The sequence below is a fragment of the Notolabrus celidotus genome, chromosome 17 (genome assembly GCF_009762535.1).
Source record: "Notolabrus celidotus isolate fNotCel1 chromosome 17, fNotCel1.pri, whole genome shotgun sequence".
Classification (NCBI taxonomy): domain Eukaryota; kingdom Metazoa; phylum Chordata; class Actinopteri; order Labriformes; family Labridae; genus Notolabrus; species Notolabrus celidotus.
Genome location: NC_048288.1, coordinates 23,664,234 through 23,919,554, shown reverse-complemented (window position 1 = coordinate 23,919,554; position 255,321 = coordinate 23,664,234). Strand labels below are relative to the sequence as shown.

The 255,321-nt window shown below is 41.4% G+C and overlaps 6 protein-coding genes across 18 annotated transcripts in view; 3 read left to right on the top strand and 3 right to left on the bottom strand.

The window, feature by feature from the left end:
- Positions 1 to 12,282: 12,282 nt before the first annotated feature.
- Positions 12,283 to 26,478, top strand: prpf4bb (pre-mRNA processing factor 4Bb). The gene is made up of 16 exons (XM_034706070.1): positions 12,283 to 12,563; positions 13,597 to 13,675; positions 15,248 to 16,389; positions 18,384 to 18,551; positions 18,785 to 18,943; positions 20,463 to 20,544; positions 20,734 to 20,935; positions 22,019 to 22,092; positions 22,180 to 22,270; positions 22,424 to 22,571; positions 22,695 to 22,832; positions 22,936 to 23,089; positions 23,195 to 23,309; positions 23,391 to 23,542; positions 23,673 to 23,759; positions 25,304 to 26,478. The coding sequence occupies exons 1-16, from the start codon at positions 12,430 to 12,432 to the stop codon at positions 25,505 to 25,507; spliced, it is 3,129 nt and encodes a 1,042-aa protein (XP_034561961.1). The 5' UTR covers positions 12,283 to 12,429; the 3' UTR covers positions 25,508 to 26,478.
- Positions 26,479 to 27,461: 983 nt separating this feature from the next.
- Positions 27,462 to 151,239, bottom strand: gli3 (GLI family zinc finger 3). The gene is made up of 15 exons (XM_034707040.1): positions 150,791 to 151,239; positions 129,585 to 129,758; positions 103,499 to 103,738; positions 84,324 to 84,429; positions 57,466 to 57,671; positions 53,949 to 54,110; positions 48,608 to 48,809; positions 45,600 to 45,819; positions 44,429 to 44,542; positions 43,167 to 43,307; positions 35,032 to 35,181; positions 34,754 to 34,918; positions 33,974 to 34,264; positions 32,441 to 32,834; positions 27,462 to 31,640 (listed from the first exon to the last, which is right to left on the bottom strand). Exons 2-15 carry the CDS (start codon positions 129,715 to 129,717, stop codon positions 29,254 to 29,256), a joined length of 4,911 nt encoding a protein of 1,636 aa, XP_034562931.1. The 5' UTR covers positions 129,718 to 129,758; positions 150,791 to 151,239; the 3' UTR covers positions 27,462 to 29,253.
- Positions 151,240 to 174,414: 23,175 nt separating this feature from the next.
- On the bottom strand, positions 174,415 to 177,065 carry ccr9b (chemokine (C-C motif) receptor 9b). Its single transcript, XM_034706543.1, has 3 exons — positions 176,829 to 177,065; positions 176,593 to 176,651; positions 174,415 to 175,757 (listed from the first exon to the last, which is right to left on the bottom strand). Exons 1-3 carry the CDS (start codon positions 176,830 to 176,832, stop codon positions 174,699 to 174,701), a joined length of 1,122 nt encoding a protein of 373 aa, XP_034562434.1. The 5' UTR covers positions 176,833 to 177,065; the 3' UTR covers positions 174,415 to 174,698.
- Positions 177,066 to 188,621: 11,556 nt separating this feature from the next.
- Positions 188,622 to 198,147, bottom strand: lztfl1 (leucine zipper transcription factor-like 1). Its single transcript, XM_034706146.1, has 10 exons — positions 197,848 to 198,147; positions 197,397 to 197,521; positions 197,067 to 197,261; positions 193,346 to 193,403; positions 192,818 to 192,889; positions 192,651 to 192,716; positions 192,482 to 192,559; positions 192,020 to 192,196; positions 191,784 to 191,887; positions 188,622 to 189,632 (listed from the first exon to the last, which is right to left on the bottom strand). The coding sequence occupies exons 1-10, from the start codon at positions 197,848 to 197,850 to the stop codon at positions 189,614 to 189,616; spliced, it is 897 nt and encodes a 298-aa protein (XP_034562037.1). The 5' UTR covers positions 197,851 to 198,147; the 3' UTR covers positions 188,622 to 189,613.
- Positions 198,148 to 203,554: 5,407 nt separating this feature from the next.
- On the top strand, positions 203,555 to 246,036 carry LOC117828812 (dnaJ homolog subfamily C member 13). Of its 12 annotated transcripts, none has more exons than XM_034706136.1 (57): positions 203,556 to 203,736; positions 208,457 to 208,537; positions 218,403 to 218,478; positions 220,433 to 220,582; positions 221,047 to 221,088; positions 221,183 to 221,383; positions 221,469 to 221,675; positions 223,407 to 223,502; positions 223,782 to 223,873; positions 224,119 to 224,285; positions 225,581 to 225,660; positions 225,771 to 225,940; positions 226,039 to 226,071; positions 226,783 to 226,882; positions 227,042 to 227,149; positions 227,920 to 228,075; positions 228,361 to 228,417; positions 228,516 to 228,637; positions 228,900 to 228,975; positions 229,132 to 229,227; positions 229,326 to 229,466; positions 230,386 to 230,403; positions 231,199 to 231,281; positions 231,409 to 231,562; positions 231,679 to 231,782; positions 231,882 to 232,041; positions 232,614 to 232,676; positions 232,761 to 232,862; positions 233,026 to 233,130; positions 233,298 to 233,500; positions 233,586 to 233,670; positions 233,777 to 233,931; positions 234,119 to 234,164; positions 234,285 to 234,439; positions 234,789 to 234,990; positions 235,084 to 235,199; positions 235,371 to 235,449; positions 235,535 to 235,670; positions 235,776 to 235,960; positions 236,048 to 236,122; positions 236,210 to 236,329; positions 236,963 to 237,358; positions 237,453 to 237,566; positions 238,741 to 238,857; positions 239,104 to 239,281; positions 239,395 to 239,486; positions 239,570 to 239,669; positions 239,774 to 239,848; positions 239,931 to 240,043; positions 240,165 to 240,334; positions 240,462 to 240,504; positions 240,594 to 240,767; positions 240,855 to 241,034; positions 242,055 to 242,195; positions 242,292 to 242,435; positions 242,540 to 242,639; positions 244,882 to 246,031. In XM_034706136.1, the coding sequence occupies exons 2-57, from the start codon at positions 208,470 to 208,472 to the stop codon at positions 244,977 to 244,979; spliced, it is 6,819 nt and encodes a 2,272-aa protein (XP_034562027.1). In that variant the 5' UTR covers positions 203,556 to 203,736; positions 208,457 to 208,469; the 3' UTR covers positions 244,980 to 246,031. The 12 variants fall into 12 exon arrangements, with proteins under 12 accessions (XP_034562031.1, XP_034562027.1, XP_034562028.1 ...); XM_034706139.1 differs by lacking the exon at positions 244,882 to 246,031 and adding an exon at positions 242,899 to 243,003 and having other exon boundaries at positions 203,563 to 203,736; XM_034706130.1 differs by lacking the exon at positions 203,556 to 203,736 and adding an exon at positions 203,944 to 204,107 and having other exon boundaries at positions 244,882 to 246,036.
- Positions 246,037 to 247,636: 1,600 nt separating this feature from the next.
- The window catches only part of topbp1 (DNA topoisomerase II binding protein 1), a 17,650-nt gene continuing 9,965 nt past the window's right edge, over positions 247,637 to 255,321 (top strand). The window contains exons 1-15 of one of the 2 annotated variants that reach the window (XM_034706144.1): positions 247,637 to 248,010; positions 248,187 to 248,280; positions 248,370 to 248,504; positions 248,605 to 248,748; positions 250,606 to 250,787; positions 250,896 to 251,089; positions 251,179 to 251,355; positions 251,949 to 252,115; positions 252,210 to 252,373; positions 252,506 to 252,741; positions 252,833 to 253,161; positions 254,126 to 254,298; positions 254,544 to 254,755; positions 254,856 to 255,172; positions 255,288 to 255,321. The exon at positions 255,288 to 255,321 is cut by the window's right edge and continues 152 nt beyond it. In XM_034706144.1, the coding sequence (XP_034562035.1) occupies positions 248,194 to 248,280; positions 248,370 to 248,504; positions 248,605 to 248,748; positions 250,606 to 250,787; positions 250,896 to 251,089; positions 251,179 to 251,355; positions 251,949 to 252,115; positions 252,210 to 252,373; positions 252,506 to 252,741; positions 252,833 to 253,161; positions 254,126 to 254,298; positions 254,544 to 254,755; positions 254,856 to 255,172; positions 255,288 to 255,321 (2,551 nt within the window). In that variant the 5' untranslated portion in view covers positions 247,637 to 248,010; positions 248,187 to 248,193. Of the gene's footprint in view, positions 248,026 to 248,186; positions 248,281 to 248,369; positions 248,505 to 248,604; positions 248,749 to 250,605; positions 250,788 to 250,895; positions 251,090 to 251,178; positions 251,356 to 251,948; positions 252,116 to 252,209; positions 252,374 to 252,505; positions 252,742 to 252,832; positions 253,162 to 254,125; positions 254,299 to 254,543; positions 254,756 to 254,855; positions 255,173 to 255,287 lie in introns of both variants that reach the window. The other variant, XM_034706145.1, reaches the window with a different exon arrangement.

The window sequence follows — 255,321 nt, the reverse complement described above, 5'->3', positions numbered from 1 at the left end:
TTGTGTTTGCAAAGCCAGGCTGAGTGGTGGGATACTAATGTGTCACTGAGTGGAGAGACAGAGCAGTAAAAAAGCTTTACAGGAAGTGATGGTCAGGTCACGTAATGACGATTCAGCTGTAATTAGTGGAGGAAGAGCAGTTCTGGTGTAAGCAATTCATGACAATACAGTTAAGATATGGCAGGTTAAATACAAGTATTGCACTTGATGGACACACAAATACATGAACATGTGCATGAATTTAAAAAATGATGCCAATGAGATCAGAGAGAGTAATCACTGTTATGTGCACAATAAATGTAATGACCCTAAACTAATGGTTGCTGTGAAAGTGATGTTCCTTTTAAAGGTGCAGTGTGTGGTTATAACAAACTTGGTAGAAGTGGAATATAATCTTCATTAGTATGTTTCAATTAGTGTATTATCACCTAAACATAAAAAAAATGTTTTATTTTTGTTAACTTAGAGTGAGCCTTCTCTTTTCAGATAAGGAGCGGGTCCCCACTCTTGCACCGTCATGTTTGGAGGTGAACAGAACAGAAAAAGTAGTGATATATCTGTTTTTGTATTTAGTGAGTGGCTATGCAAAATGCACCACTTTGTTGTTGTAGTGCAAAAAATGATTTGCATTAAATTAAGTTTTCGATGGTAAAAGCTTAACAAAGGCAGGAGCATACTTATCATGCAACCCAGGAGCTTTTTGTCCTCCAGGCCACCATGACTTCACCAACGGTGAGACATATTGCTCCCATTTCTTCACACTGTACCTTTAAGCTTGCATTTACACTTTTGTAAGTGCTCGCTAAATCCCAGGACTCCAAACAAGGCAATTCAACTGGTCATAAGTATGAACAGTTTCATTTCCGCAAAGAAAAGTTTTCTAATAAACATCAAGCCGACATAGAAAAGCAGAATCAAAAAAGAGAAATATGGACAAGTTATTGACAAGTTAACAGTGACCCAGCTTTAACTAGTCTAGGTACTTATTTGAGTACCTTAAATAATGTTTGCTCGCGTTTAGTTCTGGTTCTGTTTGCTTGAGTTTGGTTCTGGTTCTAGTTCTGTTTCCTAGAGTTTAGTTCTGGTTCTGTTTGCTCGAGTTTGGTTTCTGGTTCTGTTTGCTTGAGTTGGTTCTGGTTCTTTTTGCTTGAGTTTGGTTCTGGTTCTGTTTGCTTGAGTTTGGTTCTGGTTCTGTTGGCTGGAGTTTGGTTCTGGTTCTGTTTGCATGAGTTTGGTTCTGGTTCTGGTTGCTAAAATTCAGTTCTGTTCTAACCCTAACCCCAACCCTGATCCTAACCCTAATCCTAACCCTAACCCTAACCCTAATCCTAACCCTAACCCTAACCCTGATCCTGACCCTAATCCTAACCCTAACCCTAATCCCAACCCTAACCCTAATCATTACCCAAACCCTGATCCTAACCCTAACCCTAATCCTAACCCTAACCCTAACCCTAACCCTAATACTAATCCTAATCCTAACCCTAACCCTAACCCTAACCCTATTCCTAGCCCTAACCCTAATCCTAACCCTAACCCTAATCCTAACCCTAACCCTAATCCCAACCCTAACCCTAATCATAACCCAAACCCTGATCCTAACCCTAACCCTAATCCCAACCCTAACCCTAACCCTAACCCTAACCCTAATCCTAATCCTAATCCTAACCCTAACCCTAACCCTAACCCTATTCCTAGCCCTAACCCTAATCCTAACCCTAACCCTAATCCTAACCCTAACCCTAATCCCAACCCTAACCCTAATCATAACCCAAACCCTGATCCTAACCCTAACCCTAATCCCAACCATAACCCTAACCCTAACCCTAACCCTAATCAAAACCGTAATCCTAACCCTAACACTAATCCTAACCCTAAATCTAATCCTAACCCTAAATCTAACCCTAATCGTTATCATAACCCTAGTGGGTTTGGTTGTGGTTCTGTTTGCTTGAGTTTGGTTCTGGTTCTGTTTGCTTGACTTGGTTCTGGTTCTGTTTGCTTGAGTTTGGATCTGGTTCTGTTTGCTTGACCAGGTTCTGGTTCTGTTTGCTTGAGTTTGGTTCTGGTCCTGGTTCTGTTTTCTTGAGTTTGTTTCTGGTTTTGGTTCTGTTTGCTCAAGTTTCATTCTGGTTCTGTTCTGGTTCGATTCTGGTTCGGTTCTGGTTCGGTTCTGGTTCGGTTCTGGTTCGGTTCTGGTTCGGTTCTGGTTCGATTCTTCTTCGGTCCTTTTCGGTTCTGGTTCGTCTCTGGCTCGGTTCGGTTCTGGTTCGGTTCTGGTTCGGTTCTGGTTCGGTTCTGGTTCGGTTCTGGTTCGGTTCTGGTTCGGTTTGCTTAAGTTTGATTCTGGTTCGGTTCTGGTTCGGTTCTGGTTCGGTTCTGGTTCGGTTCTGGTTCGGTTCGTCTCTGGTTTGCTTGAGTTTGGTTATGGTTCTGTTTGCTTAAGTTTAGTTCTGGTTCTAACCCTAACCCTAACCCTAACCCTAAACCTTACCCTAACCCTAACCCTAATCCTAACACTAACCCTAACCCTAACCCTAACCCTAACCCTAACCCTAATCCTATTCCTAACCCTAACCCTAAACCTAACCCTAACCATAATCCTATTCCTAACCCTAACCCTAACCCTAATCCTAAACCTTACCCTAACCCTAACCCTAATCCTAACACTAACCCCAATCCTGACCCTAACCCTAATCCTAACCCTAACCCTAACCCTGATCCTGACCCTAACCCTAACCCTAATAATAACCCTAGTCCTAAACCTAACCCTAATCCTAATCCTATTCCTATTCCTAACCCTAACCCTAACCCTAATACTAACCCTAATCCTAACCCTAACCCTAACCCTTAACCTAACCCTAATCCTATTCCTTACCCTAACCCTAACCCTAACCCTAACCCTAATCCTGACCCTAACCCTAATCCAAGCCCTAACCATAACCCTAACCCTAATCCTAGCCCTAACCCTAACCCTAACCATAACCCAATCCTATTCCTTACCCTAACCCTAACCCTAACCCTAACCCTAATCCTAATCCTAACCCTAACCCTAATCCTAACCCTAACCCTAATCCTAATCCTAACCCTAACCCTAATCCTAACCCTAACCATAACCCCAATCCTATTCCTTACCCAACCCTTACACTAACCCTAATCCAAACCCTAACCATAACCCTAATCCTAACCCTAACCTTAACCCTAACCCTGACCCTAACCCAAACCCTAACCCTAACCCTAACCCAAATCCTATCCCTAACCCTGATCCTGACCCTAACCCTATTCCAAGCCCTAACCATAACCCTAATCCTAATCCTAGCCCTAACCGGAACCCTAAACCTAACCCTTAACCTAACCCAATCCTAACCCTAACCCCAATCCTAACCCTAACCCTAACCCTAACCCAAATCCTAACCCAACCCTAACCGTAATCCTAACCCTAACCCTAATCATAACCCTAACCCTAACCATAACCCTAATCCTAATCCTAGCCCTAACCCGAACCCTAAACCTAACCCTTAACCTAACCCAATCCTAACCCTAACCCCAATCCTAACCCAACCCTAACCGTAATCCTAACCCTAACCATAATAATCCTAACCCTAACCCTAATCCTAACCCTAACCCTAATCCTAGCCCTAACCCGAACCCTAAACCTAACCCTAACCCTAATCCTAACCCTAACCCTAATCCTAACACTAACCCTATTCCTTACCCTAACCCTTACTCTAATCCTAACCCTAACCCTAATCCAAGACCTAACCATAACCCTAACCCTAATCCTAACCCTAACCCTAATCCAAGACCTAACCATAACCCTAACCCTAATCCTAACCCTAACCCTAACCCTAACCCTAATCCTGACCCTAACCCTATTCCAAGCCCTAACCATAACCCTAACCCTAACCCTAACCCTAATCCTAGCCCTAACCCGAACCCTTAACCTAACCCTAACCCTAATCCTAACCCTAACCCTAACCCTAATCCTAACCCTAACCCTAACCCTAATCCTAACCCTAACACTAACCCTAACCGTAATCATAACCCTAGTGGGTTTGGTTGTGGTTCTGTTTGCTTGAGTTTGATTGTGGTTCTGTTTGCTTGACTTGGTTCTGGTTCTGTTTGCTTGAGTTTGGTTCTGGTTCTGTTTGCTCAAGTTTCATTCTGGTGCGGTTCTTGGTCGATTCTGGTTCGGTTCTGGTTCGATTCTGGTTCGATCCTGTTCGGTTCTGGTTCGGTTTGCTTGAGTTTGGTTCTTGTTCTGGTTCTGTTTGATTGAGTTTGTTTCTGGTTCTGTTTGATTCTGGTTTGGTTCTGGTTTGGTTCTGGTTTGGTTCTGGTTTGGTTCTGGTTCGCTTCTAGGTCGGTTTTGGTTCGGTTCGGTTCTGGTTCGGTTCTGGTTCGGTTCTGGTTCGGTTCTGGTTCGGTTCTGGTTCGGTTTGGTTCTGGTTCTGTTTGCTTAAGTTTAGTTCTGGTTCGGTTCTGGTCCGTTTTTGGTCCGTTCGTTTCTGGTTCAGTTCTGGTTCGGTTCTGGTTCCATACTGGTTCGGTTCTGTTTCTGTTTGCTTAAGTTTAGTTCTGGTTCTAAACCTAACCCTAACCCTAATCCTAACCCTAATCCTAATCCTAACCATAACCCTAATCCTATTCCTTACCCTAACCCTAACCCTAACCTGTTTGCTTAAGTTTGATTCTGGTTCGGTTCTGGTTCGTTTTTGGTCCGTTCGTTTCTGGTTCAGTTCTGGTTTGGTTCTGGTTCCATACTGGTTCGGTTCTGGTTCTGTTTGCTTGAGTTTGGTTATGGTTCTGTTTCCTTAAGTTTAGTTCTGGTTCTAACCCTAATACTAACCCTAATCATAACCCTAATCCTAATCCTGACCCTAACCCTAATCTTAACCCTAACCCTAATCATAACCCTAATCCTATATCTAACCCAAACCCTAATCATAACCCTAATCCTAATCCTGACCCTAACCCTAATCTTAACCCTAACCCTAATCATAACCCTAATCCTAACCCTAACCCAAACCCTAATCTTAACCCTAACCCTAATCATAACCCTAATCCTATATCTAACCCTAACCCTAATCCTAATCCTAACCCTAACCCTAATCACAACCCTATCCCTAAGGATTACTAATATTAGATTCATACTCTTGGTACCATGAAGTTGTTCAAAATTGAATTTGGAATCTTGAAAAAAGTTGGAAGCACCTTTCATTATAAAAACAAAAACAACTCCATCATTGTTGGCCCAGGACAGAAGTCATAGAGCACAAATGTCACAAGGGTTCATCCTCTTGGGACAATGAATATCTTCAACCATCCATTCAGCAGCTGCATTAAATGTCATGGTGATCATCCAGTTTTTTCATGTTGTTTTACTCATTACTAAAAAATGTAACTGTATACTTCTAAATTTAAAGTTGAGGGATCCCCAAAGATAAGATTCATCCTCTGGGTACCATGAACATTTGTTCAAAATTCAATGGCTATCCTGAAAAGAGTTGTAAAGACGTTTTATTGTATCATTGGAAACAACCCCATCATACAATGAATATCTTCAACCATCAATTCAATAGCTTTCAGATTACTTCAGTCTTAAAATAGTTAAGAAAATGAGCTAAGCCCCCCCGGCACATTTTATTTGAGGCTGGAATGATTCGGGGATTATTGTATTACACACAGAAACTACTCCAGTATTATCGGAAAAACCCCTCCACCCGTGAAGCTGTTTTGAGTGGTTCTTCAATCTGTGGTTGGCCACATTTATAGAGTCAGCACATTCTCAATCAAAACCCTATTCCACTGTAATTTCTCTCAGAGAGTAAAGTACAAATGGAAAAACAGACTTTAGCCAATCCATCCTTGAAAGCTTTCATGTGCGAAATTATAAAAACATTTGTCTGTCATTACAACGGAGCCAAGGCCAAATATCTGAGTGGGAAGAAAAAGAGACCAAGAGGAATTGTTCAGGATCGGTTTGTTTGGCAAGAGACTGATGCTTCACCAGATAGACAACAGTTTGTTTATGTGTGTGCTTAAACGTTTGCACAGGGTAGAAAGATAAGATCAATTGCTCCTAATTGAGGAGGAGGATGCTCCAATTTTGCCCAATTACACTCTTAGAAGGACTAAACTGGGGTTATGTTTCAGAGAGGAGTTTGGAAATGCTTTCACAAATAGATTGATTTAGGATTTGTGCAGGATTAAGAATTATATATTTAGGGGCGCCGGTTTGGCCTAGCTGTTGTTGTCCCATACTACAACTCTCAAAAAGAGAGACCTGGGTTCAACCTGTGGCTCTTTGCTGCATGTCATACTCCACACTCTATCCCACTTTCCTACTCTGTACACTGTCCTATCCTCCCCTTTCATGGTTTCTTAAATGTCCCCGTTGTGGGATGAATAAAGGACTATCTTATCTTATCTTATCTTATCTTAATCCTATCTTGAATAATGTTTCTTGAAGCCTGACAAATGAGAGTAACCTTCTTTTATCTCTGTATTTGGCCTCCACCACCTCCTGAGCAAAGTACCTGACAAAAAAAAAATCATAAAACCATAAAATTGTTACACTGGTTTCAGATTGTGTGTGTTGTTTATCTCATGATCTTGGAAATTGATATTTAGAATAACAAATGGCTGACATTTTGGACCTCAATTGTCACTTGAAAATATTCCACACTAATGTTTAATGGAAAAACAAGGGCCTCTACATCACCTGTTTTCACATTATTACACTATCAATGCTAAACAGCCAAATTCTACCCTTCAGAATTTGTGTTATGGGAAATGTCTTCAATCAAGCTTCAAAAAGGCATACAACTTCTGTTATTTATAAGAAATCTGGTCAATTTTTCAACCAGATTTTCTGAATAGTGCTGGAGAACTGATGAAGACACAAGCTATAACAATGTGAACCTGCTTCTATATCCCGTTTCTTAAAGCAAACATAAATTTCATCCTCTGGCAAGGCCATATGCTCTGGTCGTCGACTAAATCTGCCTCTTTGCTCTTATAAATCCAATGTCAGGCTCTGTTCTTTCAGACAATCAAACATCAGAGGCTCGTAAAGCAAAGACAGGATGAGAAAAGAAAGAAAACATAAAGTTGGACACATCTGTCAGGGAACAAAGAACATCTGCGTTGATGGAAGCAGGCGTTCCCTTTTCATTGAGCAGCATTGTGAGCCATGGCAGAGCTTCACTTGGAGGAAGTCTTCCTGAGCCATAACTCTAACCTGGGCAGCTCCAGAGGACAAAACCCAGTGAAGAGTGCAGGGGCCGGGGTGACGGTGGGTAAGAGAACTGCCTGAGTGTTTTTAACAGGCTGTATAATGGACTGTGGTTGTCGTCACTGTGCATCTGTTGGACCTCATGTTTTATGGCCCCATCCTTATTGTGTCTCTGAAGCTTGGAGAGCAGAGACCATGTAAGAGTCAAGGCAGACCTGATGTCTGCCTGTTTTATTTCCTCTCTGGAAATCCAAGTTCCAGCTATTGAAGTCATAAATCTGATCTGTGGGTTTGAGGGCGTCAAGACATCCATGTAGATGTTTTTCCATCGGTAATGTAATCATAGTTTTACTGCAAAATTAACGTGAATCAATATTCTGGCTTTATGGCTATGTGGGCTGCTAATGCAAAGTGGAAAAATCCTGACAAATGGCTATACTTATGTTTAAGTTCCCTTTAAATCAAATGTGTTTTTACATATACGCCCATAAATAAAAGTCACATACGCCAGTATATAACCCAACCATTTCAAAACTGCATTTGTGGTTTTGTTGTAGTTCTTTGCATCTCGATAAACATAAAACATCAATGACTTGTTGACCTTTGCAGTTTCAGCTAAACTTTGTGTGCATTGGAATGCTTTTGTGTCTCTTACTTTCAAGCTAGCTAGCTAGCAGTAATAGGTTTCCAATGTTTTTTTGAGTGTTCTCACATGTATTGTCTTTTGTTAATGCTAACAGATAACCTTAAGAGGTCCTCGTGTGGCTTTCTGTTTTAAAAGAAACAAAGATAGTGTATGTAAATCACAATAGTACTGTTGCTGTTTTCATGGGAGCTATATATATCTTGTACAAAAATCACAGTTCATTTCTACATTTTGGGAAAATGTGAAAAATAAATTCCCCCATAGGCTGCCATGCTATTTACACTGTGACGTCATGTTGTTGCTCCGCTAAGGCCGTCCAGAGATGTCCAGTTAGCCTTAACTTTGGAAACATTTCCAAAGTATTAATCTATATATTAATTGCAAATCTTTCTTATTTCCTGTCGTATCTGTGACTTTCTTTACATAAATGTTAACCAGGAAGTGGCTGAATGCTAATGTATGTTGTGTTCTGTCTAGTGTTTTTTTCTCTCTGGATTTCTACTATTCATTATCTTCATGGCTGCTTATCAATCAGGGAGCGGCGAAATGGCCACAAAGTGTCAGCTAATCGAGGTTTACATGGCGTATGATCTGGAGAAGAGCATTTAGACATGATAACAATATTTGAGCTTCCCACCCTGAAGGTGACGTCACAAAAGATAGCCGTCGTTATGGTCCATTTGAAAACCAATATGGGACAAAAGAGACATGGAGCGCTTGTTACTTGGTTTTTTGATTTTTGATTTGAGCATAAAATCCCAAAATGAGTTGTGGTCTGTCTTTTTGTTCTGGTTTTGGAGAAAAATATTTAAAAGAAATGTGTGGGCTTACAATTTCATCCCCTTTATTCATTTCATTTCAGGCCCCTTTTTCTAAAGTGAAGACTTTGTGACATTTTGAATATTACATAATTTATTTAAGCTTGACAGACTTTTAAAATAAGAGACAGTTTATCTTCTTTATTTAATCCATACAAAGATATACAAACACATGTTTGTTTTATTTTCTGTTGTCTGCTCTGTTTTATTCTGCAGCTTCACAGTGACACACTCCAGTCCATGCTAGCAGTTTCTCCTAGTCTTCACCAAGGCTCCACCTCCATAGTTCATGGATGGACGGAATGGTATTAATCCTTCTGAGTAATCCTGAGCAGGAAACTATAATCATATTTTCTGAAATGCAAAACAGTCTTCCTTTTGTTGTCATCTATGCAAACATAAAGGAAGAAGTTCAAAAACGGAAAAGCATGTAATGTCCAAACAAGAGTTTCCTCTTGACAATCCGGTCCCACCACTGGATAAATCATAAACTGTAAACACACTGCTCTTCTCCAGACTTCCTTACAGCTCCCAATGTTACCCACATACAGTACAGGTTCATGATTTACTGGGCACACTGGGACACAGGTCTCAGCTAATGGAATATCTAATGTCTTCATGACCGACACTTTAATCTGTGGCGAGACCTCCAGCCTCCGACTTCAACATATAAATCTGAGATCTACAGTAAATCTGAGGAACACAGCAGAGGGCCCACACTGAGTTACAGCCTCTGAACCCTCTGTGTACACATCTATTAACTATATATCAGACGTGCTCTCACTGAAACTATATTTTCTTTGATATAAAGTGTTATATAATCTGGAAAAATAACAAGTTTTTAGTCTAGCCTACTCAAGATGTCACTAAAACAGACGATGATAATGAAACACCTGCAGGACCATCATCTGCCAGCAGCACTTGTCCCATCTGCCAGCATGTCAACCTTAATGCTGTTTTATCTGCATGCCTCTATTACTTTCACACTGCTGTGAATAAGCACCCACAGGTGCTTCACAATAACAGGATTTACCGCTTCATATAATGCTGTCAAGTGAGGGTAATAACCACCCCTGATTGCTCTTGCATCCTTGAATGTCATGTGATTTCACTGAGATTAGTTTGTTTATTCACTTTCTGAAACTTTTGCATCGCAGGAAATGTCTTAGACCTGTTTGATAATGTTTGAAAATTTCCTTTGAGGCAACAGAGAACATCAGATTAGGGTTTTGCTGCTTTGAACCTTTCCATATAATAACCGCTTTTTGTGATTTCACTTCTGAGAAGGATAAGCATCTCAGATAGTAGCTTTGCATGTTGCAGCTGAGCAGTTCTGTTGAGTGTTATGAGGCCAAGACTGTGATCACTCCTGCCAGAAATGTTGCTGTCATCATGAGAGTCTGGTGAATATTCAAACTTAATGTAATGTAGTATCAACAAATTTCAATACCTCTGTGCTGAATCAGTCAGATGAGTTAAAGTGAAGTTGTCTTCAATAAAAGGAACCCGAAAAGGTTAATGTCAGTATCCACTACTGCCTGACGTACTATTGGAAAGGAAGGTAGCATTTTTTCAAAGCACACAGCAGGCCCCAGCAAGAAGAATGAGGTGCATGAGGGGCCCTCAAAAACCACAGGATGAAGTGCTCGACTTCCAGGGCCGTCCTGTGGTAATAGCAAACTAAGAATCCTTCCAGAAACCACACTTATCTGTGTTCCTCTCTCTCCTTTTCCTATGTGTCTCCGAAAATCTGCACCACAGCACCTCGGTTTGTGAGTTCAGTGAACAAACTGCACAGCAATGCACATTTGCAAATAAGCTCATATCTGAAAACTGTATATATGCATTTAACATTGCAGTTTGCACATTTGACCTCAGGCTGTTTTAGCTGTAGAAAACACAAGAAATATCAACATTTTACACACATTTGTTTTGGTTGTTTTGGATGATACTGAGGTCACTATAACCAAGGACGCTTCCGCATGTGACTGCAGGAGCTGGGATCGAACTGCCATCCTTTAGATTGAGATATAATATTTCTAGCCACCATGTCTCTAAAGACATTCAATGAGGTTTCCTGTGTCAGACGTTTTGATCAGATCGAAACAAGGCAGGGCCTACGAGAGCATGACAAACTCGCAGCAGTTTGATGTTCTGTTTTACAAATAAAGTCCTTCTGAATGTTTTAAATTGTGTTTATGCTTGAAATATATTTTATTTAAAGAGCCGTTTAGGTAGTCAACAAAGAATCATAAAGTACCTGACACATAAACCTGGGTAACAATCAGTTTCTGGAGGTTTAAATTGATGGGGTCAAACTGACCCCAAGGATAAAAGATGTTAGTAAATTTGAGGGTAACAGGAAGGTTAACTGAACATTTTTAGATACTAAACAGAATGATTTGAAAAAGACTCATTTGAAATCCAAAAGTATTACAACCTTGCCTTCTTGCAGCACTCAATACTAGAAGTCTCTATTAAATTCTCTGTTATCCTCATTTGTAAATTTATATCATTCTCAGTTGTTAATGGTTAAAACCATAAACTGTTTATAGAATACATTTTTTTATTTACTGTCTTTTTTGTGATCAATTGTTTATTGGTTGTTTTACAGTGGCATTGACATTGCAAAACATAGCATAAGTGATGGTTAAGCCATGTCATACATGCATGCATATGTACATACACCGAGATAAACATATGATTTAGAGGCACTTAAGTAGCTATAGTAAGTCAGAGATATTTTGTATAGCTGCAGCCAACAAGTAACATTTTGTGTTTTAGTATAATGTAATCTAGCTGTGGATAGTTCCAGCTGTGCAATATCTCTGTAAGTGGAGAGCCATTCCCTCACTTAAAGTTCTTTATTTACTGTCTGCAGGGGTGTCAAACATACGGCCCACGGCCAAAACTGGGCCGCCAGAGGTTCCAATCCGGCTCGTGATGACTGTGCAAAGTGAAAACTTGCAGAGAAGATATTAACTGCAAATTTTCAATAAAATGAACTGCTATTTGCAGAATCCGGTTGAATTTCATAGACTTTTTAGAGCATTTCAAGATCAAATTAACACTAAAGTTTACATATATGTAGAAGTGTTGGATCCACTGTCTTCGAAAGGAACCTCATATCGTGCATGTGTTTATACATGCGAGTGCATCATTGGTGCGCTCACTAGCACTACACCCCTGCATACAACACTGTCCAGCAAGCAAACTGCTCATGCTGGAGCTGAGGGGGTGCATAATAGTCAACTTTACCTTATTCATTATTCTAATATATCTGTTATTTGGCTGTTAACATTACACACTGTGTCAGGTGAATGGGAAACCGTGTGTTTGGTGTGTTTGCAGCAGGTTTCAGGACTTAAAGAATATCATATTCGGCCCAACTTTGAGACTCATCATGGAGAAAAATACAACAGCTGTTTTTCTAAAAATATAGTTCATTAAATGTGAACATTTTAGAATCTATAGTAAAACAAAGGGAACATTTTGGAGTAGTTGTAATTTATAGGTTATTATGTTATGATTTTAATGGCCTGGCCCACTTGAGGTCAAATTGGGCTGTATGTGGCCCCTGAACTGAACTGAGTTGGACACCCTGGTCTATGGTGAAAATCTGTGAGCTGGCTGATGTTTAGTTGCACAAGCGTGTACCCTGGTGGACGACATAGAAAGAACAGTGCACAGATCTCGCTGCTGTGCGTCGCCAGGACTCTAGGGGGCGGATGAGTGAGTTGATATCTCTGCAAGTTCTGTGTTCAAAACAAGCGAAGAAGAAAAGCCCCCCTCAGCGGAGCAAAATGGCCGACGTTGAGATGGACATCGCGTCCACAAGAATGAATAATGGCAACGAACACGTGTAAGTCATTTAACTAAAAACAAGACGTCCACAGAGTAGAAGTGAAATCGCATTCCTGATCCGAAATGAAAATGGAGCTGTGTGGGGAGTTCGGACTACGGATGCTAGCTGACTAGCAGATTACTTGTCAACGTCTGGCTAACGTTTTAGCACACTAGCTCTTGTCTTTAGCAGAAAGTTTCCATACATGCATGGGTAACGGAATTTAACCCAAGCTGTAGGGTTGTGTATTTTCTTCCATAGAATGCACGTTTGTGAAGTAACACGGACAAACGCGTGTATTTAATATCACACGGATGTCCAGTAACGTAAGTTTACGTCGCCTGCTAGCTTGAGGTTGCTACATGGTGAGCACATCCGAGCTAATGGGTGAAAACCGTCTTGGCGGTCGAGCTCAGGGGGAGTGAAACCAAGTGAAGTTTATGAAGTTATACACGGAAAACAAATCTTAATCTCCAAGTTAGGCTTTCATTCTCACAGTTTAGTATTTCACTGCAGTTTATGTCTAAATACGGCACATTACGTAACCACGTTTTACCTAAGGACACTGAGCCAACCGGTGTCTTTAGTCATGTAATGCTGTTTTCCAAGTCATGGCTAAATCATCCCACACCTTCCCATGATTGTTGTTTATTCACATTATGGAGGTATTGGTCACTGTTTGAAAGAATCAAATGTCCTCGCACTGAAAGTTCAGATATTTTCATCAAGTGCTTGAAGTAACCTGTGCTGCAGTTGCCAATGGTAACTGTGTTGTAGGAGAGACAACAATGGAGGGCCTCTGTCCCAGCTCCATCCCCTCTGTGCTCAGTGCATCAACAACCAGAGAGTATTGTGTTCATCAGATGAAGCATTTGCTGTTTTGACTTCATGAAATGTGCATACGTCATATTAATTATATATATTCAACCTAGTAACTGTATTTATTGTGGATGTTGTCATGGATATTTGTTAATTATTTAATCAGACTGTTTATTTTAGCACCAATGCTTAATGTGTGCTCAATACTTAAAGATTGTCTTCTTTTGAACAGGAAACCAGACCTGGAAAGCCAGGAAAGGAGTGGGAATGAAGACAGCGGAGACGTGTCTGAGGAAGAGGAGGAGGAAGAGGTAGGGGTGGACTACGGCTAAATATCTTCAGTGGTATGATGGCATGAATCTGATCTAAACTTTATACTCTGAGTGACAGTACTACACCTCTTCATTTTGTCCATGCGAAATGACTTGATAATAGTTTTTATTCACGTTTAGACAAAAGTAGTGTCAGTCATGTTTTAATAGAAGTACTTCACAAAGCATTATTTTCCCACTTTTTACCCTGCACACCCACAAACACACACACCTGTCCCATTAACAGCCTATTTGTGTGGCAGTCGCATTAACCAGCAGCAGGATGAGGTTCTACTTGTAGCGAGCACTGATAGTGTCTGTTTTGATCTTTATTTCGGTGTTTCTGTGACGCAGCAGCGTGAACAATATAATTGTGCAATTGTTTTTACGAAAATGACTACAAATATACTCTGACAAGTAAATATCAAATCTATCTTGTGTGATTCTAGATTAGTTTAACTGGTACAGCAGGCACCCCATGCACAGAGGCTACAATCCATGTTGCGCTGGTTCTCCTGTCTTGGCATGATTTGGTGCATGTACTTCCCCCCTCTCCCTCCCATCTCTGACAAACTGAGAAAAGATGCATACTTTGTGCACAGGTAATATGTACAAAGCTTACCGGCGTAAGGCATTTCAAAACAGGTGCTATAATCTGCTGTTGCACGTCAACACAAGCTTTCCAAGATCTTCAAAAACAGATGGGGTTCATACAGAAACTTTCATTTTGCAGGAATTGTAGCCTTAATAGATTTGTTATTGTCTTTTAAATCTTTTGTGCAATTTAGCAGAGTTTCAAAACAATAAGGGCCTGTGTCCACTAACAGCATTTCTTGCACTAGCAGCGCCCACAACCTCAATAACAGAGCTTTTCTTACTGATGCTCAGTTCAGTTCAGACGACTTCATTAATCCCCAAAGGGCAATTCAGTTTATAGTTTACCCTGCCTTATTGAAACAATCTAAATAATTACAAAATGCTAGCTTACAAAATAAGGTTACAGCACTTCCGCTTCCTTAGCAGTGATTGTTAAGTCATTTTTAAATTTCCTCGTGAGCTTCGTATTTGCCTTTATTCAGCAGACTGAAGAAAACCCCACAATGATGTGGAAAAATGTCCTGGAAATAGCTACAGCTCATTACCTGGAAATTGTGCCTTAAAACAAACAAAAAAAGTGCCTTGGTGCGAGAGATAATCGTTGTTCACAAAGTTGATATTGGAAGTCCCGCCCCCTCTTGATTTCGATTGGTTAGTGATGGAGAAGTGACATTGGCGAGCTCGGCAGTGTTCCAAAGTTTCAAGAATTTTCAATTAAGAGTGCTGTGAGCACAGCGATTTATACAGCTGATGCTGAGGGAGGTTGTGTTTAAGATGCTGAGTTTGTAAAGAGAATAAACACTGTTAGTGCAAAAGAAGCTGTTGATGGACACAGGCCCTGATTCTGCAAGTATACAACCATTTAAGTGTGATTCAAGGAAAATGATTCTCACTCTCTGCAGATGAGCTTTTAAAATATGAATCCTGAGATGTAACTACACAGATTAATCAAGCTGATGTGCTGTCTTGTTCCAGGAGGAGGCAGTTACTAATGGCGAGAAGACAGAAGAGGGGCCCAAACATCACAGCAGTAGTGGGAAACACAAGAGGAAAAAACACAAACATCGCAGTAAGCACAAAAAACACAAGCATGCCTCCGACGAAGACAAGGACCGCAAACGTAAGCACCGCCACAAACACAGGAAACACAAACGCAAAGAGGGCTCGTCACCCTCGGCCGCCGTCCTCTTCGGCGCCTCCGGCCACAAGAAATTGGAATCCTCACCCTCCTCTGGAAATCCAAGTCTGGACGACAGGGCCCTGCTGGAGGATTTAGAGAAACAGAGGGCCATGATAAAAGCTGAGCTGGACAGCCAGTTGATGGAGGGGAAGGTTCAGTCAGGCATGGGTTTAATCCTTCAGGGTTACAACTCTGGATCAGAGGAAGACGGGGACGCTAGAGTCCGAAATGGAGAACAGCGTCAAAGGGGCAGCTCAGGTAAACCTATCTCTCCCAGGGGCGGAAAAAGTGGGAAATCTAGACGGGACTCAACAGAGGGGGGCGGCAAGTCCAACTCCAAGCGCCGCAGTCGAAGTAAATCTGCAGACAAGTTGGGACAGACGAAGGAGAATAAGCAGGACAAGGTGACCAAACCCACCAAGGACTCAAGTGTACGAGACAGAGGCCGGGGCAGGAGCAGGTCAAAAGACAGAAAGCGCTCACTCAGCACTGACAGGTCCAAGGAGAGAAGCAGGAAGTCCAACTCCCCCTCCAGCTGGAGAGGAGAGCAGAAAGGCGGCCGCGTTGACAAACGTCCTTCTCCTCCGCGGGACGAGAGACCAAACCTGGACAGAGCGGGCCGCAGGTCCAGATCACCTGGACGGGAACGACCGGGTCGCTCAGATGCTGACAGAGACAAACGGCCGACTAAATCTCCATCCAAGGACGCTTCGTCGGGGAAGGAGAACCGCTCTCCTCATAGACGAGGGCTCCACAGCCCCTTGAGGGGTCCTTCCCCTCGCCACAGAGATGCCCACCAGCCGCCAGCTACTGCCTCCGACAGGGCGTCCAAACAGAGCCACTCGCCATCCAGGACTCGATCCCCCATAAGGAGAGGCCGCAGTCGCTCACCGGACCTCAGGAGGAGGGATCTTGACAGGCAGGACTCACCTCAAAGGTTAGTCAACAGAGATCTCTTTGGAACTTCTCACATTAAGCTCCCTGGAAGTGAAACAGTGAGTTAGTGAACAAGTGCAGTGGTTCTTAACCTTTTTAAAGCATCTTGGTTGTCTGTTGCTGTTGATATCAAATTTTAAGAACCAAGATGTTACGTGGGCCTAATCCCATTATTCGTACTTACTGATTTTAGGGTGAGCTTCCTGCACACGTGTGCTCAGGATTGTCTCACTGTCAAAATGTCAAGTGTGTTAATGTGGGCTTCACGATGTTCCTGCATCTTTGCAGACTTTGCATCACTACAGGACTCACCCAGAATTCATTGCAAAGTTGTTGACGTAACATCACAGGATGAATTTGACAAGCCTGGAAAAAATTTACAGTTGAGGAAGTTTTAAATAAAGTTTTAACTAGGGGTGCAACGGATCAAAAAACTCACGGTTCGGATCGGATCACGGTTTTGAGTCGCGAATCGGATCATTTTTCGGATCAGCAAAAAAAAAAAAAAAGACAAGACAAAAATAACTTTGTCCTCCATTTATTTTGTAAAACACCTGTAAACTTTTGCCCATTAAACAAAAACAGGATTCAACACGAAATTTACTGCTTGTGCAAAGCACCCTATCTGTGGGCCCAGTCCTGCCTCATTCACTGCATTTCATGGCATGGGAAGTGAAGGAGCAGAGGAGCTTCAGAAGTTTCACTCCATTCTTCTTTCAATCGCTGATTTTCACCGTCCACTTTTCTTTGAGCTGCAAACTTGGAACACACCGTTTTCGTGCATTCTAGGGTCCTACAGCTGGCAAAGTGCCAATATGTGAACCGCTCCAAAACGAAAGTGAAAGTTAAAAATTACACTGCAGCAGTGGACTCTAAATGAAGCAGTAACAGCCTGTCTGCGTATCGTTGACATGGAGACACGTCCCGGTAAACAAGCGGTGAGCCAACCAAAACACAGAGTGAAGGAATAACAGTTCGGGGGCCACAAATAGGTGGCCGGATGTGGCCCGCGGGCCGCGTATTGACGGCCTCTGGTCTAGTGGGTGCGCAACGGAATTTCATAACGTGGCTCAAGCACATTCAGCATTCACTGTATTTCACAGGGAAACCAAAATGCTCCCATACATGTGACTTACAAGATGCAGGAGGGTTTTCAAGTCCCTCTGCTCCTTCACTTGCCATGACTACCGCTGCGCTTGAAGAGTGAGTGTGGATTTAACATGCGGTCATCACGTGAACACGCGCAACTTTTTTCATCAACCAATCCGCGGACCACGTCCGTGCCGAACCGTGGAGAGGCATCCGTACGGATCACGGATCAACGATGATCCGTTGCACCACTAGTTTTAACAATAAAAATGTAATTTCAACAAAGCAAGTAAAGGAAAACTTGGGCATAGATTTATACATAAGTTAAGTTGAGAGTGGCTACTGTAATTATAGTGAGTCCTGATCCTCATTTTTAAACCATCTCCAGCCTTGATGGACTCATGCACTGCACACCAGACGCCAAGAAAGTCTGCAAAGGTTTAGAGCCTCAGCTTTAGGGGGCAGATTGGGATTAAGACCTGGAGTACTTGGATAGAAAGTGTAATACTGTTGCTCAAAACTACTAAATCCAGGTCTCTGATTAGTCTTTCTTGGTCCTGAACATGGTAAACAAGGTTGTGAGAAATCAAAACACAACTGCACCGACATGGTCAGATATCTGGCTACTGTCATGGTCAAGTACAAAGGAGTATTAAGGATCAGATAACTCATATTCCATGGAAACGTCAGGTCTCAAATGAGATCAAAACCAGGATACTAAAGAAGGAAACAACTTTGTATTTTTCAGATTAAAAAAAATCCTGTCATTCTCTTAGAGGCCACAGTTAGAGTGTATAATGACATCGAAAAGTATCACTGAGAAATGTAGAGTGCGTGAATTCTTTGATTCTTCTTCTTGATGTGAAACGTTCTCTTCAGCTCTTTCGTCCCCTGATGTTTCAACAGGAAACGTCCCCGGGCAGATGTAGGACCAGGCAGAGACAGATCACGAGACAACAGTCCCAGAGCAGCCTCTCGCCGCAGGATGAGTCGCTCACCTCTAAGAAGAAGGTCCCCATCACTCCGACGGCGGTCCCGCTCCTCCCCCCGCAGACGCTCTCCGCTGGGACACAGGTAATTGCTTTTATTACTCATCTTTCATTTGTGTCTGCTCACGGCACAGAATCCCTCTCCACACCGCCGTCTCTTACACAATCAAAGACACACTCGGGCTTTCTAATTTTAGTCGTGCATTTGTCATGAAATGTTTTTTAATGGGGCGTTGACTTTCAAAGTTTCAGTCTGGAACTTTTCTTTCATTTGATGCTCACTTTATGAAGGAGGTAAAACATTCCTCTTCTCTGCAGGTCCGGGGAGAGAGACCGGTACGGGAGGCTCCGACAGTACAGACGCTCGATGTCCAGAGACCGTGATAGGAGGAGACGACGCAGCAGAGACGAGGACAAGTTCAAGGGCAGCCTGTCAGAAGGGATGAAAGTGGACCAGGAATCCTCCGAGGAAGAAGTGTGAGTAGCAGAAGACGCTGGTAGGGATGTAACAGCTCTTTGCATGACAGCTGAAAGTTAGTACACAAGAGGGGCGGATCCAATCGGTGAGATGAAAAATAATTCTTGGTTTCCTTTTTTAAACAGCAGAGGGTGTCTTTCTTTTCCTATCCATATAAGATCATCTCTATTATCCAAACAGCAGTGGTCATCTCCTCGCTTTTGTTTATGAAAGACCCGAACGACAAGATTTCTGACCCCACACCTGAGTGGCCGATGCGGTCGTGAACACAACTTACTTGTCATTGTGTCCACATCGCTCTGCAGTACTCCATCTGATCACTTTTAATCAGTGTGATTTCAATTCTAGTCAGATAACCTATCTCTAATAGTTGATGAGACTTATACAGTGCTTCTCAAGTACTCAAAGACGCTTTACATGAAGTGCAAAATATAGTATAAGTTAACTAAAAAAAACAGACAGAGAGGGAGTAGAGGTCTTGAAGAGGTAGGTTTTGTGTTGAGTCAGAGTTGCTGATGTTTGGAGGGAGAGAGTTCCAGAGTTGGGGCAGCGATGGCAAAGGCGCTGTCCCCCAAGGTGTGCTGCTTGGTCTTGGTGATGGGGGATAGGAGAGGATCTGAGGCGGGCAAGGTTATTGAGGGCTGTCTAGTCCCACTAAGGCAGGCGTTCCCAAACTTTTTAGCCCGCGACCCCCAAAATATAGGTGCCAAAGACATGTGACCCCCACTGTACCTCAAAGTGGTAAAATGATGCTTTATACTTCAAAATTAGTTTACCTACATGCACATGTGACTGTGTTTCCTGTGCTGCTGATCCTTTTGTTAATTAGCATTCAGCTGTAGGAGTCATCTGGCAACAAAGAAAGACAGAAGACTAATGAAATGTACTTATTTACAGGGTTTAATATCAAATGTAACTCCTATTTTGTCTATATTTTTACAATGATGGGTAAAATAAGCAAATTTAGATGACTTAAAAAAAAATTAAAAAATCTGGAAGACATCTCGAGACTCCCCAGGGTGTCCTGACCTACACTTTGGGAACCCCTGCACTGAGGGATGGCTTGCTTGTCCACAGAGAACTGTGTCGACTCTGAGTGCATTTCGTTAAAGTGGAGTTTATACATTTGGCCAATGATCATACAGCAATAATTAACAAGAGACCATATGTTAGACATTTGAGGACATAGAATGTACAGCTGATGTATGCTGATTTCAGAAATGTAATGTAAAAACTAAGATGCTTCTCAGGGGACCAATCACAGGGTTTCCTGTCTATGGTGTTTATAAGCATTGTTACATTTGTAGGCTTCTGAGTTTGCACAGGATGGCGTAGGCTACGGCGTTGATTTGACGCGCAAGTATAAGCCAGACTTAAGAAGCGTTCCGAAGGTTTAGCTGTTAGAGACAGACAGACAGTCTAAATCTGGGATGCTAACAAACAACTTGTTCGGATTAGCTTTGATTAAAAACATGAAATTGCTCTCCACATTTCTTAATTTCCTTCTTGTGTTTTCAGGTTGGAGGACTTTGACGGAGAGGAGGTCGATGAGGAGGCTCTCATTGAACAGCGTCGCCAGCAGCGCCTGGCCATCGTCCAGGTTTGTATCCTCCTCTCTCAATCCAAACATTCTGATTTATCAGTAAAAACAAATCCACATCAAAAACAACAACAACAACAACAAATACTTTATTCTGTCTACATTGAAACAAGCAACTCATTGATATCAATGACTGACAAAGTTCTGGCTGCATGTTCATGTACACTAACGTCTCCCGTCCTTGTGCAGAAATACAAAGCAGGGAACGATGACTCCAACATGGTGTCGGAGCCCAGCAGCCCTCAGAGCAGCACACGCAGCCGCTCCCCCTCGCCCGACGACATCCTGGAGCGAGTAGCCGCAGATGTGAAGGAGTATGAACGCGAGAACCTCAACACCTTCGAGGCCAGCATCAAAGCCAAGCACAACCTCATCGCACAGGAGAAAGACGGTAAATGTCCCTCCATAGAAACCCTCTCGTGTGTCGGCATACAAGGCCAACTGAATGAACTACAGTCAGGTGTGTGCTCCGTCTCTGGAAGATGTTTGTGGGCATGTCACACTGTACGAAACTCAAATCTCCATCTCCAATCAGATCAAACATTATCGCCTCACTTTGTAGACAGGAACAGTTCTTCTCACTGTTACCATTCAGTGCTTTTTCCTCCATATCAGAGCATCAGAGTATGATCATGTCACCTTTAGATAGGATATCAATCATAACCAGCTCCTGATCCTAATTTGAAAAGGGAAGAGGACCAGGGTTATCTTGACCGCAGTAACTACAGAATATTGTGATCCATCATCCCTTCATCCTCACCCTTAACTTCAACCTTTAAAACGTAGTCGAAGAAAAGACTTCTCACTGAAGAGTGCAGTTTTCTGTGAGCGTGGAGGAGATCAGGGCCTGAACAGATAAACGCTCCAACAGGAGCAAGAATCTTCTTCTTCTTTTTTATTCAAGGGTATCTTCTGAGGTTTTCATCTTTGATTCCTCTCAGGAAGTAAAACGTACATTTTGTCAAGTTCTGCAATTTTTCCATTTCCTTTCAACACAGTTTGGATGTGCAGCATGTTCAGCTCCAGCAGATATGGAGGAACTTATGAAGGTTGAGGCTGATTTGTAGCATTTTAACCCTGCCCTTCAATTCCTGGACCTATTAAAGTGCGTTAATGTTTGCACCTTCAGCAGAACTTTGAAATGTTTCTCTTTGTCACGCTGTCATCTCGTCTGTCGGCCAAAAGAAAACTGGGCGTAAAACTCTAAATGCATTTGGGGGCTGCCTTTGTGTGAGAAATGCAGAGTTGTGTGATGCAGTTATTTTAATTTTCTTTCTTTCTGTCATGTGTTCATTCAGTTGCTGGCTTGTAGTCCAAAGCCTGGGTGTCTCTGCCACCTGCAGCATATTTTGATCTCTGCAGAGTATGTGAATCAAACACAAGTACCAGATATTCTGTTTTACAACATGGTCGATGAGTAGAAACTCACGCTGCGCTGCTTTCTTTCTTTTGTTTGTTTGTTTGTTTGTTTCAGGAGCGAACCCAAAGAAGCCTTCAGCCCCCGACATGTTTACAGAGTCTGATGATATGTTTGCTGCCGACTTTGATGTAAGAAAATCTAAACTGCCAGGTTTTGTTTTCCATCTTACAGATCCTGTCTTTTGTAGTGTGTGATCTCTTTGTTTGTTTCTGCAGAGTGCCAGGATGAGAGCAGCGGGTGTAGGGAAGGACTTTAAGGAGAACCCCAACCTCAGGGACAACTGGACTGACGCTGAGGGTTACTACCGTACGTGTGGCCTGCTGTGTTCTTATTATATACTTTATATAAGCTATGTCTTCCACGTGATGATTGCAGAGATTAAAGATCATGCATCTGTTTCAAAAATGACGTCTCAGCCTTCCTGCTTCTGACATGTTTATGTATTTTGTGCTTATGTAGGAGTGAACATCGGGGAGACCCTGGACAAGCGTTATGATGTGTACGGTTACACCGGCCAGGGTGTGTTCAGCAACGTGATCAGAGCCAGGGACACCGCCAGGGCCGGCCAGGAGGTGGCAGTCAAGATCATCCGAAACAACGAGCTCATGTGAGTCAGAGCTTCAACATTTTTACATGGATGTCTTCAGTGTTTATCCAAACAAGTAGAGATGATTCAAATGAGAGTGAAACAACATGAATCTGAAGAGCGTTTCTGATTTGTGTCCAACAGGCAGAAGACCGGCTTGAAAGAGTTAGAATTCCTCAAGAAGCTGAATGACGCAGACCCTGATGATAAGTTCCACTGCCTCCGTCTCTTCAGACACTTCTACCACAAGCAGCATCTGTGTCTGGTGTTTGAGCCGCTCAGGTGCTGAAAGACAAAAACACCTCTTACCTTAATTATTCATCATTCCAGTTGTGCCCATCTTGCTGAAGCATCGCTCTCTAACATGTTCTCTTCTTCTCTGTAGCATGAATTTGCGAGAAGTGTTGAAGAAATACGGTAAAGACGTCGGTCTCCACATAAAGGCCGTGCGCTCTTACAGCCAGCAGCTCTTCCTGGCCCTCAAACTGCTCAAACGCTGCAACATCCTCCATGCTGACATCAAGCCAGACAATATCCTGGTACAGTGCAAACTCTGTTTTTTTCGTTTTACCTGAAAGAATGATAAAAATTGAAGAATGTCATGTTGAACTTGTTATTATTATTAAGACTTATTGTCTTCATAGGTGAATGAGTCAAAGACCATTTTGAAGCTGTGTGACTTTGGTTCTGCATCTCATGTTGCCGATAACGACATCACACCGTACCTGGTCAGCAGATTCTACAGAGCTCCTGAAATCAGTAAGTTCTAAATATCATCTAACTCATCTTAAATCGGTCAGATCAAAAGACGACTTGGCTCATGACCTGTTTCTGCTTCAGTCATAGGAAAACCGTATGACTACGGCATCGACATGTGGTCCGTTGGCTGCACTTTATACGAGCTTTACACCGGGAAAATCCTCTTCCCTGGATCTTCCAACAACCACATGATCAAACTAGCGATGGACCTCAAGGGCAAGATGCCCAACAAGGTAATATTGCATCATACGATCTCAGTTCAGTCAGTCATCGTTTCCCCTTCCTGGAGACTTAGATGCATGCAGTGTTGTGGAAGTTAAAGCTGATGTAATGACGTGAGCTTTTTTTTCTTCCCTCCCTCAGATGATTCGCAAAGGCTTGTTCAAAGACCAGCACTTTGATCAGAACTTGAACTTCCTGTACATAGAAGTGGACAAAGTGACAGAAAGGGTAAGGTTTCTTTTTATTTACATTTTTCAAAAGTCTGCTGCAGATATATTTTGATCAGTGAAATGCATGAAATGTGATTTTATTTTACAGCCCACATCCCCAAAAAGTTGGGACAATGATAATAGATTTTGATGGTTTACAAATTAATTTAAACTCTTAATTTAATTTCTAAATAGTTCATGAATAACATCAAATATTGGAGCTGAAGAACATGTATTGTTTTATGAAAATGTATGCTAATTAATATTTGATGCCAGCAACATATTTAAAAAAAATAAAGGACAGGCAAAACAAAACACTGAAGAAGTTTTGTAATGCTAAAAAACAACAGTAGGAATATCTCCCAACTAATGATGAACTTGCAACATGTGAGCCATATAACTGGATAAAAAAGAAGAGCATTCCAGAATCTCAGAAGTAAAATGAGAAAAGGTTCACCACTCTTTGAGAGACGGCGAGAGCACTAGAATCTGCATTAAATTGCTAAGAATTTGAGAATTTCCTCATCTACAGAACACCATATTATTTAAAGATTCAGAGAATCTGGAGAAATCTCTGTACAAAACAGTAGGGCCCTATGAACTTGGTTTTATTTTTTTTCCAAATAGAGCTTATCCCTTTACACTTATTTTACCACTATAGTTTGTGCTTTTTGTGTCAGTGAATGAAATGCAAAAATCCTTAAATTTAATGATGCAACACATTATTGCACAATTCTGCCCAGTATTTCAAGTCAAAACATAATGTTGTATAACATAATATTGTACCAATAAGTGCTATCAATACAAAGTGCTTATAATTTTACATGGTTTCAAGTAAAAGAAATAACTGGATGTTAACACAAGTCCATTTCAGCTCATCATAAGTGATTGCCTTAGGACAAGTTTTCTAATAGTAGGACTAGCTGGTCCGTGTGAGGTACCATCTCTCTCTATTTAATTTCACCCACCGCCCAGTGACATCACGAGGAGAAGGAACGTTTGTCTGGGGAAATGTTTCCAGGGGCCGCTCATTCATGGCACCACCCGTGCATCTCCTCACCAACACTCACCCGCCCCCTCCCAAAATAAACGACATGTCGAAGCGGCCACCAGAAACATCGGCTACGTCTGCAAAAAAACCTACGAAACTCATGATGACAGCATTTCAGTTACATTATGTCAATTTCCACGATATCCCAAGTTTAACAGTAGATTCTGTTTTTATTGGTCAATTCCGGGATTCCGTCTGTGAACAGGGAAATCATAGGTCCCTAAAACAGACAAGGCTGGAAAAACTATTTTAGATAGAAAGGATCTTCAGGCCCTCCTGCGACACTGCATTAAAAACAGACGACTCTGTAGTGGATGTCACTGCATGAGCTGAAAATCATTGGCTGTGAACACCATTTGTTACTGTACCTATTAAATATATGGTTATATGATTTAAACAAAACTTTTATTTACTTTGGAATCAGATATTTGTTCTATACAGATATCGTGCTGTAGTTTTAATCACTGCTTCTTTATTCAAACTGTCATTTTTGTGTTTCTCTGCCCCATCAGGAGAAAGTAACGGTGATGAGCACCATCAACCCCACCAAAGACCTGCTGACAGAAATGATCGGAGGCCAGCGCCTGCCCGAGGACCAGAGGAAGAAGGTGATGCAGCAGAAGGATCTGATTGATGGCACCCTGATGCTGGACCCAGCCAAACGCATCACCATCAACCAGGCTCTGCAGCACCCTTTTATCCAGGAGAAAATCTGAGACCCTGAACGCCACGCACTCCCAGAGCAGACAGAGAACCAACCACTAAACCAGCTCGGACCGGGACTCTGCAGAAAAGCAGCAAACCCACAGACTTCTACTCGGAATGTCATGGAGTTTTTTTTGTTCTTCCTCAACTTTATTTTGTTTATGAAGACATAATTGTGTTTTATTGTAAATAGATCACTGAGATGGTAGCCATTCTTGAAGACACTGATTTTGCGATATATCATTGTAAACTTTCCCCTCGTACCCAGCAATGCAGTTACAGACTTTTTTTTATTTAACTGGCATTGAAGTGACAGATGTTTTAAAGAAAAGATATAATTCCTGTAAATACTGTATGTCTATTGCATTAACAATCTCAAGCAGCAGACAGTTAAGTTTCATCGTAGATGCAGACGTCTAAAAAACATCATTTTTTAAAACCACAATTCTCATTGTGGGGCGATGCATGCTTTTTGAATGTGCACTCTGTGCGCTCGATTTCTGTGGTGCAGGCCTGTAAATGCTCTGTATGTGCATCAGTGTTCCACGTGGCTGCAACCCCCCTTACAAATTCTGCAGGCTGAGGTTTGAACTGAAGGTAAAGATGCATAGAATACACTTCTGGAACAAGATTTTGTTTTTTCTTTAAAGCAGGTAGTCATTGTTTTCTGTTGCTGGACATTTTCATGTTGTTGATTTTTGTTTTCTTTTTTACCTTTCTCCCCCTCCTCCAGCACTCTGGCTCGGTCCTGGCTCTTTAAGGCTCTCACATTTAAGTGCCTCCTGTATGAGCCTAGTGTGTTTAAAAACACCACACAATGCTGGCCTAATGAAGCCACACCTTGACCCTCCTCTCCCAGTGTTGTATATAGTCCACAGTTAGTGTCATTTCATGTGTGATTATTTTTTTCCATTAAGTGGTAAAAAAAAACAATCTTGTGATTTCAATAAAGAATAGTTGTGGAAACGCTGCTGAAAGAGCACCTTCAGTATAAGAGGACTTTTTAGTAATAAAATGTTTCCTATTGTAAAAAGCCCTTTCTTCATTCTGACGTCCTTCACATCCTCTTCATCACAGCTCCACTCAAAGGCGTCGGTTAGGGAGGCAGTCACGACGTGTGCACTGATTTCAGAGCTTGACGTTAGCTGCTCAAAAGTGGCCTTCAAAGTGCACTCTGAAGACTTCAAGTGAGTGAAAATGACCATCGCTGCAGTGAGTAAAATCACTCCATCTTGTGTCCAGTTTGAACAATTTCAGCTCTTATCAGTGAGTCTCAACCATGCCCTTCATTTCTGTCGCATTTCTGCACTTATACTGAGCTTCTGAAAAGTATAATATGAGACTCACTTAGAAAGGATTCCCATTTTCCTTCACCTGGAGAGTAAAGTAGTGATGCAAGAGCTTTCTGTGCTTGCTAAAAGTGCACTAAGAGGACTTCAGAGATGGGGTGAAGCCCCTAAAGGGTCTTCAAACACATTTTGGGATATTGAATAAGCACTGACAAAGAATGAGCAGGATATTAACACCTACTGGCTTTAGCCTCTTATCAGAGAGATGAGGGCAGAACAGCTTTTAATGTAAACATGCAACTAAACAGGTCATTAATTCCCCTGCTTTTAAACCCATGAGGACAAAATACACTCAAATCATGTCCAACAGATTTGTTGTAGTTACCTGTGAAGATCAGAAGAGGGCGTCAGAAGCTCTAGAAATGTACACTGACTGATGTTATGTTGACTGAATTTGCCTTTTATTCTATTTGAGTAAAAGTAGATTTCAAGTACAGAGTAAAAGAAAGCTATATTTGTTTGGATGTATGATGAGGGGATCAGTTTGACTAATATCAAAGGAGTTACAAAAATAGATCTCTTTATTTAAGGCTGTACAAGAAAGAGAACTTCAATCCAAACCAACATGTTTCATGTATTACCAAACTCGGCGCATAAAGACGAAAAGAGACTTGAATTATAATTTCCATTTTTATTAAAACCATACAAACATTTGTAGTCAGTTATAAAAGAGCAAAGTGGCTCTTCTGGCGGAGGGCAGTGCTGGGCCCTTGAAGCTCCGCTCGGAGCCAGATCTGTCTGGCCTCTGCCCAGGGCCCGGGAATCCCTGCTTTTCAAAGTCAATTCTTTATTGGCCCCAGGACACTTCCCATTTCCTCGGCTAAACCTACAGAAGGAGTATTGTATTTACACATTATATATAAAAAAAAGCACAATAAATGTGAAAACATAAAAAAACAACAAAATTAAAGAAAAGTAGAATGCATTTCGCAAATCTTAACTTTTCTGATATTCAGACTTTTCTTATATAAATGTTCTATTTTATCTTTTTCTGGTCTTAACAGACACATTAAATGTTTCTCTTTTTCATAATTCACAATGGAAGATTGGCAGTGATCTTTCTCTTTACCGTCAGGCAGATACTTATAAGGCACATCCCTCTATGTTATTTCCTTCCTTCAAAAGGAAATGATTTCTACTTTTTGAAAGAAAAAAAAACACCATCAATGCACGGCTACAAAAATGACAAAAGTACCAAAGAACAACCAATTTGTATCTCATTGTTCTGACGCTGAATAAAAGGTAAACTACTCATTATCTTGTGTTCAGTCACGTACGACTGCAAGGCAAAGACTAACACTGTTGACAAAGTCACTGCAATACTTGATGGCAGTGCACATTCTCAATTTAAGAGCTTTGGAGAAAACAACACAGATGATTTCCTATGATTAAAAAAAAACACATCACTTTACAGCATTTATAACCATGAGAGGGAAATTCATGTGCGGTGGACCACTGCTGGCTATTAAGACAGATTAAAAACATGAAGTATTCATATCTATTTATGTAAGCATACATAAAGCACCAAATGGGACCTTTGATCATCAAGGAGAAAATGTTAGTTTTCATATCCGCTCCAGAAACCGTGCAATCCAACGTCAATAATCAGATTATCACAAACAGAATATAAAAACACTGTTATATACACTTGAGAGTACCTAACTAAATTAAGCCATTTAGATATCAAGTAGACAACTATCTAGATGCCTCCAAGACTTGGATGATGTGTCCACTGTTTTGGACTCGATACCATACTGCAGTTACTAAAACACCACTTGGCAAAACGTGTTAGAAGCACTGGAACATTTACAGATTCACAAAATTAACACAAACCAAATGACAACAGATTAAAGTCCACCGTGTGTTAAAACGTATGATCTATAATAAAGATGCCATCGGGGGCCTTGTTTTTAAATTAGAGACCCAAGCTTGACCTGCTGTAAGAAGAATGGATTGGTACCTGTGGGGTCAGAATGGTCCATACTTGGCACATGGGCTAGTCTGTGAACTTCTGCAGACGGTGTTCGTGTTTAACCTTGAATACATGCATTTTTAACCATCAGTGTGTACAGCAAAAAACAGTGACAACACACAGAATACTGTTTCAAAGAAGTAAACTTTTGTTCACCTTGCCAAGTAATACAAAGAGAAGAGCTTCCAAAAATAGCCTACATTCCAGAAAAGGAACCAAACTATTTATCTGTACATATTTTGGACACATCCCATTCCTGTGTGGGATGACATTTTTTACAAAATAGATGGGCTTGGCAACTGCCTGTTCCTCAACACTTTAATAATATAGTTCTAATAATTGACACTTTGGTCTTTATCTTCACATACACCAGAGTTTTTCTCTTTCTTTTTTCCTGTTTTCTGAAGGGGGGAGAAAACTGAGGACAAGCGAGCAGCTACTGCATGATCGCCAGGAACTTGCTCTCTTCAGCGAGTGTGGTGAGGAGAGAGCTCATGTCTCCGATGGCCATGTTGTTCAGACCGGGGGCCACACTGTGGAAGGTTGCAGATGCTCGAGGGGTGGTCAGACGCGACGAGGTTCTGGACAGACCTTGGAAGATGGAGGGACTCAACACCCCTGAGACCAGGCTGCCCTGGTCGAAGCCATCCTCTAGCATGGCACTGAAGTCCAGACTAACCCCCTCGTCTAATCCAACAGGTGCATTGCCGTCCACCGTGCTTGTCACCTGGTCTGAACCGGGGGAGAGAAGGGCAACAGAGTTCCCGCTTCCACTGCCACTACCTTGTCCAACTGACTCAGCCACTGAGTCCAGTAAGCACTGCTCCTCCAGAACAGGGTACGAGGAGGGCTTTTGATCCACTGGTTGGTAAGAGAGGCAGTCACCGAAGCCCTGCTCTAGGTATTCGTGGTCTGGGGCCTCCAGTTTTAGCCCAGATACCTGATGTGCAAGGGAGAAATGGTCACCATTCCTCTGAAGTTGTTGCTGCTGCTGCTGGTTCAGACTGCCCTGGATTTCACCGGAGTGCTCAGGATTGAGATACTGCTGGGCCTTGACCGAGTGCCTGTAACCGTTTGGTGGACGAGGGACATGGACCTGCCGGTTGTGATGAGGAACAGTTCCCTGGGAGAGGCTGGGAAGGTGGTCCATAGAGGCTCTTGTAAGAACTAGATTGTTTCCAACCTGGCAAGAGGTGCTACTGTTGTGGTTCTGCGGGAAGTGGCTCTGTTTTTGAGGTCCATAAGAGGCCTGCTGTTTGAATCCATGCGGAGGCCCATTGTTGAACTGTGTGAAGTTTGGCCTTCCAAAGTTGTTTGTTGGGTTGTGATCGGTACCTCTCATCTCCATGCAGGATTTCGGTGATGTCTCTAGCTTTGCCCCAGGGTTGACTCGACAAGAACTTTGAGACTGATTAGTCTGGGCACAACTGTTCTGGAAATCCAGGGAAGCTTGCTGCTGGACAACCATGTTTCCAAACCTCCCAAAAGGCGCAGATGTTGGTCCATGTTCAGTACCTGACCACCGCCCACACTGTGTTTGGTGGTTTTGTTCCTTCTGAGGAGACCTGTCAGCACTCCCAGAACTCACTTCATTCCACTGGATTGGGAGCTTACTTGGGCTTGTCCGCTCTACCATATGTTGTTGCTGCTGCTGCTGCTGGAGACAATGGGACCCGGGTAAGGCCATATTCAACCCAGTCTGGATCTGTTCTGTCTCCTCCATACATGGATGGGAGTTGACCCTTTGGCTAGAAGCTATTTGGTCCTCAATGTGCATGTAGGAGCCACCATCAGCCTGAACCTGGGAGTGGAGATACTGCACCAAGTCATCTGGTAGTATATCCTCATCCCCAAACAGAGCAGCATCGCCCTCATCCTCCATGGCCAGGGCTTCTAAGGCAGCGTGTTCTGCGATGCTAGGAGTGTAAGGTGAGTGCTGCAGACCTCTTTGCAGGTTGCCCTCGGAGCGGGTGTAGTTCTGGAGGCTCAAGTTGCGAGTTTCAGCGGTAGAATAATGAGACAGAGGTGGAAGAGGGTGGAGGTTGTTAAGGCTGTTGAAGCGTTGCACTGGGGGCAGACTGCAAATATCAGGAGCCTGCGTCCGCACTGGGTCACTGGCCCTCCGGTTCCCATTTAGTGGCCCCTCACCAGGGAGGAGGACCCTCCTCCTGTAACCTGAATGTCCCATGTACCCATTGGTGTACCCGTTTATGCCATCACTACAGCGATGCGGCCTAACAAGGGGCGGCAAAGGCTGGTTAATACCTCCCTCATCCATCATGGCCATGCGTGTCTTCAAGCTCATGCGCTCCATGTTGGGTAGAGGTGTGGGAGGTGGGCCTCCAGTTGCTGCTGCATACTTGGCTTTAAGGTGGTAGTGCTGTGCTGGGGTTAAGGTGAGCATCCCCCGTGACCCTGCTGCACCTACTCCTCCTACACCTCCACAGCTCCCAGTTGAAGGTATCAATCCAACCCCTCCTCCTGTCCCTCCACCATAATGGCTCGCCTCGCTGGACCGGCGGGAGGCATCAGTAGAGATGGGGTCATACGAGTCAGTGGAGCTGAGGTTGTGGCGGCGACGGTGTTGGGCTGCCGTCAACATGCCCTCGTTCTGGGACGCCTGGCTGGAGCGTCGGCTGGAGAAGCAGGGGGAGATGCCAGAAGAGCGCCGACTGCTGCTCAGGTAGGCTGAACTAGTGTTGCTACCGCTGCTGTCACGCCGGTCTCTGAGTAAATTTAGAACTGTTAGCTCTGTGCTGCCCAGCTCAGCATGAGCAGGTGGCTGAGGAGCAGACACCCCCAACTGCTTGCCCAGACAGGATCCTGGGGAGAGACAAACAAAAAAAGGAATGAGGAAAGTTTGTACAGAAATAGAGAAAACAAGGAAATTATTTAGTCAAAAGGGGAATACAGAAGAACGGATGGGAAAAGCCCAAAAAGTTAGCTCAAGTGTAAAGAGATCTCTCTCACAGATGTTGCCAGAGACAACAGGCAGTACTTGGCCATGAAACATTGTTACATGCTTTTTCTCTGATATGATATACAGCTTGATATGGTTTTGATACCATTTTCCAGTGGAACAGACAATTTTCAGCATTTGTTTTGCCTAAATGCTCCGGCCAAGATGGGAAAGATGTAATGCAGGATAATTCATTTCTCAGAACTAGCTTTGTACACACATTTGTGGTGCTTCCTTAATTCTGTGTAGATATGCCCCCCATGTGAAATGACATTGCTCAACCCTATGTTAGAATAAGGATACTCAGGGCTCCGTTGGCCTTGTGGTTTAAGTGCACGCCCCACATACAGAGGCTATAGTCCTTGCAGTAGTCGCTGATTTGACTCCTGTCCTCAACCATTTGCTGCATGTCTTCCCCCCACCCTATACTCCCCATATTTCTGGTCTCTTTGTAACAAAGATGCTCTTTTGTACAACATTTTTGGCCAGTTGTGGCTCAGAGGTAGAGCGGGTCATCCTCATATGAGTTGTTTAAGGTTAAATATCCTTTGGCCGCACTCCACATGTGTAAGAGTCCCAGGGCAAGACACTGAACCCTGAGTTACCCCCAATTTGACTTGTACGTAAAAACAGAACTTAACAAGTTTTAAAAAATCAAACTCACCCTTCCCCAAGATGGTGGGTAGTATGGAGCCTTTTGGGGGTGGTGTAGGGGACAGGGTCCCCGTCCTGGGCAGCCCTCCATTCACCTGCTTCAGCCTCTCCATCTTGATATGCTCCATCCAGCGCACGGGGCGGCCAACACTTCGCCTAGCCTGCAGGGTCAGCATTGCTGTTGTTGCTGTGGAGACTGTGGAGTCCATAATGGGGGCCGGCACACCCTCGCACTCCTCCTCACAATCCTCTTCGATGTCCTCTCTCTCCTCGTTCTCCTCCAGCCCCTCCCCTGGTGAGCGTCCGGCGCTCACAGCAAGCTGGACTCCACTGCTGGGATAGGCGCTGACGGGGGACTGGTCACTGCTGCATGTAGACTGACCGCCAGGGCTTGGCTGAGACGCCTGACAGACACAGACCAGGGAAATAAAACATTAGGAGTTGAAACTTGAAATTAAGCTTATTTCAGATTAGACAGAGGCGGATACAAAGTATTGTACGTCACAAACAATGATGTGATGTAATCTTTTGAATGATGCATTCCCTGAAGCATTACACAACAACAAATATTCATAAGGACCAATATGAAGGATAATTATGTGTTCATAGAATCAAATTGCATAATCACTGCAGACTCATCTGGTTGTACAAACAAATTAAACTTCTGCAATAATTCTTTTAGAAAAAACGAGGTGTTTGGGAGATGTTTTTTAAATTATTGGGGCATGAGTAATGCCTCCCCCTGTGATCCAGCTGGTACAGGCTTGGAAAAAAATATTTTTGGGTTGTTTTCAGAGGATACACAAATAGGATAAAGGCCTCTTGTGTGACAGGCTGGTGCCTAATTATGTTGTTTACTGAATTTGAGGAACTGTCGCACTGAGGAATAATGGAATTACTTTTTTGGCATCCAGTGTCATCAGTGTTTTGAGAGTATTGGCCCTGTTTACTGTGTGAATGGTTTTGGCCGCACAATGGAGCCCTGGGGTTCACTAGGCATGCTTTCAGTGGCCCCACAGTTCTGCCCAAAGGCATGGGCTTCGGTCAGGCAAAAATGCATGGCCTTTGGAAGGAAACGTCACGTTTTTCAAAGTGTTTCACAGAAAAATGACCAAATAAAGTTCTAGTGACTATGATGGATGAGGGAAACTCACAATGAGAACAAGACTGGTGTTTATTTCAGTGAACGTCAAGCAGCTGTGATGGGATGAGAGAGTTTGAAGGACATGATAAACTCAAAGGAAGAATGTAATATTTCACAACTATAAGGATACCTATCTCACCTGATTACCCACTGTCCTTATGAAAGGGAAGGAGAAAAATGCCGACGCATTGGATAGAAGAAAATGTTTCACATTAGAAAACTTCAGGGTTAGATGATCATGCCCCAATTAAAAGATAAATCACATAGAAACCTAAATAAAAGGTATTATAACTAATAAAAGCAAAAGAGTTAGTGGTAAATTAGTAGAAAAGAATCAAACAATGTTAAAGCTGTGAGCGTCTACATAAAAGTATCATAAAAGCTTAGCTTAAGTCTCACCATGGGCTTCTCTGTCTTGATAGACTTGACCTGCAGACATTCATCCTGTTTTGAGGTAGCATGGTTGTACTCCCTTTGGTCTGTGTACCCACCCAGGGGCAGTTGCCCTGGGGACCGTCCCTGGCCGTTACCCCCAGGCTCCCTGGATTGGGGCGGAGGCCGCGGGTAATCACCACGCTGCTTCTTTGTAACGTGCGCCTCTGGTCCGTGAACCGTCTTCACATGCTTGCGTAAGGAGCTAGGGTCTGTGTAGCGTTTGGTGCAGCCCGGGATTTTGCACACATACGGTTTCTGAGAATGGAGAGAGAAGGATCAGCTGTGAGGAGCATGTTGATGAAAGACATTATATTCAAGCAGTAAAAAAAACAACATTAATGGAGCGCCACCTGCAAGCTAGTTCAGACAGACAACTGGAGCTGCGCTCATTCATACTGACATGTCATCATCCTCCCTATCAGCTGATTGCACATCCTCTCATTTGGCGGTTTATTTAAGCTGCAAGTCTCCCTGTCTCTGCCTCTGCTTTGCCAGTGCTCCTGCTGTCCTGCTCAGTGCTGTGTGCAAACTTCATACCCACCTCCTCCCCGGCATCCACCTGCGGGCTCCGAGGGGGGTTAGTCCTATCTCATTACTCCTAAATGTCTGCATTTAAATAATCTACCAGGAGTAATGAGGTTCAGAGCCCATACACCAAACACAATACTGTATGCTGCAATAAACTTCACCTTAAGTAAAAGTGATTTGTCTGAATGAACTGTCTTAAAGGATGTTTGTCAGTACCTCGTTTGAGTGTGTGCGGTTCTGATGCTTGGCCCGATCTGAGGCATTAGAAAAGGCCTTGTTGCAGCCTTCGTGTTCACACACGTAAGGTTTTTCTCCAGTGTGGGAGCGTAAGTGAGTCTTCAGGTTTTCCAGACGGGAGTAGGCCTTGGCACAGCCCTCAAACTGCAGGAGAAGGACAAGAACATAACTCTCAGATCCTGAATTCTGCAGTTAGCAGATTTCATGTAGAACAGCATATCATCTGCAAATAGTGAAGTTAAGTGTGGTAGCCTTACCGTGCACTTGTGGGGTTTTTCCCCAGTATGCCTGCGCATGTGAACCACAAGCATGTACTGCGCCTTGAAGGGCTTCTGCTCTCGAGAACATTCCTCCCATCGACATACAAACTCCTTCTTCTCCCCGTGGATGTGGTCATTGTTGATGTGCTAGGAGAAGAGATGACAGAACTTTAATGAGAGCGACCGATGTGTTTAGTTTACGGAAATGTTTACTCTAAAGCATGAGGTGCAAACACTGACTTGCATCCCTATTAATCTCGATTTTTTTTCTATACTCCCTCTATCTAAAATCTTCTTCATCTTCTTATTTCCAGCCTCACTTTGCATGAAACTGCACAAACAAGGAGGGAAAGGCAGGCTTGCGTGTCTCAGGGTCCGATCTGAACAGGATTTTCAAATAAAACCCTGTCACTTCGCATCACATCGGGCCCTCGCCCCCTCTATGACAAGTGCTGACAGTTGTGCTGCCGTGGCAACTTCCAATCTGAGGCTTAGAGGAGGAGAGGAGATGGGAGGGAGGTGAGGGGGGGGGGAGGGGGCAAGAAATCAGAAGTTCAGTCGTGGCATCTGAAAAGCGAGGGCTTTACAAGTCCAGCCAAGCATTATATCTGTGAGCACCACCTTTCTTTAGTACCATCTACCTTTCCCCAACCCTTTTCTCGCTTACTATCTTGTTAAGCCAGGTAAGTGGTGGATGTTTCAGAGGAATAAAAAAAGGTAAGGAGGAAAAAACAGGCATGCTGACTTGGACCCTCTGGGGACAAAGTCAACATCTGGCTGTCTTTCAGAGACAACACTGTGGTGGCCTCTGAAGTGCCTCTCTGGGAGCAATTTAAACCCAGAGAGACAGACACAATATCCTGACCAAGAGAAACCCATATTATTACATTCCTGAGAAGCAAAGAAGAGTCTTTTTACCTTGAGGGGGAATGAAGAAGCAACAGGAGGAACGGAAGGGGGATAAACAGAGACTTTCAGCTAAACGCTCTGGGGAAAACGTGCCTTCTCTGAGCAGTTGCTCTCTAAATTGTTGAGCTATAAACCATGAAGGACCAAAGCAAATAAAGTATCAAGGGTCAGTTCCCTTCAAGGCGTGACTCCACTCCAACAATGGCATCTTTGTACCTTTCTTGTGCCCTGCCCGCTAGCCAGTTCATGACCCCCATAGAACCATAAACCATGACCATGACATCCATGAAGAACAGCTCTATTTTTAATCCCTCCATAAGACTTATTGACCCTGAGTCACTTTAAACTAAAAAGAAAAAACTGTGAACACACTCTCTAGTCATAGTAGAAGAGGGATATCTGAGAATAAGTCAGTGCAGTAACAGCAGGGAGCGACAGCAAAAGCAAAGAGTAAAATCGACACTAATATATCCGCAAAGGACCTCCATTATTCTCGCTTGACATTTTTTAATTTCAAAGTGACAAAACAAGACTAATTCCACAGAAAATGATTGGGGACTGGATGACCACAGACGTTAGTGAAGTTTCCCCAAGATTGATCTCCTCCCGACCTCGGTCAGAGCCTCAGAAAACCTGACTCGTCTTCTCTTTTTCTTCCTCTCTGTGAGGGAATCCCTGTGGCAAGCAATCGGTCTGCTGTGAGCAGCGTTCAATATCCCCGGGCTGAGAGCGATGGGAGCGCGCCGAGGTGCTGGATCACGCGGGTGGCTGGCACAACACAAGCGCATGCACACACAGACGGATACACACTCACACCCCTGTTTGTACAAATGAAGGAGGTCGTTGACGGGAGTGATGCATGAGCCTCCGAGCTGACAAAGAGGGGGACAGACAGCATGGGGAGAGGGGCCGCCGAGAAACCTAATGGCATGATCTAATGGCAATTCTTATTGAATCAATAATCTCCATGCTGAGCAGACAGGCCCCGTTGGCCGGCTAAATCGACAAACAGGTGCTGATAGTGGCGGAGCGGCAGGTTATTCATCTTCCCCCTGCCAGCTTATCGGCCAACAACTGTAAAAACGCCACCAAGATGGATTTAGAGGGGAGTCGCACGACAGGGAGCACCAGGGACACGGACACAGGGGACACTGTAGCCATCTGTGACGTATGAGGAGTGCAAACACACACACATACACACAGGTGTGCGCAGTGCATGGAGAAAAAAAAATCAGTTTGCATAAATTGCACTAAAACACACAAGAATTTACACTCATATTATATGTTTTCTACTAAATAAAAGGCCTCCCTCTATGCAAATTCTCAAACCCACACATTTCTACACACAGCCCTATCACACACAGAATCCCATCTATTTTTTTTTTTGCTATTTACAAGTATTTGCCCACTTCAGTATCCATCTCCAGGTCTCCTTATCAAACCCTCTCTGGGACGTAGCCCTCATGCATTAGAATGCAAGCGTGCATGAAAAGAGGGCCTGTTTACAAGGCAATTTCACTAAGCTGTGGGACCCGCAACACCGTTTAGCTTTATCAAACACCGCCTAATAAATCATATGCTCTTTTGTGATGTCAGTTACTGAACTGCTTTGTGTAAAGAGAGAGGGGGAAAAGGGAGCATGAAAAAGGCAAAGAAGGGAGGAAAGGGAGGAGGGAGGAAGTTAAAGGGGGAAAAAATTAAGTGAGCGAGGAAAGGAGGGAGGATGAGAGTGAGTGAGTGTGCAGGCAGGGGGCAGGGAGCCAGAATTGGCATGTGTAATTCAGCACAGTCTTTTCATCTTAGAGTAAGATACTCTTGACAGATAAGGAGCCTAATCCTTCTCCTGATCAAAAAAAATCTGCATTTTACCAATTAAAAGCCTTTGCCGGCAGCCAGAGAGGGGGGCTGCCTTCAGACTGCGCCCGCGTTTATCTCGCTTTAACACCGGGGAGGCGCACAGCAGCCGCCTCTACAAGGCTGCACACAGGGAGAGCCAGCTCCCCAACACAGCGCCACCTATGTAGATGACCTGGAACAGAATGGTAGACTGTGGTGGGCGGGAAAGGCCCGATGAGCTGTGAGAACACACACAAACAGACCACCAACTCCATCAGACGCCTTCAAATGTAGACTGGAACATCCTTAAAAAGGAAGATGTCGGGCCTATGATCACAGGACAGAGCTTGTGTCAAGTTCACAACCGGGAACAGCCGAGTGGTTTATGGATATGTGCACACAAGATCAGAGACTTCTTACAAAGTGTTCCAACAAGAAGTGACCACGACATAAAAACACTGTAAAGGGTCATTGCAAAGTCATTTATTTATAAAGAGGTTAAAGATTATACTACTTGGTTTAGAAAATGTACACGCAGAAAATTCAAATTTATTAGGCACTACATTTTAGAATTCTGCTCTGTTGTTTGAATTTCACTTGAATTTGATCAGCAACATCCCAAGACCACCACCATCATCTCCATTATGGAGGCTATAAGTGAACACCTATTGCTTTTGCTATAGCAACTCGATGCTTGTCATGAAACAGGCAGTGTTATTGGTTTTTTTTAAAGTTATATTTTGGGTCATTTTTGCCTTATTGGATAGAAGAGCTGGACAGATACCAGAAATGTGGGGAGTGGAGAGTGGGGGAAGACATGCAGCAAATGGTAGAGGCCAGGAGTTGAACCTGCGATCGCTGCGACGAGGACTATAGCCTCTCTATATGGGGCACACACTTAGACTGCTAGACCAACGGCACCACCAGGAGGTGTTTACTTTGAGTGGCTTGATACACCTTTTCAGTCAGCACACCTGGTAGCATGAGCCCAGCGGTACAATTAGAAGTTTGATATTAGTTCTTTGAGTAGGTGTGGCTAAATGGCTCAGTGATGCCTCCTACACGATTTGAAAAATTCAGCCCCAGCAACATCTTCATTGGTAGGCTTATGTGTCCAAAAGTCTCATGGACCCTTATTGTAAAACCATCAGGATGAGCAAAATTTTAGGTTTTATTTAAAAAGAAGAAAAGGGTAAAATCAGCTTCTTACAGGGGTCCTTCTGTGGATTAAATCCTCATATGAGGCTAATCTGATCCACTTCAAATATGATGTACAGCTAGGAAAGGCCTTGAAGAACAAAAGGTCTTTAGCTTGTGTTTTACAAAAAAAATGTGAGTCTGCGGCGAGCTCTACAGCAAGCTCTTATGATGACTTGTTTATCCCATTCTATCCTTAATAATCTCTGAGAAACCTAAGTACAGCATTGATTCTAAGAGCTGCTTTACACATAAGGACTCTGACAATACCAATCTCCCTTGTAGATTTCTCCAAAACGAAGTATCAGCAATAGATTCATGAGAAAATAATAAAATTGTTGAGCAAGGCCATATTAGGAAACTATGGGAGTTCGGGGTTGGAATCTCTGGCGACACAACCAAGAGGAAAAAAAAGAGACCACTTCAAGAGAGACATTAAAGAAGCCACCAGGCCTTATCTTAAAAAAGTACTCCCTCCGAGGGGCAAAGAGGGGAGGGAGAGAAAATGAAAGAGAAAACCAGTGAGGGAGAGGTTTATGCCCAAAAATGGGGGAAGCAAAAGAATGTGTAACTGTGCAGAGAACGATGGAGATGGAGAGGTATAGAGAGAGCTGAAATGTGACAAATGAAATAAATACAGCAAAGTAAAATTGACACCCGCCTCGCTTTTGCTGACTGGGTAGGCCTGATAAGTGAGCTAAATTGCGTAGATCTGATGTTTATCTTATCGGCGGCACCAAGAGTGCTTAAACGCAGATGATAAAGGAACGCTGTGGCATGTCATGGTGAGAGCGTGTTGGAGGGTGTAAAAATATGCAAGGAGAGCGCGGCAGGAGTGCTTTTTGAACAAGGTGGAACGCGATGAGGGTGGTGTGGAGGCTTAATTCTAAAATTAGGCCAACCACAAAGGAACAGGCAGGTTTGGATCAGAGCAGCTGTTACTTTAATACTTCAAATAAACATTTATTTCATGACGCAGATCGTCAACACAGAGACAAAAATAAACCCTTGTATAAACTTTATTCAAAGGCTGGAGGTTAACAAACTTGTGTTTTATTCCTTATCATGTTTTTTTCCCTAAAGCCATTTCAAAAGACAAGTACAGGGGGAAGGGACTCTCCATTGTTTGGCTATACGGAAACCCCCCACTCCATCCCCAAACCCCTCCCAGTGTGTGAGGAGAGCCACTGTGGTCCAAATACTGTACTTATCCTATTACTGAGGGGGTGGGGGTGCTGAGAGATAAGAGCATTTTCTCGTCTGCGCCTCTGAATTAGAGGGCAGGGACTCTGTAGGCGAAGACTTTTATTGGCATCTCTCTGCATATCTGCATGTGCATAGAAAATGAGAAATAAAAATGCAATATCAGAAAGTCAAATGCTAAAGAAAAAAAAAAACAATTCCATGATGGAAAAACGGGAAACTAATAAGGATTTTGTCGGTGATCTGATAATAAGTGCAGCTTGGCAAGGTTGTGGAGGAACGAGAGGACATTGTTTTTTTCTTAGCTCTGACGGCCACCTGGTGCGACTACAGGAGGGGGAGGATGTGAGCAAGATTTCCCTCCATCCTCCCCCTCCTCCCGCACCACCTTTACTCATCCCACCTCCTGAAACAGGAGCAAGAAGTTGTCAAGATCCTCAACCTTTGAGCCGAGCCCTTCAAACACTGGAGGCAGCCCATTCCGCGCTGAGGATATCAATTATAGATAGGGGTTACCACCGCGGCTGAGGATTGCAATGTCAAGACGGCAAATAGACAGCTGTGAAGAGCTGAGGATCTTTCTATCAGATGTGTTGTGATGTGTGTTTCATGTGTGTGTGTGTGTGTATGTGTGTGTGTGTGTGTGCACTCCATAGTCCCTTGTTTGCGGCATCATATTGGTGTATTTTCACCACTTCTTCAACTTCAGTCTGCTCTGTGTTGTTAGCAGGCGACGGGTGAGAGGTTCACCGGCCGCGACACAGCAGCAGAGCTAATAGCGTCAGTGTAAGTAGTCCTAGAGCAGAGGGACACAGCCATAATATCATTAATATTTAGCTTAACGGTGACCCCTCTGGCAAAATAGGATGAGAGCCATCCATCTCCCGGGCTGTGTGAGAGTTGTGATAACAGCCAGGAGGAGAAGGGACGGTCCACTGTTGTACACAAAGCTCACATCCTGACTCTGGGAGGCTTAACCCGCCAAATCAGTTAGCCCCGTTCAGCTTTTTGAGCCCATTACCAGCGTCCCTGGATCCAATCAGGAATCCAGCAGCAGTATCAGTCAATGCCGTGCAGCTCTGGACTCAGCTGTACTATAGGACATGTCGGCAGGGGCTGGGGCAAATAGGAGACATTGTGTGGAATAGTACAGCTTCAGCTGAAGGCTGGGATATATGGAGTTTGAGGACAGAAACGCTGAAAACTCATGCAGTATATGAAGCAGAAGACTCTTGAGTTTTGTTCATGAGAAACCAAAGAAGCTTACAATTTATCATTTATTTTTTGGGGGGCTTTTACACCTTTCATTTGTAGAGGAGAAGACAGTGGATAGTGCAGGAAAGTAGAAGAGAGTGGAGGAATAACATGTGGGAAAGAGGCCACAGGCTGGAATTGAACCCAGGCTAACCGCTTCATGGGCACGCAACTTAACCATTGGGCTAAGTCCACGCCCTTACAATTTAACCCTGTACCATCTTACAACAACAACAACACCTAGGTCACGAAGAACTACCAAAGTTCTACATTTATTCTTTCATTCTTGAGGGTATAAATTCTTTTAGCTTAAGTTTGGCTAAAAATAGGCTAAACTCCTAGAATCCTAATAAGCTAGTTACAGCTTGGCTAGCAGCCGTATCTGTAAGTGACAAAATAACATTAAAAAGACAGAATTATTTCTACATAAGACTGCTTTACTATTAATTTTTTTCCACTGGTTTTTAATCATCTTTACTTTGAATAAAAAAAAATACAGTCCTTAATTATGTGATGGGAACCATAGACTGTAAATAAAAATGGACAGCGTTGCTCCGCCTCTTCCCATTGTACAGTTCTGAAGCCAAAAAATCCCTCTCCTGGGCGCAGCCATTGTGCAGCCAGAGCCTGTGAAGCCTTTGTAATAAGCTCCACCCCAAAAGCGTAACGTCACAAGACGCTGTGTGCCCTTTGAAGTTTCGTTCTACGGCGGCTGTGAATCAAAGGAAACCCGGAAGTAAAACCCCGTTTTTAAACTCTAATAACTAACGAAAAAGAAACTTTTTTAGAAAAAAGAGGCCTTGGACACAAAACACTCAGATACTAACTACATATAACCACAGCATACGGATGTGAGAAACATTCGTACGACTTGTATTTATTTTTTAAAGTTTGACTGCTCCCCCATTCAAATGAATGGGGGAGACGGATTTTTTGACCTATACTGCAGCCAGCCACCAGGGGGCAGTCACACTGCTGAAAGCCTCACCACCAGGGCCGTATCCGGCACGCTTGACTGGAACACTCATAGCTAACACATTTTTGCTAGCTTTGACATATGCTACACACTGCTAGCACTGCTCTGTGACTTTCTGAAATTATAATTTAAGTGAAGTAAATGAAGAGTTAATTTGCAAAAACAGATAACTCACTTTTAAATTTTTTTAAAAATGTTTCAAAAAATACATATTCTATTAGTAGCTTTAGGTATTATCAATCAATTGAAGTTGGGTGGCATTTTTACTAAGTCAAAATGACATTACTAATTAGCTGTGTCTTAAAAATGTAACCTTATTCAACAATTATAGTTTTTGCAAATTAACTCTTCAAATACTTTCTTGTTGTTGCTAGTGATATTATAGTTATGTGGGCTAATGTTTTAGAGAAGATTATACAAGCAAATTTTTTGATTAGCTTATCATTTTAGGTCGCCAAAAACTTGCGCTAAACCTTTGGCAGTATCTGAAACATTTCTAATACCTGTACGATGAACAGAACAACTGACTATTTTATGTTATTAATGTGTGTCTTGTTGCTTTCTAACCTTTCAAATTCATGAAAAATATGAATAATATGTGGTTAATTTTCTCAATTTTAACTCACCTGTGATTAAGAGGTTGACATGAACTAAAGGTCTCAAATGGAAAACCCAGTGCTTGAGTTTAAACCTTAAAAATGGAGTGCCAATATTGTTTGTTTTGTGTGTAACATAATTGTATTTGTGTGCTGCTTACTTGTACTAGCTGCTCCTGCGTGTCGAACTCGCGGCAACAGTTCTCCCAGTGGCAGTTTGTCTCGTAAATCACCTCTGGCTCCTGTTTGTTCTCATCTTTGTCCCCTTCTTCTTTCACCAGGGTCATCCCATCAGGATGGTCCTAAATAAAAATAGTAAAAAGATGAACATAAATAAACACACCAATGGTAACAAATGCAGTCTGCTGGGGTTTGACATAGAAGTGTAAAAGCTACAGGATCTACCCTCCGCTCCACAACATCAGTCCATCTACATATGTCATTAACGTTTTTTTTTTCCCCTCCCTGCTGCTTTACGAAAGGTTCAGTGAAAAATGATTTGGTTACAGGTCTCAGCCACACTGCCCCTGTGAATCTGGCCTTGTTTGGCTGTCTGGGAGAGAAGTGTGGAGAGCGGAAATGTAGCGCTGAAAGACCTGCTCTGTACTTTGGAGTTGTTATACGACAGCACTGGGGTGAGTATTTGAGGAATCTAACCCCCTTTTCCTGCTGTAGGTTGCTCTATTAGCTCAGACATATTTCACTGTCACAGTTTGGTGGCTGAGCGGAGCAGAGAGCTGGTGTGGGCTCATACAGGAGACCTTCCACCACATCTGCTGTTGCCTCAATATTGACTCTGGTAAGGTTGTTTTCCCCCTTCAGATGCAAACACTCACTGTTATAACATTTCTCTTTCATTTCACCAGTCATTTAAAATTTTGATTACACAAAAGAAAAACAATTTCCTTCCACTTTCCAAAAGATCAATGAATTGTTTCACTCGGAAACAGCGACTGATAAGAGCATGGTGGGAAACTAAATGGAGGTAAATAAATATGAACTGTGGCTGGTAAGCTTGTCTATTGTTGCAAGCACTTTGGCATTTGACCAGCCATTATATAGGCTTCCTATTCTATTGGAAAAACCCCAAATAAAAAAACAAAATGCTGAATTCTGGGATTTTCCAAATAGTATTTACCAGACTGTGAATGGCTGCAGAACTCCCGATGGAGCCTCTAATAGAAAAATGACTTTCTTTTTTTTATATTTTTGACCTTTGGGCCTTTATTTTATAGGACAGCTGAAGATAGACAGGAAATGTGGGGAGTAGAAAGAGGGGGAAGACATACAGGAAATGGTCGACCGACCGGGAGTCGAACCGACGACCCCTGCGGCGAGGACTGTAGCCTCTGTATGTGAGGTGCTTAGACCGCTAGGCCACCAGTGCCCCAAAAAACGACTTTCTTATGTAGGTGATCCTCACCTGTACGCTCAATGCTCCTGGACTTGGCAACTCTTCCTCTGGTTTCATTTTGGATCGTTTGTGGTGCATGGGGTCTCCAGTGCTGCTCACTGCAGACTCACTTGTTGGTTTCGTCTGTGGAAACAGAAAATATTTATTATCTCCCGCTTCCAATTTGACAATATGCAGATGACTCAATTTTATATCTTACATATATTTGTTATCCTCTAAAATGGCATTAAAAATGCATGTGCTGCTTATAAGTCCCTCAATCATTTGCTTAATCAAACAGGGGAAAAAAACAACTCTGGTTGCACCATAATGATTTCTGTACCCTCAGTCCAAGGCAAGAGCTTTAAATGTACAAATGAAAAACAGAGCAATTCGCTGTATCACATTAGCTCCTCTAATCACGGCAATTAAAACAAACTCATGGACCAATTCACTGAACCATTTACTGATCCAAAGTATGACCTGACTTTGGCCTTGCCTTAAATTCACCCTTGGGAGAAATCTTGTTACAAAGCAAGCTCACAATAAAAAAAGAAAGTACAAGTAAGTTCTGGAAAGTTTCTAGTTTTTCTTTAAATTTTCGAGGAAAGTCGATGTGTTTGACAGCACAATCAAGAGTTGTCAGCTTCTGCGGAGTCTAACACTTTTTTGGCTGAAACATGAGATTCGTCTGGCCCCAAAGCAATATACTCTTTATTCAGGAAAGAAGAGGCATTTTGACGTGCCCAATTTGAATGTGGCCTCATATGCAATAACAGAAAAATTGAAGCACTGGGAAACAGCAGTGAAGACGCCTAATAAACATTGAATATTTGCTTCAAATATTGGCCCGCACATACAGTATGAGCTGAGGAAGGAGAGAAAAAGCCCCTTTGGATCCATCCATCCATGTCAATATTCCCTCTCTGTATCCTTGTTCTCTCTCTAGTGATTAATGGAGTCAGCGGTGGGATTCTATGCTAACAAGCCCCTTGTTGTTTGCTGCAGGCACGTTCTGCAGCGAGCTCGGCAGTCTTAAAAAACAAGAGACAACACAAGTAGGAGGAAGCTCCCAGGAGAGGAGCGCATGGAGGGGGGGTCCTGCCGGTACCATGTAAGCTCGCTACGTTTCTCTGAGATGTAGCTGGCATGCAACACTGCTATCTATTACCTGTGATGATGAATCGCACGCCGCTCTCACCTGTGAGGAGTCGTTGGAGAGGGCTGAGCGCTCGCTGGCACTGAGCCCGGAAGTAGGGATGCTGGGTACGGGCCTCTGGGTGGCGAAGGCCGGCGATGGGTGGATGAGGGGTGGGCTGTGGCCGAAGGCAGAACCCACAAGCCCTGGTTGGCGGCCCATGAGTTGCTGGTGCACATGCAGAGCCACCGGGGTTGGAGGGTAGGCAAAGCTTAACGCTGGGCTAAAGAGAGCAGACAAAGGGAGGGTTGAACAGTTATTTTGGGTAAAACAATCATAAAAACTTCACTTGAGAATTAGTTGGAATGGGAATGAGGCAAAAAAAAAGGGGAAAGACAGTGAATAAATGGATTGTTCTGGATAGTTCCTCCTCCCTCAGGACAATCTGACAGGAGATGGTGTGGTAATGCTGGAACCAAGGGGCTGCCGGCAAATCCCTGCCAATGAATGTTCAGCGTGTTAACACACTTTGAATTATCATGCGGTCTGTGTAAGGCAGTTTGTCATTCTTCCACTGGGCAAATGATACAGATGATAAACAATCTGGAGTGTGTCGTATAGCCATGTAAATAAAGCTAAATTAATTCCCTGTCCCTGTGGTTTATTTACCCTCAACCTGAGCTAACTTTGTTTATCCTCTAAATCCCAGAAGCCACCAAACCCTCCTCTGGGGTCTGTGTAACCACAGGTGAACCAGCGGATAAACACACATCTGTGTGGCTCGACATTCATCCTGCGCTCTGACGCCTCGCTCTCACTGCGACCCATACGTCTGCTGATCTTATTACGAGCCGAGTGGAAATCAATGGGCCGAGACACATTTGGGGGCCCGTCCGCTTGTCATATCACTCATCAGTCTGCTGGCTCGGGCTATTCGGCTCCTGTCACCGGGACAGTGGCTGAGCGAGCAGCGTGATTGATCAGGCTCTTCTTACAGATCGCTGATCAATGGCTGTGGGTGGGGCGATGGATCTTTCCTTTTCCACTCTCTCCTCGTTTCTTCTGCTCTCCCGTCTGCTTGCTGTTTGAACCAAGGCGTGATGTATGTGATGTTTCTGTGAGGTGTACCTGGAGGATGACTGACACGAGCCGCCGGGGAGGCAGGCTGACTGGCTGAGTGGGAGATCGTCACCCACACGGGGGTTTTGACTAACAATACACACAAGTACACACTTTCATCAACTCACCACACACTCTCTTCCTCTCACACATTATGCTAACTAACTGCACTGAAGCACAGCAACACCATGGGGTCATCCTTCGGGGTTTTGGACTACGTAAAAATATTGATCAATTGTATCGGAAAAATTATTTACATCAATCCACAGAGAGATCAGGCTGTTTGATTCATCTTCGACATGTTTTAGTCCCTCAGTGACCACCATGAAAGACACAATCAATCAAAGCTCCCACAGGCCTCCTGACAGGAGTTTTATTATCACAGTTCAAAAGTTATAAAGTTTCAGACAACAGTGACAAGAAAGTTGTTTAGTGGTTATTCTGAGTGATCATTTAGAGAATGTAATGTCTTGGAAACTAAAGAATTGATGTTTAGACCATCATGTTTAAGACTTACGGTCTGCACTCATTTTGCATCCAATGAAACTCTCTCTGGTATTTAGGCCCCTCCCCCATGACCAACAGAATCTACAATTTCAACAAGTTGTTGCCACTGTATTCTTCTTTTAAATCACAGCTCAAAACATTTTTATCAAAAGGCCTTCTTGTAATATTGTTTTATCCGCGATGTTACATTTATTTTCAAATCTACTTTTATTCACTCATTGTTACTGATGTTGTTTTACTGATTTTAATTGTTTTAATGTTTTAATTGCTTTTAGTAGTTTCTCTTTTACTCATTTCTCAGCTGTTCCACTTAAATTGTCTTGCGAGCCCATATACCCCCCCCCATACTTTGTTCTCTTTATTGTGGGGCTTTATGATGTAAAGCACTTTGTAACGTCTGTTTTGATAAGTGCTTTATAAATAAACTTTATTATTATTATTATTTTTGATTCATTTTTTGTGTTCTTACAGTCAGTGCTTACGGCTGATGTAAACTCTCATCAATGTCTGCAGAAAAAATCCCACCATTGCTTCTTGCACGTCATAGGTACATATGCAGTATCAAATCACACTCTTTTTGCTCTTTCAAGGAATCTTACTTTCTTTTTTTTTTACTTAAAAAAAACAAGGAGACTGACAAAATACAGAATTTCAAACATGACAGTTCAAAATGAAGAGCAAAAGCTGAATACTCCACTTTAATGTAAACCTTACATATAAAGCTCCAAAACAAGTAGAGCCTACATTTCCCATAGTGCATTTACAATTGTCTTTTAGTGCATTAGACCCACAAGTCTACCCAAAGTTCTCCCCCTTAAAACAGAGTGGCAACTCTTCTGTTGAGAAATGAAGCCACAGCTTAAGTGCAAAAAAGCTGCAGTTCCTCAAATGTCCACTAGAGGCTGGCGCCAAAGGCCACGACAGCCTCATTAACTCCCATGTTAAAATGCCCTTTTTTAAGTTAAATTAAACATGTTTACAGCTTGGTACATATATACAGTTTTGACAGTATTTGTACAAACTGTAAGAGGGTGATTTTTTTCATAACTCATCCACTTTGATTACATTCAGGTTAAGAGTTTTGCATAGATTTGGATAATTGGGGGTGTGGCTGAATTAACAGTTAGCTGAAGAGTAGCAACTTGCAAGGATGCTAAATCCGATCCAACTTTGTGCCTGTGTCTAGCTTGACGAAAGTTATCTTTTATCAGCATTTCCAAAACCACCATGTTGGACCTCTTTATACCTCCATAGAAACCAACAGGTGATGACAGTGAGTCTATGTCCATGCCTCATACAGTCAATGTATAAACCCTCACACCTTTAGTTTGTAACAGAGAGAGCTTTCTTCAACTGTTAATGAAGTAATGCAGAACAATAGTCAAAAAGTGAATCATTTGTACTAAAGACCAGGGTGATACTGAAATACTTCAAGCTGTAGTTACCTGATGGCTCCAGCAGAGAGGTGACCGTAGGAGCCGCTGGTGGAGGAGCTGGAGCGCGAGTTGTTCAGCATCGTGACGAGGGAATTGGGCGAGTTTCGGATCATGGTCTGCAGGTCGAAGCTGTGCTCAGAGAGCGGGGAGATGGGCAGAGGCCGCTTCCTACTGGGCCTCGATGGCAGCCTTGGGCTTGAGAAACGAGAATCTGAGGAATGAGGAAGGAAAAGGAGAGAGAGTAAGACAGGGAATAGAATGAAAAGTGAAAGGATTCAATGCTATGTAAAGGTGTAAATAAATCTATTTCAGCTCTCTTTTTTGTGTTTGTTGGAGAAGAGTGTCTGCTAAATTCCTAAAAATTAGTTACAGATGAAAAAAAGAGCCGTGATTTAGTGCTTGACTTCATCCAAACTCTAACCTAATCTAACCCCAGCAGATGACACTTTTGTCAATCATCAGACAAAAGGCTCGTCTGAATGAGTGTTCGCCTGTCACTTGATGCTCTGCTTGCATTTCATCCCTGAGAAAACATGTCTTTTATGTTGGAGAAATGCTCCGACTGTGTATGGTAATATTTAATCAAGTCCAATTTGACTCGTTATTCAAATGCAATCAAATGTGTTGACTGGAAGTAATAAAAAGAGGGTTTGAAAAGGTAAAAGGCGGAATCGGCACAAGCATTCTCTGTGCGCATACAATGAGCCACGGGTAGAGATTAAAACATGACTTTTGTTGTCTTTTCACATGGAGATGTCACAAACAAGACAGGGAAAAACAGAGGGAGATGGAAGGAGGGGAAAAAGACAGAAAGCGCTGAGGGGATGTCGTGCTTTGTGCGTGAACTGACACAATGACTTTGTGACTCAAGACTTGGAAATAAAACATTTTGAGTTATTTGATAAAAGGCGAACAAAACCAGCTTACGCAGCCCCGATAACCCCCCTCCGTATTTACGTCCCCCTCAATCCATCCATCTCCCGAACGTAAATGCTCCATCTCTCGTCTGACACATCCAACGATTACAGAGCTCTCCATTCACATGGTAATCAGAGTGTGTGTGGAGTGTGTGGATGTGTGTGTATGGATGCAGCGGTGGTGCTCTGGCATACGCAGGCCTGAGTTCCTACATGCGCATGAAGCCGTATGTAGAGAAACACCCCCTTTACGTTGTCATTGTATGGAAAATCCATCTTTTTTATATGTTAGTGATGGGGGAGGACAAACATAGAGGCATACAAATCCCTGAGTGCACACAATTGTTAAAAACGGTGTAGTACAAATGTTAGACTCCTTCACGTATTTCATTTTTAGCTAGCATTCGGCTAACGAATACTCCTTCAAAAAAATAAATCATCTTTTTATTCTCTGTTTTTAAACAAACTCAACCTCCGAATCCAAAATTTGACACACCTGACACCCCTCTAAACAAGCCAGATCCAACACAGAGAAGCTAGGCCGGAGCCCTAACACTGCAAATCCTCATGGGAGTTGTGTTTATTAATGCACAGCCCAAATGATAAATCGGCCAACCAGGGGGAAGACAGAGAGAGGAGCGTCCAGGCTCGTAGCAGGACTGTCTCTCTAATTTCCTCTTGATTTATGGACGGGACAGCCGGTTACAAGCCGCGTCATTAATTCTCCTGGCCGGGGAAAGGGTTTAGACAGGCCGGACTGACGGCGTTGGAAATAAAAAGCTGGATCTAAAGCTGGGGTTGAAGCCTTGGTGGCGCACCTCGGGGCCACCTGAGAAGGGCGTTAAATGTTGTTCACGATGGGATCTTTGGTGCAATGGAAAACTTTGTAAGACACTAAGTGAAAATGTATGGATGAAACGGAAAAACTTCTAAGGGTTATTGCATTTTTAAGATTTTATACATCATTGTTTTTTTATTTTACCTTTATTTTACCAGGAATAGTCCCATTGAGATGCAAAGTCTCTTTTACAAGAAAGTCCTGGGAATTATTACATATAACTTTTTGTTCATTGTAAAATATCGAAGAGTTCATTTGCAAAAACAGTTAACTCACTTTTGAAAAATTAAAAAAAATTAAAAAACATATTTTTTCTAATATTAGCTTTTGGTATGATCAATCAACTGAGTTTGGGTGGCTTTGACTATGTCAAAATTACTTGACTAATCAGAGATATCTTGAAAATGTAACTTTATTAGGCATCTATCTCAAAAAGAAATAGGCTTTTAGAAAATGTATAAAAACAGAGTTATCTGTTTTTACAAATGAACTCTTCAGATGCTAAACGAGGGCAATTATTGTCATTCTACCAAAATAAAAGCTCAGAAAGTATATCTAATGACTACAATTCCCTTGCTGCAGGACCTCATGAATTTCAATTGTGCAAAACCACATGCTCACCTATCACTTACGTCAACACATTTTGTTTTACACATAGAAATAAGCTGTATTCTTAATATTCTTAAAATTTGATGCGTGGATTTAAACCATTTTAACATTATCCATTTATTTAAATGTGTTCCTGTTTATGTGAATCTTGTAAAAAAAACTAAACTGAATGAATCTTTTGCATTAAATGTGATTTCTACCATTGAAACCCTTATATAAAGTCAGGCTGTTTATATAAAATACAATTGATTAGTTGGATAAATAGCAAGGGAAATGAAAGTTGACTAATAAACAGCACAAACACAGACTTTAGTGTTGTGATCTAAGAGAGCTATTGCTCTAATTAGGCAGTGCCAACATAGACAATAGCCCATTAAAGCACAAATAGGCAGGACAGGCTCATTGTTTCATTAGCACTCCTCTCACTGAAGCTAATTACACTGATGTGAAATAGACTCAAACAGCCGCAGTAACATAGTAGCCCAGATTATCAGCCAAAGCCTCTTGATAGTCTGCTCTTTGTATGTTTTTTTTTCCTTTCTGAAATCCAACAAAGCTTTAAAGTGTTAATTTTTCCAGCGTTGGAACACACATTGTTAAAACGTGATGAGTTATTACCAGCAATGATCACAGGCATTTTTTAAGTGAAGAGCATCGCATCTCCACTTAAATTTGGCCCTAATTGTTTTGTTTCAGTCTATTAATCTTAAAAAGTGACACAGAAGAAAGGATTTCTCCGGTGATGAATGGAGGGACATTCCAATTCCCTCTTAATAGCAATTAATTTTCTGATACCCGCACAAGTTTGGCTAGTTTTAATTAGTTTGTTCAGAGGAATCGGGGGAACTTCACCCCGGATTTCCATGAAAGCGGCGTCTGCCTGACTAAATACATTCTCATCAAAGGGAGCGGGGTGAGGCTGCGCGACCTTTCTAAGATTCAGTGTGCGTTTAATTTCCTATTTACACTTTAAAATAACTCATTAGCATAAGTCCTCTGCACACAGTCCTGAGCCCGACACATTAAGACAAAAGCTCATTTAAATCGTGTCAAAGTAAAAGTTGCAGGTCCTTCCTCGCCGCGGTGGAGCAGCAGCTTCATCTTTAAATAGAACAAGATAGGTGCATTGTGAAAGTGCATTTTAGAGGTGCAATTCCCACTGGGGCCACCCAAGCTGTAATGTGCATGAAGGCACTCATAATACTTAAAGGTGGAATCCCAGTAGGCAAGGATTCAGTGGGTGTCTGTTTATCTGCTGAGCTCTTTGAGGTTGGGAAACATTGTTTTTGTAATATGTTAAGGTTTTCTGAAACAGTTGTTTCCACACAAATTCAACTGCTATATTTGAGTAAATATTTAGAATATGTTACATATTAAAATAATGGTATGAAAGGTGGTAGATACAGCCATGTAAGTGTCCCAGAACCAGATTTACTCATGCATTGTTAACCAAGAGGCCAACAAACATTATTACAGGGCCTGAAACCTGTGTATTTCCTCAGATGGTCATCTTGACTTTTTTGGACGAAAAGAAGGGACATATGTTCTTTTACAGTGGATATAGGAAGAAAAAGTGTATAAAAAATACTGATAATAAAACATTTTAAATTTAAAATTAAATTAAATATAAAAAAGTTAAATTAAATAAAAAAATATTTATACATAAATTATAAACAGTCAAAAGATTTAAAAAATATGTATATTTTTTCTCACCAATGTCTTCTCTCCCCAACATTTCAACACAAACAATGGTTCTTTACATTTTTAAAACAGACTCATAAATTAAGGTTCTTCTTTGGGGGGGTGGGGTCGTTTTATTCGATAAGACAGCATAAAAGAGAGAGAGGACATGCATGCAGAGAAATAGACAGATATACTTAACTGTCTGTACCAACAGTGAAATACATTTTCTTTGACGAGGCTAAAAAATACACACCCACATCAAGAAATGCATTTGAAACACATAGTGCAAAGACATTAGTATATAAATATACTGCATGTGAGTACTGTCAGGACTAAGAGTTGATCCTACGACTAGTTGCTTTTCTGACTGAGCAAAACCTGCGCTCCTCATTAATTTAGCTTTAATGCAATTTTGCATCATTGTGCACCATCGTCCCAACATCAGGACAAATTAGGACCAAAGTTTCAAGACATTTACTTTTATTTAAAATAAATCAATAATGCTACTTTTACTGTGAAGCAAATTTATTTCTACTGAAGGGAAGAATGTGCATTCTTTACAACACCTGTTTACAAATGTCATCATCTTGGGATTAAAAGCAGGTGTGTGTTTTTTAATTAAATGAATTGGGCTGCTTTTTTTTTTTACTGCAGCTTGTAAAAGGTTGACAATCCAAAGATGTGTGCATTAAACAAGTGGCAACTTCTGGTCTTGAGAAATTAAACCAGTGCAGAGGAGCTCAAAAACCGCAGTTCCTCGAGTGTCCACTTGAGGCTGGCTCCAAAAGCACCAGAAGCTGATCTTTACAGCAAAATGGACATGTTTACAGCCAGGTACAAAAAATGATTAAGGTCTGAAGAGCTCATTTCTCTTCAGGTAACTGGATTGTTTTGGAGATATCAAAAGATTTAGATAATTAGGGGCATGGCCAACTTGACTGACAAGCGGGCACAATGTAGATGTTAGCAAGGAGGCTAAAGTCCAGCCTCAACTCCACCTCTTTGCCTCATGTTAGGTCGTTCAAAAGTTAGGTTGAGTCAGCTTTTCCAACATGGCGACTGCTGATAATAGGTTGCAAAAATCAGTGGGTGACATCACTGCGGCTACGGTGGTTTCATTAAGAAAAGGTTCAGAACACACTAAAGATATGTGAAGCACAGCTGACTCTGAATCAGCTTCAGATGTGAATGTAAATCTGTATATAAATATAAATTTCCCAAATCCCAGGTCAGAACTCATGTGATACAAAGAATGAGCCAGAGTGTGTTTCAGGTGTCATGCATACAATCGGTGCAGACTTACTCTCCATGGCCTGCAGGTACTCCATGTGCAGGGCGCTGGCGCTGCTGGCCCCGGCTGTGGACGCCACTGAGGGGAGTAGGTCAGTCGCATAGGGGCTACGGTGGCCCGCAAGCAGAGCCATCTGGTGGTAGTACTCAGCTGTGGTGAGACCTGTGTGAGGGGCTGGAGAAGGTAGAGGAAGAGGGAGCAAGGTGATGGGAAAAGAAAGTGAGAGAGTATTTGAAGAAGAGGAAACAGAAAGAGAAGGAGAAAAAAGAATTAGGTCGTGGGATAAAGACGACAGGCAGAACACCTGTGCTGCATTACAAACCAGTGTTCATTTACATTAGATGCTAATCAGCTCAGCAGAACAGTAATGAGCACATTAGCAACACCATCAAGTTTAGCAAAAACAGCTGCACGGGGAGCATCACCTGAAGTGGAGAGCCTCACTGGGGATTGGTGAGTGCTTGCTCAGAGATTACAGTGAGTGTGCATTAGTGTTTGATTGATGCATTCACACCGAGCACAGCAGAACTGATCGTCTTACAATACAATTCTTAAACAGCCTTTTCTCTCCTTCTTACTGTTCCTTGATCACTTCAGAGAGAGTGTCTATACATATATATATGTGTGTGTGTGGTAAGAGTATGTGGGCTGACACATCTTTTGCCAGAGATGCTGCCTGTGTGTTGTACACATGGAGGCTGCAGTTTGCAGATATGCAACCTGCTTCCTTAAACTGCGTGTGGAAACAAAAGGCCTAAATCTGCCCAGATATATCTGCATGCATAAAGATGCAGCAAACGATTCGGCTACTTTCTCTCATTCTCTCTAAATGCCTCTCTTTTTGAAGTCTGTATCATGTTTTAAGTCCTTGAACCAGAGCCTAAAAATATTGAATAGATCTGGTGGTGGGCTACCTTATGTTAATATTAAAGACAGGAGAGGGGAAGACTCACAGTGTGGTTTTAGATGCAAATCTAGAATCATTTACAGCAGATTGCTTTTTAATCTGCCAAGTTTGCACAACTAAAAATATTACAGTAAGATTGCAGCTGTTATCATTTGATTATTCCTTTCTTTAATTTTGGCTTCAAAAAGAGAAAAAGGAGCAATTTAAATTTTGAAAGAACAAGATAAAATCTTAAATTGCAAATGTTGTTTCCTTGGTATTCTAAACCCAAAGGTATTGAATTTAAATAATAAATATTTTAAATTGCATGTGAAACAAAAGGCCTAAATCTGCCCAGATGTATCTGCATGCATAAAGATGCACCAAATGATCGCCTCGCTTTTTCAAGTCAGTCGCTCAGTTATTTCATGTTGTAAGTCCTTGAACCGCAGCCTAAAAATAAACATCTGGTGGTGGGCTTCCTTATGCAAATATTCAAAGAAAGAGAGAAGGAAAAAGACTCACACTGTGGTTTTGGATGCAAATATAGAATCAGTTCAGACCTACAGAGTGCTGCAGATCTTTTTTCCCCCTTATTGAGGCAATAAAGAGAAAATAAATAAAGAAACAGTGTATGAGGAGATTTCCTCTTAAGGCTGGCCTGTATGCCTGCAATATGCATCCATGATTGGTTGAATGAATGTAAGAAAAATTTCCAAATTAATTCGATCTGGGTATTATGTCTTCAGTGGAAGGGGGGGAGTTTCTTAATTGTCTCCAGTGTTCCGCCTTAGCTTTGCTTTTGCATTCAACCATAATGTGGCCCATTCAGGATCCACACAGAAAAAAGGGGCTTTGCGGAATTTCTAAATCAGAAATGCTGGCATCCAAGAGCAATCCTGGGGGCAAAAAGTGGGGAGCAGGAGGGGGGGGAGGCTGGATGGCTGTCAGTGTTGCACTCAACGTGGAAAAAAAAGGCAGCGAGTTGCCTCAGGACTTGGTGAGCCACCGGGTGCTCCTTCAGCATTACAATAGGATCAGGGGCGAGCGTACCTCTGAACCTCAGCTCACAGAGAAAAGAGAGGAGTAAAGAGAGGGAGGGGCACAGCAAAGAAAAAGCAAATGTGTGGCAGCAAGAGGGTGGCACTAAATCCCACCCACTTTAAATCTCCATTAGATTCTGTTAATTAATTCATCATTATTCAAATGTACTTTTGCTTAGGAAAAAAATGCATATTGCAGCAGGAGGCTCCCTGTAAGCGCGGTGATATACTAACAACACAAAGGCTGATGGGTTCATTAATCAGCGGATTGATTAAAGAAGTAATTAGGTGCCTCATTCACAATGCACAGAATTATGAAGTGAAAGGAGGATCATGTGGTAGGTTGGAGAAACTATTTTGATTTAAACTGAGCTGAAGCTGGAGCACATTATGTTGTGGTGATGGAAAATTGGAGGGTTTAGAGTTTAAGCTGGAGTATATACTTCCTGATCACGAATGTTGGAGAGCAGGAGAGGGGGACGAGGGAAGCTGCCAGCAGAGACTTGACTTTTTCTTCACTTAGAAACAGTTTCTAACAGACGTGGGTGAGGTGAAGAGGAGTGTGCTGGTGTTCGAGGAAGTGCCCCTGCTATCTGCTCCTTCAGAATACACTTCAACACAAGGTGAGGCGCTAAAGTGGGCCTCTGATGGTGATGTGACGAAAGGTTGAGAGCTGGCGAGAGGAGGGGCGTGTTAGGTAATCTAGCCGTGATTGAAACCTTTAAGAAACAGAGTGGTGGTTTCTTTGATTGGTGCACTTTTTGTCAATGCATTTCTTGTCTCACTGACATTTAAAGCAGTTATTAAATGCATATAACAGAGGATTTTACGGGGACGGATCTCACCAAGCATGAAACTGAAAATGTGTTGTTTTTTTCATCATCATTGATAAACATCATCAAAATTTTTGTCAAATTGATGTATCAACTTCTCATTTCAGCAAAATTGACCTCATGTCTTCCATCAGGAATCATTAAGTGGTGGAAATAGTGTTTCTTTTTAATGAACCGTGATCCATGGTGTCCATTTGAACCGATATCCAGGTCTGAATCTCCCTTGAGGATCTCAGGAAACAAACGCTCCCTGTAGGAAACCATAACAACCAACCCTGAACTTGAATCCACCCCCCTTCGTGTGCAGGTTGTAACTGTACGTGACCCTGCCGCTCACTGAAGCATCCTCCTGAGGTCTCTGACATGACTCACAGATCAAAAGGATTAGCCTCCCTTCCAACCTGCGCCCCCGCCCACACCGATCCACCACACTCATAACGCTCCCATCCACCCGCTCCCTCACTCAGATAACATCTCCCCCCACCCTCCCACCCCCGGTCTTAATAGAGATGGATCTGGTTGCCTCTCACCTGACCTCCTCTGATCTCAAACAGGAATTAAACTCAAACAGAGAATCAGGATTATAGCAATCAAACCTCACTAATCAATTTCAGGTATCATTTTAAAAAGGTCTATTGAGGGTTTGTCACCAATTTCAGCTGTGTGCATATGTGTGTGTGTGTGTGTGTGTGTGTGTGTGTGTGTGTGTGTGTGTGTGTGTGTGTGTGTGTGTGTGTGTGTGTGTGTGTGTGTTTGACTTTATTCACCATCTGCAGGACTGAGGCCCCGTGCGGCCGACAGAACAGGGATGGAGGAGCTGCTGTGGAGCGAGCGGATGTAGTCCATGTAGGGGTTCATGTAGGGGTGCGGAGGGTGAAAGGGCGACTCCGCCCCCACAGAGGGGTTCCGCTGGGGCGAGATCCGGATGAGGGAGATGTCGGAGAAAGCTGGACTGCCTGCCAGTGAAGGAGGCCTGCAGAGACACACAGAGGAGAGAGTAATGAAGAACATGAATACAGATTTAAGTGTTCCAAACTCTGAGAAGACTTAAGAATTCAAATGCATTTGGTGAAGAATATGCAGGTGACAACTTTGAGGATTTTAAGACCATTTTTCTATGTTAAAGAGTTTTTGGGGTTGGGGTGATTACATGTGCACTCAATAATACTCTGGATATGAAATGGACTTGCGTAAGTCTACATTTTTGAACTTGTGTTAATTCCAAAAAAACGTAGACCTTTGTATGACAATGTTTGTTCTGAGAATAATTAAGGTAAAAATGATTCAACATTTTGAATGTTGCAAGCCAGGTACAACCAAATAAAGGAGAGGACTTTACTGGACTAAATAGTAAGTTCTGGAAAAATGCATCCATTTCCTAAAAGATTTGGACGTGGTAAAATGTAAACAATCAGAATGTGATCATCTGATACTGAAACTCCGTATTTTCTAGAAAACAGCAGCAATAAAAGATATCAAATGTTAAAACTGAGACAATTTGTTATTGTCAGCCCATTTCCAATTTGATGCCAACAATATGTTTTCAAAAAAAGTTGGAACATTGGTGACAAAAGACTGGAAAAGCTGTAAAAAAAGAAAACACTTGGTGGAACATCTCACAACTAATAAGGATAGCAAGCAACAAGTTGGTAACATGACTGTGTTGAAGAGCATCCCAGAGAAGGTGATGATTGGATGGGTTTCCCAACTCTGTTAAACACTGTTTGGCAAACAGTGCAAATATTTCAGGGTTTTTTTTCTATACATAAACTGCAAATAATGTAAGGATGTCATCATGTACTGTACTCAGTGTTGATATCCTTTTGGAAACAGGGTGATTGAAAAAAATTTCAACTTCTTTTTCAGCTGCAAACATTGGCTGTTGAACAGCTTTTTTCCACCAGGCTGTCAGGATGCTGAACTCCACTCACAACCCCCCCCCTCTGCCCCCTGGACTGTAACAAACCCACTACATACAAGGACTCTACCACAGCTGCTTTTGCACATTAAACCATTTACTTATCTCAAATACTGTCTGCACCTTAATATCATTTGCACTATTATCTATTTACATTGTCCATTTAAACTGTCACTGCACTACCTGCACTGTGTACATAGGCAGTTTTTTAACTGTATTTTATTATATTTTATTGTATTTTATATTAAAATTTTTGCTATTTAAGAGCTGGAAGAGAGAAACAGCATCTCGTTTTTCCTGTATGTCTTTGTATATATAGTGAAAATTGACAATAAAAACCTTTGAATCTTGAATTGAATCTTGTTAATGGGGAACAATCAGGATTTCCTGAACAACCCAGAAAACAACCCCCCAAAAGTAATATTTGAGGAGGCTTTTTTTTTTGCTTTTGTTAGTTAAGACAGCTGAAGCGAGGCAGGAGATGTGGAAAGTAGAGAGTAGAGCAGAGAAGAGTTGAGGCCAGGAGTGGAACCAGTGACCACTGACGACTTAAGCCTATGAGGAATGGACTTTATCCAATAAATTAAACCTGCATCCCAGTTTGTCCCACTTCTTGTTTGAAAATGCCATCGGGAAGATAGGTTGTCATAAGTGGTATCCTTTAAACCCAATATTTAATCTGTGATTTTGTTTTAGAAATAAATATGACTCAATCTGAAAAACTTGTTTTATTTTTTACAGTGAAGAAGCTTAACCTATCGTGTAAATATCCCTGTCAATGATGTTCCAGAAAATACTCTGAAAAGGGGAAACAGATTTTAAAAACGGTCAAAATATACTTTTCTGAAAGACATTCATTTTCTTAAAGTTTGGTTAAATTTAGTTCAGACATGTGAAATACGATCCTGTGTCTCTATCATTGTGTAAACATCAGTAATCCAGCCGACTTAACAGCGACATCATGTTCTTTCATTAAGCCTGACAGCCTCTGACCATCCAGACTTGCGTCCTGTGGGTGCACATTTAGTGGCGGGGCCAGACAAACGGACTGTGACACTATCTCCCTGCCTCCATCTGCGAGGCGGAGAGGAGAGCGCTGCATTCCAACTGCTCCCTACGCAGACATTTCCTCAGATCAAAGGCAGCTTTCACCACTGCGTCTTAATCAGAGGGGAACGCTAGACCGAGCTCACCGCCGGCCAGCGCCAGACAAGCAACGCTACACCACTGAAACTGAAACCTTGTACAGAATTACACATGACGGGTTCAATGTTGAACAAAATCCACCGGCGACTCTCACACAAGATGCACAATCTCTCCCTTTAAATAGAAAATGTGACTCTCAGGCTTTTCTTTTTTATCAAACTGGATTGTCTCCATAATTTGAGATGAGAAACAAAGTTGAGAACAATCTGGAAAACTTCTTATGAGCCGAGTTTGAGATGAACTAATTTGTCTCCCTTCTTATAATTGGCTAGGAGGGCTCGGAAACTTCATAATGATGGCCTTCGCCACAAAGGCCGTCCCCTGAGGATGAGGAGAAATCCACATATCAGCCAGACATTAACAGGCTCAGAGATTAGACTGAATTAGCCCCTCCACTTCTCTGAGGCTCCCCAGTGGACCGGTCTACTGTGACAAAAGACCCCAAGAGGAGGGGAGGACGAGCGAGCGAGGGAGGGGAAAGGAAAAGTGAGTGTTGAAGAGGTGAAGAAGGGTGGGAAAAGACGGGAGAAAAAGGGGAGGAAAGAGTGAGAGACCTGGCCCTGGAGTTTGTCTTGCAGTGACCTTGAGCAAGGCCAGGGGAGCGGAACAGCCCAATTACGACCTCCGCCCCTTCCCCTGATCCCCAACCGGCCCCTCTGTCCCTCCACTTCACAGCCCCCCTAATGAAAGAGCTCAGGCCGGGGCAAATAATGAGCACTGAGGAGCGGAAACAACACACACACACACACACACGAGGAGAGACAGAAACACACGGACATGTGTGTACACAGGAATTCACACATATAAACTTCTGGAGTCTCTCTGTAATGAGCCCAAAGGGGTTATGGGAAGATTTTAACGGCTTTTACGGCGTTAAAGTGTGTGACAACATGTCTTAGAGATGCTGAAGCAGGTGTACGCGAAGGAGGAAGTCCCTGAAGGTTTCTCAAAAAAAAAGCCTCATTGTGAAAGTGTGCAAAGGTGACACACTAAGGGATCGCGGTCATGTGATTTTTTTTTACCCCTAACCTCCATTCAATTGGTGTGATTCTGCACGTCTTCATGTCAAAAAGATCCACGAGACATTGTTTGACTTCCTCCACGCCTTGCAAACGAGGCTGAGGGCAAACAGTGGACTTCAAAACAGGTGTGTGAACGAGTGTGTTTATGATAAGCAAGTCGTGCGCCCACATGCCACCATTACATGCCTCATTTAAACAGATCACAACACAGCTGCAGATGTGACGCTCTGGCACTTTGAAGTCACATGGGCTGACCTTGCATCAAACACACACGCACACACACACAGACACGTACACACAGATTCATCATAGCACATGCATCAAGGGCAAACAAAAAAAGGGCTTTGTCCTGTGTAACAAAAGCAACGATTTGATTTTAAAATGTTTAATCAAGTTCTGAGACAGATTCAAACGAATACTGAAATTCTCAGATGTACACAACTCCATGAACTAAAAAAAATTATCTCAACAGCTCTGAAATGTCTGTTTAAACTTTCAGACATTTTTGATTTAGAAACAAGTCCCCAGAAGGAAAAGGTAGTGCGACTCTTTTTCACCGTCTGGCCCTCCGTATGCCTGTTTGAGGAGAGCCAGACACCCACTCTGGCTGCCATGACACTGATTAACCCTGTCATGTGTTGGCTGCATCTCCTCACACTGACCCTGGCTACATGCCTGTGCTCGCCTTTTTTTCCAATTAAATTACTGAATGAGAACACAGTCCTACTGAATGGTCTGGCGCACTATTAAAAAAAAGGAAAAGAGAGGTGGTCAAAAATGAAAAGCCAGTAGACATGTTGAGTCTGCTGACGGGTGACAAGGGACCATACAAGACAGAAGACATATGAGTGGTTGCAGCCACTTTGGTTTGTAAGAGTGAAGCAGATGAAGAAGTCCCTTAAAACTGCGTTCTCCCAAACGGCCAGCAGGGGGTGACTAAAAGAGTCTGATGGCATGTGCCCCGTTGCAGATTGAGATACACTTTTTGTTATACTGGTTAAAATTATCTTTATGTCCTGATGGCAATCAATACATAATGTGTTCTTCAAAAAGAGCGGAAAAAAAAGCCGCCATCTACAGCCAGAGTAAACCTGGGAAAACATCAACCAATCCCTGCGATCAGGAGCCAAATTATGAAACCAATCAAATCCCGTTCTGCCGTTCTGCCCGCCTCCTGCACTTACATTTCATGTTTGTTTGTGTTTGTAACTTTCACTATGATAATGTTTTGGTGTTTTATTACCGCTGAATGAGACATGAGTTGACGTAGTGCAAAACACAAACAATGTGCTGAGGACCGGTTTTGAATCAGTCATGATCACATGGTCGCGAAGCAGCGGCGCTCGTGCATGTGAGCGGGGGCGTCATTTTGGAGGAGCTTGACCGGGGGGGTTAGACGGAGTCCTGAGGACATGCTACGTTCAAACTCATGCTAGTTTTCCGTGACTACCAACCCTAACATTAACCAACTTATCAATACTTGTATTAGTATCAGCCAGAAATGCTAGTCAGATGTTGTGTCTAAGCTATACAGCAGCTACCCGCCACTAGTTAGGGCTATAGCTCTGTTTAATGGCTGGTGTCATTATGCTTTAATGTTTTACTACCCGGATGTAAACAGGCACAGATGACAGTGGAATCTTGTAGCACAGCGCAGTTAGGTAGTATTTTGATCAATGCGTAACCAGCAGAGGGATGTGGACATCAACCTGCAAGGAGGTCTGGCAGCTGGTGGTGCTAGCTCTGCTAGCCTTAGCCACACTGAGAAAACCAAGATTTCCATTTTAACGACGTGAACTACGTTGCTTCAGAAAATTAAATTCCAATTCCATATCATTACCCATTGACCTTAGTTTTTTAATCTGACTAGATTTCAAAGGGACCTCATTACAGCCTGATACTCATGTCTTTGTAACATAATTTGTACCAAGAAGGAAAAATAGAACCGAAACATCTCTAATGGGTGTGAAATCAACAGTTAAAGTAAGGTATGCCTTGAGGTTTGGCAAACTGGGATTGAGAAGTCAGACTGGATAGGTAGATAGAAATTTGTATCAGTACAAGTTTGGGCATCACTAGTTTGGAAAAGTTAAAAAGGCACTGGCCTAAAAATGAACTCAAGGTTTCAAAAGCAGGGTTTGCAAACCAGTTGCTGACTTCACGGTGGCTACGTCTGCTTCCTGCAGTCTATAAAGGGAAAGTTTGAAGAGATGAGAGTGAAGGGACAAAAGGATATGAGGAAGGGAAGACAGAAGTTGAACAGTAGTCAGGAGTCAGCGTGTGAAGATATTGACGATGAAGTTGAGAGGTAAAAGTGGACAGAGAAGACTTAGGAGACAACAGAGCTTTAAAAGAAGAAGACAAAAAGAAGGTCTCCAGATGGGGGGCAGAGGCAGGTGTGAGGGGATCTGAGGAGGACAGCAGAGAGATGGATGGTTCGAAGGAGTGTGGTGTGTCTCTGCTCTTGTGAGAGAAAAAGCAAAACAGTGTCCATTCCCCGGCTGCTCTCTGCAGGGTCGTGATCGTCTTAGCATCTGCCAGAATGCATTAATCAACATGACGAAAGGAAGTAATCTGACAAAGTGCAGTGTGTGTGCAGGAATGTTCACCCCGTGTGTGTGCTGATATGCAAGCAGGAGAGGTAGCGTCTTAGTTACACCTGATTTAAGATTTACATCAAAGCTGTACCGCAGGGTTGAAGACTTCTTTAGCCTTTGCATACAAAGAACTTTACCTTCACTCCTCCATTTCCCTTCATAGGTTTAAAACTCCTATTAACCCTCATCTTTCAAACAGGGCACAAGGAAAGACTGAGCTGGCTGACATATGGAAGCCATTTCCTTTCACGTGGCCTCGCTTAAACCAGCCAGCTCCTCTTTAAGACATCGCATGTTTACACGGGGCGGTCTGTGGATTTTGAACTGTCGTCTTATTTCACCGGATGAATATACACTTGCCAAGAGTAAATATGCCCCCGAACCATCCTGGGGTTTCATTTAAGGGTGTGTGTTCATGTAAACCGGCCTTGAATCTTTGTTTGGAACAAGGTTGTATCAACACTAATAATTTTCCCAAGTGAAAGCTGAAGTAGAAACACACAGCTGCGGTGGAGGTTGATGACTTAATGTAGGACAGAAGGTATCATTGTGGTGCAGCCTGGTTAGACCTGCTGGTATTGACACAGCGGTCTGCTAAAACAGGAACTGTGCTTTGCAAAATAGTTTTAGCTCAAGCATGAAATAGTTGCTCAGGACATAAAATGAAAATTTCTTGATGTGTGCTTCACAGAAGGGTACAGGAAATCGCTGAGTCCAAATCCAATAATCCAGCAACTGTGAATGCTCAAAAAGCATAATTTTTCCAGCCATGGCTGCTGGAGTGGTCCAAGACGAAGATTTGGAAATAACAGAAAAACAAAGAGTCACGATACCAACCATGTCCTGGGAGATTAAGCTCAATCCCTGTAGAATCCAGTTTTTATTATTATTTAATTGAAGCAACATATGCAAGAATGGCATTATTTGTGCTTGGCGACCCAACAGTTTCAGAGTGCAAGTCATGCTCTCACTGACAACTTAAAGTCAGTCCAAAACCAGCCTGTCTTTGGGCTCTTGCTTGGTCATTCTTTCTTTTCTCTTTGTAGCGTCTTTTGAAAGCCCACACTTGATATTCTCTGTCCACACAGAGGACACCTAGATAAGATTGTTCACAAGAGAAGAATGCTGTCAAGGATTTATTTCAATTGATTCTTCTTCTCTTTTGGAGACACCTGATAAAGCTTGCATTATTACTTTCTACAGCGCATCAAAATGTTGGTTTTTTCACACATGGGGGGCTGGTTTAGATTACCTCGTAGAGTAGACAGTACTTATCTCACTGGCATAGTAGAGTTAAACTTAAGACCTACTCAGTGCAAGTAAATCACATATCTGTTTCTGGGTTCATACCACTGAAGTTAGCTAGAGTAAAGCCACTGTGCAATTTACTAGACTCTCCAGAAACAGACAAGAAGTTGCTCCTCTTGGGGAACGTAATGGTCCAAGAAATGATGGTCTCGGATACTGGATTTGCGAATTTTGAATGCACAGTAGCTTCTCAGGTTTCAAACTGGACTGTAAACAATGCAGCACATAGAAAAGGAAGTATTGGTTGGACCTCCAGCTCCCCCCGAAAATACTGAGAGGTTGGCTATCATTCACAGAAGTACTGTCAATGGAAAATAGCCAATGAAAGGTTCAGAAACCACTTGAGACGTCATCAAAAATCAGGTGTCAAAAGTATTCACATTCATTACTCAAGTAGAAGTATAGATACTAGGGTTTAAAAAGACTTCTGTAGAAGTTTAAGTATCAACTCAAGCTTTTTACTCAAGTAAAAGTGTAAAAGTACTGGTTTCAAAACTACTTCAAGTATAAAAGTAAAAGTAATGTAAGGGGAAAAAATGCCATTAAGGATAAAAGCTTAAGAAGGGGCCTATAGTGCACTATCCCACCTCCCCAAAAAACATGTTTCTAAAGGCCATAATGACTATAATGTTATATTAATATGTTAATGTTGAAATATTTGGGTTGCACCTGTTTCAGCCGCGTTCATGCCCATTGAAAATGAACGCATTTTCGTACAATGCAAATACATTAAAGAACCATATATGTGTACTACTGAGCATTAATGTGTTTCTTGGAGCAGAAGATATGATGACTAGTTGTCTATAAGTTTTGTAATGGTGCAAAAAGTCAAACTTCACAGGCATGTTATCAATAGCCTTTACTGGAATGTCAATGTACATAAATGTGGTTTTTTTTAACGATGACAAGCCAAAATGAAATAAGAGTAACGAGGCTATTTTTAAAATGTAAGGAGTAGAAAGTACAGATAATTGCATGAAAATGTAAGGAGTAGAAGTAAAAAGTCAGCTGAATAATAAGTACTCTAGTAAAGTATAGATACCCCAAATTTCTACTTAAGTAAGGTGACAAAGTATTTGTACTTCGTTACTTGACACCTCTGAAGAATAAGTACTACCAGGCAGGGGCGTTGGACAGTAAGGAAAAAGGGCCCACATCTGAGAAAGGCCCTCAAAGAAACACCAAGGGACAGCCTTGAACACCAAGAGGGACCCATAAAGACTGAGTCCCCAGTTCCCTGAATTCTGTACTTCATCGCTTCTCTCAAGAATAAAAAAGTTAAGCCAAAGGAAGTACTTCCGATAGCTTGTCTTCTTACGTAATGTCTTCTTTGCACAAGGATGCAAGAGAAAAAGGAAATGGGCATTCTTGGAAATATTACAAAAATTTCAAGGTTGAAGATCACTTTGAAAACTGTATCCTCATATTTATGAGAATGCATGAAGAGAAAATAGTACTAAGGCACAGGTTACACCATCATAGACTCGTCTCTTTTGACACATTACACCTCCAGCCACAAGGGGCTGAGTGAGTGAGGTGGGAACTGCGGTTTCGGAGAGAGCTGGGATCAGTCAGGTACTCTTCTGACCAGGGCTTGACAGCATCACACATCCCCTCCAACTTTACCTCATCTCACCACCTCACAGAAACCTGCGCCCCCCCACCACCACCACCACCCCCCTGACCCACCCAGCTACAGTACAAGGCTGCCACTGCTCTGAAAGCCTAAACCAGAGAGGAAGAAGAGAGGGGCTCCTGACAGCGGAAACAGAAGCACTTTAAAGCTCCAAACCCTTTCACTGAGATCAAAGGGCCACAGGAACAGAGCCAGCTGAGACCCAAGGAGAGAGGAGAGGGAGCCGAGACAAGGGGAGAGAAGACAGACAGTAAGAAAGACAGACACACATAACAGAGGAAGGTAGATACACTCTGGATTCCTAATAAAGCGGTGGAAAAGTCTATTATAAGTTTTGTCACCAAAGCACATTCCAATGATTTCATTTTCCAAGGAGGTAATGACAATTACAGCAGCAGTTAAAACTGAACTCATTTTACTTTCAGATACACCCTGATTCCAGTGAAACTGTGTAAAAGAAGGGGGTGTAGCACCATTCACTAGTTTGCTCATCTCTGCTTTGTAGCCTTGTGTTCGCCAACAACTTGGCTTTTATGAACAAGAAGCAAACACAAATCTTGCGTAATTGTTGACTTCACCCTAAGAGTGACCATTAGTTATGAAATGAGCATCATGTTGCAAGAAAGAGGACTAAAAACTAGCCATTAAGAACACTAACCTTTAAAAAGTTGTGTTTTTTGGGCATTTTCACCTTTACTGATAGGTCAGCTGAAGAGAGAGAGTAAACGTGGGGAGTAGAGAGTGGGGGAAAGACATGCAGCAAATGGTTGAGGCCAGAAGTCGAACCTATGAACACTGCAACGAAGACTATGGCTTCTATATGTGGGGCGCGCTTCGACCACTAAGCCACCGGTGCCACAAGACCACTAATCTATAAGGAGAATGTCAACTTGGGTAATAAATCACAGGGACAAGACAAGTCATATGTTCATCTGGATGCATGCAGTCCCACTTCATTTTGCAATCTGTAGAGTCGCCCCCTGCTGGCTGTTTGAAAGATGGCAGATTTCAGATTCAAAACAAAAAGCCAACGTCTATTCTTAAAAAAAACTTTCTAGACAATGGCTGCTTTGGTAAAAAAAAAAAAGAGTAGTTGACATGGCGAATAAATTGCGGATGAAATAAAAAATATTTCCCATGACAAGTTAACGATTTTTTCTTCCAAATGAGATCTTTTTGAAAATACTAAATAATGAATACACGGATAGAAACGGCAGATAAAGGTTTCAAAACAATGACGCTTATAGCAACTGCAACAACATTGTAATTAAATGTTGCCGTAATTTAGCTGTTGTGTTTTTATATTTAATTTATATTAGCAGAATATTGGCGTAATTATAGCTTAACAGCATCTGTCTTGCTAGCTCTGCAGTTTCACAGTAGTGCCTCTAGTGGTCGCTCAGGAGCATTACTACTTGGTCCCAACCTTATGCTTCTGTGACGTTACTGTTGAGACGTTATATGGACCTAAAACTAGTTTCCATTGATGACATTTTTCTGTTTCTGTATTCTCCATAGACTGTGTAAAATATGGACGTAGGATCTGTGACGTCACCCATCTGTTTCTGAAGTGCTGTTTGGAGGCCAATCGGCGGTGGCGGCCATATTGCTGCTGACGAGCAATTGTGACGTAAAGAGGAGGGCTTTGAGCCTCCTAGCCAACAGCTACAGTTTTCCCGCCTGTCAATCAAGTCAGCTGTGCCTCTCATTGGAAGACTCGTAATCTCAATATCTTCGAAATTGCCGCGTTAGAAAAAAAAATCAGCCCCGTACAGTGTGTGCCGATCAAGAAATGAGCTATCCAGACTACACTCGTCTTTTGTACCAGGCATAAACATGTTAATTTCTGCTGTAAAGATTGTCTTTTTTGAATTGGTGTGTATGTGGTTTCCGGTACATCCGGAGCCAGCCTCAAGTGGATCCTTGTTGCACTGCAGTTTTTAGCACTTCCGCATTGGACTCATATTTTTAGACCAGAGGTTGCCGCTTGATATTCTCCTGTGTGTGTGGATGCTAACGGTCCAAAATAACTGTAAAACAGTGTTAGCTTTCCCCCCTTAATCTAGAGACTTCAAGCTTATCTCATGGTCTTCATTTGCAGATGGATCGGATGACATGTCATTGATGCTAACTAGCTTAAAAGTTGAGCTTGAGTGTTGGATTTATGGGGCAATAAGAGTCCCACCACAGATAGCAAAAGCCTTGACTTAAATATATTGACCTGTGATTGATTGTCCTGTTATTTAACAGCACTGTGAACTCACTTCAATCTTTTCCGACTTAAGTCTGACGTTAATTTCAGTGTTACCATTTTTGGTGGAGGAGGAGATTCCTTTGTTTCCCGAACGATCACGATAGACCAACTATTGACCTGAACTAACATTATTTTAGATCTTACTGATGCCAATCATGGTGGCTAACTGGTTAGGCTAGTTTTAAAAGTTAAGTGAAGCAAAGTAAACATACATCATGATGTCAGGTGATGATGAGAAGACTCAGATGTTAAGTTTCTTTTATAAATGAAGGTCAGGAAGTTGTCCTTCAGCCTTTTCTGTTAACATTAGCTATTTTAGTTTGTTTCCCATGTAATCCAAAGTTCCCACTTTTCTCCCTTCTGGCGGGGCAGAGTGGATCATGGGTCTAGCATGGCACTGCAAGGTTGCCAGGCATTCTGGGCAACTATGTCCCCCCCTGTAGCTCCGAGGTCTCTGCGTGACCCCCTGACATCAAAGGGTCCAGGCGGGTTCAGGAGGGCGGGGACGGCTTTCTATTCATGGTCACATCAAGCAGGATTCCCTCTCTGTGGGATGCTTCTGGAGGCGTGCCAGACATTCCCAGAGACTGCAGAGTCACTTCACACAAACACACACGCACACACACACTGTCCAGTTGACACAGCGATCTCCTTCACTTTCTTGTCTCCATCCCTCCCCCCCTTTTACTCACGTTTGTCTGCATGTAAGCAGCAGAAGAAGCACACATGCACACTCGTCCTGCAAGAAAGAGGTAGAGCACATCCCTGTAGGCACGTATCTTTTCCAAGCCACTGGAGTGATAACGTGTGTTTATCAACAGGAGTCAGCGAGTGTGACATGCTCAAGTCATAACAAACGGGTGCAGGTGTCATAGGACCTGGTTAGAGCTACCGCTGCTGGGTCACGACCCCGCCGAAGGTGTGTCACATGAGAGAAATGCCTCTTGTTTGAGATCAAGGCTCCACAGCTCTTCTAGTCTTAGAGGAACCGTTTCTCATGAACAAAAGAACTCAACATGTCCTCCGTTCTCGTTCGTGTTTAAAGTGGCGGTTTCGTAAAGTTTACATTTCGTGCACAGCAGGGTTTTTTGTTTTCACAGGCTGTTTCGCCATTTTTTCCACCGTGCAATTAAACGTAATTTCAGCTATTGAGATAAGAATGTCTACCAAAACAAATCAGCAGAGTTTGAAGCACAGAAATGAAAACATGAAAGTGAAATTACACGAAATGAGCTTTGCCTTTTTTCCTGTAATTTCAAGGAGGGGGCTGGAATCAGGGACCAATCATGCGGCCAGGGAAAAAAAACAAAACAAGAAAGATTTTCTTCTTCCTTTGCTCCATTTTGCCCTTTTTTAAAACACTTCTGCATGACGCATTCTCCTTCTTCTTCATTTGCTTGATTGCTGCTGCTTTCTTTTTTTCTGTGAAAGCGAGCACAGGTGGAATTAGCACCGCTCTCAGTCAGTGTTTTGACTTCCTCTGGCATGCCGCAGGCTACAGAGAACACAAGAAGGGACTCCTGGGTGTTGAAGAGTTAAACTTGTGAAAACAAGGAGGAAGCACATATATCTTTCCTTTTCCTCTCAAGTAATGTCTCGATGGCCCCGATGCCTTCACACAAAAAAAACTCAGCTGACGCCTGCAGCCAAACTGGGGTTCAGGTTCCACACCCCGACGAATCCACTACCCCCAACAAGTCAGGTAATGAGTGTGTGCGTCTCAGGTGAGGAGAAAGGAGTGTGGCCCAGGGCTGCCAGGAATCGGCGTGGATCCCCCTCAATTCAGCGCGTCACGCTGGGCTGCTGAAATGAGCAGCCGCACGGATGGGCCCGAGCAAATCACAAACAATACACAGCGCTACAAGACAGCAGAGACACACTGCTGGAGATGGTTAATCCTTCAGACGGAGATCTGAGGTAGAACAACAGAAAAAAAAGAGAGAGAAAGGGGGTCGGTGAGGAAAAGGAGGAGGAGGAGGGCTGAGACACAGAGGAGGGAGAACAGGAGCATCAGGTACAATACACAAAAAATATGTTTCCTCCTCTGTGCTGAAAATCTCCTTTCAGAGCGAAATCCATCACGCTCCTTAATACATACTTCTTTTAGAGGAAGGGAAGGAAAGAAACAGAAGAAAGGCAAGTGCTGGTGGGAAAGCGAACAGACACAGCCTACTTTATTCTCGCCATTTCATCCATCTTGCTGGACTAATAAAATGTCAAGTGGAGTTCCTTGATATTTAATCATGAAGGGGCTGAGTGCGTGGTGGTGCTGAGCTCAGGCTCGCAGAAAACTAAACACAGACTCGTGTAAAATTTGATTTAACCAAAGGAGGATGTGTCAACAACCTGCTGCATAAATGACACATAAATGGTAGGAATGTACGGGAGTTACAAAAACATTTGTACTGGATCCAGAGACGGGTTTCCCTGCTTTATGTAATCACTCTGATTAAACCTTTTCAGCAAAAACGTAGTACAACCTCTCACTCAGAGATGTCAGGAAGCTTGCTGCATTCTTGTAATGGCAGTCACCTTGCAGCTGCATGAATGACTGTGCGTATATGCATGCAGCTCCCACTGGACACTTGTGAGGGGAACAGGATGATTAAAGCTGGCCCCTCCAGAGACGAAAGTGAAGCATTATCGGATATAGAAGTTCAAATGATGATTTTTTTTTTTTGCTCATTTTGAGACTACAAACACTTCTAGGAAGTAAAATCAATTTTTAAGGAGATCATGTTTATTATGGGATATAAGAAAGGGCTGAGAGGATGTGGAATATAAATAATACAATAATTATGAGAGTACAAAAAGGGTTAAATTCTTGTGATTTAGGAGATAAACAAATAAAAAAGGGTGGAGAAAGATTCAACTCATTTTAAAAGAACTTTAAATTTTCTTTTGTTGGAGTGAAGGTGTTTTCAACGTCTGGTAATACTTCATTTGTAGCTTTAAGGTTTTGTAAATCATATATCGAAAGCTCGTCTAAAAGAAGGAAGTGAAAGTTAAGAGAAGGAGGAAAGGAAAGGAGGGAGGAAAGAGAGGGAGGGAGGATGGAAAATGAGGAGAGAGTTGGAGAGGATTTATGAGCCTGTTCCCCTGCTCTCGTTACTTGCTGTAACTGGCCCCCAGAGTGGGATCGCGGGGTCCGGAGCCCACAGCTCGGTGATCAGAGTAATGGAAAATCCACATTTCTACACCGTCTGCAGCATGACGTCTGCAGGGCACAGGCTGAGCAGAAAAAAAAACCTCAACACTGACTCCAGTCTACAGCCAAAAATTAATTATTATATTATGTGAGGTGTAAAATATTTCCCCTGATTTTCTCAGACTGCAGGAATATTTAAACAACAGCTTATTTGTGCAGCAGCGACAGGACAGCAGCTCGCAGCCTCAGGTTGTGGATTTGACGTGAGGCGGCGAGCTGCCTGTGTTGTAATATCTTGACAGTCGCTGCTGTTCTCTAACAGCGCTGCAACCAATGAGAGGAGGGTCTCTTACAAAGTCAATTAAGAACTGGCACGGCTCATAAAAGTGACAGTCCGCCACACCCATCATTTAAGTTGCCACCAAAGACACGAAGACAGTGAGCTGGATCATCCAAATTTAATGCAATTTAAGGTTTAGTAGGTTGATTTTTCCACAATGTTTTAATTAAAGAGGCTGAAGAAAATTGCTGGATTAATAATTTAACTTATATAAAAATCACCAAGAGTTACTTTAATTATTTCAGTAATTTCTTACAATAAAATACCAAATCATCAATCTTGATGTTAGATGAGTTTGTTGCATAAAACAGTCGTCTAAAAAAGTCACCTCACGCTTTACAAAATTATGATTTTATTATTTTTACAATGAGAACAAATGTGTGATGCATTAAACACTTAAAGCTTGTTATAATTATTTACATTTGTTAATGCAGCTTTGTTTTGCACTCTATAAATCATTAATTATTATAAGTAATTAAGATAAGAAACAATGCGCATCGTTAGAGGGTAACTTGTTTACATAATTTTAAAAAAGGAGGGAATAAATGTGTTTTTGAATTAGGTTTTTCTTGTTTCAAATTTAAGATAAAATTAGAAATTAAGAATTAAAAAAATAAAAATAAAAACGAAATATTAAAAAACTGTGAAATGGATGTGTTGTACCACTGCTCAAACACTGGCAATATTTAAAATGTGTGTGTGTGTTTCAGCACACGCACACACCCACAGTTGCAGCTCACACACACTCATATTAGCGCAGAGCTGTTGGCACCTGCCTGTTATCTCTCCCCCTCAGACCTGCTCCTCCATTGTGCTCCATGGGAGAGCTACAAATTGAGATCTCAAACATGAAGAGGGGGGCAAATGACGGAGCGTAGAGGAAATCAAATACACTAATGTGTTACATGTGCAAATTCACAGGCCTCCTATTAGAGATTAATGTATTCCCCTTTTATCCAAATGTACCTTTTATAAGAGGTGTTTATAATCGACCCTTAAATTAAATCCAGAGGACGACTGAACCTGCAGAAATAACAATGAGGGGAAATATTTCCTGAAGGAGTAATAAGATTTGATTTGCATGGGTACAAGTGTTGCATAAAGAATCATTTGTGGATTAGTAGTAGCTTAAATTCTTTGCTTTAGTTCAGATTATTTCATTCATAGATCAGTCAAAACACTTTAAGTGTTGTGCAGAAAAAAAAAGGCTCCAAATGTGTGTCAAATTTGGGCAGAAACTCGAATACAGCGAGCAGCAGGAGCAGCCTCAGCGCAGGTAATCGTATCCTGGTGAGCAGAGTTTTGGAACATGTCTTAACACATCTCCACGGGTAATGACTCAACCCTAAAACCTTTACAGGCCTTGTCAAATATCTGCTGTGCCAACTCTTTTTTTTCTCTCTCTCTTCCTAAAACCTGCTGGATCCATCATTCTCAAAACACACAGGTGCCTTCAAACAGAAAAAAGACTACACTGCCCATTTAGGCTTCTGAAACGGGTGTATTACAAAAAAATAGATATACTATAACTTCAATCTGCCCACATTTCTGCTTAGGCATTTATCTCCTTTCTCTCTAAATCCTGAAATTGCTTCAGAAAAAAAAAAAAGACGAAAGGGAGGGCGTAAAGGGAAGGGGGGGATACTTTCCCTTCTTCGCACATTTTCACAGAGTGGTGCACAACTTTCTTTCTTCCCTTTTTTTTTTCCTCCAGTGAAAATTGAAGAGGCTTTATGTCAAATGCGGCTAAAGCCAGCCTCTCCATATCAAACAACGCGGCGCGAAAATTACTGTGGCGATGATAAGGCTGCCAGATAGAGCGAGAGAGAGGAGAGCGAGGGGGGAGAGAGAAAAAAAACTGAAAGGAAGTGACTCTACTCAATTATACTGCAAAATTGGTATGACTGAATATTTTTCATTCAGGTGACTGATAGTATCAGTGAAACTGCAATGCAGATAAATAAAGGAGCCTTCTGTCAAGAATAAACACCATTAATCATGAAGCCAGCGACTGCGTGACCGCCTGTCCCCCCGACTTACTCCATAGAGAAAGTATTAAAGACGGGGGAGGAGGGGGAGAGATACGGGGGGAGGGTGGAGCAGGGGAAGCAGTGACTGCAGCAGAGAGAGAGAGAGAGAGAGAGAGAGAGGGAGAGGGGTGACCTATGAAGTCACACAGACTGGGTTTTGGACAGTTGGAGAGGAGGATGAAAAAGTGGCCTTCGTCTCTCTTGCCTGCTTCTCGGTGACAGCAGGACACAAATGATCAGATTAGATTATGAAATAATCTTTAATTTTCAGGTTATTTATTGCTCCACTTCACATTCTGTTTTGGTCTAGACGATATTCATATATGAATATTTACAGATGATTCACAAGCGGGCTATGGTTTTTGTTCTATGTCACCTCAAAGACTGTTAGAAAGTGTGATTTAAAATATAAAAGTTGCAAAATCAGACGAGAAATTGGACGAAATTAGTGAAAAAATTATGACTTGAGAATTAAAATGTCATGAGTTGATCTCTTAGAGTTTTGGATTTTTCCTTGTGTTTAATCTATCTTTGTTTCCTGGTTCATTTTGTAGATTCCCTTGTGTTTCTTCCCTGTGTGTATTCTGTGTTATAAGTTATCCTATGTCTTCCTCTTGTTATTAGTGATCCATGTCTTGTGCTGTATTCTTGTGTTTTAGTCTAATCCATTGTGTTTCCTGTTTTAATTTTGTAGTTCTTGATCCCTGTGTTTCCAGTTTGTGTGTTTCCCTCCTTTTTGATGAACCTGATTAGTTTCACCTGTGTCCTGTGTCCACACCTGTTTTAATTACTCTGTATTTAGTGTCTCTGTTTCCCCTGTCCTGAGATGGATCATTGAACATCTTTCATGTAGTTTCTTAGACATTTCAGAAAGTATTGTGTGTACCTTTTAGTATTTTGTAATTAAATCACAATTTTTCAGCACATGAATCCTCCTGTTTTTTCCTTTTGTACAAAACTATCCTCTTAATAGATGAGGACTTGATTTATAAAATGAATACCACACTATGAGTGTGTTAAGATGTTGAATACAGTTTTTTCCTGTTTCCAAAAATGTTTCTAGTCTCTAAAAATGTTATAAAGCAGCAGAAAAAGCAATAAAATGAGAATAAAAGTTAAAAAAAAAATTGTAAGAATTCTCAAAGTTTGTCCTCCTTGAACTGAACTACAGAAAATTAAACTAAGCTCTCTCAAATATATTAAATCAAACTAGAGAGAGCTGTAAAAAAAAGTCTAAAATTGCTAAAATGTTTAACAAAGTTTGGCCTGAAACTGAAAAATTGACTTTGAAATAAAGCCTTTACACTTTGAACTTAAATCCCACAACATAAGGCATGACAATTCAGAAATGTTTGAAATTATCATGAAGATTGGCCTGACACACAACTATTAAGCACTGGATGAAGACTTGAAAAATTAAAACTCAAATCCAAGAGAAAAAGACACAAAAAACAGACTAGAAAAGAGTCAAAACTGCAAAAAAATGTAATGAAGTTTGGCCTTTAATTGATATATCGACTTCCTATGTACTGACACATTTCCTGACATATGACTCTGAACAGGTAGTGCTGAAGCTGCACAACACTTTTCTTTCAGCTTCTATAAAAGCTTCACCAGACCCTTTTGTCTTTCTATTGTTTTGCATTATGTGTGTGTGTGTGTGTGTGTGTGTGTGTGTGTGTGTGTGTGTGTGTGTGTGTGTGTGTGTGTGTGTGTGTGTGTGTGTGTGTGTGTGTGTTTTGCAATGCTCGGCCTCAACCCATCTGGAAGGAGGTGTTGAGATAAGACCCTGGTCTTTATGCTAAGCAACACGCCGCTTTCTCTATGCCCAGATTGGGCGCTCTGACAACAGTTTATGTAAATAACAAAACAACGCAGCGCACATCTTAAAAAAGGAAGAAAAAAACTCTCTGTGCCAAAGGCAGAGGACAGCGAGGGAGAAGTGAGTGAGCTGAGTTGGTGTATGGGAATTGGTGAGAATCCGGAGTGTCTACAGAAATAAAAACAAGGTGATTCACTTGTTTTTATAACGAGGCTTGTGAAGCAGCAGCTCACACCGGCTTTAAGTCAATTAACTCCTTCCTGCTTCATCATTTCCAACTGAGGCTGTGCTGCGATGACAGAGACGTGCTGCAGCTCTCCCCTGGTACCTCCAGAAAACCATCCAGTCAGGCTGAACACGCAGCTGAACAAACACACTCCTGAATGAAATAACCACACAGGCCGGGAAGACAGAAACACACCCTCACAACCCCCACCTGCACTCAGAAAACACAGTCTGTGACTTTATTCAGTCACACCGAGACGTTTTCATTTCAATTCTAACTTCAGGTTGTTGCATTTTTCTAACATACTTTATTTGTGGATGAAAAAAAGTGAAGAAAAACTTGCTTTCTGCTAAAACTGCAGGGTGGAGAAAAAAACACAATAGTAACAGATTGAAAGAAGAGTAGGTTAGATTATATGTTGGTTTTATTTAACTTTCTGTGATCATTAAAATGTCAGCATGTCAGAATGAAATAATTGTTTGTGATTTATTCATTATTATTTAAATAAATGTTACAATCATTTAATCACAAATTGCAAATAAACCCTTTAAGTCAAAACTCAGGGCTTATTTCACTTCCCCACTTTTAGTGTTTTTTTTTATTTCTTCAAAAATAATTCATATTTCATTACATATCCACTTTAAGTCAATGTTCAGGGCAAATTTTATGATGGATCAATAAACAAATTAAGAATAAAGCCTTAAAGTCAACACTCAGGGAATAGTTCGTCATAAATCCACATAACAAATTGAACAAATCCCCTAAGAGTCAAATTTCCGCTCATTCTTTTAACTTAACATTTTTATAAACTCCTACATGGACGTCTGTCATTCTCTCTAATGCTTTCCTAAACCCACATACGGTAACATCTCAAAAGGTTGTGAGTCAATTACTTCTCCCGCAAGACTGTTTTGTTGTTTTAGTGGCTCCATTCAAAGCAGGAGAACCCGGGGACTCCAGAGCAAACTGCGATGCTGATAATTGACTTGTGACGAATACCTCTGTTTGTTCTGAGCCGTCTCCGGGTGACCGAGAACCGGCGCTGAGCCGCATGAGAGGGCTGTTTTGTTTTGCTGTGTACCGTGGTCAGGCAATAAAGCTGGAATGAAAGAAGTGGTCTCTTTTCTGGGATCGCGAACTCCCCCCTAAACTCCCATTAAGCCAGTCGTGCACAATGGCGGTGGCAGAGGGGACCAGAGTCCCCGTGGAGAGTCGGCTCTTCATCGATCAATGTGTTTATTTAAGCAGGAAGCATCTTCTCTGAAGAAGGAAGGGGTCTCTCACTTTTGAATGAGTTAAGAACAGAGGGAAATGAGCTTCTCAAAGGTCAGGAAAGTCTTCTTCTGATCCTGGATCAGCAGACCTGAAGCTTAAACTGGAAGGTTACAGAAACTCTAAGGAAGTCTGTTAGTAAGCTTTGTTAGATTAATTCAAACTTAGGATGCTGAAACTCTTTGCACTCTTCTATATGAGATCCTGGGTAAAGTAATCACCCACAAGAGGGGACCCAGCCCCTCCCCCCTGACCCTGAGGCTGTAATATTGAATGGCACATTGGTACCTACCCCACCAGAATTCATAAACTAAACGATTAGCCTCTGTCTGTAATTGCGTGCTCCTTTGCCTAATAGAGGAGGTGAGGTTAGGAAGGAAAAAAACAAAGGACAGTTAATTTGTGATTTCCTCTGCTCATTTGAAGGCAAATTAAGTGTCAAACAGCTAATACAGAGCATATTTCATTTTATGAGCTTTTAATTTAATTCTACCGCCTCATATCGGTGGAGCCCGTTAGCTGCGCCGCTAACGCCCGCTCCTCGTCTGAAAACGGGGGCCATAAATAAACATGTTTCAATTAAGCCCTTCACTGTAATAGGATATGATTCTGCTCATTTGCCACGTATGGATGGTAGATGTGTCATTGCAGCGGAGAGGAAACAAGCTGCCGGGTGTTTGCCGTGTTTTTTCTCTGGCCACGGGTGCCCAGTGGTGACTGGCTTGTGTGCGTGGCGGGGGGAAGCCGGCTGGATTGATGGAACCGCCGCAGGGGCAACCCAACTGTAATTACAGGCCGTAATGAGAGGCTGCATGGGGAAGTACTGCAATAATAGTCCCTGTGTACTTAGGCATATCTTCGAGAGGGCTAATAACGATTAATTCTGCTCACCGAGGAGAACTTGTCTTAAAACAATTCAATATTTCTCCATAAGCCGCCTCTTTTCCATTTCCCTGAAGCGACAGCTGTGCGTTGACTGCCTCTATTTGCTCAGGCTCGCTACAAGCAACATTACAGAGCTGAATGCATCGCTTTAAGTCCTCAATGAGGTTTACTATTGGGCTACTGTTGTTGTTAACTTGCATGAAGTTGTATCTGGAACTGTCATTAACTCCACTTTGCCATCAGGCGGTTAAATCCAAAAATGATGAGCGCTTTATGTGAGAACATTGGTGCTGCTTTCTAATCAAGCAGAAAATAATGCTTCTCTCTTTATAAATATAACTTTGTCCCATTTTCTCTGCCCAGTTGGTTGAGGCAGACGAGCTTCCACCAAGTATTGACAATATGGGTTGTCAAAAAAATAAATATTGTTAAAATTGCTAAAAAAAATACAGTTGAGGAGTGGATTAATATTTTGTACGAGATTTTCATTATGGAAAAACTGTCATTTTCCCTCAGAGTGCAACATGGAAAGTTTTACAGGATTTGGACTAAATGGACTGAGTATGTGAAACCGCTAAGATCTGGTTTCGTTTAAAGCTATCTGTATTTTGTGACAGCCCACTCGGCTACTCTTAATTTTGTTTTATTTTTGAGAATCACAAGAGGAAGCTCCCCTGCTCTTTTGTTTATGTGTTATGGCAATAGAATGACTTAAGAACAAAAAACCTTGGAAAGGCAACATGGACAAAAAACAGTCAGACTTTATAGTATCACCTTTCCCAAACCCCAGGGAAGGTGGTGATTACACCATGGAAAATATTTGAAGGGGACTAAAGAAAGACTGTGATACTGAGATGTTAAATGCCAAAGAAATTGTATTGTATACTGTGCCATTCCAAATAAGAAGAAAAAAAAAAGGCAAAAATAAGCTTATAGCAAGACGGTATAACTAATTGGTTCATAATAAGAGGTAGTAGGAGTTCTTAATACTGGTTGCCACTCGCCATATAACAGATGGAAAACAAAGAAGAAGCAGCAACAGAAGAAGAATCAGTAACCAGCTAGCTAGCAAGCCTTTATTGCAGTGTCTGGCTTCTACTGCTGTACAAATCATGTTAGAGGAGATGACTGATAAAAGCAAGGTACTCTACCCGCACCCAAAAAAAGTTTCTTCACCAGTTGGGCCGATTTTAGGATTTGGTAAAAAAAAAAAAAAAAGGCAGCGTAAGTTGTAGTTTCAATGTTTTTTCCGCTTACTATAAGTATTGCATTAATATCTTTACAATGGATTTTTTGGGCCACAGTAACCCTCCTGTTTTGTTTGTTTCTCTGGAACAGCAATAATGTTTCTGGGTCAATTTGACCTGGGGCTTATTCAATTATTCAAAAGTGTCAGAACCCCAAAAAATCAAAATACACGTTTTTTTAAATCTAACTTTTAACTCAATTACTAACCATTTAATTCAAGATTTAGTCCATTGATGTTCTTTAATTCTCACAGATCATGGTTCAATGAGGATAACTCACATGTTTTTCATTAAGATTCATGTTAAAGCTTTTTAAATGTACATTGGAAAGCCCTAAATATAAATGCAATAGTTTTACATGACATAGTTTTTTTGTTTGTTTTATTTTAAATTTAGATTTTTTTTATGAAGTGATGTTGATAAATTAACATGACACCTCTTCTGTCACATGCTGCCCAGATTCTTATGCTGCACTTAGCTAGTTTGGAAGGGATATATTGCTTAAAATAGACTTTAAAAAGGGTCAATTTGACCCGCAACATAACAGGAGGGTTAAGGTGAAAATCTGATATCGTGACATCCCTAGCTTCCACCAACAGTTTGGTTCTCTTCAAGGTTTCTGTCTGTTTAAAGAAAGTTTTCCCTCACCACTGCATCAAACACCCACTCACCATTTGATTTATACTGGGCCTCTTTAAATTATTTCACAGAGTACAGTCTAGACCTGCTCTTCATGTTAATTGGTACAAGATGACCACTGCTGTGATTTGGTGCGATAGATATTTAATTTGATTGATTGTTGCTTCCCGGTAGAGAGAAGTTCTTCTGCATCAAACTGCAGAGATAGCGTGAACGACTGTGAGTTCACACACTTGATTTAAATAAGGCAAGCCTCTAAACAGCTGTCTTGTAATAATGACAAATAGTTTCCTTCAGCCTAGCGTGTCATATTAAACAGCTCTATGTTTAATGGTTTGGATAAATAGGCCATAAGTAGCAAAGCAGAGCGTGGCAGTGTCTCCGCTGACAGCAAACCAAGCGCAGAGATAACTCCTGTCCGGACAGAGTGACTGAAGACACCAGCGCCGCAAAACTTCTCCCACCCTTAATTCAATTCCCTAGCTCTGTGTTGTCCCTCCTCCCCCTTCCTCATTTCCTTCCTCCCCCTCCCTAACCTGTGCTCCACATCGTACCAAAGCACCCCTGACGGATAACAAGCCAGGCTGTTTGTTCGCGCCTGTGTTGCCGGCGCGTGTTCGCCCCATTATCTCCGCATAAGCTAAATGCTAAATTATATTTGCCATTTTGTTTGCAGTGACACGGGGCATCAATCACCTCCCTTTTTTATTTCCTCGCCTCTCTACCCCCTGTTTTTTTTTTCCCTCTTGTGCAGGAGATGAGGGGTTGAGAGGTAGGGTGGGCCGGAGGTGGGGAGACGAAGGGGGGGGACATAAAAAATTCATTACGCTTAGTGGCACATCAGCAAGGGAGAGATATGACTCCTGAGGAGGAGAAGAGGGGGAGTTGATAATGATGAAGAATATCAAACATAATGCGGCCCAAGTAGCTGCCCCATCCAATTTGTCCTCGTCGCGCCGTGATCGCTTCCTCCGTGTCTGAGGTAAGGAAACAAGCTCTGCAAGGACGATGAAGTGTCTGCTTGTGGCTTTTGCAGTTTGGATGCAGAGAATACAAATGATGGGGGGGGGGGTAAAATATACAAAAAGTATGAAAAAAGTGGATCAAAGGGATAAGGTTTGTGTATGGAAGTGGTCTAAAGCACTACCTTATTTTCCCTTCAACATCATGTTAAAGGTGGGAAACTTAGATGCTGGTAAATGCAGAGTCCCAGGTTGTAAGTCGTGGTAATCATATCTTTCCCAAATAATGAGAGATATTTGATTCTGAAATGAAGGAGGACTTTAGGCCATGAAGTTAGCTTTCAAACACGCCTGAGCTAATGTAAAAATAGCTAAGGAGCTAATATAACGTTAGCTTAGAAGTAAATTTTGCTTACACTAATTATCAAGAGATTTCTGCCTTATTCCAGTTTTATCTTGTAACATTACCACATGAAAATACAAGCTTTCGGTCAAGCTAACAGCAACTAAAGCTTGTATGGGGCCAGAAGCTAATGTTAGCTGTTATCTGACAGTAGCTAAAGAGTTATCAAATGTTTTGTTATTACTCAAAATATCCTAAAATTGATTGTTTAAGAATTTGTTAAATGAAATCAGTTTAAAGCAAAATTCATATTTATTGGACTCACAACCATAGACTGTATAAAATATGGATGTAGTATCCGTGACGTCACCCATCTGTTTCTGAAGCGCTGCTCTGAGGCCAATCGGCGGCGGCAGCCATATTGGTGCTGTCAAGCAGTGAGGTAAAGAGGCGGGCTTTGAGCCTCCTAGCTAACAGCTACAGTGTTCCCGCCTGTCAATCAAGTCAGCTGTGCCTCTCATTGGACAACTCGTAATCTTAATATCTTCGAAATTGCCGCGTTAGAAAAAAAATCACCCCCCATACAGTGTGTGCCGATCGAGAAATGAGCTATCCGCACTACACTTGTCTTTTACACCAGGCTGTAAACATGTTTATTTATGCTGTAAAGATCGACTAATTTGAATTGGTGTGTATGTGGTTTCTGGTAATTCCGGAGCCAGCCTCAAGCAGATCCTAGATGAACTGCAGTTTTTAGCACTTCCACATTGGACTCATATTTTTAGACGGGAGGTTGCCGCTTGCTCACAACCTGGAACTCAGAAACATGGTATAAGCATTTCAGCTTGTCACCCTGAGAATTACATTGGAGGAAAATGTCCGCGGTGTTAACATGGTCAGTAAGAGTTCCCCTGCTTCTAAGCACTTACTGTTTCTTCTAACAAGACATGACACGTGTTTTTACCTCGCTTCATATCTCATAGTGAGTAAGTGCACGTGATTGGTCGAGGCAGGTTGGTAACCTGTATACAGTCCATGTGTCAGGGGCCCATCTGCGTCTGTCAGAGATGGGTAGATGTCAGCAGAGGAATCGCTTCCGTCTCCTGACAAGGCTTGATCACTGCTCTTATGAGAATCGCACGCTCCCAGGCTCCCCCCTCGCCCCGCTCTCATTTTCCACGTCTCTGACACATGTTCATTTGCGTGTCTCTGACATGCGTATCATGTTGCGCACGTACTGGGGCCGTGGCCTTTGATCCTAGAAGGCAGAGAGAGGCACCCAGCACCCATGAGGAGGATGCTCCACGCCCACAGGCGGAAGGAAGTTTAGGAGGTTGATTTGTATTGTTGTTAGGAACCAGGAGCTCATACATAATCGGTGTGATGCACATTGCAAAGAGATGGAAAGTCAAGTACAAATACGTTGTCACATTACTCTATCAAAAATGTCAGGCTCATGTTCATTGAGCATTTATTTCTTTGACAGTGTTTAATTTAAACATCTAACCACTTATACAAATGTCTTTATTTTCAACACTCTAGTATTGAAAAATAAAGCCATGGTGGATGTGCAAAAAACTGCAGTTCCTCAGTGGCCACTTGGGTCAAGCTCAAAAAGCCAGGAGACCCATAGACTGTATAAATAATGGACGCAGTATCCATGACATCACCCATCTGTTCCTGAGCACTGTTTTGAAGCCAATTGGCAGCGGCAGCCATATTGGAAATGCGGAACTCAACCAGGCTTAGTGTGACGTAAAGAGGCGGAGTTTGAGCCTCCTAGCCAACAGCTATGTGTTCCCATCCGGGAGTGAAGTCAGCCATGTCCTTAATTGTGCAAAAACTCATAATCTTAATATTTTCTGAACCGTCACGTTAGAAAAAAATTCACCCTCCGAACAGTGTGTGCGGATAGAGAAATTAGCTATGTAGACCCAAGCCGTTTTTTTAACCAGGCTGTAAACATGTTTATTAATGCTGCAAAGATCATCTTTTTTGAATTAGTGTGAATGTGGTTTCTGGTGTTTCTGCAGCCAGCCTCAAGCGGATTCTCGATGTATTGCAATTTATAACACTTCCGCATGGGGTTCATATTTTGAGAACAGAGGTTGCCGCTTGAGGAGACTCCATTAAAGCCCATTTCAAAACGTCAATTTTTACAGCATAAACTTGTTTACAACCTGGTGCTCAATACATTATTTATTTATTAGTACAACCTGTATTCAGGCTTAGTTTTTTAATAACTCATTCATCAACAAGGCTATGGCCTGAACTCCAACTCTTGGTTACTTTAGTAGGATTTAGCATTCAGATATGGCGACTGCCATCTCTAGGCTCCAGAAATCAACAAGTGACATCACCGAGACAACATCTGCATTCGATACAGTCGTATTGTTTGGTCACGATGAAACAGACTGTCACTGATTGGAACAACTTGTAGGGTCATGGATAGAAGTGAACCAGATGACATTTAAATCATTTTGAAAGGGGGTTAGAGTTTCAATTAACTTAGCACAGAAAGAACATATGACCTTCAAAGGGCTTCATTTTACCTTAACACTGCTAATGCATTCCAGAGCCCATACTTAATCTATTTGTACTGCAGTAAAAATCTGTAATGCTTCAACTTTTACCAGTCTTTTTGTACAAGTATCTGATTTTATACTTGAGTAAAGAATGTGTGTACTTTTAATATCTCCAGCTGAGTCAGATGTGGTTTTATTACTAACGTTACATAGAGTGTGTGTATGTGTGTGCATGAGAAACTTACACATGAAGAGGGGGCACAGGGGAGGGCTCGTAGATGTAACGTCCCTGTGTGTGTCTGTCATCGATTGGCACAGGAGGATGGAAGGTCGGGAAGAACTGTGGCGCAGCTGTGTAAAATGACAAGAAGAGAAAAAATTATGCAAGGCATGATTCTTTTTACACCGAGCAAGACTCCTGGTTCCTCCAAAACATATTGTCATGCGGACTCATTCCCCTCCTCAGTTAATCTAAACAGCAGCAGTAATGAAAGGCAGTGGTTGATGGCTATCTTTCAGCAGACCCACCCAAATTAGACCTCATTAAATGTGCTCAACTAAAAGCTGTGCTGCTCTGAAATGTTAACTGAGGAAGTAAATGTCTCCAGGCTGATACAACTCAAAATAAACTGCGCTAAATAATCCCCAGAAATGGTACTTTTCTCACCGCATCAAGCATAATATGGATTTGAACAAAGGATAACATTTAAGTACAACCAAAGAAATGCACAAAATGAGAACAAAAACATCTTTTCTCGCCTCAGTGTTTTGTCACAACTGCCAGAGAGAATTGCAAGGTTTTTTTCCCCCTCGAGATAAGACATTAAAACATTTGCATAATGTGAGCTTCCAAGCCTTTCTCTATTTTTTACCCCTGAAATTGAAACTGTTTTGCTGCCACCAGACAGGATTCACATATGTTTGCACTCATCTTCCAACCTTAAATGCACTCTGCAACACAATCTTTAAAACTAAAGTTGGAATTTTGTGTTGCCACTCTGCAACTATTGTTGGACAAGCTGCAACAAGCAGAGCATGAGGGGGGAGTCTGCTCCAACTCTGCCTACCTGAGGGTCGAGTTGTGAAACACAAATGGGTTAAAACTTGTACACAAGGATAGAAATAGCAAATGAACAACACACTCAAGACAAAAAAAAGTTAATAACTTTAACAGTGAATGCTGTATGAACATGTGTATTTATTGCCTGTTACTGAGACTGATGCCAATTTGTGTATCAGCGCCCTGAGGCAAAGCATGTGTCAACATCTGCATACCTTCACGCAGCAAGTCTCTGAGGCTGTTAGCTATGTGTTTTTTGCCTGTAAATATTTAGACGTGTGTGCCAGGAGGGCAGATGGCCAACATTGGGGTACCCGACAACTCCACAAGTGTCAGTCTATGCCAGACGCAGCTGGGGAACTCAGCAGGTGTTGATCCCCCAAGCACCTCTTCGGTCCGCTTACCTCATCATTCATTTAGTCATCGGAGTGAACGCTGCCAGCTTTAACCAACTCAGAGACAAACAAGAGGAGATCAATTTGTTGTTTTAGGCAATCCTACAACATTGGTTTCCAAGTTTTAAAGATATACTTCAGGAATGAATTACCGCAATTGCAGCATTTGTGGGAGATAATTAAACATATAATTGTAAAAAATAAAGCCATAGAGGCCTAATATCCAGACTTACACTCACTAATATATTATAAATACCAAAATACTCAAGTCATGTAAATTAAATACATTTCTAAGACTTTAAGCAAAGAAAAGCTGATCTCAAACCATTCCTCTTTACCCCACACTGTTTCCGATCCTTGAGTATTAACCAAAAGTGTAACGATCAAAAGCAGCTTGCTAAAAAAAATATATAAATGCTGTAACCATTGTTAAAACGCTGTTAGCTAAGCTACTAACCTAATAATTATTTAATATATACTGTTTTAAAGTCTGGCCCAGTGTAGTAAAGGACTCCTAACCCAAAAAAGGCTGTGTACCTGGAGAGAAGCTGAGCTAGCTTAAAGCAGCTGAGCTAGCTTAAAGCAGCTGAGCTAGCGACCTCGTAAAGTGTAGGCTCAAGCGTCAGAGAGAACTTGAAACAGCTTCATTTTGTGTTTTGAATCATTCTAGTAATCTTAACTTTATATCAAAAACTAAAAAGCAACCTTAAAATGTGTAAGTAGAAACACTAAGCATATACTTGTTGCCAGCTTTCACTTACGTTACATTCTAGCTCTCATAGCTCGCTCTCAGCAGTCTAAAGTTCTTCTATGAAGCTCTATAAAAGTTTTCGCTACAGTGGTAGTTGTGATTTTATTTCTGCTCTGTAGGATAGACTCATTTGAAAAACAGGAGACAAGTCAACTTTTGGTTTGCTAATACATTTAAAGTACAGAATCAATGGATTTATAGGTCTACTCACTCGCTCAGTTTTTACAAGCTACATACATGCTGCAACAAGAAATATAACCTTGATATGCTGTGATGCTGAAATGCCACTTTTAGGTCTAAAACCATAAACTGTAAAATATGGATGCAGTATCCAGGATGTCACCCATCTGTTTCTGAAGAGCTGTTTTGAGGCCAATCGGCGGCGGCAGCCATACTGCTACTGTTGAGCGTTTGTGATGTAAAGAGGTGGGCTTTAAGGGTCCTAGCCAACAGCTACAGTGTTCTCACCTGCCAATCAAGCTGTGTCTCTCATTGGAAGACTCATAGTCTCAAAATCTCAGAAATTGCTTCGTTACAAAAAAATTCACCTCCCGTACAGTGTGTGCCGATTGAGAAATGAGCTATCCAGACAACACTTGTCTTTCGTACCAGGCTGTAAACATGTTTATTTCTGCTGTAAAGATCAGCGTTTTTGAATTGGTGTGTATGTGGTTTCCAGTACTTCCGGAACCCGCCTCAAGTGGATCCTTGATGAACTGCAGTTTTTAGCACTTCTGCAATGGACTCATAGTTTTAGACCGGAGGTTGCTGCTTGTCTAAAACACAGTGGCCGTGCTCAGATACAGAGGACCCACATGTTAGTAGGTAGGGGGCATACTCGAAAGAGTTAATACTTTATCCTGTGTTGATGCTCCATAGAAGTAGCAATTATTCTAATTCTAATATCTCTTTCTTGACGGATATCTAAGCACATCATTCGAGGTGTTGAAGCTCTCACAATAACCATGGAGAAACTCATGGACAACATGGAGCACACTGGGGAGGACTGATTGGCTTCAGGCGCAGAATTAAGTTAAATAATGCACAATTAAATGTACGTCATAAGTCCAAATTGATCTTCAAAGTCAAAGTAGCACAAATGTTCTCAAACTTATTATTTCTTCATTATGAATGTTCCCAAATACACTCTAAAACACAACTCAGAGCACCATTGGAGCAAGTTAGGATTCGCCTAAAGTGCTCAACAAGTCAAAGAAAACTTTGGCAAACTTTTAGAAATCATTGGAGGATTTTCATCCTGTTTTCACACTAGGAGAGATAAGTGGTAAAAGCCTCCTCCATGCAGCTCTGGCAAGTATCTGAGCACTCTGTCTCTGTCTGTTTGATAGTTTCCTCCTGATGACTCAGTTTTGGCTTGGCTCACCTCGGCTGATTCCAGAGCTGCTGTGGGAGGGAGGGATGAGGGGATGCTGGGATACGGAGATGGGCTTGTGGTAGACAAGGGCAGAATCTGCTTTGTTTACTCAAGTCCAACACTCCAACGCTGCTGGCCCCTTAGCTGTCAGAGTCGGAAATGGACCTTCAGATATACCAGAGTCCGTGTAGTTGGTTCTGGCTCAGGGGGAGTAAGAGTTTCATGTTCTGTAATCTTGCTGATCCCTGCTCTAACCTCTGTCCTGTTGGGCAATGAGGGATGACGGTAGAGATTACTAACTGTGAAATCATTTTAAAGACCATGCAACACATACCTACATTCCCACATCCCCCGCTCCTCATTGAATTACCCATAACCCCCCTTATGTTTTTGTCTCAGGACCTCCTCACTCAGCACAGCCCTGCACCTCCACTGGACCTTTTTTTCTTCCTCCTTCATCACTCCCCCTTTCCACCCTCCTCTCTCTTTGGCCCATGACATGCCAAGCCGTTCCGCCGAGGTTTATTTAAATCCAACTCAGAAGTTTACTTTACCCTGGCCCTATCTAAATAAAAGCCTGCCACCTCTTTTACGCCAGCGCGGCTCTCCATTAGCAATCCAAACAGCGCTGTGTGTCACTGGAGGGAACGTATACAGTCGCAAAGAACAGAAAGAAAAGGAGATACACCAGCCTGCAATCCATCTCAAGTGTTTCCTGTGGGGACTCTTTACTGTTTACGCCACGGCTAAATTGCCCCTGCTCTTCTGGATATTCAGCGAGACTCTCTAATACAGAGTACAGCTGGAGGGCAGATATGAGCCAGTGCACGTGTCACAGTTTTCACCTTCCCATTGAAAACCACACACCACAGCAGCTTCAGCATTCCTAAGGAGAGTGTAATGACGAGGTTTTATCCCAGTTGAACACAGTGAACCACAAGTGGCGAAGTGAGAAGGGTTAAAAAAGGACTAAACTACCAAAAAACTCAGAGTCAGTAATCCAGAATCAGAGTCTGCACACTGTTTTATGATGTTTCTGTGGAGCTATCCAACGACTAACTTTTCTTCTAGTTCACAAGCCTTTCATAAAGTCCTCAGAACTTGTTCCAAACATTTTAATGACCCAATTGCAAGTTTCAGAGCAGCAATATTTATTTAAGGTTTGAATTTTTCCCTCTTTTTAATCTTCAAAAAAAGGGATGGAAGTCATTAAGACATGATTACAAATGGGTCTTAATGAAAGGGCAATTAGAGGCAAACTTTGACCAGGCTCATTAATTCTAATTCAACACAAACACACCGTGCTCGAGACCAAAAGCCAGCTTCCCCTTCATTAAAGAAAGGATGGTAATTGCCTTGTCCTTTATTGGACACTTGAATAATTTCAAAAGAAAGGGGAGGACAAGGGGAGGATAAAGCCTAAAGCACATCATTTGAAATATCCTTATTGGTTAATCTCCTTTCAAAATGGAAGTTTTTACCACAAAGGATCTTCTCCAGGCTTTGAGATGTGATACTTTGGGAGTATTTGAGCTGTCACTCATAATTCTGATGTGGTTTTTGATAATACACAAACAATTCCAATCCTCTCTCTTTTGTTGTCAACTCAGCATTGTGAGTTTATTGTCTCGTCCGATAAACCTGCGCTCCTCCTCTCCTCTGGCGAGGGTTCACTGACTTGGCTCTAACAGAGTGTCACCCACAGCTGGGGACGAAACGCTCCTCCATAAACACTTCTCATCGACGCTCCGCCGCAAGAGCACAAAGAGCCAGTGACAGATTGTCATAAGCGACTAAGGCGGAGTGAGGAAAGGGGCTGCTGGGGCCCGCTCCAGAGGTTTGTGAATTGCTAATGTGGAACATATGAAGCCTGTGCCGGGGCTGTGACTGCCAGATTTCATTATGCCACCTCTCTCCCCAACGCATGATCTCACTGTTCAGGCACGCTCGTCTGCAGCGGGGCCCGCAGTTTCACCAGAACTCTGCAATACTTCGCAGACTGAGGAGAAGGATGCTCCTGACTTTGTCTGTTTGCATGTTTGTGCAACTTGTGTCTTTCCTTAGTAGGAGTGAACACAAGCAGAGGTACATGACTTTTCTGTGCAACAAAAGCACAACACAGTCTTTGGCAGATTTCACTGCTGCTCTTTTGTGTTACTTCTGTAATGTTACCTTGGGATACTTGGAATTGTGGTTTCCCAACGATTTCACTGGATGACACTATACTTTGCGAATGTGGAAAGGTTAGGAGAAAAAATCTTTATTTTTTCATCATTGAAATGTTTTCTACCTGTTGAAGCCCTCCTTGTCCTGAGTTCTTGTCACCACTGGGAGCATCACTTGATTGAGGATATCTGTCTGGATACCCTTCCCCTAAAATCTTAAGTATTTTGTTATAGAGCCTCAAACATGTTGCAAGATGAAGAGTGCAGTGGTGTAACATAAAGGGGCTCTGTACTGTTTGCAGTTTTTGATCGGAGGACATTACTCCCAACAATAAAATACCAAAACATGCTTGCCTTATTTTGATAGTACACTTAACCCTATTTTTAATTTTAATAAAAGGAAGAAAAAAACATTATGAGACAGTGCAAACTGACAGCCTCTGTTATCAATTTGCACGACTAGCATTTTTCAACAAAGCAGCAAAGCTTGACAGAACACCAGTCACATGATATAAAAGTCAACACCCTGGTTGCCCACTTTTCCTTAACACAGTATTCCCTGTTCAGTTACCCTGACTTCACACAGGACATTTTTGTCTGGAAGGACAAGTTTTGAGCATGTTTGAAAACACTGTTACAGTTGTGGTCTGCAACTTTACTAATTAAAAAATATGTATCGCACATTTTAAAACCTTGAAACACTTGCTCTATCGTTACAGTCTGATTTATGAAGAATTTGATGCTTTTTGAGTGGATTTTGATCACTTTATGTCTCCTTATCTTGCACAGACAAAAATGCAACCATGGACTGTTACTTTTGGCTATAAAAAAATGACATTTTATTTGTTCCCTTCTTTTTTTAAGTGGTGTATGTAACATGATGACTTGCTACAATTCACATCAACATACTTTTCAAATGTCCACGAGGTTGCGTGAAGCTCTACAAAAAAGAGAATGACTTTAAAAAGGTCTTCAGAGAAAAATGAGTCCTTCCTTAAAAAGAAACTGTAATGTGCAACATTACAGCCGAGGGAATTTTCCCTTTTATAAACACAGATACGGCCCATCAGCTAAAAGGACTGCATGGCTATGAGAATTCAGTATATGCTTGGACTCTTTGACTTGTTGTCCTCGGCTCTTCTGAAATATCCGTCCTCCAAAAGTGTGATTCTGACGTTCCCTCTCTTCGCCGGTGACAGAAGAACCTCACTGCAGATCATCAGCAGAAGTAGTTTAGAAGCTGGCTCTCTTTTGAAGGCGAACTCTCCCTCTGATCAATCCCTTCTCACCCCCGTCTCTCTTCTTGTTTGCTTACACTGAGACCTCAAGCTGTTTGGACATGTAAATAACACTTTCGGGGAGTGTTTAGCTAAGCTCAATGGGAGTTGCTGTTGACTTTTGGAGCGCTTTGCTTAATTATGGGTCCCAGATTGTTTCAGGTCTAATGGCCTAATTACCGCTGTATAAATTAGCCTAATGTTCTCGCTGTGCAGAGCTTTCCATACTGTATGGGCATGAGAACAGAGAAGGCCTTTTATACTGCAAAGAGCAACAATAAGAAGCGGAGAGAAGAAAGCAAGCAGAGAGGTTAAATAACAGAAGAATGTTAAGTGTTGCCTTGCCAATCTCTCTGCCATTCATCATAAAGGCAAGGCTGGCAGATCACACTCAGCCCTTCCTCTGTAAATCAATAGATTTTTTTTTATCTCTTCCGCTGTGTTTTTCTCTTTCCTTGTCTTGCTCTCTCTCTCTCTCTCTCTTCTCTCTCGCTCAATTGCTCTCACACCCTTGAACACAAACTCTCTCTGTGGGTAAATGTAATTAACATGGTGGAAAAGAAAAACAGAAAGTGAGTGGTAAAAAGAGAAACGTCAGCTATGCGCGATAAGAGGCTCCCTGTTCAAGTATACATTCCATCGCTACTCGCTGTCAGAAGTAATTTGTTTGTCTAGACTGAACAAGTCGGTCAATGCCCGTCTCTTTTTCCTTTTCTTCATGGTGCTACAAGTCTGAGCATATTTGCTCTGGGACTTAATGCTAAGGCTGCTTATCTCTTTGTGCAAATATTTATAAAAGTTACTGAAAGGGTAATACTTCAGTCAACCAGTGTTCTTTATGCTCATAAATCATCTACAAAGAAACACAATAAATCTCTGCAACATTTACAAAAGTTCAGATTTAACATCCTGGAGTTTTGTTTTATTGTGTAGCAAATTTAATTGAAATATGTCAGTAATGTTCTTTTTTTGGTGCTTTAAGTTGTAGCACAATACTTCACATATCTACATAAATGTTAGTATTACAGTAGATGTAATCAGTAGAGACAGAAAGGGTAAGTAAATATGCATTTATACTTCATGCCCCCCTCGTATAAGTCAGTTCTCCAGCAGGGCCACCCCATTCAAAATAGTCCGTACACGCCCCTGCTCATTCCTCCATAAGTCACACAAACGTCTTAATGGAAATCCAGCATCTGTAAGACATTTACTGAGCCGAGTCAATCTTAACAAATTGCAAAGCAGCACGAGGACCCTCGCCCTGCTCCAGAGTGGAGCTAAGCACGCACACTGCTCTTCCTGCTCTTCCAGGGGCCCCACCAAACCCCTACGATGCCTGTTTTTTTTTATTCTTCCTTTCCCCGCCTCCCTTTCCACTCTGTATCCCAGTGTGAGTCGGGGAGTGAAGGTTATTTCACGAGGCCTCTGTAGAGCGCCAATCTATCTCCTACATTTGGTGAATTTCTCCAGATTGGGATAAGCTGGGGAGCAGAACAAAGCGTTATGGGTTGGCAATCCCTCCCCTCGCTACAACACCCGCCGTACCCCACCTTCCAGCCTCCTCTCCCTCCCCACCCAGCTGGGGAGAGATTTACACAGCAGTTTAGTAGCTGAAACACTGCACTACACCTCTTTCCTTTTCCCTCTCTTTAGCTCTCACATCTGTCTATCTCCTCCTCTCGGAACGATGATCCCTCTCAGAGAGAAGGGAGTTGATTTAAACCTCACGCTAACTCACCAGGACTTTGTTACATTTATTTGACTTCAGCTCCCACAGTGTGGGTTATTCAGCTCAAATACATTGACTGCTTCAGGGTTTGAGATCACGACTTAGGAGCTGAGGTCATTGATGATATGAAAAGATTGGTCCACAGTCTGTTTTCTGGTATCCTGTAAATGCCTGTATATGAGGACTACATAGTGTTGGACAGTACAGGCTAAACAAGTAGCAGCTTTGATGTTTGTGTAAACTTGTGTTTCCAAGCATTTGAGGGTTCAGTGGAAATATATTTAAGCAAATTATTGTGTTAAAGGTGATTAATGCAGGTTTAGTAAAGGTGATTAACCAATGTTTAAAATCAGGGGAACCAGTTAGCTGGATATAAACCTTGAATGCTAAGTGTGTTTTTTTCCAAAATGGTGGCTTTTGGGCAAAGTGAGGATGGATAAATTAAGCCAGATATTCAAGTTACACAACCATAAGGCAATCGAGTTAAGTAGTGTAGTCAAAATGATTTGCTCACAGCTTCAGTAGACATATCTACTAGCTTAAAAACAGAGCGTTTCCAATGAAAATACTAAAATAATCACATTTACTCTGAAGTAAATTGGTTTACTGTAAAAAATTGCGTTAGCTCCAATGTTGTGAGCTACATTAGCAGCACTACTGTAGTTTAGCTAGCTACAATTAGGGATGCACCAATCCAATCCTGGTATCGGATATCGGCTAGATCGGACTCAAAAAGCTAGATCGGATATCTGTGACAAGGGGCCGATATATAGTGCCGATCCATATGGCAGATCTATTCATCTCAGTTCTACGCTTTTCTGTGTTTACAACAGCCATGTGCGTCTCCTACGTCATCAGCGCAGAATGGTCTGTGCATTTTTGCCCAGTGGAGCATCATGGAGGATAACTACAAAGGCTCTGCAGTTTAGGTGCATGCTTCTTTTGCAAACAACGCTACCGGAAACTTGCAACATGTGCAGCGGTAATGTTTCAACGGATAGCAGTCACTCTGAAAAATATAATGGTAGCCCAAAGGAAGAAGTTTACGTCAGCTGTAGCCGACTGCAAAGAAGGAAGAAACCTTCTATTAATGGATTCAAAGTGTGAAAAACAGACAGGTTATTGGATTTAATTGTTCCTGATCCTTGAAATTAAGGGATACCAGACTCTGGTTTAGCACTTGGAACCATGGTACAGTTCACCATCAAGTCAAAAAAGCCTGAAGTTGCCAAAACATGATTCTATCCTCACATTAAGGAATAGAGATTGTTAAATCAATACCAGGATTGGATCGGCTAGTATCGGTATCGGCAGATACCAAAGCCCAGGTATCAATATCGGTATCGGGACCTAAAAAGTAGGATCGGTGCATCCCTAGTATTTAGTCAAGCTTCATTTAACTGTAGGGTAAACATAATCAAGTTTTAATGACAAATCTTTACATAGTCCTTTTCACACATGTGCACCTGAAGATTTCAATATAATTTCCCGACAGCCTTAATAGTTACTGACGCGTTTACACGTCAGCTCTGCCCGACTTCCTGCAGAAATTTGATCAAGAATCCAGCAGGAAAAAGTCCAAATAACACTGGGACACATGCATCTGAAATGTCCCTGAAATTCTCAGACGTGTAGTGCACGTGTGAAAAGGGCTTATGATTCAAGGTCACGCCAATGACAGTATTCATGATTGCCGCAGCTCTATCAGACTCCTCTGTGACACACTGACCCTGAACCCCTCACAGCTCCTCGCGTGGCCCCTGAGCAGGTGATACTGAAGCTGCATGGCTGTGGCTGCATGATAGTGACTGTGAGGTTGATACACCTGCGTTATAATAGCACACAGGCTGGACACTGCAGAGGGGAAACTAGAAGGCATCTCATTTTTGAAACATGCTGTTGTGCAACTGCTGGTCATTGTAATGCAAGTTTGTTAACATTGCAAATTCCAGGTAGGGTTAGCTTTCAGTTCTGTTTGTGTGCTAATAGTCAATCACAGGGGCAACATTATAACCAGAAAAAAATGTATGTTTGCATCGAAATGAGGTTAAAAAAAGGCAAAGGTGGGAACTTCCCCTTATGGTATATTCAAGGGCATTGGGATACCCAAGAATCCAGAGAGAACCAAAGCATAAAAAACAGCTTTTTAATGAGAGAAGTCATTAATAAGAGCTCGTGTGTTGCATTAGTAAGCTTGCAATTTCTCATCCAACTCTGGACTCTCAATTATGGAAAATCTTTGAAATCACGATACAGCTGAGTTCATAATTGGCACCACAATGATCTGGATGATCTTTCTTAACCAAGCCTCTGCAAGATCGTTTTCATCTGTTCAAATTAAACAAACCAGCGGCTGATTCAAAGGTAGAAGCCCAATCCAGAAATAAGGTATTCTTTGGAAGAAGTTCATGCATACATACTTTTCCAAATGCTTAACATGTAAAACCACCAGAGCAGACCTTTGATACATTTCAGGATTAAACTGTACCGTATTTCCTCCTGTGCTGGAAGTCTATTCCCCCTTTTTTCCACACACCCAAACAGACATTAGACATAGTCTGTGTAGGCCTCCAGAGGAACGTGGCCATTATTTGGCCTAATGGAGGAAACTGTGTGTCACAGAGCAAACACAAAGCCCACTGTCACAGCAATCAGACAAATGGCTGCTGGGCTCCACAGGGCCAGACAGAGGTCGACACTTCTGCACCAATTAAGCCCTATAAGAGCAGCAACATCTGGAACTCTGGTTCTCCCTTTTTTCCACTCTCTCTGCTCTTTTTGTTAGAGTCACCTTAGCCTCTCTTTCACCCTCTCTTCTTTGCATCGTCTTCCTAATTCTTCCAGTTAATCCTGCTCTCGCTCTATCTCTCTTTCTTTGCCTCTCTCATTATTCTAAGCGCATCCTCCTGATCTCTCCCCTTTCCCTCCTCGCAGCATCCCAAAACAAGGACAAACTTGTAATCCATTTACTGCACCCCTGTCAACAGATTCCACCCAAATAATCCTTAAAGACTTACAACCAGGCCTAGGTACTATCAAGGGAAGAGGCAGAATGCACAGGGGAAAGCAAGAGGAAGCCACAGAGAAAGAAGGAAGAGAAAGAGTGAGGCAACAGACGGAGGGAACTTGTGTCACAGTGATTTGAGTCTTTGTCACGCAGGTGGCGCCCAGGGGTTCCCTCAGCCTGGGCAGAGAGACAAACTGGGGCCCATGTAAACCTTAAAGAGGATTAACCCTGCCGGAGCGCTTTAATGAGACCTGAAAGTGCCGGGCACCGGAGAGCCCCGCTGATTGAGCCGCGCTCGAGTCTGCTCCCAACGGTCCACCGGCCCAGTGGCCCAGCAGCGCTGCCGCAGCCCCCATGGCCTACAGCTGCCCGCTCACACTGAGCCACATCAAAGCAGCCTGTCTGGGAGAACCCCAAGATGGGAGGAATAGGAGAGGAGGGGGGAGTTTGTGAGTGAAGGAGAGGAGGGTGCCTGGATGGAGGAATCCCTTATCTCCTCCTGAGAGGATGCTGCTCTGTGGTGCGAGATTGTCTGGAGCTGCCACCTGTCCCAGGCATCTTTAAAGGCAACACTAAAGCCTGTGATGGGCCTGACCTCCTTGAGCTCCCATTCTTTTATGTCTCTCTTCATTTTCTGCTTTGTTACACCCCCTCCTCCTTCTTCTTCTCTCTTCTTCCTACCCTTCTGTCTCACTTATACCCTCAGACTCTGACTCCCTTCTTCTTTCTCTTCTCTCCAGCGATATCTACCAGGCTGCTGGAAACATTTTAATTACACTGTGTTCACCAGCCTCCTCTCTGTGTAGAACAATATATACTCACGACCCTCCAGAGACGAGAGCAAGATACGGGTTGTTGGCTGAAGGGTTGAGGGCGCTTATCTTCCTAACTGTGAGAGGAATGCAAATAAAAAGCAAGGGGCGATGAGATTTGGATGCACAAGAACCAAGGATGAAGGAAGGCATGAAACAGCTCTGACTCTCCCATCGCACACAGAGGTGATTATCCTACTGGAGACAACAGGATAACTTATGGAGGAGAGAAAACGCTTGGAGAAGGCCCCGTGAGCATTTAGTCTTGTTGTTTTTATGCTATAGAGCTTAATGTTTTTGTTGTTTCCTGCGGTTGATTCTTCTTTTGGATGTACAGGATGAAGAAAATCTTGAATTTAAGCCCTCACAACATCAGCAACTCACAATTGTTTCTTCTTTCCTCCGTGGCTTCACTGATTAACCAATCTCATCTGAAAAGAAGTAAAAACACGCTGACAGATGTTGTGACAATGATACCAAGAAATGCTGAGTATTCTTCTTTGAACATCTTAAGTTCTCTGGAAATTCTTCTTAGCCCCTTCACATTTAATCTCGTCATTGTTAATAAGAAGTAGCCGGCCTCATCCCGCTCGTATCAGCTTTGTGGTGAGAGCACCACATGACCTTAAGATGGTATGAGAGTGCATTCTCGAAGCACTACAAACCCTCTTAAATCATCAAGAGCTACAAAGGGGCACATGCATGTGAGGATATGGCCTATCTTACAGCATGAGATGCCTCTAATAAGCTGTATAAAAGGGGATCATCTGATTATCCCTGGTGCGCTGGACCAGGGGGCCACAGCCGAGCACGGGCCCATGTTGTTCTTTCTTGATGAAAGGCTCTGGATGGAAGGGATCCCTCTCCATTGCCTGCAGTGTGCCCCAGGCTTCTCTGAGCCGGCACACCGCTGGGGGACTACACCGTGCCACCGCGCTCAAAAAGCCAATATTGAAACAATCACAAAGACAAACACTTACCCTTGAAACAGGCATGAAACAGGCACGTGTCTTCACACCCCAGGCTCTTCTCTGTACTCCGAAGTTCTTTGGGGGGAGGATGTTTGAACCACTATCCAAGCCAGTACTTGTCATGTTTAAACCAACAAGAGGCTAGAAAGTTTGTTCTTGCAAGTTCATAGGAGTGCTCTGTCTGTATTCCTTTTCCACCTACACACATTTTATGGCGTCTCTTTCTTGCTCCCTTTGGCATGACTTTCTCTTCCAAGACATATGGAAAGGTCCATTTGAACTGAAAGAGCGAGCACTGTAATTAAGTGCAGAGGTCTTGCTCAATTGTTGTGCCGATCACGTTCAGTTTAGTGACAGCTAGCTCATTCAGTTCAGTGGTCAGCTGCATTTTGATATCAAGGCAGACGGACTAACTCAGCCTGCTACGGCCCAGTAGGCCTGAGATCAGCTTGGCGCAGCAGTTTAGAGTTTAACCCCAGTTACTGGACATCCACCACCCCCATCACATCACGAAACCCCAAGACTACAGCTCAGTGTTCATGCAAGGACACAGGCACAGTATGAACCAGGAAGTGGTCACCTTTGGCCAGGCTCAGAGAGCACAGTGGCTGTGATATAGCCAGGAGATCCACCTCCACTACATCCAGCTTAGCCAGCTTGGTTTGTGAGATCAGTCAAGGACAGCAAGGATTTGGTGTGAGGATTAGGCCCTGACAGCCAGATATCAGCAAGATTTTTATAAAGAGCAAACCCAAGAACGGTTGGACTTATACGCAGACGTCATGCCCTGTGAGGCACTATCTTATCTCCCTAATGCAATTATTATTAGCCTCTTTCACATATGCACTCTGACCCTGACATTTTCCAAAGTTGCTTTTTCACATGTCCTTCACAGCATGAGGTCTCCCTGTCGGACAAGGGGGGTGGTGGCGGTTGAAGGAGCATCAAATGCATGCTCCCAAAGCAACAGTGCCAACAAAGAGCTCAGCTATGATGATAGTTTTTATGCATTTATATCCCTGCAACATAAAAGTAGACATGTACACACATATTTGCTGATCTCATCTTGAAAATGAACTTCCTTCTTCAACATCAGATGTTTGAATTCATGGATTTTCCCAAACATACAGTATGTCGCTACATTCTCATATCTACTCTCCCCATCTTTGACCCAAATTTTACAAAGAGGCTGGCAAGAAAAAGTCGAAGTCTGGTGAGAATTTAAGCTCTTGGACTTCACACATGCAGTTCAAACTGAAAATTTCAGCAAGTGTTGTGCATGTGCAAATACACCTATTGATACTGACTAATCAATGCATACGTCATTTTTAAAGCATGTGCCTTCATTGTTAGTAGAAAATGAACGTGCACCTATCTTTGCAACCGTTACCCTTTTATTGGTTTTAATTGAGGTGCTAGCTGCTGCATTGGTGGGTCGACAGATTTGCCATCACAAGCTCTATTCTTGATTCCTGTCACACTCAACCCCCCATAAATAGTGAAGAGACAGAATACATTCTTCTTTCATTGCTCCTTAATTTGCATCCAGATTATTCACCTCTTAACCACTAAAGGTAGGTGTGAAATGCTCTAACTGCCCTTGAAACCTGCAAATTAGACCAGAGTCTTTAAATAGGTATGTTTTGTGTGGTATCAGTCACTGACTAAATCATAGATACAGTACTGCCACAAACCGATTCCATTCTTGAGCCAAAATACTTAAGCATTGTTTCAAAAGCATGACGAATCTACTGTCCTTATTTGCCTTTCTTTCACCAAACAGTCTGGGGCCTTTCAGTTTTAACATTCTCAAGAAAGCCATTGAAAATGTGCTCTAAGTCCCTTTGAGGGTGTGTTTAGGCTGGCAAAGAAGGGCAAGTGTTTAAGAAAGCCACACTTTAAAGAAGAAGATCCCCTTGGAGGAGGCAGAGATGCTTCGCCAGCAAGTGGGCTCACTGTTGCTGCAGGACTGCTGACCGGCTAATCAGCACACAATGTAAACAGATGTCGGCACCGCGCATCCCTTTCACACTTCTACACAATTAAGATCTTAAAAGAAAGACTTCTCCCTCATTAATCCTCATCTCAATCCTTTCTCCTTATCCTGCAGCAAAGCCTCATGTATTAGTGTTGTGGTAAGAAGGATGTGGACTCTTATCCAGTGTTTGCCCAAGAAAAGCGGCTAAGACGAAGGCATCATCACGATTAGCTAATGCTAACAATAGGGGGAATGTTTCCTTAGTGCCTCCTCTTTTCTGTGCTGAAGTGGGAGTAAAAACCAGAGTAAACACAGTCTTAGGCCGCAGACGTGCAGGGAGTAGGGGATCACAAGTCTTGGTGAATAGCAGAGATTTACCCCAAGCACAGACCCCTGAAGATAAACCTCCCCGGCTCTCTGCTTGTTGTTCAACTCCCACGCCTCCCAGAGCTTCTCCGCCACGCTAACGACCCAAAGACCAGGTGTGGGGAGGCTGCAGGTGTTGTCGCATTTAGGCACATTAGGCACTGACACACACCAGCGCTAAGAGTAATCGGATTTACCTGGCTGTCTGCTGCGTTGCGTGGCACACTATGCAAGCACAGCACAAAGGCTTAGGGCCCCCTCTTCATCACAAACTCTCACACACACACATTCATGCACACACCTGGGATGAATTTAAGGGGTGACAAGGCCCTCAAAGAGAGGAACTACCGCTGGTAGAGTCACAGTTGTGTGTGAGGTTGTGTGTGGAACCAGAAACCAGAACAGGAGCCCGTGGCTTTTTACACCTTGTAGCACACAAGTGGCGACAGACGCTACAGGCTCCTGGTTCAAAGCAGATGGGGGAGGGAGAGGGGCAAAGGTTTTATGGGGGGAACCCTTTAGTTTTGCTGACCCCTCAGACTACTGGAGCTCTCGGGGATTGAGCTGTGGTACTGGGTTCAATCAGACAGAACAGGACTGCCGCCTTCAGGGACTCCCAATGTCCTCAACACCTGAGGCCAGGAGGAGGTGTTTTACACCGCTACACTCTCATCTGGGGTCATAAGAGTCAGGATCAGAGAGCTGACATGGAAGCGTCAGTGATGAACACTTTAAGCTATTCAGGCTGTTGTTCAGAAGCCAAAAAATGGTCATATTTCACAATACGATACAATATAATACTATTCGAAACAATTCAATATGGTGTGATACAATAAGAATATAGTCTGATATATACAATACGATCCGATACGATTAATACGATGTGAAATTAAAGACACTTTTGAAAAGGCAAGACAAAATTATTTCATACCAGCGCCACCAGCCCCCGAAGCTTCTAACTAAACGACAACTCGCCATCTTCTTCTGTGTGTGATTCGGCGTTACATATTGTCTACGAACGCCCTGTTTTTTCCGAAATCACAGAAACTCCCAAGCTAGCTAAGAAACTTTTTTTGGGGTGTGGGCACAGTGCCATTTCTTCTGATATTATTTTAGTGTAGCAGTAGCTAGCTGTTTTTTTTTTTAGTCTTCTTCCTCTGCTGCCACTGCTCCTTTGTCTTCCCTTCAATTTACAGCAGGTGGCAACCGGTGCAACGAACCACTACTGCCCCCTACTATGAACCAGCTAGTAATACTGTGTCTCTGTAAGCTTATTTTAAGCCCAATATTAACATATAATTTTTCCACAAGAAATTTATTGTCAATACCAGTATACTGCGACAGCCCTAATTCAATACATGATATAACACAATACAATTAATTGCAACACTCAAAGGTACTGCACAATATGATATGACACAATACAAACAATACAATACATTACAATATAACTCAAAACAGAGGGACATGATACGACCATATACTGTAAAAAAAATATTGACGTCCGATTGCTCAGCTGGAAGTGAGGCTTCCACAAAAACTGCTCCCCCTAGTGGCTGGCTGCAGTATAGGTCAAAAACTCTGTCTCCCCCATTCATTTGAATGGGGCTGCGGACAAACTTTTAAAAATAAATACGCTTCGTATGAATGTTTCTCACATCCGTATGCTGTGGTGATATGTAGTTATTATTTGACTGCTTTGTGTTCAAGGCCTCTTTTTTCTGAAAGGTTTCTTTTTCGTTAGTTATTAGAGGTTAAAAAACTGGGTTTACTTCCGGGTTTTGCTTTGATTGACAGCTGCTGTAGAGAGAAACTCCATAGGACCTTGTGACGCTACACTGTAGGGCGGAGCTAGTTACCTTGGAAACACACAAATTCCCTACTGCGTAGACTCTGGCTGCAGAAAATGTACAAGATGGCAGCGTTCTGGAATGGGATATTTTGGCTTCAAAACTGTACAATGGGAAAAGGCGGAGCGACGCTGTCCATTTCATATACAGTCTATGGATATGACACACTAAGATACCATAAAATATGATAGCATGTGATTCAAATTAAGAAGGCACTTCCTGACGTCTATTTTAGTGTAATTCTTTGTTTTCCGTCTGACGCTGGTGACCTGTCATGAACTTTTTGAATCAAACTCAGTTATTCTCTCTTCTCTGGTTCATGGTTGCTGTTTTCCTGCCTCTTCTGTCCCGATACACAAAGCAAACCTCTTCAAGCTCTACAACCCTTTTGACTTTTCTTGCTGCTTGTGAACTCTCCATTTCAGACTTTGACTTTTCCACATGACCCCAAGCCTCAGATTGACCCCCCCACCTCCCGTACCCCTACTCCACTCCAACCCCCCAAGGCTTCAGTGGTGTGGAACCTCCAGAGCTCCTTCACACATACCCACACACATACATAAAATGAGAAGTGGCAGTGTTGCTGAGTTAGGTGAGGATGTAATGGGCAGTAATGTTCTGCCCTCGAGGGTCCTGTCCACAGCACCATTGCCTGGTTTTTAAGTAACCTTTCCCTTAAAGAGGCACCTTGGTTTACCCTCAGGCACCTAAGCATCAGGGAGCAGCAGCTAATGAAGTGACTGAATGAATAAAGTTACAGTATAAAGGTTGGGGTCCACTGGACTTTTCATTACTGCCACTGGATTAAAATCCTTCTGTCCCACTCTGTCTGCCCCAATTCAGAGCCAATTTAACCAAACTAAACAAGCTATCACATCAAATCCTTGTCTGCAGGCTAAGTCCTGGCTACAGTGGCCACTGAATTAACCTCCTAATCAGCCTCTTACTCCCCAATCATCTATCTCCTGTTCCCCCTTTTTCACATAGACACACAGCTTCTCTTTCATCTGCTGTCTATCTCACCTTTTCTTTCAAATTATCTTCAGTATCTCACTCAAGCCTCAGCTCTCCCTTCACCTCGATCTCTCAAGCTTCATCTCCGTTAGTCCCTCTCTCTTTCTCTCTCGCCGTCTTTCTCTCTCACACTCTCCCAGTCCCAGAGAGAGAGAGAGAGAGAGAGAGAGAGAGAGAGAGAGAGAGAGAGAGAGAGAGAGAGAGAGAGAGAGAGAGAGAGAGAAAGAGAAAGAGAAGCAGAGTAGGGGGTGGTGGGGTTTGACTCGGCACTGCTTTGGGGCTTTGAAGTGTGTGTTGATGAGAGAAAGTGGAGTGCTGTGTTCAGACAGGCCCCTAATGAGGGAATTAAGAAGCTACGCTGGCCGTTCCCCATACTAACTTCCCAGGCACAAAACAAGACAAGTGTGCGTGCATGTGTTCAACAATATGTGTGCTTGAAAGTGTGTGTGTGTGTGTGTGTGTGTAGAGGAGAGTGAGTGTAAGAGAGAGGCTAATCTGTCAGACTCCATCAAGCATCTGGCAGTCCTGCCTCTCACCTACAGTAAAGAGACGAACTTGGCCTTGGTGTTTGAGGTGCTGCGAACATGTCCTTGAGCTTTGCGGTTTCTTCACAAGTTCCTCACTTTTAAAGACAAATAAAAACCATGTATTCTGTAACTGCTGGACTTACCGTAATGTGAATCTAGGTAGCCGTTGCGGGGGTCCATGGCGAACAGAGTGCCTCTGTATGGCAGGGCATGCTCAGCCAGGTGAGGAAGGGAACTATGCAGCTCCTTCTTGAGCAGAGAGGGACGCTCCTCTGTGGAGGTGGACGGCTCCTCGCTTATGGTCCTGTCGCCCCTCGTCGGGGCCTGGGAGCTGATGGCATTGCGTCTCTCGCGGTGGTAAGGCGTGCCTGAACTCTCGTCCTCTGTAGAAAGAGAGGAAGAAAATATGACATGAAGGCCAGGATTTTACAATGAACAGATATTAAAAGTTGGTAGCAGATGTGAGAATCTCTCTCCTTCCCTGGTAAGGTTTCATACTTTTATCCATGCTTGCACACACAGCTGTTCTGAACACCCAAACACATGCTTGGGAAGTCAGTTCACGTATAAAGGCGTGGGTAAAAGGAGGAGCTGGAGATCAGCTTCGTACACCTGAAACCTAGTGGGCATTATGGGTGTAAATCTGCAGGGTTTGCCTTCCACGGCGCCAGATGTGGGAGTTCAGTGGCAAACCATGTTTCATATGGACACCAAGGATGACATAATCCCAACCTCTTCATTTCACACAGGGTTTTCCAAAAGTCTGTTCTTAAATCCATCTATGTCAGTTCAGTTATGAGGGAATTGATTCCCATGGAGAAGGCAGTACAGGCTTTCCTACTTGCATCCAAAGCTGCCCATTAAACAGCGCCATGTGTTGTTTCAACCCCACCCTCCTTCATTCTTTTTTTTCTCCTTTTCCCATCTCTCTCTCTCTCTATGCTCTCAAACTGAATCTTTCCTGCTCAGATGGCAAAATAAGGAGGAGTAAGAACTCTGCAGAGAGCTTTGTAGCATGTGGGGTGAAGGGGCTAAATGTGAAGTTGAGTTCAAGTGCTAAGCTCGGCAAGGAAGACATGACCCTTTGCCTGAACTCTGAATGGACACGTGAAAGGGTCAGCTGGCCCTCTGACCTGGTATTAGTCTTTTCTGTTGTGTGATAGGCCCTATCCAAATTTACCTCTCAACCCTGAGCTCTAAAGTACCAAAGTCAGGAGAGCCATTGAGGTGATATGAGGATAACTGACTGAGTAACTTACAACTTTTGTAATGTCCAATAGATAACAAGAGTAAGAAGCCATATTTAAATTGTGATTAGTCACATGTTGTCCATCGTTAACTTGCGATTAATCGGAAATTAATAATTTTTGATATCTTCTAAATGTACCTAAAAGGAATATTTTCAAGTTCTTAATACTGTTATCAACATAGGAGTGTGAAAACATGTTTTTTGCTTTAATTTGAATATTTGCTTCGAAAATCTTGGCATCAGTGGTTTTGAAGATGTATTTAAAGCTCATTAGAGCTCATGCCAGGTAGTTAAAGAGATCGTAATTTCACATGTTATATTTAGTTAAACAAATTTCATATTCAATTGTCTTGACAAAATGTACATTTTCATTTCTTGACTTGACATTTGAACACATCATGATGGAGTTTCATTTTCCTTCGCCCAATAGTAATTTGTCCGACCCAACCTTGAACACATCTGAATGTAACTCTATGCCACCTCATTTAGTCAGCTTACCAGCCTCTATTCTGCCGATTATAACACTGAATTTTACTTAAAATTTCTTTATTGGGGGCGCTGGTGGCCTAGCGGTCTAAGCGCCCCATGTATGGAGGCTACAGCCCTGGTCACAGAGGTTGCCGGTTCAACTCCTGGACGGTCGACCATTTGCTGCATGCCTTCCCCAACTTTCTACTCCCCACATGTCCCATCTCTCTTCAGCTGCCCTGTCATTAAAGGCAAAATGCCCAAAAACATAACTTTAAAAAAAAAAAAAAAAAAAAGATTACTTGATTGATTTTTGGGACTTCCTAGAAAGTTTGGGCGAGATACCACACCTGCTTTGAGTGGAGGAGGAAGATGCTTTTCCCACAGAGGCAGCCACAGTTGACAGAGTTTTTTCAACCGGAATACAGTTGAAGGTATTGCATTTAGCCAAACTTTAGACCTCTCAACATGTCCAGCCATCCTCTCTGTGCTTTTTGCTCTTTAGAAATAAAGTTTGCCAGATGAGGTAGTCACAAATCACTCCCAGACTCCTTTGATAGGTGCTTCTGTGATTGGTCCCCATGTTCAGCCTTGGTTTATGCAACAATGACGGCACCGTGTCCGCAAACACTCCCATACATCAGGTTGTACTGTGTTCCTCACCAGTACTCTGAAATACTCTTTCTTAAGTTGATTTCACTCAATAAGAACCTCGGAAAACGCTGCTGTGTTGGCGCCAAAGTTTCAGAAGAACAAGCAGCCCAGCAGTGCAAAGCTCCCAAACAACACACTGCAACCCAACAGCATCCAACTGCCAATTAAGCGCAGTGTGGAGGATCCAGATTAAAGAGCACCACCTTCAGCACTGAAGAGGGCCGCCATAATGCTGTACCACTTCACAGAAGAAGAGAAGCGATCAGAGAGGGGGAGGTTAAGAGCAAGAAACAGAAAGAGAGAATGAGATTGAGAGAGTCGTAGAAAGAGCAGGGTAACAACCCACGGGTCCTGCTTTTATTCCCCTCACTCTCCCACATCCATTACCAGCATTCGGGCCCGCCGTGCATCAGCGCAGCACTGGCAGCAGATTCAAGGATTCTTAACGCGGAACTGACAGCCAGCGAGGCAAGCCACTCTCATCCGCAGGAAATGACAGTGTCAGTTATGATATAAGTATTTAATCCTATACTGCACAGCCAGTGATCTTATTAAGGGAATAATGGCACTTATACGGTTAAAGCTGGATTAATAGGTCTGCTCTTGCAAAGCGCAATATTAACATAAAAGGATTTTGGAATAGGGTTCATCGCCTGACATGGATTGCAAGAAGTCGAGTCTGTAAACTATGCTGGGAGCCAAGACTGCTAAGGGTAGAGCATGTTGCTTTGAGCAGCACAGGCTTCCACTGTGCACTAGCAGCTCTTTCACATCCAATATCTAGCATTACATCTGGGGGAGTAAAACCTATCTCCATATTTATGGGCTCTTTTCTGACTTTAATACAGATTTTGATGTTTAATAAATATATTTATCACTAGGGCTCTGGATGGTGTAGCAGTTAGAGGCTATTGGGTGCTGAAACTGGCTTAAAACATCTGTAGCCAAGCAATAAAATATGACTTAAGAGACTCTGTTTCTTATTTTTCCACTATTCTAATTCATCTTCACCACTGTTTCTTGTTCTTATTTTCTTTTACCTCCTTCCTCGTGATCCCCACCGCTATGTCTCTCTCTCTTTCAAGGGAGGTCAAGCGACTAATAGTTCAATCACAGCAGTGTCACAGTCCCACCTCCCCCCTCTGGTCCCCATGGAGAGCCCCCCGGGGGGGTTCATCATTCTACCATATACCACCTTAAGGGGGTTCATTACTTGAGTTTATAGCACCTTAAATGGTTAAACAAACACCCAGCAGCACAAAGGTCAATTGACTGCTCAAATGGAGGAGGAGAACCAGAAGTTCCTGGTACGGTCTCTTTTCTGTGCTGAGGGTACAAGAAGAAACAATACTTTTTGTAAACATTGTTGTGGTACTGGTAACAGTGCCAGCAATGGAATATGCCTCAAATGCTGGGGGTGGAAATCGCAGGGTAACTCAAGATATGATCAGATACACAAAACATGGCCCTCAATGATGTGAAATCACCACACATAAGTTGCAAGACAATCGTATAATGATGCTAGGGATATTCCAAAGAAACTAATTGTCCAATTGTTTGAATGGAAATTTAAGTTGGACTGACTAGTCTAAGAGTAAGAAAACACTCAGAAAACAGTCCAAACTGAGCACAGTTTAAACGACAGGACTACCCACGGGGTCGCAGAGTCTGCGTGTAAAGATAACAAATTGGTTTGCTGAATGTGGCTAAAGATAGCAGAGCTAGCACTACCAGCCGTCAGTCCTTCTTGTATGTTAACGTCTTCATGCCTTGCTCTAGTCGACTGGTTATCTCCATTTTCTAGATCAAAGTAATGCAAAAGCACGCCATGCTAGGAGATGAAGTCTGTCACCTGTACTTGTTTACATCTGGGTAGTAGAGCATTACAGCAATATGGCAGTAGCCTTTAACCTCAGCTATATCCTTTACATTATTCGTGCCAACATGAGGAGTCATGCAGCACTTGACTTGGTGAGTCAAACTGGAAGGGAAATCCATTTAGGAAAGTGTATTACTTTTAAGTTAAAATATCCGTATTTGAGCAAGGGACAGGAAGTCAGGATGACAAAAAAGTGGCTCTATCCCACGCGACAACCTCAAACTATGAAGCCCATGCGGCAGTGTTATAAACTGCAATTCATAGAGAATCGGCTTGAAGCTGGCTGCAGAAACATCGGAAACCACATAGACAGCAATTCAAAAAAGACGATCTTTGCAGCATTAATAAACATGTTTACAGCCTGGTTCAAAAAACGGCTAGGCCATACGTAGCTAATTTCTCTATCGGCACGCACTGTACGGGGAGTGAATTTTTTTTCTAACGGGACGGTTCAGAAGATATTAAGATTACGAGTTTTTGGCAAAATAAGGACATGACTGACTTTACTCCCGGATGGGAACACATAGCTGTTGGCTAGGAGGCTTAATCTCCTTTACGTCACTCTATGCCTGGTTGAGTTCTGCATTTCCAATATGGCTGCCGCCGTCGATTGGCTCTAATACAGTGCTCAGGAACAGATGGGTGACGTCACGGATACTACGTCCATTATTTATATCCATATCCATATATTGGACTACCCCTTATCCAAAAACTGTCTAAAGTGCAGCACAAAGTATTGGTAAGTATGCCACCCCCTGCACTGATCCAATACCATAACCATTTACATCAAAAAATTCAACTGGTTTTGAGTGAGTTTCCTTAATACACATATAACTTGTCAGGCTCTGGCCTCAAATTGGCAAATGAAAACAGAGCAGACTCACAGTCGTTACAGACATACAACTTTGAAAAGTTAAACCCTGCAACACTTCTTTAACTCTGACTGTCCACCCAACAGACCCTTTCCCTTTTCCCTCCCTCATTTTTCATTCCTCTTTTATTTCCCTCTCTTTTCCCATGGTTGCCACATCCAGTCCTCCACCAGTTTGCAGGTCTATTCAGCCCAATACAAAAGCAGCAGGCCCGTCCTCTGTGGACCAGAGGAAAGCATGCCTCTCAAAAAAACAGAAAAAAGAACTATCCCGCTCTCTCTCTGTGGTGATTGAATTTCTTAACATCTTTTCAAAAAGCGCTTAAATGCCTGGAGGCGAGAGGAAGAAACAAGCTAATGGTGGATGGGGAGCACTGAACAAATTTCAGAGCCCTTTCCTGCTCGCGTTTGAGGTTGAAAGCAAGCTCCTGCCTTTCAAGTTTCAAAGTCCTCCTTCCTCCCGCAGTGTCACTGAAGGATTTGAAAAGAAGGTAATTGTGCTCACTGCCGTCCTGATCAGAGCACACGCCCCAGCTCTAGTATTTCAGGAGCTTTCTCTGCCACTATTATGGTACCTGGTGCTCCATTCCTGCATTCTTCCTCCCTTACAACTCTTTCTCCTCTCTCTCTCTTACCCTCTACAAATGCACCCTCTCTTTCTCTCCCTCACTTGCTTTATATCATTCTTTCACCCCCAGCGAGCCTCTCATTAAATCCTAAAGCCCAGGTTTCTCCCTTTTTCCCCCTTGTCTGGGGTCTCTATTGTAAAACTGGTACGAATACCTTCAGAGAAAACCCAATGCATGGCCTTTAATATAGTGGCATAAAAGAGAAAGTGGATGCAATGACAAAATGAAATCTTAAAAGAGATAATGAGATATGGAGTGGGGCCAATTCCTCTGAGAGATCAGCGCTGGGACAAGGGGGCTTAAGTTAAGGATGCCCAGCCAATTCAAAGTGAAACAAAACCCTTGGTTTGTTGTTTTTGTGGTTGTTTTCTGGAGGCAGAGGTTAAGAGCAAGGATTGCCATTCCTCCACATGCCAATCTGTCCTTGACTCTCAAGAATCTGATTTGTTCTCTGCATGTTTCAGGGGTAAGACAAAAGGCCAGTACACACTGCAACTCCTCCCTTCAGTTTTTCCAGTTTCCTTAAAGCTTAAACATCAGAGGTGGTGTTGTTGTACCTCTGAGCCAAAGCCAAACATATGCTGTGTTCCACCTTCGAACTTCTCTAAGCACTGTTGTCCATGGCACAAACAGGTTTTGGCTGGAGAGCAAGAAGAAGAGGAGTGAAGGATATGCAGTGAAACCACAAAACACTTCTTCAAAGCCTCTCTCCTCCTGTGCAATAATCTCTTGCTCCTTTTTTTCTTTCTCTTGCAAATCAACTCCCGGGAACGACTCAAGACTCCCCAATTAACAATGAGAGGGGGAAGAAAAATTCCAGCAGCTGGCTAGAGTTTAATAAGAGCACCTCTCCAAGCGGCTTAGGCTTATGTACCTGATTCACCGGCCCTGGCATTGGCACTATAGACCAGGGGAATCATTCACGATTAGTGCAGGCTGAAAGATGAGGGAGAAGCACCGCTCAAACTCTACCAAACCCATCACAACAAGAGCGCAAGGGATTACCGCAATTGTGTGAGGTATTTTTCTGATCAACTTCTTGGTGAACGGGCTCAGTGCCACGAGGAGCTGGGTGCCTTCCCCAAAATGGAGTTCAGTTCAGCATAGTGTGAAGGTTATGAAGTCCTTGCTATGGAACGCTTGCATCCGCCTTAAACGGGTGAAATTGGGGAGAAAGGCAGAATAAGGTCATACCCAAATATCTGTTGGCGGAATAGTCCGTAATCCTCAGTCAGTGTATTTGTCAGGGCTTTGGAAGCAAACATAAAGTTAACTCTCTTTAACTTTCTGCTCATGTCTTGTTCTGTCTCTGTAGAGTGAATCCATAGTGGTACATTATTTAACCATCATTGTGTGACTGATGTTTGGACGAATTGCAGAGAGAGGCATGGGCAGGTCATGATGTTCCCTCTTCTGGTTAGCAGTCTATTATCAGCCGCTGATTTCCCACACAGCGCCCACAAATGCCCTCTTCAATATTCATCTAGGCAAATTCAACGACTCCCACATCTCAATTTGGCTCTCGGCAGCCCACGCCCACCCCCCCTCTGCTCCACTACCCGCAGTCCCAGCCTGTTCTCTCTGCCGCCAGGGGTCTGCTGGGACTCACCCAGAGCTCAGCATCTAGCAGTCCCAGCCTCCAGGCCCCGGGGCTGGGGAGGGGCAAATCAAAGCCCGCTTGGCGCCTTCCCTCTCCTCCGCACTCACCTCAAATCAGCCTCACAGCAGGGAAGTGTCGTGCCAAGCCTCCGCCTGCCCCTAGGTAACCCTTATTCACCCATTAGGGGTACAGGCCAACCATAGAGCGGCCTGAAACCCCACTACCATTTCATCAGGGCCACATTGTGAGGGAGCAATGAGCATTGCAGCGAGAGAGCTGAAAGCCCTGACTCTAAAATGCACACTGATGCGCTTTTGACCATGGATAGTTATGGCTTTTAAGGTTTTTCACTCAAAGGGCACCTTGGCCTCCATTCTTTGAGGAATCAAACACCAAGAGATGCATTTGATCAAGGCTTCAAAGCAAAAAAAATGTGCTCTGATTGGCTTACAGACTGTATTAGAATTGCTTCAAATAGTCACAAGCCAGCTATGATCAGCCATAACCTGTTAGTTACTTACCCTGTCCTCTGTAACAATGTGAAATGATTGTGTGCAAGGGGAGACCAGGGAAGAATATGCCCATTTGGGATAGTAGGTCTTTTTTGGGTGAATCTGGGCACATTGCCTACCAGACCAGAGTGGGCCAGCTTTCCACTGGGCCTCAGCATTGGAATCCCACTTCTGACACCAGAGTGATGCAGACCAAGTCTGTGGCACTCAGATTAGGAACAGCTCGCCAAGAGAAATAGATATCCAGCCAAAGCAAAGAAACACAGAGCCAACGGTTAAGTTAAAAAAAATAATACAGTAATTTCAAGCACATCAAGTATGGTCCAAAATGCCACTGTGGATGTTTCCACCTTACACTATGGAATGATTCAGTTAACTTTTAACGGTTTGAATCTTGTGTTCATGTTGCATTTTGTTCCCTTAATGTGCATTCTGGTCCATGTGAATGAGTGCATAAGCATGAGACACAGAGGCCCCCATTAAGATAGTTAGCCAGCTCTTACTGTTAGCTGGATAATTAGACACTTCAAAGGCACCTGCCCGCAATCCCAGAGAGGCCAGGAATCACTGTGCCCCGCCCCATTTAAAAGCATGTTAACTCCTATCTGAGGCTAGCAGGCTAATTTAACTCTTGACATTTGATATCTAAGGAATGAGAGGGATCAGCCATTTAGCTGGAACAGGATTACCCCCCTACCCCCCCACCCCAAACCCTCCTCCTCCTCCTCTTTCTCTCCCTCCCCTTCAACCCCAAAACCCCCCTCTCCCAGTCAGGCCGGATTCATTAATTTTCCTGCTGCTAAGCACTTTATCAATGACTGGTGAACGTCTAAGTCCAGAGCTGACTCTCTCTCTCTCACACACACTCTCTCTCTCTCTCTCTTCTTTGGTGATTAGGCTTGTGGATGTGAAGATCTGTCTGTCTAATTTACTGCCTGCTCTGTTGCTGCTGATCTTTTCTCACACCTGCTATGGAGCTCTATAACCAGAAGAGAAAACATGAGCAACATCAGTCAACATTGTCTCTACCAAATCAAATTCAATGCCAGATGTAGCAGTGTTTGGCTTTACCACCAAAATGTTAAATAAAAATACATTTTTTGACCTCTCTTTCTCTCTATCTTTCCTGTTTGGCTTACCGCGCAGTAAGTGGATGGCCTACTTGTGCCTCTTCTCTAAATACATGGTAAATACTGACATACATTTATTTTTGTATTCATTGTGTTTCAAGCAGTCTTTTGAGATTTGTTCATTGCAATGTCAATACTACAATGACTGAAATAGGATAATTGGAGATTCACTGCTGGTCATTAAAGCTATCTGTTAAACAGATAAACAGTACCTTTACTACAAATCTGTTATCTTAAGTACAAAACAGCCCTAAACCAAGGCAAATTATTACTCAGATGTTCAGATGGAAATACAAATTTTGACTTCCCTGACTTAAAGTAAGAAAACACTCATCAAAAATGTCTTATTGGAGGCGTTGGTAGCCTAGCGGTCTAAGCGTCCCACTATATAGGCTATAGTCCTCATCGCAGAGGTTGCCGGTTCGATTCCCAGCCGGTCGACCATTTACTGCTTGTCTTTACCCACTCTCTACTCCCCACATTTCCTGTCTCTCTTCAGCTGTCCTATCCAATAAAGGCAAAAAAGCCAAAGAAAAATATAACTTAAAAAAAAAAAAGTCTTATTGCTGAGTGAGGCTAAAGTTAGCAGAGCTAGCACCAGCACCCTTTAGTCCTCCTTGGTTATTAATGTCCATATACCTGTGCTGGTTGCAAATTGCTCTGCCCGAGTGGTGCCAGTTTAACCAGACACGGCCTGCATGAAACTCTATCTCCATTTTCTAGTGGTACTGCCAAAACATGCCACAACACGAGATCCATGCTTGTTTACATCTGGGTAGTAGAGCACGAAGTGGAGGTATCAGGCACCAATTTTGAAAACCTGTTTTACAGGTGACACAAATAGCAGCAGACTGTGGACTTGAACATAGAAAGAGTTTTGCCATCTTATGCCATGTTCAAACCACACAATATCAGGCGAGTAATGGTCTAGACCAGGGGTTCCCAAAGTGTGGGTCGGGACCCCCTGGGGGGTCGCGACACACAAATGGGGGGACGTGAGATATCTTCCAGATTGTTTTTGTTTTTATAAGTTATCTAAAAATAGTACATTTTGCCCATTAAAGTAAAAAATATTGACAAAAATAGTAGCTAACCCTGTGATAAAACCTTGAAAATAGAACATTTTATGAGTTTTCTGCCAGATGACTCCTAAGTTTATGGTTAGTGATCAGTTTCAAAGCATCAGTAGCAGCAGGTTAATTCATAACGGCACAGGAAACACAGCCACATGCTCATATAGGTAGGCTAATTTTCTGCAGACCAGCTAAATGAAGCCACATTAAATCCCTTTGAGGGACAGTAGGGGTTGCAGTCTTTGGCACCTATATTTTGGGGGTCGCTGGTTGAAAAGTTTGGGAACCCCTGGTCTAGACCAACAGATCCATGTTTATTTTCAACAGCACATGCTGCCAAACAGCAAAAAATATTCAAAGTTAGTCAATAATCTCTGACATATCACAGGTATAGAGGTGCTTGGATTTAATTCCCATCCATAACTCTACATTAGTCTCAGTCTAATACCTTCTGCTGAATGTCTACATTACAGGTTGAATCAGGGGCTACACAAGTGTGACGGATCTGGGTTAAATGAACAGCATGCCCGGGCCTTTGATGCTGCAGCTGGAAGTGCTTACAGTTTCTGACCCGTCACATTTGGACATAAGGCCTTTTTACCAGAGAGCATGACAATCAGAATTCCAAACTACAAGCCAAATGTCATAAAAATAATACAACTCAACTAACTCTTTCACTCTGTTCCCACAATGAGGGGCTGTTCTTTGGGAATATGAAGTCACTGGGTGTTAAAAAAGAAACCTCCAATCGAATCAACTTAACGTCTTTCCAGTTTGACATGTTAATTATCTGAAATAACATTAGTTCATTTTACATGTTTTTTTTTTCAGAACAAGTTATAAAAGGTGCCAAATCACATCACAAAGAAGCCTTCATAAACCTATCAATTGTCGTTTGCCTTCCAAAAATCCTATCATCAGTAAGGCTGACATTTGCTTCAAACTCCCAGACCCAACCTTCACCCAACCCCAGTGTGTGATATGAATGGAAGCGCTGGCTCAATAAACAGGGTGTCATTCACCTTCTCCCCCACAAAATACAGGTGAGACCTGGACCCCTTCATTAAGGTGTTGGCAGCAGGCAGGAAAGCTCTGCAGATTAGAGGATCTGCTATGTTGGCCAAACAGACTTAACCACAGTCTGCTAGGAGGGGGGCTGGAGGTTAGAGGTGGGAAGGGGAATGGAAAAAGGCACCGCACTTTCTATATGATTACACAAGTGGCTCTGTAGTGCAATAAAAGGAAGGTTACAGGGTGAAAATAGCAGGTTTGGTTGACATCATGGATTATAGTTGCTAAAGAATCGTATTGTTTGGTTAGATCAGCCAGTATGAGTCAAAAGTCAGTTATATATTGTAGTGTAGAATCAGAAGGAGATATTTGAAGTGCCAACTTCATGTGTTCAAAAGCAAAGTAAAAAAAATGCAGTTCCTCAAGTGTCCACTTGAGGCTGAATCCAAATGCCAAGTAAACCTGTTAAAGTTCATACTGAAATTACCGTTTTTACACAAGAAATAAACATGGTTACAGCCTGGTACAAAAATAGTTTTGGACCCTACACCTTATTTATTTATTTATTTATTCCTTTTAACTGAGAAGTGGGTATAATTTTCACATCTCATCTGTTCTGATTACATTAAGGCTAACTAGTAGGCATAATTAGGCATCATTTGGAATGTGGTTGATTTGCTGAACAGGTGGGCGTGTTTGCCTCAAGTCTACCTCTTTGCCGGCTTCTAGAATAGTTGTAAGTTCGTTGAAGTTAGCCTTCCAATTTGGTGACCACCCTCTTTGAGCTTCAATACGCTTGTTTGGAAACCAATGGGTGATGTCACTGAGGTTATATCATGGACGTAGTATCCGCGGCGTCACCCGTCTGTTCCTGAGCCCGGTTTTGAAGCCAATCGATGGCGGCATCCATATTGGAAATGTGGAACTCAACCAGCCATAGTGTGACGTAAAGGAGAGGAGTTTAAGCCTCCTAGCCAACAGCTATGTGTTCCCATCCGGGAGTCAAGTCAGTCATGTCCTTATTTTGCCAAAAACTCGTAATCTTTATATCTTCTGAACCGTCACGTTAGAAAAAAATTCATCCCCCCGTACAGTGTGTGCCAAAAGAGAAATTAGCTACTTAGAGCCAAGCCGTTTTTTGAACCAGGCTGTAAACATGTTTATTAATGCTGCAAAGATCGTCTTTTTTGAATTGCTGTCTATGTGGTTTCCGGTGTTTCTGCAGCCAGCCTCAAGCGGATTCTCGATGAATTGTAGTTTATAACACTTCCGCATGGGCTTCATAGTTTGAGACCGGATGTTGCTGCTTGGATTACATCCATGTTTTATTTAGCCTATGGGTGTATAATATGTACAACTGAAGGAGGGTCTTGAGATGGATGCTTCACTTAGTAGGACATGTGAGGGCATCCAAAAGCTCAAATCTGTTCTTTTTGTAGCATTCTCAAAGTTACTCATCGTACCCAGCAGTCAAAAAATACATTCATACATACCTCTTAGAAACAGAATTGTAATATCTATAATGGATCAAACAAATATGTAACAAATACAAAATAAAGATCCTGTGTTGAGAGACTTTTTCACTCTATATTCATGAATGGGGAAAACATGTCTGGGGTGGGTTTGAGACCAGCCGATTTGAAAACAGTTACCAATACCGACAGACGCGTTGCATCAAAATATGGGCCCTGTATAAAGGCATTCTCAAAGGGTCACTACCTTCATTGAAGGGGATTCATCATGTTATCTTTGTGGGGCCCCCCAACATGAAGGCTCAGTATACTCTGTCCCCTTTTTCTCCCAGACCAACGCCCCTGAACCCCAATTTTAGAGGTGAGAGTTCCTTTACTACCAATATGGATGCCAATATTGAGCTGAGATGAAAACAGACCTCATCAATGTTGACTGTGAACCACTTTTGCACCGGTATGACGAAGCAAAGTTATATATTTATCACATTCTAGACTGGATATTGTCTGTTTGACTTCTCAAGTGTAGATATTTGGTTCAAAAAACACACAGAAGTGGGTATCCTTCCTTGGCATGTAGTACTCTCATTTATTCTTTCGACTTGCTGCATCTACTTTGGCGTCCTAAACTATTTTTATCTTTGCATCTTGGTTTTTCTTATCGTATCTCCTGTTCCAACTTTCCTGTTTCCTTCTTTTTTCCCTCTTTCCCTACTCCCCGAGTCTCTCACCATCTCTCTACCCCCTGTTGCGGTCCCCTCTTGGGTAATGAGCTCTGCTCATGTATGACCTCTCCTGTCACTCCCGCCCGTGGAATCCTCCTCTCTCGCCTCCTTCTCTAATCTCTGCATTACTTTGCCATTAATCCCACATTCCACACCAGGATGGCCAGTTCAGCTCAGATGACATGCTGTCCTCATAATCTGCTGTTCATTTTGAAATGAATCAGTGGGATGGAAGGAGTTTAGAATTATCATTATAGTAAAAGACTTGTGGGCTGCTTTGGGATTCACCTGTGGCATGTAGCATCCCTTTCTATCCTCCAGCCCCCTCTTTTTTACCTCTCTACACCCCAGCTTCTCAACCTCATTTGCACTTCCTTCCCTCATTTTTCATCCCTTATTCTCCCAGGTCTTTTCCAAGTTACCACTCTCCACTGCCTCCCTCTATCCATCCTCCTCTCCACCCTGCACTCCACCCCCTCCCGAGCCACAGTGGGACTGTTGGACTCACGCAGCCCCATGCTGAGCTGCTCCAGAGCCAAGCCAGAACAAAGAGCCCATTGAGCCGAGCGGAGACATAATGTGGGCCGCCTCTGACAGCACCGAAGATGAAGTCATGAGGTCGCCAAACAGTTAATAATGACGGCCAATCGTCCAGCTGCACAAAGTGTGTGTTTGTGTGTGTGTGTGTGTGTGAACAGCTTGGTGCTTTTGAGGAACAGGAGAGAAAATGAGAGATTATGTGTCTGCATGCATGCATGACTAAGTATCTACAGTTTGAAACTCGTGTGCCTATCTGAGAGCATGTGGATGGATAAAAAGCTTTTAAGGTGGTAATGAGATACTCCATGACACTCAAAAATGCGCTCAATCACTTTGTAAATACCGCAGAGGAGAAACAAAACCTTCAGAGAACTGCTCTTTTAGTTTTGGCTTTGCTCCAGCTGCATTGAAGAACACCCACCCCACTCCGCCCCAACATCGCCCCTCTTTTTTCCTTATTGGAGTCTGTCTGGCGCAGAGTCTGACATGAGAAACATCTCCCCACGTATGGAGTTGTCGCTGCGAGGCCCACACTCCGAACATCATTAGACTCGCAGCTCCAGGTGAGAGAGAGAGATGCATGCATGTTTGTGTCTCTGTGCAAAAAGCATGCAATAGGTTCAAGCATTCATCTCAGAGCCTTCTGAATAGGCATGGCCTATTTAAGTGCCTTTACAGGACCAATAGCATATCAAGAGGCCTCCAGGCTGTGAGGACAGAGGGGAGAGGAGGAGGAGTAGGTGGAGGCGGGCAGAGGATGGTGAAAGACAGCTATGCAATTGATTAACATTAGAAGGACTTTGCTCAAGTTCAAATTGCACGGCCCCTCTGCTGTAAGCTACAGACATTTGTTTCCCCGCAAGTAGTTTTTTTCTTTCAAACCCTGTCTCTGCTGCACATCTGAGTTCAATTCTCCGCATGCCCTCTCTCTGAAAATCAATTCCTCCTCTCCTTTGCTCTGCTCTTTCCCTTTCCTCCAGCTCTCTGAACAGACCAGGGCGAGGGGATTACGCTGTCCCTCCTTAGATCCGAGCGAGACAACAAATGGTTCTTATCAACTGACACCCCCCCTGCCATCCAGGAAGGAGAAAGAGGCAAGAAAAACCGGCCAAGCCCCGCTCCGCTCCGGCTCGGATGTGTTTCTGGGCCTCTGTCTGCCAATCGTCGCAACTCTTTTCACACTTGAAGCCCGAGCTATTTACGAGAGCCCTGGGAGAGCGCACACGCAGCACCGGAGGGTGGGAAGAATGGAGGGGAGAGAGCCGCTGCTGCTCCTCAACCTCTGCTTCTAATCAATCACCAGAAATCACTGCCGTGGTTTGTGGCCTTTGATCCTGGCTCCTTTTTCACACTGCAAGGGAGAGAGCCGGGGCAGAGAGAGGGGAGGGGGGAGCAGGGAGAAGGGTGAGAGTCAAGGCCCAGAGGGTGTGGAGGTCAGGGGAGAGAGATTAGGGGGTGTAGGGCCTTTTACTCTCTCAGACCTGAAAGCATGTCTCGTTTTAATCCAGTGAGTTTTCAACCGGGTGCGCTTTGAAACACAGACTGCTTTCACACAAAATATAAGTTTGAGACTCCAAAATATTTCTGCTATACTTAATAATTTTGGGATTCTTTAGCTAAACTGAAAATCATCAGAAGTCTTTAAGGAAATTTAATGTGATCTGATCACAGCAAAAAGTGAGGTTTGTGTCCCTTTAGAAGCATGTCTGTTTTTAATCTAGATCAATGACTTCCTCAAAAAAGGGACGATTGATTTATTTTCATTTCAAATAAACAAAGGGTATTTGTGCTCTAATGAAAAGGACAAACTCACTGAGGAACCCCATCCCATTACACCTTCCTCCCAAGATACTATGCACTTGGCCTCTGGTGTCCCCCAACACCTAAACATGAAGACAATAGATGGTAATAGACGGGCAGTGAGAGCCAGTCCATCACCAGGGTTATCAAGCGGGCACCGTCCTTCATCAGTGTTTCGTAAAATTAGGCCAAAGGCATCTCGGGGGAGGCTTACACCGGACTTCCATCAGATCCGTGTTCGGTCAGTGTCCGCTCCATTGCGGTTTGGCTCAATGCTCTCTCATCCATCAACGGTCACCGGCTGCATTTTCAGAGCGCAGCACCCCAAGACAGCTGGAGTCACAAGACAAAGGATTTCCAGCAGAATTTATAGAATCAATGGTTTTCTAGCTCCACGATGAGTTTCTCCTTATCATGTTTTAGTCAGTGGCCTCTGTGAACCTCTGATCTGTGAACACAGGTCTGGTTATGATGGTGTGTAATCAAATGACATGCCAAATAGAAGTCTTGCTTATTTGCTGTGGAGGGCTCTGGATTGCCGGAGCCAGGAAGGAGCAGAAATGCAACGGAGCAGAGCCAGTAGAAGCTGACACACTTGGCTTGAGTTTTAATGTATCAGCTCTGAAACCATGGTAGAGCGGAGATGCATCGTGCATGAATCTGGTGGAAGTTAGCAGTTACAGCATCTCAGAACTAACCTCTCCATGCTAGCTCTCATCTATTGGGAAACCTCACACACCAAAATGGAAAGAGAAGAGAAAAAACAGAGAGAAGAGTAGGGGAGAACGGGGTTGGTTGTCACACGAGTTGGTTGGCACACTCGTCATATCTCGCCACCAGAGGGCACTTTCTCTCAAATTAGGCTTTTAGGATCAGAGCTCACCTATATAGTCTTCTCTGGAGTAAGACAGCTGAACTTGAGGTGAGAGGACTTTTTGTTTTTCATGTCAACTTGTAAATATTCAGCTTTTCAGTATTTTTCTTCTTGGCTTTTAAACGATGGGTTTATAACAAAACAAGTGTCACCCTTACAAAGTGTGAGGGGAAAGCTATAGTTTAGATTTTTATTAGCTAGCAAAGTAGTTGTTAGGTGGCTGTTAGCCTTGATGTTAGCAAAAAAATCCAGTTGGGGTTGGTCGTCAGATTCTCTTTGGGGTTGGTTGTCACATGTAACAAACAACCCCTATGTTGGCAAAATCATGCATGGTGAAATTAGTTGGAGTGTGCAGACCCTACATTTGCCATCACTGTAACTCAGACAGTGACTGCATGTAGCCTAGTTGAGTAGGCCATTATTGTTAGGCCTATTTGTTTTGTTCTTTATGTTGCTTTATAGGCTGGCCTACAGATGTGTTTCCTGTTCATGTTCCTTGCTCATTTTATGTTAAAATGCAGTAAGTTATGTAGGCCTATCACTTTTCAGTGCAATTAAACTTTCAAATCTAGTTCTACCTTCTTGCCTTTTTTTAAAGATTTTTCCCATTGAAATACCATTGTGACAACCAACCCCATAGTGTGTGACAACCAACCCCATAGTGTGTGACAACCATCCCCATAGTGTGTGACAACCATCCTCGTGATGGGGTTGGTTTTCACAATGTGTCAGAGTGTCTTTGATAGTTAATCGCCTCTTTGTTACAATGAGTTGGAAAATGAGAGGGATACACATTTCAAGCCAACACCTTAAGCTTCAATTTAATGTAGGAATGACCAGTGAAAGATGTTTTGATGATGAGCAATCATCAAAACAGTAAAAAGTGTGACAACCAACCTCGTTCTCCCCTACTTGGAGGGATGTTCGATTTAGGACTGAGAGGTGAGGCTGTACACTCTACCTTCCCCTGCTTTCCCTAATCTAACGAGGGAAGAGAAGAAAGAGAAGAGTATGTAGAGAGAGACGCCAGAAAAAGACAAGGGGAGGCAGAGTCAGGGCGAGAAGCCTGTTTTGGCTCAAGCTAACCCCTGCTGGGTTACGATGTACACTCTGCCTACACTCCCTAATTTTTGGGGGAAAGAAAGTGGAGAAGAGAGAGAAATAGAAGCAGATATGGAGTGATTTCTTGATTTGAAAAAACTGCTATTGGTTTGGTAATTGGTTGGAAGGGAAAACACTTGTTAGGAGGGAAAAAAGTCCCAAAAATTATAACATTTTTCATAAGTTGGTGTGTCATTTGGCTGTTGAATCAACACAAATATGCTCTACACATTATACTGTATATACACCCAGTTGTTTCTGACTCTTCTGTGGTAGCTTTTCTTGCAATACAATAAATCAAAATATGGATATGCAAATCAGTGCAGCATTGTTTTGGTCTTCTTTTATCCATCTTCAAACATGTCATTTTTCCAAATAAACTCCTGTCTCGTGGTAAGGCCACTAGTTGCTACTTCATCCTCATTCAACAAGAACCCGGCCGTGTTGAGGAGGAGAAAGTGAGGGAACATAACAGTTGACGTGGACAACAACACAGTACAATAAATCCTCCATGGCAGGGTCAGGACACTCCTGTTTTGTGCCTCCTGGCAGGAGGGAGGCCACTGATGCCTGCCGACAAATGGACAGAGTGCTCGACTAATCAACCACAGTTTCCTCAATTGTGGGTTTATGAGTTTACAGGGTCCCTCGGTCACATCCCTCTCTGAGAGGAGTGAGATCCAGCAGGGCCAGAGTGGACGGTGCACCCCTGATCATCACACACAGGGCAGCTGATTTGTCTTTGGTTGGACGGTTCAGGGGCGTTTCTCTGACCTGTGTGATCTTTGACTCAGAGGCCATTCTGGCTCTCAGCATGTCAGAGAAAATGATCTCAGGTTCTTCCAGGGAGACATTGTGACTGTCGGCATGGATTACCAAAACATAGTAGAATTAAAAGTATTACAAAGTATGAGTGCATAAACTGACACATTTAAGGGATATTCTAAGACTACAGACAACTGGAGTCATATATTTAAGTTTTGGCCATCTATCGGTTATAACTCCACTAAATGTCACTTCAACTCTTGTCACATAGAGCACATTTTAAAGCATGTTTCTGTTCAAATTAATAGATCTGTATTATCACAACTGCAGAAAGCAGGTTATAGCCAAATGAAATATCCCTCCATGGCAAGTTTTGTGGCTTGAATGAGAGGTCAAAGTCACATTTTGTTGCTAACCCTAGCAGGGCAAACAAGTAGAACAACCAAAACAAAACCCCAAAAATATGCAATTCCACTACAGCTAAATTCTGGCTGCGTCTCCTCACATGCAAAAGTCTTGAGGCAGTGGCTTATATGCATCTTCCAGCAGTGAGGGAGCAGAGCAGCAGCTCCAGCGGCCAGATCTGAGCCTGAGTGGAAGTGTGCCAGACGACAGAGGCCAGGCTGGGCAGGACTGGGCCGGGCAGCTGAGGTTCCCCTCCGCCCTGAGTGGCAGCGAGGCTAAGCTAATCCTGCGCCTCAGGCCCCTGTGAGGTGGCTCTGCCAAAGCCTGTCTCCCTGCTGCTGCAGGAAATTGCTTTCGGTGCAGAAGTCCATGAAATGTCTATGGAGAGCACATCCAATGTGCGTGCACATGGGGCCAATGTGACTTTATCCACAGGTAGATTTTACACTTTATAACTTAATACCTATAAAACAGCCCTGTTAGTATTTCCTTCTATGTTTTTCTGCCTTATTATTGCGTTTGTATGTATTTTATGTATAATTGATGTATCTTACAGAGGTCCTTTGACACTAAAAGCCAGTTTTCCTGTGTGGGGTTGTGTGTCAGCTTCTATAACGCCTCCTCCATTGTGCTGTTTGACCCGTAGGCCAGCCAGAGCTCCCATGAGGTCCCTTATCCCTCCATCAGTCCTCTCTCATTAGCTCCCACAGGCAGAGCCCCGAGTAGGGTAACACAGAGGGGCCCCTGCTTCCTCCACTAGTCCCCCCCGTGAAATACATACAGCACAAATATAGATGACAGAGATCACCTTTTAGCAGCGGCAATGCACAAATAAAGAAATGCGTTCTTTAAAATGAATAAAGAGAAAAGACAGATTTTTGAAAATAACTGGATGCTTTTTGGATGCTATAATCACCCATAAAAACTCAAGAGGAGGATCAACTTTTGAATGTAATTGTTCTGAATTTATTTAACTTAATTTTCCCCTCAGTCAGACAAGTAAAAGTGTAAGATTACCAAAGTGGTTCATCTTAGAAGTGGGATAAAACAGGGATACAAAGTGTAAACTGGAGGTGGCAGAATGAGGAGGGAGGAGGAGGTGGAGGAGGAGGAGACGAGGCAGGACACAGTGGAGAAACAGTTGATTATGAGTCCCATCAAGTGATCAATGATTTCATTAATAAGACGGATCACGCGCCTGTCATAGCTGTGACACGGGCTGAGGGATGATCCCCTCCCAACGCTCCATTTTCCCCCCTTTTCTTCCTCCCCTCCTTCCTTCCTCCCTCCCTGTCCATCCAATATCACATCCCTCTGCCTACGACGAGGCAACGCAGAGGGAAGAAAAAAAGGATGGAAGAGGGGCTAGTCATGAGGGAGGGAGGGAATGGAGGGGGGGACAGGAGGGGAGGAAGAAAAGTGAAAATCCATTTTGAAACCCATTTTCAATTAGGGGTCCACAAGCTGTTATCACAGGTGTCCCAGAATGGGGGCCCGTAAGTGAAAATGTCTCCTATCCGTTTCTGAAATGAAACCTTATCTGGGAGGCACAAAGATGGCGGGGACAGCGTATCTGTAAATTACTTTCCATCCCTGCTGTTAACGGGAACTTTATTTCTGTCAGATGACATTCCCCTCTATTTACTGTTGATCATTTAAATGGCTGCCTAAAAAAGAAGGTGGCCCCTCACTCCTCCTCTTCCCCTTTCCCCCCCTCGCTCTCTGTATCATTATTCCCTCTCTCCCCGTTTTTCAAAGCAGTCAAGTGTCCTTTTTTCTTCTTTAAACTCTTTAGCCACGCTCTCCATTTGCTAAGAGATTTCTCTACAAGCCCAACATTTGTTGCTCTTTAAGGCTTAACTTGTTTGCCTCGGAGACCTCTTGCTCTTGTCCTGTTAAGCATGACCATCAAAAGGTCCCAACAACTCTCCAGAGGCCCTTTCAATACAAACAGCAATCCAACAACTCAGTGCAGTTATGTTCCTGTTCTCATCCAATTTTTCTATTTTGATTAAACAAAAGCACCCATATCATAAAAATCCAACCAACCAATTACTTTTCCCATCTTTCCCCACCCACTCTGTTTTTTTATTATCAAATTATCCCATGACGACAGGATTTATTCAGGCAAGAAGCATGGACAACTTTTTTTTTTTTGTAGCTCAGGACCCAACAAAAGAATCAGGGGACTTTGTGGTCCACCTGCCCGCCGAATGATGAGGGGAGCGCCCAACCCCCCCCCCCCCCTTAAAAACTTCTCCCAAAGAGCACCAATCACAGCATTGTTGTGGCACAGTCGGTCCTTTTGAGCTGTCATTGCAAGAGGAGGAGGCACGGAGATGAATGGCACACAGGATGAAGCCACCATTTAGACGGCCATGTGGGAACGCTCAAACCAGGGCTCGATAATTACTCCGGGCCCGCTCGACTCGGACAAAACTTACAGAGAGGAGACACGAGGGGTGAACAGTAAAGTTGGGAGCTCTCCCTGTGGAGGTTTGAGAGTCTGAGACAAGTTCGCTAATTAGTTATCATTCTGAAGTTTAAAAAACAACTCAAAGATAATCAAGTAAAGAAATCTCTCATCTGAGACAGCATTTCATTTTATTAAATGTTTGTATTGTTTTTGGTGCCCCCAATGGACAAAGCGGTACGTCTTATATCTTTGCTCCTATAATGTAAATGTAAATGTTTTCACAGTCAAATATATCACTACTCAAGATTCCTTGCTGTGGAAAATGTTAAAAATGACTGTTCTGGGGATGTACTTTTAACGGTACAGTGTGTAGAAACAGGATTATGTATCAGTCAGATTCAAGCCTGAATAGCTCCCCTGCTCACCCCTACTGTTGGTAAAGCGACGGTGGCTCTTCAAGGACAAGAAGCTCCAGTGGTGCATTATGCATTTGTGAAGTTTTAACCATCAAAAAAGACTATCAATACAAACTCTTTGTGCACAGCAACTCTTCTTCTTCGTCTTACAACTGGCGCTTTTGAACAGAGCTCAAGGAATCATATTTATATTAGTATTTGCACCTGATTCAAATTATGTTTCCTTGTGTTTGTTTTTATGGTACATAAAGTTGCACTGGCTGTATGTTCCTTTTGCAATCTTGCTCAATGCAGTTTTTCTTATATTAAGTAATGTCAAATATGACTTCTACTTTTAGGTTTTGTATTGAAGTATAATGCAACCAAGACTTCTTGGCTTCCCTGAAGCATATATGCTTTGAACAATGGTTGCCATTGAAAATGACACAAAGGCTTTATTGAGGACCTTCAGCATTGGCAGACTGGTTTAATGTGAACCAAAAATATATTTATGAGAGGAAAATATGTAATTGGAGACTAAATGGTGACATTTGGCATATTAAATTAATCAAACCTTATACAGCAAGTTTTAGCTAGACAAAAAACCATAGACTGTATAAAATATGGACGTAGTATCCGTGACGTCATCCATCTGTTCCTGAGCGCTGTTTTGAAGCGAATCGACGGTGGCAGCCATATTGGAAATGCGGAACTCAACCAGGCATAGTGTGACGTAAAGGGGCGGAGTTTGAGCCTCATAGCCAACAGCTATGTGTTCCCGACCGGGAGTCAGGTCAGTCATGTCCTTATTTGGGCAAAACTTGTAATCTTAATATCTCCTGAACCATTGCGTTAACAAAAAATTCCCCCCAGACAAGATTGTCTCTTTTGAATTGGTGTCTATGTGGTTTCTGGTGTTACTGCAGCCAGCCTCAAGCGGATTCTCGATGAACTGCAGTTTCTAACACTTCCGCATGGGCTTCATAGTTTGAGACCGGAGGTTGCCGCTTGCAAAAACAACACCTTCTTCTTGGTTTTCTTCACATGGACCTTCATGCTTTTATGTGTGTTTGTTTATTTAGGGTTTGATTTGATTAATTTAAAGCGAAAGTGTACACTTTGAAATGCTTTGAACTAGTTAATCTTCAACTCAAGTAATAAAAACATTGGAGAAAAAAAAAGCCCACCTGCCACCTCTTCTGTTTACTCTCAACTTTTCACAACTTATCGTAGCACACTCTTGCTGGGAGCTCCACAGGGTTTCCACCGCACTACATCAGGGGCTGCTGCTCTGCTTGGCGGGGGGAAATATTTCAATGGGCCTTCCTAAGAAGAACCAGTCACCGGGGTTCCACAGCTGCTCACAATTACCTTTTGTTTGCACGGAGGCAGTCGGGCAGGGGCTACGGGGGTTAAAGTTGAGGCGAGTGTAGGGTTACACCTGATAAGAGGTTATGAGTTCTGGGGGCGACCTGGGGAATGTGCTGTAATTATAACAACACAAAGAATGTGAAAGCTATATTCTTATTCAAGAGAGAGAGAGAGATTGGGATCTCAAAGGGACCTTTTTCTGCCATTACGTGTCATCCCTCCCATTTTCAAGTGAATTATGTGACTACTGTATTTAAGAGGGTGCAGCTTTAAACTGTTTGAGAATCTTCAGTGAGTGTTCAAGACAAACCATATGCCTTTGAGACCCGCACATTAGCAAGAAAACACCACAATCCCAGATCCAAATTGCATCCATGCCTTTTCCACAACAAACTTTTCCCCGTCTTGCCTGTTTAATTAATAAAACAGTGCTGGCCATCTGGAAATGAGTAAGAGTGAGAGTGTTCCCAAGACGCTCCAGGATGCATTACCTTAGCCACTTCCTGTGATAACTCCCATATGGAGAGCAAGTCAAAGCAACTTATTGTTTGTCTCGTGTTCACACTCTGTTTGATACTAAAGACTCACATAAAAGTCTAAAAGCCAACCCTCCACACCCAAAAATCACCCAAATCCTCACAGTGCTAACGAGCACAGCTGCTGATTCTGTTATGACGTTAGCTCAATGCTTTGAGACTTTCCAGCTACAAAAAAATCTAGCATTACTCTTCCCAGCAACTGAATTAAAAATGAAAGGCTGAATGGCCGTAGACTGTGTGGACGGTAAGCTTTTAATAGCAAGTGTTGAAGACATTGCTGTGTAAACATGCCAGAGCTGAGCTACCAGTGACTCACAGTGAACCAGAAGAAAAGGGTTAATGTAAACATAAGAAACATAAGCAAGGATCTGTCAGCGTTCAGTCTGTGAATAATGTTTTTGGAAGTTGGACAATTTCATCTTAGCGTTCAGAGAATGTAAGGACAAAAAACATTCCTTAGTTCCCAGTAGGTCAATGACCCCAGAGCTAAAATACCTTGAAGCTGATAATGTATGTTAGCCAAACGTCCATCTCGCGCTAACGTAGTTCTGGTATATATCAATATGGGACTCTTTTGTGACATTAGTTACATGAAGGTTAACTAAATAATGGACGTAGTATCCGTGACATCACCCATCTGTTCCTGAGCGCTGTTTTGAAGCCAATCAGTGTAGGCAGCCATATTGGAAATAAGGAACTTAACCAGGCATAGTGTGACGTAAAGAGGCGGGCTTTGAGCCTCCTAGCCAACAGCTACAGTGTTCCCGCCTGTCAATCAAGTCAGTTATGCCTCTCATTGGAAGACTCGTAATCTCAATATCTCTAAAATTGCCGAAAAAAATGAATCCCCCCCTACAGTGTGTGCCGATCGAGAAATGAGCTATCCAGACTACACTTATCTTTTGTCCCAGGCTGTAAACATGTTTATTTCTGCTGTAAAGATTGTCTTTTTTTAATTGGTGTGTATGTGGTTTCCGGTACTTCCGGAGCCAGCCTCAAGCGGATCCTCGATGAACTGCAGTTTTTTCGCACTTCCGCATTGGACTCATATTTTTAGACCGAAGGTTGCCGCTTGGTTTATATCCATGTCAGTCGTTACTTTTAATTCAAATGTGATAAATATTAACTTGCACAGTGAAATATGTAATTCACCACACGTTAAACATTGCCATAATCAGCAGGTATCCAGAAAAATCTGAATTAAAAATAATTTTCATTACATTAAATCATTTTTTTGCTAGAATTTTGAAGACACATGGATATAGATATGTCTTTGCACACCACAGATTAAAAAAATATCTAATGGTTTTGCTTGGTGATTTTTTAAGTGTCATTCAAAATATATATATTATATATATTGCACTCCTTGTATATATATATATATATATATATATATATATATATATATATATATATATATATATATATATATATATACACAATATATTAATATTCAATATATCAGCAGTGTCACAATTTAATGTATGTCAAATGAACTTATTCTCACTTTCAACTTGAGGAACACAACAGCCTGGCCTTGAGCTTCAATATGTGATGTTCTGGTTACCGCAGAAGTGTCAGCCCCAGAGCTTCAGAGTCAAGCTAGCAATAAATGAAGTGCTCTACTCAACTAGCCCACCATATTTGACATAAATAACACATCAATTTTACTTAACGGACTTACAACTGATGTCTGTTACGTGACCTGACGATACCTGATTTAGATGAAGGTTAGCATCTTCAACAAAATCAACACTGACTTCTTGTTTTACACTGATTAGGGATGTAACGATACACTCAACCCATGATTTGATCCAAATCCCGATTTTTGGTTCACGATACGATTCAGTCAGGATTCTGTAACGATTTTCAAGAAAACTGGATTTAACTCAAAATTTAAATAACTATTATTTTATTTCAATTCTCAGATATGGACAGCTGCAATATATATTTGTTCTCTTATATTTCTTTGTAAACAAACTAATCCTTTTTATTTTTTAAGTTGTGTTGTAACTCTGTCCAGTTTTCTGTCTACTCGTTCTTATTGAGAAAAATAAGCATGTGAACGCGGTCATGTGTCAGCCAGGAGCGCAACCACGTCATAATCTGTGCAGCGGCGGAGAAAAAAAGCGCTCATGGAGACCTGTCACTCAGCTGCAGACACCAGCTGAGCGTCTTCACTGTGTGCAGTCAGCTGATTCACATTGAAACATGCTTTAAACTTAAAGCACCTCCACTCAGCGAGTGACGAGAGAGCAGCAAAAGAGACTTAATGATGTTGAACAAGCAGAGTATAATGCAGATAGCGCCTTCTACTGTTTAAAAATAATATCCCGATACAAATTATGTTGAATCGATTTTGATCCACCCTTATCTATATTGATTTTTTATTGATTTGATATATTGTTACATCCCTAACACTGATAAAAGATCTGTTTGTTATCCACCACATTTGACTACCACCCTAACAGGACCTCTTTAGACACTCCCTGACTTCATCACAACATCAGTTCAATCAGCGAGGAGACAGAGTGCTGTATTTATACTAGAGGAGTACCTCCAGCAGCATGGTTTAACATGTTGGGCCAATAACCAAGCTGCCATATCTGAGTGAAAACAAGCTTGTGACATCGCCTTCACTTTAAACTGACTAATCACACATTCTGTCCAACACTGGGTGTATCTCAACAGGCCCGTATTATATTTATATTAACCACAGTGGCTGATGAGTATGCTGTCAAGTTGACTCGTACCGTTTGAGGTGGTGCTCGACGCCACCGCCTTCTCGCTGATGTCATTGCGCACTGATGAGCCCTTGGTCGCCACAATGGTCTCCACCCTCTTCTTCTTCTCAGCTGCTGAACTGGCCTGGGACTGGGTTTCCATGGCGATTGTTCATTCCTCAACACCTCATGGAGACGGGATGGCTGGTGGGGAGGAAAAGAGGATTGATTAATGCTGACATGTAAGGCACATTAAACAAGACGAGCAAGTTTTTTTTGTTGAACTGACGTTTCTTCTTTGGTTGAAAAACGAAAGCAAAAATTGATTTAGTTTGTGGTTTCATTTAAGAATGAGGCTTTTTTTATGCTTGATCTTAGCTAAACATTGTAACAATACAGCGCCTCAAGGAAAGACTTCAACACTGGGAACCTTGTGAGGAAAACTTCAGATCCAATCCTCCCTTTTCATGATGCCCAGAGCAGACCTCAGGTCAATCCAGCAGCTCACCCTGATTTATTTTAACTAAAACCTGCTGGGCTCTGATCTGTTCGACTGGGGGACTGATCTCCTTTCTCTTTCCACTAACTGTGGTTAAACATCCCAAACCCAAAATTTAGATTACCTTATTTTGAACTGTGTCACAATAAACTTCTGACTTCTTGTCAAAAAAATCACAACAACTCTATAAACATAGCGAGGCAGGACATCCTGACTGGGTTTTATATCTGAGAATAGAAGTGCAGAGTGTGGATATACTGATAATCCTGCTCGAGCAGTCTTTCCACAGAGAAAGCAGAAACCTTAAGGGGATACCACAGAGAGAGAAACGTTCACAGTCCTAAAAAAACAAGGGTTGTTTGAAGGCCCTTTTGGGAATATCATGGTGCCGGGCAATTTTTCTTTCAAAGAATAAAGGTGGTTCGAGTTAATGCTGTCTGTGGGTTTAGAAGGGGTTCAGCCAACAGTCTAGCAGACATGCTGCTCAGTTCAGCACCTCAGAGGCCGTCTACAAACTCAAATCTATCTAGGTCATGGAGGTCTTTTATTATAGAGACAGCACGGTGATGCACTGCAACCAACCGCTGGTTTACACAAAGTACAGGACAGTTTCATTCGGTTCGACACAAAGCCTTTACTTCAACGGCATAATTCATGGAAATATTTAGTCTCCTCTCCAATAAAGACCAGCTAATTACCCGAGTGTGCCATTCAATTGTCCTCCACCCTGTAAACATGCACGGATACAAAAAGGCCAGCAGTAAAGTAATGCAAACATAGGAGTGCTGCTGAAACTACAAGAAAGAAAAAGAGGGGGGGGTGATATTTACCAACTCCCCAAGGAGGTAAGTGGTGGGGGAAGTGGTGAGGGGTAAACTTCAGACAAACACTGTGCGCTTTGTTTGTTTTTTTCTTCCCAACCCCCTGAAAAACCAAGAGTCTGTCTTCGTTTCTCTGACCCGACAACAACATCTGTAAGCAATTGTCGACTTACAGAAAAAAAGGAAAAAAATTGAGACTGAACACAAAAAAAAAAAACACAATGCAATTACTGCCTTACCAATCAAAACAGAATTAAACAAGAGCTCGTCTCTCTAATCACTCCCACATGAATACACATGTAGTTGTCATCTCAAACCAAAGACATTTTTGTCCTACTTGCACAGATATCATCTCGAATCACTGCTGTATGTGTTTGATATGATTGCTTTCATTTCTGGGGGTCTTATGCAAGTAAGAGTGAGTCAATCATGCAGCATGTAAATCTGTATGTTTGCAAGAAACAAGAGCCTGATCAGAGAGCATTTTCAAGTCTCCATCTTTGAAACTGTCACTTCTTCATTCTTATGACTGAACATGAGGAAAGTCAGTAAAAGGAGTCAACTATCCGGCTGTGTCTTGGTGATTCCCAGCATGCTTTGCAACTGCATAGTGCATGCATGTATGTAAATGTCTTCCTGTTGCACTCAGGTGAGTCAGAGCAGAGATAAAGAGGGGGTTGTGCAATAGATACGAGGGTCTGGGATTGGGGTTTGTGGTGGAGTTTTGCTGAGGAGAAAGCCGGGCATTCCACTGCTCGGGCAAATATTCACAAGTCTGAGCCACTGAAGCGTGTCCGACCGGCCTTTTGTGTTCCAGCAGGCAGGCCACAGTTCCAAAGCAGCAATTAAAAGCAGGACCTTTTCACCCATAATCCCTCTGACCTGGACGCCCACACCCAGACCCTGCAGATGTTCCTGGTCTTTACTTTCTTGTTGCTCATTTTTGCCAAACTCACTCCGAAATTCACCAACACAGACACTTCCACCTGTGTTTACACCAAGACTTTATCATGTGGAGTCAATTCTCCTGAAGTGGAAAAGTTTTTAAGCATGATGAGAATCTGAATTAACCTGAGTGTCATGTTACTTTAATTTGGTGCTTTAAACCTTCACGAAGTCAGAGGCAGAGTCTGATTTTTCTATACGTTTAGATGAGGTAGAACAGAAATGTCAGCATCATCAGCTGTGTGTCAGAGGCCTGGCACACATAGGGAAGAATTACAACTATGCACTGATCTCTGTTGTTACCCAAAATAAATGTCAATTTCATATTAATGTCTTCCCCATGAAATGTCTGTCCTACACCAAATTAGAGAAGAGAGAAAGAGGGTGTATCTTTATTTGTGCTGCACTGTAATCCTTCCACACAGAAAGGGAGGCGATTAAACAGGTTTAAAATACCACAATTCAGACGGTTCTCTCAGAAAAAAAAAAAACATTCTTATTTTATAAGCACATTAAGCAAATCAATTTAACATAAATTATACGCCTTGGTGACAAAGGCGCTGAGTTGAAAGTCAACTGCAAATTGTACACATCAAAGTGAAACACTAAAATAAACTTTTGCCTTTGATAGAAAAAAATGCAGTTTCTCTTTTTTTCTTCATACGAGCTTAAACGGCTGCTAGCGCTATCAAAAAATCAACGCCTTTTGTTACTTAAAGGCCAAATCTTTACAAGTTTAATTCTCTGAAACTGCTTTAGGTGTAGCTCCAGCTCCACTGCAGTCTATCATTAGGAAAACATACACACACACACTCACACACACTCTGAGAAACTAGGGGACATTTTCATACAAACTCTTGAAGTGTCTTCTTAGATTTGGCTGCCCCCCCTCACAGACGGGGTACTGTATTTGTGTTCATTTCATTAGGGGCGACTGTTCAGCGTCGAGGGCCCCCTGAGGGGGGAGACTGGCAGCGCCGCAGCATTCATCATCATTACATCAGCGACCACCGAGATCTGCTATCTTAGGCTTATCAACGGCGCACAAACGCACCGCGGCGCAGCGAGTTAGAGGGGAGGGGAGAGATGGGAGATGGAGACGATTGAGGGGAGATTGTGAGCAAAAGTGGGATAAGAGGGGGAGAAAATGAATGGAGAGAGGGAGGAGCATGAGAATGTGTGCGTGTGTGTGTGCGTGCATGCATGTGTGTGCGCCTCACTGCAAACCCTGCATGCCTGCACATGTTTTCCTGTGTGTACAATGTGTGTTTTGCACATTTTGCAGCTATGCCAACAACATTAAGGGCTCCTGCACAGCTGGAATAACTAAAACACTGAGGGGCAAAGAGGGAGGAGGAGGAGTGGGAGCCCTTCAGCCAGATTAGCTGAATCTAGCAATAAAACAGAACGCGCTGGCTCAGGCTGCATGTGTTTGCATTGGATAAGGTCAGTGAGGGGATGAGGCCCCTTAAGGAGACAGTGGACGTGCTTTTCTGTGGGTAAGAGGACCTGTATTGGGTTCAAAATCCCCACAGAGGAGGTGTTCCCAAACTCAATGGCTCTGTGAGGAAACCACATACTTAGCTCTGCATGCTGTGTTCAACACTGCACTTATGGCTCGCCCTCGGCCCTGGAAGGCAAAGGGAAAGAGAGGGAGGGGTTTGGGGATTTGGTGGTTGTGGCTCCCATTCACCAGTGAAACTTAACATTGTGCCCAGATGGCACTAAGTCTGGTCTACAGCTGATGGGGACCAGCCCCTCAAGTAAGGGCCATTTAGCAGGAATTAGTCACACCCTGCCACACACACACACACACATATCAAATCCAAGATACACTCATGGCAAGCTGGTTATGCCCTTTTGTATACAGTGACACGGTTGAGCTATTACTCATCTACATGTCAACATAATGTGCAGGTCTCACTCTCTATACTCTTCTACAATGTGAAACTTATTCTGATTCATTGATCGGGATTATTTAGCAATTCATGGTTTGAATCAGAAATCATTTTGTGAACACAGATTGAAAATAAATGCATATTTTATGCTTTTTCTGCATGAAAGTTTGATATTTAGATCCAAAGCTGCATTAATGCATCATTTAGCAGATAGCTTGAGCATTCATTTGGGCTATTAGCTAGCAATGATTGATAAGCAATTATTAATTTTGGTAACTATTCAAGAAAAAATCTAAATATAACTTTTTTGTCATCATTTTTGGAGAGAAAAAAGTGTGATTTGGTTTTGGCTTGCGGGTTGAAAAAAATTAAGACATTTTTCAGAACTTTTTTTACATTAATAAATCCAAATTAATCTATTAATCCTGAAAATAATCACTAGATTAATAATTAATGAGAGTTTTTTTTGGCTGCTGTCATGAATAGATCTACCTGACTTTGATTTCTCTTTACAACAGAGGCATTAGCACCCGCATCAGCTCACTACACGGACTGCTGACACAAAACTTCAGAATAAAAGCCCGTGCAAATGAGGAAGAGAGTTTTTATTACTCGTCAAGGACAAACAGTGCAACAACACAGCTCATTGGTCGCTTTCAGCAGCGCTAATAAGATTATCCTCGCATGCGTCTTGCTCCCTCAGACCTCTCCTCTTAAGATGCTTTGGAGGACTGGTGAGGGACCCTGTGTGTTGCTGCGAATGCATCTTACAGTCCTCTGTAACAAACCCACACGATGTAATCGAACGCTTACACGATGCGTCTTTTGCGCTCACTACCCAGCAGATAAGGGCAGAATAAAGCATGCACCACAATGGAAATCTCCTGCGTTTTTCCCCACAGAGCCCCGCTTATTAGACTGTTTATTTATTTTGACTTTGCATTTGTTGGTGAGCCACTTGTATCAGGGCAAGTGGGGCTGTGACGGCTGAGACAATGGATAATACAGGCTGCTTTGTTGCAGTGGTGGCCCAGTTATGGAGTATTGGTTTCCCCCTTGCTCTCCACTTGATTCATTTTCTCCCCCTAGCTGAAATGTAGAGCCTTTGTTTGATCAGACACTTTTCCTGATTCTTGAGGAGAGGGAAAAGATGCTTGTTCAGCCGTTTACTGGAGGCCAAAGCAAACAATGCAACCTATTACTTCAGCCAAACATGAAATGAAAGTCCTTGGGAAGAAAAGAAAACATTTTACTCTATGCAGAACTTTTTTTCCTTCAACTTGAAGAGGATAAGATTACTCTGCTTTACTTTATGACCACAGATGGAATGAGTAAACATATTCTTTACTCAAGTAGAAATAAAGAACCGTGTGTACTTGTAGACTAAAAGAAGAAGTACTGATTCAGTTTCTTTGCTGAAGTCAAACAGAGGAAGACCAGGTTCTGAAAGGTACTAATGATATACAAGAGCCTTGTGTCATATTTGGGAAACTATTTAACTCTATTGCAATTGCAAATCACACACTGTGGCATCAATACTTCTCCATTGCTGAATCAATTAAATGTAAAAAGGAGCTGTGTTACGGTGCTGTTGCCGTAACTATTTTAAAAAGGGCCTCACCAATCACTTTCACTAGAAGGCTGTTCCTGAAGTCAAGTTTCCCTCTCTTTTTCTGTTGTGTTTTGATAAATCTTTTTCCTTCTGTGTCAACCTAAGCAGCAGTCTAAAAATATGAGTCCAATGCGGAAGTGCTTAAACTGCAGCTCGTCGAGGATCCGCTTGAGGCTGGCTCCGGAAGTACTGGAAACCACATACACACCAATTCAAAAAAGACAATCTTTACAGCAGAAATAAACATGTTTACATCCTGGTACAAAAGACGAGTGTAGTCTGGATAGCTCACTTCTTGATCGGCACACACTGTAAGGCGGGGTGGATTTTTTCATAACGCGGCAATTTTGAAGATATTGAGATTACGAGTCTTCCAATGAGAGGCACAGCTGAGTTGATTGACAGGCGGGAACACTGTAGCTGTTGGCTAGGAGGCTCAAAGCCCGTCTCTTTACGTCACAATCACTTGACAGCAGCAATATGGCTGCCGCCGCCGACTGGCTTCAAAACAGCGCTTCAGAAACAGATGGGTGACGTCATGGATACTACGTCCATATTTTATACAGTCTATGGTGTCAACTGCTGCCATTTTTCATGCTAGCATGCAGTTCAGCGTCCTTGGTATCAGCTGATTTTTGGCTTTGCACTCTCAGCATCCTCGGTTGAAAATAGCTTGACTTTGTGACACCGCTGCATTCATCAGTCACTTCTTGATCGCTGACCAATCAGAATAAAGCAGGGGCGGGACTTCTGAAATCAACGTTGTCAATAGCAATGGCGGAGGTCCATGGGAGGAGAAAGTCGCCACACTCGTTTTCTTGAGGTACAATTTCCAAGTGGAGCTGCTGCTGCTGCTAATGCCATGACATGATGTCCCAGCATGCTTTGCACAGGGAAGTGGCTGTTACAAGTGGGTCCAAGGCATCAAGTTTTCAGGACAAAAGCAGGGATAAGAGTAAAAAAGTGAAGAAATAAGTACCCCAATGAAATGTAGACACCTTAAAACTCTACTTCAGGTCAAGTTACTAAGTATTGTTCGAATACATACCACCAATCTTTTAAAACAGTCTTATATCTACACAGCCTGATGAAATTCAGTTCATTATAAACTCACTGTTCGTAGCAGAAGCACAGACTCAATAGCTAAGTTTTCCAATTCAGTGGTCCCTGCACATGCCTCACACTGTAACACAAAAGAGAGTGAGGTCTGTATTCTGTCAGCAGGCCTCTCATCTCTGTTGAAAACACTCCTCTTCATACAAACCTTTAGAAAACACTCTACCAATGCTGCAGGGCGTGACAACAACATCCTTCACAGCGCTTTCACCGTGAAACAGTACATGTTGCGCTGTGTGCTGCGTTGTTTGAGAACGCCGTTCCTATGTAATGCACGTATGTGAGAAAGAGTTTTTGAGCGATGCCGGCTCGTATAGGAGTTGCGGATGATGCACCAGGTGCTCTATGCGCCGCTCAGTATGCAAGTAGGATCATAAATAAGAAAGGGGGACCCCAGGGAGAGGGATGAGTGGAGAAAGAGAAATGTCTGTACTGATGAAAACCTCACACACATATCTTCTTCTCTTTTTTGCCTCTTCCTCTTTTGTGTATTCAGAGGAGGATCAAGCACATGGATGGTCCTGTGTGAGTGTAGTGGCAGCAGGTATGGTTTTGACAGTAGGTCTTCACATTTAGCCCAAGGGACTGTAGAATGAACTCTTTTTATCCTCTGAGTTTTAGACAGAAGTGTATCACAAAGAGTAGTGCTACTTGAAGCAACTGAGAGCAATCCTGAGGCTGTACATCTACAGGTTAAGAAGTTATAGTAAAAATGTTCTGCCCACTCCGACTTTTCCTCCAAACTTATTTTTCCCCCTCCTCCTCTCTATCTCTCTTTCCTTCCCTTCATTCCTTTGAGTCACTGGGGTAAGTGTTGGAGCGCAGTGAGTCAGAGCTGCTATGTGATTAATGACGGGAGCCTGGCGTCTCCGGGGCCGAGCGCTAACAACAGCCAGGGGGCAGCGCGATAATGCACAATAATAAAGCCAGCAGACAATCAGCCAGGCAAAGCAAGGCCTATTAGCCAGCCCCATCAGGACGGCTAAGTGAGAAATTAGCCCTTCCCAAGCTCCGCCACAATTCATCAAGTGCTGCCCCTGAATCCCCCCTCAAGAAGTCATAATGTTTACTTAAAGACTGGCCCCCGATGCCCCAGCGGCGAGCTTTATTGGCTCTTATTAATTCCTGTCCTGGCCCTCGCGGCCGTGCCATTTAAACTGAATTAAAGGGGTGAAAATTGGATGAGATGAAGTTGTCTTGGTGTTTGGCTCCAGCGTGATAAAGCCAGACCTAAACAGAGGGTGACTTGGAAGAAATAAGAGGGGAGGGCAAACAAATTAGGATGCAATGGAATGCTGAATGAAGCTGTCCTGAAATGTGCAGCGAGTCACTCAGAGGAATGTAAAAAGAGACCGGGGGGGGGGGGGGGGGGGGGGGAGAGAAAAGGCAGAAATGGCATTGCTTTAATGCTAAACTTCCTGTGTGGATGGGAACTGATCCAGAAGGGTAACACTGGGTCACACATTCCACAGATGCAGAAACGAATGATACTGTTGTATCTTCTGCTTATCTTTCATCAGATGGGCTGGAAAAAAACTTCAAATAAGGTCACTCCATCAGCACGTCAGCCTTATTTCAACATATAAGAGATGGACAGGCGTAAAATGCAGGGTTACAGTCTACACAAAGTTCACGCTTCTGATGAGGTTGCTGTGCTGCTCCCTAAACTAACAACACCATGAATCACACTTACAAAAACAAATGATAGAGCTGGTCTATTTTTATCAGCTAGCTCAAATTACCCATTATTTAGAGCTGTGTATATTATCCAGTGCTGAAAAACGTATTTGAAAAGTTGAATCAGTTAGTGATTTATCAAGAGAAAGTGCCAAACATTTGCTGGCTCAGTCCTCTTAAGAGTTGTGTCTCACTTTAGTCTGTTTTATATCTCTGCAAGTTGAATGTCTTTGGGTTTGAGACTTAAGGTCAGCCTTTTATGTCTTTCCAGCACATTTTGGATACGATATGAAGTGATTCACTTGGCCATGAACAAGAACTGGTCAACAAAACATCTTAGTAGTAAGTGTGAACTTCCTAGGACTTTTTAAATTGAGTCTTCGAGCAGCAGCTGTTATCAAAGATTTCTTCGTTTTAAGTCGCTCTATTTAGCCAGTTTTCAGACCCCTCTAGCGACTCTTTTTCAAAAAAGCAACTAGTGACTTTTTTCTGGTGTTAAATGGAGACTTTTGGAGACTGACGTGAAAACCTGTATCAATCTTACTCTCCTTCCTGCATTCAGAGCAGGAGGCGTTCATCCCTCAGCATCCAGACTGCAAATGTATCATGCATGTACGAAGACAACGCTGGCTGATCCATCTAGATTGTTAATGTAGATTGTATACAATAGCTAGCTTGAAAAAGATATTGTTGAAAAATATATTGTTTTGCTTAGATTTTTTTAGGCTCCTAAGTGTAGTTATTAACATATTTAGTAATTTTTTTTTACCTCTTTTTGTCTCTCTGACAGCGTCTATTACATTCAGATTATGCAAATTAGCCAATGACGTCATTTAGCGACTTCTAAGACAGCCAATAGCTACTTTCCTCACTGAGGAGTTGGCAACAATGTCACTAACATCCTCAAACACTCTCTGGAAAGTGGTTGAAAGGAAACATTAGCTGTTTTCAACTATTGCAAGTAACCACTTCTTATCAACCTGTAAGCTAACACTAGTGCTAACTACGACTGGAATAGTAAGTGTTAAGTTAGCAAACAAAAAGTTGTAAAAAAAAGTAGTCCCAATATCAAATGGAAATGTTGGATAAGCTGACTACTAGTGTTAATTGTTTTGTTAAGTAGCATTAACCAGTTCTTATCAAACATTGGCGTTAGCAAACAAACGTTACAGTTAGCTAGCAATGTCGGCCAAATTATGGCCAAATCTCTGTGTTTTTCAATGCCTTTGTATCAAGCAATATTATTATCCCCCTTCGTTCCCGTTATCACTGACCAATCAGAGCTACTCTTCGACCCTCTGCCCTGATTGGTCGAGTGGCGGACCCTAATAGGTTGTCCTGACTGGCTGGGAAGCTGGCACTACTTTGTCATAGAACAAGCACGAGAAGTAGGGGAAATCTGGTGGGGAGGGGTAGTGTTGACATTCGAAATCTCTCTCCAAACTGATGAGAAGAAAATGTTGAGAAATGTTGGATAAAAGTGGTTAAATGCTTATGTTTACTTTTAGCTAAAGTAGAATTATGCAGTTCCCATCAACCGTTAAAGCTAGCTAGCAAATGTTACTGTTGGCTAGGAATTCATGCTTTTGCATGATTGGATAACTCTTGTCTTTAGTAGTATTTAATCAATCAGAACCTAACATTCCCGTTGAGTAGCTAACATCGCCACGAACAAGGAATTTTATGTTGGATTGTATAACATTATAAGAAAAAAGAGATGGACAGAACGGATCACGATATGTGTAGTCAAACAATAGTTAATGAGTGATCAAAATATTGTTTTTACTGTTAAATAAAGTCTAACAGCCTCAGATCTCACCTTAAATTGACTTTTCAGGTCACATTTGATGTGTTAATAGAGCTGGATTGTTCAACCTGGAATACAATGGTAAAAAAAATGTTTGGAAAAAGGCCACGATGAGATTGTGGGAAATGTGAATTGACTTCATACAAACAGTGGGTTCATTGACCTTGTGTAGGACTGTAAGGGGCGCACACAAGTTAAAAGTGTCATGCATGTATGCATGTGTGTGTGTGCTTGCGTGAGTGTGTTTCAGTATAAGCGGCAGGTGAGACTGAGTTCCACACAGCAATACTGAGTATACGGCATTGGAGGTGTGAGATCAAAGACAGCTGAAGCTCAGAGGGAGTCCCGGAGACTTCGAGCTCCCTGACGGCTCTCCCAACGGCAGCATCGGGAGACAACTCTCTCCCTTCACTTTCATATCAGCCACAGAGCCCCCCCATCCCTCTGCACCGGCTTGTAGGCTCCACACACACACACACACACACACACACACACTCATGCACATTCACACACACAGGCAGTCTCAGAGGATTTTAGCAGCACTGCCAAACCTGTACCCCACCTACAGCAACACTCCTACACACACAGAGAGAGGCTGTTGCGCATCAAAAACACGAAGCTGAATATTTCGCATTTTGAAAGGCTGAAGAAACTCTGAGCCCAGCGAAAAAGACTCACGCAACGCGCATACCGAGATGATATTACACCACACAAGACTGGAATGAGTTGCCATAAACCTCACAGCACTGCTGAACAAAAAACTTCCCATAAACTCCAAAGAGCACAGTCACAAAATGGCCCCGGCATGAAGAGCGAGGAACAAGACTGTCATTAAACAGGCAGCCCCCTCAGGCTCACCGACTCCTTCGTGAGGAAGCCAAACATCTGGATGTATTTACTTGTTTCAGCTGTTTGCAACCCCACCTCAAATAAATCTGGGAGCTGTAACGCCATCGCTTAGGACAGCTCCTAAACAAACATGCTCAATGCTTTCCGACCCACTCACTCACTCACTCCTCTCTGCACGCTCCAGCCTCCAAAACGAAGCCGGGCTGGCTAACGCAGGCAAATAAATTCGTAAAGAGGAGGAGGAGGAGGCCTTAATTGGAGCGTTTGACGGGCGCCTGGGGTTAATTGGGAAGCATGGAGAGCAGCTGGCTCCACGGTGGAAGTTGAGACAGGGATAATAAGTTCACCCTTTGCAGGAGAGGCAGTTAGTGATGAATCAGATCAGAGGAACAGTGTACAGTGTAATCATCCTCACATCTCCCCTCCTCCACCCTGCTCTCTTGACAAGCAGAGACAACCTGGCTCGCAGCTACGCAATCTGGCACCTATCACACAGGACTGGCAGTCACATGCTGATGGTTCACACACACATACACACGCTCTGCAAACCGCAGTTCATTCAGTTAATCACTCACACACACAATCATTCTTACCTCTAGGACACGGAACCCAGTTTATCAGTTTGCCGGTCGATGTATGTAAATCTCTCCAACAATGTGTGTACTAATGGCTTATTACCCTGCTTTAGCTGGTTTGCATTGATCTCTTTGCCAGAGGGAGATGGGAAAACTAGAGCAAGTTTGCCGCTCATATGTACCAAGCAGGACTATAATCACATCCCAGCTTGTTTCAATAAAAGAAACATTAACATAAACCATCTCAAACACACTAAAACCTTCACCCCCACTCTGTCCGTGCAAGAAAAAGGGGGGAAAAAACTTTCCTGGATTACGGGGTAATGAGGGCCATATGGGATGGGTCTGTAGAACTCAGTGTGTCTGTGCTATCTTTTTGTCTCAACAGATGATGACTTTTCAAATGAGAAAACAGTTTTTTCAGTGAGGAAAATATTCAGCCAAACGACAAAGTACGTGGATCTATTTTTAAAGCGTGATAACTTTTTTTTAAAAAGAGACTAAAAACGTCAAAAGTCACTTGCTGCTGCCCAAATTATGCTTTTTCCCAGTTAGTGTTTTAGACATTTTCCAACTCCTCAGTCGTATTTACACGGTAGCCATTTTCCTCTGACCCATGCCCACAGTGGAAGACTCAAATGCTGTTATTATGTCACACTTCTGTATTTAAGGTCAGAAAATGGTGGAAATGCAATCCAAAAAAACTCTTATCTTTTCACCTAGCATCTGGAAAGACAATGAATGGCTAAAAATCACAACGAACACTGGCTGTACTCCAAGCTGAAATAACATACTTTAACTTGTCAGCTAAAACAGCTATTGTTAGCTTTCAACCAGTTCCTAGCTTAGATTACTGTCAGCAAAATATGCCTCTCCTGTTGTTTCAGGTGACAAGCTGTAAGAGTCATGTTAGCAAGGAATTTGCTATTTGCTAATATCAGCTGTTTTCTAATGTAGTCAGTGTTTCACCATCTAATGTTTGTTAGCTAGTTAACAGCACCTTAAGCTGCTATATCGTAGTAACAAAAGGGCTGCGTTTAGTTGTACCCTTGCTAGCCTGCACCAGAATTGCTAGTAGCTTAAATAAGCTGTTGACGTTTTTATTATTTTAGGCCCAAAAATCCTAATCATTAGTTGTGTCAGAGCTGTGGTGGCAGCCAACCGCCACTAGCTGGGGCTGTAGCTCTCGTTAATGGCTAGTGCCATAATGCTATAGTGCTCAACACAGATATAAAGAAGCATGGATGAAAAATAACATATTGCAGCAGAATGTTGACCATACAACACATGACCTCTACCCCTGCCCCACCTCTGTCCTTGTTCTGTTTTATTTACCTGTTTTATTTTAACTTTTATTTTATGTAAAGTGACTTTGAGTATTAAGAAAACACTAAATAAATCCCATGAATTATTATTATTGCTATTAATGTTGTGGCAGTAAAAGAGATAAAGTTATTTGTTGGCTGCATCTGGTTGACTCGATCCTAGCAATGCATAACTAGCACAGGCATGTGGATGTTAACCTGGATGACTGAAGGCTGGCGGTGCTACCCCTGCTAGTGTTAGACACACCCAGCAAATCAACTTGACAGTGTTTACCCACAGGCCCTATGATGGCTTTGTTAGCAATGGTTATTAAATTGTGCTTAGTTTTTGGGGTTTTTAAGTTATATTTTTTGGCCTTTTTGCCTTAATATGACAGCTGAAGAGAGACAGGAAATGTGGGGAGTAGAGAGGGGGAGGACATGCAGGAAATGGTCGACCGGTTGGGAGTCGAACCAGCGACTATAGCCTCTGTATGTGGGGCACTTAGACCGCTAGGCCACCAGCACCCCAAAGTGTGCTTAGTTTTGACTCTTTTCTGAGTGTTGTCTTACTTTTATACTAGCCAGAATGTAAATTTCCATTTAAAGGACAAGGAAATTAGTGGCCTCGGAAAATCCCTCATTAACATTATAAAAATGGTAACAGAAGTTGATGCATGCTAATGATTGTTAACCAAAATGGTAGCTTATAAGTGATTTCATATGTTTTAAATTTGACCAGATTTCTCCAAATGCACAGTTCCATTACTTTTAAGCTGATGGTAAATGTAAATAAAAACACATTTTAATTCTGAGGTGCATCAACTCAAAGGGTGCAGTTGTTGTTTGTAGGTAAAAATTGTGTTTTTTAAAAAGTCATTAAATTGTAAAACTTTATAAAACTGTTTGATTAAATGCAACAATTATCTACAAACATAGTTTTCTGGTAGCAATAAGATGACTGGAAACAAACTTTTCCCTGTAAAGTGGCCTTACAGAGAGGTCAGGGCTCAGGTCAGACCGATAACAATTCTTCAGATACTCATACATGATACTCTTTGGAAACTACTCCCTGTCAAGGTTTAGGATTTAAAACCAAACTCCTTGTGCTGGGCGGGTGTCTGAGGGAGAATTTAGGAGCTGAAGGGGGCCCAGGTAGAGTCATAGGCAGTAATGGGAGGAGACAGGGACTTAGAGCGCCACACAAAAGCTAGGCTTTATAAATAATTCCAAAAGCTAACAGCATCCCTTGTATGTGTGAATCTATGAAATACATTCACACATGAATGCACACACACACACACACACACACACACACACACACACACACACACACGCGCACACACAGCCACCAGGGGGAATAGGTTATTCACACTGCTCCACTGGGGCCGTTATGAGTCTGACCTGCCCTGGATCTGGAAATTTAGGTGAGTATCTGTCTTGCATAGATGATAGAAGAAGAAAATAAAAGGTCTTTTTTAGAACTGCACACATTTGCACACTCACACACTCACTCACTCATAATGCAGGGCAGCAAAGCACACCGGAGACCTGTCTTGTAAATCTCTTTGTGAAAGCAGCTTTGGGGGGTAGACAGGGGCTTACACACTGAGCCCTGAGGTAGAGCTACAGACTCCACTCCCTCTAACCCCCCCATGGTCTTCCTCCCTCTCTCCCACACACATACTCCTCCTCACTTTTTCCGTCTACCCCACATTTCCTCCTTCTTTCTTGCCCTCCTCTCACCTTTCCTTCTCTCCCTACATTCCTCCACCCCTCTCTGTCCCAGCCCGGGCTCCACAGCCCTGGTCCTTCGCCCTGCAGGCTCCCGCATGGTGTTGCGGTGACTAATGTCCTGCCTTTGCTCAGACAATGAGTTTGAGACTGAGCCGGGAAAGTGTTGAGGAGGGAAAAAGACTCCGGCACCTTTGACAAATGGAACCCTTCGCACTCCCGCGCCCACTGAGGGAGGCTTTACAATGTCGCGCTCCACGCTCCACGTCCTCCGAGGGACGGCTGCAGCCCACAAAGCCGCATCTGGGGGAACATAATGAATTCTTTGGGAAGTCTAACCTGGCTTTCTTCATGAATAAGATATATTTCCAAAGCAAGTCAACCCCTCTTAATAAAAACACCAGTCTGGCAGGAATAGCCAAAGCCGTTTTAGGGCCCCATGTACACGTTAATATTTCTGTTTCCCTATAAATTTTCTCAGGCCCACTTCTTTCCAGGCCTGTCACTGCAAGGCCAGGCCTACATTTTTCCCTGGAAGGTGGAGGAGCCATGATGACAAACTGTCATTAAAAACGGCTGGAGTCCCGTTCTTTCAAGGAACTCAAACTCTTTGGATGCTCCCTCCTCTTCCCCTCGCACCCTACCCCCCATGCAACCCCTGAAAGGAACCAGGGCTTTGTCTGAAGAGCAAAAGGAGAGAGGAATCCCCCCCTCCACCCACCTCTTCAACCCCTACCTCCCCTCCTCTCCCCGAACCCTGTTCCTCACTCCCTGTGGAGTATTGTTAAAACACAGCCCCCTCTCTTTTCCGCGGCCCGGGCTCTTAAAACAGCGTGCTTTGCATGAGAAAAAACGATTAGTCTTCAAATGCTGCGCTGTCAAAGGAGGGCTCCCTCAGGTTGGGGCAGAAATTCACTCAGATAGTAGAGTTCTGCCTTTTGTTTTCTAAGATGAGGCATTATTACAGGCAGGGTCTGTTAGCATTCATGGCTGAGGAGAACACACTAGAAGGGTTCATACAGGATGCCCGCCCCCTTTCTTTTTGCAACTTGCCCCAAGTCTGCAGCAGACGGAAATGAAGGAGCAGAAGAAGGGAAAGAGGTACTCATCTAAACATGTTTGGAGAGGAGGGAGAAGTCTGGGCCTGAGCTTCTTTCAGGTATTAACCTTGGGATTTACATTTGACATTCAAACAATAGACCCCTCCTTGACCTCCACTCCAGGATGCTGCAGGATTCAGGGATAACTCCCACTGAAAGACAACCACAAGCAGCATGGGATTGCAAACACATGGGGTTCATTTCTTTACCTTATTGCATGACAAAGCATAACTTAATTGTAAATGTTGGGACAGCAGTTTTATTTAAGAAATGCTGATAACTCTAAAGTTTTTCTTGCTTCATTGGAATAAATTTTGGTGGAAAACAATGCGGTTTAAGAGGCTGACTCATGGCCTCCCACATCAAGACACAGGGGTAGGTGACAGATCATTGTTCACAGCAAGCACCCAGTTCATCCGTCCCCCAATCACCACCCCGTACGAGAAAGCGCAGACCCCCTCACGGGTGCCACAACCGGCTCCCATCAAAGCTGACACAATGCCACATCTGCAAAAACAGCCTCGGTCCCTGCATGGGAAACTGCCGTCTTCAGGCGCTCAACTTTACACGAAGCTCACAAGCAAATGGGCCCCCCCCCCCAAAAAAAAGCAAAAACACTTCAACTCTTGCTGCTACACTTCACACTGCAGACTTAAAGACATTTTTACGGCCGCTACAGCAAACAGAGGAGGGGGACGAGCGGCACCCACATGCAGGCGTGACCTGTCCCGTTTCTCCTCAAGTATGTGAGAAAAGAAAACGCGGTGGCTAGCTGGCACACTCTGCGTTCTCGCACGCACACCTGCATATTTGCAGTAAAAATTTACAATGAGCTTCAACCAGGCTCATGTTCAGCTGTCAAACACAACTTGATTGAGCGTAAATTCAAATCACCTCATTCAATTTTACTTTTCACTCTTTTTATAGCTTTCTATGGTGCCTGACTCTGGGAGAACAGTTGACCAGACTAATTGTAAGGTCCAGTTGGAGTTTCCAACCAGCCAAAGCCATGGAAAACAAACCAGCCCTCACTCAGCTCCCGCTAAGGCAACTTGAGCTCCCGCTTTTTCCCTCCCATTTTTTCATTTCTTCAGACAAATGAGAAAAAAAAAGTTGCTTCCACAAGAGAAGGGAAGAAGAAAAAGGGTCAAAATACAAACTAAACCTGGTTGTTTGTGCATGAGTGAGAGAAGGAAAAGAGGGAAGAAAAAGGAAAGTGTGAACGAGCAGCTGAATGCATGTACACGCATGCACTGCAGTGGCTGTTGTGTCAGTATTCTGTTTGCGAAAGCCCCGAGTGTATTCAGATTCCTGAATGTGTGTAATATACATATCTAAAATTACAGTCTGATATCTTGAGACTCACACCCTCTTCATCGCCACTTTCCCCCCCTTCCTCCGCACGCCTTATCCAAAGACATCACCCGGCTTGAAAGGTGCCTTTAGCAGGCTCCTTGAAGCGGGGAGCGGGGGTCCCGCTCTGGGACAATGATGGTTGAGGTGGAGGGGAGCCGGGGGAGCAGGAACACATAGCATATTAAATCTGCTGGCGGAGCTGGGTCGTCCGCGCGGAGAGCCAGAGAGCCAGATCTGAGGCATGCCCTGAAGGGATGGCTGGGCCTGGGGATTAGGAGGCCAAGGAGAAGCCCTCGCACACCCCAAGACCCCTTCTTGTCTCTGCTCGCACGCAAATGCATCCAGACGTTTTTGACGCTTCTCAGGTTTGCCGTCTCAGCCCAACTTTTCATGGCACTCCTCCGCGCCTTGCAAAAACCACACCAGCACACACACACACACGCACACACACACACACACACACATTTCCACTCGCCTTTTTTTTTCTTAAACCACTACCTCTGTCTGACTTGTCCTCTGTCTTTCCTCACTGTGTCTGTTTCATTTGATGTCAACATATCAAAGTAGCAAATCATCAAAGTGAGGGATTTCTTTTGGGGGCCATCTACTCTGCTGCAGCAGTTATATGCGAGGGAAGTAACAGCCAATCAAACTGTGCTGGGAATTACTCCAAACTTTCACTGCTCATGTGGTTACTGTTGATTTTGTAACTTAAAATAATTGCTTGTGTTTATAACTCTGCGTGATTTCTGCAACCTTTCCGAATAAAGGGATTAAAAATGTATCCCACAAAAAACATAACCTGCAGGAAAACCTGCAAAACAAGCAAGCTAACGCTAAAAATAAACTACAATCCTCATTATCTTAAGGAAAATCAACTTCCTCACACTTCCCTCGTTCAAACAAAACATTTGCCACCTCTTTGAGGGCCTCAGGTCGCAGCATTAGCACAACAACACAGCTCATTAGGGCCTCTTGCATTCACTTCTGATAACAGGTATTATTCCTGCAGGGTGTAAAAGGCCCGAGGACAGAACCTGCCTTTAACTGTGAATGCAAGAGGAGAGGGCCATACCTCAAAAGCTAATAGCATGTCATCTCCCAGCATTAACATGACAGCCTCTTTTCTGCAGGGTCGCCGGGTCACGGGTGGACCGAGCCTGTGTCGCTATGCATAATTTCAGTTAAAGTAGTGCTTAAAGTTGAGATAAAACAGCACGCTGCCGCTATCTGACAGAGTGAGGGAAACGTTATCCGCCTGCTCCTCTCGCGTGGAGCTGAAGGAGCAGAGAGCGGCCGCGATGCATCTCTAGCTGGCTACAGTAAGCAAGTGGCTCTGAGACCGTGCATCTCATTCCAGCAGATTAGCATCTTAAACACTGCTGCATTCATCTCTGCTGCTGCATCATAATGAGGCATAGTGCTTTTTTGGGGGAAAGGTGCACCTGTTTGACAGCAGCGGCTCTCCTCTGTGGTTTCATGAAGGTAAACTGTAAAAGCACCTAGAAGAATGTTAAATGTTCTCATTTATTATTTACACCATTTTTATGCAAAATGACTTAATTTCATATTTATTGAGACATTGTTTTCCTCACATATTGTGACATATTAGGCCTCTAAAAAGACACAGCATCTCACGTAAAACACAACTTAAGGAATCTCAAATGTGTAAAGTTTCATTTTTCTGTCATCTGTCAATTTCTGACATTTAATCTAAACCCATTTAATTCAGGCGTAAGATAATAGGTTAAATCTTGCAGTTAAAAAATACATGCAGTTATCATTTTCTAAATTTAAAAGAGGTGACTTGATGAAATGTGTGATACTCTTAAATATGAGTTTGATTTTTAAATGACTTCCAGTTCACAAGCCAATCAAAGCAAAACATACAGGATACATTTTAGTCAATATTTTCTTTCATCTCAATAAAATGTATATTTTAATTAATTAAAATAAATCAAAATTACAATTAATTCCAATCATGTTATTTCAGAGTATAGAATTTAAGGCCTATAATCAGAGTGTGTTCAAGGCCTGACCCGTCTCCTCGTTATTTCTCATGTTAACAGACCTGACTCATTGACATGACACTGATTTATTTCCCTCTTCTAGGCCTTGTGAAATGTTAGTTAGTTATTATAAATAAAATAATAGAAATATTATGTGACAGTTTATATGACAGTCCCTTTTTAATTTTATTAGACAAACGTAACCAAGACCTGAAAAACCTCTGCCTCGAGCCAAAACCACAGACAAGATGAATGATGGAGCAGCCTCATAAAAACTGCTAAAAAGAGATTTTTATCTGTGTGAACTTGTGCTGTTAAACATCTTATTTGGTGTGTTCACTCTCTGCTGCGTCTCAGAGCAGTCAGACCCCCGTTAATAATTTGCCAAGTGTCAAAAAAAAAAAAAAAAAAAGGTGGATTTGAGCTGCACCGCATGGCTGAGCAGCCCCGGACCCTCGTCGTCTGAGTGAAACCCGAGAGCAGACGAGCAGATAAAATGTGGAACAGCTGGAGAGGACAGGAGGGAAAGTTTCAAACAAATATCCGCACATGTGGAGGAGCGGGGGGCTCTCCTGCGTTTTAATGTCCCGGACCCCCAAAAATGAACACACAGACTTCTGTTGGAGGGATTTTTTTTCACCCTGTACCAGTCAGTGTGAGTTTGTTTTTTTTAGTGTTGATTTAAATAAAGGGTCTGTGTATGAATGGAACAAACCTCTGATTGTATTAGTCTCTGTTATTAATTTTAAAATGTGATAAATCCTGTAGATTCCAATAAACTAAATTATTGTGACTTAAAAGCATTTTTAATTTTGCTTGGGGCCCCATAAAAGTCCCCTCATGGACCCCTGCAGAGCCACAGAGCCCACTGTAATGGGCTTAAATTTCTTTGAGCACATGCACATGCCTTCAAACACGCTCTGATCTATTCTCAAACATTTGTTTCTGAAGGTGAAGCACAAAATGTTTTTAATGCAAATCAAATTAGATTAAATGTTTGTTCTATTTTACATCTTTTGTCTGCATCAAAAATAACTATACACTGAAAAGTAATTGAACATTATCATCGTGTTGACACACTGCAAATTGCACTTTAAAAAAAAATGTAGGTTAAATGCCAAATCTAAATGAGTGGTTCGTGTGGGTGTTTTGGAGAGAGATATCTGAAAAGGCAAAAAAAATTACATTTAAATTTTAAGTTTTGAAATTAAAAAAATAAATTTATACACATTTTTGAGTTGTACAAATTAAACTGCATGAGTAAAACGATAAAGGTCAAGGCCAGAGGTCATCCACATTCCTGGATGGACTTGCAAAATAAACGCATGTCTGAGCATGTCCATGTTCCAGCAGAACTCCCATCAGGATAACACTAATCAATAACACACACTGAAATATGATCACACAGATGCATAAATATGCACGCACCCCCCACCCCTCAGCTCAACCCCACGCGCGTTTCTACTGCAGGCAAAAGTCCAATAAAGTCTGCAGAAGTTCATAAAGTGCCAATTCAAAACTCCCTTCGGGATTCCACGTGTTTTATCTGTCTCGCCACAGATCCACAAACAAGTTCTGCATTTCAACCAAACTTTATGCAACTTTCAGCAGATTTTAAATATGCACATCTGTCTGTGGAGAACTTAAGTTTGCCATCCGGGCTTTTCTAACAAGCAGCACTTATTTTATAGAGAATAAATCACACCCCTTGATACATTTAACACCGTTTTTGGTGCAGTTTCGCCTCTTTTGGGATCTTCAATCGCTCTTTTTAAAAATATGCTCCTTCTGAGCTGTGTTTCTGCTACTTCTCCACTCAATTTCTTACTTATATGATCGTTTTGAAATGTGAAACCTCCACTTCTGCACAAAGTCTCATTGCCTCTCCAAACTTTCAAAGACAGCACAGAAAAGCGTCCAAAGCATTTACTTACTTCTTCCTGGTTGATTCCCTCTCTTGATTCTTCACTTTTTTTATCTTCAAGTGGGGAAAAAAAAAGATTCGTCTTGTGTCTTTGTCCTCTTCTCCTTCAAACTTGCAGATGTTGCCTCTAGAGTTGCCTCTGACTTTTTTTTTTTTTTTTTTACGCAGCAACTCCAACTCCAAAACGGCGCTGCCAGAGTTGTTCCTCCTCCTCCTCCTGCCTGTCTTTCTCCTCTTCCTCACAGTTTGTGTCTGTGTTCAGCCAGCGCCGGACCAACACCATGAGACCTGCCGATAAAATCTGCCGTGAGCAGACCGCAGATGTGCGTAAAAACAACAGAAGCGTCAGGGAAGAAGCGCGTGGAGAGTTGTTATTACATTTAGTGCGCTTTTTTTCGCGAGGAGAAGAGAGAGCGAGAGAGAGAGAGAGAGAGAGAGAGGGAGAAGTGTGGGACTCCAGCTGCTCCTTCCCTCGCTTGACTCCTCCCTTCGGATTGCTCCCTCCTTTACTCGTTGCCTCCCTTCATTCTTTTTTTTGGATTTTGTGAACCCCCTTTTTTCACTCGCCCCTTCTTGTTAGTCTTTTTTATCTTTTCAACAACCATTTTTTTTAAACTTTAACCCAAGTTAGTCTCATTTTCACAATATGAACATGAACATTACACTCTGTTTACCCCCTTTCATCTCTCACTTGGCCTTTGAAGCACATTTTGAATCCTATCAGTGACCCAAGTACCAACAGAGAGAAAATTGACGTACTAACCATAAGAAAATTACATTTTTGTCTTTGTCTCTTTCCTTTTCACTTTGACACGAGTGAACCAGAACCACTTCAAGGATCCTACTGAGTCTCTGCTTTGTAAAAAAAACAAACACATTTTCATCTTCTAAACCAGGGGTGTCAAACATACAGTTGTGCTCATAAGTTTACATACCCTGGCAGGTTTTGTGATTTTTTTTTTTTTGGCCAATTTTCAGAAAATATGAATGATAAGAGAAAAACTTCTTTTTTCACTCATGGTTAGTGGTTGTGTGAAGCAAAATTTTTATCAAACAACTGTGTTTACTCTTTTTATATCATAAAGACAACAGAAACTACCCAAGAAACCATACATTCTGCCAGGGTATGTAAACTTATGAGCACAATTGTACAGCCTGCGGGCCAAAACCGGCCCGCAAGAAGTTCCAATCCGGCCCGTAGATGACTTCCCAAAGTGAAACAATTACAGAGAAGACATTTGCTACAATTTTTCCAATAAAAGTAAATGCTATTTCAGATTTGTCCTCTGAGGGTTGCATACAATCATAGTGCTGATGAAGCGCACCTGAACGGCGCTCTGGTAGAATATTTGCAGTTTGCATAATCTAGTGGAAATTCATTCACTTTTCAGAGCACTTCGAGATCCACTCAACACTAAAGTTTTCGTATATGTAAACTTGTACCAGCAGGAGTGGTGGATCCACCTTTTTTTCAAAAAAAGGAGCCACATATCGTGCACATGCTTACTAAACATGTGCGTACGCCGTGCGTCATAGCTCCCACTGTGAGACTCATCATGGCTGTTTTTCTAAAAAGATGGTTCATGTAATGTGAACATTTTCAGAATGTACTCATACTTTTTTGCACTAAAACAAAGGGAACATTTTGAGGTGTCCTTCTCTATAGTTTATTATGTTCTGATATTGCTGGTCTGGCCCACTTCAGATCAACTTGTGCTGTATGTGGCCCCTGAACTGAAATGGGTTTGACGCCCCTGTGCTAAACTGTTCCTGTGCAGTATAAGTCATTCTTCACAGAAGGCTTAGACTTAGCTAGTTCATGTCCAATAAATTCTCCAAAATTGCTTAAATTAAATATATTTTGTTAAATTCAGCACTGAAAAAGCTTATGTAACTTTTAATTATTTTCTAAAAACACTCATTTTCATCTGCTAAACTGTTCCTGTGCAGAATGTATGAATTCACAGAAGGCTAAGGGTTAGCTAAAAGCATGTCGGTCGAATCTATTCACCAAAATTACTTTAATCAAATATGTAATGTTAAATTCAGTATTAAAAAGAAGGATGTGTAACTTTACCTAACTTCTAAAAACACACATTACCATCTGCTAAACTGTTCCTGTGCAGTTTACAGTGAATCTAGCTGCAAGTTAATCTTCATAGAAGGATAAGAGCCAGCTAGCAGCACTTCAGTCAAATGAATTCACCAAAACTACTTCAATTAAAAGTTCAAAAGTGCAAAGTCTTCTTTATTGTCAAAAACTGCAGTATGCACCAGACATACAGAGGATTTGATATTATGTTTCTCTCTCAGACTCTAGCAACGACAACAACAGATAAACATAGGAAATAGCTAGAAAAAGATAAGCTAAAATTAAAAGGAAGTAAGCTCATAAAAATAATAAAATACAGTTTAAAACAGTGCAAAAACTTTGCTATAGTGCAATTTAAAATCAAAGTGAGTGTGTGCGTTTCAGTCCTGAGGATGACAGACCTCAGCTTTGAGGGGGGGTCAGTGTCCGGGTTAAGTCTGAATGGGGCACTATGGGAAGAGGGGGCAAAACAGGGAGAGAGTTCACCATCCTGACTGCCTGGTGGATAAAACTATATACAGATATATATTATGTTTATTTCAGCATTTAAAAAGTCTATGCCACTTTTACCTCATTTCTAAAAACAACACATTGATTAAACAAAGGTAATAAAAACATTATCTTATCAATACGCATTTAAACAGAACACCTGTGCAGGTACATTTGCCTGAAGGAAATGAACCAACCAGCAAAACCCATTTTTGCATGAAATTTTGAATTTAATATTGAAGTTTTTGTGACATTTTATCACTTAAGTCCAGGTATTTCACAAAGGCCTCTTTAGAAATAACCTACCTATAAGACAAAAAATTAAAAGATGGACCAACTCATCTCCCATGTTTAAAATCTTTATGAGAGCTCAAATAGTCCCCGGAGCTCAGCCTTCATGGTGATACCTAATGCTGCGTTAAAGCAGGGGGGAAGCCCTCCTGTAGGTTCAGGTTATAATCAATATACATAATCAATATACAGGGAAATAATGTGGTAAGAGAGGTCTTTAGGGTGCCGCTTCAATCAATGAAGAGGTGGAGGGAAAAATCAGCGGTTAATCGTTTAAGCGGGATTTGAATGTGTGTGTGTGGCCGAGAGGTCAAGTCCAACAAGTCACAGTAAGTGTATTAATACTGCTTGTTACACACGTTCAATGAAACACCGTGACAAAGAAGAAGTCGGTCATTGAGATCAAATTAGAATGTTTAAAAGTCACTTTCGTGATGCTAATTGGGCCAATAAACTCTGCACTGACTAGGTACCACCTGAATCGATGAGCGTGTGACACCTTCTGTCAAAACTGTCAATATCTTTGTCATCAATACACCTCACAATGTTTGAGTCTTGTTTTTCAGATTATGGAGATGTCTTTTCAGAGAGAAGAAGTTTAAAGAGCAACCATTTAAAATGTTCTAATACCAACATGTCTTTGCTTAGACTTGATGGTGTCTCTTTTCATCAACAAATCAACTGATACAAGATAGTTTTCAGTATTTTTTTCCCTTATAATCTATAAAATATCCCCCAAAAAAGAAAAAGTGTTGAGGCTGATTATTTCAAATTACAGTCCAGACTTTGTAAATGAGGTTAAAAGATTGAATCTAGAAATGCTACACATGCACAGTGATAGAAAATGAGCAGTGATATGAATCAAAATGAAAATGCTTGTCTCTGTGAAGACGGGAAGTGGAGGCCGAGAGGAGGAGACAGTCAAAGGTGCTCTGTAAGACACGACTAATTCTCCTGTCAGTTTGTCAGGCGGTGCTCATCTGGCCTGGACTACACAGAGATAAAGTCCTTGTTATGAATCTCTCAAAGAGAATCCAAGGAACGTGGAGGTGGAGGCTGAGGAGGTGGTGGGGGGAGAACAAGAGGGTAAAGGAGGAGAGAGGGAGGGGGCGCACATGGGCATCAGTGGGGTTAGCGGCTCCCGAAAGTATTTCATCAAAGAGGGCCAGGATCCTGGGGATTGAGATTCTGCCTGGAGGCAAGTAACCAATGGTCTCCCAAGAACATATTCCAGAGTGAAGCTCGCAGAGCCAAAGCACACATCAAAAGCACCTCTGTAGCCAAAGCGATTCTGGAGGAGAAAGAAAGGGGTTCGGGTCCCTTCTTGGCCCCCTTTAAGCCCCAGATCTCACCCCAATTAAGAAGGAACTACTGTTTGTTCCAGACCCTGAGATCTTCAGACAGGGAGGTGTACTCACTAAGGTAGAAACACACACACACCATAACCAATCACATGCATCCACACTCACTCACATACTGTCACTTTTCCTCACAGCACAATCAGGTCTCAAGAAGAAAAGAAAAGCACCCACGACTCATGCTTATTCTTAAATAAATGACCGTCTGACAGAGCGTGTTTCCAGCTTCAGCCGTGATCTCACCGAAATAATATGTAGTGCTCAGTGAGTCCACGTATGTTACATGAGTTACAGTAAATCAATACTTGGCAGAGTGTACTGTAGGCATTTGGATTTTTGCCTTTAATTCTCCGCCGCTGGACAGATGTCACTGTGAAATGGATACGACAGAATAAGCATATTATGTGCACACAGATGTGAAACGCACTGGCTGCATGAGCAGAGGAACGACACAGGCTACTGTGTGTTACACTGCTGAGAGGCAGTATTTCAAGACAGAGGAATGTTTCAAGTGTCTGCTGTTAGTATGTTGGTCTTTTACTTATTTAAAGAATGTACTCAGATTATTGAACAGGGATGTGATTCTTCTGGATTTATATGGAATTCCAAATTTTCTGACCTGAAGAGGGGACCCTGGATATCCTTACACACGTTTTGAAGAAGGTTAATAAGTTGTTAGGTGAGATAAGGAGAATTTTAGGGCATCTACAGGCTAAGATGTGTAATGACACTCTTCATTTCTACAGTAAGTTTCATGTTTGTTTTTATTTGAGGCTATGATACACTGATACACTGCTAAAATATAGTATGAATCAGTTTGAATTCACACTTTGTTTCTGCGCTTGTGTCTCGTGACACTGAGGTCCACAACTTTGGAGATAAATCCACCTTTAGAAAATAAGCGCCTCTTAACTGTATAAATAAAAGTACTCTCTTTTTTCTTGTGCATGATGCTTGGAATAATTAATAGCAGCACATCATTTTTTTCGTGCGACCCCCTCCAGTTTATCAAAATCAAGATTCTGTTCAAACAACAAAAGATCAAAAGATCCCTTCTTTAATATATGGGGGTGCATTTTGTTTGACGTTTTTAAAGCTCCTTTGAGGAACTTTTAGTTTGTGTCAACTTTGGCGCCCCCTGTGGACAAAGTAGCATCTTTATCTCTTTGTTGATTTGACCTGTATGTATGCAAGTAATGTTTTTTAATAAAAGAAATCTCCTACTGGGTTCATTTTACAGTCAAATGCATCACAAATTGAGATTTGTTTCCAGGAAAATCTAAAAATAGGATGTGTTAGCAGTTCAGACTCAATCAACCAGACTTTATTTATAAAGTGCTTTTCATACAATGACATTGTAATACAAAGTGCTGTGCATAAAAACAACCTGAAATAGAATAAAATAAGAAAAAGATCCCAGCCCCGCCTCCAAATTCACACCACAATCCTAAGGTTAAGGACGCAATATATGCAACAATAATAATACAAATGAAAAAATAAATAAGATAAAAAACAAGTTGCTGAAAGAACTGAGGAAACGCTCTCATGATATCTTAATTAGGAAACACTGGGGGTAAAATAAGATGTTAAAACTCAACACAGGAAATTAAAATCCCCAAAATAAAATACATTTCTAAGACAATAAAACACTACAATATTAAACGATTGAATGAAAATAAGATGCTATACTTAAAATAACTAAATAAATCACAGTTAATCACTTTGCCTGACACCTACCTCCTGCCCGTGGTTTCAGACTTAAAGAAAAACTTAATAGGAATCGTTGATCTTCATGCTGATGTTCTTGTTTGCTTCTGTTGGTCATAAAGAGGCATGAGTATTAAATTCAGTCTGTTTCATAACCAGCCAAAAGCTCCTCACTGGAGCTTTAAAATGAACGGTAAATGTTGATTATTGTCCAAATCATATGGTTGTATTGATAATGCACGTGAGCTGCAACTGAGAGCTTTTCAGGTTGAGATAATCTTTACTTTTATAAAAGTAGAGCTTTTTAGTGTTTACATGCAGGACTGGTAAAGTAACCAATATCCTGTCAAATAAATGTAGCTTAGTTTCAGATGTGTTTGCTAAAAGGATTATTTTCATCTGAAATGCAGTACAGTCAAAGTCACAAGGAGCATTAAATGGAAGAATTCAATACAGTATGCTTAGTGTATCTTTTAGTCCTTGAGTGAGAAGGACTTTCCATCAATGGCAACATATAAAGAAGCACTGAGGTGCGAGGTACAATAATATCTACTAGGAATCAGGATTTCAAAGGCTGCTCTTCACTTAGCATGCTTTTTAAAGATGAAAATAGAATTTAAGTCAGAGTTATGGATCACTCAGGCATAGTTACAACAAAACATACAGTGTATCCTTGTTTGGAAATCATTTCTACCAGAAGAAAACAGTCTCTGTTGAAGCTATAAATATCATTTTATAATAATATGTATTACTTCTTTTACTTTTTTTTAAAATTGTGACAGTGAATATCTTAAGGATTATAGAGAGTATAAAGGATTGGACATCTTGTGGTACGTTTTACCTGAATTTTACCATAAAAACAAGTCCTGCTTCTCCTTTTATATAAAAAAGTCAACATTTTAACCTGCCCTTGATTATGGTGAGGTGTTGTACATTAATGTAACTGCTCACCGTGTATCATGGGGCACTGAGATTAGTTACAATCTAGGGTTGTCTTACTCTCCATTGCGTTTCTGTCAGTATATGCAGCCGGCTCAGGTCATTAGTACAACTTCATCTACGAGGCCAGTCTGAACAAAACCTTGCACTAACTCCCCTCCCTTTTAATTTGAAGGATTGAAGTCACAATGTTTGTTTGTTGGACATCATGCAGATTATTGTGAACTGAGGAGGGAAAGAAATGTGAAGGTTTTCTGCACCTTTTACCTGGAACAATCTCATTTTAAGTAGCAAAACTTGAACAGCTTAAATGTTTACACCTCAATGAATCCAGGCTCTCTGAGTGCAAATGTTTTAATTAATAATTTCAATGCTTTTTCTTTAATATGCACTTTCCTAGTCTGATTGTTTCGTTAATACTTTGTTTTGCTGCTATTCATGGCAGGGCCTCTCTTTGAAAAGCGATCTCAGTAAAATAAAGGTTCAATAAATTAAATAAATGTTCCTGGTTTAAAACCTGCCTGTGACTCTTGTTGAATATTATGTCCCCTCTTACCCTCCTCTGTCACACTGAATCAGAAAAAAGGCAGAAAAATCCACAAGAAAATCTAAAAGAGTCACAAGACATTTTTTAATGTCATTTTTAAAATATGGTAAACACGAGCAAAATTCAATTACACTCAATTGTATTACAGTGTAGACGGTATTCAAAGGGAGACCTAATTCAAAACCCTGGGAAATAAAAACTTAAACTTCAATAATTGTATATGAATCAGAGTAAATGTAATGGTTGTGCACACTGGCATATGTTGAGAGAATTTATATATGTCTGTATTGTTGTCAAATATTTGTTAGTATCTTCTGTCATCATCATCTCATATTTTAACTCTTATGTCTTGACATGTTCTGTAAGTGTGTCTCTGAACTTTGTTTTTATGCTGCACTATAAAGTCTCTTTGATACAACTCACTGCTCTAATGACGTTAAATGAAGTGAATCAAATTGTATTAAATTGAATTGAGCTCTCTTGATCTTTATGGTGGTCTTGTTGCTTTCCTTTGAATACCAACCATCCCCAAATCTAATCTATCTCCAGCTTTAAAAAAAAACAACCATCTTCATCATTGCAGCAGCCGTAGAAGGAGAATATTCAAACCCTTAAGATGTCTGTACATCAAATTATTAAAGTCGCAAAATTTGGAGACAGGCTAGAATAGATAAACTGCACTTATAAGAGCAGGGAATTCATGATTGCTGTCTTTAACCAACACCTCCTGAATCCATGCAAATTTCTTGAAATCTTCTATATGGGCTGCATGCGTGGTCAAATTTAATACGACTCTATCCTGACCTTTCCTGACGGCTGCTTTTTTAAATTCCTGCAAGATGTCAGAGTGAGCTTGAGTGTGAACGCAGCAGGTTAAATTTGAGTGAGCGAGTTGGTGGTATCAATGAAGTACTACTGGTGCAATCTTTGTGGAAATTATAAAGCTGCTTCAAACTCTTTACTGCTTGCCAGGGTGTGTTTATCCACTCAATCCTTGTTAGTGTGAATACGTCACTTTACATGTGGCATTGCTGCTTTGGACACCATTTTGAGTATTTTTCAAACATTACACGATGACTGCTGCAGTGTCCTTTTCACATCATCTCATGCCTCTTGAGACTCCGCTTCCTACACAACTGGATAAACTTGACGCCGTAAGAACATGTAACATATAAAGTCGGGGGCAATTCTAGGAGGTTTAGGGGTGCTGAGCCGGGCAAGATACATTTCACCGTTTTGTTCATTTCAATGCAATTTCATTCCCACATTTGTGAAAGAAAAGTGTAACACTTTTGGGGAAAGTCTGTGACTAAACCATCAAATCTGATAAAGGTTATTTAAATGCTGAGCCACAGCAAAAGAGAAATGGATTGGAATCATAAAAGAAACATATGGTAACCCTAATTTCTGGGGAAAGACAACTCATTTTGATACAGCAGCTCCTCAACATATACATAAACAGTATGTATGTTTCTGGAGTAAACCAGCCCCCTATAGTGAGTACCAAAAATACCAAAAATTGAAATTGGAGTTCTTTTTTGGACTTTCATATGAAATGCAATGCACAACATGTAAAACGCGGTGGAGCTGCTGTATTTTTGTTGTTAAAATATTATGTTTCAACCATGTACTGTATGGTTTTAAAACTTGTCTAGCTTGTTAAAAGGACATACAGTAAAAAAAAATAAAAAAATCTCTCAAATTTTAGGGAGGCTAGGATTCAATTTAGAGGGGCTTCAGCACCCCCAAAAAATGGGCTAGAAAGACCTATTTATATAGTGAATAGTGAACAGGTGATAATGAAAGTTATAACTCCGACAGGGTGAGCAAGACCCAGATGCAAAGTGCAGAGGTCTTGTCTCACCCAGCTGTCTCACCCGCTCTGCTGCTGTTGCTTGGATTGCAGTACAGGATCAACTTCTCACTATCAGAGATGGCTGCTCTAACATCTGTGCTTGCTAACTGTCATTACTTCCCCACTCTCAAGACCGGCCTGAGATGGAGACTGATGTTTTTGCCTGAGTATCAACTGGCAGAGGTGAAATGCACTAGACGTCCTATCCATAGGTTGAATTAATACGACGTGTGGTCAAGTTGGCACTGGTTTAACCCTCCTGTTATGTTCGTTTCTCTGGAACAGCAATAATGTTACTGGGTAAATCTGACCTGGGGCATATTCAGTTATCCAAAAGGGTCAGAACCCCTAAAAATCCCAATACACATTTTTTTTTTCTTTTTAAATCTAATTTTTAACTCCATTTCTACCCATTTAAATCAAGATTTGGTGCATTGGTGTTCTTTAATTCTCACAGATCATGGTTCAATGAGGAAAACTCACTCGTTTTTTAATTGAAATTCATGTTAAAACTTTTTTAATGCACAATGGAAAGCCCTAAATATAAATAGAATAACATTACATGACATAGATTTTTTTTATTTTATTTTGAATTTTAAAATTTAAAATTTTTATGAAGTGATGTTTTTAAATTAACACGACTCCTGATTTTTATGCTGCATTTAGCTGGTTTGGAGGGCATATATTGCCTAAAACAGACTTTTAAAAGGGTCAATTTGACCTGCAACATAACAGGACGGTTACCTATTCCTGTGGAGAATTAATCACAATCACCGTGGAGTTTTGACCAATCAGAATCAAGAATTTAGCACAAGTGTGATAAAAATTCTGGAAATTTCAGCGTCAAGTTGTCCTGAAATTGCATAGAATTTTTCAGGAGTGTGTAAGTGACAAGGGCTTAGATAAGGCCCAGACGGTTTTACTCCATATGTTTGCTTGCTCTTGAGCTCAGGACTACAAGTGCAAGTGTGCCTACTGACAAACGACTACAGCCACTTGACACTTGGGTTGTTACAAGAGATCTGAGGCCAAACAAACAAACCACAAAGAGGAGCTTCGGTGACCCCTGTCAGGAGTAAGAAGCTGTGTACATAGAGCTCAAAATGTCTCTTTTAACCACATTTCCTACTCTGTTTTCATGTTTCCTATACCTATACATACTTACATACATTGAGGACACTAAACACAGCACTCCCCTCCTCTCCTCCCAGCATGCCTCCTCCTCCTCCTCCTCCTCCCCCGTGCCGGAGGTATCGGGTGGCTTGAGTGGGCCATTAGTGTGAATGACTGATAAGACTCTCAGCCCCCAAATAATCTGAAAAAAAGGGATATTTGCAGTTATTTTGAATCCGTCAGAAATAATAAACGCCAAACTATATCCACTTGGGCTATTTAAGCAATTTCCCCGTGATAACATCCCGTGGGGGTTTCATGTGGAATCCAAATGACGACATAATAAAACCACGTCGCCTGCACCCCCTTATCAGGCTGGATTAAAAGGGAATAATGAAACAGAGAGGGTTTGGAGCCTTGTGTGGTATGAATATGATTATCTAATGGACTCCAATGGAAAGGCATGTTAATTCCACTTTAACGCGAGACCTTTCCCAGACTATCTCCTGCCCCTGGCTCCTCCTAAGACGCCTCGTTCCTCCCCCTATTCGACCCGTTTCTCTGCCTTTTTCGTCTTTCCCTTTAAGTTGAAATAATGCTTCTCAAATTTTTTTGCACAGAAGTCATTATGCCCCCTGTCTATCTCTGTGTATGAGCATGGGAGAGTGATAAATCCCCCCTCCCTCGTCTTTCACCCTCTTTTTTCGGTCTTAATTTGAGTGTGTTGGCCTCCTAACTTTCAGACAAAAGCACTCAAGGCAATTATCAATATTCAGATTTTTCTCTTTTCTTGCGTGGAGATCATTGTTGAAGGAAGAATGTGGGTCACTCATACAAACTCAAATCAAAGTTTCTGGGTGCTAAGCTGAAATCATATTACATGGTCTTAACAAGGCCTTCATTTTTTAAATGTTAAACTAGAAAAGTGGAGAGCTGTGCATACATTTTTAAAGCTATTTGTTTGTGTTGCTTCAAGATGGTAGGTTTTGATTTGAAAGTTGACTTTCTGCTTGAAAGTTGGTTTCAGGGGCGCTGGTGGCCTAGCGGTCTAATCGCCCCACATACAGAGGCTATGGTCCTCGTCGTAGGGGTCACCAGTTCGATCCTCGGCCGGTCGACCATTTCCTGCATGTCCTCCCCCGCTCTCTACTCCCGACATTTCCTGTCTCTCTTCAGCTGTCCTATCAAATAAAGCGAAAAAGGCCAAAAATATAACTTAAAAAAAAAAAAAAAGAAAAGAAAGTTGGTATCAAAATGACTCTGAAAAGTCAAGGCTGTCTTGATCTTTATGTCGCCTAAGCTTATACAATTATAAAGAATTTGCTGTCTGGCATTCTTAAATTACAAACGTACAAGAAAAAGTATGAAACATGTGCTCTCATAGCTGTTTCACCTTTGTTTCAAGAGCAAAGGATTACCCGCCTAACACCAAATAAAGATTTAAGTCAGGTACAGGCTTTGCTGTCAAGATTCTGTAAAGATGCTGTCAGGCGCACATCACCTGAGCGTGTTTTTTACAATAGGTGTTGACTGATTAAAAGTACCTCTTCTTTTGATCAGCACAAAAAGAAGTCCCTGACCACTCCCAAGCCCAGAGTGGGGGGTCATTATTAGGCCCATTAGGACCGATAAGACTCCTTTCGCCGCATAGTCAAGTCCATTCTCATCTAGCGGAGCACGGAGGGGTATTGTGTATCAGCGCACACATCCTGAGAGCAGACTGAGCTCCCACAGGACACAGTTAAAAAAAAAGCATCAATATTTCATCAAACTACTCTCTCTTTCTGGTCCAGATCAAAGCCTCGACTCCCACAGTCCTACAGGTAGAGATGGCTCTTTTGTTTTCGCTCCTCAGGTAGAGCAGCAGTCAGACTCGCTACGCTTTTGGAAAAAAAAAAACTTGCAAAGCTCAGCCCATCCATCTCACGGCTCACTGCCTCGCTTTTAGAAGAGGAGGTTAAAAAGAAAAGGTAGAGACCATGAGGGCGAAAACATGTTCCAGAGATGTCCAGAGATTGAACTTCTTGGCCTTGTAGTATAGTACTGTACTTCCCTCTTGTTTTTGCCAGGTTTCCCAGGAGTGAGAGTAAAGTGAACAATCCAAGGGTGTTGTTATTTGTCTTAGAGAGGCTGAAATAGTGCTGCAAACTTCATTCTAACTGTCAGCTGCATTATAACTATTCTTTTACATATCCTGCCTCCAAAATATTAGACTTGTTATCATCATTAAGACAGTCATGGTAGGTGTCAACAAGGAAGGTTTGCCCATGAATAGTGTCTTAACAATAAAGCCCAGAAATACTTACAGTATGGATGTTGTGTAAAATGGAATTGGATAGCAAAAAGGTAATGATGGTGGTTTCAAATAAGAAAAACACATTTGATATAGAATATAATAGAATGTACTTTATTAATCCCCAAAGGGAAATTCAGGTGTCTGGCAGATAAAATTATAAAATCACATAAAACAAGTAATTCAGGTGTCTGTCAGCTCATCTCCAATTGGTTAGAGAGTTATGAAGCCTAATGGCTTCAGGGATGAATGATTTTCTGTATCTCTCAGTCCTGCAGCGCAGAGAGATGAGCCGTCCACTGCTGCTGTTTCTCTGGTCCACAAAGAAGATGTGAAGTGGATGATCTGTGTGATTTAGAATGGCCTCTAGCTTCTTCTGTGTGCATTAAAAATATAATGTATCATAAAAACTGAGTAAAAGATATTGTAGCCAAGTAAAAGAACTCTGGATTCACAAGTACAAAGGTTAGCTGTCCAACTGGTGAAGCTGCTAAAACAGTGTCAGCAGAGAGAACAGAACATTTGTCCTCAAAAGCTTAAAAAAATGAATCTGCTACATATAAATAATACACTGTTTTTGAGGTTTGAGGGTTAAAAGAGCACAACATGTTTATCACAGTAGCATCCTACTCAAAAGTTAACTAACTACTTAGTATGCTGTATTAGCAGCTTCAGACGGCTAGAGTAACACACCCAACCTGGTTAGCATATAGAATCATAGAAAACTAAAATATAATTCTTAACCATGAATTAACTTCCTCAAACCAGAAGGATAAAAGGTTTAATCGCAGATATTTCCCCACAAAGGCATTTTGGTAGCATATCAAGGCGTCTTGAGGAAATGGTGGAATAAAACAGCTACAGAAGCTTGCTAGTAGTAGTTGATGCTAACAGGATTGTAGTCAAATGAAACAGACTACTGCTGACTGAAAATTCAAGATAAAGTTCATGTTTTAAACTGTTTGCTAACAGGTTTACATTATCAAAACTGACAGAAGGCAAGAGAGACACCGCTAGCAAGCAGCTGTACATTATAGTGTAGCAATGTACTTGGCTGCAAAAGAAAGAAGAGTTTTCTCAGAAGCTGGGAAGGACAAACAACTGATAAATCAGGGACAAATCAGACTGAAATTGTGGATGCAAACCATAGACTGTATAAAATATGGATTCCGCCTGTCAATCAAGTCAGCTGTGCCTCTCATTGGAAGACTTGTAATCTCAATATCTTTGAAATTGCTGCGTTAGAAAAAAAATTAACCCCCCCTATAGTGTGTGCCGATCAAGAAATGAGCTTTCCAGACTACACTCGTCTTTTGTACCAGGATGTAAATATGTTTATTTCTGCTGTAAAGATCGGCTTTTTTGAATTGGTGTGTATGTGGTTTCCGGTACTTCCGGAGCCAGCCTCAAGCGGATCCTTGATGAACCGCGGTTTTTAGCACTTTCGCATTGGACTCATATTTTTTGACCGGAGGTTGCCGCTTGATGCAGACTTCAGACTTCCGCTTAATGCACATACCTGGAATATAATGTGAAAAATATAAGAAAGAAAGAAAGAAAGAAAGAAAGAAAGAAAGAAAGATAGAAAGAAAGAAAGAAAGAAAGAAAGACAGACATCAGTAAACCTGATTTAGCAGAATATAATTGCATTGTTCCCTTTAAAGTTGCGTGTCGGTCTAATGTTTTTAGAACTTAATTGGGCAAAAGTTTAAATCAAAATAAGAATGTGAGTGTACGTGAATTTTTTCATTTTAGACTGCTGGTGAGGGTGATTTATTATAACTCATTTTTGCAAAAGAATAACTTGTATGTGTCATATATGTATGTTTCGTGTTGGGCGACACAAGTGATTTATTATTGATACAAATCTTGGAGTCAAACAGACAGTTTGCATGCCTCTCTCTACGTTGTGACGGTGAAACACGTTCATTATTGTTGGTATGAAGTCTGGTATTTACGATGTAAACGGGAACAGAAAAGAAACATTTAGAGGAAAGTATATGCTTTTATTGCATTTTATGTTGAGCATTATAGCCACAAACTTAACTACTTTAATTGTAAAGAGATGTATCTTTGTGTTGTTTCAGTTTTCATCACAATTGTGGATGATCTTTATCTTTATCTTAAATTGTACTATTATTTATTTCTACTGTTTGTATTTGTTTTGCAGCACTTTGGGAACCTTGTTGTTTTAAAAATGTGCTATATAAATAAAATGGATTGGATCGGATTGGATCTCATATTAAGATGTTTTGTTGAAAATAAAATAGTGAGACTATATAGGCTGCACATTTTCCTATAATAACATAGAAGTGAACTGTTATTTAAAAGGAAAATTCAATCTAATTTAATCTTAAATCTTAAAAGGCTTCATTGGCAGTCAAAGCTTGCCCAGGCTATAGTTTAGGTGCAGCTCCAGGCCTCAACACTTTGCTGCATGTCTTCCTTCACTCTCTACTCCTGTCTCTTTCATATAAGGGTGAAAAAGACCCTAAAAAATACAAATATTTTTTTCAAATAAATCCTTTAAAAAACATTTGTTTTATGTTTTCTACTAAGCTTTTGTTTACCTTTTTTGTTACCCTGTTTTTCATTTTTTTAGATCGTTTTTCTATAGTTTTTGTCTTAAACATATCTGTAATCTTTGCAAAACTTACATTGTGTTTTGTAGTAAATAACATATTGGTAATGTGAATTGTTGGTAATCCTTCACCTGCAACATGGCAGATACAATACCTGTCACATGTAATAGGAGGTTAACACATTTCAGCAAATTAAGAAGACATGTGATCCCTTATGTCCTTTATAATCCACCTTGATGTGTTTGGTATGTTTGTGCATGGCTTTATGTTTGCCATTATATGAGTGAAAATGCTTTTCCCCTCCCCCAATACAACAACCAAGATTTCTCTGTTGTGCTTGAACACACATCGGGCCTCTCCTCCTCTCATCATCCGCGTCAATCTGCTGCTGTCACTCCGCGCCGGACAGTGACTAACGACACTCCCAGTCAGTCAAACACTTATCACCGCACAGGTAACACACAGGCCTGGAAATGACTGACATGAAATGGAAACGTCTCTCATTCTGTGGGCCTGGGAGCTGAAGTGAAATATTAGCTGTGGGAGAGATGGCGGACGATAAGAGGCTCCCTGTTTGGGCTAGGATTGTGGAGGTCCAAGTTCTATTACATTTCTTTTTTACGGTGAGGAGTGTTTGCTTGGATAAAGGATCACTTTCCTTTTCCATTTCCTTTCATAAATTCACAATTTTTGCATCCAATTTGTCACATTCTAACTTCTATCTTGAGCTCTTGTGACTCTTTATTGTATTAAATGCTGCTTAAAAGCTAGAGGGTCATTGCTGACATATAAGCCATAGTCCCTGAGGCCTTTTGGGGTCCACAGAACCAGATCAGAGGCCAGTTTAAACCAGACTGCAGCTTTTTCAGTGTCATGGGTCACATATGCTTCCTCTGTCTCTCCTATTACTCATACACTCCACAATGTCCTCCCTCCATCCCGCTTTTTTCTTCTCTCACACATATCCCTCACGCACACACACGACACACACACACACAATTCCCTTTGTGTGCGGAAAGATGGATGGGATGCTCCCAAACCACAGGTGCTGCTCCACTTGTGAGTCTTAAACATTCTTCACCACCAAACCTGCTCACTTTCTTTCGTTCTTTCTTTCTTTTTTTGAACTTATTACTGTTTTCCCCAGTGGTGATTACTGTGGTGCTTCAGTTGTAGGATAATGAGGAACATGGAATATTAGTATTACAGTACACAATCAATCTGCCTGTCTATTAGAAGCTCTTTGGGAATGAAATTCTTTTTGTACGAAGGAGACAAACCTTATGAACTTGAAACTTGATTTGAAATGCTGCTTCCCAAGACACGGCCTCCCGTCCAAGCCGCCACTAGAGGGGGTTATTTTTATTACCAGCTTGAGTGTTTGCGGGGAACTCCCTCAACTCACAGGCTAACTCTGCTGTGCAAGCTCACCACCTTGTGGACCAGTGGCATATTACAGAATTAGAAAGGTTTACAACTCTTGCAGTCATGATGTTTGGACCTAGTGGGGCCTGAGATACCTCCCTTACGGACTTATCCTCCCTGCAAACACATGCCAAACCCACAGTTACAAACCTCAGGATCAAAGTGAACAGGGGTTTTACTTTCTTTGGATAAACAGATAGAATCTGATGTTAAATCCACTTTTGAGGAACTGATACATGCCTTTTCCCCACCCCCTTTGGACCACTGTAATCACTTTATGTGCTATCAACCAGACCTCTTTTGCACACTTAGTCCAAAATACTGCTACTCATCCTTTTGGTACTCGTACCCCCATCCTGGCCTCCTTCCACTGGGCCTCCCTCTCAGTAGTGGCCCCCAAATTGTATAATGAGCTTCATCCCCACCTATGAACGTCCCCCAACTTACCAGCTATTAAATCCTGTCTTAAAACTTACATTTGTAACTCCTGGAACAAGTTGCAGCAACGTCTTGAATTAGATGCACTTTTAACTTTTGGACAATTCAGAATCTTTATTTTTAACCTTTCAACCCCGCTCTGGAGCAGGTCAAAACCATACTCTATGTTATGCTATTAATAAAGACCCAACATCAAGACACGATAACATCCAGTCCCATTTTACAGGCAAGACCCAGTCTAATCTTAATCCACCATGAGCATTTAGTAAGTTACAGTGGCACGCCTGTTAAAAGTTCCTTCTAACAGGCAGAACCAGACTCATATTAGACAGCCATCTGCCTCGATGTGTTGGGGTTGGAAAGAGGGATAGATGGAGAAACAGAAAGAGAGAGATGGACAGGAGCAAGTAACGCTAACAACAACAAAATAGAACATTCATACTCACAGATACAGTTCTGACAAGTAAACCAACATATAAAAATCACACATTTGAAATTAATTGCTTGACATATTTATTTTCATTTGAGCTCACACACAATAAATCTACATTCACATTTTAATCCCATTGAGGGTTCACTTCTGAAGCATCTTATGCAGGGTGTTGTAGATGTCCGTCAGAAAGACCTCATCTCCCCTGTTGGTGAAGTGCACCCCATCATCCAGGAAGAGGTCTTCTTTATGAAATCTTAGTAGGTGATGTTCAATGATTTCACCTCCAAATCTATCAACTGCCTCTCTGATGTGTTGGTTGACTGTCTTCCTGTCGTCGTTCATTTTCCATGGCTTTCCGTTTCTCCACACTATGCGCTCGTTGATGCAGGAAAATGCAATAAGCATAGAAGGGAACTCTTCATGGAGCTTTATCAAGTCTTCTTCCATTTTTGCTGCAAGCTCCTTAGCAGATCCCCGTCCCAGATCATTGCCACCGGCATGAATGACTAAAATGTCTGGGGGGCTTTGTTGGGGAATCTCTGCATAGAAACGAGGAAGCACACCCTTCCAGCCCATACCTCCTTTGCCAAACCATTCAACTTTGGCACAGAGTCCGAAATTATCTCCAAACATTTGATATGCAGCTTTCCGTCCTCGTTGAATGTAGCTGGACCCAATGATCCAGATTTGAGGTTCAGGGTCCTGATTCAAGTAAACAGGAACCCTTTTTGGGTCATGCATCTCACAGGAACGATTCTTTTTTGGGGTTCTTGGAGACTCTGTGTCATTTCTCTCTGTATCTTGGGTCAGCCTCCTCTTCTTCCTCTCTGGAGGAGAGATCTCTGGGATCCTATTGATGTCTGGGTAAACTGCACCATATGGTCTTTTCAGAGGAGATCTTAAGATCTGAAGTGTTTTCACCTGAGATTCTTCTCCATCAATCTTAATTGTTGTAATCTCAGGAGAAATGTTGTCTTGGCCTTCTTTAAGGCCCTGACTCACAGTATCAGGACCCTCTTTTGGAGCCTGGATCACACAGGAACTAACCTTGTTTGGGGTTCTTGGAGACTTGGTGTCATTTCTCTCTGTACCTGAGGTCAGCCTAATCTTCTTTACCTGTGGAGGAGAGATCTCTGGGATCCTTTTGATGTCTGGGTAAACTGCACCATTTGGTCGTTTTAGTGGAGATCTTAAGATCTGCGGTCTTGTCACCTGAGATTCTTCTCCATTGATCTTAGCTCTTTTCATCTCAGGAGATAAGTTGTCTTGTGTCTCTTTAAGTTCCTGACTCACATAAACAGGACCCTCTTTTGGAGCCCGGATCACACAGGAACGAACCTGTTTTGGGGTTGGGGACTTGGTACTATTTCTCCCAGTACCTGCGGTCATCCTCCTCTTCTTTGCCTCTGGAGGAGAGAACTCATGGAGTCTTTTAGTGCCCTGGTAAATTAAACCATATGGTCTTTTTAGTGGAGCTCTTAAGATCTGTGGACTTTTCACTTGAGATCCTTCTCCATCTATCTTGACCTTTTTCCTCTCTGGGGATAGGCTGTCTCGGCCTTTGTTGCATTCCTGCAAAACGTCATCATAGGCTCTTTTTTCCAATTGTTTGCTGGAGATCAAGCAGGACTCATCCCCTTCAGAGACTTGCAGTTGCTTTTCTGGACTCTGAGCCTCAGAAGTGGATCTGGAAGATGGCTGATCAGGCTTAGTCTCACCTTGCTTTTCTGGAATTTGAGTCTCAGAAGTTGATCCGGATGATGACTGATCAGACTCACCTTGATCAGAGCTTAGACTCTTAGACTTAGTACAACAGAAGTCCATCATAATACAAGGGTTTTTCAAAACCTGGCTTGGTGTTATTCTCTGATATGGATCTAACAGCAGCATCTCTTTTACCAGCTCCACAAACTCCTCAAGAAGAGCCTTTTCTTCGACAGGGGCTGCTTTTGACTGATGACTTCCTGGTGTCTGCCGGATGATTTTAAGGTCATCCAGGGAGGTTAAATCACAGTAATTCCATTGGATGCATCCATACTCAGAAGGTGTCTTCATTATCCAAATATTTGGCCAAGTCTTCTTGTAAAAGTGGCTTGTTTTGAGTCCAGTATTAAGAATGTACCGTGGTAGCTCACCCTGAGTTTTGGTGATAAACCGGAGCAGCTCGTAGTCACAGCATGCAGGATAAAGTACATAGCCAAGGAAGAGCTCTGCAGCGATGCAGCCAAGAGCCCACATATCAATTGCCTCGTTACAGGGAAGACCTAGAATGGCCTCTGGAGCCCTGTAAAACTTGCGCTGGATATATGAAACCTGCTCTCCTTTTGAGACATCCCAGGCTGATCCAGAGTCCACCACCTTCACCTTGAATGGCTGTTTAATGTGGTCAACCAGCATGATGTTCTGTGGATTCAGATTGGCATGGACAATCCCCAAACTCCTCAGTAGCTGGAGTGTTGTAGCCACCTGATAAAGGATGTACCTGACATCTTTAAGTTTAAGAGAGGGGGTTTGTCTCATGTTGATGTAGTCTTTCAGACTCATGTCAAGCAGTTCAAACTCCTGACACAGGTGCCCTTTGTAAATGAAGGAGCTGTCCCACCTTACAAAGTTCCAGATGTCTGGATTGAAGGCCTTCAGTTTTAGCAGGGTGCTGTCCTTTTTCTCTGCCTCTGACAGTGAGTCAACCTTGCTGATTTTAACAGCTACCATCTTGTTGTTGGCTGACTTAACACACTTTGCAATTCTTGCAAAGCTGCCTTTTCTAATCAAATCCTCCACAATGTAGTCTGAAGACTTGGAGGACAACTTGCTGCCTTGGATGACTTGGAGGTCCATGTCAAAACAAACAGTGGACTCAGACATTTTACAATTACAAACTGTTGCTTGTGAATCAAAGCTTCAGTTCAGAAGAACTTTCAAAGTTTTTGAGATAAAACTACCAAAGTTTTTGAGATAAAACTACCAAAGATGCCGACAAATAAACCTGTGCTTTTCTCTGCTTAAGAAAGATGAGAATGAGCTGTTTTGGTTTGATACTCCAGATATAGTCTTAAGAATTTTCACCCCTCTGTGATGCTTAATGTTCAAGAACGCCTAACCATTGTGAGGTCACAATCAATGCACCCTTAGGTTGTCAAGCCAACAAGCAAGAAGTGAGCAGCATTTTCAGGAGAAATGGATGAAGACAAAAATATTTTACTTTTTGTTTTCAAAAACTACCAATTTGTCTTTACAGAATCTGTGGTGCTCAAAATGTGAGTTCTAGCCAAGATGTTACTGATGTTTAAGAATTCACATAAAAGATACAAAGTGTTCAAAAAAATCACAAGTCATTTTACATTATTGTAGGTCTACACCATTTAAAGCTAAAATTGGAAGATAGATGACCAAATACAGGCTGAGTGACCACCAGCTAGCTGTAGAGACAGGGAGACACAGGCAGACATGGCTGCCCAGAGAGAAGTGTCTATGTGCTCACTGCTCTACAGGGGACATAGAGACAGAGGTGCACTTCCTCCTCCACTGTAGCAAGTTCTCTTTACTAAGAGATTCCCACTACAGGGACATTACTAAAATAGTAACAAACTTCCCAACATTAACCCCAGAAGAGAAACTGTCAGTTCTCCTGGGGGTTCTCCTCCTCTGGCTGCTAAATATGTGTCTGCCTGTCACAGCCTGAGGGACCCACCATCCCATAATATCTGATTTTAGGTGAAGGTTTTATGAGCATACCGCATCAAGTGAGGACATTGAGATATGCTGTATGGGTGACACCATTGTTTTAATGCGTGTAAAATATGTAATATATATAATATGTAATGAATATATATGTAATGTATATGATATGTAATGAATATATATGTAATGTATATAATATGTAATGAATATGTAATGTATGTGTATAAATGTTATGTGCTTTGGCAACAACATGTCTTTGTTCATGTGTCTTTGTTCATGCCGATAAAGCAAATTGAATTGAATTGAATTATATAAGTTAAATAAGTATTCTTCAATCTTTTGCTGAATTAGGTGAAAAAAAGGTGATTGAGCCTGAGGTTTAAACCACTTACAGAAGCAGTTCTCTTTGGCAGAGCAGACTAGGTGTTGAAACCACATATCGCAAACTTGTCCATGACCTCACCGTAATTTGTCCATCAACAAGACGAGAAATAAGCAGTGTTTTTGTTTTTTCTGCTTTCTTCTTGGTTACATGCACTGAACGTAATGCTTTGACTTCATCTCTTGGTTTTTAGACCACGATTTAAAGCCTCATGTTTGACTTTGTGGCAGGTGGCATATTGGGTTTCTCTAACCCAGTAAGGACAATGTTTTGGACAAGGGGTTGTGGTTGGAAAGGAGCACAGAGTTTTAAAATGTCACAAAACAGACGATCTTTACAGCAGAAATAAACATGTTTACAGCCTGGTACAAAAGATGAGTGTAGTCTGGATAGCTAATTTCTCGATCGGCACACACTGTACGGGGGTGAATTTTTTCATAACACTGCAATTTCGAAGATATTAAGAATACTAGTTTTCCATTATGAGAGGCACAGCTGACTTGATGGACAGGCAGGAACACAGCAGTTAGGTTGACTTCAGCATTTCCAATATGGTTCCCGCCGACAATTGGCTTCAAAACAGCGCTTCAGAACAGATGGGTGACGTCACGGATACTACGTCCATTATTTATACAGTCTATGCTCTGGACATGCCCCTTTGTTTTACTGGCTTTTTAAAAGTATTTTGCATTCTTTATTTGTTTAACAGAGTTCTTGTGTGTTTTTATTTCTGTTTTTTTACACTGTGCAACACTTTGTTAAACTGCAAGATTTTTTAAAATGTGCTGAATATATAAAATTGATTGATTTGATTTGATTTGATTTGATTTGATTGGATTTGATATTCTAGCGTCAAAACTCCGGGCATAGTCTATGCCAAGGCCCAGGGGCAATCTAAAGTAAGGTCTCAGTTCAGCACTTCAGCAGGAGCACGTTGTTCTTCTCTCAGCTGATGGTTTTCCTGTTGTGAAAGGAAAACGCAGTACAAAGGAGGGAAATAAAAAGAATGTGGTCTCACTTGAATTCAGCAGGTAGGCAGCAGTTGTCTGGGGCCAACCTCAGTGACCACAATAACAGCTTCGAGTTTGTTTTTTTTACTGTCTGTGTGCAAGACTGGTTTCATTTGTTTTTCTTCTGTATTTTCTCTTTGTTGTGCTCTGTGTCTGTAGACATTTGAGAGGCAAAATTAAATAATCTTTTAGTTTAATATTCAGGCCTGAACCAACTTCACAGCCAAATCAAACATGTTTTTGCTTTGAAGCAGAATAAATGAGCCATGATGCCAGCCTCACTAGTTGCTTTGAATCTCAAAAGAATTTCAGCAGTTTGTTTCCAGAGGAGTAATGAAACTGTGAATATGTCTTCACAGTTTGACGCACACTGTTAAAAAGGACACCTGCATGCCTCTGCTGTTCTCCTTTTCATGGCACAGACCACAAAGGTTAAAACAACTTCTACCCTGCCAGGTTTTGCATCAAATTCATTGTTCGTTTTTAACTTCATGTCATGCATTAAAGCATTCAGTCTTATGTGTAAATCTCTGCTTTTAAGGTTATCACTACATCACTGACAGTTTTTAATGCACTGATTTCTATCTATCTGAGACCTCCTCTAGGCTGCAGCTGTTTTCACGCTATTGTGGGAAACTTATTTCACACCATTCTGAACAGGCATCCGTTAGCTTTGACTGTGAAACCGCCGAGTCATTGCCAGACGGAGTTAAACGGCTACGAGTGTCGGTTCAGACGTTGGCACAGACTAAACTAGGATGTCTCGTCAGATCGAAAACTTTGTGGACTAAATTAGCCACATAGTTTCCCACCACAGCAGATACGTTATACCAGTGAAAGCACTCGATACTTTCCCACGTAAAGTGCGTAAATTGTTGAGCTCATCACTCACCACTGAATCAATTCATAGCACTTCCTTGAGATGACTGTTTGTGCCGCCTTCTTGCTTGTGTTTGTGCTGAGGGGACAGATTACAATGACAAAGCTGTTTGAGGATTTTCACATCTTTAATCAATGTTTTGCATCAAATAATCAAAAATACAGTTTATATTCATTTCCAGCAGAAGATGAAAAACACATGATGGAACAACTTTGAAAAAAAAAACACTTAAAAAAGTATTTACACTATTATACAGTCTATACAGTGATTCCAGGATAATGAATGCAATGAGTGGGGTCAGTTATATTGCTCTCAGAGTTTATATTTAATGCACAAGGACCAAAATGAAAGTGGGATCATGTTTAAGGAGGCTGTGGTATCAGGTTTGTGAAACAATGAGCTTTTATAGTGAAAGGGCCGGGGTAGTTTCAGTATCTGACATGACAGAAGGACGTTTAGGAACTCCCTGTGTTTTACCAACTCCTCCTTTACTGACACAACTAGCACACGTCTTCGCAACCCTCAGCAGGTCTTGTTTGAACCGAACCCCGACGAAGACGTACAGTAACGGGTTTAGGCAGGCGTGAGTGTACGCCAGGATCTTTGCAATCTGTCCAGCTACATCAAAACGAATGACGGTGTCACAGTCAGTGATGGTCGTATTGGCTGCCTGCGCGGCCTCCACTATGAGCAGACTGTTGTGTGGCAGCTGGGAGAGGACAAACACAAACACCACAGCAAAAATGACACGCAGGGCCTTGTGCTTTTCAAAGTTTCTGGCCTGCAGAAGAGTGTGAATGATTACAGAGTAACAGAAGACCATGACTAGGAGAGGAAGGAAGAAGCCCATGCAGATCTGCAGGGACAGAACAAGGATCTTGGTCTTGTTGTTTATGTTGCTCCAGTAGACCATAGTACAGGAGGATTGTCCATTTTGGTGGGTCTTTACTTGGCCGAAGATGAACTCCGGAAGGGAAAGGAGCAGAGCAAGAGACCAGACAAACCCGCAGGCCACTTTGCTGTAGGACAACCTCTTTTTCTTCAGGTTCTGCGCCTTGGTGACTTGGACAATAGCAATGTAACGGTCCACGCTGATGCAGGTGAGGAGGAACATACTGCTGAAGAAGTTGATTTTATAGATGGCAGAGACAAATCTGCACATATGGGTCCCAAAGTTCCAGCCCACAACAGCATCAGCGGCCCAGAAGGGCAGCGTGCACAGGAAGAGGAGGTCAGCCACAGCCAGGCTGAGCAGGTACACATCGGTCATGGTTTTCAGGCGATTACGTATGCTGATGTAGATCCAAACTACCATACTGTTACCCACAGCACCAAGGATAAAGATCATCCAGTAGAAAGGGGATTCGTACAGACCACGATACTGCCTGACCCAACCTTTGTTACACATGCCTGACATCTCAGTCGGGCCTGCATCATAATCCTCCGTGTAGTCTGATGGTTCCTGAAATCAAAGACAGTAGAAACGATGATCTAATGAAGTCTTAAAGATTTCTTGCAACAAGTAATCCCCTTTTTAGTCTCAGTTTTTAATTCCCATCAAGTGTGCTTTTTTTCCCTGCCATCTCACTTACTGCTGTCAGGGTTTTAATAACCTAAAATGCATCTAGTGGTGTGACACCAAACGCTGTCTGTGACGCACAAGCTAACCAGAGTGTGCCTAAGAAGAAGAAGAAGAAAAAAAAAAGAAGACGCTTTCAGGTGCAGGTGTTGTGTCTGTGGAGAAACCACACTACTGCACAATTTCCTGCAGCTATCCAAGCTTGAGTGGGGGGTGTAAACGATCCTTAGGGGCTTCAGAAAGGGGCCCCTGCAGCACAACTCAGTACCCAAGAAGCATCAAGTTTAGATGTAGGTCAGAGATAAACAGAAAAGGTGAAGACGGGGCTTGGGTTTACACAAACAATGGAAAATGTGTGGCTGACTGTGGCATTTGAGTAACATGCAGATGTCTGTTTTAGATAAGTCTACTGTACCCGGAGCATGAGACAGAACATATACATAACATAACATCATATAAATGCATACTTTTTGTTATTGTTCACACAAAAACATCAGTTTTTAGTTTCACCTCTTGGTGTTTTATTCGATTTTATAATAAAACATTTCAGTAAAAACACACATTTAAAGTACCAAAAACACACGTGACAGTTAAGATCTGTTTAATTATTGAAATATCAACAATGTGAGGATTTAAGTTAAAATCAGCATTTTTCTGTAGATGCTTTCAAAATGTTTTATCATGGTTACATATCATATAACATTAAATGAATACTTACACTCCCAGAATATTCAGACTCTGTGGTCATTGAGGCTGTAAATGGCTCTCCCGTGTAATCTACAAAGAACCAGAGAACATCAATTAAAAACAGCACACCACAACAGTTTAATGTGTAAAACACTAAAATATATAAATAAGAAGTAATGCAATATAAGAGAAAAAATGCAGCTTAGATTGAATAAAAAATGTCCTGTGTTTTTTTATTTTTATTTTGCAGAGCAACAAACCACTTACCCATTTTAAAGAGATGTTAGAAACCTCTCAGTCACTGTTATGGCTCTTGGTCCTTGTAGCACAGCAACATTAACAACCAGAGTCATCTTCACATGCTTATATGGTTTCCCTTTAACCACGTGATCATGAGAGGAAATATCACTCCATCTCTGCAGAAAAAAACACCCACAACCCAACCTCTGGTATATACTTCATATTTCTTTGAGCAAACACAGCTAAAGAGCACTACCAAAGATATAAATGTATGTGTGATCTTTGATCAGCAACAATAGTGTTTCTGTTTCAAAGGGAAGCTGTGAGTTTTAGACTCAGCCCACTGAACTGTGGCCATCAAGCTGGAACCAAAACAATACACCCACATTCCTTCTACAGTGGATTCGGTTTTATCAAGCTGGAGCCCATTTTTAACACCCTTTTGTGTACACAGGTGGAGTACTTCACACTCCAGATGAGTGATGTATGAAACTGAAAACTGTGAGGCACAATCAAAGACCAAAACTAGAGGAGGTAACTGTTGTTGAGGAGTTGAAAGCCTCACTGTGTCACAGCTCAGCAGTAAATTGTCTGGGTATAGAAGAGCGTAACAGATGTGTATAAAGGTCTAATTTTTAATGGAGCTTGACTTTAAAGTTAGTGGTTATAAAAAACTTTTAGAGGCTAGTTTTCTGTGTTTTAATTTAGACTGTGAAAAGATGAATAAGTCCTACATGTCAGTCTGGTAAATATGAATCTGGAACAAGAAGGTGGTTGGCTTGGCTTGGTATAAAGACCAAAGGAGGAAGACTCTTTGGGGTTATGGCCTTTTTGACTTGTGAATTGAACAAACCAAAGGGATATTACATTTGACAAATTATATTTTAAGGTGTTCGTAGCAGACTTTTATATTTCTTTGGACAGAGCCTTCCCAGCAGACTGTATTTCCTGTAGCCACATATGTCATACTAAGCTAACCTGCTGCTGGCCCAGATAAATTGTGTGAATTAGTTCTAAGTAGCATGGGACTTCTACGTAGGATGTCTAAATTAGGAAGTTTGTCAGCTGTGTGTGAGAAGTCTATTTGTGAGTTTTCATTTTTGGGGAACATACCTCACTGCTGGGAAATGTTTGCGGCTACTTAAGAAAACTTTATTTTTGAATGAATGAAAGGACAAAGTGTTCAACTTAGCGACAACATATTTTATATATTTAAGCTACATATGCTAAGCCAACTAACTAGCTAAGGTGGAGTTGACTCATGCCAGATATTGCCTAAGTCACCATTACCTTGTTCAAAAATGTCTGAATTGGGTCAAAGCATGTGGACTATTTGTGAGGATTCATTTTTAGGGAACTGTACTCACAAGTTAATAGTTACAACACCTTAGGAAGACTACATCCTTTTTCATAACGTGATGTTGTTAGCTGAGTCAGCATTTTGGGAATGCTATTGCCCCCCCCCGCCCCCCCCCCCCCCCCCCCCCCCCAGCTAGCAGGTGGCCAGCTTAGCCTAGCACAATGACTGAAGGCTCTTAAATTGAAATATCAAATATATTTTTTAAATTCTGAATTAGCTAAAGGGAGCTGGAATGTTGTTTTTTAATCTTTATACAGAAAGCCAGTCTCCTTATTTTAAGGTACTAACACCTCACTTAGCTAAGTGAGGTGTTAGTACACCTCACTTTCACAGTCAGTTAACAGTAGTTATGATCCTCTCTTCTTCTCTTGGTGACTACATATTTCCCAAGACATATATGCTTTTAACTTGATGTGTTTTGTTTGACCCATAATTCACAGTTTAACCTCATGAGTATGAGCACATGAACTGGATTGGCCACATATGATCCACTAAGCAGGTTTTTTTGAAAGACTTTCATGTGATTTCTTTTGAAAAGAAAACAAGAACTTCCTATAAAAACAGGGAAATACAAAGTGCATTTGTTTTGCCCAGAATAAAGGGGAATTACTGAAATGACAAACAGTCACATTGTTGACCCATATTAGTTAGAAATCTGACAAGGTAAGGGAAACCCCTCGTCATATCAGACCTGTAAAATCTTATTGTTTCACTCTCCCGGGCAAAGAATTGAGGTAGATGACACAATATGCTTTGATAAACACATGTTTTGTTTAAATCTGCTTCTGGCTGTGTTTCTTGTGTATGAGTCTTAATCCCGTGTGTTGTGTGTCCTCAGTAGAATCCATCTTCTCACAGTTTCACTGATGTTACTCTTTCGGTCTAACCACATCGTTAAAACTTGCTGCTGCGTTTGGGGGTCAACAACTTTGCAGAATTTCAACCAAACGCTAGTTGTGTTTCTCAGTTTTGATCACAGTGAGGCAAAAGGAAGCGGCTGTGTCATGATCAGATGGGTATTCTTGGTTATGAGATGAAGCTACTGAAGAAACTTGCAAACGTAGAGGTTTCCCACATAGTCATATAGCATCACAAACTGTCAGATTATTTTGTAGCTGACTGCATTGGTCATCAGATCCCAGACTTGAGATTATGTAGGCAAGTCATCTTAGTCTTTGCAGAGAGTAGGTGTTTTGATGGGAACAGATGGTTTACACTATTACACAATCACAGACTGAAAACAGAGAAAGAAAATCTGACTTTCATTGGTTTGCTTTTTTGTTTTTTTCATTATTTGCTTTTATCATGGTTTCAATGCCACATAGAAAATTAATTAAACATGGTTACCTGTTAAGACATCTATCTTTCAGTACGCACTATGGATTTGACTAAGAATGATCTGTGGTTATGTAGGAATAATACAGAAACTTTTACCACAATCATGTGCTACAGAATGTCAAAGTTGAAAATACATGACAGAAAAGTTCATCAAGTTCTCTTCACTTTGCTGCAGGGCTGCGACTTCTATTTGATAACCATGATTCCACACGTCACATTGGGTAGCTTTAACTTTGACAGTGACAGAATCACTTCTTTCAAAATGCCAGGTCAGTGAAAATGTGACAATAAGAAAAAGAACTGACAAATGTTTCAGAGGCCATACAGTGCTGACAGGTATGAAAGCATGCAACGGAACAGTTTCTGCATTATAATACAAGAGAGAAACCTCACACTATCCAATAAGGTTAGCATAATCTAAGCCTGTATCCCTTTTCAGGTACTACGTGATCGCTCTACTCTTAGTTTCAGAAATAACAACCTTCATGTGGTCAATTGAGGCAGCTGCAGGGAATCTACTGTTGCATCTCTGACCTCAAGTCACGCATCTGAAAAATCAACAACATTCAAATGAGAAGCATATTTTTTATCATGGTGTTCCAGGTTCATGTTGCAGGGCTGGTGCGTAAATTAAAACAATGCAACAATAATGCAATGTTTGTTTGTTTACGGTAAATGGCATTTAGGAAAAGTAGAAAAGGGGTTTAAAAGTAACACTATTTCACACAAACAGTCACTTTGAGTTGAGAAATTGTCTCTCCAGTAACCTCAGTGGTAATGTGACAATCTTTTTAGTTTGATGTCACCAAAAAAAACCCAACTTAACAGGCCTATTCAGCAGCTTTGAATCAATGTTCTCACTCTTATCATTACAGAAAGAGCAGATCAGACAGAATCCAGCTTGAGCATTAATATATGTTAAAAAAATAGGCCATTATCTGCAACATACAATATATTAACAAGATGAAAACTAACATACTCCAAGGTGAAACTATGATATGCAGCTGACACCCTTCAACCTTGAAGCTATCCTATACAGGTATTTGGTTAGTGTCACATTATAGACTGAAATTAAAGGGGCAGTGTGTAGTATTGAGTTGTATTTAGCAGAGCACACTTGGTAGAAGTGGACTATCTGGAATATGCATGTTTGAATTAGCATACATGTGTTGTTTCTTGTTTCAGAGGTGGAATGGTTTCATTTTCAATAAAAAAAAGCCACACTGAATGGATTGAAAGGTGTAAGCTACCTCACCGCTCACATTCATTATTCACATCATCATGCAGCACTGTGGATGTCACCCCATGTAACAACTTTGAAATGTGCGTGACAAGTCTGCTATATGACTCTGAAAAAAAAACTCAACAGACGTACATGTCGTGCCAGTGAAACTGAGAAAAGCCCCGGTGATGGCAGAGAGAAGGAAGCTATACCGTGAACGGGTACACCACTCTCTCATATATTAACAGTTGGCCCGTATTGTGGGAAAGTGCTGCCACTGCTGACGCTGTAGGCTATGCGAGACATGAGTTTGGTACTGAGACACTTGTTACCGCTTCCTGTGTACCTACGTGCTGTGATTTATTTCATGCACTGATACACAACTGCTCAGTATTTGCATGCTATTATAATCTACCAGCAGTGTTACTGAAACGCTTCAGTAGCTACTAACCAAAAACAGATGCATGCATAAGTATGAATTAACATGCTGGATAAATTCATACGTATAATATAAGCAAATCTACAAATGTAAGCACCCAATGCAACATGATCTAATCTGCATTTCTTTATCAGTAAAAGAAGGGAGAATGTCTTTTTACATGAGTATCAACTCATCTGCTATGATCTGATAACCATTAAAAAAACGTTGTTTTTTTTACCACATTTAATCATCATTGCCTCTCTCCTGCCTCACTTGTTTGCACCAATAGGATGAAGAGTACACCAATCATACCACTCCTGCGTGTGATGCAAAACCAACACAAGTTTAAGTCAGGACAGTCTGTGGCTTGAAGAGTTTCACTGCGAACAGCACGAGGTTGACGTTCGACTGGCTGGTGACCACTTTTTTTTCGTACCCTGCCACCATCTCCCCGACTGACGTTACCAAACACATGAGTCAGAGATGGAGGTCTTTGACTAGACACCTAAAGCAGTGTCTACTGAGAGATACTTAGAAGAGCTAGGGGAGGGGACAAAGCAAACTCTCACACATGTTGTTGAATCTGAACACGTGAAAAGACATGTTTGAATTTAAAACATTAAAAATGGGATGCCTCTCACAGTGACTGGTGTCCATTTTTGGCTTCTTGATGTTTAACCTTTTTATAAACTGGACCAACTCGTAGTCTTACCAAACTTAATCAATCTATAATGCTTGTTGGGCCTTACATCGTAGAGGTAAGGTCACATTAAGCCTCGAACACTATCGCCGGGTGATTTTCACATTTACATGATTTTCATTATCTTGCGTTTGTCTGAGTGTCATGGGTCCCTGGGTAGCTTCAGCATCGTCTATATATATATATGTATATATATATATATATATATATATATATATGTATATATATATATATATATATATATGTATGGCAAGCCGTTCAGGAAATTAATATATATGGAATGAAGTCTGAATATATGGATTGAAAGTCTGAATATATTGAATGAAACTTGATATATATGGAATGAAACTCGATATATATGGAATGAAGTCTGAATATATTGAATGAAACTCGATATATATGGAATGAAGTCTGAATATATTGAATGAAACTTGATATATATGGAATGAAACTCGATATATATGGAATGAAGTCTGAATATATTGAATGAAACTCGATATATATGGAATGAAGTCTGAATATATTGAATGAAACTTGATATATATGGAATGAAGTCTGAATATATTGAATGAAACTTGATATATATGGAATGAAGTCTGAATATATTGAATGAAACTCGATATATATGGAATGAAGTCTGAATATATTGAATGAAACTTGATATATATGGAATGAAACTCGATATATATGGAATGAAGTCTGAATATATTGAATGAAACTCGATATATATGGAATGAAGTCTGAATATATTGAATGAAACTTGATATATATGGAATGAAGTCTGAATATATTGAATGAAACTTGATATATATGGAATGAAGTCTGAATATATTGAATGAAACTTGATATATATGGAATGAAGTCTGAATATATTGAATGAAACTTGATGTATATGGAATGAAGTCTGAATATATTGAATGAAACTTGATATATATGGAATGAAACTCGATATATATGGAATGAAACTCGATATATATGGAATGAAGTCTGAATATATTGAATGAAACTCGATATATATGGAATGAAACTCGATATATATGGAATGAAGTCTGAATATATTGAATGAAACTCGATATATATGGAATGAAACTCGATATATATGGAATGAAGTCTGAATATATTGAATGAAACTTGATATATATGGAATGAAACTCGATATATATGGAATGAAACTCGGAATATATGGAATGAAAAATCACGTCATGTATGGCCTGCGCCATCTTGTCTTTCTGGGGTGTGATCATAGGGGTGTGATTTTGTTTTCCGGTTAGACGTAGCTTTTAGTAATGCAACCATGAGGGAGGCACGAGATGTTTTCACTGCAATTTTATTTAATGAAGGGGTTATCAACCCCTTGGGTAATGCATGTGCTGTTAAGTCAATCCGTATAGGAAAAAGGAACCCACCCCTCCTCTCTATTAAGTTGGTTTCATCCAAAAGTGATGATCGGACCGTCTGCACAGAGAGACGAGAGGAACACGAAGCAGTGGGCTGCAGAAGCATTTAGGAGGGTAGTAAACAAGTGAAAATACGAAAATATGAAATATCACAGGTTATACACACTTCTACAAAGGCTAAAGATATTGCCCCTTCTTTATTCAGGTGGTTCAGTCCTCTAGTTCGCTAGCTAACTTTTGTTATGACTTGTGATAATGTAGCATCCTGTTCAATGTTAACAGGTGGAGCTCATACCTGTGTGCATCATCTGACAGTGAGTGAGTGTAATGAAAAAGTACGACCAAATTACCACAGGTTACAGAGGTAGAGGAAAATGTGTCCCCCCAGAAACACTAAAAAGAAGTGCAAAAGTTTATTTTCAGAGAGACATTAATAAAAGATGAGTCTCTTTGATGACAATAAAACAATACGATTAGAAGTGGTGTTCAGAGTACTTATTTAAGCTTTCATTCAATATATTCAGACTTTCATTCCATATATATCAAGTTTCATTCCATATATTCAGACTTTCATTCCATATATATCAAGTTTCATTCCATATATTCAGACTTTCATTCCATATATATCAAGTTTCATTCCATATATTCAGACTTTCATTCCATATATATCAAGTTTCATTCCATATATTCAGACTTTCATTCCATATATATCGAGTTTCATTCCATATATTCAGACTTTCATTCCATATATATCAAGTTTAATTCCATATATTCAGACTTTCATTCCATATATATCAAGTTTCATTCCATATATTCAGACTTTCATTCCATATATATCGAGTTTCATTCCATATATTCAGACTTTCATTCCATATATATCAAGTTTCATTCCATATATTCAGACTTTCATTCCATATATATCGAGTTTCATTCCATATATATCGAGTTTCATTCAATATATTCAGACTTCATTCCATATATATCGAGTTTCATTCCATATATTCAGACTTCATTCCATATATATCGAGTTTCATTCCATATATTCAGACTTCATTCCATATATATCGAGTTTCATTCAATATATTCAGACTTTCATTCAATATATTATTTCCTGAACGGCTTGCCATATATATGTATATATATATATATATATGTATATATATATATATATATATATGGTCGACTGGCCAGGAGTCGAACCAGCGACCTCTGTGACAAGGCAAGGCAACTTTATTTGTATAGCGCATTTCATACACAAGGGCAACTCAATGTGCTTTACATTAAAAGATTAAAAGCATTGGTAACATTCAGACAAGCATAAAAGAACACAATTAAAATGACAAATATAATAAAACAGAAAAGAAAAGGAACAAGCAATGTAGCCTATATACATAAGGCCCTTAGACCACTAGGCCACCAGCACCCCCTGCTTTAGCATTGTCTTTGACATCTTTGAAGGCGTGGGTGTTTCCCTACTCCAAAATCGCTTTTTCCCACAGGCACGTGTTCGGGGGATTTTCACCCTTTGTTGTTTCTCTCTCCTGCAGCTGTTTGTGTGTCAATGAGACTGTGTCTTCACCACCAGGGAAGTCCCAAATGTCCCAGGAATGGGTGGACCGAACACAAAATTTCCAGTTTCATCATTTTTTGTTTTAGAAATGTTTGGTCCTGAATTCCAAATTTTCTGTCATTTTTGAGCATTTTTATCGGGTCCCCCCATGATACTTTTTTTTTCATTTTGTTAGACATGGCAGTTTAAAATAAAAGAACACTACTCATGAACAATTTGTCATGTATTGTCATATTTTGATTTATTTTGATGACAAGTACTTTTTATTGGGTATATTATATCAGGTAAAAAACACACAGCGTTAGTGATGGTGTTACTAATTTTAGCGAGTGTTCTAGGGTTAAGCCTGTTTGCTGTATAGAAAACGCATAGAAGCCTGAGCCTTGTCTACATTGACACATGAAAATGGAAAAAGGACAGTTAATGTATCCCTTTGGGTCACCATGCAAAGAGGTACAGTGCCAGCATGAATTAGCATTATTGAATGTCATCACACCTTCCCTCTCTCTAAACTCATTCTAACATTGAAATCTAATCAAACAGTAAAATAAAAAGTGTCTTGCCTTGAGTTTTTCATCATAGGTTCTCCACTGTGTCCATGGTACTTGAGGTATCACAGGCATCCTGAATATAACATCCTTTGTCTTATTCTGGAGGTATATCATCTTAGTCTCCTTGGTATCGTCCTCAGAGCTCCGTTTCATAAGAAAGACATTACAAAAATGATTGCCGCCAAAAAGACTTGTGTATTTATAGATGCACCAGTCTGTAAAACCAAACAGTGGTTAACACATTAGGCAGTTTGAAGAAACCAGCTCATCACTAACTTCTCGAGTCTACATCCCCCCACGCATCATAGATCACTGATGAACATTACAAATGATTCATGCCACATTAACCTACATGGTTATATAATCCCATGTTAAGAATACAGCTTTTCATAGTTTATTTTTATTTGTATGTTATTGGAGTACGGCACCCCCCTTGTTGAACCTGTCAGCTCCTTACTCAGGGATGTACATTCCCCTTTAAACCTATGATCATTTGAACACCTTCAGGGTTCCCACTCTCTTCCAGAGATCATTTTCCAGGACATTTCCAGGACATTTTCATTGATGATCAAGCTGGTATGACCGTCTAAATTTAGTTCCTAATTTAGTTCCTAAATAGTCTAATATGTTCCTCTCAGTGGAAGTCTACATTGAAAGACGTATAGTCTATGGCTATCAATGAAATCATCTCTTACATACTTAAAAATGATGGCAAATTGATAATAGAATAATGCAACCACAGATGTACAGCACTTCACTTTATTAGTGTAACCAAGCAACAATGATGGGCAACATCTCAGCTTTCTCTTTTCTCAAAAAATATAAAATGAGCTAAGAAAAAAACAAAAGAACCTCCAAAGGAATCAGGAAGCTGCCTTCCTGAAATAATTAAATAATAATAATGATCAGAGGATCAGTGCACTAGGATCAGACCTAAATAGAACTGAATGACAAAAATGGCCACAAATGTTTCTCAACTCAACTCAGACTCAAAATATACCTGCTTAATCATGATATTCATCCTGCTAAGTGGTCGACATAAAACAAAGCAAATGTCACGTTTTTTTACTTGAGTTACCGTAAACTCTGAAAAAATCGCACCGGTGTAAAGACGCACTCTGTATTTGAAGATCTCTAAGAGGTTTCAAAAAAATGTAATCTGTCTTCCTGCATGGCGATGTCTATTATGATCAGCGATGTCTACCACGTGGAGTTTCTGTGCAGCTGTGTCGCTTTTTTTGTTCTGTTTGTTTCAGGAGTTCTGAAACTTTTTGGAGCCAGGGACCCCTTACAGGTGAGAAAATTGTCCATGGCCCCCTCATAATTGTAACACAGATTAAGCACATTAGTGATGTGTCATGATCAAAAGCTGCGGCTCTGAGAGCCGATGCTTTATAGTGAATCAAAAGAGCCGGCTCGCATCAAGAGAGAGCCCGCTCCCAGCTTTTTCCTTTCGCTGCTTAGCTCTCACAGTGCTCAGCCCCAGCTCTGCTCACAGCAGAACTTTGTTTTGATTGGTCAGCATGGCGGCCATGCGGCCAATCATATGTGAGGATATAGGATACAGGTGATGGAGGGGAGGCTGTGTATCCTAGCTTCATCTGTTCCTTCAGAGAGAGTCTTCTTAAAGACCGGGCAAATACTCACTTAGAGGAGAAATCGGATCAGCCCATCCAAGCTGAGGCAACTGATTTTACTCAATGCCAACCTGAGGACGTTAATAATGTTTGCTTGAGTTTGGTTCTGGTTCTGTTTGCTTGAGTTTGGTTCTGGTTCTGGTTCTGTTTGCTCGAGTTTGGTTCTGGTTATGTTTGCTTGAGTTTGGTTCTGGTTCGGTTTGCTTGAGTTTGGTTCTGGTTAGGTTCTGGTTCAGTTCTGGTTCTGTTCTGGTTCTGTTCTGGTTCTGTTCTGGTTCTGTTCTGGTAAGGTTCTGTTCTGGTAAGGTTCTGTTCTGGTTCGATTCTGGTCCACGTCTGGTTCGGTTCTGGTTCGGTTCTGGTACGGTTCTGGTTCGGTTCTGATTCGGCTCTGGTATGGTTTGGTTCTTGTTCGGTTCTGGTTCAGTTCTGGTACGGTTCTGGTTCGGTTCTGGTTCGGGTCTGATTCGGTTCGGTTCTGGTTCGGTTCCGGTTCGGTTCTGGTTTAGTTCTAGTATGGTTCTGGTTCGGTTCTGGTTCAGTTCTGGTATGGTTCTGGTTCGGTTCTGGTCCGGGTCTGGTTCGGTTCTGGTTTGGTTCTGGTTTGGTTCTGGTTGAGTTTGGTTCTGGTTCTGTATGCTTAAGTTTAGTTCTGGTTCTAAACCTAACCTTATCCTAACCCTAACCCTAACCCTAATCATAACCCTAACCCTAATCCTTACCCTAATCCTAACCCTAACCCTAACCCTAAACACAACCCTAAACCTAACCACAACCCTAACCCTAACCCTAACCCTAATCATAACCCTAACTCTAACCCTAACCACAACCCTAACCCTAACCCTAACCCTAACCCTAATTACAACCCTAACCCTCATCACAACCCTAACCCTAACCCTAATCACAACCCTAACCCTAATTACAACCCTAACCCTAACCCTAACCACAACCCTAACCCTAACCCTAATTACAACCCTAACCCTAACCCTAAACACAACCCTAACCCTAACCCTAATTACAACCCTAACCCTAACCCTAATCACAACCCTAACCCTAATCACAACCCTAACCCTAAACACAACCCTAACCCTGACCCTAATCACAACCCTAACCCTGACCCTAATCACAACCCTAACCCTAAACACAACCCTAACCCTAATCATAACCCTAATCACAACCCTAACCCTAAACCCCACCCTAACCCTAATCACAACCCTTACCCTAAACCCAACCCTAATCCTAACCCTAACCCTAATCCTAACCCTAACTCTAATCACAACCCTAACCCTAACCCTAATCACAACCCTAACCCTAAACCCAACCCTAACCCTAATCACAACCCTAACCCTAATCATAACCCTAACCCCAACCCTAACCCTTATCATGGGTCTGAGGAGAGGACGAACATGACACTTTTTAAGCTCTTTATGAATAAGGTTAAGTGTTTGATATATTAGTGAGGCCTGTGTGTGTAACCCAGCTGAAAAAATGAAATAAAATCATAGGTCAGAAAGCTTTTTGATTCCTCTATTTGCATTTAAGATGACCAGAAATACTCTCAATTAAACAGGATAGATGAAAAGCAATAAAAAAAGGCAACACAGACTAAAAACGACCAAGCAGATATTTGGTGAAAGCTTTTATTATCCCATACTTTGCACAATACACACAAACGCACATCTAGAGTAGTGTTACATAGGGTAGATGTATCATACTCTACAAGAGCATTAACTCATGAACATCATGTATATATTTATTTTGTTCTCTTACACTCCATCACCCACACAATACGAAAAGTACACGGTTTAAGATTTTAGACAAAAATATTCTATGCCCTTTGTTTGGGGAAGTAGGTAATTTTATGTAGATCACTTTCCATGTCAGAGCACAAAAAAATAAATGCAAGACATCCGGTGTATTTTTGACGATCAGACTTTCACAGAATGCCAGATCATTTCAGAAGTTTCTGTTTGAAATCCTTTTTCAGTGTTCAGCAATGAATGAAAGCAGGTGTGACTTCAAGGTCAGGGATTATTACTTCGAAGTTTTACTATTTTTAACAAAACGGCTTCGATGTCTGATTGAGTCTAACTAAATTTAGGACTTCAAAGGGGGGCTCTAAAATTAAAAACTAATCAGCAAATATTTAAATAAACGATCATCAGGTGCTAAAAAGCTAAATATCACCTCTAACCATCTGATAGATAAGACTGCGAAGCTTCAGGCAGACAGGAAGTATCTGTCCAATTCATGGACAAGGCCTCTTCAAACAGGGACATGATAGTAATTGCATAGAGCACTGAAGGAAGTCTAGCTACTGTAAGTGAGCTCCGAATTGAGACGTAGAAAAAAAGCACAGCTATCATTTATCACTGCTTCATTTGTGTGTTCAGTTTGTGTGTACTGCCAACCTTCACATTCTTGCTTTTTACTAAAGCCAGAAAACTACTGAAGAAGCCAGATAAAACATGAATGATCAATCCCCCGTGGGTGTGCTTTTTTCTGTCTCTTGTCTTACAGCAGTGGTTTCTCGTCCAAACCACAGCTGTACATTTTGCCCTCTTCTTACCCTCTGGACACCTTTTTTGTTTTTTCTCCAGATGCATCAGGCAATGATCATTCATTGGGCTCGTATCTGAAAGAAAGCAATACAAATCTGAAATTAGAGCAACTTCTTAGAAAGAAAGCCGTTTTACACACTCAAATAAAAGGAAAACAGATTCTACAAAGACTATCAGCAATTACTACATAGAGAACTTGGACATAGTTTCAGTGATGTAGCCCATTGGTTTTTGAACCAATGCCAAAAAAGGGCCGTCGCCATATTGCAATATTGGAAATGTTAATTCCAGCTAACTTCTGGCTAACCTGAAAACCAGTAAAGAGGTGAATTGAGGTGATAGCCAAATTGTCATAACCACATCTGTTATAACCACACCATAATCACACCATGTCAACCTGTCACTACCAAATAATATTTGCTTACTGCCTTTATTACAACTATTTACACCATGTGTAACATTTGTATACATCTTTACATTTCTATTCTTATTTGTATTAATCTATTTCTATTTTTATTGTTACTTTATTTAAATGGATCTCTATTTGTACTCTATTATTCTTGTACTCAACTCAAACTTTATTTATAGCGCACGTTTAAAACAACCAGGGTTGACCAAAGTGCTGTATAGATCAAAAAGCAGCACAAATGACAAACATAACATACAATACAATACTAAAATACATAAACACAGTGCAAATATATAATAAAATAAGATAAGATTGAATAAAATAAATTAAAATTTACTTAAAATTATGCCAGATGTCAAGTCAACCTTGATTAAAAGCCAGGGAGAAGAGTTGTGTCTTAAGAGAGGATTTAAAAACCTCAATTGATCCTGCAGAGCGGATATGCCAGGGCAGATTGTTTCAGAGCCGAGGGGCAGCCGCCACAAAGGCACTGCCAGGCTTGTACTACTCTTGCTACTATGTCTGTGTTGCTGCAACAACCAAATTCCCCCCCTGGGACAATAAAGTATCATTTTATCAAGCCTAATCTTAAATTGCTACAATGCGCCAACCAGTCAGTCAAATCTGCCACACCCTAAATTTGTATATTAGAATTGAAAACTCAGTTTTTATAGAATCACAATGGATGAGTTACTATAAACATTCGCCCCCTGTACAGTCTTTACGAATAATTTATACCCGGCTTTCTTACTGATCTGCCAGTTGTGTAAGATGCTTGATTCTGATTGGTCAAGACCACTTGACAACCCCTTAATAACTGTAGTTAACTTTCACTAACATGAGTAACACCAGAGGCAAACTGATCATGCGTCATGTCAAATGATTCCATGGAAATGAGTTCAGACACATTTTGCTTCTGCTTGTTGACGCCGTTCATACCATAGACTGTAAGGTGAGGTAGAACCTTTAATTTCTGTTCACATCAAACAATGTGGCTTAAACATTGATATTTACATCTTGGATCCTGTCTTGCATTGAGAGCAACTTTGAATTACCGATCGCTACAAACAAACTTAAATCATGAGCAGGGGTGATGATAACAGCAGTGTTCAAAGTTGTGACTTTTGCCTTGTTTATTTTTAAAGGTGTGTGAACCAAGACCCCTCCGCTTCACGTCGGGATCTTGTCCACCCTGTCGGGATTCTATTTCCCATAACTACCTGCTAACCATTCATTATCCCTTACAGAAATGAGGTGTTGAGACCAAACTTGCATTGCACCAGGTTGTAAAAACTGAGCATTTTAATATGGGCTCTAGCAGGATTTCTTGGTTTTTGGTGATAGCCTTAAGTGGACACTCAAGGAACTGCAGTTTTTGGACATTCTCAAAGGTTTTATTTTTCAACATTGGATGCTGCTGCTTGGTTATTAGGAACCATGCCTTGTTTCACACTGCTCCCAAATAGTTCCTGTTACATAAAAGTTTACTAGATTTTCAAATTGCATTTCTTCTCTTTCAGTGAGTGAACATTCACTGATATTTACATGTTAACGGAAGACAAAGTCTACAATTGCTGTAAATATTCAACTTACAAGCACTTTACATGTTTACACTGGTCTATTTCACACAATACAACTCAGACAACCAATGACCAAAATATGAATATTCTGAAGCTAACGGCTTGTTCCTGCCTATCCTCTGAAATCCATAATATAATCTAGAAAATCATTCAGGCAGCCATTACTCTCTGAAACTGAAATTCTGGAGGGATATGATATTGACTGAGTTATTTTGCCTTTATTAATGAACACTCACCTCTGCAATCGTTTTCTAATTTCTTTGATCTGCTCATTTTTCTTGGTGAGGATCTCTTTCATGTTCCGGTAGGCCGCAGTTTGCTGAAACTTCTTGTCCAACTCCTGCACACACATGACAAAAACAACACGGAGAACTAAATGCAACAATATCAACTGCATACACATGGCATTTGTTGGGTGTTGGCTCCAGATGCTTGTTGCTGTCAGTTGCAAGAAAAGATAACAATGACATACCTTCTCTGCCAGGGACAGCTGCTCCTGCACTCGCAGAAGTTCGTGTTTGGCAGAGATCAGGTTTTCCTGCAGATCCTTATGAGACACAGCATTGGCACTAAGAGACCTTTCGTAGTCCTCCCTCAGAGCAGCCACTGTGTCCTCCAGACTGCTGATCTCCTGGGATTGAGCAGCCATCTTGAAGGGGAACAAAGTAAAACAGAAGCTCAGATGGAGTAAATGGAAAACCTCACTATTAGTTCTTAACCCTACAGAATCTACACCCTATTCCTTTACACAATGACACACAAAAACACAACTGTGGTCAGCTAGATACATACCATCAGAGGTCCAAGTTAGCAAACAAAACCAAATGACAGCAATTGTTCAGATGCAATAAAATAAAATAAAAAAGTAAGTAAATGGAAAGAAAACTCAAACTAACAAAGGAGAAGATGCACCAAATTGCAAGGAAACCCATACCTGCTGATCACCCTGGACCTTCTGAATGTCTTTCAGAGCCCTCTCAGCCCTGGTTCTCTCGTCTAGTGCACTCATTGCCTGGTAAATATAATTGAAATACAGTTTTAGACGATTAACAACACAAAGTGAATGTTTTCTGATTTGAAAGAAGAGTGGCTGATTGTGATACCTGTGATTCTAAAGTCCGCAGCCTGGTTTTCAGTTTGTCGTTTTCCTCCTGTAGTCTTACTATCTCCTGGAGAAATATTGAAGACACGTGTGAAGGAGTGTGTGAATGAATTGATAAAGGGCACAACTTTTAAAGAAGTCACTCTTAAGATTTGAACGTGTCTTTACCTTGTTAAGAAGTTCAGAGACACCACCTTCATTTAATGGTGCGAGCTTGGGTTTGCTTGTTTCCTGGTTTTTCTGGGGAAAAACAAACACATTACTACAGAAACAAAGACATAAGAGTTTGCAGTTTCTAGTCTAAAAACTGCTGGCTATTCCTCACTGACACTTCAATGTGCGTAACATGTGTTGAGAAATTAAAACACTTTTTTTCTTCAATTTTCATGTTTCAGCTCTTTCAGAAAGGTGTAAACCCTTTAAAGAGTAAAGCACAGTATTACAAAGTTGATTTGTTTTTCTTCATATGTGCATAGAGAAACCGCGTTTCAACCTCAGAGATGTGTGACTTCTGCAACTAGCAAAGTGTGAAGGACAGACAGCCAGAGATATACAACTCCTCTTTATGTACAGATCTGCTCTCTAGTAACTAGATACCATGTGGGTGTAGAAAACCTTTGAACACATGATTAATGGCAGCCTGTTGGTGGTGATGTCAGAGGTTATACGTGTAATAGAGCTGCACATTTTACTCACCTTATCAGTGGTTTTAAAGTCAGTCTTCTCAAATTCTGCCACTTGTTCTAACAGCTCCCTGTATGGGTTGAAAAGGGCAGAGAATTGGACAGATGAGGGAGCAAAGAAGCTTTAAAATGTATTAAATATCACAAAGTATGAGACTATATGACACTTTTTTCTATATATTATGAAGTATAAACGCATAACCATAAGGAGTGAAGCTGATCTGATAATCTTAACCATTTCCTGATACCACAACACCCGTGTGCTTTTGTTTTCTCACACTACAGTAAACTACTATTTGACGGTTATATCTTTTCGACAAGGACAATAAACACCCAGGCTCTTGATGGCAGTTTAGCACTAAAAGATATATGCCTGTGGTGAAAACAACAGCTTGCCAAAAAGCTTAAATGTGGTTTGTAAAAGGCTGCTGAACGCACGTAGACTGTCACTCAGGGCGTATTTTCTTGCTGAGCAGTCACATATAACCATACAAAAAGCTGCATTTAACCACCCACCACGTGCAAATCAACTCCAAAACATGTTCAAAGTGTTAACAAGGTGAAGGGTTACAAGGTCAGAAGCGAAGTAAAGTTCATCTTAATATCTGAAATAAACCTAAACCTGTTGTGTGGAGCTTCACAATGATCACACATGTGCCTTAGTATTGGTTTGAAACCATGCTAACAACAGCCGGCTGCAGAAATGTACATGTATGGCCTTTGACTTTGATACAGAAGATAATGTGACGATACTGAACATGGAAAACTTTTGCTTCCTTCTGTATGATACTGAAAAGAGGAACAGGAAGACATATGATCACAGCTTGAGTTTGACATGCATATCTCATCACAGCCAAAGTTTTGCAAACTGCCATTCATGTTCTCTTTCAGAACAGATTCTTTAAGATTCCAAACCCTGATTTATTTTTGTTTAGCTACATAGAAATCTCTAACTTAAACCATGATTCAGATGCAGCTTCATAATCTCTCTTTTCCAGATGTACAACTAGGTCTTTAATGGGACTGGGGAAAGTATGTCATGTCATCACTGGCAATGACAGGGTAGGGATTGTTTTCTAATGTTTTTTTGTTTGTTTTGTTTGTTTTTGTTTTGCTTTTTGTTTACCTTAATATTTTCTTTAACCTAAAAAGCAAAACAGTAACAGGCTGTTGTTGTAGGTCCATACTTCACTTACTCACCATGTGCAGTTAATGCTTCTTTTTTTCCCTTTGAGCATGTCTCTCACTTTTCCCATGTAGATGTGACTGCTAACTGCGTTTGGTGTTTATTTATAACATCCTCTAATATCAGTGACTGCACTTCATGTATACGTTGTTTGTATCTCAATAAAAATATTTTGACTAAGATAAAAAGGAAATCTCTAACTTGTTCTTTTCCAAAAGTCAAGAGCGTTAGGAATACTCTGGAAATACATACTGTCCTTACACGTTATCACTAGTATCACATAAACAAACTCACGTTGCAGATGCTCAATATTATAGAAAAATGCACCCATGACTAGTAACACAAGCAAGCGAGGGTTATTCTGCTTCACTGCATAGATTTCATTGATCTTGTGTTGCTATTAGCTTCACGCTGATCCTCCACTCTAAAGGTATACGCACACTTGTAAAAAATGTGGTGATTGAAATTTTTGGTAATAGAGGCAGATTGTGTGAAGGTTTTACAACTTCATGAGTTCAAACAGCACTTATTAAAAAATAGTGTAGATCTTTTTTTGTGTATTTATTTTGCCAGGGGGAAGGCTTTAAGATTTAGGCAACCGATATTGCAAGACATGTTTTCATTGAGCCCTAGTGGTGATAAGCATTTTATAAGTTTAACATAAAGCTTAAAAAGCTCCAAGATATTCATGGACATATTTCACTAAAAATAATTCTGATAGGTAGGGTGCCATTGTCCTTGTGGTTTAAGCGTGCTCCCTATGTACAGAGGCTATAGTCCTCGTTGCAGTGATCGCTGACTAGACTCCAATCCTCGACCATTTGCTGCATGTCTCTCTTCAGCTCTCCTTTTCATTTAAAGCTGCTGTTGGTAGGAATGGTGTAAAAAACTGTACTTTTTTTTCTGCTGTGTTTGGAGAAAATGTCATAACACCCATCGATACTCATCTGTAGTAATTTGACATCATGGCTAACTCTCTGCGTTTTCCAATGCCTTTGTATCAAGCAATGTTATTATTCCCCTCTTTCCCGTTATCACGAACCAGTCAGAGCTACTCCACCTACTACGTCACACTGATTGGCTGTGAAGCCACTACTTCCTCATAGAACACGCATAACGATCTTTGGTGGGCGGGGTTATGGGAGCAGAGAGGGGAGGGAGAGGTGGGTGAGAGGAAATCTGGTAGGGAGGGGTAGTGTTGACATTCGAAATCTCTCTCCGAACTGATGTTTATATCAGGACTACCAACAGCCACTTTAAGGCAAAAATGCCCCCCCCCCCCAAAAAAAAAATTAAATTCTGGTTGGCTTAAACAGCTACTATGTTGTTGGCAGATATTAAAAAATGTTAAGTATGTTTTCATAACAATATCCTTGCTACTTCAGACTTCCTTGCAAAAGTTTCATAAAAAGTTCATAAAAAAACAGAAACAAAAATGTTTTTTTGTGAAGTCTGCAAGTGATCCTGAGAAAACAAACACTGTTAATTTAGAGATATTTTTGAGTTACAATCTTCTTCTTTTTCACTTTTGTAAATTATTAGCACTCCACACTCTACTTACCCCTGTTTTATTGGGCCAGCATCTTTAAGTCATAAAATATGATTGAAACTTGGGTGTACTGACCTAAAACATAGTGGGGTGGTAACAGATGTTGTGGTTTCAACACAGCAGAGAGGAAACCATTGAAATAGAATGGATGGAAAAGCGAGTAGTGAATGTACATGTGTGGCTTTCCAATGACCTTTTTGTCAGGCATATACTTTTAACATGCAAGAGAGCTGAACTGACACTGAGCAGAGAAGGAAGTGGTGCACATTGAGGAGGTCTTTCAGGAAGATGCTCAGAGGCTTGGCCCCCTTCCTTCTTTAGTGTGCCTCTCTGTTTGACCCTGAACTGTCATGACACCCATCAGTCATTTTGATTTGAAAATGTTTTTAGTACTATCCTTAGGTGGATTGTGTTTTTTGTATTGGAGCTCCCAAATATGTATTTTTTTCACCTACAGATCAATTTATGCAACCATGAACAAACTATGATAAGATATTTATTCAATGTTTCCTTGGTTTTTTAATCCATAGTGTCTGTGTAAGAACAATTTTTATGCTTGTTAGAGCACACCTGTCCCCTTTAGTCAAAGCTTTTCTGGGTTTGTTGTCTAATTATTCAACAATTAACAGGAAGCCTGACTCTGCTGCACCTTATTGTCTCTTGTCTCTTATTCTCCTCTATCCCTCTTTCCAGACCCAACTTGGTCGAGGCATGATGGCTGTCTAACATGAATCTGGTTCTCCTCGAGGTGTCTACCTGTTAAAAGGAAGTTTTCCCTCGACATTGTATCTAGCTAAATATTGCGACGTGCAATGCTCATGATGGATTAAGGTGGGATAAGACTGAGTCTTACCCTGTCTTGAAGTTTGGTCTCTGTTCATAATTTGACATAGAATGGTCAGGCTTCCTATGTTTGTAAAAGTGTCTTGAGATAACGTTTGTTGTGATTTGGCGCTATACAAATAAAGATTGATTGATTGATTGATCTTCACTGCTCACCTGTTCTCCAACTCCGATATATCACTCTGCAGTCGGAGGTAGAACTTCTCAGCCTGGGAGAAGAGCTGCCTCAGCAGCAGCACATTAGTGTGGGCTGTGTTGATGAGCTCCGTCTCCACCTCCCCTCGCACCACCGCCTGCAGCCCGTCCAGCATATCCCTCACCTCATCCACTGTGAAGGTTTCCTCCACCAGTCTTAAAGAACACGAGCAAACACTCATACAAATTACACATGCATTGTTGTGTTATATATGTACTGTATCTTACTTGTTGAATGAATGTTACATAAATGCACATAGTTGTTGTCAACAACTCAGAGTGACCAGTCACCTGCTATCTTTGAGTTCTTCAAAGCATGAGTCGATGGTCTTTAGTCTCAGGACCCTCTTTGAACGAGCAAACCGCATGTAATTGATGACTTCATTTTGATGGTGTTCATTAAACCCAAACTCAGCCTACACAGGAACAAAACGAGAACAAAATCAATACAAAGGTTATCACTGCAGATGAAAGATGGCAAACAGGATAGAGAGACACAGACAGGTTGTAATGGAGACCACAGCTAGCTTATAAGCTAACTTCAAGAGGATTTTCCCCAGCTAATATGTGACAGGGCCTGTTCACATGAGGCTGCCCATACAACGTGCTTTCTCTGGGGATGCCTGCAAACTGTCAACTCGTCATTGTTTACAAAAACAGAGAGAGGTTCAGCATGCTCACTCGTGAAGGTAAAGGTGAGGTCTGATGTGTTATAAACAGCAAAAGGAAAGCAGCTACTTACCATGGTGGCTGTGCAGCTAACGTTTATGGACTAAGTTTGCTAGCTTGTAGACAGAGCTGATCTAAAAGGAAAAATGGATGTTTCTGCCTCTTATTTAGGCCACGTAGCGAACCGACTTGAAGCTAGAGTCGCTGAAGCTTCTGGAGTCGAAGGTTCTAGTAAACTGCTTTGACTGGAGATTAAACTGAAAACGCCCAAACGGGGGGTTATTTCATAGCTAAAAGATTATCTGGCAGATTGGTTAGCCTAGCTATCAGGCTAGTGTTTGCCTTGCCTTGGTTACGGAGAATAGCGTCATCACCTTGGTTACGAGAGGTGCGTTCAACGGCGCTACGTTCATGAACAAGTTTGTTCAACATTATTGAAATAAACCAAACACATTGTTATATCGTACAAAATGTCCATATTAAATGTTTGGAATCATCTTTAAGAACTATTGTACAATATTAATTGTTGTTTTGATCACTTAAAAAAAAGCTGTTTGATCAACTACTAATTTCCATTTACCAGGCAACCGGATGTGTTTATGCCTTATCAACTATAATCCCACAAATTTATTTATTTTTATTTATTTATATTTTATTTAACCAGGAGAAAACCACATTGAGATTAAAAATCTCTTTTTCAAAGTGTGTCCTGGCCAAGATCAGCAGCAGCACGTTCCAGAAAAATTAGAGACAAACACATAATTCTAAAACATGACAACATATCATGGGTTTTAGAACAAAAGTCATGAGTCAAAGCATCTACAAACTGAAGCATCTTCCTCAAGAGCCTTCAGTCTGCTTTCAAAAACATTTAAAGAGACAAGCTCACTCAAACCCCTGCTCTCCTGCAGCAGGTTCCAGGCTGCAGGAGCAGAGGATCTAAAACTCTTTTTACCCATGACTGAAAGCAAAAGCAAGTTTTGTGACTGGGTCACTGAGCGGAGACTGTAGCTTCCAGTGTTTTTTAAATGAATAAAATTGCATTTAATACGAGGGAAGCTAGTTAAGAATCTCCTTATAAACAAGGACATGCCATACTCCGTGTTTTCAGATCAGGCTTTATTTTTTTAAATTTCTATGAAACAAGTTATTATTTATTTTATGACCAAAGTTTTTTTATTATTATTATTTTTCACATTTTTACAACATCCTAACACAATAACTTTCAGAACACATTATCCACACAGGACAATCAACAATGACAATAAAGAAACCGATCTGACAAAGACAAAATCAAAAGAATGAAATTACAAATAGACAAGTCAGTATGTACTGTATATATATATATAAAAAAATATATATATTAATAGAATAAATAAATAATAATAACAACATATAACTTAAAGAAAGGTACACCGACTTTAGCATCAAATGTGTTGATGGGGAGGGGGCTGTACACCACCAAACCAGAATTAGACAGGCTTTGTTAGATTTCGATGGTCTGCGGGATGTTTACATTTTGCCATTCAGAATTTGTTGGGGTTAGTTAACAAAAAATCAATTAAATCAATAAAATCAAATTAAAAAGGTAGCTCTTAACACAATTAAGTTCTATAGTCCTGTGATAAGATCAATGTATTTTCCCCATTTGGCCCTGTATAGATCTAGTCGGTTTATCATCCTGTATGTAAGCTCTTCGTAGGCTCTGACTACACTTAATTGAGTAAACCATAGGCTAGATGGGGGGAGATCCACCGTTTTCCATTCTCTACCTAGGATCTTACGACCCAGCATGTTGGCTGTGTGAATCCATCTTGTATGGGATTCAGGGATCCCCTTAAGGGTGTGTGATGATCTTCCAGTATGCATAGGCTTGGTAGATGTGGGATGTCTTACCCCACGACCAAAGTAACATTCTCATGAATTGCTGTCCACCATCCTTTGGACCTTAGGGCAGGACCACAGCATGTGAATCAGGGTGCCTGGGGCCCACCTCACATCTCCAGCATGTCGAGTCTTAATCCAACCCTGTGTAGTTTGAAACATGTTATTTTGTATGTAAAACATGATGTCAAAGCACGCAGCTCACCATGTCTGACTGTTTTATTTCTATATCAGTCACTTGAATTTCACAAATGTGCCAACTAGCTAACAGGTTATATGACTGAAGGGCTACTTAGATGCAACTGTTCAGTTGAAAGCTCCTCTGTACGCAATGGCACACTGGATTTGGTTCCATGTATAGTGCCCTACAATAGGTGGCAGCATAGAGTTACAAAAGAAGCACTGCTCAGGTCCGTTTGGCTCAACTTACATTGCACTTCCTGGTACCGTTTTCTCCATCTAGTGACTTACATAGCACTTCCTGTATATGTCTCTACTTGTATGTTTACATACATTTGTAGACTTATATAAAACTCATTACTATTCTACCCTATAATAAGTTATTTATTCATCAAATGAAATTACAGTAGCATATAGGCCTAGTTTTGTGCATACCATCAACTAATTAAAACTACTGACCTCCTTGAGTAACAAGCAAGGGAAAGGGTAAGTGGAGTGGTTATTAACCCAATGCTTCATAAAGATACTGAAAAATATATTTAGAGAATACAAAAATTCATGAAAAAAATTACTTTCTTTATCCTTAGATAACAGAAGAGATCTTCTCTGGTAACTGGATGAGATAAAAACTTAATTTTACATTGTACTGACTTAAAGTCTGTGAGATGTTTTATTTTCTACATACTAAGCGAGATTTAGCAACAGTTAGGGGTTAAATACTTCCTTTGTAAAGCTTTATTTGGTAAGGCAAAATGGTTGGTTCAACTTTGACTGCATTTCTTCTCAGTCACATAAACCCATTGCTAGTGTATCTAGTAATGCATGCTTTTGTAACACCTTTGTATTGTCTGCATTTAGCTTTCAACTGGCATCCATATTGTACTGTTTTTATTTTCACATCTTAACCACAATAACTATAAAAAGAACACAAATTCACATGCTCAACATGGCTGCCTCTCCATCATTTAAACTCATCTGACTCCATGTGAGCCAAATAAAGACTTCATAGAAGTTGTAGCACTGCCTCCTTATCCCCGACCTCTGAAGCCTGAAGGACATTACCAATCTATGTGAAGGAGGTTCCTGAGAAAAAATAGAAGGAAACTTTTTTTCCATCATGTCTCTCTTGCTGTAATCAAATTAGACTAACGGGCGGCACATGGTTGGTCACCAAATCAGATGCCTTATAACGTGACCAGTTTTGTCTGTCCTGCTCAAATTCACTGTGTAACATCAGTCAGTCAAAGAGGTCAAGATGTTTCCCCTTTACCTTCAATCCCGGTGAGTCACTTACAATTTAATGTGAATTATGATATCATGGGTTCAATGTGTTTTTATACAGTGATACAAGTCAAAGATAGATCCTTTCAGAATTTGTGAGCATCGTACACTGAATATTGTTGCTGCTGTTCTGTGGTCAGTTAGATTATGGTGGATACTTTTTATTATGTATGTCTATTTTGATGTCCGGTAGAAGCACAATAGTGTTGGTGTCATATTTGCATCAGATCCACTAATTACATAGCCAACTATTTTTCCAATGGAATTGTGTTCATCATAAATTTGTGCTTTCAATGGTCTTTGATCACTTTAAATATTGATGCATGCCTGCAGATGTAAGAGTGTATGTGTAACCAGTTGATTTTTGTCCTGGTCTCAGTCTTCATGAAGGACTGATGGTTATTTGCTTGGATTATACTGTCGAAAAATTCTGTAAATTGCTACAGAGGTATTACTGCATTGGAGTCCCTAGGGGGCACAATAACACTTGGTATCCTTAGGTGTATCGGTTACCTACTGATACCAACGAACCTTGAAGCAAAAATTGAAAAGGTTTACGTTTTTTTCACCTATTTTTTGCCAGTGCAAAGCAGAAATAAGCACAGAGTTGCAAGAGCAGGGGTGTCAAACCCATTGCAGTTCAGAAGCCACAAACAGCCCAATTTGATCTCAAGTGGGCCGGACCAGTAAAATCATAGCATAATAACCTATAGAGAAGGACAACTCAAAATGTTTCCCTTTGTTTTAGTGCAAAAAAAGTACAAGTAAATTCTGAAAATGTTCACATTACATGAATTATCTTATTAGAAAAACAGCTGTTGTATTTTTTGCCATGATGAGTCTCATAGTGGGGTCAAATATGATATTCTTTAAGTGCTTGAACCTGCTGCGATCACACCAAGCACACAGGTTTCCCATTCAGCTGACACAGTGTGTATTGTTAACAGCAAAAATACAGAGATTATAATAATGAAGAAGGTAAAGTTGATTATTTTGGACCCCTCAGCTCCAGCATGAACAGTTTGCTTGCTGGACAGTGTTGTATGCAGGGGCTGCAAATATTCTCCTGGAGCGCCGTTCAGGTGTGCTCCGTCAGCACTATGATTATATGTGACCACCAGAGGGCAAATCTGAAATGGCAGTTACTTTTATTGAAAATTTTCAGCAAATGTCTTCTCTGTCATTTTTTTGCACTTTGGGAAGTCGTCCACGGGCCGGATAGGAACCTCTGGTGGACCAGTTTTGGCCCGCGGGCCGCATGTTTGACACCCCTGAGAGTTTACTTTAATGAATCAATTATAGCATGGTGTCTTTGTACGTCGATAGTAAATATAAATATTAAATATAATTCTGGATTTGACAGTCTGGTGAATTGAAAAGAAAATCTGCTTCATCTATCTATCTGCATATAATAATGCATATCAAATTTTCCTTAAACTACCAAGATGGACAAGTGCAAGTTTTATGTTTGCATCAAACAATGTCCCTACATTTCATGCTGTACTGAGAAAATTGATGTATAAATTTATGTGTCGCTTAGCTGATTCAGAAAATGAAATTTTAAGGGAGCTCACTCAGCCCACATTAAGTTACACAAGGTATTTTTCTTGCTTTTGGAAACATTGGAACAAATGCCTTTTTATGCTGTAATCAAAATGAATGTGTAAACTGTTGTCATATGATCCTTTTATTTCTTGCTGGACGTGTATTTTACTTATTTTGGTCATTTATATCACTCTTGTGCTGATATGGACATGGACTATGGGTCTGAAATAAAGTATATCTATCTTCAATATATAGGCATATAATATTTTGTTATATTACATTATTATTGTAACTACAACTCATGGTAATATTACATACCCATATTTATTTTTATTTATTGCTTAATCTGTCATTACCAACCATAATCACTCCATGTCAACCTGTCACTACTTAAACCTTTTTAACACTGCCTGTAATTACTGCTATTTAATCTAAATTCCATTGTAACATTGTATATATCTAAATTGTATTCTAGCTTTATTTATCTATTTTTATTTTTACTTATCTTATTTTATTTTATTTTATTTTATTTTATTTTAATTTTGTTTTATTTTATTTGCTTATTGAAACTTCTTCTTGATTGTACATATGTCTGGGTTGCTGTAACAACTGAATTTCCCCCCCGGGGGATCAATAAAGAAATATCTTATCTTATCTTAATTGTTGAGTGTAAAATAAGGGCGACTGGAAACTGAAGATTCCCCCATTGTAGTTGGTCCGCATTAACCTCATAAAACAAACTGTCCTGAGGTCAGTGTTGACTGTATGCATCAATAGAAATATCGAGAAAAGATGAAGAAAATCTGATCTGGGGTCAGGTTCCTCCACAGATCCTCGTGCACACAAACCAATCAGCTGACAGCCGCATGACAGGCAGGCCTCGCGCGTGCGCAGTGGCACACTTTTGGTATCAGGAATATGGCAGCGTCCTGAGCCCTGTTTGGGGGAATCATACGCCTTTACTGAGCACCTTCAGCATCAGCCTGGGAACACTGAGAAGCACTGGTTGCATTCAGAGGAGGGTGGGGGGCAGAGGGACTGCTACGAATAACACCCGTTAGCGATTCTACAGGTAAATGCACGCGCCACCCACTGCCACTCTCTCCAAGCTAAAAAATCTTCTCCATGTTTGCTTGATTGAACCCCGCTGCTAATGCGACTAAGCTAGCTCTGCCACCAAGACCTGACTGATGATGTGCTAGTTAGCCGTTGGCTTGAGGCTAACTCAACAGTAGCCAGACACAGCCCCTAAATCTGCATATGACAAACAAACGCTGACAACAAAAGGTGTCTGAGTTGTTTGTTAATGCAGTTATGTGGAGCAGTAGCATCCACGCCGCAGCAGCAGTGCTGTCGTGCTTGTTTTTAGCCGTACATAGAACCGTGTAGGCCCGTTGCAATGAAGCAGTGGTTGGCTAGGTTGACTCTGAAGCTGAGGCTCAGGTAACGTTAATGCTGCTTGTCATGGATTTACTGGAGTTAGCACACATCCTTAAGTGGACTTACTAATTATCGTTAGCTTTTTTATGAATGTGCTTCGTTTGACTTGTATCCTCATATGTCTAGTCGCGTGCTAAACACCTTAAATGTACTTTATTTTGCATGCAAGTTTGGTTTATATTCTGTAGAAAACAGCACAAAGTTAAGAAATAATAACGTGTTGACTGTTAAATTGTTGTGAGGGTTGGTTGCTTCATTTCATTGGCTAACAGTGAAGGGACATTGCAACAGCTCTTCAGTGCAGTAAAATGCATCAGGGTGAAAACAGCATAATATGTCATTTTTTTAATGTAAACATATGTTGATTGGTTTTATACCTTTAACAAGACATGTAAAAATACACAAGAGCATGTAAAAACACACTCTCCTGTTAGAATATTTGTTGATATATGATAACACAAAAAGGATCATAATACTTCTAATAATAATTTAAAAAACACATTAAATAATGTGAATAAGTTGCAAAAGGGCAAAGATAATTTGAAATGAGTAGGATCAAAACCTTACATTTACATGTATGGATTAAAGAGTAATATTTAACTAATGTGCAGTAAAAATATACATACACACATTCAGATTTCACTCATACTCCTTACACTACAATAATTTCTTTAAATTATTATTATTATTAATAATAATAATAATACATTTTAATTATAAAAGCACTTTAAAAGATTATCTAAGACACTTTACAGAAAATAAATTATACAATAGATAAACAAAGAAAAGCAAAGCAAAAAACAAACAAACAAAAAATCAATCAATTATAGGTTAAAAACCTTTCGAAATAGGTGGGTTTTGAGTCTGAGTTCATGGGGGAGAGAGTTCCAGAGGATGGGGCAGCGACAGAGACAGCCCTGTCCCCCCAGGTTCGGTGCTTGGGTTCGGTGAGAGGGGGTGAGGAGGTTGGTATTGGGAGTGGAGGTTGCGGGTGGGATTGCATGGCTGCAGAAGGTCAGTGAGGTAGGAGGGAGCTAGATTATGGAGGGCTTTGTAGGTGAAGAGGAGGATCTACCTTAGCTTCAGAAGTCCAATGCTTCTTTAACGTCACTGCTTTTGACAAACTACAAAAAATGCCTCCCAGATATTTACCTACTCTGAGGCTCTCTCCCTTACTACGTAGATATGTTTTTTGGACAGCAATTGAACGCCTCACTTGAAACCACTAACTGAGTCATAGTACAATCATCTGGAAACAACACCAGGAGATGTATTATATTGGCACATTTAATGTGGGATCCTTAAGGTCTAGGTTTATTGGGGTCAGAAATTTCTGCTCTCTCTGGCTTGTCTTACTTCACATTTATTGTGCTATCTCTTCAGGTCTGATGGTGCATTCAATATAATTGTAACAGGAGATGTAAAATATGCTCATGGCTGTAAAATGGCGCATGATCGTTTAACCCTTGTACCCACACACATGCTGAAACAGTTTCCATTCACTGTGGTTTAAAAGAAAACAGGTGATCCATTCTTAAACAGCTGGAAGTAGAAAACAGACTTCAAGTGTAGTAGCCTGTGCGATTGATGGTCTGTCAAGTTGTTTAGTAGTCCCATCTAGAGCTTGGTACAATACTGTTTTCATGCCTCTCTGTTGAAGCACGTGCCTTCTATGGGATTATACTCTTTACTGTATAGTGGCAACAGCTGTTTTAGCAAAGGCCGAAAGCTGTGTTTGTTAAAGTTCCAGAAAGTTGTGTGACCTGTCTGGAACAAGTTATCCTGTTAACAGTGTGCTTTACTTTGGGTTCTGTTTATTTGCTTCGCTGTCTTCCTCTTTATCCTTTCTTTTTTCTTTCTGCTTAACTCGGTCAAGATTTGTCCATCATGAATAATTTGCTATTGATCTGCACACAGGCATAATGGTGGGGAGTTGCAATCACATGACCCAATCCTGGAGCCTGCCTTGCCCTTTTTTTTTTTTTTTTTTACACTCCTCACAGCAATACAATAAAAAGTGCACTACCCTCTGCAGCAGCAGCAAAGAGCACACTGTGCATTGCTTGCTGCTAACATCTCCTATTGTGCATTCCATCGGCCCCCTGCTTTGGATTACATTCATTATGCAGCTCTGTGAATGAGTGTTTGAGAAAAAAAAACAGTTGATGCAAAACTTGGCTCTGACTGTTCCTTGCACCTTTGTTTCTGCAGTGCACTGCACACATGCATCACTTATGGAGATGCCGATCTTGCTTACTCTAAAGGTCCTTGTGTCACAATGAGGAATCTGAACGCAGCCTCCATTCTGCCCTCTTATGAGCCACAAAGGGTTGTCTCTTTTGTTGAACTTTGATTCCTTTTTTTTGTTCCTTGCTTCAGCTGCACCCTGACAAGCAGAGGAAGGAAAACAGGAGTCAGATTTTTCCAGGATCCTGGCAGAGTGCTGACACAGGTTCCCCTTGTCACTGCAGCCGCCAGCAATTTACTGCACTGACAATCGGAGAGGCAGCTATTCCACTCTGTTTGCTTTATTCTGGCTCCTCTGTGATGCCTTCATCATTTCTGTGTTTGAAACAATCTGTCACAGATTATAGACAAAGCTTGCCAGTGCTTTGTGTTTATTTTGGAAAGGAAACAAAAAGATGGAACCTAAATGATGTGTTGTCCAAGATTGAGAGCGTCTAACAGTCTTATGAGGAAATTGCAATCAAGAGAAACACTTGAGACACAAGCCTAACCCCTTTCTGTGTTTAACGATGGAGAGGCTTTGCACCAGACTTTGTTGACACATGCTCAGCTGGCCTGGTGTCGTGTTGTCGTTTTGTCTGTAAATCAGACTGGAATTTTTTGCTGAGCAGGTTGCATGTCAGTGATTCCTTGAGTTTCCCTTTTTTTTATAAAGATGCTCTGATGCTGTTTTTCCATCCTGATGATGAAAAGGAAGGAAAAATAACAACTGTATACGAATCACTGTGGATAGCTCTGTACCATGATAAAAGCTGTAATTGTTTACTAATAAATACAGAAAATGAATGCCTCATAACGTTAAAAAACTTGCATTCTAAAACAGTGGGATGTGTAAACCTCATGGCACTATAGCATGAAAACAGAATTTGTTATATTAATACAGTCTTACAAATACTAACATTTTGTCTCTAATGTGTCCCAATATATCCTTACACCTCCAATGTTTCTTTAGATTAGATTAGATTAGATTAGATATACTTTATTGATCCCCAATGGGTGAAATTGTTTTGTTCCAGCAGCTTACCAAACAGGACAGGGGAATACAACAATTGTACTTCAATAAATGTACTTACATATTAAGAAAAAAAAATAATAATAATGATAAAGGTAAAAAAGAAAAAAAATAAAGTAGGATAAAATGAAATAGAATAAAATAAAAAAAGAATAAAATAAAATAGAATACAATAAAATAAAATAAAATAAATAGAATGGAATAAAATAGAATAAAATAAGATAAAATAAAATAGATAAAAATAATATAGAATAAAATAAAATAAAATAATATAGAATATAATAAAATATAATAAAATGAATTAAAATGTAATAAAATATAATATAATATAATATAATATATGTATAATGTAATATAATAAAATAAGAGAATAAAATAGAATATAGCATTCATTCATATATATATATATATATATATACATATATATATATATATATATATATATATATACACACTTCTATCTTACAAATAGATAGTAAGATAATTTATTGCACAGATCAAATTGCACCAGGTTATTATTACACAGTATGAAACACAGTGCGATTCCTGATCCCGCATTGAAGGTGGAATCTAAGCTATTCCCCACAATGGTGTCAGTATCAGATCAATCACAACATGTGAAATGCATGCGTGAAGAAGTGTATGAGGATATCAAAGAAGAGCGTTTTTTATTTATCTAAGTCAGCTGCCCCGATGCTGCGGCTCCTAGCTGAGTAATGACAGTGAAGAATCAGTCCGCCTCGGAGCCAGGGAGCACTCTCTGCTGCTGGATAATCACAGTTTGCTCAGAATCATGCTGCAGTTAAAGGCAGTCTTTATCTGTAAGATGTAAAATACTGAATGACTGTGTGAAGTGTGTGTGGACGTATATCGGAATGCATGTTCCACTTGACGTTGTGCTGCGTTTAAAGGCGCAGTCATGTGCTGACATTGAAATCTGTTGGCCTTGCTCTCACTGTAATATAACACTGTAATTCAAATTTAGCTCAAATGAAGATCTTAGAGTCATTTTTTCAAAGCTTCTGTTGAAACTGTAGAAGTGCAGGCTTGCCTTTTGATCCTCATCATAATAACATCTCTTTCTGTGTTTTAGGTCCAGTGAAAAGATGAACGTCCTCAAAGACAACAAAGACCTGGCCTGTTTTTACACCACCAAACACTCCTGGAGGGGAAAGTAAGAGCCACAGCTTCTTTTTTGAAACTCTACTGATAGGATTTCAGGGCTTATGGATGTGTTATAATCCTTTTTGAATCAGTTCAACATGAGATATTGACCAAATCTCTTCCTCACATCTCCTATTTTACAAGAAGTGTCTGCTTCAACTGAGTTTGTCCCTTTATCTCAGCCAGGGATTGGAGGTCTGTAGATGTGTTACCCTAGAGCTAACCTGTCTTATGAAATGTAACCCAAAGACACAGATACTGGTTGAACTTGTCTGAAGCTAGACTGACATTCATGCACTGTATGGAAATAAGATCATAAAAATGTGTTCAACCTAAGGTTGCAGATATAAAAGGAAGTTCCAACCTATTTTACTTGATCAGTATTGTTATATAGATTAAACTGCTGCACACTGATTTGCAAAATACATGCTTTAAATTACATGTGCATGTGTGTAGATGCTCAGGGGCTCAAAGGACGGACAGTCCCAGTGTTTGCAGAGAGAGCAGGGATCAGATTACCAATACCTGCTTTCTAAATGTCTTTGTCCCATTAAGGCTCTCTGCCATTGACTCAGGAAACTTGAGCCAGGCTGCAGAGCATTAGCCATCATCAGAGCTTCATCCTGCTAATGCTTCCCGAAGCGTCTGTCAGAGCAGAGTGTCGATGCATGTGTGTGGTGGACACTGGAGAACGATGCAGAAGAACACAGCGATGCATGTCACCTGACCTGTGTCCGGGACCCTCTTCCTGGTCTTTGTTGAACATGGGTGGTTTTAATGAAAACTTTAATTTACTGTTTTTAATATGTCAAGGAAATTGAGCTCTTCCCAAGAAAGGGAGAGAGAAACATAGAGCAGAGGACCATGGGAGCAGGCAGCTAACCAGGAAATTAAAATTCCACTTTATTTGGTGCCTGTGTGATGTAATTCTGTGAGCGTCTGCGTAAATGGAGATGTGAGTGTGAGTGCTAGGAACAGATATTAACTTTTGACAGCAGTCTCATATGAACGCCTCTGTAACTGCCTGAAATGAGAACAGAGAGAACCTGAGAGAAAGAGAAAGCAAAGGGTACTTTGAAGCTGCTTGCTCTCAATTGTACGATTCAAACTTTGTTTATCTGATTCATAAAGTAAACAAACCTGTTACCTAAAACTAATCTGAATCAGGTCTTCTTGATGGGTTTTATCCAGCATGGCCTTACACAGGGCTTCCACCAGATCCGTGTCTGGTCCGTCTCCGATCCGCTGCAGTCCAGCTCCATGCGCTCTCGTCCATCAACACTCACTGGTTTCATTTTCATAACGCAGCACGGAGCAGGACCGCCAGACAGCGGGAGTCATGTGACCAAGGTCTTCTCGCAGTAATCACTGAATCAAGGGTTATCCGACTCCTATCCTCATCCATGTTGTCTTTATCAGCCTCTGAAAACCTCTGACCTGTTGATTCCAGGTCTGCCTCCGCTCATCATGACAGTTTGTTGTTGTGGTTAAGTGAAATACGATCTGGCGATAACACAGAGTGTTTTATTCTGAAAGTCTTGCATATCTGATCCGTGGTGTTCCGGCCTGCTGGATCGGAGACGCAGCTGGAACGCAATGGAGAGGATCCAGTGGAAGTTAACACATTGACTAGAATCGAAACCTATCAGATTCGGTGCCGTGACAGATCTGAGATGGACTGGACTCGGATCTGGTGGAATTTGTCCGTTAGACTGCTTTAGGTAGCTTGAGGATCGACTCGGAGAAAGGGGAATGTTGGTCAATTTTCTACATAATGTCTCACATCTATTGGAGGAAGTTGTGCAGTGTGGAAAACAAAGTTGTGGAGGGTTCACTGTGTGTCTCTGGGGTGCAACTTTGTGTAGCTGTGAAATATGTTGCATTCAAGAAAAAAGCACCATTACTTAATGTTGTTGATGGCTTACAAGGATGCCATGCTATTTCAGCTTAGGGTTTGTTTTGTAAACTACATTTCCAACAGTGAAAAGAACATCCAAACAATATAGAAGATGTTTATGGGATCATACATTCACAGTGTTTTGTCTGACTGATAGTCAGCTGACTATAAGGCTAAGAAATGTAGCTTCTTGCGGGCAGCGTCTCCACGTACATTTAGGTACTATAATCTCAACTCAACTCATTTTTATTTATATAGCACCTTTCATACATTCAAGCATGCAGCCTAAAGTGCTTCACAACAGAACAGAGACAGAAAACAACAATATTTAAAAGTGGAAAGGAAAGGGATGTAAAAATACTTCAGAATAAAATCATGACGATCAAATCAGAAAAGTATCAGAAAAGATAAAACAAAATACAAATGAAATAAAATCAGATAAATACATTTAAAATGAAATATAATATAATAAGATGGAATAAAATAAAATAAATAAAAATAGGATTATACAATGGTAATAATGCAGTCCAGACCTAAAAGGAAATGACCCTGCTTTAAAAGCCAGATTAAAAAGGCAAATCTTTAGTTTACTTTTAAAAACAACCAGAGATCTTGCCGTCTTAAAGCTGCTGTTGGCAGGAATGGTGTAAAAAATGTTACTTTTTTTCTGCTGGGTTTGGAGAAAAGGTCATAATACCCATCAGTACTCATCGGTAAGTTGAGTAATTTGAGACTATTGTGAAATCTCTGCGTTTTCCAATGCCTTTGTATCAAGCAATGTTATTATTCCCCTTGTTCTCGTTATGACGGACCAATCACAGCTGATCTCCAATCCTCTGTCCTGATTGGTTAAGGGGCGGCCCCTACTACGTTCTCCGATTGGTTACGAGTCCGGCACTATCATGACTGCACACGCCGATCTGTGTTGGGGGGCTAAGAGGAAATCTGGTCGGGAGGGATACTTTTGACATTTGAAGTCCCTCTCTCTGAACAGATGTTTACTCTGTGACTACCAACAGCAGCTTTAATGTCCAGAGGCAGAGAGTTCCATAGTTATGTTCTATAGAAAAGGAAAGCTGTCTAGCCTGCGCTTGTGAGGGACAAGCTCCTTAGACAGAAGAACTCCTCTTATTAAGTAAAAAAAACACTCACTTAAAAGTATTTTGTCTCAATTTCCTTCATCAGTCGACTCCTTTGGACATCCGTATAAACTGTGACCAAGTTCCCCCTTGAAACAGAACTGTGCACCGATGAGCCGAGCACAGCTCTTCACTGTGAATACAGAGCATGTTCCCAAAAGTCGACTTTAATTAGACTCATCTGTGATTAGTGTGCCCCTGAAGCTATATCTAAAAAGCACTTGTGAGTACGTTAGACAGTATTCAGAGTCACTAGAAGAGCCAACTTCTCCAAGAACTCACCAGCCCATGCAGAGGACATTGAAGCCTTTAAGTGTGGATATGAAAGACTGCTTAACTCTGATTTGAATGCATGTAGAAGAATCATACGTCAGCTTTAGTCGTTAGTTTAACATGAATGCTCAAATGTATTTTTGTCACATCTTTGATAATTGGAGCATATAACACAGACATAAAGATAATCAGTCATGTGCAGAGGACCATGAGGACGTCTTGTTGATTTGTTGTATCAGATTCTATGGTGACATAATCACATTTGTCAAACTCACAGGATGTCTGAGAGCCTGAAATGACAGCAGACTTCAGCTGCTGTGGTGTTGCTTTATGATTTAACTGCATGTCCCTCCATCTCTTCATCTCTCTCTCTCTCTCCTCTGTGCTCATGATCATGTTCAATTCAAGTCTTGTGACTCCTGCTCATTGAGAACATTTGATTTGTGTCTGCATGTGTCCTAATGAGGGGCGTTTTCAGAGCTCCTCTCCAAATGAGGTGGAATCTTTTCAAGATCACTGTGTCAATGAAAGGCTGTGATTTTCAAGCACAGCATTTCTCTGCAAATAACCTCTCCTTTGAATCCTCTTTAAATCTCCAATACGTCCCTGCACTGTGTAATAACTGGGTCCCGTTTGCTGCAGATGCTCAAGCCTTTCCTTGTGATAATCATATCAATGTTTTCAGTCTATTCACTTCTTCCCATCATTGTGCATTGTTCTCACATTCAACTCTCCTTTCATCATTTCTTGCATCTCTGAAATCTAGTGTGTGTGCAGTCTTGTGTTGAGGATTATGCCGTGTTTTCATGGCTTTCTATGTAGCCAAATAAATCTTGAGCTCGGAGCCTTTGCTGCAGATTTTTGTTTGAGGGAGAAAGGCAGTTGTTTAAGAGGGTTTAGTCAGACACAGGATGTTGCTTAATGTGATACATTATGAAACCCTGGAAGTGGAAGGAAAAGCTCAAACAGACACATTGTACAGTAAGACTGACTAATACTGCATATTTCTTACATAAAACTACATCTGTAGTGCAAAACACCTCTACAGCTGTTTATTGTGTGTCAACTTTTCCCAATATGTTTTCTTTTTAGAACATTTTGCTCTTTTAGATCATTTTTTGAACATGCAAAAGATTTTTTCAAAAAAGGAAGTAACTTTGATTCGTGTGAAAGCTCTCCTCCTATATGATAAATGCAATAAGCAGACATGAACTTCGCCATGATGGCTTCAGCAGGAGTATCACTTGTTTGCTTGCTTGATTTCCATATGGAAATTCATACCACAGCTCAGCATGAGTCACAAAATGACCCGCAGTAATGCCAATTACGTAATTCATTGTACTGGGACAAACACATGCAAAACACATGTAAAGTTATTTATATTACTATGGTCGTATCATGTCCTTACATTTTTAACAATACCATATTCAGGTTCTCCCACTCACATACAGATGACACCTAATTTGATCAGTGTATAGCTCCTACATCTATACATGAAGCCCAGGCTCCTCCATTTCTATATATATGTTTTAATAACTATCATTTGAGTGTGGAGTGGGCTAATAATGGGACTTCATGCATTTCTGTTTGTGCAGTTAATGACATTCTCCAGTAAGGGAATCAGTGTTTCCGGTTATAGTTCAGAGGAATGTTTGCCATAATGTTCATCATGCTGTAACACATGCCTTCATTGTGTTCAAAGAAAACCTCTCATTCTAATAGATCTTTACATTTAGAGTATTATGTAAAGTATGTAGTTTTGTAGTTATGTCTTCTTGTGATCAGTTCCTGTTTTTAATTATTATATGCACTGATTTTCTGACTGTCTACTACTAGGGATGCATGATATTGAATTTTGGCTGATATAATCACCCTCTTTTTTTGTCTTGGTATAGAACAGAGTGTCTCTCCTGTGCTAAAATTGGCCACAGACAATAAAACAAGCAACATTTGATCCGACCATGAATGATAAATCTATTTCCTAATATACACTTTCACCTTTTGGTCGCTGGTTGCTGCTGTATTTCTCAGTATTGTTGAGTGACTGAAGCAGACTGGTGCGGATGATTTCTTCATTCTTACTTTTCCGGGCTGTTTAGGATGACAGTTCTTTTTTTTAATTTTTTTTTAATTTTTATTTTTTTTTAAAGTTATATTTTTGGCCTTTTTGCCTTTATTGTATAGGACAGCTGAAGAGTGACAGGAAATGTGGGGAGTAGAGAGCGGGGGAAGACATGCAGGAAATGGTCGACCGGCCGGGAATCGAACCGGCGACCCCTGCGACGAGGACTGTAGCCTCTATATGTGGGGCGCTTAGACCGCTAGGCCACCAGCGCCTCAGTTCTTTTTTATATATACTTTATTGTGTCAATATTGTTCATACATAAGATACATTTTTACAGGTTCAAATCTTTTTAACACAATGTTTTGTTGGAACTTTTGTGACCCTTCACCCATACAAAATCAGAAAATAAATTATATAAGAAATAAAAAATAAAATAAAAAAGAAGGGTATATAATAATAACTAAGATTCAAAAATACATAAATAACTAACAAATACATAACATTACATGTATTCATATCCTGTCCTTGCTTTGAAAGAATCCCATCTTTTTTCAAACAACTTTTCATTTTTACTTTTTTACTTTTTCCATTGAGTAAAAGTTCTCTACTTTTTCTAACAACTTGTATGTATACCTTTTGGAGATTCCATTTTTTTTTTCCAGTTTCTTGTTATTTGTTGGAGTGTTCTTATTCTCAATATCCAACAGGATGACAGTTCTTGAGATGCAGCATTCGATTGGTAGTGTTAAAGCAGTGATGTTTTGCTCTTTCTTGCATCACCTGTGCTTTTAAAGCATTGCAAACCTACTTCGCAATCTGTTTCTGACACTGCAAGATCCTTCCACACAGCCAGCATGTTGAAGCTGGTTGTTGGCACATTGGTAAGCGTGCACATAATTATTGAGTCACTTTATCAGTTGTACCCATCTGCAGAAATGTTCATATCTGCCAATATGAACTCTTTTTTTTTTTTCTTTTTTTTTAAACTTTTATTTTGTTATTATTTTTTCAATTGACACACAACAAGCACACATACGATATACTCCACTCCCACTTGTTAGTCTTTACATATCTCTAATGAGACAATTTCCTATATCTAAAATCTTTGTCACTACATTCTTATCATCTTATTCCACAATATACACACACACATGTGCATTACACACGTGTATTGAGGGCAAAATTAAACTGAGATTAACTCAAGGAAAATAAATAAAATCAAAGACATTTTTCAACTTTTATTGTCTGATGGCAAGAGTATGCTGATAGTATCATGCATCTCTTGCTTTGCGATGCAAGTACTAGCACCTGTTTGAACCATAAGTGGCCTTCATGGTCCTGGTCTGAAGATAGTTAGCTTATACACGTTCCTTTCTCTTGACACTGTTTCTGCAAGTCTCTTGTTTCTCTGTCACTTATGAATGAACAGAAACTATGTGGAAAAGCAGAAGGTGTTTTTTTTTTCTCTCTATCTGCGTCTTCCTCTTTCACTCAGTGACAGCAGAGTCCACCATGAGTCTGGTTCTGCTCAAGGTTTCTGCCTGTTAAAGGAAGCTTTTCCTCACCATTGATGCCTGATGTGGCCAAGTGTTTGCTGATGGTGGATTAATACAGGGTCTCAGTAAATAAGAGAACAAGTTGAGTCTAGACCTACGCCTTTTGTGAAGTGATTTGGCGCTATATAAATCCATATTGATTGATTAATTATTAACTGCTCGCACTAAACAGACCGTGACTGATTAACTAACTCATGAAGAATATTTTCATATTTTTCAAAAACTGATCTTTGCTGAAAAATTCAAAATATCTTCACAGTTTATTGTGACAAGCTTATGTTAGCCTTACAAATGTACACTAGCAAGGTAAGATTGGATATTGTCCGTACACTCGGGTGGAATTAAGAACAAAAAAACAATCATCTGAAGGAGAATAAATAATTAACTAGGCCTGTGCTGTCACCCAGTTTAGCCGGCCACTTAACACCAAGGTCAGGCTGTGTAGAGAGAGAGAAAGAGAGAGCACCCAGGAGCAGGACACAGTCGCGGTCTCAGGCTGTGTGACCAAACATGATGATTAAAGAGAGCAGTGGAAATAAAGTCAGTGTGAGAGGAGAGATGGTCAGAGGCTCTGAAATGAGTAAGGGAAAAAAGGACCTGGCATTTGAGTAATTGTGAAAAAGAAGGGCTCTAACTGTGGGACTGAGTATTTCACTTCAGCCTCGCCCCAGGCCGCTGCATGTCCTGTCTCTTTATGTTAGCAGTGAGCTCTGTGCACGAGTTTAAATGTAAAATAAGGAAGTAAGTGCTCAATTTGACTGCCTTTTACTTCTCTACGTGATAGGACCAGCTGGGAACTCCTCCAGACCCGTTAAAGTTGACCGGGTCTAATGAGGATGTGTGAGATAGGAAGGAGCAGAGTCAGCATGTTCACTGTGCAGGCCAATGGTGCTGGAGGGGTGCTAAAAGAACATGTTGTTCATAGATGGACATACACTTATTCAAGATACAAATAAACCCTGCATACAAAACAGACTCCCTGCTGAAATCTAAACCTCACTGCACCGAATTCTCCCTCCATCAAATCCTTAAATGATCAGTATTTTCAAATCAAACACAGAGCAGAATGTTGTGAATTGAGCAAAAACGCCAACTGAAACTGTTGGCAAGCACTCAACAAGCAGAATAGTTTCACACCGCCTTCTTACTATGTGAGAAAACCCCACTCTCACCGCAGTTCAGATTATTTAGTGTTAGTTGCTTCAGTGTTGAGGAGTGACTCAAAACAAATCAACATAAGAGGTTTAATTTTTAAAATAGTGGATTGACTTAATAATAATAATAATAATAATAATAATAATAATAATGATAATAATAATACATTTTATTTCTAATGCACTTTTCATTTCAGGAAGTCTCAAAGTGCTACAGGTACACAGTAAAAAGGAAGGGAACAAACTTGAAAGTTTTTAAAAAAGAGTTTTTAAATTAGTTATAAGCGTCTTTAAAGAGGAAGGTCTTCAAGTGTTTCTTAAAAGTATCCACGGCCTGTGGGGTCCCGAGGTGTCTGGGCAGGGAGTTTCACAGACAGCACAGAAGACCTGGTCTACCATGGTCCAGAGCTTGGTTCTGGGAGGGTGGAGGAGGTTTTAATGTGCAGAGCGTGAATTCTGGGTTGGGGTTTTCTGCGCCTCTTTAAGCATCCTTGCAGTAACTATTGCTGAACAAGACGGCATGTGAACGCACATGCAAGTAAACATATGTGCCGGAAACTAGATAAATGTACAGGGCCTTATCCGTTACATGTAACCAAACAATTAACAGTCTTCATCAAGTAGGGGCGGCTTTGGCTCAGTGGTAGATTCAGTCGTCTCTCAATTGAAAGGTTGGGGGTTCGATCCCCAGTCACACTCAACCCTGAACTACAATCAGTGGTGTGTGACTGGGATTAGTTCTTACTGATGGGCTCTTTCCATAGCTGCCTCTGCCACCAGTGTATGAATGTGTTGTGAATGAGTAAATGTGACGTGTAATGTAAAAGTGTTTTGAGTGGTCAGAAGACTAAAGAGAGTGCGATACAATCAGTCCATTTACCATTTATCAGTACATAAGTTCTCCTCTCCTTCCTCTGAAGATGAATGCAGACATCAGTGCTCAGGTCCAAATTGTGCTGGACATGAGCACTACAACACTGTGACATTGATGATAACAATTGGCAAAAATTCAGAAACAACTGCTAGAACTGTGGAGATGAATCGATCAATTGTCATAAAATAGGTCATATTTTCAGTTTTCTGTACACATCTATGAAATGGGTCTGAATATCTTTCTGTTGACAACAGGTCATACTTGTCATCTAAGTCTTTAGAGATTAGTTACTGAGTTATCAGTTGATAATCGTCCTAATGCTTGAAATGGAAGCAATTGTTAGTCGCCGCTCTAATCACATCTTCAGCCCCCTCGGTCTGGTTTACCGTGGGATTAGGTCTACATGTATAAGACTTCCAGTCAGCTGTGAAAGCAGCACTTTGCAGTCTCTTCTTATCATTTTTTCTCTGTGTGTGCATTATCTCATCCATCGCCTCATAAAAACGTCTGGAAAGTGACGTAATAAACCTGCATGTGGATGATATCATCAGCTAACTGAGCCCCAGTGAAGTCACCTGTCCTTGACTCATGATCTGCTTACAGAGCTCCTGGATGGGGAGGCAAATTGAATCTATTGTTCCTTAAACCACCCTTTGTTCTATCAGGAATAATGGAGCTTCATAACTTGCTGATATGTATTTTAAAATCACAAGTTCATAGAGTGTTGTTCTCTAAGTTATCAGGGCTCACTGAATCTGTTAGCTTTAGAAGGACACGCATACTCAGCCTCTCTCCAACATCAAATGCTAATCTTGTTTGACCGTCCGTGCTGTTGTAGGCATTGCTTTCATTTGCAAGCGGTGCCAGTGATGGCGAGTGGGCTGTGTGTCTGACTCATCCCTGCTTTTGTGTTCCAGGTACAAGCGAGTCTTCTCAGTGGGGACGCATGGCATCACCACTTACAACCCTACCACGCTAGAAGTAACAAATCAGGTCAGTGTGTGCAAACGCAGCCTGTCAACCAGGTTCCTCATTGAAACAGCCTCAGCTCTCCTCTGTGCCGTCGCTATCAGTGTCTAGCAGATGCTTGTGGGATGTGCTGCTCTTGGAGCCGTGTCACACTTGTAAATCCATTTGCAGCACGTTGCTCTCTTGCTGAAAGCTGAATCGCAGTGTTTTTTAACTTCTTAGGCTTTTAGTTCTGCTCGAGTGCAGCATGTCTTTACACTGATTAGAGCATGAAACGCGTTGTAAACAGTTAAAATTACACAGAAAACCTGACTTAGTATCCCCCTCAGCCAGGTAGAGGCTTAAAAAAACAGATGTTTTAAAGGAATAGCTACACTACATGCTTTAACAGAACACTGGTACCCGTGTGCAGCATTCAGGAGCTATGGATACACAATTATATCACTGTTTATACACACATGTACGCAGCTCGATGCAGCTACATGGTTACCATGAGTGAATGTCAATGCACAGTTGCAAGTGGTAATTTTTATTTTTTGAGTTTTAACTTTTTATTGCATTTTTTTCAGTATTTCCAAATATACCACAAATTGTGCATACGTTCTACAAAACTAATATGAAAAAGACAAACAAACAGAAAGATAAACATAGGAAAACAAACAGAATTGAATAAACAAACAATGAACGGACAAACGAACAGAAAAAAATAGCATCCCTATTCCTCTTGATAATATTTAGCATAGGTTTCCATGTCGTAATGTTACTTCTCATAATCATGTTAGCATGTTGTTGCATGATATACATTAGAATTATAGGACAGATTAATTAAACATTAAATATCGTCATAGTCATAATCTCCCATCATTTCCAGATAGGGACCCCATCTAGACCTTAATACCTTAGTGTTATTATTAATTCTGTAAATATGCTTTTCAAAAGAAGCTATCCTGACCAGTTCATCCCTCCATTCCCTGGAACAGGTCTTCTCTTTTGACTTCCAATGCCTCAGCACTCACCTGCAGCCTGTTTATAAAGGCTAATTTCACCAATGTGTACATTTTTTTGAGAACACATTTGCCTCCTCTGGTAAAATGCCCAGCACTCATACTGCTGGGCCCTTTTAGTGAGTTCTGTTTTTGATATGTCATTTATATATTTGACGACAGGTGACCAAAAGTCCTGTACAATTTCACATTCAAACATATGGATCACTATTTTCTATTAACTCAACTCAACTCATTTTTATTTATAAAGCACCTTTCATAGATTTAGCCCAAAGCATGCAGCCTGAAGTGCTTCACAAAAGACGAGAGAAACAGAAAACAACAGCATTGTGTAACAGTGGAAAGGAAAGTGATAAAGAAATACTTAAAAAATAAAATCATGATGATCAAATGAGAGAAGTTTCAGAAAAATAAAAATAAAATCACTCAAATAAAATGAAATCCAAGAAGCATCAGAATTTTTTTTTAAATAAATTAAAATCAGAGCAGTATCAGAAAAATGAAATAAAATAACATAATTGCAATAAAATCAGAAAAATAAATATAGAAATAAAATATATTATACTAAGATAGAATAAAATAAATAAAAATTATGTTCAAATAATTTGTTATACAAGTAATAATGCAGTCCAGAGCTAAAAAGAAATTACTCCAAGTTAAAAGCCAGATTAAAAAGTTAAGTCTTAAGTGTGCTTTTAAAATCACCCAGAGAGCTCGCCGTTTCAATGTCCAGAGGAAGAGAGTTCCACAGTTTTGGTGCATAAAACTTCACACTTCTCTTACACGGGGTGTTTCAATACTTAAAATGAAATCATGAAAAAACACCTACATCAGCTTCTTGTGCATGAAAATACAGTGTTTCAAATAATTTGTTCAAAGTTTACACTCCTGCTAAATATCAGGACTAAAATAAATGTGTTTAACCTGCTTCTGTTTGACTACACTCACGTTCACATCTTTTTGTTTGTCACCAGTGGCCTTATGGAGACATCTGTGGCATCAGCCCAGTGGGAAAAGGTCAGGGAACAGAGTTCAACCTCACATTCCGCAAAGGCACGGGCAAGAAGTCGGAAACACTCAAGTTCTCCACAGAGCATCGGACAGAGCTGCTCACAGAAGCACTGGTGAAGAAAAACACACTCCTTCATCTCCTCACAATGACTAAACACTCCAGATGCACGTGTTTATAGAGCTGTCTCTGAGGGGTTTTTAGTTTTGGCGTATTTACGCTTTCTAGTTGTGTCATCATGGCTGCATATTTTGCTGTGGTGTCTTAAAAACAGTATTTGCAAGCAGCAGCAGCAAAGTCACTTGATGTGCGATGCACTGTTGGAAAACGCAGTGCTTGCAAATTGAGGCCTTTTGACTCAGTGTAGGTGTTTATCACAAATATGAAGCAGTGGATAGTTTGTAGCTGCAAAGGAAATGTTTATTTCAGTGAGGCTCTTACGGCTGACACAAGGATGGCTATTTCCCTGAAAGGCTAGATTCATATTTGCAGGAGTTACACAAGTAATTGCTAACAGGGTGATGCCCCAAAATAAAACATAAAATGTGAAAACTCTTTCTTAATTGTTCTTATTCACAGAGATTCAGAACAGAGTTTTCAGAAGGAAAGATAACTGGCAGAGTGAGTACAAAATCTATGAAAAAACATATCCATAATTTCCACTTCCACCAGTGTAACACCGACATTAACGTCTTTTAAACCTTGTTCCAAACAGCGCTATAACTGCTACAAGCACCACTGGAGCGACACGAGGAAGCCGGTGAGCTTAGAGGTGACGCCAGGCGGCATCGACCAGATCGACCCGCAAACAAACCGAGTGGTGTGCTCCTACGACTACCGTAACGTAGAGGGCTTCGTGGAGGTCTCTGATTATCAGGGAGGATTCTGCATCCTCTACGGAGGCTTCAGCAGGCTGGTATGCATTCATAGTCTGTCAACCTGTTTGTGTTTGTTCAAATGCCGCGGTGTTTCGTGCCCTAAAGTTTCTTGCTGCTTTTCAGCATCTATTTGCCTCAGAGAACCGGGATGACATCATCCGCTGCGCCATCGAGCACGCTGGGAACTTCATCGGCATCACGCTACGGTTGAGGAAGGAGGCGCTGACGTTTGAGGACTTTGTGACGGACAGGTTGGGGAAGTACAGCTCAGACGAGAGCATCACTTCACTGGCTGAGTTTGTGGTGCAGAAGATCACCACTCGACACCCGGTGAGGCCTTTTTTTCTTCTCTTCCTAGCGTAGTATGGTTCTCAAAGTTCAGCATTCACTTACAGCAGCTTAATGTCTTTTATTGATATCTTATTTAAACACAATGTCATAGCATGTCTGTGGTAAATTGCTTGTTTAACAACTTCTATATCTGATTGGATATTTGAAATCAAATAAGAGACAAGCTAAGATATACTTTATTGATCTCCCATTGGGGGAAATTCTTTTGTTACAGCAGCTTACAACACGGGACAGGGGAATACAAGAGTGTACTTACATACACTACCGGTCAAAAGTTTTAGAACATCCTAATTTTTCACGTTTTTTATTGAAAATGATGCAGTTCAATGTCTTATTGTGCTCTGAAATGAAAACATCGAACAAATACAATTACAAAACAATTGCATTACAAAAATAAATCATGGAATCAATTCATTAACCAACGGAGTAGAAACCTTTTTTTTGTTACCCTTTTCTGGCCATTTATTAAGCAACACATTACTTTCTGGAGTACAAGACTGTTAAAATAATGCTCACGAGGGTATGGTACCACAGTGCACTACTTTTATGCAGACAGAGGGAGATGTAAGTAATCAAGGAAAGTTGGGACACCTGTAAGAATTAGTAGCACTAACTTTCAAGGCTTGACTAACCTCAATTGCTGCAGAACAGGAACCCATTTCTTGTTCCCTGAAAAAGGCCTTTTTCGTATAATTCTGAAATGTACATTATTTTTTCAGTTTTGGGTAATCTTACTCTTTCTTGTTTTTGCCTCTGGCAGTTCACCACTTACCTTTGTACCATTTCAATCTATTCAATGGACGTGAACTGCTTGGATTTCAATAAAAGAGTGAAAAAATTGGGGTGTTCTAAAACTTTTGACCGGTAGTGTAGTTAATAATAATAATAATAATACCTAAGTTTTATATAGCGCTTTTAAATAACTCAAAGACGCTTTACAAGAGAGACAATAAATAAATAAATACAAATAAAGACATATAAGACAAGCAGACGACAAGGGAAGAGGTGGAATAATTAATGTGTGGGGAATGCCTGTTTGAAAAGGTAAGTTTTTAACTGTTTCTTAAATGAATGAAGTGAGTCAGAAGCACGGATGTGTGGGGGGAGAGAGTTCCAGAGGGTGGGGGCGGCTATGGCAAAGGCCTTATATTAAAAATATAAGTACAATAAAATATAGCAAACAAAATATAGCAAATATAACAGATATTCACACTATGTTCACTTCTATATTTTGAATAGATAGTGAGGTACGTTATTGCACAAATGAAATGTCACCAGGTTTTTAAAAACATACACAGTATGATAAAAACATTTTGAAGTAATTTCCCTAAGTTTAGGTTTCTATCAGATCTGGGATTTTTTCATAACTTCAGCCAGACTTCCTGGCTGTCTTGACTTTTACTTTAACCCACCAACTGCATTATGAATCGTAAACCCTCGTATTGTGGAATTATATCAGAGCTTATGGACGGATAATTAACCAGGATTTGTAAAATAAGCACGTATCTCATTTATATTAACCACACTTTGTGTTAATGTATTAGGGTAATGTGAATAACTCTCTAAACGTTTAATTCCCAAATAAGTCTGAAAGTATCTTCTATTTCAGTGCCTACTTCTGCTCCCAGGCTGTGTTTATTGAAGTCTTTAATGTTTATTGAATCAAATTAAGTTAATTTTATGACTCACGTTTTCTCTGTCTTCCTTTAGGAGCCTGTTAAGCGAATACTTTGCCTGACAGAGACATGTCTAGTGGAGAGAGACCCGGCTTCATACAACATCGTCACCATCAAACCCTTTGGAGAGGCGAGTACACAGAAAACGACGGCGACATCAAGCCATGAAAGATTTAAGCTAAAACACTGGAATCATTTAGTTCTGTTGTGTTTCACTCCTGTGAAGATCACAGTTAATTGAGCTGTCTGTGTTTCATTATGGATGAACTGCATCGCTGCAAGTAAACAGCCTGAATGAGAGAGCACTTGAGTGTGTGTGATGTGCGTAAACTCTCCCCTCCCCCCTTTCTCTCTCCCCCTCCCTCTTTGTTTTTTTCTCACTTGTGTCCTGTATCTGATCTCCCTTCAGGTGTTTGCTCTCATCTGTGATGTAGACAACCCTCAGGTGTTTACAGTTGAATTCATCAGAGGTCAGATCAGGAAGTTTTCCTCCACAGAAAGGTATACACACCATGCAAACACTTCACAATGTGCGTAATGACTGTTCAGGTCCTGTGGGCTTTTCAGATGTTTGGATTTATTTTTAGCTTTTTATGCTGCTCTGTTTACCTTATTTACAAAACAGGTGAAGTAATAGTGTGCATGGATCTGCTCTGTAGCCATGCCTTCTTCCCTTTATTTCATGATTGTTCTTCTGTTAAAAGGATCACTTGTAATGCATCTATTTGACCTGTGTGTGTCTGCAGGGACTCTCTTTTGGCCAGCCTGCTTGATGGAGTCAGAGCATCAGGGAACAGGGATGTGTGCGTTAAGATGGCCCCCACGCAGAGAGGGCAGAGGTGGGGCCTACTGAGCATGCCTGTGGATGAGGAAGTAGAGAGCTTGCATCTTAAATTCCTGGCAGCACCTCCAAGTAAGTCAAAACCAGTCATCTCCAGATTTTCATGAAGTCAAACGAGAGTTTTTGAAAACATCAGATGGATTAGACTTCTGTTTTTATTTTGATGACTTTAGTAGCACTCTATGACAAGGTTACCACTAGATTTAATAATCCTTAGATGAAAAAACCTGATGTTTTTGGTGAACTTTTTATCTAGCACCATCCTTTAAAGAAATTGTCAATTTTTTGTACTACTTTATGAGCAAAGTATTAAATTGGATAATCAAAAGTAAGCAAATGTTAGCATGGTAGATGATTAAGATGCTCAGCCTAATATCTGACCAATATGAGCATGTTTGCATGGCTTTAATGAGAATGTTAATATGCTAACAATGGCATCTACATCTCATCACTGTGCCTCATCCCAGTTTAAACTTCTCATGTTAAGCTGTTTTAGCTAACTAACAAAGCCACAGTTGTTTATAATATAAAACATCAACATTATGATTATTATAATTTTTATTTTTTATTATAGGGACCTTTATCTTAAAAAATAATAATCATAATTATTATTGTTGTTGCTAGAAGTAGTAGTAGTATTGTTATTATCATTACTATTATCATTATTATTATTTTTACTACTACTACAATTATTGTCATGATTATTACCATGATTATTTTTACTATTATTATTATTACTACTACCATTATTATTGCTTTGCCGACAGTATTAGTAGAATAATATTCTCTCTGTTAAATCAGAGTCAGAAAAGGTTTTATTGTGAGGAAAAATATCTTTATAAAACACTTTTCACTGACTAAAGTTAAACATTGACATAACAAACGGAAAAGTAAACATCACAGGAAAGATGGTTGCAAGACCCACAGATTAAAACATGCAAAATTTCAGATAAGTCAATAGACAATACAATAAGCAGCACATCAACAATATGAACGTTGATGAACCAAATAACTCTGTAAACAGGGATGTTTTTAACTTCAAGTGTTGTGAGCAGCTGCACAGTACGTCAGTCAATGCTTTTTGTTAAACACGGGTGACATGTTAACTTATTTTTAAAATGACACATTACATGCAAGTAAAATAGGGTAATATTAAGATAATTAATCCCATATAGTTCAAAACAGGGAATACATTTTCATCTAAATATTTTGGGAGTCTTTTCAATTTTATGTTTTTCTCTGCAAAAATAAAAAGTAGTGAAGCATGTTTTTAATTGGGCTACGAGGGGCAGAAGAGCCTCTTCATCTTTTTTTATGGGCGGTATATTGTTTTGGTTAATTGTTCTATCCCTCCTTACTTTGCTTAGATGGGAACTTTGCCGACGCAGTATTCAGATTCAACGCCAACATATCCTACAGCGGAGTGCTGCATGCAGTAACCCAAGATGTGAGTGTGTTTACTTCCTGTGTGATTTATGTTTATCCATCTGCCCGAGCGGCATTCTCTCTCAGTCTCTCATCTTTATCTCTCCCTGTTTCCCTTTCTTTTCTCTTTAGGGTCTTTTCTCAGAGAACAAAGAGAAGCTCATCAACAACGCCATCCTGGCTCTCCTCTCCCAGGAGGCCGAGCTGCCGGCTCTTAACGCAGAGCTGGAGAGCCATTTCCAGGCCATCCGACGACTGGTAGCCTCCAAGGCCGGCTTCCAGGCTTTCACCCAGCTGCCTAAGTAAGAATGCAGCTGTTGTCTCCCTTTACCTTCATGATGTTATTTATTTAGAGTTGATTGTAGAGCTGCTGGTAACTGGCATGCTCTGTCATTCCAAGGTCTGGTCAAGGGTCTGGACTCACAGATGCAACGTAAATATGAATCCATACATCTCAGTCTGCCCTTTTGCCTGTCTGTTTCTTATCCTCCTTTATCTTTCCCTGAGTCTTTGTTTGCTGTCTGCCAGTCAGCACTCTCCTCTTTTATCTTTATTTTGCTTTCATCTCAGGTTTTCAGACCGGCACAGAAGGGAGGTTATGTCACTCAGTTGAGCTGTCTGCCTCGATTTGCCTTGACCTTCTCCTCTCACCATCTCACAAACTTTTTTTTGTCCATCTTTATGCCCGTTCTTCCCCTGACGGGTCCGTACATTACAGTACATGAAAACCTTACAGTCTCTGTGGGTCACTGAGATGTATGAGAGGAACTGTATTTACTGTTTATTATTTGTTCCTGTGAAGCAAATAAGCCATGACTGGCTTCCCTGAATGATTCATTGTAAGAGCAGCTTGGTGTTTCCTTCGCATGATCACTAGACACAGATCACTATAAATAGATGAGAAGTTTATTTCTGCCAAAGGGAAACCCTCTTTGATATCGTTAGACTTATCGGCTCTGTAGAAGATGTGACGCTTTGTTTGCAAAAGAAACAGAAAGCCACTTCTGAAGCAATGAATTCTTTGTGTATCCAACCCCAGACCTCTTTATATAAAAGTATTGGATGGTTAAAACTGCATATTTCTGTGTTTTAACATTCTTTATAGATGCTCATAACTCTGTAAATGCATGTTTGTGTGTTCTAGGTTCAGGGAAAAGTTGGGAGTAAAGACGGTAAAAGCTTTAAAACGGAATAACAACGGTGTGACACACGCTGCTGTAGACATGCTCTGTGCCCTTATGTGTGTAAGTATGTCTTTAATATCCACACACTAACAAAAGCCATGCACAAGCATTTACCAAGTGTGTCTTTTTTTTATGCATGTAAGAAATAGAATGAAGTGCTCAGCACTGACCTTTATGCAGCAGGGTGGCTGAGACCTTTTCTTTCATGTTTCTCTGCAGCCCATGCATGATGACTATGACCTGAGGCAGGAACAGCTGAACAAGGCCTCTCTACTGTCCTCAAAGAAGTTCCTCGAAAACCTCCTCGAAAAATTCATCACAAATGTGGTATAAAAATCTTTGTCATCTCTGTCAGCTATTTACAGCCTAAGTTCAGAATTAAATATGTCTGGATTTTTTACTATCCTTTTTAAACTTCCTGTTCCAGATTTTTGTTTTTCTTTTCAAATCTGACATTTGATTAGTTTCTCCACATTTCCACTTGAAAAATCTGAAAACTAAGGCAGGACAATTACAATTTTAAGTAAAGTTTTGAGTTTTCTCAAAATTTACATTAAAATTTGCCTCAAATTTCCTTAATTTTCATTGCAAATTCTTGAAATGCCTTCAAGTTTCCAAAAATGTCCATAAAATTTTTGAATATCACATTTTACTTTTGAAACTTCTGCTAGTCAGCATTCTTTCATTTAAAAATACCAAAAATTCCTGATTTAGTTTTCAAAATTTCCATTAAAAATTTCCACCAACACCAGGAAGTTTCCCAGAGTTACCATTTAAAATTCCAGAAGTTTCACAACTGTACATTTAAAACTCTCTAAAATGTATATTTAAGTTTTGAAAATTCTTCAAAGTCAAAATTCCCATTGTATACAAGGTTCATATATATTCCTAAATTGTCAATGTTTCCTCCCAAAATTCCAGAAAGTTTCAAAATATTTTCACAAGAAATGTTTTTTAAACCATGAAAATGTCCATTTAAAAATATACCTAAAATGTCAGTAAAAAATCTCCAGAATATTCAAAGTTTTTGTCAGAAATTCCAGTGAGTTTCCAAAACTCCCTAAGTTCCCTCATTGTGTCTTTGTCTTTGTTTCCAGGACCATGGAACAGGGGCTTTGGTCATCAGCGCCTTACTGGACTTCTTAACGTTTGCCCTCTGCGCCCCCTACAGTGAAACCACAGAGGGGCAGCAGTTTGACATGCTGCTTGAGATGGTTGCCTCCAATGGACGCACATTATTCAAACTCTTTCAGGTAGTGTGCACATCTTAAATCTCTGCTGAACATGGGCTTTCATAAAGACTTATTACCCCCTGATATTTTAAAGACAGGTTAAACTGGGAGTAATCTGAAGATGTGAAAACACTCAGGCAGAATTTAGTACAACTTCACAGTATCGTAGATGTGGTTGGAGGGTAATTTGTTACTGTTAATCAGAGTCTACTGTAAACAAACATTGAATAATTATGATATAACATGTAATATGTCTGGTACAAATTCAGTATCTGATGTATTTAATTCCGTTGTCTTCATCTCCAGCATCCCTCTATGGCGATAGTGAAGGGAGCAGGTCTGGTGATGAAAGCTATTATTGAGGTCAGTCTCTCTGCTCTGATTTACAGTGTGAATAATTTTCTGATTGTCATAACTTTTATCTTTTATAATAATAACTCACCTGCATTTTCTACATTTAGGAAGGAGACAAGGAAATAGCCACTAAGATGCAGGAGCTGGCCCTGAGTGAAGGAGCTCTTCCGAGACATCTGCACACTTCTTTGTTCACCATCAGCGCTGACCAGAGGATGCTTACCAACAGGTCAAACATTGAATATACACACACACACACACACACACACACACACACACACACACACACACACACACACACACACACACTCACACTCACACCCAGTAGTTTAGTTGTTTGCTCATGCTGGCTTCAGCTCCTGGTAACATTTTCCTCTTTAAGTTTCTTATTTATGCTCATAACATTGACAGACTCTTATTGGGTGTAAGTGCTTTGATTACTTCAGTTTAAACAAGAAGATGTCCTCACACATTTTTATTTTCTTGATCAGGCAGCTGAGTCGTCATCTTGTGGGTCTGTGGACGGCAGAAAACCCTATCGCCATGAACCTCTTAAAGAGGATACTGGTAAGACTACAGAACAGATACATTCAAAACAAATATTTCAAGCTTTTCTCAATTCTTGGCAGCTGTTAGTGTCATAATGGTGATGAAGACAAAGCACTCCTGCAGCTGTAAAAACCAATCTAACTCTGTAACTGTTTTTGTCTCATGCCCTCTCAGCCCACAGGCCTGCTGGCTTACCTGGACAGTCCTGACCCCGTCCCAGAGAAAGATGTGGACAGAATGCACATACGAGACAACTTGAAAATTGCAACGGTAACTTACCAAAAACGCACATGTGTGCACTTTTTTGCAGAGCTCATTAAGAAAAGACTTGACATCTGTACATATGATTTCATGTTTGTCTTCCTCAGGACCAGCTGAATCGCAACAAGGTGCCTGACTGGCAGCGGATAGCAGGCAAAGCAGCCAAAGAGGTGGAGAAGTTTGCCAAGGAGAAGGCTGATCTGGTGCTGATGCACTGGAGAGATAAAATGGGCATAGCCCAGAAAGAGGTGAGGATTTATTTCCCTTCACAGAAGCACCAGAGGGCTAAATTACCTGTTACCTTACAGAGAAGCTGCTGCTGCTGCCGCTGCTGCTGTCTTGGTTACTAAACTGTTGTTGCTCCTCCTGCTGATGCTGAGCAATGCTGCAGGATCCAGAGGCGTGCACAATAACACTCTTTTCAGCTGCTGCTGCTGTTTTGCATGAAGGTGCTGCCTGACTTAAGGGAGCCAGTACATGTGCAGATACAATCACATCGGATTCCTCTGCTGCTGTTTAAACTGCTCGTGTTAGTTTTCTTTGTAGATGCATAGCAGACATGTTTTCATCTGCTGTGACAAAAGCTTTCTGTTGCAGGCGTGTCTGAGTGTGCCAAAGTGCTATTGAAATTCAAAGGTCAACTTAATCTTCTCTTTGTCATCATCCATAAGGAGAGTGTTTGAGTGGGTTGAGGTTTATGGTGTAATTTAGACTGCTTCATAAAACTTTGGGTATTCTTTTTTCAAAACTTAATTGAATCTGCATTTAAATGTTACTCTAACCCTTATAAGCTGTCTTCACATGAATGCTGCCAGGCCTTCTACCCCTTCTCTGTATTTGATATTTTCAAATGATTCAACATGGCTGATTAACAACACATCTTGATTTGCTTGCCTTCACTGAACAATCCTTAATCCCATTCATCATTTCTCCTTGTTAGCACCTGCTCCACTTAGTTTGTAAATCATTAAATTGGTGCACAGTCTGCTAATAAATCTGTATTGAATTCTGTACGTCTGTCTCTTAGCATGATAGACTCTTGTGACCTGTGACCCTTTTAGTGTCGATTCATCTCTTGTTTGATCTGAGGAACAATAATCTCTCTGTGTTGTCTCTGCCCCACCCTCCCCTTGTCTTGTGTGGTTTCTCTGCTGTCAAACAATGCAGCAGGACAGAAATAACCTGGTAAGTAGGATTAACCAATGGGATCCATGCTGTTTTTCTTTCCATTGTCTCTGTCTTTATCAGTTTTTCCATCTTCATGTAACAAATTGGGTGTTTTTCTGAATTCAGCCAGGCGGTGAGCCATCCATCAACTACATGAGATTTGAACTCTCAAATAGATGCTAAAGAACAATTGTGTTATTATACCTGAAATGACATACATGAAATTAACATAATAGGAGGGCAGTATGTTAGACTTCTAGGACAGTATTCATATTATAACATGGTTTGGAGTTTGCAGGGAACTTGCAGTATATCTGTATTGGGAATGCATGCAATTCACAATATATTTATGAATTATTAACAGAATTATAAATAGGCATTAATAGTAGCACAAAATGCTTAACGTGTTTACACACTGAAAACTTCAGAGTTCTGTATCGCCTCGCTAGAATGAAAGAATAAACCCCAATTTTGGGATCCCATCTTGGTCTTCCTGTTTCATGTCCTTGTCTCTTTTGGCATGTTTTTTTTTTCTGCTATGGTGATGTCATTTTGGGGGGAGGGGTTATAATGTGTCACTGTTGTTGTGTCTGGCTTTCTCCATTCCCCAAAAAGTATGTCTTTATTGTGATACACGCCGGTTCCATTCATTTCATGTCTGGTGTTGTTTTATTTTATTTCCTGTGTGAAAATGTTGCTCATGTTGTCAACGTGTTAACCTCAAAGCAGTCCTAACGCCATGAGCTGAAAAAGGATTTTCCGTGGATACTGATCTCTGACTCTCAGCATTCACGTCTCTCTTTGTTTCTCCAGAATCCAAACCAAAAACCGGTCATCCTGAGGAAGAGACGGCAGAGGATAAAGATAGAAGTCAACTGGGAGCTCTTCTACTACAAGTAGAAATTCCAACTTCTTAAAACTTTACATTTTAAGATGTGATACTGTACATTCATAGATTTTGAGGCTTTACATAAATGAAATATGTCATATTATCAGCCTAACCTGCTCTTCTGTCCTCTCAAGATTCCAGCTCGACCATGCAGTGTCCAACCTCATCTGGAACCTGAAGACGAGGGAGGAGCTGCGGGATGCTCTGGAGGGAGAGATGCGCTCCTTCAGCGTGGATCGCGAGCTGGGAAGTGCCACCGTCATCTCCTGGAACCACCAGGAGTTTGAGGTTTGTGCTCATATGAAGTATTTCCCACTCTGTGATGGATCTCATCTATAGAGCAGAGTTTTAGGCCGGCCAAACTAACACAACGAATATCTGTCTTTGTATATTCTTATTTGCAGGTGAGATACGAGTGCCTTTCAGATGAGATAAAGATTGGGGATTATTACCTGCGTCTGCTGCTTGAGGAGGATGAAAACGAAGATTCCAATGCCATCAAGAGATCGTAAGACAACAATGCAACCATTCTAATTTCTCTGATATTGCTCTGTTCTGAATCCAAAAGGATGACTCACACTCTTCCTCCTCTGCTTTTTGCTCTCAGATATGAGTTCTTCAATGAACTCTACCATCGCTTTCTGCTGACACCCAAAGTTACGATGAAGTGCCTGTGCCTGCAGGCGCTGGCTATAGTTTATGGGAAGTGCTTTGAGGAGATTGGCCCCTTCACTGACACTAAATACATTGTTGGGATGCTGGACAGAGTGAGTAGAAACTGTTAGTGCTGCAATGTATGGAACTGGAGCAACACGAGGCTGCTTTTTTTTAATCCTTAAACTTATCCTGAAAACTCAACTCAACTTTATTTGTATAGCACCTTTCATACGTAGAAGCCTGAAGAGAGCCTGAGAGACTGAAAACAACAGAGATGTGTGAAATAATAAAAGGCATAATAATAAAAAAAACTCTTGTAAATAAAATAAAATCAATAAAATAAGATAAACAAGGGTAAAAAGCTAAATTGAAAATCAGTTAAAGTTAAAAGGATCAGATAAATACAATGAATAAATTGACAACTAAATAAATAGAATAACTAAATTATGTTAAAACAGTGATTATGATAATTATAATAATAATAATAATAATAATAAAACCCCAAATCTGTACAAGTGGATTGATTACTACTGCTTGTTATCATTCTTTTTATCTATTAGTACTAATGTGTGAGCAGCTTAATGTATTTAACACACAAGTCTATGACAGATTTCCCTACAGGGACAATAAAGTGTATCGTATGAAACCATATTTAATCTTCATTCCTCCCCTGTGTTTTCAGTGTACAGACAAACTGGAAAGAGACAGACTCATCCTCTTCCTCAACAAACTCATCCTCAACAGGGTAAGTTGTTAAAACATTTCCTCTTAACATTTAATCCACATCTCTGTCTCTGTCTTTATCCGGACTGATACTTTGTTCCTGCAGAAAAACGTGAAGGACGTGATGGACTCTAATGGAGTCCGTATTCTGGTGGATCTGCTCACCTTGGCGCATCTGCACACCAGCAGAGCCACTGTGCCCTTACAGGTAGTTAAACCCAGAGATTTTGAGTTAGACCACGACAGAATGAAACCTGCATGACATCAGAGGGTGTCATTTTGCACGAGCCCTGGATGACATTAAACACAAGTGTGCAAATTTCAATTAATCTGTCTGGTGTGTCAAATAAAGGCTGTCTTTATTTTCACAGAGCAATGTGCTGGAGGCCTCGCCAGACATGAAGAGAGAGAGTGAGAAAGAGTGGTACTTTGGTAATGCAGACAAGGAGAGAAGAGGACCCTTTAGTTTTGAGGAGGTATGTATTAAAATCACAATAGAGAGTAAGATAATCTAGTAACTCTTTGCGTTATCTCAGTAACTTTTTACGTTTTTTGGTCTCTTGCAATTTATTATTGTGCTTTTTTTTTTTTTTCTTTTTAATTTGTCACCGTCTTATCTTTGTGTTACCTTCCTCCTCTCCAGATGCAGGAGTTTTGGAGCACAGGCGTCCTGACAGCCAAGACACGCTGCTGGGCCCAGGGCATGGACGGTTGGCGCCCCCTGCAGGCCATCCCCCAGCTGAAGTGGTGCCTCCTGGCCTCCGGACAGGCAGTGATGAACGAGTCTGACCTGGCCACGCTAATCCTTAACATGCTTATCACCATGTGCTCATACTACCCCAGCAGGTGGGAAGCAGAACAAACCCCCGCTTATTCAGTAATGTGACATCATTCTGTTGAACACTTTGATATCATTTTTTCATTTCTTCAGGGACCAAGACAACGCCATTATCCGTCCTCTTCCCAAGATCAAGAGGATGATCACTGACAATGCTTGCCTCCCTCACATTGTCCAGGTGACTGCACATTCTAAACCTGTTTCTTCCCCCCTCGAGGGTCATACATAATGACATAGAGGGGACATGCTTATGGTCTAACATTGTTTATCTATCTCTAATCCAGCTGCTGTTGACCTTTGACCCCATCCTTGTGGAGAAAGTGGCCAATGTTCTGTACCTGGTCATGCAGGACAACCCAAACCTTCAGCGTCTCTATTTAACTGGGGTCTTCTTCTTCATCATGATGTACACGGGCTCCAACGTGCTTCCTGTGGCAAGGTGAAAACATACGACAAATCGCACTCAGTTATTGTTTGATTTTGTACTTTGTTTCATTTTATTTCATTGCTGCTTCAACTTTGCACTTTATTTTCAGTTGTGCCTTCTAGGATCATGTCCATGTGATCAAAGTAAGAAAGCAAATATTAGACCTGAATGTTAAAAGGCATCCCTGTGTTTTCCTTAGGTTCCTGAAGTACACGCATCTGAAACAAGCCTTCAAATCAGAGGAGGTAAGCATGAGTTATTTGTGCTGAGGACTTTTATTGGGTGAAAAATGTTACCCGAGAAATAAAATCTGATTGTATCTTTTGGATCTAATGTGTCTCATGTCTTTTGTGCCTCTGCCTCAGTCTAAGGGTCCGGACATAGTGCAGCGCAGTGTTCTCGGCCCGGTGCTGCCTGAAGCCATGGTGTGTTATCTGGAGAACTATGAGGCTGAACGCATCTCTGAGATATTCCTTGGAGAATTTGACACACCTGAGGCCATTTGGAGCAGTGAGATGAGGTAGAACCCTGTCTTTAAATTTCATGTTTCATTTTCTAATCAATAGCAGAATGAAGTAAATATGTCAAATATGGTATTAAGGATAAACAGGGCTTTCTGTGCACACCCAACTTATTTTATCAGGTGCCAGTCAGTTGCAGGAACATACATACAGAAAACAAAAAGTAGACTACTGCACATTAAAATTACTTTACTAAGACTTTATTGTGAGCAAAAAACATGTTCTGCAGTTTCTTCCTCAGGTTCCCCTGTCATAAAGAGTAATTTCAGTGTGCAGCAGTCTATTTTTTGTTTTCTATATGTCAAAAATATTATTATTTATTGACTGTATGTGAACTCTTTGTTTCAGGCGGATGATGATTGAAAAGATAGCTGCCCATGTTGCCGACTTCAGCCCCAGGCTGCAGAGCAACACACGGGCCCTCTACCAGTACTGCCCAATTCCTGCCATCAGCTTCCCCCAGCTTGACAACGAGCTCTTCTGCAACATCTACTACCTCAGACACCTGTGTGACACCACCCGCTTCCCCAACTGGCCCATTCGAGATGCTGTGAGTCTTTTGTTTCCTGATATAACCTTTTCCATGTTTATCTAAGCATGATTGCCTTTGTTAACTCTGTAATCGTTGATATTGTTTGTGCAGGTGAAGCTGCTGAAAGACACACTTGAAGCCTGGAAAAGGGAGGTAGAGAAGAAGCCTCCTTCTATGTCTGTGGATGATGCTTATGAAGTCCTCAACCTCCCCAAAGGACAGGGACAGTGAGTGTCCTGGGATTTATTTTTTTTACCACTTATTAGTCTTCTTTTGCTCTGAGCCTTTCTCTCCTTGACCATATAAGCCACATTTAAAAATGATTCAGTGTTTCTTTTCAATGTTTGATGTTTTTGAATTCATTTCTGACTGGAGAGATGTTGGCGTTTTGTTTTCAGGCACGAGGAGAGTAAAATCAGGAAGGCTTACTTCAGACTGGCGCAGAAGTACCATCCTGACAAGAATCCAGAGGGCAGAGTACGTATCACTATCACTGCTGAAGTGTTGTGTCACATGTGCTGTAAATTCACCCACTGACTTTACTACAACCTGACTCTTTCAGGACATGTTTGAGAAAGTCAACAAAGCCTACGAGTTCCTTTGCACAAAGTCCGCGAGAATCATTGATGGCCCCGACCCGGAAAACATCATCCTCATCCTGAAAACTCAGAGCATCCTGTTCAACCGACACCAACAAGGTTTGCAGTTGGATCAACGTTCCCTCACTCTTTATGTTCTTGTTCTTTCTGCCTATACGTTGAGGTTAAAGCCGCTTTCCTGACCACCTCTGTGTTTATTAACAGAACTGGAACCTTACAAATACGCCGGTTATCCCATGCTCATAAAAACAATCACGATGGAGACCGAAGATGAGTCGCTCTTCTCCAAAACTTCCCCTCTCCTCCCGGCTGCTGTCGAACTCGCCTTCCACACCGTCAACTGCTCGGCTCTGAACGCAGAGGAGCTGCGCCGGGAAAACGGCATTGAGGTACCCTCATACATGAAATATCTTCCTATCTACACGCTGAAGCAGGAAGTGGGTGATTGACTAAAATGTATGCTGGTGTTTCATCAGGTGCTGTTGGAGGCTCTCTCTCGCTGTGTTGCTGTTTTAACTGCATCCAGCAAGCCTGATGACATGGCTGTACAGGTACAAACAGTCCGAACACTCCTGTGGTCACATTTCTGCTCTCCATCATTGTTGTGTGACATTTTTTAACACTTTGTTTGGTCCCAGGTGTGCGGGCACGTCTGTAAGTGCTACAGTGTAGCAGCTCAGTTTGAGGAATGCAGAGAAAAGATCATCGAGCTGCCAAATATCATCAGAGACCTCTGTCACATCTTGTTCTACGGGAAGGTGAGAACATTTGTCTTCACTCATCTGAGTTTTCTTTTTATATTTTTTGTGCATTTCACCTTTAATTGATAAGACTGCTGAAGAGAGACAGGATTAATAGAGAGTGGGGGAAGACATGCAGCAAATAGCTGAGGTTGAGAGTCAAACCTGCAACCGCTGAGACAAGGACTATACCCTCCCTACATGGGGCACGCACCCAGACCGCTAGGCCAATGGCACCCCTTGTTTGAGTTTCTGCCTTAAGTTTCAAAAAGTCTTTGTTTCCTATTTTGCACAGATTATCTGTGAGACCTCAAAACGTACAGAAACGTCAACTCTTCTATTAAAGAGTCTACATTGCAAAAATATCCGTGTTTTATCCAATTGAGATCTCATTTTTCCCTAACTACAGAGAGGGAAGGTGCTAAAATGTGGTTCTTGGATTATTTTCCTTTATAAGAAACATGGAGTTATACTTTCTCACAAACAGCTTCTTTTTGCTGTGATTTCATAGATTTTATTTGATGCAAACCTATCCTGTTACAACACAAGGTATACGTTTAAATATCAAAGCTCCTTTGAGCCACTATATCTAGTCTTTGCAGATTTTTTGCTTGTTTGTTTGATGGATCTCTCTCCCCTGCTTCTTTTCAGGGTCTCCCAAAAACTGCCGCCCTCACAGTTCAGTGCGTCAGCTCCTTCGCAGTGGACTTCTTCCTCCAGACCCACCTGTACCACGCAGGTGTGCTCTGGCACCTGCTGGTCTACCTCTTCAACTACGACTACACTCTGGAGGAGAGCGGCGTCCAGGCCAACCAGGAGACAAACCAACAGGAGGTCGCCAACAGCCTCGCCAAGCTCAGCCTGGTCGCCCTCAGCCGTCTGGGAGGTTACATCCAGACTCCACCTACCCCGGACGGGAACAATCCCGTGTCAGAGACCAACGGGTTTGAGGGCACGCCTCCAGAGAACCCGACCATCCGCAAGAGCTTAGCGGCCATGCTGACGCCGTACATCTCAAGGAAGCTGGGAGCAGGATCTCCTCCTGAGGTATGCTGAGCAGATACAGGGGGAGGGGTGTGTCATCAACACAGAATGTTCACATTAAAAACACTGATGTTCACCTTCTCTATTCTTGATTCAGGTCTTAAAGCTGCTGAATAGTAACTCAGAGAACCCGTACTTGATCTGGAACAACGGGACCCGAGCAGAGCTGCTGGAGTTCTTGGAGGTTCAGCAGGAGGGAAACATCAAGAGGGTAGGAACAACATGCGGACTGTTATTAACACACTTCATTTACAAAAGCAGTACATAACTCATCTTGAGGCAGATGGCTGCCTAACATGAGTCTGGTTCTGCTTGAGGTTACTGCCTGTTAAAGGAAGTTTTTCCTTGCTGCTGTCACTTGCTAAATGCTGCAAAGTGCTCTGCTCATGGTGGATTAAGATGAGATCAGAATGAGTCTTGTCTGTATCCTGTCTTGATGTTTAATCAATCAAGCTTTATTTATAGAGCACCTTTCATACAAATCAAATGAATCCAAAGTGCTTTACAGTGGTTGAAAACAAGAAAGAATTAGAAATAAAATAATAGCGAGACATATTAAAAAACAAAGATAGATTTTAAAATAGAGACTAATGCACACAGACAACTATAAAATATATGTAAATAAAATAAGTTAAAGCGGCAAATTAATATTAAGAATATAAATAGTTAAAATAAATACATTTTAAAAGGGTAAGGATAAGAGTTGAAAATAAAATTAAGGCTAAAAATATCAATAAAACTAAGTAGATAAATTAAAATAAATAAATGAATGAATAAAGAAATAAATAGAAATAAAATAAGACAAACAGTTAAAATTAATGAATAATAAAGCAGCATTTAAACAATATTACAGTAAAAGGTAAGTAATAAAATTGTTAAACCCTACATAAAAGCCAGACTGAATAAATATGTTTTTAGTTTACGTTTAAAAGTCTCAATATCTCTGTCAGCTCCTCTCAGATCCTCCGGCAGGCTGTTCCATAGTTTGGGAGCGTAGTGGCTGAAAGCAGCGTCACCAAATGTTTTTGTTCTTCTCTGAGGAACAGCTAAAAGAGAGGAGCCGGAGGATCTGAGAGGCCTTCCTGGTTTATACACTGAAAGCATCTCTGATATGTCTGGTGCAAGGCTTTAAAAACTAGTAAAATAATTAAAAAATCAGCAACAGGCAGCCAATGTAAAGATTTTGAAAAAGGCGTAATGTGTGCTCATGTTTAGTCTTTGTTTATAATACAACATGACTTATCTTGACTTTATATTGACATATTGACTTTTAGATCTCAGTTTTGATGTTCACATTATCATGTACCTATTAAAGGATTGTTTAAAAAGACAGAGATAAGCAGTTCTGGAATAATCATGAAAGTTCCTCTTTGGTCTCTTCAAAGGGAGAAAATGATGAAAGCTATGGAGCAGAGTTTGTGTTCAGTGATCACAGCAAAGAGCTGATAGTCGGGGAGATCTTCGTCCGGGTCTACAATGAACAACCAACTTTTCCTCTGGAGGTGAGTACCAGAACGAACTACAAGACCTTTTTTTTCTTGAAGGCCCTTTCGTTGACTTAAATCAGTTTAATCTACAGAGTCTAGCAGGATTTTAAGACTTAAATGGTTCTGAAAAGATCCTAAAAACTAATTTAGTTCATCTGCGTTTTCACATTTAAAAGTCAAGGTTGTTTATTTTCTGTGCAAAATAAGCCCAAAGCATTTGGTGATGTTATAATGTGTTTCGACATCTCTGCCTGCTCTTAGTACCCCAAAGCCTTTGCAGCCAGTCTGCTGGACTACGTGGGCTCTCAGGCCCAGTACCTGCACACTCTGCTGGCCATGAGTCAGAGTAACAAAGTGGAGTCCCAGCAGCACGCTGAGAGGCTTGGCTTTGCTGAGATGGCTTTAGAAGCTCTTCGCAATGTCATCAAGAACAACCCTGGTGAGATTTGTCCCGTCCCCCCTGCTTTATCTTGAGAGTGAAACCTGCTTTGAGTCGATATATTTCATTTTGGAGGTTCTGTTTATCAAGCAGTTGTCTTTGTTTGATTTCAGGTTCGGAGTCAGAGTGCATCGGACATTTCAAACTGCTCTTCTCTTTGTTGCGGGTTCACGGAGCTGGCCGAGTACAGCAGCTGGTTTTGGAGGTAGAGGATTTGGGTCCTTTTATCTCATCACTCTGCTTCCCTCCACGTCCCTGCATTATAATTCTTCTCTTTATTCTCTGCAGGTTGTGAATACGGTGACTTCAAACCAAGAGTGTGTTAGCAACATTGCAGAGTCGCTGGTGTTGTCCAACCTTCTGTTGCTGCTGCACTCGCTTCCCTCCAGTAAGACATTCAGATCACAACTCTTACTTTTGATTCTAACTGCCTTTAAAACTTCAGCAGGGTTGAGTCTTTGGTCTGAATTGTGTTCTCTTTTTGTCACTCAGGCAGACAAATGGTGCTGGAAACCTTGTATGCACTGACCTCCAACACAAAGATTGTCAAAGAGGCTATGGCCAAAGGTCAGTTGTGATCCTTTTCTTCTGATATGTGCTCCATTTCGATTGCTGAAAGGATGCTCATTTGAATCTGTTTCACCCTCAGGTGCTCTGATCTACCTGCTGGACCTCTTCTGTAACTGCACACATCCTCAGGTTCGCACACAGACCGCAGAGCTCTTCTCCAAGATGACCTCAGACAAGCTGGTCGGACCAAAGGTGAGTCAGGAGGGGTGATGAAATGAAGAGATTCAAAACGATGAATAATTCACTTCATCTTGTGTTATCGTGCGTTATTCTATCTCCTCACCTCCGTCTATATTTCCATATTTGCTGCCAGGTGCGTCTGACACTGATGCGCTTCCTTCCCGGCGTGTTCATGGATGCCATGCGAGACAATGCAGAGGCAGCGGTGCACATATTCGAGGGAACGCACGAGAACCCTGAGCTCATCTGGAACGACAACTCAAGGGAGAAAGTGTCCACGACTGTGCGCGAGATGATGCTCGAGTATGACATGACCTCAATTCTACACCCTGTTTAGCCACGAGCTGTCAGGAGAGCGATGAGTGTGAAACATTTGAGTATACATGAAGCTTAACATCACGTTGTTCTTTTTCTCTCTCTCTCTCTCCAGGCACTTTAAACAGCAGAAGGATAATCCTGATGTAAACTGGAAAGTAAGTTGAGTATTATGTCCTTCACTTTCAAACACTTTTATGCAGTGAGTGATTCAATGTGACTTTTCATTCTTGCTGTGTGTGCTCAGATGCCAGAGGACTTCACAGTGGCTTGTGGGGAAGGACAGAGCGAGCTGGAAGTGGGCGGAGTCTTCCTGCGAATCTTCATCGCTCAGCCGGGCTGGGTGCTACGCAAACCTCGAGAGTTCCTGGTGTCTCTTCTGGAGACCCTGACCGAGCTGCTGGAGAAGAACAACCCCAACGTAAGCTAGCACACAAAGAGGAACAAACACATTGGAACACAAGGAGCAATATCAGCTCTTCATCCTGATGTCTCTCATTTTTCGCAGGGCGAGGCTCTGGAGACGGTCACAACCGCAGCAGTGTGTCTGTTCAGCACACAGAGCCAGCTAGCCGACCAGGTTCCTCCTCTGGGTCACCTGCCTCGCGTCCTGGCAGCATTGAACCACAAGAACAACGCCGTTCCCAAGAGCTCCATTCGCCTCATCCATGTGTTATCAGATAATGAGGTGAGGAGCCAGATGCAGAGTCAGAGTCCTGAGGGAATGCTACATTCAAATTCATGTTAGTGTTCCCTGACTACCAACCCTAGCTTTAAGTCCAGTTTTACCTAACTTCTGTCGAGCTAGTGAGCCTCCTTGCGAACAGCTACAGGGTGACCACCTGTCAATCAAGTCAGGCATGCCCTCATTTAGGCAACTTGTAGTTATATATCTTTAAAAACAAGGAGTGATGAAAAAAAAATTCTCACTGTGTACAGTGTGTGCCAATGGAGAAATGAGCTATTCAGACCAAAAATTGTTTATTTGCTGCAAAGATCGTCTTTTTTGAATGGGTGTGTATGTGGTTTGCTGTGTTTCTTCAGCAAGCCTCAAGTGGACGCTCGATGAACTGCAGTTTTTAGCACTTCTGCACTGGCTTCATATTTTAAGACCGGAGGTTGCCGCTTGGGTATAAACAAACAGCATGATACATTTATTTTTAGTCACATTGTGCCTCGACTCTGCACTTTTGTTACAGAAATGAGGGTTTAAAGTTTGAAATATACTGTAAAATATGATTTTATGAAGCCTGGTGTTTTCATAGAGAATGAAGCCCTCTTCACACATTCACACCTGCAAATTTCAGCACAGCACAGTAAGAGATCTGACGCTATGATAACAGTTGTAAATGTATAATGATTCCTCATCCAACATATCAGTCAGTTGAAAAGGGTATAAAGCAGCTTTACTCCGCACACACTGCTCACATATGATAAAGGTCATCATCCCGCTGTTGATCAGCTGTGAATTTTCCTGAATATCACCTGCTGCATTTACACATCAGCCTACCCTTTTCTCATTTTGCAAGGTGGCTGGCAGGAATAAGTCCCTACAGAGTGAGGGTGAAATATCAGGCTTCACACATGCAGCTCACCCCAATATTTCGGGACATTTTTCGGAATTCAGGGCACGTGTGAACATAGTTTAGCTGGTTGATTTGTTTATTAGCACCTGCACTATGTCCTGAAACTGTCTTGTTTTGTGTAGCTCTGTGTGCGCTCCATGGCGTCTCTGGAGACCATCGGGCCCCTCATGGCGGGGATGAAAAGCCGGGCAGACATGGCCGGATTGGCTTGTGAAGCTCTTAACCGCATGTTCCAGAAGGAGCAGACTGAACTCGTGGCCCAGGTGAGCGCTCATAAAAATACTTATTTTTTATACATAATGTTGGATACAGCATGTTTGATGATCTTATAAAATGAATGATAATCTATCTCCTTCCAGGCTCTCAGAGTGGAGCTGGTTCCGTACCTCCTGAAGCTCCTGGAAGGAATCGGTCTGGAGACGTTAGATAACCCTTCAGCTACCAAGGCCCAGATAGTCAAGGCTCTCAAGTCCATGACCCGCAGTCTGCAGTTTGGAGAGCAGGTATGACATGCTTATATATCAACAGCATATACTCAGTTTAATCTAGTGAATGATAAATCACAGTTTGTATTGTTTTTAAATATTTTCTAATCGTTGCTCTGCAGGTGAATGAGATTCTAGCGAGGTCCACAGTGTGGAGTGCCTTCAAAGACCAGAAGCATGATCTTTTCATCTCAGAGACTCAGCACTCGGGTTACCTGACAGGTAAAGTGTTTCTCCCACATTAACACTTGGCTTCATATAACATTGCATTTAACACCATAAGCCGTTGAAATAATTTCCCCTGTGAGTGTTTGAAGGTAAGTCCTGACTGTCTGTCTCTGAGCTGTTGTCGATTCTTAATGCTTTGCTTTGGCTGACTCCTCACTTGTGCTTGAATCCAGCAACCCTCTCTTTCTTCCCACGTCCTTTAACTTCCTTGCTCTCCTTCTCCTCCTCTTTGTCCTTCACATTTCCTCCTCAGGGGTTTCCACTCCTTCTCTCCTGGCCGCCAGCAGCCCACTGCGAGGTGGGCTCTAGACTCCTAAGCAGGGCCCTTGCAGCCCTCCTCTCTCTTGCTCTGATGCAGGTAGACTGTGACCTGGCTCCCAATGCCATTCCTCTCCTCTCTTTACCTCCATCTCTGACCCCCATTCAATGTTCCATTCCCACCTCTCCATCTCTGCAGTGCTGAAAATAACATCATACCATCTTCATTTCCATCCACTAACTCTTAATCACACAATGTAGTCTGACAGATAAACATTTACACAGGCATGTGATTACTCACCCATGTGACCCGAATTGGGACCGACCGGGGGATTTCCAGTCTTCTGTTTGTGGAAAACTAACAAAGTTTAAAATTAGAAAACAATAAAGTGTCTTTAATTGATAAATATTGTCAGTATGTAGCCAGCAATGAAAGATGTGTCAAAACCACAAAATTAACTACAGAATGAAAGAAGTTTTCATCAAACTTTATTAGTTATCGTTAAATTCTGTGTTTTACAGACTTAAAGCTCCTGTGGGGAGTTTTTGACTGGTTATGATAGAGATTAAAATGAACAGTAATACCTCTTAATGGCCCAAAAAAGAAACAACAAGACTCACAACTTGTAATTTTTAATACCTGTGACCACTGTGAAGGGCGTGGATGTCAGAGGAAATGATTCACACCAAACAACCTTTTTGACAGTGAGTGATTCATTCACTGTTTGACTAGGATACATTCCTTTTGTGAGAGAAAACGACTAACACAGGTACAAGACAAGATCAACAAAGATGTAAGAGGTACTGCTTTGTCCACGGGGGGCACCAAAGTCCACACAAAGAGAAAGTTCCTCACTGGAGCTTTAAAGTTCAGACATGTTGCTGAGCACATTAATATGCAACAACTATACTTTCACCCCTTCAACAAAATGCAAAACACTCCTGCCATGTGTTAGAGAAGTGCTTTATGAATAAGCACTGGGCTGCAGGAAGAACCTGGCTGACAGGTTGTAGATAATGATAAAGAGACGGTGTGTTAGAGCTGCAGTTATGCAGCCACAGTGGACTGTAATTAAAACTATTCCTTTATTAATCCCACATTTACATCATGGTAATAGTATCCATAACAATGAAAACAACAACTTAAAACAACTTCATACGACCCCCTACCAGGATCACACACCTGACCTAAAAACATGACTCCCTAAAACTTATACCAGAGCTATAGTTCTTCAGTTAAACATCACAGTCAGGACAAAACAGTAAAGCTTAATGAGTGTGGGAGAAACATCTGTTTAGGTTCTTCATTTTAAAGCGTTTTAATCAAGAGGCTTTTGTTCTTTTATAGGCAGTATAACTGGCAGGATTTTATAACTTTATAATTTGATTTCAAATGTTTATATTTTATATATTTTATGTTTCTGTTTTTTGATTATTTTAATCTTTTATATTTTGTTTTTTTATTCGGCCAACATTGTTTTATTTTTTTTTAATTTGTCTTCCTCACATTATTATTTTTATTTTTATTAATTAATTTAAAGGTTATTTCTAGATGCTTGAGCATGTTTTAAATCTGCATCCTTGAGTAAACAATTACATACTTGTATACTTTGTAAAAAAAACTTCAAATAGAAACAATCCTTCCAATCAGGTTACATCAAAGTAGCTTTATTTGCAAGAACAGGGAAAAAGAAAAAAATGAATCATTATAGACACTGCAGAATGATATATATCCTTATATATGTTTATTATATCTGAAAAAGGCTTCTTTTAAGCAGATATTGTTTCCCGTATGTACTTTCTATGACATATCTCCATATTCAGCAGTATTTCCAAACGCTGCCCTCCATCCCTGTACATTTCTTCATGCTTCCACTAGTTTAAGGCTTTTAGTTTATCACATCAAAGTAGCTCACTTATAGAAAACACTACTACAAAGTCCACTTCACTAAATCCTCTGTCTTCCTGTCCCCTGCAGGTCCAGGAGTAGCAGGTTACCTTACAGCAGGAACTGGCACCACAGTAATGCCCAGCGTCCCACCCCCCGTGGATAATGACATCGGAGACCAAGGCTGATGGACACACACACAGTCACGCTCAGGCACCCAGACTGCCCTGCAGCTTTACGGCCGCAGCTCAGAGAGGGACTGTTCAGCTCCCAGACGAGGGGGCGGAGAGAGAGAGAGAGAAAAAGAGAGAGAGAGAGAGAAGGAAGAAGGAGGAGGAGAGCGGGCTGTTGTCGACCGTCACCAAAATCTCTGCAACACCTCCTCCAGTATCACTCTCCTCTCCCCTCACAAACGGCACTCAAGTCTTCATGAACACTTTAAAATTGTTTTAACGAATGACCACATTTTTTTTTGTCTCTGTGCTACTTTTCTTGTTTCTTCCAATGACACAGAAGAGTTTACTTTTTGTATGAATATATTTTTTACTCTAGATTTTTTTTCATGAGAAAGGCTGAGGCTTATAATAGATTAACTGTCTCTTCTCTATTGTCTCTTCCCCTTTATCATATCCTGATTGGCTACACCTACCCCCCCCAAAAAAGAGAGAACGGTGACACACGTGTTCACAGGACCTATACACCTTCTACATAAACATGTGATTAAGTAGTCTTTATAATGGATTCTCATATGGAAAAAGAAAAAAATGTTTAAACAGGAAATCAGAAAATATATATGTGTATGATTTGTCTGCCCTATTTCTCATTAGAGCACTTGAAAAATGAACCCTCAGACTGATACTGACTTATTTGCTGGTTTGGCCATCTCCTTTAAAACATCCAGCCTATTCATCTGTTCTTATATCATATTTCATTCTTTACTCTCTCTTCAAAGGCTTCCCTTTCTGCCTCACTTTTTTAAAAGTAATTCTCCTCCTCCCTCGCCAGAACGCAAAAAGCACTAGAATATTTATAAGTGACTAATAACCACCGGAAATGAGCTTCTGCAAAGACAAGACGAATGACGTTGACTCTGATTTTGAATCTATGTGAAAGACTAGTGCAATTTGTGAAATGTTCAATGTAATATTGCATATATAAACTTTCTATATTGAATGTACATTCAAAAAAATAAATCAGTCGCACTTGTACATAAAATTTTAAGAATAAAAGGGAACCCACAGTGTTGTTCTTTTGTATTTACATGTGTCCTTTCCGACAGACCAGAATGAGCTCCGTTTGTATCTCACACGTTACATGGCGCTGCCAGAGAAATGTTTTAATGTGTAGAATTGTTATGGTTAATTTTCTTAATACCAAGCCAAGTTATCAAATCTGCACCATGATCAGATTTTTTACATTCATGTGAAAGCCACGACTTCCAAGGTGACAGAGCCAAAGGTACCGCAGAGGAAACAGGAGCCGTGTCTTTGATCGTTTGTTGTAGGAATTTTTTCACCGAGACCAGTGTGTTTTCTTTTTGAAAGGGATCTGGGTTTTCAGTCCTGGACATGGACTTTCGATGGGAAATGGGAGTGAAACGCTTTCCTCACTCTGGTTTGAGCTGTGCCTTTGAACTACTATATTGAAATGTTGGAATGAAAAGACCTAAAAAAGCACTTCCAAGCAGCCCTGTGGTATAGTGACTAAGACTGCTGCCTTTCAGTCAAAAGGGAAAGAATAAGGTTGAGGCAGAGAAAGGATCTGAAGAAAGCAGGAGAAGGAGTAAAAGTAACATAGAAACAAACAATGAAATTACTGACACTCCGAAGGTGGTATGAGGCAGGGGTTCTCATACTTTTTCATGCCAAGGACCCCCATAGAACGGTGGCCCTGAAGTGCAAATCACAAAGGCAATTCAGGATGGTTAATGTTGTAGTGTTTTCTGAATTGCCGTAGTGTTTTCTGATTTGCCGTTGTGATTTGCACTTCAGGGCCACCATACCATTAGAGCATCAGCAACATCTACAAGTTACTGCGGAAAATATATAAAAGATAAACATAAAACAGAATAATAAATGTCTATATTTTATAAACAGGAAATGACGAGCTGTCGGGTTATGTCGAATCAGAAACAAAAAGTGTTGTCCCTACCTTTTCTGTTTTGTGAAATGTGTTTTGCCCTTCAGGGCCGCCGTAGCTAAGAATGCTGAGGAGCTTATTTACTGTAGATATGTTCACCAGTGGCGGAGCCAGGGGTGGCCATGAAATTCTTAAACATGATTGGCTATTTGCCATGTCAGAGGCATTACTTATATTGAAATCAACTATTGTGTTGTGTTTCAACAAGCTGCAGAGACAGTAGTTTCTTTGCATTTGAATATTGCTTTTGTTGATGCTTTGACTTTGGACAATCATCTTCATTTTGAGTCCAGTTCAGTAGATTTAAATGTTGGCACTCTGTCGAGCTAAATTTTTAATTTTCACATTAGAAATCTACAAAGTTGTAACATTTTTAAAATTATTTTATAAAAAAGAAGTTAAAGTAGATGTGATTATTGGAGGTAACCCTACTAGGTTTGGGGTAAGCCCATAATGTATTCCACGCCTGGCCACCCTTTAAAAGTCAGTGACCCAGTTTGGGCACCCAGGTCAAAACTGTCTGGCTCCGCCACTGATGTTCACGACTGTGTATTTTGAACATAAAATATTTTAGAAAAAACGAATTAGTAAATAATTCTTGAGAGGAAAGGCAAAAGTATTAGGAGAGGGCAAACTTTATTTTATTTTAATACATTTTGGTATTCACCAGCGGCGGATCATTTAAACCCTGATGTCTGACTCCACACGGACGAATTAGCAGGAACACCGGAAGTTACGTCGTTGGCGCGAATAACACTAACAAAGCTAATACTTGAATTTCTCAGAGCTATTATCCCTGTTTTAACCTGTTTTCACATTCAGTTATGAACTGCTATAGTGTCTCGTAACTTCCATATTTAATTATATGAGCACTTCTGCCCTTCGTACCTTTTTAATTATATATAATATGCTTCTTTGAATGTTAGCTAACCGGTGACTTGAGTAAACAAAGCTCTGCCTGAAACTGACAGCAGCGTCAAATAGATAAACCACGACCAGATGACAAGTTAGAGATCACATCGGTTGCTGTCAATGAGACTGCCCATCTGTATTTTTCTGACTCTAACGAGGAGCTACCAGGTTGGTCAGCAAACTGTAAGCTATGTATTGTTTTAAATGTAGTTGTAGCCTGATATCAGTGTAGCATGTTGTTGCCAGTTTGCCATGACTTGCTGAAACACAGAGACAACTGCAGAGATTAGCTAATGACGTTGTAACAAACCTTAACATGAAATCTGTCTCTGGTTCTGTCGCAGGCTGAAGATGTCCAAAGCAGATCAAGGAGGCTTCATTGTGAAGTTTGTGGAAAGCAAAGGGAAAAAATCTGAGTTTGCTGCTAAGGCATACGAGGTAAGCTCTGTTGTTTGTCTGATGATGATTACAGTATTTCTAATGTCATTTTGTTTGTGCCTGATGATATTTCTCTTGTGTTTACGCAGGCTATTTCAGAGCTGCAGTCTGAGAAGTACTTAAAAACTATAGATGAGGATGCTGTTTTACAAATGGACAAGAATGACAGATCTCTGTTTGTCTTCAGCAGCTTTTCCACCCCGGGCTTTCTGCACTGTAAAAAGGTCTTACTCAGTCATTATTACATCCTGACAACCTTACCATTAGGATACATTCCACTGTCTCACATGTTGTTGTTTTTTTCTTGTGTAACTTTTTGATTAGCTTGGCTGTCGAGTGGTGAGTCCACTGGTGGTACTGCACTGTCTGCAGCAGCAGCAATGTGTCCCCAAAGCAGAGAATCCTGTCTATAACATGGCCATGGCGAACATCACAATATCCTGCACAAGTCTGGATAAAGCAACACGGGTTGGTTCACTATCTCTGATACTTTGCAGACTAGACTTAGACTTTAGACTTTAGACTTTAGACTTAATTGTCTTCTTGGGGAAATTCTTTTTCACAGCCCCCTCTGCGTTTCCACAGACATAGACAAAGACAATCAGGAAAAAACATACATTGCTCAACTCAACAAACTATCCACAGAGGCATCAACACTCAAACAGTTTAGGGTCCCTATAACAGCAGGGATCAGGCTCTTGCCAAGGCGAGCCCCTCTACACCTTGTTACCCTGTAGAGGGTACCTGCGCCCTGAGGGTAGTGGGATTAAGTGGGTGTTTAGTGGATGTGTGATGTCCTGTTCTATTGAGGTTGCGATGCATCTGATGGCGCTGTTGTTTAAGTCTGTGAGGTTTGGTGTGGGGAGAGTGATTATTTTAGAAGCTGTGGTGGTTATGCATGTGAGTTTGGCCTTGTTTTTAATAGAGATAGACCAATATGTTTTTTTCAGGGCCCATACCAATTATTAGTAGTCAAGGAGGCCGATAACCAATATTTGGAGCCGATATTCACTCGAAGTAAAAGGGGAAATATTGGCGTCAAAATTTCAAATAATACAAACTACAACACTTAACTTTGTTTAAATGCCTTTAAGCATATTTCTATTAAACAGCTTTTCAGATTTGCAACATGTTAAAGGATTTTTTTTATCTTAGACTATAGACATCTTTGTTTTAAAATTCTAACAAAAAGTGCAGATTATCGGTCTATCCCTAGTTTTTAACAGATAACATGTTGTAGATGCAGGTGGAACAGTACAGGAGGATGGATTGGATCATGCTTTGTTACAGCAGCAGGAGGAGACGGGGGGCGACAGAGTCCTTTCAGTTTACGAATGGCTGACAGGCTACTTCACAGATGAATAACTATAATCTAAAGATGGTAAACCGATCAGCAAGGGGAGGACTAAGACTTTAGGCCTGAAACAAAAATACAATTAAGAAAATGTAAAATAGAATACATCAAAATAATAATATTTTCTTTGCTTACTTCATATTAGAAAGCCCTTTTTAAAAATAATGTTATCATTGCTATGAAATGGCAGTGTATAATCAAATGAATGCTTCAATGTGAGCATAACATTGTCCCTACTGATGCGCAGATGCTTTCCTTTTTATTTTTATTTTTATTATTTTTATTTTTCAAAAGTGCAAGTACACAGAGACATAAGACATAAACAGACATAGAAAAGAAAAAATACAATATAATTGGAGACACCACAACACTGGACATGACACTGGTGGGGGGTACATGATAATTCATAACCAAATCATGATGGGTGAGTTCTGGTACACAACAAAACATCTAGGAGGCTGAATAGCAGTTATAACAGCAGCAGGTAAATAACAATAAGGAAGAGTCACCTTGCAGAGCACCATGATCACACATAGTTACAGTACAAAGCTCTTAACCCAGACCTCTCCTGACAATGTCCGAGAGCCCACTCAGACCTTGGTCAAAGTCTTTTAAGAGACCAGCAGCTCTCTCCATATTTAGCAGGTCAAGGTAGTCTTCTAGCCATGAGCCTTCATGAAGCATGCTGGCTTTCGCTCCTTCCAGTTAAGAAGAATCAGTCTTTTAACCAAAAGGCAACCAAGGGCTCACAGGCGTGTGACAGCAGGGCTAGTTTTAGTCTGGGGCTTATAGCCCAAAATGCAAACAGAAGGGGGGATGGGAAAAACAGTATGCAAAATTCCTGTCATGACAGCATGCACTTCTGACCACATAGATGTTTTCCTAACAGATAAGGGGTTTTGAGTTGAGAAAATAGCAACACAGTGTTTTCTGTTCTGAATGCCTCCTCCTCCTCCTCTCTCTATCCACAGACAGAGGTGATGGATCTGGTGCAGCTCATGGGTGGACGGGTCTATCTTGACCTTAATGTATCTGTCACACACCTGATAGCAGGAGAAGTTGGCAGCAAAAAATACCTGGTAGCTGCCAGCTTGGGTAAACCAATCCTGCTGCCCACTTGGGTCAAAACCTGCTGGGAGAAATCACAAGACAGGTATCTACAGGTTAACTCATTTCAGAGAAGCACATGGAGCTGAATAGTAACTCCAACCCCATTTTACATGATACTGATTATAAGTACTTCCATTTCTGCCTCTCTCAGTCTTTTCAGGTACTCAGATCTGCCCACAGATGACTACCTGTGCCCTGTGCTGCGTGGCTGCACTGTTTGTGTGACCGGACTCTCCAGCACGGAGCGTAAAGAAGTGCAGCGCCTGTGTGAGGAGCATGGAGGCAACTACACTGGTCAGCTCAAAATGAATGAGTGCACACACCTCATTGTCAGTGAACCAACAGGCAAGTCACCAGACATTTCAGCACATGGGCCACATTTAAAAAAAATAAAATAAAGAAAAGGACTGATTTGTGCTTCTATTCGGTTGCAGGTCAGAAGTACGAGTGTGCACGAAAGTGGAATGTGTATTGCGTTTCATTGCACTGGCTGTTCGACAGCATAGAGAAGGGATTTTGTCAGGATGAGAGCCGATACACTGTGAACCGCAACACAGCAACGACGACAAGACCGCATACCTCAACACCGACAGGAACAAGCAAGAAAGAGGGTGAGGCAGAGACTGGTTATTGTTTCTTGTTCTCTGTATTTAAAATGTGACTCTGTCATTCTGTTAATGAAGGTGAAGCATGCATCAATTTATGTGTGAACAGTTTCTGATTGTAAGTCTGTTGACTGTTTGTTAAAGGGATATTTCAGTTTTTTTGAAGTGGGGTCCTATGAGTCACATTACACTAGTGCTCCTGCTAGCCACAGTGAGTGCAGCGGAAGAACACCAGTCTGCGAGGTGCGTCTGAAAATAGTGCCAAAAGAAGGTTGTTTCTGGCGGCAAAGTCAAGAGCTGCAAATTTTTCTAGTAGTGCATGCAATTGCACTATGAGGAGTGCCTGGACCATATTTTTTAACTTTAGCGAAATTACACAAAAGAGATGTCCCCGTCTGCAGAGAATTGTAGCCTAGCTTGCCTGCCGGTCATCTGGGAACTTTCTGGTTAAAGGGGAAGAGCTCACCAGCACTCATTGTGGCTAGCAGGCGCACTAGTGTAATGTAACTCATACGACCCCACTTAAAAAAAAACTGAAATATCCCTTTAAAGTTCAAAGGCAGTTAATTGTAATAGTGAATCCTGTTTTTCAACCCCAGATGGGCCCTCTCTGCTGGGCTTGAGTCATATCTCCGTCAATGCCAGCATGACAATAAATGACACAGCCCTTACAAACGGCACCATCAGCCGCCTGGAAGCTCCAGACCCCATAGACAACCTGGACCTCACCCGCTGCCCAGCTGACGATATACTGGATGGCTGTAAGGTACAGAGAAGGGTGTTAGTTTTTTTATTCTAACAGCAGTCCCTTGATTCAGAAACCAGTGCTCTATGTCACACGTTTATTTGTTTCTGTGCAGTTGTATCTTTGCGGCCTGCCGGGAAAGAAGCTGGAGAAGCTGCGGCGTCTTGTGAACGCAGCAGGAGGTCTTCGCTTCAACCAGCCCAGTGAGGAACTCACACATGTGGTCATGGGAGAGGTGGACCAGGACCTCAAGAACTTTCTGTCCAAAGCAACACATAGGTGTGAAGGGCAAGAGATTTCTACTGTACATTGTATTTACTGCATCTTTTAATCTAGTTCATCCTGGAGATCTGGTGTGTTTCCATCGTTACTACCCACCTTAAGTTTGTGTTCCTGTATGTACCTCCACAGACCTCATATAGTAACAGTGCAGTGGCTGCTGGACAGTTTCAACAAAGGGAGTCTGCTCCATGAAGAAGGTTACCTTCACCCTGACTGCCTCCCTCCTGCTGTGTCTGTCCCTGCCCGCCACACTTCCTCCTCCCGCCTCTCAGCTGCCCCCCCTGTGGCCAGTCCCAGCACTCCCCGGCAGAGGAAGACAGATGAAGATCTGCTCTCACAGTACATGGATGATGACCCTACAGTTGGCAAGTATCTGCAGCTGAGAATAATCTGAGGCCTTTTACAAGATGTAGTTTTATTTATCGCAGCTCATCTGATTTTTCTCACACACTTCAGTTGACATGCACCCTCCAGCTGAGGACGACCGTAGGAGCAGCACAGCTGCAGAGCCTCAGTCTGAACCCTGGCCAGCAAACCAGACCAGAGGAGCAGAGCCTGAATCCACCCTGCAGGAGGCCAGTGAAGCGGGCCTGTTTTTCGGGAGGTCTTTTCTTCTTGTGGGATTCGGAGCTGACGCTGAGGCTCAGCTTTCTGTGCTGGTGACAGAAAACGGAGGGAGGGTTCTGGTGGGCCGTACTCGTATTGTGGCGGACTATGCAGTGGTCCCTCTGCTGGGCTGCTCAGTGGAGGCCACAGTGGACGAGGTGGTCACTGATACCTGGCTGGTAAGATCAAAGTCAAACTGCAATTCTGTAACTGCTGTGTAGATGAAGATGAACACTTTTTTCACGTCATTCACGTTTTGGAACGAGTTCCCTTTTTCTTTTTTGAAAGCTCTGTTGATTTGATATTTTACACATTATGTAGAGAAGATCAACTTAAACAATTTGGGCATGTGATGTTTTTATTTTAGAGAAAACATAAATTAATAAACAAAATCAATATATCAGGGAGTAAAAACAATGAAAGGAGAGAAAAGGAACATTAAGGCATTAAACATCGTCCATGAAATAGTGCAAAGAGTGCTTAAACAGATTATACAATATAACAAAATAACGTGTATAATATAAAAGCCATGCAATTCCCAGACATATATGCCAAATTACTTTAAAACAAAAATAATTAAGTACAAAAGTGAATAAATTAATTAATTAAAAAACAATTACACTATTTTAAAAAAGAAAATAAATGAATATATAGAGAAGAGAAAAAAGTTGTAATAGTAAAAGTAAAATAAAATACATAAGATAATATTTAAAAAGTCAAAAATAAGAATAAGAATAAAAAATGAATGAAAGAGTTGTGTTGCTTTTCTCATTTATGAGGCAAAGCCACAATTTTCATCTATAGATTAATTAACTCATTACACTGCTTGAGATATAAAGCTAGTTTTTCCGATGTTTAATCCTTAGGTCAGATCGAATTATCAAACAAAGCATTTTAAAAGTTGTGACTTGCTCTTTAATGAAAATAAAATCTGTTTAAAACCTGTTAATATGATATTTTTAAGTAAGAGACTCAGTTTTGAAAAACAGGAGATATTAACTGATTGATAAATAACTGTTGTTGAAAAAAATATACCTTCAATTTAATGTAACTGACCTATAGTAGGTTTTTTGCCGTACAATGCATCTTCTTTGTTGGTTTGTCCCTGATAGAAATATGTGTCACTGTTTGTTTGTTTTTCAGGCCATGTGTGTGGAGAAGGAGTGTGTTCTGCCGCTCTCCTCCAACCCTCTGTTCACTCCTGTTCCTGTGATGGACGGACGCTTCCCTCTCAAAGATTGCGTTCTCTCCGTCAGCCAGTTCACCGGAGCAGAGAGGGAGTCTCTGGTGGAGCTGGCCAAGCACCTCGGAGCAAAGTACGGTTACACTGCTGTATGATTCCACATGCTGTTTTACTTTTAGGCAACGTAGTGTAACAAATTTAATCTACAAGAGGCTCAGGCAAGCTAACATTTCTACCTGTAGTAGCCTCTTTGGTTTTACTTTTGCATAGTAAGTTAAGTTTCCCCCCTGCAGACCTTTTCCCCTCACATGTCCTGCATTTCCAACGTGAACTACATCCATCCTCTTACATTCCACTCTTTCTTCTCTCCCCCCGCAGTGTGCAGGATTATTTTGTGCGCCTGGCTAACCAGAAGAAAGGCATGCTGGCCAGCTCTCACCTGGTGCTGCAGAGCCCTGAAGGCACAAAGTACCAGGCTGCAAAGAAATGGGGGCTCCCTGCTGTCACCATGCACTGGATCCTGGAATCTGCTCGGATCGGCCAGAGGGCAGAGGAGGGGCGTTTTCTAGTAGACCTGCCTCCCTCACCAGGTTAGAAAAGTCTTGATTGCAGACTTTATGTGACTGTAAATGCATGTTTTAGTGTAACTTTCTTGTGCTTTAACAAAGACAATATTTTCTTCTTCTGCAGAGAGGGAGGAGGAGAGTTTCATTGGTGGTTCCCAGAAGTTAGCGATGCCTCCTCCTGCACGTCCATCTCCAGAGATCCCTCTGCTGGGTTTCCAGAGTGGTAAGGCTGTGACTCCACTGGATGTGGGTCGCTTTCAGTGCAAAGTGTTCAGATCCATGTTGGACGAGAGGAAGCCCAAAGAAGATGTCAGCACCCCAAAACAAATCCAGGAGGGCGGCAGAAAGAACCCTCTGCAGAAAGAAGCCTCTCTGCAGCTGGTCACCCCCTCTCGCTTCCTCAGCAGAGACCAGCTCTTCAGGTCCACTTTCAATGTGAAGGTAGGGACCCAGTGAGCAGCAGCAGAGTTTAATGCTTGAGTTGCAGTTTTTTTACTTGAGTCATAGGCCTGTTTGCATTGAAATCATTTTGTAAATGCACCGTTTCTCTGTTAAGGATGCACTAGGAGAGTTGGAGACTCCAGGGGGGA

Bases quoted from the DNA above. Each gene is read 5' to 3' on its own strand.
- prpf4bb (XM_034706070.1), top strand. From the start codon at position 12,430: ATGAGTGAGTTGATATCTCTGCAAGTTCTGTGTTCAAAACAAGCGAAG. The intron at 20,936-22,018 runs GTAAATGTCCCT...TGTTTGTTTCAG, and splicing joins CATCGCACAGGAGAAAGACG to GAGCGAACCCAAAGAAGCCT. The intron at 22,572-22,694 runs GTGAGTCAGAGC...TGTGTCCAACAG, and splicing joins ATCCGAAACAACGAGCTCAT to GCAGAAGACCGGCTTGAAAG.
- LOC117828812 (XM_034706130.1), top strand. From the start codon at position 204,064: ATGAAGCAGTGGTTGGCTAGGTTGACTCTGAAGCTGAGGCTCAG. The intron at 239,487-239,569 runs GTAGAGGATTTG...TATTCTCTGCAG, and splicing joins TACAGCAGCTGGTTTTGGAG to GTTGTGAATACGGTGACTTC. The intron at 242,436-242,539 runs GTATGACATGCT...GTTGCTCTGCAG, and splicing joins GTCTGCAGTTTGGAGAGCAG to GTGAATGAGATTCTAGCGAG.
- gli3 (XM_034707040.1), bottom strand. From the start codon at position 129,717: ATGGAAACCCAGTCCCAGGCCAGTTCAGCAGCTGAGAAGAAGAAGAGG. The intron at 45,820-48,607 runs GTAACTACAGCT...TGCTCTCTTTAG, and splicing joins CTCTCTGCTGGAGCCATCAG to CCCAGCGTTAAGCTTTGCCT. The intron at 34,919-35,031 runs GTAAGGCTACCA...CTTCTCCTGCAG, and splicing joins AAAAACCCCACAAGTGCACG to TTTGAGGGCTGTGCCAAGGC.
- lztfl1 (XM_034706146.1), bottom strand. The intron at 197,262-197,396 runs GTGACTGGTCAC...GTGTTCTTTAAG, and splicing joins GAAGAACTCAAAGATAGCAG to ACTGGTGGAGGAAACCTTCA. The intron at 192,717-192,817 runs GTAAAGACACGT...ATATTTCTCCAG, and splicing joins TCTCTGAACTTCTTAACAAG to GAGATAGTAAGACTACAGGA.
- ccr9b (XM_034706543.1), bottom strand. The intron at 175,758-176,592 runs GTAAGTATTCAT...CTTTGATTTCAG, and splicing joins AGTCTGAATATTCTGGGAGT to GAACCATCAGACTACACGGA.